Source organism: Capricornis sumatraensis, chromosome 1 (genome assembly GCF_032405125.1).
Source record: "Capricornis sumatraensis isolate serow.1 chromosome 1, serow.2, whole genome shotgun sequence".
NCBI lineage: Eukaryota > Metazoa > Chordata > Mammalia > Artiodactyla > Bovidae > Capricornis > Capricornis sumatraensis.
Genome location: NC_091069.1, coordinates 102,940,858 through 103,229,215, shown reverse-complemented (window position 1 = coordinate 103,229,215; position 288,358 = coordinate 102,940,858). Strand labels below are relative to the sequence as shown.

The 288,358-nt window shown below is 43.8% G+C and overlaps 2 protein-coding genes across 4 annotated transcripts; one reads left to right on the top strand and one right to left on the bottom strand.

Moving 5' to 3' along the window:
- Positions 1 to 48,642: 48,642 nt before the first annotated feature.
- ZAP70 (zeta chain of T cell receptor associated protein kinase 70) lies at positions 48,643 to 79,632 on the top strand. Of its 3 annotated transcripts, none has more exons than XM_068969663.1 (13): positions 48,643 to 48,729; positions 59,585 to 60,035; positions 60,787 to 60,947; positions 67,695 to 67,833; positions 67,934 to 68,015; positions 68,095 to 68,141; positions 68,357 to 68,408; positions 69,389 to 69,581; positions 70,085 to 70,291; positions 72,025 to 72,217; positions 72,309 to 72,449; positions 72,549 to 72,661; positions 77,508 to 79,632. In XM_068969663.1, exons 2-13 carry the CDS (start codon positions 59,634 to 59,636, stop codon positions 77,629 to 77,631), a joined length of 1,854 nt encoding a protein of 617 aa, XP_068825764.1. In that variant the 5' UTR covers positions 48,643 to 48,729; positions 59,585 to 59,633; the 3' UTR covers positions 77,632 to 79,632. The 3 variants fall into 3 exon arrangements, with proteins under 3 accessions (XP_068825764.1, XP_068825910.1, XP_068825840.1); XM_068969809.1 differs by lacking the exon at positions 48,643 to 48,729 and adding an exon at positions 48,789 to 48,855; XM_068969739.1 differs by lacking the exon at positions 48,643 to 48,729 and adding an exon at positions 48,933 to 49,055.
- A 25,679-nt stretch (positions 79,633 to 105,311) lies between these two features.
- TMEM131 (transmembrane protein 131) lies at positions 105,312 to 282,297 on the bottom strand. Its single transcript, XM_068987504.1, has 41 exons — positions 282,114 to 282,297; positions 233,055 to 233,116; positions 220,807 to 220,847; positions 205,764 to 205,832; positions 188,459 to 188,582; positions 176,656 to 176,772; positions 174,079 to 174,201; positions 166,071 to 166,151; positions 160,507 to 160,657; positions 160,359 to 160,415; positions 159,435 to 159,496; positions 150,781 to 150,889; positions 147,659 to 147,767; positions 146,679 to 146,832; positions 146,418 to 146,588; positions 145,305 to 145,415; positions 145,081 to 145,215; positions 141,899 to 142,003; positions 140,511 to 140,597; positions 138,786 to 138,938; positions 138,610 to 138,685; positions 138,336 to 138,453; positions 135,874 to 136,012; positions 135,650 to 135,759; positions 134,676 to 134,742; positions 129,889 to 130,040; positions 129,337 to 129,479; positions 128,710 to 128,896; positions 127,190 to 127,375; positions 126,232 to 126,390; positions 125,032 to 125,612; positions 120,325 to 120,500; positions 117,146 to 117,273; positions 112,805 to 112,929; positions 112,465 to 112,614; positions 110,052 to 110,217; positions 109,275 to 109,396; positions 109,077 to 109,173; positions 108,215 to 108,312; positions 107,462 to 107,622; positions 105,312 to 106,282 (listed from the first exon to the last, which is right to left on the bottom strand). The coding sequence occupies exons 1-41, from the start codon at positions 282,295 to 282,297 to the stop codon at positions 105,998 to 106,000; spliced, it is 5,631 nt and encodes a 1,876-aa protein (XP_068843605.1). The 3' UTR covers positions 105,312 to 105,997.
- Positions 282,298 to 288,358: the final 6,061 nt, after the last annotated feature.

Sequence of the window (288,358 nt, the reverse complement as noted above, 5' to 3'; positions counted from 1 at the left end):
ACCAGAGAAGTCCTATTTGTACAATTTAGGTTTCAAATGTTTATTTTGACCTTGTTAGTGGGCTGCCGTCTCTGGGGTCACACAGAGTTGGACACGACTGAAATGACTTAGCAGGAGCAGCAGTTTTGAAGTTAGACCACATTTTACCCCCAAACAGTGCTACTAATAGTAAGCCATTTCCCACGTGGGTTCCTAAAAAGACAATCACCTTATGCACTTCCAGCTTTATGAGCTAGAACTGATACATGATATCATGTAAGTTTAAGGTGTAAATGTGATGATTTGATACACCTATGCACTGCAAATTCAGTAACACCATAGTGTTCCCTGGTGGCTCAGAGGGTAAAGTGTCTGTCTGCAATGCTGGAGACCCGGGTTCAATCTCTGGGTCGGGAAGATCCCCTGGAGAACGAAATGGCAACCCACTCCAGTATTCTTGCCTGGAAAATCCCATGGACTGAGGAGCCTGGTAGGCTACAGACCATTGGGTCACAAAGAGTCGGACACGACTGAGTGACTTCACTATAGTGTTAGCTAATTCCTCCATCGTGTCACATAATAACTATTTCTTTTTTTGTGGTGAGAACATTTAAGATCTACTGTCTCAGCAACTTTCAAGTATCTGAAATAGTATTATTAACTGTAATGACCACACTGTATATTAGATCCCCCAAACATATTCATCTTATCACTGGAAGTTTGGACTCTGACCTATATCTCGCCATTTCCCCCACCCCTGACTCCTGGCAACCACCATTCTACTTTCTGTTTCTGTGAATTCGACTTTTAGATTCCACCTATAAATGAGATCACAGAGCATTTGTTTTTCTATCTAACTTATTTCACTTAGCATAATGCCCTCAAAAATCCATTCAGGCTGTTGCAAAAGGCAGGATTTCCTTCTTTCTCATAGCCGAACAATATTCTATTGTGTTGTATGTATAAAACATATTACCTCTTCTTTATCCATTCATCCACTAATAGACACTTAGATTGCTTCCATATCTTGGCTATTGTGAATAACGCTGTAATGAACATGGGAGTGCAGCTATCTCCTTGAGATACTGTTCTCATTTTCTTTGGATGTATACCCAGAAGTGGGATTAGTGGATTAAGGTAGTTCTATTTTTACTTTTTGAGAAACATCCATATTGTTTCCCACAGCAGCTGTACCAATTTACATTCCCACCAACAGTGCACAAGAGTTCCCCTTTCTATACATCCTTGTCAGCACTTGTTATGTCTTGTCTTTTCGATGAGAGCCATTCTAACAGGCGTGAGGTGACATCTCATTGTGGTTTTGATTTGCATTTCCCTGATGGTTAGTGGTGTCAAGCACTGTTTCACGTATCTGTTCATCATTTGTATGTCTTCTTCAGAAAAATGTCTATCCCGATCCTCAGCCCATTTAAAAGCCAGATTGATATATATATATATATATTTTGCTATTGAGTTGTATAAATCCTTTATATATTTTGGATATTAGCCTCTTAACAGCTCTGTGATTTTCACATATTTTCTCCCATTCTGTAGGTTGCCTTTTCATTTTGTTGATTGTTTCTTTTGCCGTGCAGAAGCTTTTTAGTTTGATGATGTCTCATTTACTAATTTTTGCTTTTTTGTTGCCTATGGTTCTGATATATCCAAAAAATTGTTGCCAAGACCAATGTCAAGAAGCTTTTATTCTATGATTCTTCTAGATTTTTTAAAATTAGTTAATCTATTAATTTTTGCCTGCATCAGATCTTAGTTGTGGCATGCAGTATCATTTGTTGTAGAACTTCATTGCGGTGCTCCGGCTTCTCTTTATGCGCTTAGCTGCCCCGTGGTTCTTCTAGCAGCTATATAGTTTTAGTTCTTATGTTTAAGTCTTTAATCCATTTTGAGTCAAACTTTGTGAGTGGTGTTAGATAGTGATCAAGTTTCATTCTTCTGCATGTGATTATCCAGTTTTCTCAACACCATTTATTAAATGACTGTCTTTTCCTTGGCTCCCTTGTCAAATATGAGATGACTGTATATGCTAGGGTTTATTTTGGCTCTTGATTCTGTTCCATTGGTCTCTGTGTCAATATATATAATAGTACCATACTATTTTGATTGCTAGAGCTTTACAATATAGTTTGAAATCAGAAAATGTGATGCCTCTAGCTTTGTTCTTACTTCTCAGGATTGTTTTCACTATTTGAGAGCTTCTATGGTTCCAAATGAATTTAAGGATTGTGAAAAAATGCCATTGGAATTTTGATAGGGCTTGCATTGAGTCTATAAATGGTTTAGGATTGTGTGGACAATTTAACAATGTTAATCCTTCTCATCCATCAGTACAGGATGTATGTCAATTTGTTTGTGTCTTTAAATTTATTTCATCAAAATCTTGTACTAGTCACTGTATAGACAGATCTTTTACCTTCTTGGTTAATTTATTCCTAAATGTCTTATTGTCTGTGATGCTGTTGTGAATGAGATTTTTTTCTATATTTCTTTTTCAGATATTTCATTGTCAGTATATTGAAATGCAGCATAATGTTGATTTTGTATCCTGCAGCTGTATTGAATTTGTTGGTTAGTTCTAACAGTTTTGTGTGTACATGGAGTCTTTAGAATTTTCTCTATATATGATCATGCCTGCTAAATTGCTTCAGTTATGGCCAGTTCTTTGTGACCCTGTGGACTGTAGCCTGCCTGTCTCCTCGGTCCATGGGATTCTCCAGGGAAAAACACTGGAGTGGACTTCCATGCCTCCTTCAGGGCATCTCTCCAACCCAGGGATCCAATCTGTGTCTCTCATGTCTCCTGCATTGACAGGCAGGTTATCACTAGTGCCACCTATCAACTGTGAAAAAAGAGATGCTTTTACTTTTTCTTTTGTGATTTGGATGCCTTTTATTTCTATTTCTTGCCTGGTTGCTCTCGTTAGACTTCCAGTACTATGTTGAGTGGGCACTATAAGAGTGGCCACCCTTGTCTTGTTCTTAGTCTTAGAGGAAATGTTTTCAACGTTTCATGGTTGAGTATGGTATTAGCTATGTGTTTGCCTTATATAGCTTTTATAATGTTGAGGTATGTTCCTTCCATACATGATTTGCTGAGTGTTTTTATTGTGGAATGATGATGTGTTTTTTCAAGTGGTTTTTCTGCATCTGTTGAGATGATCATGCAATTTTTGTCTCTCATTCTATTAGCGTAATATATCATGTTTATTGATTTGCGTATGTTGAACCATCCTTGCATCTCAGGGGTAAATCCGTCTAGTCAAGGCTATCGTTTTTCCAGTGGTCATGTATGGATGTGAGAGTTGGACTGTGAAGAAAGCTGAGCGCCGAAAAATTGATGCTTTTGAACTGGTGTTGGAGAAAACTCCTGAGAGTCCCTTGGACTGCAAGGAGATCCAACCAGTCCATTCTAAAGGAGATCAGCCCTGGGTGTTCTTTGGAAGGAATGATGCTAAAGCTGAAACTCCAGTACTTTGGCCACCTCATGCAAAGAGGTGACTCATTGGAAAAGACCCTGATGCTGAGAGGGATTAGGGGCAGGAGGAGAAGGGGACGACAGAGGATGAGATGGCTGGATGGCATCACGGACTCGATGGATGTGAGTCTGAGTGAACTCCGGGAGTTGGTGATGGACAGGGAGGCCTGGCGTGCTGCGATTCATGGGGTCACAGAGAGTCGGACACGACTGAGCGACTAAACTGAACTGAATCCCTTTCCTTGATCCTTTTCATTTGTTGTTGAATTCAGTTTACCATTTTGCTGAGAATTTGGCATTTGTATTCATTCATCAGTGATATTGGTCTATAGTTTTGTTTTTGTTTTGTAGTATTCTTATCTGGCTTTGGTATCAGAATAATGCTAGCCTCATAAAATAAGTTTGGGAGGGTTCCTGCCTCTTAAATTTTTTGGAATATTTTGAGGAGGATTGGCATTATTTCTTCCTTGTTTGGTGAAGTTCAACAGTGAAGCCATCTGGTCCTGGGCTTTCCTTTGTTGGAAAGTTTTTGATTACTGATTCAGTGTCCTTGTTCATTATTTGATCTATTCAGATTTTCTATTTTTTCATGATTCAGTCTTAGTAAGTTTATTGCTAGGAATTTATCCATTTCTTCTATGTTCTAGTTTGTTGATACATGTTGTTCATAGCGATTTCTTATTATTCTTTGCATTTCTGTGCTATTAGTAGTAATGTCTCCTCTTTTATGATCTTGAGTCTTCCCTGTGGTTTTCTTGGTTGGGTTAGCCAGAGGTTTGTCAGTTTTATCTTTTCAACAAACTGACTCCTATTCCTGGTAAAATTTTCTGTTATTTTTCTGGTGTCTATTTCATTTACTTCTGCTCTAATCTTTGTTATTTCCTTTCTTCTTCTAACTTTGGGCTTACCTTGTTTTTCTTTTTGTAGTCACTTAAAACATTTTTAAAAATTATTATTTAAAAATATTTTGGCTGTGCCCTGTGGCTTGTGGATCTTAGTTCCCTGACCAGGGATTGAACCTGGGCCCCTGGCCATGAAGGGCTAATTCCTAACCAATGGACTGCCAGGGAATTCCCCTTTTCTAGTAAGTAAAGTTAGCTTGTATTTCATTTCATTTTATGTCATTTCCACTTTTATGGAGATATAATTGACATATAGCACTGTATAAGTTTAAGGTATAGAGCATAATTTTGATTTACATACATCATGAAGTGATCATCCTAAGTTCAGTGAACATCCATCATCTCATAGATACAAAATTAAAGAGAGAGGAAAAAAATTTTTTTTCTCTTCATGAGAACTCTTGGACTTCCCAGGTGGTTCTGTGGTAAAGAATCTGCCTGCCAGTGCAAGAGATTCAGGAGACACAGGTTCCATCCCTGTGTCAAGAAGGTCGCTGGAGAAGGGAACGGCAACCCACTCCAATATTCTTGCCTGGGAAATTCCGTGGACAGAGGAACCTGGCAGGCTACAGTCCATGGGGTCTCGAAGAGTTGGCCACGACTGAGTGACTGAGCACAATCTGTCTATATGTATGCACACACACTACACCTTCTTTATCCATTTATCTATTAATGGGCACTCAGGTTGTCTCCATGTCTTGACAATGAACATAGGGGTGCATTTATCTTTCCTAATTAGTGCTTTTGTTTTCTTTGGATCAATACCCAAGTGTGGAGTTACTGGATTGTATGGTAGTTCTGTTTTTAATTTTTTTCCCATACTTTTTTCTGTAGTGACTACACGAATTTACTTTCCCATCAACAGTGTATGAGGGTCCTTTTCTCCACATCCTCACCAACACTTGCTATTTGCTGTCTTATTTATTTATTTGGCGGTGTTGGATCTTTGTTGCTGCATGCAGACGTTTCTCTAGTTATGGCAAGCAGGGGCTACTCTCTAGTTGTAAGCAGGGATTTCTCACTGTGGCACAGCACAGGCTCTAGAGCCTTCAGGCTTCAGTAGTTGCCTACGTGGGCTCAGTAGTTGCAGCTCCCAGGCTCTAGAGCACACGCTCAGTAGTTGTGGCACACGGGCTTAGTTGCTTCATGGTATGTGAAATCTTCCCGGACCAGGGATCAAACTCGTGTCTCCTGCATTGGCAGGCAGACTCTTTACCACTGAACCACCAGGGAAGCCCTCGTTCTCTTTTTGACGGTAGCTGTCCTGACAGGTTGAAGTGATGTCTCACTGTGGTTTTGATTTGCATTTCACTGATGCTCAGTGATGTTGAGCATCTTTTCACGTCTGTTGGTCGTCTACGTGTCTTCCTTGGGAAAAAAGTCTATCCGTGTCTGCTCTCAGGACAGGAGGTAAAGGTGTGGAAGTGCAGCCCCAGTGTTACCTTTGCGTCCATCTGAAGGTCTGAGGGTTTCCAGGGTCCCAGGGGTCTTTGGAAGAGATGCGCATGTCCCACTGCCTCCCTCCTGCCAGGGAGGGTGGAAAGGAAGTGTTTTTCCTGAGGTCCCGTCCCTTTGGCTCTGATCATAATTCGGCATGAAAGGAGGTGAAAGTGGCTGGTGATGGAATGCTGTGGAATCTGTGGCAGATACCTCTTTCTTCTGTCACGTATTAACGTCTTTGTTTTCTTTGTGTTTTATGTCTTTCTTCTTCCTGCATATCATTCCACTTGCACAGGGTTCCGATGAGCAGAAAACAAGCAATTAATACGAGCTGATCTGGGGGGGGGTCTTTGTTGTTTTCAAGGTTTGTTGACTGATTGATTTCTGACTGTGCTGGGTCTTCCTTGCTGTGTGGGCTTCTCTCTAGTTGTGGAGGGCGGGGATTACTCTCTGGCTGTGCCGTGCAGGCGTCTCTTCGCAGTGGCTTCTCTAGTTGCGGAGCACAGACTCTAGGGTGCGCGGGCTTCACTGCTTGTGGCACCTAGGCTCAGTAGTTGTGGCTCCTGGGCTCTAGAGCACCGGCTCGGCAGTGTGGCATGGGCTTAGTTGCTCTGCGGCATGTGGGATCTCCCCAGATCAGGGATCGAACCTGTGTCTCCTGCATTAGCAGGTGGATGGCAACCCACTCCAGTATTCTTGCCTGGAAAATCCCATGGATAGACTAGCCTGGTGGGCTACAGTCCATGGGGTCGCAGAGAGTCGGACACTACTGAGCGACTTCACTCTTTCCCACTTGGCCACCAGGGAAGCCCTGGGGGTTCTTATAAGTAAGTGATGATTAGTAGTTTCCAAATACTCGGCCTTTATTGCATGGTCCTCACCCTGGCGCTGTGTGTTAAGTGCTTTTACAAACATCGTTTTATTTACTTTTCACAAACATTCTATGTATTAAATGATCATGTGCCCATCCTTCCAGTGAGGGAACTGAAGCTCAAAGAGGTGGAGTTATTTGCCCAAGATCACATCTTGCTAAACAATAAAATCAGGATTTGCTTCTAGGTCTGTGCCAAAAAGGATCTCACTGTGAGAAGCTTTCTGGGAGAGGCATTAGGTTTCAGTGGCAGAAAATGACGTGTATCTTGTGAAACAGGGAAGAGGTTTGTTCTTATAAAGGGACAGCTTAGGGACAGTCTTGGAGGAGGGGAGAATGGCAGCAGCAGGAGCGAGAAGAAAAATTATGACGTTAAATATAATGAGATCCGAGGCAAAATTTGTAGTTGCATATTTACAGAGAATAATGTTTCCTGAATCAACCATCTAGTGTACTCACAATGATTCAGAAATGCTTTAAATAGACCAAGTTCCCCTTTTTAAGACAAGGCATTGTATTGCATTTGCATTATTTATTCACCATATTTGTAGACGACTTGAGGTACTTACAGAACAAAATATGCTAATCCCAGATAACTGGTATTAACGTGCCTTTCTTTGCTTCACTTGAGATGAAATTCTACTGCAAGTATTTTCCAAAGTTCCATTAGAAGAAACAAGAAGAACAGCTGACAGACCAATCACAAAGAGAGACATGCAAGAAAGCAAGTATATGTCTTTAAAACTCTAAGTACACATGTTTCTGAAGGCTGATGTGCAGGCCAGACCGCATATTATTGCTCTGTGCTTTAGTGCTTTTGGCAGATACTGTGTGTTTACAGACTGAAGGCTTGGGGCAACTCTTCACCGATCATGTCTCTTGGTGCCGTTTTCCCCAACAGCATGAGCCCATTTAGTGTCTCTGCCTCACATTTTGGTAATTGGCACAATCTCTCAAACTTTTTCACTATGATTGTATCCGTTATGGTGATCTCTAATCAGAGGTCTTTGATATTATTACTACAACTCATTGAAGGCTCAGATGATGGTTAGTATTTTTTAGCAATGAAGTTTTTAAAGATTAAGTACCTGATTGTTTTAGACAATGCTACTGCACGCTTACGGATTACAGTGAAGACATAACTTTTATACACACTGGAAAACAAAAAATCCTGGTGACTCGCTTTATTATTACATTAGCTTTATTGAAGTGGTCTGGAATAATTCAACCTGCAATGTCTCAAGATGTTCCTGTATTGTATTATTTTTACTACTCTATCATTTTGGCATTCCTTAAACCAGGTAGGTATGGGGCAAAAACAAATTGAGATATGGAAGAAAGAATCGCTGCCTATGGAATTTATGGGCTAAAGTATGAATCGCCCTGCATTTAGGGGTGATCCCTGAAGATTAAAAGTCAGACAGGTTCTCTCACTCTGGAGGCTGTTCAGGGGACAGGAACTAGACTTCCTAGTGGTGTCCTTTATTTCTGGTAAAATTTGTAATGACTCTTTATTCAGCAGCCCTTCATAGCTTAGGGCACATGTGCTCCACTCACTGGCTTCTGAGAAGGAAGCCCTCCCACTTCCCTTCCCATCACTGGCCCCATTGTAGCCACTGGAAAACATTTGCACTGAGAAGCCAAGCTGATTTCTCTGTTCACACTGATGCTCAAATGCGAAAGCTGAGGGGAAGAAGCTGGTCACAGATGCCCAAAACATGGACATTAGCCCACATCACACAAGGGACTTTGAATCCTTTAAGGCGACACTATGTGTATTAGGATAATATTAAAATTAGGTAATATTTATTGGAATAAGCCAGGCATGCATGCCATGTTGAAACTGCAAAGCTGTTGGCAAACCTGTTTTATAACTAACACCCCTTCCGGTGCATTTTATAAACCACATGATTAAAACAGTGAATTTTGTACTGTGTAATAGTGATGGTGTGTCCCGCACAATATCTTATCACACCATTGACTGACACTGTGTGTTGAACACATTTGAGAAAGTGCTTGCTTCCTAAAGTGCTTAAGTGTGTCTATTCCTAGTAATTCAGCAGTGTCTCATTAACAGAGATACGGGCGTTTGTCATTTTCTGGATCATAGTAGTCACACTTTAATCAGATGGCACGCGTGAGGTAGGCCTTCCTATCAATTGTCTCTATGTAGAGTTGAAGGTTGCCATGTGCACTGATTACTCAATGGCTATGCAGATTATGAGGAAACAGTGAGAAAACTGGTGTTATCGCTGGTTTTGAGTTAAAAGTTCATATTCTTGCAGACACTTCATGAATCCTCTGTGGCATTCAGAATAGATGGCTTCTCTGGCCTGAAACACCTTCATTAGGGCACAAATATAATCTCCCTGATAGGTTTGCCCTCTCCCCAGGGGCCAGAAAAAAGGATTGACCTTGATCTTGAATCAAGAAAATGGGTTCAGAGCCTGAGACATCACAACCTTCATTAAAAAAGCTTGATAATATAGCTCAAACTCTCCACAGGTTGCTACAGTCTTTTGGCACAATTAGCTCATGTCCTTGATGTAGCCGCATGTGGGTCAGTAGAAGTCTTAACACCCATCCGTGCTGTCTTAGGGGAGATGGCTGACCCAGTCCATCTCTGTTTGCAACTTCATTGTTTTCGATCCCGAATGACAACTTCAGGAATTCCTTGTGTTTATCAAACAAGTCAAGTCTGGATGACCGCAGGCCCCCAGGCCCCTCCTAAGTGTAAACCTACAGTGAAGATTAGTACAGAGTGTGCAGCAGGATTGTTCTCGTTCCTCCAAAGCAAGAAAGCATCACATTTCCAGAATGGTCGGACACTGACTGTTGGCCTCATTGCCTGTGGAGGGGAGAGTTTTGGTTGAAGAGCCACTGAGACGTGTGTCCGTCTGTCTCCGTTCCTCCCATGACTGAGTACTGAGCATACCCTTGCTTGGAACCAGCTCTGTTTACTGTTGTCCATCGCAGATAATAGCACTGAGTTTGAGTCTGACGGTCACGTCGGTGTATTTCCTCCTCCTTCCCATAGCCCTCCTGTGGTCCGCGTCTTTCCCTCCAGCCTCAGATGAGAAAGTCAAATGCCACAGAACTTCACTGTGCAAGGTCACACAGTGTTCAAATGTCATACCAGAACCCAAGTCCAGTGCTCTTCCCCTAGAGCAGGCCAAGTGCAGGATGCTCCTCTCAGAATACCACCCAAGAGAGTGTCGATTTCAAAAGAATCACGCACCGATGCAGCAAAAGATTGACTCACAGCTAAGCTTTATTTTCCCATAGGTTATCTTCCACAAAAGAGCTCAAGAGAAACCGACTTTGCATTGAGTTCAAATAAGCGAGATGAACATTTGGCTAAATTGTTTGGTAGGTATCCCTCCCATGTGAAATGGTCAGGGTGTGTTTGTAGAATCTCGTGCTTATCCGTGGTGGTCTCCCAGATAACCTGTCCCTGCTGCTTTGATGAGAAGGAAAGTACTTTGCCTTGAGGCTAAAACAGGTTCCCTCGATGCCAGAATCTCAAGAAATTAAGCAAAACATAGAAAATAAACAGCCGAAAGGATTCTGCTCCCCGAAGAAGGTCCCATGTAGCAGTGCAGGGCCACCATCTTGGAGCTGTTGGAAGTGCAGTGTCAGACTCCAGCTTGGACCAGCTGCATCACACCAGTCTGGATGAGGTCCCCGGGTGATTTCTGCACATGTTAGAGATGGCAAGCCCTTGAGGCTGAGACAGACTTTCTCCCAGGTCGTTAGTCCTAACTGAGCATGAGAATCTCCTGGGAGATTATTAAAAAAGAGACAAGTAATCAGGTTGCTTGGGGTGGGATGAGATGTTTGCATCAGTAGTTATTATAGCTCTCCTGGTGATTCTAGTCTGGTTCTTATTGATCTGTTCCAAGCTCCCTTGTAACATTTGAGAAAAACCAAGGCCTAGATAGAAGATTGGAGAAGGCAATGGCACCCCACTCCAGTACTCTTGCCTGGAAAATCCCATGGACGGAGGAGCCTGGTGGGCTGCAGTCCATGGGGTCATGAAGAGTCGGACACGACTGAGCGACTTCACTTTCACTTTTCACTTTCCTGCATTGGAGAAGGCAATGGCAACCCACTCCAGTGTTCTTGCCTGGAGAATCCCAGGGACGGGGGGGCCTGGTGGGCTGCCGTCTCTGGGGTCGCACAGAGTCAGACACGACTGAAGCAACTTAGCAGCAGCAGCAGCAGATGGAAGATGGTGGGGGTAGGAAGTTCTAGGAATACACCTCTTAACCAAAGCTACACCTGAGCTGGGAAGAACTATCTTAAGCAACTAATCTGGAGCATAAGATATCAGTTGAACACTTGCATTATCCTGAAGAGCCTCATACATTTTCGTGAATTTCAGTGTTCCGTTGAGAGTCTACCATTCTCCACCTTCCAGCCCCATGGCCCGTAGCCAGGTGGTTGGCAGCCCACATTCTCAGTGTGCTTGCTGGTGCCAGAACGGGGAACCTTGTCCTTCAGGAACCTGAGTGTATGTTGATCACTGCCTTTGATCACTGAGGGCTGGCACCGAGGCTCATCGTCATTTCACTTTCACCACCTGAAGATGCTTCCAAGAAACTCTGTCAAGGATGAAAGAGATGGTGTTTTTTGTTTTTTCTCCTGTTGAAACACAGACACTTGAGGCAAGCTTTGTCAGGTCACTGAGTGACAGCAGACAGAGGGGCTGGAAACTCAGAACTCAGACTCAATAAGGAATACACTTTGCCAGAACAGTTCAGAGAGGCCAAACTAAGCTTAGCTCAACTAAGGTTGTAGCCCTTGAAAGCAGAAACTGGCCATCCCTGAGGACTGGGAGAAGTAGATTTCCAAATTTACCAAAATATAATACTCAGCATGTTTAGCTCTCAACAAAAAAAATTTACAGAACATACAAAGAAACGGGACAGAATGGCCCATTCACAGGGTAAAAAAAAAAAAATGGATAGAACTCTTCCCTGAGGAAGCCTAAAAATTGGAATTATTCATCAAAGATATTAAATCAACTGTCTTCCATATGTTTAATGAGTAAAGGAAATGATAGACAAATAACTTGCAGAAATCAGGAAAACAATATTTGAACAAAGTAGGAATATCAATAAGCAAATAAAATTATAAAAAAGAGCCAAATAGAAATCTGAAGTTGAAAAGTACAGTAACTGAAATGAAAAACTCACTGGAGAGACTTGACAGCAGATTTGAGCAGGCAGAATTAAGGATCCTTAACTTTGACCTGGGACACTTGCAATAATCCAGTCTGAGAAGGAGAGAGGAAAAGATGAAATGAATAAACAGAGCACAAGGGACCGTGAGACACCATCGAGAGTGCCAGCATTTATTATCACACCTTAGAAGTCCCAGAAGGAGAAGCGAGCAAGAGACAAAAAGTGTCAGGAAGCAATGCTCTAACAAAACTCCCCAAATCTGATGATTACTCACATCCAAGATGCGAATTCACAAACTCCGGGCTGGGTAGGTGGAAGAGAGCCACACTAAAGCACATAGTGAAATTGTTGCAACCAAAAGACAAAGAGAATCTTGTGAGCATCAGAGAGAGAAGTGACTCATTATGTACAAAGGATCCTCAAGAAGGTTGATGGCTGACTTCAACACAAAAATCTTGGAAACCAGAAGCAATAATATGACATAATTGAAATCCTAGAAGAAAAGTACTGTCACCCAAGAACTGGGTATCTAACAAAACTATTCTTTGCTCATGGAGGAGATAGCAAGACATTTCTGGGTAAACATAAGCTGAGAGATCTGCCCTGATAGAAATACTAAAGAGAGTGCTTCATAGTGAAATGAAGGAATACTAGACAGTAACTCAAAGCCATAAGAAAAAAATAAAGAACATTGGTAAAGGTGACTGTATAGGTAAATATAAAAGCCAATATTATGGTCATTTTGGTTTGGTTTGTGACTTTTCTCTTTTTCTAGTATGAGTTAGAAGACAAGGGCATAAAACAATTATGTAATAGGTTTATAACTAATGTTTGTGACATAGATTTATAACAATCTATGCTAATAGGCATGCAATGTCTATAGATGTAATCTAGGATAATAACAGCATAAAAGGGGAGGGATGGAGATGTATTAATATATGAGCAGTGTGTTTGTATGCTATTGAAACTAAGTTGGTGCTTTAAACTAGGTTGTTATAAGTTTAACATCTTAATTGTGATCCTCAAGGTAAATATGAAGAAAATTTAAAAATACAGGAAAAGGTATGAAGGATGCAATCAAAATGTAACACTGCAGGAAACTGAAAAACTCCCAAAGGAAAGCAGTAGTGGAGGAACTGAGGAATAAAAAATATGTAAGTGGAAACAAATAGCTAAATGGCATTAGTGAATTCCCTGATCAGTAATCACATTAAATGTAAATGAATTAGATGCTTATTAAAAGGCAGAAAGTAGCAAATTGGATAGAAAAAAAAAAGGATCTCTTTGGTGTCTACAAGAGACTCAGGGTAAAAGGATACAAAGAGGTTGAAAGTAAAGCAATGGAAGAAGGCATTCCATGCAAATATTAACCAAAATAATATAGCTGAAGTGGCTAAAAAGATAGATTTCAAGTAAAAAAGTTTACAAGAGACAAGGAAGCACATATATTGATAAGAATTTCAGTACAGAAAGAGGACATAACAGTTATAAACACATATGTACACAGCAACAGAGCCCGCAGATATATGAACCAATAATGGACAGAATTGAATAAAGAAACAGTTCTACAATAATACTTGGAAACTTTTAATATCCTGGTTTAAATAATAGATAAGCTAGATAATCAATAAAAAATAAAATACTTTCCTACTATAAGCTAATTAGACCTAACAAACTTATACAGAACATGCCACCCAACAACAGCAGAAAATACATTCTTATCAATTTCACATATAATATTCTCCAGGATAGACCGTATTTTGGCCACAAAACAACTCCTGAATATATTGAAAAAGATTAAAATCATATGAAGTATCTTTCCTGATCACATTGGAATGAAACTAGAAATTTATAACAGAAAACTAGAAAATGCACAAATATATGAAAATGAAACAATGAAAAATTGAAGAGGAGGGAACACTTCCTAACTCATTTTAAAAGGCCAGTATTACCCTGGTACCAAAGCCAGATAGAGACACTGTAAGAAAACTACAGAGCACCATCACTTGTGCATATAAATGCAAAATTCCTCAACAAAATGCTAGGAAACCGAATCCATCATCCCATTAAAAGGATTATACATTAGACCAAGTGGGATTTATTCCTGGAAGTTAAAACAGTTCGGGCTTCCCTGGTGGCTCCCTGGCGCAGAGGTAGAGAATCCGCCTGCAATGCAGGAGACGTGGGTTCGATTCCTGGGTTGGGAAGGTCCCCTGGAGAAGGAAATAGCAACCTACTCCAGTATTCTTGCCTGGGAAATCCTAGGGACAGAGGAGCCTGGCCGGCTACAGTCCACAGGGTCGCAAGTGTCCCACGCAACTTAGTGACTAAACCACCACCAAGACAGTTCAACATAGGAAAATCAATCAATCAATCAATCAGTCAATCAATGTAACATACTATTATACATTAACAGAATGAAATAAAAAAACCACATGATCATCTCAACTGATGCAGATAAAGCATTTCAGGAATTCCGGGTTTGCCCTTATTCCACGTGTGAGATAAGGATCAATAAGTCTGGCTAATTGATCATTGGTAAGTGACCATGGTTGAACGATTCAGTAGATGCAGATCGCTCTTGCAGTCACTCTGTCCAGGCTTTCAGAAATTCCTATCTAGGAATGAGAGCACGCTTCTCTTCTTAGCAGCTCCCCTGTGTCTCTGAATCCAGCCCTGCATGTGTGAAAAGGGGGTGGGTGCATCTGAAGATGGTGTCTGGTGCGGAGTTTCGAGAGCTCCCATCACCCCCTTGGGTCGACTGACATGCCCACTGCCAGGCCAGTGTTGACCTTGGCATTGGTGGGCCACCAATAAACTTGCCAGAGTCTCTCTGAGCAATCGTTCAGGAACTGGTAGGTCATTGCATTCATCAAGGAAGGGGCTGTGAGAACTCATCATCTTGAATGAGCGAATGTGATGGCTAAACTTGGTGTCCTTATTGTAAGCATTCAGTCCATCCGTGAGTAGACCCCTCACCAGTGTACCAACGTACCAACAGCTCTTGAAAAGGGATTCAGAATATACAGAAAATAAACTGAATTTGTGATAACTATTTTCCGTGGCTTTGCAAAGTCAGCTTAGAAGGACAAACAAAACTGCTGTCCCCAGGGAAAAGTAGAAGACTGGAAACTTTTAAAAGGGAAGGAGAGGAGCTTCCCTGGTGGTCTAGTGGTTAAGAATCTGCCTTGCTGTGCATGGGACACGGGTTGGGGAACTAACGTCCCACATGCTGAGGAGCAGCTAAGCCCATGCTCCACAACTAGGGAATCCACCTGCCGCAACTAAGACCCAATGCAGCCAGATAAATAAATAAATATTGTTAAAAAATAAGGGGACTCCCCTGGTGGCGCAGTGGATAAGAATCCGCCTGCCAGTGCAGGGGGCATGGGTTTGATCCCTGCTCCGGGAGGATTCTATATGCCTTGGAGCAACTAAGCCCATTCACCACGACTACTAAACCTGTGTTGCAACTGCTGAAGCCTGCATGCCCTGGAGCCCATGCTCCACAATAAGAGAAGTCCCTGTAATGAGAAGCCTGTGCACCACGCCAAAGACCAGCCCCTGCTCGCTGCAACTGGAGAAAGCTCTTGAGCAGCAATGAAGACCCAGCACAGTCAAAAATAAATAAATAAAATAAAAAATTTGGAAAGCGAAATGTGTTACTCACTCAGTCGTGTCAAACTCTTTGTGACCCCCATGGACTGTAGCTCGCCAGGCTCCTCCGTCCATGGTATTCTCCAGGCAAGAATACTGGAGTAGATTGCCATTCCCTTCTCCAAGGAATCATCCCAACCCAGGGACTGACCCCAGGTCTCCTGCATTGCAGGCAGATTGTGCACCATCTGAGCCCCCAGGGAGGCCCTAAAAATGGAAGAAGAAATGCATCTATTAAAAAACCTGTAACATGAAAAATTAGGAACAGTTTATAAACAGATTTCTTTTATACGCAGAGAGGTTTTTCTGGCTTAAAGATGTATTCTGCTTTATTTTTACCCTCCAGACTTCACCCATTTTTATCGGCTGTCCTAGGGAAAGTGTCAGAGGTGGGTCAAAATGACAAGAATAAGAAGGAAAATTATGACACTCCATATTATGAGATTTGGGAGAAAGTTTCTAGCCACATATCTTTAGTGGACAATTTTTACTGCCCAGGACATCTAGTGGGATCACAATTTTTCAGAAATGATTTATGTCATTAGAAGTTCCCTTCCCAACAGAAAGACTTTGAGAGTGTAATTTCACTTATTTGTTGAGTTTGTTTTATTTATTCACTGTATTTAGAGAGAAAAATTATAAAATTTTTTACAAAAAATTGTAACACCACTGCTGATATTAATACGCCTTTATTTACTTCTCTTGAGATGAAATTCTACTGCAAGTATTTTCCAAAGTTCCATTAGAAGAAACAAGAGCAGCAGCTGGCAGATCAATTACAAAGAGAGACACAAAAGAAAGCAAGTATACGTGCTTAAAACTCTAAGTGTGTGTTTTTCTGTTGGCTTTTATTCTGTGTTGGAAGCGCTGTGCTATCATCTTACCATTCTTTAGAACAGCTATTTGTGCGGAAAAGACAAATTGAGATGTGAAGGAAAGAACTGTCTGAAATTCTCTCTATAAACCTCCAAGATGAAAGTGTGACTATCCCCCTATTTGGGGCAAATCCCTCAAGTTCATGGGTCAGACAAGTCCTTACTTTCTGGAGGCTGTTCAGAGGATAGAGACTGGAATTGCAAATGGGGTTTACTGTTTCTCACACCCAGAGCCCTGAGTGGTGTAGTAACTTTTTGCTGAACACGCTTTATACTTCCACGTGCGTGACATGGCTTGAGGGTAATTCCAGGCCTGGGTGAGAGCTGGTGCAGTCATTAGAGCCTCATTCCATGGATAAGATCAAGGACGAAAATCACTTGCCCTAGGGACATCTGTAGAAGTAACGAAAGTGTAGAGCAGCTTCATAACATTGTTATTTTTGAAGGACACTGAGGATTAAGGCAGATCACAGGTCACAAGGACGGAATTGTGTGTCAGAAATTGCCAGCAGGGCCCGACAGCAGAGGAGTGATTGCTGTGCTGAAATTTTTGCATAAAGATGTGAACTTCGATTTCTGAGGTTCCATTCCCATGGCCTCTACAATCAGCAACTAGCTGGTGCTTCTCTCCACAATAACATACAAACTTCCAAACACATTTCCAAGTACAATTTGCTTTCTACAGTAGCATTTCGGCCCTGGATTGGGAGCTGCTTGGATTAGTAGATGCAAACTAGGATATATATGATGAATAAAAACAAGGTCCTACGGTGTGGCACGGGGAACTGTATTCAATATCTGGTGATAAACCGTAATGGAAAATAATATGAGAAATAATTTTTCAAGAAACACTGAAAATAGGGGCCTAAGGTGCTTTTGAGGGTGTACTGATAAAAATTTTTCTATTTTTTTTCATGTGTTTCATCATCACAGGAGCAACTGTTGATGGGAATTCTCATGAACCAGAATTTTTCTTTGACAGCACAGGCAGAATGTCCAATAACGGTAAATGCAGATGGATAAAATTGGAGTTGGTGGTCACTAAGTAATACCTCTTCTTCCTTTTGCCCAAGTTCAGAACGAAGTGTGACACTAAGCTAAAGCTCCAGCAGATGGAGCTCAGACCGTCTTCTGTAGGAATACCTGGCTGGCTAATGGGGTGCTTCCTGAAACTAGGAATAGTGCTGTGATCACTGGCACGGTTTAGGATACCCTTGCCTTCTTCAGTTCCCCTCCATGAGGGATGTGGCTTTTGTAAAATTCATAGCATAGAGAAGCAGATCAAAATGTTTGCTCTCTGCAGAGAGACAGAGGTAGAGCGCTAGAGAGAGGGGGAAGGAGGAAGGAGCCAGTCACAAGCACCTGAATCCTCCCAAACTTACTAGTGTAGTCCCTCCCCTACCCCGGTCGGGGGCAGGGCTAGTGAGGGGCTGAGCACTTCCTGGAAGGGGTACCCGGAGGGCTGTCTCCATCCCTTCAGAGGATGCGCAGACTCATCTCAGATCCAATTAGGATGAAAGCAAAGGGGATGAAGACAGGATAAGCAACTAGAATCCCATGCAGCATTTCTTCCCTTGACAGATTTGAAGATTTAAAAGGAAAAATCAGGACTTCCCCTGGCAGTCCAGTGGTTAGGCTCAATAGTTACATTGCAGGGGGCACAGATTTAATTCCTGGCCAGGGAACTAAGATCCCAAAAGCCGAGTGGTGCAGCCAAGAAAGAAAAAAAAAAAAGGGCCAAATATGCCACAGTCTGAGCTGGCAACTCTGTAGTCTTTCTTGGGCACAGAAAGAGAAACTAGTTCAGTGGTTCCCAATCCCAACTATGCATCAGCCACAGGGAAGAGGCTGTGGAACGGAAAGAGCTTATTAAATATCCTTCTTCTGGGACTTTCCTGGTGGTCCAGTGGTTAAGACTCCACACTTCCAAGGCAGGGGACGAAGGTTTGATCCCTGGTCAGGGAACTGAGATCCCACATGCCACCTCCCGCCCCTCCCCCCACCAAAAAAAAAAAAAAAATCCTTACTTCCAGAAAGTAGAAAGTGTTAGTGGCTCAATTATGTCTGACTCTTTGTGATCCCCTGACCTGTAGCCTGCCAAGCTCCTCTGTCCATGGGATTTCCCCAGGCAAGAATAATGGAATGGGTTGCCATTTCCTTCTCCAGGGGATCTTATTTCCAGAAGTGACCAGGAGTCCTAGAATTTGAGTCCTGGTTCTGCACATCTTTCATATTCTCTGAGTGACTTGGCTATAGTCTGTCAGACGCCAGCCCCTGGCATTTGGAACCATTGGCTTAGATGGTTTTCGAAGATCAATTTACCACAGAATTCTCTTAAAAAAAATAGTTCTAATATCCCTGAATTTTCCCTACACATTTCCTTCTGAAAATTAGTCAGATTGTCATAAATTAGATATGGTTGGGCATCTCTTTGGTACCTGGGTCTTCACTGAAAGAAGCAAGAGGATGTCTTTGTGCTGAGGACCACACTTGGGCAAGAATGGCTTTATCAACACAGTCCACGTCATCCCGTTTTTCTGTGAAATGACTACCCAGGGTCCCTTTTAAGGACACCCGGAAGAACTTTTAGGCAAAAGAGTTTCACAGACACGACACTGAGCATAATTTGCCGTTGCTCGTGACGAGTCCTTGCATTTTCTCACTAGACCGGCTGCCCTGTATTCCCAGGGCAGGACCTCCTTCTGTCTTCTGCTGAGTGGGCTCCCCCTGCTGGAAACATTAGGAGTGGAGAGCAGTGAGGGCAGGGTTTTCCTTTCAAGTGATCGCCGTATGAAAGAATTGTCAAACACAGGCCTCACAGTGAGCACTTGCTGCCCCCTGTGACACAGGATTCGGCCTGGAGTCCCTGGTGCCCAGTTAAGCTTGGTCCCCTGGGAAAAAAGTGCCACCCGCCTCAGACCTTTGAGGCATGTCCCTACTGGTCTTGTTGGTAGATTTCAACTTCTGCCTATTACCAAAAATGACATCACCTCTAAAACTGCCGATCGATCATCAGCTTTATTGCTTTTTCTCCTTGAGAGGAGCTTGACTGGATGTTTGACCACTTTCTAAGTACAAAATGGACTTATTTTCCTCTCTCTTCCCAGATCCCCAAGGTATGCAGATCGATCTAAACTTGGTGTGAAGCCAATTCTCTATTTTCTTTGTAAACGAAGGATCACATTACAGATTGATCATCACACTTATCTTGGTAATCCTTAATGTTGGGTTTCTAGGAGTCTCAAAATCAGAAGAAATATGTAGACTAGAAAACCTCACTCTAATGTTAGGTTGAGTCATTTGAACTTACTGTTTTTCAGGTCAAAAATTGTCAAAGATCTCCAGTTTCATGCGGTTCAATCTAATATCTTGGGAATCCTTCAGGGGTCTCTGCTTAATGGTCCAGGTTGTATACCTAGATCCTGTCTTCCCGCAGAGTGTAGTCACCTCTGTAAGGTGATTACTTCTCTCCATCCACAATTCTTACACCAAACCAGAGGCAGCTGATTAAAATCCTCATTCATATAGACACAAGTGAATGTTCCTTTTTCGTTCAACGGTTTTCCTTGGAATTTCATTCTTCTTGTGATTTAGGTAGAGCAGTGATAAGAGAACCTGCCTGCCAGTGCAGGAGACACAAGAGATGCAGGTTCAATCCCTGGGCTGGGAAGATCCCCTGAAGGGGATGGCTGCCCACTCCAGTGGTCTTGCCTGAGAAATCCCATGGACAGAGAAGCCTGACGGGCTACAGTTCATGGGGTCACAAAGGGTCACAAAAACTGCAGTTTCAAAATATGTCCATAAATTTTTTGATACCCCTCCCTTCAAAAGATGGAGCTTCATCTCCATTCCCTTGCTTGTGGGCTAAACATAGTGACCTCCCTCTGATGACTGAATATGGCAGAAGTGATGTGCCGCTCCTGAGATTAGGCCATAGAAGACATTGGGGTTTCCGCCTGGCTGTGTCTGGGATTGACTGCTTGCCTGGGGGTAAGTTGGCTGTCATGCTGTAAGGACACTCCAGCAATTCCAAGGGGTCCCCTGTGACGGGGAGCTGAGTCCTCTTGCCTACAGCCGGTATAGAGGTGAGACCTTCTGCCAACAGCTGTGTGAGCCATCTTGGAAGCAGAGCCTCCAGTGCTCTTCAGCCTTCAAACAACTACAGTCTTGGCCGGCAAGACAGGTATAACTGGTGGTTCTGGCTCAGTGTCTTTCATGAGGTTGCTTGCAGTCGCAATCTCAGTTAAGACCTGCCCAGTGCTCTCCTCAGTGGTCAGCATTGTGCCAGGAACTGGAGAACTGGAGGGGGCATTCTTGTCTTCCGAAAGCTCACAGCTAGTAAGAGAATCGGTGTCATTAATAATTGCTGGACAGAAACCTGCTATAATTGAAGGTGTTTAAAAAATGTTTTAGGGACTTCCGTGGTGGTCCAATGGTGAAGAATCCACCTTCCAATGTAGGGGACTCAGGTTCGATCCCTGGTTGGGGCAGGGATCCCTCATGCCCATGGGGCAACTAAGCCTGCTTGCCGCAAGTAGAGAGAGGCCCATACGCCACAGCAGGGACCTAGCACCACACACTCCCTGCCACCAAAACAAGTGTTTTCGGTTGTACTTGCATGGAACTTTGGAAGATCAAATGAGAAGCAGGTCTGCCTCATAAGGTGTTTTGAGTAGGTGGGTGTGAAGAAAGAAGGGGTCTGAGGAGCCCTGCAGGCAATGGAGAAGGTGACACCCCACAGGAAAAGAAGGCTGACTGGACCCCTCTTCAGAGGCCAGGAGCCACTCTGGGCTACTCTGTGGGGACCAGGAAATCCCAGACCACACTGTCTGCATCTCTTCCTTAGCAGACCTTTCAAAAAACCTGAATTACAGGTAAAAAGACGGCTGGCTAGGAAGAGGGGTGAAGAAAATTATCCTTCTGAGAAGTGAAGTGTCTTGGAAAGAGTGAGCCCAGGTTTGTGGAGAGTTCAAGCCCTTAATGATTAGCGGTAGCTCCACTGAAGTGAGCTTAGTCTTCAATAACAGTGTAGCAATAAAATGCTAACACAAGCAAAGCCTCATTTCTATGCAAGAGCCTCCTGAGCGTGACAAACAAAACCCAGAGAAATTCTAAGAATGTAAAACTTCAGCTTTTCCATAAGAACAAAGCCAGAATGTCTTGGTTCTGGGCTCCTTCAAGATGGACAAGCTGGATCGACTCCACCGTGGAAAAGCGGCCGGCGGGAAGAGGGGGAAGGGGGGTTGCTCCTTGTACTTGCTCTTGTCATGGATTGCTGCTTTTCTCACAGTTAATGGCTTTCTAAAGTTGAAATAGAGCTTGAAAATTGACCGTATTTGGCGAACCTTGGTAATTGTGCTTATTTTTTTTCCTCACAGAAAATAATCCAACAGCTGATCAAAATCACAACCCACCACACATGGAAAACATCTCCCAAACTCTCCGAAGATCGTCAGGTAAATGAGAATTTATGACCATATTGGTGATAAGTGTAGATTGTGGCTCCTGATTCTGCTTTTTGTTTTTGTGTTACAGAGACAAGGAATGTCAAAATTTGTGTTTAAGTGGCAAGTCCATCTTTTTTTTTTTTTAAACAACGCTATGAAAGAACAAGGCAAACACAACCGCTTAGTAGATTAAATCTATGTTATCCAGAGTTTTCTGTCTGTGGTGGTTAATTTCTCAACTCTGATTGGACAGGCTGGCATTTCCAAAGTCAAGTAATTATCAGTCATATTAATCTGCGCATCTTCTCTCTTTTTCTAAGCCAAACCGAATAAAAAACAAGTTTCTTTCTTTCTCCAGAAATAATTTAACCACGTGAGGCTGTTATCACATACTTCCTAGACAGATTCATCTGCAGAGTTAGCTGCAGGTTTTCAGCCCTGTCTGTTTCTATTAAACCATTTGGTGGTCCCTCTACCAATAAATGAATATTTGAGTGTATTTAATCTTCTGCATTGACCTTGCAATTCAAGAAGCATTCTTTTTAAAATTGAAGTATAATCGACTTAAAATATCATATTAGTTTCAGATATAAAATATAGTGGTTCAATATTTTTAGACATTACAAAATGATCACCATAAATTTAGTTACTGGGCTTCCCAGGTGACTCAAGTGGTAAAGAATCTGCCTGCAACGCAGGAGACCCAGGTTCGATCCCTAGGTTGAGAAGATAGCCCGGAGAAAGGAATGGCTACTGACTCAGGTATTCTTGCCTGGGGAATTCCATGGACAGAGGAGCCTAGCGGGTTATAGTCCATGACATCAAAGAGTCAGACACGACTGAGCAACTCACACTTCTCAAGTTTAGTTGCTGTCTGGCACCATACAAAGTTACTACAATATTATTGACTATATTCCCTGTGCAGTACATTACATCCTCGTGACATGTTTATTTTATAACTGGAAGTTTGTTCCTCTTAATCTCCCTCATCTGTTTCATTCCTCTGTTTTGTTTTTTTTTTTGGTGTGTGTGTGTGTGTGTGTGTGTGTGTGTATTTGTATTATTTTTTAGATTCCACATATACGTGAGATCGTATAATATTTATCTTTGTCTGTCTGACTTACTTCACTTAGTATTATAATCTCTAGGTCCATCCATTTGCCACAGCTGGCAATATTTCATTCTTTTTTTTTCCCATACACATTTTAGAATTATTTGTCCTAGTTCCTTGAAAAATGCCATTGGTATTTTGATAGGAATTACATTGAATCTGTAGATTCCAGTTGTTTCTTTGAATTTCTCATTTCTTTTTCTTGTCTGGTTTCTCTGGCTAGGACTAATACCGTGCTGAATGAAAGTAGACAGAGTAGGCATACTTGTCTTTTTCTGATCTTAGAGCAAATTCTTTCAGCTTTTCTTCGTTGAGTATGATCTCTTAAGTTCGAATGCATTCCGACGGTCCTGCGTTTCCACTCCTGCACCCTCACCATATTTGATGTTTTTGATGTCAGATTTTACAATTTTTTGTTTTCTGTATCCTTACTTATTGTGGCTGTAGATGATTTTACTACTTTTGTCTTTTAACCTTCCTACTAGCTTTATAAGTGGTTATTCCACTACCTTACTATATGTTTGCTTTTACCAATGAGATTTTTCCTTTCGTAATTTTCATATTTCCAGTTGTGGTCTTTTTTTTTCTTTCCCCGCTTAGAGATGTCCCTCTAAGTTTTCTTGTAAAACTGCTTCAGTGTAGCTTTCACATGTCTGTAAAACTCTTTATCTCTGTCTCAAATCTGAGTGATAGCTTTGAGGGGTAGACTGTTCATGGTTGTAGGTTTTTTCCTTTCACCATTTTGAACATCATGCCACCCCCTTCTGGTCTGCAAAGTTTCTGCTGAAATGTCAGCCGATAGCCCTTATGGGAGTTTCCTTATACATGACAAATTGCTTTTTCCTTGCTGATTTGTGGGTTTCCTCTTTATTTTTTTCTTTTAAAATTATTTTTATTGGAGTATATTCTTTATCTTTAATTTTTACTGCTTTAGATCTTGGTGCAGACCTTTTTGGATTCATCCTGTTTGAGACTGTGCTTTCTGGACCTGGATGTCTGTTTCCTTTCCCAGATTAGGGAAGTTTCAGCTATTATTTCTTCAAGTAAGTTCCCTGCCCCTTTCTTCACTCTTCTCCTTCTTGTTCTCTGCAGTGTGAATGTTAGTTTTCTTGATGTTGTCCCAGAGGTTTCTTAAACTATCCTCATTTTTTTGAAACATTTTTAAATTTAATATACATATTAATATATTCCAGGCTTCCCTGGTGGCTCAGTGCATGTAATGCAGGAGACCTGGGTTTGATCCCTGGGTTGGGAAGATCCCCTGGAGAAGGAAATGGCAACCCACTCCAGTATTCTTGCCTGGGAAATCCCATGGACATGGAGTCTGGCGGGCTACAGTCCATAGATTTGCAAAGAGTCGGACATGACTTATCGTACACACACACATTAGTATATATTAAGGGCTTTCCTTGTGGCTTAGTTGGTAAAGAATCTGCCTGCAATGCAGGAGACATGAGTTTGATCCCTGGGTTGGGAAGATCCCCTGGAGAAGGGTACACACATTAATATATTCAGTTCAGTTCAGTTCAGTTCAGTCACTCAGTTGTGTCCGACTCTTTGCGACCCCATGAATCGCAGCACGCCAGGCCTCCCTGTCCATCACCAACTCCTGGAGTTCACTCAGACTCACATCCATCGAGTCAGTGATGCCATCCAGCCATCTCATCGTTGGTCGTCCCCTTCTCCTCCTGCCCCCAATCCCTCCCAGCATCAGAGTCTTTTAGCATATTATATTTAACACAATATATTAACATGTTATATTTTAAAATTTACTATCCTCATTTTTTGAAATGTTTTTTAACGTATGTATTAACATATTAATATATTAACATATCCTCATTTCTTGAAATATTTTTTATTTAACATACATATTAATATATTAACATACCCTCATTTTTGGAAATATTTTTATTTTATTTTACTTTATTTTAAAAAATTAATTAACTTATTTAAATTGGAGGCTAATTACTTTACAATATTGTGGTGGTTTTTGCCATGCATTGACATGAATCAGCCACGGGTGTACATGTGTCCCCCCGTTTTGGACCCCCCTCCCACCTCCTTCCCCCTCCCATCCCTCTGGGTTGTTCCAGTGCACTGGCTTTGAGAGCCCTGCTTCATTCATTGAACCTGGACTGGTGATCTATTTCACATATGGTAATATACGTTTCAGTGCCATTCTCCCAAATCATCCCACCCTCGCCCTCTCCCATAGAGTCCAAAAGTCTGTTCTTTACATCTGTGTCTCTTTTGCTGTCTCACATATAGGGTCATTGTTACCATTTTTCTAAATTCCATATATATGCATTAATATACTGAATTGGTGTTTTTCTTTCTGACTTACTTCACTCTGGGTAATAGGCTCCAGTTTCATCCAGCTCATTAGAACTGACTCAAATGTGTTCTTTTTAATAGCTGAGTAATATTCCATTGTGTATATGTACCACAGCTTTCTTATCCATTCGTCTGCTGATGGACATCTAGGTTGTTTCCATGTCCCAGCTATTATAAACAGTGCTGTGATGAACATTGGGGTACACGTGTCTCTTTCAATTCTGGTTTCCTCAGTGTGTATGCCCAGTAGTGGGATTGCTAGGTTGTATGGCAGTTCTATTTCCAGTGTTTAAGGAATCTCCACACTGTTCTCCATAGTGGCTGTACTAGTTTGTATTCCCACCAACAGTGTAAGAGGGTTCCCTTTTCTCCACACCCTCTCCAGCATTTATTGCTTGTAGACTTTTGGATCGCAGCCATTCTGACTGGCGTGAGATGGTACCTCATTGTGGTTTTGATTTGCATTTCTCTGATAATGAGTGATGTTGAGCATCTTTTCATGTGTTTGTTAGCCATCTGTATGTCTTCTTTGGAGAAATGTCTGTTTAGTTCTTAGGCCCATTTTTTGATTGGGTCATTTATTTTTCTGGTATTGAGTTGTATGAGCTGCTTGTATATTTTTGAGATGAATTCTTTGTCAGTTGCTTCATTTGCTATTATTTTCTCCCATTCTGAAGGCTGTCTTTTCACCTTGCTTATAGTTTCCTTCGTTGTGCAAAAGCTTTTTAAGTTTAATTAGGTCCCATTTGTTTATATTTGGTTTTATTTCCATTACTCTGGGAGGTGGGTCATAGAGGATCTTGCTGTGATTTATGTCAGAGAGTGTTCTGCCTATATTTTCCTCTAGGAGTTTTATATTTTCTGATCTTACATTTATAGCTTTAATCCATTTTGAGTTTATTTTTGTGTATGGTATTAGAAAGTGTTCCCAGCACCACTTGTTAAAGAGATTGTCTTTTCTCCATTAACATTAATATATTGACATATTATATTCAGTTTAACATAACATATGAACATTATTTAACATAACATATGAATATATTATATTTTTAAATTTACTATCCTCATTTGTTGAAATTCTTTTTCTTTTTTATGCTCAGCTTGGGTGATTTCCACTCCTCAGTCTTCCAGTTTGTGGACCCGTTCCTCTGTATTACCTAATGTACTGTTGGTTCCCTCTAGTGTCTTTTTTATTTCAGTTATTATTCTTCAAGTCTGTTTGTTTCTTCTTTATATTTGCTGACTCTTTGTTAAACTTCTCACTGTGTTCATCATTCTCCTAAGTTCACTGAACATCTTTATGATCCTCCCTTGACCTTTTTTATCTGCTAGGTTGCTTCTCTATACTTTGCTTAGTTCTTTGGGGGTTTTGTTTTATTCCTTCATTTGAAATATCTTCATATCTCCACATTTTATGTAATTGTGTTTATTTCTAAGTGTTAAGTAAGTCAGTCATGTTTCCTTTTCTTAGAGAAGTGGCCTTATGTATGAGATTTCCTAGGGGGCCCACAGCCCACTTCCCTATGGTCACCCAAGCTGTGTGCTCTAGCAGTGCCCACTCTGTGGGCTTGATGGGCTCTTTGGTTGTGACAGGGCTGGCTACTGTGGGTGCTGGTAGGTGAGGTTGGCCCTTGACTTAGTTGGCTGCCAGGCCCTGGCTCGGGCCCTCTGGTGTTGTGGCACTGGGTCCTGGTATGGCTGGCTGCAGAGCCCAGGAGTCCTGGGACTGGTGCCAGTCCAATGGTGAGCAGGCAAGCCCCCAGCACTGATAGACTAGAGGGGGGACTCAAAAACTCCATGATGGCGCTTGCCAGTCCCAGAGTCCTTGTGGAAGAGCAAGTCCCCCAAAATGGCTATGCCAGCGTCTGTGTTCTCAGGGGGGTCTCTGTTGCCTCCTCCCTCTCTGGGAGCCTCTCTGAGATCAACAAGGGGCTCTGACCAGAGTCCTTTCAAATTATTGCCTCTGTGCTGGGACTGAGATTTTGGGTGTATTCTATAAGAGCAGGGTCTCTGTTGGTTTTTGTTCATTTGTTTTGTTTGTTTTTTAGTATTTATTTATTTGGCTGCACCAGGTCTTAGTTGTGGCAGGCGAACTCTTAACTGTGGCATGTGGAATCCAGCCCCTGACCAGGGATCAACCTTGCCTTCCCTGCACTGGAAGCGTGGAGTCTTAGCCACTGGGCCGCCAGGGAAGTCCCTGGTTTTCTACAACCGTTTCTCTCTTCTGTTTGCAAACCCTGCTGGCCTTCAAAGCCAGGAAGCTTATCTTCCTGGGGCAGGAGCCCTGGGCTAGGGAGCCCGAAGTGGGGTTTGAACCCCTGCTCCTTGGGGAGAATATCCACAGTTGTGATTATCCTCCTGTTTGCAGGTCACCTTGCCTGCGGAGTTGGTCCTGATTATACCCTGTCTCACCATGGTTCTTTCTTTACATCTCCAGTAGTGGGAAATCTTTTCCACTGGTCTTCAGGTCATTCTCATAGATGGTCATTCTGCAAATAGTTGTGACTCTGTCCTACTCATGAGAGGAGATGAGCTCAGGGTCTTCCTATTCTGCCATCTTGGTCACACACCTCAAGAAACATTTTTTATTGGTATTTTGTGGTTATGAATTGTTTTCACGAACATCATACTATCAGGGAGATAGGTCTTATTATCTTGTTCATACCAGTCGACCCTGGGGTCAGAGAGGCTCGGCAACTAGTTGAAAGGCTCTTGCTAGGTCCTGTAGGTGTGGCCCCTGACCAGTAGTGCTAGCATCACTTGGGGTGCCACACCCCAAACTTACTGAATCAGAAACTCTAGCGTGGGGCCCAGCAGTCTGTGTTCTCACAGGGCCTCCTGGTGATTCTGATGCACACCCCAGGGTGAGAACCATGGCCTGGGTCTACCCAGGAATGTGTTAGGTTAAAAAAATAAACAACACACGCTCTGGAGCCTGTGTGCCTCAGTTAGAGAAAGCCCACACGCAGCAACTAAAACCAAGTGCAACCAAAAATAAATAAATAAATAAAAAACCCAAACACTGATGTACATTTGGACCTTTCTCCTGACGCCTCACTTTGACTCTGGAAGCATTTACTTTCATCAGGAAAACAGAACGAGTCACAGGCCGCTGGCTGTTTTTAGATGAACACGCTCTGTGTTTGTGTTTTGTAGATCACTTTGCAGAGGAGCAGAGGGATCAAACACCCTCTCTAGTCAACAGGGATGTGAGTGATGCGCCGTCAGCGACCATCAGTAAAGGGACGCTTCAAGAAGCAGCCAGGCCAGGTATTAATAACAATCTGCACAGCATGAGCGAAAAAAGATGCCTCAGTATGGATGTCTTCAGAAGGCGTCTGTTTGCCTTTCATGGTATTTTAATGGAACAGACTAGATGTCAGCACACGTTTAATTTACTCACAAAAGCATACAGACAGCGGTTAAAATCATGAATTGAATTAAGTCCAGGAAATTAAAACAAAAATTCTGTCTTAGCCATGCCGCGAGGTGTTCGAGACCTTAGTTCCCTGATGAAGGATTGAATCAGCCCCCCTGCAGTGGAAGCACAGAGTTTTAATCACTAGACTGCGAGGGAAGTCCCTAACTCCAAGACCGTCCAAAAAGATGGTCTTCCATGGTGGCTGAGATGGCGAAGAATCCTGCAATGCAGGAGACCTGGCTTCCATCCCTGGGTCGGGAAGATCCCCTGGAGAAGGGAATGGCAACCCACTCCAGTATTCTTGCCTTGAGAATCCCATGGACAGAGGAGCTGGTGGCCTGTAGTCCATGGGGTCGAAAGAGTCGGTCATGACTGAGTGAGCAACATTTTCACTTTGACTTTCACAAAGATGCTACTTTGATGTTGTTTCTACACAGCCAGGGTCACTCAAAACATCGGCATCATGTTCGCAGTCCTTGACATTACTGAGCACTGATGCTTTCTAACAAGCAGGAAGGATTACATGCCAAAGGTTAACCTAGTCCTTGATCTTCACCTTGGATAGCCTGAGCTGGGCCCATTCAGAATGGATAGAAACTTACCCATCATGGCAATGTGCTGGTACCAAGCCCAGGACGCTCCCTCCACATAGCCACCCACTATCAAAATCATAGCTGGTTGTCACTTCCTAACTCTCAGGGATTAAATGCTGATTCATCCCAGCAGAGCCCTTAGAGCTGCTCGCTGCTGCTGCCTCTTGACATATAGCTGATGAAGGTGGGGAGTTGGAGGTGCCCCATTGTCTCCCTATATCCCAAGAAGGCCCTTGGCCAGCATCCTCTTGCCTGCATCACTAAGGAGGCATCACTCCCCTCAGCAGCTCTCCACATCTGATTTCTATCATCGTACCTCCGTGCCCCATTTCCCTGGTTCCTGTGTCGGTTTTGGGTCATGTTACAAATGAGGTAACCGAAGCTCTGAGTCCCCAGTGTCAGCTGTGGACACCTTCCTTTGAGCTCTAGCTAAGATTGCCTTGTAGTCCCCAGCCCACATGCAGGGACATTCCAAATCTACCCTCAAGCTTTCTGCAAGTCCTCAAGAGTCAAAAGAGCTTGGCATCATGTTTGCCTTATGTCATGAAATCCCCACAAACCCACACACACACAAGGCAGATAGTGTGCACGGCAGAGTTTCCTGAAGCTGGGAATGGCGGGCAGCAGAGAAGAGCCTGTATCTTTGCCCTGTAAAAGCCTTGGACTGAAGACCTGACTCTGTTTTTCTTTTTTTGTTTATTGAAGTGTAGTTGATTTACAATGTTGTATCAGTTTCTGGTGGACAGCAAAGTGAGTCAGGATGTAAACACACACATATATATATACACACGCGCACACACACGCACACATATTCTTTTTCAGATTCTTTTTCATTACAGTTTACTATAGGACACTGAATATAGTTCCCTGTGCTATACAGTAGGGCCTCGTTGTTTATATAGTTCATATATAATAGTGTATATCTGCTAATCCCAAACTCCTGGTTTACCCCTGCCACCCCCCTTTTGGTAACCATAAGCGTTTGTCTTCTATGTCAGTCTGTTTCTGTTTTGTAAATCAGTCCACTTGTATCATCTTTTTTAGATTCCACATGTAAGTGGTAGTGCATGGTATTTGTCTTTCTCCCTCTGGCTTATTTCACTCAGTATGGTCACCTCTAGGTCCAATCGTGCTGCTGGGAGCAGCACTCTCTCACTCCTTTTTAATGGTTTTACTCTCTTAAAGCCATCGCAGCAGGACTTTCACCTCCTGTGGTGGTCCTACCTCCTCCCTCCATCTTCACTCTCACCTTTTTCTCTCCTCGCCTCCTCCAAACCGGTTGCTTGGCTTCTCGCCAACTCATACCCTCAGCATCTCACCTTCACCACCAAAGAGGTCATGAAGGTCTTTCCCTAAACGTAGCCCATTTCTTCCCCAAGAGGACTCCTGGAGCCAGCAGCTGGGCTCCAAGCAGAACCAACAGGCTGTGCCACGGGTGTGTATGGGATGGCCGCTCTCTGTTGACTCGGCCGTGTGTCTTCTCACTTAGACGTTCCAAGCAGGGGCATGCCGTGCTCACAGCTTCTGCAGTTCCTCCAGAAGAACATCATCGTCGCCGCCGTCTCAGTGGTGGGAATTGTCGCGGCCACGGCGCTGCTGCTGCTGGCACTGGTCACGTACGTCAGGAAGAGACAGTCACTGTGAGTGGCTCTTAGCGCCCACCTTCCTCCCAGGAGCCCGCAGGTGTTTGTGCCAGCGTCGGCCCAGAGCGTCCTCTGACCCCGGATCCCAGGGGAGGGCGGGGCCTCCGAGCCTGGTTGTGTGTCAGCACTGGTTGGCGTGCTTCCTGGACACCCTGCCTTTGGTTCCGATGCACAGCTGGGTTTGGGGTTTCCTGATCTGAAGGCCGCCACAGATCAGGCCACACTGCTTCTTATGCTGAGGACCACTGAAAGAGGAGAAGGGACAGCCTCTGGCGGAAAGGTCAGAAAACAGGATCGTGGGGGTAGAAAGGGATGGAAAGGCCCAGCTCCGGGAGTGTGGGGAGGGAGGCTCCGGAGGAGAGAAGAGGCTCGCTCACGCTCCTGCAGCAGCGCTGGTTGGTAGAATATTGAAAGATGCCTCTACTGGTTGGTAAACAGCCCCTTCCCCAGGACCTCCCCAGACTTCCCAGTCTTCCCCATGACCCAGCAAAGGAAGGATTAATGTCTGGCGCAGCAGGGAACCCTCCAGGACTCTTCCAACTGTGGCTGTCTTGACCAGTGTCCTCCTGTGCTAGCTGATAAATCCCTCAGTTATCCCCCTGATGGGAGAGCTCAAGCACAGTGGCTCTGACCAGGAGCAGGCACAACAAACAGTTTACAACCTTATGCATTTGCAGTAACGGTACCTCGAAGTTATCTGCCTCCGTCTGCATCCCTTGGGACACACACGGGAAAGAGCAGCTTCCTAGGGCCGCTCAGGTCCTGCCCACCACTGTGTTGGATACTCAGCCTGTCCACAGGGAAAGGGGGCCATGGTGCAGTGTTTACATTTCCCTACAACAATGGCATGGCTTTCCCTAAAAGTGTCCTGTAAAATGCCAAGGCTCCCAGGACCAATAACCCTTTCAGGCCAACCACCCCCACCTCACACCCAGCTTTCTCCTCTGAGGCAGCAGTGGGTCCCTTGAAGTGAAAGAGGAGCCCCGAATATGGCAAATGTTAGAGAGAGAAGATTTTAAAAGCTCCTGGGAATAAACTTGACCCGTTTCATGGTTCTGACGGGGGCCTATCCATCAGACTCACCATTTCCTTCCTGGGTCTTTCAGAAGTGTCAAAAGAAGTAGTGAAGGCTGCGGCTCCGCTCCAAAGACAAGAATCAAAGCTGTGAGGAGCCTGGGTTGGTTATGAGAAAGTTGAGGATGGGGGAGGACATTTCCAGAGGCGCCATAATTCCCAGAGGCAAAATGAATTTCACACACGGCACGCCTTTCTGATGGGTAGTACTCAGACTCTGCCCCGCTCAGAAATGTCAGCCTCTATTGCCTCCCAAGGAATAGACGTTACGAACTGCTACACATTTAGCTGTGGAGTACAGCTTCTGTGTGTTTTGTTTTAGACATTCTCCGGCAGACATCACATACAATATTTTTATAATGAATGGAAAGACTTGGTGGCAAAAGTCTCAAGACGAGAAGACCAAAAAACATGCAGGAAAACAGAAACAGTTGAAGTTAAATTCCGGTATCTAAGCCAGGTGGTGAGCCCAGGCACCAGCACCTAAAGCTGCGACGTGAGGCGATTCTCCATCCAGACACGTGGAAAGGCATTTGGATTTCTGGCTGTGAGGTGCACCCTAAAACATGTACCTTTTCCTCTCAGTTTTGAATGGACCAAGAAAACAGTTTTGACCACAGATTGCTCATAATGGTAACAGCATTGATGGCTAATACAGGAGGCTTAGCACGTTTCCCCAGAGACTAACCTGACAAAATAATGGATTTATTTATTTATTAAAACATTGGTTAGTTTTTTTCAGCCATTCATTGAACAGATATGAATTGAACAACTAATATCCAGGTGATACTAAAATACACGAGGCAATCAGAGATATTTGAATCAGGCATGGCTATCACAGATTTCTGAAAACATGCAAACAGCCAGCTGAAGCTCTCTGGTAGTCAATTTATGCCTCAGTGTCTCCATTACTAAAGGGGCCAAGGGTCTGAGGCTTGGGGTCCGGAGGAGACAGGAGGGAAGAGGAAACTTAGGTTGGTGTTGCAAGAGCAAGAGAGTGGCCATTATAGCTCAGGCAGTTCTTGCCCCTATACTGGAAGGCAGGGTCCAGAGAGAAGGATGATACCTTCCTGTCTCCTGGAAGGGGGTTCCTGAGGCTGGAGGAGGTTGCCCTACAGCTGCATGTGTGGCCACAGGGGTCCCTCAGGGCACATGCTCCAGGTGCCGTCCATGCCTTCCCATGTCACCTGAAGGGGACGCACACCTTCTCATGTCTGGGAATGTGAAAGGGGCGATGGGGGAGCCCAGCCCACAGGCACACTCTTGGGGTTGGGTCTTAGTCATTCTGGGAAGGACAAGGACAGGAGCGAAATCTGAGGTCAGAGTTTCAAGAAAGGGCTGTGGCCTAAGCAAAGTTCCCAATCAAGGGATGGGGGGACCTGGCCCAAGACATCTATGAGGAGCATGTTATTTGTAGACATTTTAATGACAGCCATTCTGACCAGTATGAAGTGGTACCTCGTTATAGTTTTGATTTGCAGTTCTCAAATTAGCCATGTTGAGCATCTTTTTGTGTGCCTGTTGAAAGTGAAAGTGTTAGTCACTCAGTCATGTCCCACTCTTTTCAACCCCAGGGACTATAGCCTGCCAGGCTCCTCTGTCTATGGGATTTTCCAGGCAAGAATACTGGAATGGGTTGCCACTGCCTGTTGGCCACATGTATTTCTTTTTTTGCAGAAATGTCTACTTAGACCTTCTGCCCAATTTTCAATTCGGTTGTTTGGTTTTTTGTTGCTGAGTTATAAGAGCTGCTTATATATTTTGGAAATTAAGCCTTTATCAGTCACACTGCTTTCACATATTTTCTCCCATTCTGTAGGTTGTCTTTTCATTTCATTTATGGTTTCCTTTGCTGTGCAGAAGCTTTTAAGTTTAATTAGGTTCCATTTGTTTGTTTTTATATCTATTGTCTTGGGAGACCCAAGAAAACATCGGTACGATTTATGTAAGAGAATGTTCTGCCTATGATCTCTTCTAGGAGTTTTATAATGTCAAATCTTATATTTTGGGATTCCCAGGAGATGCTAGTGGTAAAGAATCCTCCTGCCAATGCAGGAGATGTAAGAGACAAGGGTTCAATCCTTAGCAGGATCCGCTGGAGGAGGGCATAGCAACTCACTCCAGTATTCTTGCCTGGAGAATCCCATGGACAGAGGAGCCTGGTGGATTGCAAAGAGTTGGATACAACTGAAGCAACTCAGTATGCACCTTATATTTAAGTCTTTAAGCCATTTTGAGTTTCTTGTTGTGTATGGTATGTGGGAGTGTTATAACTTCTTTGATTTACATGTGGCTGTCCAACTTTCCCAACACTATTTGCTGAAAAGACTTTTCCCCCATTGTATATTCTCACTGCCTTTTGAAGATTAATTGACCATAGGTGAATGGGTTTATTTCTGGGTTCTCTAGATTGTTGCATTGATTCATGTCTGTTGTGCCAATACCATGCTGTTTTGATTATTGTAACTTTGTGGTGTTGACTGACGGAGAAGGCGATGGCACCCCACTCCAGAACTCTTGTCTGGAAAATCCCATGGATGGAGGAGCCTGGTGGGCTGCAGTCCATGGGGTCGTGAAGAGTCGGACATGACTGAGTGACTTCACTTTCACTTTTCACTTTCATGCATTGGAGAAGGAAATGGCAACCCACTCCAGTGTTCTTGCCTGGAGAATCCCAGGGACGGGGGAGCCTGGTGGGCTGCGGTCTCTGGGGTCGCACAGAGTCAGACACGACTGAAGTGACTTAGCAGCAGCAGCAGCAGCAGCACCAGCAGCAGTGTTGTCTGAAGTCTGAGAGAGTTATGCCTCCTGCTTTGTTGTTTTTCTTCAGGATTGCTTTGGCAATTCTGGCTCTTATATGACTCCATATGAATTTTAAGATAATTTGTTCTAGCTCTCTGAAAAATGTCTTGCATAATTTGATAGGTTTTATTGCATTAAATCTGTAGGCTACTTTGGGTAGTATGACCATTTTAGCAATCATTATTAATTCTCCCAATCCAAGAACATGAGATTTCTTTCCATTTCTCTGTTCAGTTCAGTTCAGTTGGTCAGTCATATCTGACTCTTTGTGACTCCATGGACTGCAGAACATCAGACCTCCCTGTCCATCACCAACTCTCAGAGTTCACTCAAACTCTTGTCCATTGAGTCGGTGATACCATCCAACCATCTCATCCTCTGTCGTCCCCTTCTCCTCCCACCCTCAATCCCTCCCAGCATCAGGGTCTTTTCAAATGAGTCATCTCTTCGCATCAGGTAGCCAAAGTATTGGAGTTTCAGCTTCAGCATCAGTCCTTCCAATGAATACCCAGGACTGATCTCCTTTAGAATGGACTGGTTGGATCTCCTTGCAGTCCAAGGGACTCTCAAGAGTCTTCTCCAACACCACAGTTCAGAAGTATCAATTCTTCAGTGCTCAGCTTTCTTTATAGTCCAACTTTCATATCTATACATGACTACTAGAGAAACCATAGCTTTGACTAGATGGACCTTTGTTGGCAAAGTAATGTCTCTGTTTTTAAATATGTTGTCTAGGTTGGCCATAACTTTTCTTCCAAGGAGCACATGTCTTTTAATATCATGGCTGCAGTCACCATCTGCAGTGATTCTGGAGCCCAAAATAATAAAGTCTGTCACTGTTTCCCAGTCTATTTGCCATGAAGTGATGATGGGACCAGATGCCATGATGTTAGTTTTCTGAATGTTGAGCTTTAAGCCAACTTTTTCACTCTCCTCTTTCACTTTCATCATGAGACTCTTTAGTTCTTCATTTTCTGCCATAAGTGTGGTGTCGTCTGCATATCTGAGATTATTGATATTTCTCTCAGCAATTTTTTTCAGCTTGTGCTTCATCCAACCCAGCATTTCTCATGATGTACTCTGCATAGAAGTTAAATAAGCAGGGTGACATTATACAGTCTTGATGTACTCCTTTTCCTATTTGGAACCAATCTGTTGTTCCATGTCCAGTTCTAACTGTTGCTTCTTGACCTGCATATAGGTTTCTTAGGAGGCAGGTCAGGTGGTCTGGTATTCCCATCTCTTGAAGAATTTTCCACAGTTTATAGTGATCCACACAGTCAAAGGCTTTGGCATAGTCAATAAAGCAGAAATAGATGTTTTTCTGGAACTCTCTTGCTTTTTTGATGATCCAGCGGATGTTGGCAATTTGATCTCTGGTTGCTCTGCCTTTTCTAAATCCAGCTTGAACATCTGGAAGTTGACGGTTCACATACTGTTGAAGCCTGGCTTGGAGAATTTTGAGCATTACTTTACTAGCGTGTGAGATGGGTGCAATTGTGCAGTAGTTTGAACACTCTTTGGCATTGCCCTTCTTTGGGATTGGAATGAAAACTGACCTTTTCCAGTCCTGTGGCCACTGCTGAGTGTTCCAAATTTGCTGAGTCATCTTTAGTTTCCTCTATTAATGTTTTATGGTTCTCAATGTGTAAGTCTTTCACCTCCTTGGTCAGGTTTATTCCTAAATATTTTATTTGTTGGGGTATGATTTTAAAATGTATTTTTAAAAATATTCCCTTTCTGATATTTCATTATTGGTGTAAAGAAATGTGACTGATTTCCGTATGTTAATCTTAAATCCTGCTACCTTGCCCAATTCATTGTTCAGTTTTACTAGTTTTTGTGTGGCTTGTTTAGGATTTTCTGTATATAGTATCACGTCATCTGCATATAATGACAATTTTACCTTTTCCTTTCCAATTTGAATATTTTTTATTTCTTTTTCTTGTCTGATTGCTGTGGCTAGGAAGGACTTCCAATACTGTGTTGAATGGAAGAGGTGAGGGCATCCTTGTCTTATTCTAGGTTTTATTGGGAGGGCTTTCAGCTGTGAGCCATTCAGTATTTTACTGGTAATGATTTTGTCATAAATAGCTTTTATTATATTGATATATGTTCCCTCTGTACTCACTTTGGTAAGAGTTTTTATGAATGGATGTTGAATTTGGTCAAATGCTTTTTCTGCATCTATTGAAATGGTCATGTGGTTTTTGGCTTTTGTTTATGTAGTATGTCACATTTATTCACATATATTGAACCATCCTTTTGAACTTGGGATAGATCACACTTGGTCATGGTGTATGATCTTTTTTATGTGCTGTTGGACTCAGTATTTGCTAATATTTTGTTGAAATTTTTTGCATCTATATCCATCAAATTTAGTGGCCTATAATTTTTTTTTGGTGGTGTCTTTATCTGATTTTGGTATCAATGTGCTGGTGGCTTCATACGATGTTTTTGGGGAATGTTTCCCCCTCTTCATTTTCCTGGGAAGAGTTTGAGAAGGATCAGTGTAAGTTCATCTTTGTATGTTTGGTAGAATTTGCCTATGAAACCATCTGGTCCTGGACTTTTGTCTGTAGGAAGTTTTAAAATTACAGATTTTTTTTTTTTTTAGTCCACAGTGTATGGCTTGCAGGATATAAGTTTCCTGGTCAGAGATTGAACCCAGTCCACAGCAGTGAACGTGCCAAGTCCTAACCACTGCACCACCAGGGATTTCCCTACTTACAGATTCTTTTTCACTTCTAGTGATCAGTCTGTTCACATTACCAGTTTCTTCTTGATTCAGTTTTGGTGGGCTCTGTGTTTCTAGAAACTTGTCCCTGTCCATCTCTTCTAGGTTGTTGAGTTTTTGACATGTAATTGTTCTCAGGACTCCCTTATGGTTGTTTGTGTTTCTGAAACGTCAGTTGTTCAGTTCAGTTCAGTTCAGTCGCTCAGTCGTGTCTGACTCTTTGCGACCCTGTGAATCGCAGCACGCCAGGCCTCCCTGTCCATCACCAACTCCCGGAGTTCACTCAGACTCACGTCCATCAAGCCCGTGATGCCATCCAGCCATCTCATCCTCTGTCGTCCCCTTCTCCTCCTGCCCCCAGTCCCTCCCAGCATCAGAGTCTTTTCCGATGAGTCAGCTCTTCACACGAGGTGGCCAAAGTACTGGAGTTTCAGCTTCAGGTCTCCGTTTTTGTCTCTTATTTTGTTTATTTGAGTTTTCTCTTTTCTTCTTGGTGAGCTGGCCAGAGGTTTGTCAGTCTTGTTTATCTTTTAAGCATGGTCGTCCTCCTCTTATTTAGAGAAAAGGAAAACCCAGACAGATAAATTCACTAGCTAGAGGTCATATAGCTAAGGGGGTATCCTGGCCTCTAATCTGGATCCAGAGTTTGTGCTGTAACCATTGAGTAGCCTAGCCCCTGTCGTCTCCTGAGTCTCCAGAAGGACCCTTGGGACCTGCTGAGAAGGAATGAATAGGAAAGATTCTGATCTCCTTTTTTTGGGGAAGGCAGAGTGGGTGAAGCAGCCCCAAGGGAACAGAGGTGGTTCTGAAAAAGCAGGCCTGGTAGATGGTTTTCCCAGCTCTGGTTTTCCTCGTTTTCCCTCCAAAACTGAGGAGCCCCCAAAACTTTTAGCTATGGGGAATGGGGGATGGTCAAGGCCAGGTTGGGTATGAGTGGGATATTCTTGGCACCTGTGTCTCTCCAGTGAAATATCAGCCCACTTTCTTCTGTCTGAATCCTACTGAGTCTGCCCAGGCCTTGGCTTGGAGGATGGACCAGCTCAAGAAGTCATTATGACCCTTTAGGTCCAAGTTAATATCTCTGGATAAACTCCACTGACTTCAGCTATGGGAGAACCCTTCAGACTCTCTAACCTACATCTCAGTCCAATTCCACAGGACTTCCCTTTGGTAACTGGGATCTTCTGTCCTCTTTAAAAAAAGGTTAAAAGGAAGCACCACACATGTAACCCTCCCTTTGAATCTGATCCACCCACACTTTGAGAACTTGGAGTTAGTGACTGTAAGAAGGGACCCTTCCAAAGACAGTCCCTGAGTGAAACTGGCTCATGGTAGGTTTGCTGGGTTTTCTTCAGATCTGCTCTTTCACCCCTGTTCCAAAAAGTCCCTGGTTTCTGCCCCTCACGCAAGGCATTTCTTGGCTAAAAGCTCAGTCTGGTTTTCTGACTTCACTTGGCTGGTGTCCCCCTGAGCATTTCTAAATATATTAACCTGGCCTCAGATCGCACTTTTGGCACCTCATTCAACGACCTGACTTATCCCAGCTCTGCCTTAGGCCCCCTCTCCACAGAGAGGCACTGTGATGTAACTAGATAAATCTTGGCCACTCTAGGAGACCTCAACTCATCTCCCCTCTGTGGGCCTTTCCTCTTCTACACAATGGACAGCCTAAGGTTTGCCTTGTTTGCACTGGAAAGCTGGGACAGGCAAGTGTCAGAGTCAGCATGAAAGTCCACATTGCCTAAAATGAGTAATAATGACCACATCTCTGTCAATCGGATACTAGGCCTGGCACTTTACATCTGTTAACCAGTTTATAGATAGTAAGTCATTTCCCCCTTTGCTCTTAGGGACAGAAGATGTTTCTTCAGAAGATAAAAGAAAGACTGAATTCAGTAAGGTGCAATACCCACTGTGTGTGCCAAGCTGTCTGTGCTGGGCTTCTTGCCCCCTTGAAAGCCCCTCTCTTTTTTCTGGGTATCTTAGCATTATCATCAGTGTTAGGGTAACCAACGCACAGTAAATGCTCGGGGGTAGCTTCATTATTCTTTAGAAATTCATTAGAAGGCTCAGTGGTTACCAGCCAAGTTAGGGTCAGCAGCAAGCATGGAATGACAATTAAGTATAAATTGTTCCAGAGTTTGTCTCTCACCCAGCCCCAACCCCACTGGCAGCCACTCAACATTTGTGAACAAAGGAAATGAGATTTCAACAGCTGCTCTGTCTCCCTTTCAAGCTAACATAATTCTAGCTTGGATATAGCCTGAATATGTTTGAATGGTCATCCCTAAAAAGATATGTCCACATCCAAATGCCTAGACCCCTGTGAGTATTCCTTTCTTTGAGAAATGGATATTTATGGATATAATTAAGTTAAGGGCCTTACTAATTTATTTTTTATTGAACTATAATTGACTTACAATGTTGTATTAATTTTTGCTGTACAGCAAAGTGACTCAGTTATACATGTACATACGTTCTTTTCTATATTTGTAATTAAGGACCTTGAAATGAGATAATCTGGTTTGCCTGGGTGGGTCCTAAATCCAAGGACAAGTGTCATAAGAGACAAGAGGAAAGGCAGACAGGTGGAGGAGACACAGGCAGAAGCTGGAGTGAGGTGGTCACAGCTGGGGAAGCCGAGGACTGCTGACAGGCACCAGAAGCTGGAAGAGGTAAGGCAGTATGTCTGCCCTAGAACAGGAGTCCCCAGCCTCCAAACGTGGACCAGTACCTCCTGTCAGATCAGTGGCAGCTTTAGATTAAAGTGCACCATTAATATAATGTGCTTGAATCATCCCCAAACCATCCCTGTAAACCGGTCCATGAAAAAATTGTCTTCCACGACATCGGTCCCTGGTACCAAAATGGTCGGGGGACCACTGTGCTGAGGCCTCCAGCCTCGCTGTGGCCCTTCTTTCTTAGGAAAGCTGGCTGCCTGGCTGTGCTGGGTCTTCGCTGCTGCGCAGGCCTTTTTCTAGTGGTGCGTGGGGGCTGCTCTCTCACTGCGGCTGCAGGCTTCTTGCTGCCTGGCTTCTCCTGTTGCAGCGCCCGTGCTCTGAGAGTGGACTTGAGTAGTTGTGCCACAGGAGCTTACTTGCCCCGAGACATGTGGGTTCTTCCCAGACCAGGGATCCAGCCCGTGTCTCCTGCATTGGCAGGCGAATCCTTTACCACTGAGCTGCCAGGGAAGCCCCTGATGACCCCTTGGGTTTAGACTTGTGACCTCCAGAATGTGATGAGAAATTTATGAGGTTTGGTGGTGACTGAGTGTGGCAGTCCTAAAAAGCAGATACATGGCCATACACACTGTCTCTGATGTTTAAGTCTTGAGGGCCCGTAGGACTGGCCTTGGGGGCCCCACGGGATTGAGGCGGTGAGGAGCGTGCAGCGCTGTGTTTAGGGCTTCCAGGAAAGTGCATGGTGTTGGCACAGACCCTGAGGTGGTGGCTAGCAGGTTTGATGTTTCCTGGGTTTAGCTGGAGGGGAGCCCTGGGCCCATCCTCTGCTGGCCTGGGCAGCATCACCCAAGCCCCCCAAAAGTGTCACCACTAGGGAGGGAGGAGGCACTTCCTGAGGGCCTTCCATGAAAACTCCCTGCCAGCAGGCCTGGTGCCCCTGAGGGTTGGGAGGGGTGGGCATGGGCAGAAAAATTGGGTGCAAACAGGACGGGAGAATAAGGTTGGGGAGGGGTACAAGGTAGAATAGGGTGGAGCGCAGGGGCACTGCTGGGGAAAAGGAGGGTGAGGGAAGAATGATGTGGGGGGAGGGGAGGAAAACGGGGGATGGGTGGGGAGGAGGAAGGAAGATTGGGGTGCAGGGGAGAGTAAAGAAATGGGGTGATGGAGGAGTTTTTTGTTTAATTTGTATCTTGTCGGGGGTAGTTTGAATGGAGGAGTGTGGGAGTAAGGAGGGGAAGGAATAAGGAAAGGGAGACAGGAAGAATCGGGGGGTCTGGGTGAACGCAGCAGAGGGGTGGGGAAGGAGCTGTCCCTAGCTGGCATCGGCAGCATCATCAACAACAATATACTTGTCCCCATCAAGCAAGCGTGCAGCGGGCACCTCCCTGTGCCAGACACAGTTCCCTGGCGGCAAATACCCCGACTCCCCCATCCTCCCAGAGCTCATGCTGGAGATGGCGTGGCCCTGGTCTTTGTGTCAGTGAGCTAGCCCTTTCATCACGGGTGGGTGTGATTGTTCCCATTTCACAGACAAGGAAACTGAGGCCAGGGAGGGGAAGAGCTAAAGTTCAGTGAGAGCGGGGCCCTGGTTACCCCACAGGTCTCTGGGTGCCTGGCCAGCCACTTCCACCTGACATCCATCTGCCCCCAGACCTCACCACTCCAGCATTTCCCAAACATGCTCCCCTGGGAAGCGGGGCCCAGCTGGACCCCCATACTGTCCCTGCTTTGACCTTCTCTGAGCCTCGGTTTCCTCATCTTGGCAATGGGGTAGGAATTTATCTCCTTTACGGGGCTGTTGGGTAGTTCATTCAGCAGCACATATTTATTACCTCCTCCATGTGCCGGTTGCTGTGTGAGGCTGGGTGCTGGGGATGTGGGGAGAGCAGGTGGACTGGCTTCCTGATAGCAGGCTGCCAGGGCCCTCCTGAGCCTGGAAGGAGACGTGGCTGTCAGGCGTGGGTATACAGCAGGCACCCCATAAATATCAGATTCTTCCTGAGCTCCCGGCAGATTGCGCCCCTGCTCTCATCCCACCCTCATCCTGACCTCTCGGGACCCCAGCCCAGAGAGGCAGCCCACCCTCCCGCTGGCCTCCTCCCCCTGTCTGCACTTCCGTTTGAGAAATGAGTTGGGGTCACGTGCCTCTAGCCCTCACCAGTGGCCTCCCCATGCCTGCGGGCCCGCTGGAGCCTGCCTTGTGCCATCTCTCTCCCTCTTACTGTGCCAGAGAGCCTGCTCCCTTTGTGTTCTCAGTCTGCTCAGGGCTTCCACCTCCAGCTCAGTGGTTGGTCCAGCCAGCCTGGCCCTGGCTTGATGAGGGGGTGTCAGCAGACAGCACCGGGGTTTCAGAACAGAGCCTTGGAGAGGCCCTGAGAAGACCTCAGGCTCTGCCACTTTACTAGCTGTGAGATCTCAAGCTTCAGTTTCTGCTTGGCCTCAGTTTTTCTATCTGTAAAATGGGGCTAACCTGCTTTGTGGGGATGTCGTGAGCATTAAATGCACTGTAGTTGGGTCAACACACAGCTGTGCTCAATCCAAAGAAAAAAGAAATCTTAGCTGTTACGATTTGTAAAATTTGTGTTTGTTTTTGACTGCATTGGGTCTTCATTGTGCAAGAGTGCTTGTCTCTAGTTGCAGCCAGTGGGGGCTGATCTTTGTGGTGGTGGTGGGCTGCTCTCCGCAGTAGCTTCTCTTGTGGAGTGCGGGCTGAGGGTCATAGGCTTCATTAGTTGTGGCTCACGGGCTTTAGAGCATGAGCTGTTATGATTATTCTGCGAAACCTTGTCTCTTCACCTGTCTAGCATCCTTCCAGTCGTAGCCTCCAAATTCCCTTTGTGTTCTTCCCCCCACTTCAGTGAGGTGTGGATGGGTTTTGTGACCAGTTCTCATTCAATCCACTGGTTTCAGGGGTTGACTAGGGGAGGAACATGTGATCCACTCAGCCACTGAGCTTTTGCTCAAAAGGGGCTTTTGCTGGGAATACTGAGAAACAGATGTTTGCTCATGAGTGGGATTTGAGGCTGAGTTGCTATCCTGGACCACAGAGAGAAAGTTGTCTGAGCCAACAGGTAGAGGAAGTGATAACCCTGAGAACATCATATGAGCCTTGAGCAAGTTGTTCCTGAGGTCCATACCTAGACTTTTCATCCACCAGAAGGCAATGGCACCCCACTCCAGTCCTCTTGCCTGGAAAATCCCATGGGCAGAGGAGCCTGGTGGGCTGCAGTCCATGGGGTCGCGAAGAGTCGGACACGACTGAGCGACTTCACTTTCATTTTTCACTTTCATGCATTGGAGAAGGAAACGGCAACCCACTCCAGTGTTCTTGCCTGGAGAATCCCAGGGATGGGGGAGCCTGGTGGGCTGCCGTCTATAGCGTCGCACAGAGTCGGACACGACTGAAGCGACTTAGCAGCAGCAGCATGCTGTATTTGTTCAACTCTGTTATATGCCAGCTGCCATTCCAGTTGCTGGGGAGGTAACCAGGAACAAGACACTCTTCGCCTCACAGAGGTCCAGTCCCCAGTGCCCCAGCCTTTGTGCTTGCTGTTCCCTCTGCCTGGAATGCTCTTCCCCCAATATCTCCGTGGCTCCCTCCTGCACCTCCTCCTTCAAGTCTCAGCTCAGAGACTATCCCCTTGGTGAGGCCTGCCCTAGCTTCTCTGTTCAAAACCACACACTCGTGCGCCTTTCCTACCCTTTTCTGATTTTATTCTTTTTCTGATTTATTTTATTCTGTAGAATACTTGATTATTTTGTTACTTCTCTATCTCCTCCACTAGGAGGAGGGAAGGGGTTTTCTTTTTTTTAATTTTTAAATTTATTTTATTTTTAAAAGCTTTATTTTGTATTGTTTATAACCAGTTAATTGTTGGGAGCCGCGTTAGGCATTACTGACAAAATGGAGGCACGGTCCCCAGCCCCCTCTCCTCATTCCGCAGGCACGGATCCCAGGATGAAGGAGTTAGGCCTTGTAATTCTGACTTGTCTTTTCCTCTCCTCAGCTGAGTTGACTGAAAAGGAATATTAAGGTGCTTATTGGTCTTGAGAGGAGCATGAGAAGGCACAAAGCCTTCTGCAGCATTGCTCAGAAAATAATTCATAAAGTTAATCATTGACATTTGTTCAAGGACTTTTACAAAAGAGTGTTCCAGGATGAGCACACAGGCCGTAGCTTGAGGCCATGGGAGGGATTGCTATCTGAAGCCTATTTGTGAGGAAAATGTTTATGGCTAAGGAGTTTACGGAATTTAGGGCTTAGAAATAATTAAAACAGTCAGAAGTTAAAGATTTAAGGAATGTTGTAAAGTTAGCATATTTTACTATAGCTTATAGAAGTTGGGAATTTCTAAGACACTATAGCTAGAAGCCTCTTTAAGAGGGAGTGAGCTCAGGATGCTAGGGGCAAACAGGATTTAGGAAGGTAAGTAGTAAACTGAGGAATGTAGCATGAGTTACAGTGTAATCACAAGTCAACTACAGGACACATTAGAAGAGGTAGATAATAGATGATAAGGCTGATTCCCAAAGAATCACTGAAGCAGGAACTCTGTTTGAAGAGCAACAATGATTTATGGAGATAATAAATCTGGGAGAGGGGGAACTGAAAATGTCAAACCTCTGGCTTAATGTTTTTGTAAAAGTATAAAAGAGAATCTTAAACTTGGAATAAACAGGCAGTCCATAGGAAATTGAGAGGCTGCCTCAGTCGCCGACACCGTTCATCTCTTCAGGTTGAATCCCTGGCTGCTGGAGTTGGACTCCGGCAGTTAATGTGATAATTTCAGGTGAACAGAGCAGGGAGTCAATCATACACATACATGTATTCTCCTCCAAATCCCCTCCCATCCAGGCTGCCGCGTAACACTGAGCAGAGTTCCCTGTGCTATACAGCAGGTCCTTGTTGGTTACCCATTTTAAATATAGCAGTGTGTCCATGTCCATCCCAGACTCCCTAACTGTCCTTCCAAGGGAAGGGATTTCTACCTGTGCTGTTCACAGCAGCTCCATGGTGCCTCGAACAGAGTGTGCCAGAGGGTAGGTGCTCAGTGTTGAATAAATAGGGAGGCCCCAAAGACAGATCTACAGAGCTGACACTGTCATCGTGCTTTGGATGTTTAACAAGAAGGAGGCGTCTATTTGCTGACCCTCAGAGGAGGGCAAAGCAGATGGCTGCTGTTCCAAATTGATTCTCTTCTGTTCCTGGGTAGTTCAAACGGTAAAGAATCCGCCTGCAATGCTGGAGACCTGGGTTCGATCCCTGGACCAGGAAGATCCCCTGGAGAAGGTCATGGCAAGGACAGAGGAGCCAGGACAGAGGAACCTGGTGGGCTACCGTCCATGGGCTCTCAAAGAGCTGGACACAACTGAACGACTAACGCTTTCTGACTTAAACCAGACTGGATTGATTTTATGGGGGGGGGGGGTGTCACTTTCACTCTTGGAATCCTAAATTTCTCTTGGAAGGATGCTATACTCAAGAGTCCCTGCAGGGTGCAAGGAAACCCCGTCCTTGCCCTTGGACATGCAGTCACTAGCACACTATAGAGAGATGCAGGTGGCGATGGTGATGAGGATGATGGTGATAATGTGGCATTTGCTCTAGTGCTCAGGGGGTGGGTACCATTATCATCCCTATTCCTGAACGAGGAAACGAAGGCACCAAGAGGTCAAAGAACTTGCTCAAGGTCCCTCAGCTGTAAGTGGAAGAACCAGACATGAGCAAGTAGATAAAAGTCATGTTGTCTGACCACCCAGAGGAAAGGCAGGTGCTGCACGGCTGAAGATACCCAGGAGGGAGGGCGTTCAGGACGGGCCCCGGGAGGACCACTGGGCTGAGCTATGAGGCTTCTCTGGCAGCCTGAAGCCTCCGACCCCCCTGCCGGATGTCCCCTCCACCCCCGCAGTGGCCTGGCATCCTTTTAGCTGTGGAACTAAATTTGGCTGGCTCAGGGGCAAGTGAAACCAGCACAGTCTCATATCACTCAGTCTGAGGAGGAGGGAAGGCTTCCTGGAGGAAGCTGCACTTAATCAGAGACCTGGAGGAGGAGTCAGGCACGGGAGAAGAGGTCAGGAAAAAGAGTTCAGGCGGGGACTCGGCTGGCCAACGGCCCCGGGGAGTGTGAAAGTGAGTGATCAGCTTCTTCCGAGCTCCTCACATGTCTCAAGTGCATGTTTACCCAAACCCACGCAGGGCAAACGCACCACAACTTTCCCAGCCCACATTTCCATCCGTTCACTCTTTCCTCTGTGCATTCAGAAGACACATCCACCGCCCTCCACTTTGGCAAAACACATGGTCTTATCTGCAGGCCCATCTCAGAACTGTCTGAGCACCCAGCTGGCCTGGGCCCCTCAGGACGTGGTCTCTGGGACGGAAGGGGATGAGTGGGTGGCTAAGCCAGTGCCTTTCTGAGGCTGGGAGCCCCTTTCTCAGACCTTAAGACCCTGGAATCTGGAAGTCCCAAATGCTGCCTCCCCTCAGGTGCCCCATGGGGAGGCTGCACACCTTCCAGCTCTTAGGTGGGCCGGCCCCACAGGAGCTGCTTTACAGCCAAGCTTCCCTCCTCCTGTGTCCATCATCGCCTAGGCTGTGGGGCCAGACTGCCCTGCTCTATCACGTCTGGCCATTTGGAGTTGGTGGTTTAACCTCTCTGGATTTCACTTACCTTATCTGGAAAATGGATTCATTCAGTGGTGCGGCACATAGTAAGTGCTCAGTAAGAGTTACTATGTTTATTGTAGATCATGTGGTTCTGATGCTGTGATTTCGCTCCTCTCCAGTTCTCTGGGGTGTTCTTTCCTCACTACCCCGGGAAAAGAGCATGCAGGATGGAAACAAGGATGTCTTTCTGCATCCTGACATCTGCATCTGTCCCCGGGGAAAGGGGAGGCTTCTAACAAAAACAGTTTTAGGGGAAATCTATGGGTGGGGGTGCTTCCCAGGTAGCTCAGGGGGTAAAGAATCAGCCTGGAATGCAGAAGATGCAAGAGACATGGGTTTGATCCCTGGGTTGGGGAGAGCGCTTGGAGGAGGAAATGGCAACCTAGAGCTGTGTTCTTGCCTGGAGAATCCCGTGGACAGAGGATCCTGGCAGGTACAGTCCATGGGGTTACAGAGAGTCTGACACGACTGAGTACTGAGTGCATACACATATGTAGGGGAAGCTGGAGCTTAGAGAAAAGATTTCCTGAGTGGGGAGAGCGGGGCTTTAGGGAACTGGGAGGTAGTAGAGATTGCAGAGAGGGCCCCAGGAAAGGAGACCTGGGGTAAAGCGTGGAGGAAGTGCCAGGCCTGTTGGGGAGCTGAGCCCAGCCCTCCTCTGGCAGGGCTTGGGCACAAGAGAAGAAGGGTTCCTGGGGTCAACAGCGGGCCTAGGACAGCCCCACACAGGTCCCTGAGGCCCCGGGGTGAGGGGCCACTGAAGAGGTCCCCATCGTCCAAGAAGGCAGGGAGCTGTGGGTGAGCAAGCCCCTGAGGTCTCCGGGCACCGAAGGCAGATGGGGCAGAGTGGATACCAGGACGGACTCGGCCTTGCCGCCCGACAGCTGTGTGGGCCGAGGGAGCAGATGTGAGGGTGGTCACGTGGTCAGAGGGCGGGCTAACATGGGAAGAAAGGATGTGAAGAGGCTGTGAGCAGCGCAGGAGGTGGTCAGCGGCCAGGCGCGGGGTGCGGGGCTGGGCTGGGATCCGGGGGGCCCTGGGGGGACACACCATCTCCCAGCCTTGACAACACAGCCAATCCCTCTTAGAGTCCGTCCCCAGCACTGGGCTGCCTCGGGCTCCCCTGCGCACACACACTGTCTAGTTTCTGCCCTCCCAGCTCTGGCCTCCCTGGTGACTCAGCTGCCCCCTCCTTGAGCCTGTGAGCCATCTGAGGGCAGGGACAGGGCCGTCGCTGTTGGCCTGATGGACAGCACAAAGGAAGTGCTCTGAACCTTTGCAGTCTGGACCTACTTCTTAGGTTTCTCCTCTCTCCAGCTTTCACCTGCTTGTGGAATAAATAACTCATGTGAGCAGTTCAGCCATGGTCAGGCCCCAGGTCCACACCCCCTCGGGAGGGGAAAGTAAGGGCTTTCTAGTTTCTAGCGAGTCTGGGGGATCCCCTTCCCATTGCCCCTGCCCCTCGGCTTCTCCAGCACACAGCCTCCCCCTCTCCCCCTCCCCAGGTTTGGGGGATGCTGTTGGATGCATCCTGCTAGTGTAGGCCTGCCTGTGGCTCGCCCCATTCCTCCCACTGCTGGGTGGGCCCTGCTTGGCCCAGGAAGCGCCCTCTGCCCTCCCCGGAGCATGTGGCCTCGCGATTTTCCTTGAACACAGCACTTTGTGACTTTGACGTAAACTTCAAACACGGCCCCATTTCCTATTTGCGCATCAAGGAAATAGGCCGAGTTTCACAGAAAGGGGCTTCCAAGAGCACACCAGGCCTTCCGGGCCCGTCCCTGCCCCGCTTGGGCGTGCTGATATTCTGGGGCATCTAGGTGAGTGGCTGTCCTCTGGCCTTCTGCGTCCAGCACGGCCTCCGACTGCAGGGCCTCCCGGGGCAGCTGGGAGAGGGGGACTCAGGTTCCGCAACCCCCCCGACCTGAGTGAGAAACCCTAGTGGGGTATGACCTCTTTACACCTGGCCGGGGTGTATGAGGGGGTGGTTAGCTGGTGGGGGCCCAGGCTGGGGGCTCGGGCTGCAGAGAAGCCCAAAGCGGTTTCTCGGACCCCAGTTCTTCATCTAGAACCAGTTGTCTGGTGCCTTTGGGACCCGACACCTTGCAGGTGGCCCGGGCCTTGGCGTCCATCAGCACATCCCCAGGTAAGTCGTTCTGGATGAAGAAGCAGCTAGCCGCCATCTCTAGGGGTGGCCTGGGTCTGGTGGAGGAAGGAGGAGAGAGTCAGGAGGAACTGGAGTACCAGAAGGGCTGTGGGGCTCTCGTGGGTGGTGTCCCATGGGAGAAGGAAGCAGACGTGGCCTGTGACCATCCTGAGGGAAAGAGGTCTCTCTCCAGAGCGCCAGCTGAGTGGCCGTGGACGTGTGTATCCAGGGGCCCCACAGATGCCGGCTCAGTCCCTAGCCTCCTGCAGGGCCCCATCAGTGAGACAACCTTAGTTCCAGGAAGCAGAGAAATGTCCAGAGAAAGCAAACATGTGCTCTGTCCCCCAGGCTCAGGAATATGAGGGCGCATCAACGGGGCTGTAAACTGGAACATCCAAATGCCGGATGGTTTCTGTGAGGGGGCCCAGGGCAGCCTCCACCCACTGGCAGGCAGCTCAGGTTACAGGGGAGGCAGAGGTGAAGGAGTAAGCAGCTTGAATCCTGCTCAGCTGATGTGTGTCCTTGGCAGATTGCTTGGCCTCTCTGAACCTCAGTTTGCCCATCTTTTAAATGCAGAAGCAAATTTTGGTGCCTAGTATGTGCTTGGCTCTTTGGCTCCTGACTGTTGGGTGAGAGGTTGGGAAAGCTGTCCCAGGCAGGGAAGGGTCTTGGCAGGAAGGAACAGGGGTTCGTGTGGTGAACAGCACAAGATGAGCTTTGTTACTTTCTTTTCTTTAATATTTGTTTATTTACTTGGCTGCCTCCGGTGTTAGTTGCAGCAGGCGCTCGAGACTGCGTTGCTTCAGGTGGGATCGCTCATTGCGGAGCACAGACTAGTTGTGGCTCTCGGGCTCTAGAGCAAGCGGGCTCAGCAGTGGCAGCGTGGGGGCTTGTGTGGGAGTCTTAGTTCCCAGACCAGGGATTGAACCTGTCTGCTGCATTGCAAGGCGAATTCCTAACCACTGGACCACCAGGAAAGTCCCCAAACTTTGTTACCGTTGTCTCAGCCAGGGCAGCCAGGACACCGTAGGTGCTTAATAAAGCTTTGCTGAGAGACTAGGGCCTGCGTCCTCTGACAGTAAGTCCTTGGGTGTCACCCGCGGGGCCTCTTCTCCTGCCAGTTCTTTTTCCTGTTGCCGCCTGGCCTCCAGCCTTGTCAGGGATGGGCAGCCATGCTGGGCAGGCAGGTGGCCCAGACAGAGGGCATTTTGTGTGCACTCTGGAGCCAGGAAGCCGATTCAGGGCCCGACTCTGCCACCCGTGCACGGATAGCATGAGATCTCGCAGCCAGGCTCTGTCGTCCCGACTCCTCCCACCTTTTCCATGCCCTAAGCTTTTTCCCGTCTCCCTTTTACAGTCACAGAGCCTGACACCCAGAGAGGGCTAGCTCCTTGCTCTGGTCACAACAGCCCTGAGAACCCTGGCGGCAGAGGTTGGAGCTGGTGGGATGTGGCGGTGGTGGTGGGGAGCTGACCTTGGGGCATTGTTAGTCAGTCAACAGACAGAGTCTGTTTGAGGTCTGAGGACCTGCGTCCGACCCTGCGGCAGCCCAGCACTCTGCACCCTGACGGTCATAGGCAGCTCAGAGTGCAGGCAGCAACACCTGGGCCAGGCACGCGTGGGAGCCCTGGAGACCCAGCTCAGAGCGGCGGATGCCGCTTTCCTTATGGCCATGCACTGGAGTGGCTAGAGCTGGCTGCTGGGTTCAAATCCTGACTGCCACTCTTAGGCCACATGACTCTGAACATGACATTACCCTCCCCAAGCCTCAGATTTTTTTAGCTGAGGAATGGGGATAAGTGAGGGTTAGATTAAACAGATCATGCTTAGAAGAGGCGTCATAAAGTCTTCAGCACACAGGATACTGTTATCGTTGCTGATTTGACAATGTTCGTTGGGAGGCAGTGGGAACTACAGTGAAAGCCAGACGGGTGTAGGCTCTGCCTTGGGGAGCTCGGGCTGGTCAGAGATTGTGGGGCAGACGGAGACACTGATCATACATGGCCATCAGGGCTATGATGCGGGAGGATGGGGCCCTGGGAGGACAGAGTAGGTGACTCAGCGGGGGAAGGAGGGGGGGATCATGGAACATCTCTGCGTGGAAGGGACAGCTGAGGGGACCTGAGGCCCGTGGCTAGGAGAAACATGTGGGTGGCTTCCCAGGTGATTCAGTGGTAAAGAATTCACTTGCCAGTGCAGGAGACCCAAGAGACGTGGCTTTGATCCCTGGGTTGGAAGATCCCCTGAGGGAGGAAATGGCAGCCCACTCCAGTGCTCTTGCCTGGAGAATCCCATGGACAGAGGAGCCTGGCTGGCTACAATGCATGGAGTCACAAAGACTCAGACACGACTTAGTGGCTGAGTGTGCAAGCTGTTCCAGGCAGAGGGGACAGCCTGTGCAAAGTCTCCTCCAATGGGTCCTCTCCTCTTCCACCCTCTGTTAGTGAAGGAAGCCTCTAGGTCCGCCGTTCCCTCTTCTCTCCTAGGGAAGCCCCCATCGCCTCTCCTCCCTCATCAGACTGCCGAGTTCCAAGAACCTGCAGAGGTGTCCCCGCCCACCACGGCAGGCCACATACCCTCTGAGGTACCTGGTGTCAGAGGGTAGCCTCTGCCCACCACCAAAGTTTATTGGGCACCTACTCTGTGCCTGGTTGGCCCAGGCAGGAGGATAAGACAGTCTCCACTTTCCTCAGGCTTACATGCTGGCAGGGGACACAGGCCTTGTGTCAACAAGCTGATAGAACATCCCAATTTCAGTGGCAAAGAGCAGTGACACTGGGTCAGTGACAGAGAAGGGGAGGTGGTTTTAGAGAGAGGTCAGGGAGGGCCTCTTGGAGGTTGAGACCCAAATGACGTGACAGAGGCTGAGGGAATGGTGTTCAGACAGAGGGAACAGCCGGTGCTAAGGCTCTGAGGTTGGACCAGGCCCAGTTTCTCCAGTTTTCTCAACAAGTAACATAAGGAAGCTGGTGTGGCTGGTGGGGAGTGAGTGAGGATAGGAAGCTGGCGGGGCAGATTGTGCACGGCCTCCAGGGCTGCTGTAGGGACCTGGGCTTTCAGCCTGAGTGAGGCGGGTATCCTGGAGGGCTGCAAGCAGAAAAGGAGGCTATAGGACGAGTGGGCTGGGCCCGTGCTCAGCGCTGGGCAAGCCTTGCCTCATGGGGTCTTCACAGCCCCCCAGCACTGGGCACCGTCGCTGGCCCTGTCTTCCAGGTGGGTCTCGGCGAGTGTACCTCCCCACACAGATCCACAGTGCTGCTACCCAGAGACCTGTGATCCCATGATCAGATCGCATGCCATGGTGTCAGAAAAAGCGAGAAGGAGCCTGTCGCCATCCCCGGCACGGTGCTCACCACTGTCCTGGGGACGCGGGATGTGACAAAGTTGGCGTTTCGCTGGTTGACAGATGTCTGTGCTGCCTCTGTTGTTGGCCTGTGGACTGGGAGGCAGGAAACGTGGCTTCAGGGGGACTTGGCGTCACAGGCAGAGGACTGGGGTCCGTGAGAGGAGGCCTGGGCAGCTGGGGCTGTGCCTCCATTCCAGCAGCACCGTGGGTGGGAACGCTGTTGATGCCGGGCTGCGGGTGGCACTCAGGGCCTCCCGACCTGACTGCTGCCACTGCCCGCTGCCTCCCTGCCAAGTCCAGCTGGATCATCTCATTCTGTCAGCAGCCTGATGCCCTCAGTCTTCCTCCTCGTGTCTCAAGGTAGACATTTAACTGGGGCTTTGGATGCTCAGAGCCTGTTCTGTGCGACAGTAGTGCTTCCAGGCTCTGCTACTTGGGTGTGGGGATGGTTGTCATTGATCAGTCTCTAAGTCATGTCTGACTCTTTGCAACCCCATGGACTACAGCACACCAGGCTTCCCTGTCCTCTACCATCTCCTGGAGTTTGCTCAGATTCATGTCCCTTGAGTCATTGATGCTGTGCAACCATCTCATCCTCTGCCGCCCTCTTCTCCTTTTGCTTTCAATATTTCCTTCCTAGCATCAAGGTCTTTTCCAATGAGTGGGCTTTTCTCATCAGGTGTGGGGATTAAACAAGGCTAAAAAGGGTCCTTCCTGGCAGGTCTTCTCAGGGCCTTTAATATGCAAATATGCTCCCCACAACTTTTCAAAATGCAGTTGGTCCCTTGACCTTTTTTCCTTTGAAATATATTTGGGAATCCTGTGCCCGGAACAGATAGAGTTTAACCCTACCTTTCCCCAGAAAGGAGGCTTGAAGGGTGGAATTTCAGACAGAGCTGTTTAGCCAAGGATCACGGTTTCCTCCCTTCCCCGCAGTGCCTGGGCTGTGAAAATGAGCCTAGTGGTCTCCTGATGGAGCTGCAAACTCTGGGAAGGCCAGACGAGCATTTTTGAGCTCACGAGGAGCTCGCAAGCTCAAGGGGAGGCTGGAGGGTGTTAGCCTGGGCAGGAGCGTAGTGGGAGAGTATGGTGGGCGCGTCTCCTGGGAGAGTCATGCAGTCTGTGGGGACTTGGCTCAGGACAGAAACATCTGGTCCTCCAGGAGGCTGCAGACCAGCCATGCCCTTCTGGAAGCTGCTGCGGTTACTGCTGTCTCTGTTATTGACAAAGAGACAGGGAAGTGGGGATAAAATTGAGGATGCACGGGAAGGCTCCAGCCTCTGGGACAAGGTGGGCCATCACAACTTCTTGCCCTGGACAGGGTCCCCAGGGCCAGCCTCTCCCCACTCCCGCCTCCGCACCAACCTGCCTCTGGCTACCCAGGTTGCACCTGCGGCCACCGCGGGGCGGAGCTTCTCAAACCGTGTTGTCGACAGTTTCCTGCCGCAGCTTCCGGCCCCAGAGGCCAGCTTCACTACCCCCACCCCTTCCCGCTGTCCCTGGAGAAACCTCCACTTTGCTGCCTTGACTCAGGTTCTGATCCCATTGAGGAGCAGGGCTGTGAATCTGCCCGGCTGGGCTGGCTGGACTGGGGGAGCAGAGAGGAGTGGGGAGGAGGTACCCAGTGGAGGGCAGTGCATGGATTCAAGCATGGAAGTGAATTTGAAGAAAGACTGATAGCACAGCCTGGCTGGAGCAAAGGAAAGGCCGAGGAATTCAGTTATTAATAGATTCAATGATGTAGGCAGGAGGGAGCCACAGTAGGTCCTTTTTATTTTTTAAAAGATTTTTTTTTAATGTGGGTTGTTTTTAAAGTCTTTATTGAATTTGTTACAACATTGCTTCTGTTTTATGTTTTGGGTTTTTGGTCCCCGAGGGATGTGGGATCTTAACTCCCCCTACTAGGGACTGAACCCACACCCCCTGCATCAGAAGGTGAAGTCCTAACCACTGGGCCACCAGGGAAGTCCCACACAGTAGCTTCTTGAGCCAGGGAGGCCCCAGGGGAGAACTACCTAAAAGCAACTTGCAGACCCCAGAGCTTCAGCTCATGTGGGAAACAGACTGTGGGGTTCAGCCAACCACAGGCACTATGTGAGTTAGATCTGGATCTCAGGTTTTATTAATAGAAAACAGCTGGTGGAGATCAAAAGAGGTGATAGCAGCAGAAAGAGACCACAGGGGAAGAGATCTGGACTAGACAGGTGGGAGCAGCTGCGTAGGTAGGCAGAGACAGAATGGCCTGAGTTGGGAACAGAGGACGGGGAAGGAGAGAGAACAGGAACCATCAGAGAGGAAGGGGGCAAGCTGGGGGGTCGGTGAAGGACTCAAGAGAGCTGCGATGCTCAGGCAGGAGGCAGGGGGACGGTCACAGTGTCCATCACTCAGGGGACCCAGCCTCAAAGAGGGTGCCTGGTGCCCATCAGGTGGTGATATCTTGGCAGCTGGAGGGCAGCCAGGTGGAGGTGGGGGGAGCAGATAATGACAGGAGTGTAGACAGCCTGCTTTTTTCCCTTTTTAATTAATATTTTTAGCGCCTGGTATGTCTATATGTGGGCTTTCCAGGTGGTGCAGTGGTAAGGAACCTGCCTGCCAATGCAGGAGACGTGTAGATGCAGGTTCAATGCCTGGGTCTGGAGGATCTCCTGGAGGTGGAAAGGGCAACCCACTCCAGTATTCTTGCCTGGAGAACCCCTTGGACAGAGGAGCCTGGTGGGCTACCGTCCATGGGGTCGCAGAGTCGGACGCAACTGAGCACACACGCAATCGTGTCTATAGTTTCCTGCGGCCTGTCCTCTTTACATAAACAATCATTTACATACAGTAAAGTTTATCCCTTTTAGTGAAAAGCTCTCTAAGATTGGACAAAGGCATACAGCTGAGAAACTATCTTAAGATACAGGCTATTCTTCTGAATTCCCTTATACCCCTTTGTAATCAGTCCTTATCCCGACACCCCCACTTCCCAGCAGGTCTGCAGCCTCGGCAGCCTGCACCTGCTCTGCAGTTCTGAATGGAACCAGATGGTTTGTAGCCTTTTGAGCCTGGCCCTTTGCTCTCAGCATGATGCCTTTCAGGTTCATTCATGTGTGTGTATCACCACGTCCTTCCATTTCATGATAGAGTAGGATCTCACGTGGGATGTACTCCCTCTTTCTTCAACTGCTGGAAAACGTTGATCTTCCCAACCCAGGGATCAAACCTGGGTCTCCCTTACTGCAGGCAGAATCTTGACCATCTGAGCCACCAGGGAAGCCTTTGAGTTCTTTCTACGTGTTGGCAATCGTGAACAGAGCTGCTGTAAACACTGCTGTGCAGGTCTTTGTGTGAGCCTATTCCATTTTTCCAGGATGAATACCCAGAAGCCCTCCTGACTCTGTTTTTTTTTTTTTTTCCAAATGTTAAACTTTTTATTCTGTATTGTGGTGTAGCTGATTAACAATGTTGTGGTAGTTTCAGGTGAACAGTGAAGGGACTTAGCCACACATATACATGTATCATTCTCCCCCAAACGCCCCTCCCATCCAGGCTGCCACATGATACTGGGTAGAGTTCCCTGTGCCGTAAAGTTCCATGTCCTTGTTGGTTATTCATTTTGAACCGACGCTTTTAATTTTATTTTAAAATTTTTATTATTTATTTATTTGGCTGTGCCGGGTCTCAGTTGCCGCAGGATCTTTAGTTGAGGCATGTGGGATATAATACCTCGACCAGGGATGGATCTCGCCTCCCTCTCCCCCCAGCCTTGCTTTGGGAGCTCAGAATCTTAGCCACTGGACCACCAGTGAAAAAATCTTCTGATTCTTTAAACACTCTTAAGGGATGATGGGGGCTTTCCTGGTGGCTCAATGGTAAAGAATCTTCCTGCCATTGCAGGAGACACAGGTTTGATCCCTGGGTCGGGAAGATCCCCTGGAGAATGAAATCGTTATCCACTCCAGTATTCTTGCCTGGAGAATTCCAGGGACAGAGGAGCCTGGCAGGCTACAGGCCATGGGGTCAAAAAGAGTCGGACACGACTTAGCAACTCAACAAAAACAATTAATGGGATGGTGACTGTATCTCCTGGTCCCCAGTTAATCACCTGCCTATAACTATTGGGACATCCAGGGCTTGGACCCCCAACTCTGGCCCTCGCAACCCCAGGGTCAGAAGGCTTCTGGTTAGAAAGCTGGTTCTGGCCCCTCCTCCAGCTGCCCTGATTTCAGGCCTCGAATGATTCTCACTCAGTCCCAGTGCCTGTCTTTGCATGTTCCTGAACACCAGGGAAAGGCAGCCTTTCTCAATCCACAAAAGCTTTCTTTCCACCCCCTGCTTATAACTGCTGAACTAAGAAGGGTGTCCAAGGACCCTTCCTTGAATGCAAACTATGCCTGGGTGGCCTTAACGGGACCCATCTTAGTAGAGAAAACCAGAAACTGTTATGGGCATAATTTTTTCAACATTATATAAAAACTTAAAAACATACAGAAAATGAGAACAATTTGTTGTACAAAAATTATCTACCTCTTAGATTCTACAGTGGGATTTTGCTATATTTGCTTCATCGCATACACTTGATCCTCATTATTATTGCATTCTTTATCTGCCAACTCGCCTGCTTGCTAAAATTTATTTGTAACCTCTAAGCTCATGCTCGCTGCACTTTCACGGTTGTTGGAGGGCATGTGCAGAGCAGTGTGAAATTTGCTTCAACCCACATGCTGGTTCCTGCCGAGGCTGAGCAAGGCAGTGCTTTGCCTTCTCGTTTCAGCTCATGTTGTAAACAAGCCTCTTTCTCACAGTCTGTTTGGTACCACATTTTTGTGCTGTTTGTCCGTAATTTCACTGTGTCAGTGGTCCCCCAGGGCAGCACTGAGGCGCTGTTTAGTGTTCCAAAGTGCAGGAAGGCCGAGCTATGCCTCCCAGAAAAAGTACGTGTTGAATAAGCTTATAGTTACAGGGCTGTTGGCCAAGAGTTCAGTGCTAATGAGTCAATATAATTATGTAAGGTGTCTTTAAACAGAAGTAAATAAAAGAAGGTTATATACTGATCTGTTGATGAAAATTTTGTGACCAGAGACTTAAAGGAACTTAACCCTGAATTTCTTCTAGAAGCAACGGCTTAGTACTTCCTCATTCGATACCTTATAGAAATATTGCAGACGGCAAGACTCAACTATGTCAATCTATTTATCCATACATCAACTTTTGTTTTTGGATGCCTTCCTTTCAAAATAAATTACAGTCATCACTACACTATGCATCACACCTAAATATTTCTGCACACAGGTCATTGACTGGGGTTCAATATTTTATGGTGCCTTTAAAAATATATATTTTAAAATGTATTTTAAACTTGGCTGCATCGGCCCTAGTTGTGACAGGCACCCAGCATCTCCGTCGTGTAATGAGGGCTCTTTCACTGCGGTGCATGCTCTCCAGTTGTGGTCCTTGGGTTCCAGAGTGTGTGGGCCCAGTAGCTGTGGCGCAGGGGCTAGGCTGCTGCACAGTGTGTGAAAGTTTAGTTACCCAACCAGGGATTGAACCTATGTCATCTGCACTGCAAGACAGATTCTTAACAGCTCATCCACCAGGGATGTCCCTTATGGTGCTTTGTAAAATTGAGAGGCCCAAATACAATGAAATGAACAAGTTGATACATTGTCTGAATTTTGAGTGACTCAGACACCTGTGTAACCCAGTGCTTCTCAAGATATCAGACATCACCATCACTGTGGAAAGTTGAAGGTGGGCAATTTTAGGTTATCTGCCTCTCCAGATATCTATTTATTTAAATGTCCTTAATTCCTCCTCACCACAAAAGGTCATACTTCCCAGTCACACACTTTATTTTGTTTAATGGCCATATCAAAGTTCACATAGGTATTAAATCCTAATATATTTTTATTTGAACTAGTTTATGTGTTGTTCAATGGCTCAGTTCGACTCTTTGCCACCCCATGGACTGCAGCACACCAGGCTTCCCTGTCCTTCACTGTCTCCTGGAGTTTGCTCAAACTCATGTCCATTGAGTCAGTGATGCCATCCAACCATCTCACCCTCTGTTGCCAGCTTCTCCTCCTGCCCTCAGTCTTTCCCAGTATCAGAGTCTTTTCCAGTGAGTTGGCTCTTTGCATCAGGTGAACAAAGTACCGCAGCTTCAGCTTCAGCATCAGTCCTTCCAGTGAATCTCCAGGGTTGATTTCCTTTAGCATTGACTGGTTTGATCTCCTTGCAGTCCAAGGGGCTCTCAAGAATCTTCTCCAACACCACAGTTCAAAAGCATCAATTCTTTGGCTCTCAGCCTTCTTTATAGTACACCTCTCACATCCGTACATGACTACTGGAAAAGCCATAGCTTCAAACTAGTTTCTGCTTTCTACAAACTCAGTTCATGAAGGCAGAGGGGGCAGGGCAAAGGGACATTTCTCAGGTTGTGGAAGGCTAATGGAGTCAGGCTCCTTTGGTAAGCAAAGGGTGTTCCAGCTGCAGGGCCTTTGTACTTGCTGTTCCCTCTGCCTGATGCTTTTTGAGAAGCGGGATCCTCTTTATCCTTCAGATCTCAGCTCACATGCTACCTCCTCAGAGATTGTGACCATCCCGGCTACAGCAGCTTCTTTCTTGGTCTCACTGTATTTCCTTTAAAACACTGACCTCAATCTGTAATTATTATTTTTGTCTCTTTGTTTATTGCATCCTCCCTCCCTCAGACTGTCATCTCCAGGAGGGCAGAGACCATGTCTGTCTTATTCACCCATATCTCCAGCCTGAAACACAGTAAGAATCCAACATGTGTTTGGGAGATAGATGTGCCCGGTGCGTGTGTGTGCAGGCCAGTGAGGGGTGCCTGGGTGCTCCGTACTAGGTCTGAAAAGTCAAAGGCTGGTTTGGGACTCCCCAGTCTGAGTCCAGCAGGGTAAGTCTCCTTTCCAATTTGACTCGGCACACATGAGGCTCTGCACAACTGGCACACACAGCTGTGCTGCACAGTTCACGGATGCCCTTTAATAAGGGGTCTCTGCCTGGAGAATCCCAGGGACGGAGGAGCCTGGTGGGCTGCGGTCTATGTGGTCACACAGAGTCGGACACGACTGACGTGACTTAGCAGCAGCAGCAGCCTCCTATCTCTGGGTCCAATGGATGGGTTCAGGAAGGGAAACCAAGGCCCTGATGTGCCCTCAATCCCATTTTGAACCCACAGGGTCTGGAGAGGCGCAAGGCCACGCACCCTGCACAGGGCGGCGGCGGCGATGCCGGACCCCGCGGCGCACCTGCCCTTCTTCTACGGCAGCATCTCGCGCGCCGAGGCCGAGGAGCACCTGAAGCTGGCGGGCATGGCCGACGGGCTCTTCCTGCTGCGGCAGTGCCTGCGCTCGCTGGGCGGCTATGTGCTGTCGCTCGTGCACGAAGTGCGCTTCCACCACTTCCCCATCGAGCGCCAGCTCAACGGCACCTACGCCATCGCGGGCGGAAAGGCCCACTGCGGCCCGGCTGAGCTCTGCGAGTTCTACTCACGCGACCCCGACGGGCTGCCCTGCAACTTGCGCAAGCCGTGCAACCGGCCGTCGGGGCTCGAGCCGCAGCCCGGCGTCTTCGACAACCTTCGCGATGCCATGGTGCGCGACTACGTGCGCCAGACTTGGAAGCTGGAGGTGAGAGCGCGAGGTCCGAGAGGCGGGCCCTGGGCGAGCGTGGCCCGAGAGCAGCTGCTTCAGGAGGGGGCGGGTCTTTGGTGGGCGGGGAGGGGGAGGGGCTTGAGGCGGAGCCGGGGGCGGGCCTTGAGAGGGTGGGGCCGAGGAGGGCGGGCCCTGGGTCCGCGGGAGTCAGGGGACTTGGTGGGAGCGGCAGTCTTCGCCGGCCTGGGCTTTGCTGGGCTTCGCTGCGCCCGTTTTAGATGCTAGAGGGGTGGGGAGACCTCGGAGGCAGGGGCCTGAGCGACGCTATGGTGCTTATCCGAGGCAAAGCGTAAGTCGGGGAAAGTTGAGGTCGCTCTGAGTCCGGAACGGACGAGGTTGGGAGCGGGACCTAAGGAGCGGGGGCCTGGGCTGGGAGCGGGGTCCAAGAAAGAATGGTGGGAGCAGTGCCCTGGGGTGAGCTGGCCGGCAGGGGCAGTGGCTTGTGGTCTTCGACAGCCTGCACTGCCCGATTACCAGCGTCAGGCCTTCAAGTGGGAGATGACAGTGGGGCCTACTAGAAGGCGGGGCCTGGGCCGTGGCCTGTGCGCGGGGCCTGGATGGATGGGAGCGGGACCGTGGAGATGAGAGGAGGGGTGGCTGTCCTCATCAGCCTAAAAGACTTAGGTCCGAGGCGTGCCTGAGTTGGGAGTGTCCAGGAGATGGAAGAGGGGTCCTGTGGCGCGCACTTAACGACACTTACACGTCTTCTTCACCCTCCCTTCCCCAGGGCGAGGCCTTGGAGCAAGCCATCATCAGCCAGGCACCCCAGGTGGAGAAGCTCATTGCCACGACAGCTCACGAACGGATGCCCTGGTACCACAGCAGCCTGACGCGCGAGGAGGCCGAGCGCAAACTCTACTCGGGCTCCCAGACCGACGGCAAGTTCCTGTATGTGGGGCTTGGGGATGGGGTTTTGGGGGGTGAGGCTGGGGTGGATCTCAGTGTGCAGGTGGGTAATGAGGGGTTGTGCCTGTGGTCACAAGTGTGAGTGACTCCAGAGTTGGGCGGCCTGGGTTGAAAGCCAGCATCTGCTACTTAGCAGCTGGGCTCGCTGGGCAAGTATCAGAACTGCTTGCTTGCATTATCTCTTTTGCATTCATCAAATATTTACTGAACGCCTACTATGTGCCAGGCACTGTTCCAGGCATTGAGGGCGTGGCAGCACACAGTTCAGTTCAGTCGCTCAGTCGTGGCCGACTCTTTGCGACCCCATGAACCACAACACGCCAGGCCTCCCTGTCCATCACCAACTCCCGGAGTTCACTCAAACTCACGTCCATTGAGTCGGTGATGCCATCCAGCCATCTCATCCTCTGTTGATCCCTTCTCCTCCTGCCCCCAATCCCTCCCAGCATCAGAGTCTTTTCCAATGAGTCAACTCATCGCATGAGGTGGCCAAAGTACTGGAGTTTCAGCTTTAGCATCATTCCTTCCAAAGAATACCCAGGACCGATCTCCTTCAGAATGGACTGGTTGGATCTCCTTGCAGCCCAAGGGACTCTCAAGAGTCTTCTCCAACACCACAGTTCAAAAGCATCAATTCTTCGGTGCTCAGCTTTCTTCACAGTCCAACTCTTACATCCATACATGACCACTGGAAAAACCTAGCCTTGGCTAGACGGACCTTTGTTAGCAAAGTAATGTCTCTGCTTTTGAATATGCTGTCTAGGTTGCTCATAACTTTCCTTCCAAGGAGTAAGCGTCTTTTAATTTCATGGCTGCAATCACCACATGACAGACACAAATCCAGTGTCCTTACGGAGCGGGCAGACAAGAAACGAGGAATCACTAAAACATAGAGTATATCAGGTGGTGGCAAGTGCCGTGTGTGGAGCTGGGCAGGGCGAGATGGACAGGGGGTTGCAAGCTGAGCTTAGGTGGCCAGAGAAGGTGACTTTTGTGTAAAGAACCGAAGGAGGTGATAAGTGGGCTGTCAGCTCTCTGGGAGGTGTTTCTGGCAAGTATTCAGATCAGGAGGAGGTTCTTGGCATGTTCCAGAAGCAGTGAGGCCAGTGTGCTTGGAGCTGAGTAAGTGACATCTGGAGTGGGAGGGCTTCCCCGGTGGGACTAGTGGTGAAGAATCTGCCTGCCAGTGCAGGAGATATAAGACACGTGGGTTCAATCCCTCGGTTGGGAAGATCCCCTGGAGAAGGAAACGGCAATCCACTCTGGTATTCTTGCCTGGAGAATCCCATGGACAGAGGAGCCTGGCAGGCTACAGTCCGTGGGGTCACACAGAGTTGGACACAGCTGAAGCGACTTAGCACCCATGCATGCATGGAGTGGGAGAGGGTGAGGCCAGGGAGGTGACTTTGGCTTTGACCCTGAGTGAGGTCGGAGCCCTGAGGGAGCATTGAAACTGCTCTGTGGATGACGATAGTACTAACCCAAGGATCTGTTAGGGGAATACACCAATTAATATGTGTTAAACAGTCTTAAACAGAAGACGGCGACAGAAGACGAGATGGCAGGATGGCATAACTGATGCAATGGACATGAACTTGGGCAAACTCTGGGAGATGGTGAAACAGGGAAGCCTGGTGTGCTGTAGTCCTTGGGGCTGTGAAGAGTCGGACGTAACTTGGTGACTGAACAACAACAAGCAAAAGTCAAGTATCTGGCATATACTAAAAGCTCTGGATGTTAGTATATGAGCCATGGCTGAACCATGTGGCTGTCTGTGAGTTAGCTATTATGAAAGGGTCGGTCTAAAGCTGCTTACAGCCCTGTGCTGGGGCTGCTGCTTTCCGGTCAGGACCTGGGCTCCTCTCTCAAGCAGGTGTTATCCAGATGTCAGCTGAGGTCACTCTGGTCCCGAGACATAGAGAAAGTTGGTGCCTGTCCCTTTCTTGTGGCCTCAGGAAGTGCAGCATCCTCCCCTAAGATGTGAATTCTTGAGGGCCTCCCTTCTCATGGTCCCTTCTTGGCCTGAGATCCTGCCTGGCTGAATCCTTGCTCTCACCCACCTCCGCCAGGGCTGTTCCTCTCCCAGGGCCACCCCACTTGGAGGAACTGACCTTTCCCCCTTGATTTCCCCTCCCCTGTGAGGCCTGAGCATGTGCACCAGATTATCTGCAGGGATCCCTCTACAAGATTCTTATAATAATAATAAAAAAATATAATTGTCAAATAATACAATATTTTTTTTTCACCCTGCATAACAGTGCTAGGCTGTAAATTGAAGTGGAGTTTGCAAAACTTCTGAGGGAATTCTTGAATGCATGTTATAGATAACACTCAGCTGCAAAATGGCTTCTGAACAGCTTAAGGCTATTTTCTAAGAGTGAGGCTGAGGGAGCTAGGATCTGGATACAGCATAGACTGAGGCTGATGCTGGGGTTCAGAAACAGCTGGGGCAGTGACGTTATGAGGGACGTGACCCAGGGAGGGCAATGTTGAGACCAAGAGCCGCTACAGTGAGCCAGACTCCTGGACAGTTAGGCAAGGCATGCTCTGGACAGAAGCTGTCGTAGGCTCTTCTTGTGGTTCCTGTCATCAGTAACTGCTTTCTCAATATGTGGATAGTTAGGGACTGAAGGTCAAAGCTGTAGGCACAAAATCTCATGAAGGAACACCCCGGTTCATCATGATGCCGGGGATAAGCCCAGGACTGGTCTAGTTCTGCAAGAGGGTGCAGGTGTGATGGAAAGTCACAGGCCCCTGTGGCCAGGAATCAAGACCAGGGCCATACTTATCACTGACCACTGTTCAGAGCTGCTGGCAAATGGATGGAATTATACCGAATGCTCTTTGCTGCCAAAGCTCACTTCCTTTCTGCCTACTTGCAGCATTTGTGGTCCTGATTGATTCAACTGAAAAAGACACCTGAACCCTGGAAAGAGCCTTGAAGACTATATCATTAAGTGTTTCTTAATGGACCACAGGCCCATTTGGGAATTGTACTGAAGCTGAACGCTACTCATAATCCCCAACACATGTTTACCCCCAGAGATTTTGCAGACAGTTATGAGATCATGGGCTTCCTTGGTGGCTCAAACAGTGAAGACTCTGCCTGCAATGAGGAGATGCAGGTTCGATCCCTGGGTTGGGAAGAATCCCTGGCGAAGGGCATGGCAACTCACTCCAGTATTCTTGCCTGAAGAATCCTGTGGACAGAGGGCTACAGTCCATGGGGTCACAAAGAGTCAGACACAACTGAGTGGTTCACACTTATATGAGATCATGGTTAATCCTGAACCTCATTTTTGGAGCCCTTTTCAGGATAAGAACATCTGAGTCAGCTCTGTTCTTTCATTTTACATGTGAGGAAACTGAGATACACAGAGGAGAAGCAACTTGCTGGAGGTGCACAGAGAATCTGTTACAAGGCGAGGGTGTCAGTCCCATGCAGCAATCAATTGTAGGGTCAGAAATGGGTTTACATCCTGGCTCCATCCCAAACCAACTGTGGATTTGAGGCAAGAGCTGTAATCTCCTTGAACCTCAGCTTCCTCGTGTGCAAAATGTGGGTAATTACAGCACAAGGTGGGTATCTTGTGGAGAACGTGGTAAAGATGAAAGGACAAATATTGAAGAACTGAGCAAGTATACTCATAAATGGCAGCTTATTTTTATCACCATTATCAGGCTCCATGTATTATTTTGTAAATATTTATCTGTTTTTGGCCATGCTGGGTCCTCGTGGCTGCACGGGCTTTTCTCTAGCTGCAAAGAGCGGGGGTGCTCTCCTCTGTGGCGCGTGGCCTTCTCGTGGCGGTGGCTCCTCTTGTTGCAGAGTGCAGGCCCTAGGGAGCCTGGGCTTCAGCAGCTGGGGCATGTGGGCTCGGCAGTTGCAGCTCCCAGGCTCTAGAGCACAGGCTCAATAGTTGTGGCTTATTGCTCTGTGCCCTGTGGGGTCTTCCCAACTCAGGGAGCAAACCCGAGTCTCCTGTACTGGCAGGCGGATTCTTTACCACTGCGTCACCAGGGCAGCCCTCTATATTTCATTTTAAAGGTGGAGCTAGAAGTTGATGTGTTAGCCTGTACCTCTAGTTTTTAAGTTCAGGTTTGAACTTCAAGGACAGAGGACTGCCACCAACTGGTGGATTTTTGGTAAACAAAGTAGAATTTGTGGTATTGAAATGTATTTGGTGAACACGCCAGTGTCTTTGCCTATATGGGACTGGCTGCTCTTTTGTGAACGCTCATGTCTTGTCCCAAAGACAGTGTATCAGTCAGCCTTTGCTGTGTAACAAACAAACCTAAAGTGCTGTAGCTTAAAACACTAGTTGTTTATTCATCTTTGATTCAGTGGGTTGGCTCTTTGGGCTTAGTCCGGCTGGGTGGTTCTTCAGCTGGTTTCTTTTGCACTTGTTTGTGTGGTCACACCTGGAGGGTTGACTGGCGCTGGAAGGTGTGGAACGGCCTCACTCACAAGTCTGGCAGTTGGCAGGCTGGGGTGCCTTGGTTCTCCTTTGTGTGGCTCCCCCAGCAGGCTAGCATGGACTCATTCCTGTGGTGGTTGCAGGGTTAACAGGAAAAGCAAGAAAGGGCAGGCAAGCCCCAGTGCTCAACCACTTTTCAAGCCTCTTCCTGTGTCCTGTTTACTAATATTTTATTGGCCACAGCAAGTCATGCGGTCAAGCCCTGATTCGAAACATACAGAACTAGAGTCCATCTGTTGATGGGAAGAAATGCCCAATATTGTGGCTGTATTTTTTTTTCCCAATATTCCACACACGTTTGCAGGTCAGTGGCTGGGCATTGAGTTTGTTGTCAGTTCAAAAATCTTAAGAATTTGGACTTATGACGTATTTTCACTTCTCAAACGGAAAGCAGCAGAAATTAGAGGCCATTACCTCCAAGCCAGCCTGCCAGTCTAATTATGGGAGCTCCTTTTTTTCTGTGGGACACTTGCATTTTTCAGTTTGTTGTAGGGTTCTCTTCCTTGACTTTGGTCCCCCCCGCTGCCCCCCAACATACCTGTTTCCTGTCTCTCCAGGTGTCCCCGAATGTTGTGAGCTGGCCTGGGAACCATGTCAGCCTTCATTGAATTATTCTTTTGGGAACTTACTATCTGGGAATGGATGGGATATTCAGTCACCCCTCCATTCTTCACTCAGGTTTTGCCATGGGGATTTAAGGGATATTTCTCTGTCCCTTTGGCTTAAGAAAGGGTTGCAAGGTGAACTTGCATCTGTCTTGTTCACCACTGGACTCCTGCCCTTAGAACGGTGTCTGGCATGTGCTCAACACTTAGTAAATATTTGTCCCCTGAATGGCTGTCCACAGGCAGGACCCAAGCCCTGGGAGTGTGCAGTCTGAGGGTACCCACATGGGTTATCCCGTGACTGTTTCCTGTTGCGTGCTGCTGGCCGACTCTTGTGTAACTCAGCTCAATCCTCTAGATTATTCGTCAGTTGTCTGCAACTTCCACAGTGCCAGAGACCCCAGGAACGGCTGCCCTCCCTCCTCTGCTGGAAACCTACACTTAACCTTGTGCCAGGATGCTGACTAGTTTTACCACTGGATGGGAGGGTGCAGGGTGCCCTAAACTGGCCTGTGTGTCTGTGTGCGTCCATGCACATCCATGTGTGTGTGGTCGGACAGGTTCTTACTGCATGAAGACCCCATCTTTGACGGGCTCCATTCCCATTCATAGACATGGAAGATTTTAACATTTATTTTGGCAAACTTCCAGAAGAGTACAATCAAGGGTCTCCTTCTGTTAAAGGCCATCTGTTATGATAATTGATGAGTCTGTTGTGATGATGAGGTGACTTGTTCTGATTTGTATGAAGGTGCTCTATGATCTGGAGAAGGCAATGGCACCCCACTCCAGTGCTCTTGCCTGGAAAATCCCATGGACGGAGGAGCCTGGTAGGCTGCAGTCCATGGAGTCACTAAGAGTTCAGGCATGACTGAACGACTTCACTTTCACTTTTCACTTTCATGCACTGGAGAAGGAAATGGCAACCCACTCCAGTGTTCTTGCCTGGAGAATCCCAGGGACATGGGGTTCCGTCTATGGGGTCGCACAGAGTCGGACACGACTGAAGCGACTTAGCAACAGCAGCAGCAGCAGCCCTATGACCTAATCATGGACCTGTGCTTGCTTTTATCGCTCAATGTATAGAAATAGCTTTGCCTCCCCAGGAGAATGGTCTTAAGGCTGTGTGTCCCCCATGAGTGACTCTGTGTCCGCTACAGATGGAAAAATGTCCCACCACGAGTGGCCAGCTGTCTTCCCCCACCCACTTGTGGCCATGGGTGGTGAGATGTTGGGCCACTGAGAACCAGGCGTCCCCAGTGTATACCCAAGTGTTGCCCCCTGAATGGCCAAGTATCCAGCTGGGGTGGCTGGGTATTAGGCTATGTAGGGCTGAAAATCCACCACGGGCGTCCAGTGTTCCCCTGCGGGTGGCCCCCTGCCTGTGCTTGGACGACTGTGAGCACGGTTCTCCTCTTCTCTGGTCACCCCGGTGCCCCTCCCCCAGCCCCACCCAGAGTCTCTTACCAGTAGGTCTGGAGGTCAGGTGGGGCCTGACCTTGGTTCCCACAACCCCTGCCACTTCTCCATGAGGCTCTGGGGTGCAGAGCCCATTGGGTGTATGTGTGGGAACTGAGTTCCATTAGGAGGGAACCACCAGAGGCCTGGCTGGTTGTCGGGGTGACACCCCCTCCTCCTCCTGCCAGGCTGAGACCCCGGAAAGAGCCAGGCACATACGCGCTGTCTCTGATCTATGGGAAAACTGTGTATCACTACCTCATCAGCCAGGACAAGGCGGGCAAATACTGCATTCCCGAGGGGACCAAATTTGACACACTCTGGCAGGTAAGCCACTCACCCGCCCTCTTGTAGGGGAGAGGCTGTTTGGGGGTGCTCAGGCTCCTGGGGAAGAGGGGAGTCCTAGCCCTGACCCCACCCCCCATAGCTGGTGGAGTACCTGAAGCTGAAGGCTGATGGACTCATCTACTGCCTGAAGGAGGCCTGTCCCAACAGCAGCGCCAGCTCAGGTGAGTGGGGCGGCTGTGGTGGGGGGTGGGGGCCGGGAGACCACAGTCCACCTCCTCACTGTCCCTTCGGCTCCCCCAGGGGCCGCTGCTCCTACACTCCCCGCCCACCCGTCCACATTCACCCAGGTGAGTCAGGGGCCTCCCAGGGTTGGGGCCTTGGGGATGGAGCACAGTGGGCGATGGGTCCTGTTCCCAGGGTAGGGCGTGGCGGGGAAGAGTGGGGCTGCCATGGAACAGAAGAGGGCCCCCCAGCACTGTCCCTGGGAGTCCTCAGAGGATATGGGCCCATGAGAGGGGCTGGGTGCCCTCAGCTCAGGCCCTGCTGACCCCATGACCTTTAGCCTCAGAGACGGATCGACACTCTCAACTCAGATGGATACACCCCTGAACCAGGTGAGCCGGCAGAGGTGAGGGTGTGTGGGGGTTCGTGTCAGGCTGAGATCGGGATCCTGGCTAGGCCATGGGGTGTGTCAGGGGAGGGGCCTAGGCCAGGCCTGACCTCGGGCAGTGGGCTGGGTTGCCCTGGGCACAGAGTGTGCCTGCAGGTGTCCACGTGGGCATACACATCACGCCCACCTGTGTGCATGTGCCCGGGGGCATGCTGACTCACAGAGGGGTACACCTGGCCGTGCCCAGGCAGTCTCAGGTATAGAAACACATCCATTCAGCACCTACTCTGTGCCATCCATGCTCTAGCACACTGAGTGCATGAGCTTTGCGGAATCCTCTAACAAACCACGAGAGGTGGTCATAGTCATTATTCTCATTTTACAGAAGAGAGAGGAGGGCAGGGACTGTCAGGTCCCACAGCGGGCCAGGGTGGAGCTGGGCTTTGAACCGAGGAAGACAGACGCCACAGCCCACATACCTAACATGCCTGCCACAGACGCTCGTGTGTTTCACGTATGGGTGCAAGCCTGTGCACAGAGATTCACCTGGAGTCCTTGTATGCATGGCTGTGTGGTTCATACGTAGACAAGGGTGGGCACGACACATGTGCACACATGTCAGTGCACACAGACACAGATGTGCACACTGCAGCTGGCACACTAATGGTCGCTTGTGTAGACACACTTTAGGACCCCTATCACACACCGAGGCATGGGTGAGAGAGTTTGTGGGTGCACATGTGTGAACACACAGGGCCACATATCTGTGTACACGCTAGCCAGTGCACACGTTACATGTGCACATTAGATGTGGCTTCACAGTTGGTGCGACCAGGAGCACACACAAGTGCACGTGCGCACGCACACACACGCCCTGCACGGTGCGACGTGTGCCTGGGGGCCGCCAAGGCTGCCCTGTCCTCCTCCCACCCCGTCCCTTCCCCTGCTCCTGACTTGGGAGTGCACACCTGTGTGTGTGCCCAGCGCGGTTAGTGTCCTCAGAGAAGCCGCGAACGATGCCCATGGACACCAGTGTCTATGAGAGCCCCTACAGCGACCCCGAGGAGCTCAAAAACAAGAAGCTCTTCCTGAAGCGTGAGAACCTCCTCATGGCTGACATCGAACTTGGCTGCGGCAACTTTGGTTCAGTTCGCCAGGGCGTCTACCGTATGCGCAAGTAAGCTCCCACCTAGGCTGGGGAACCACTGTGGGTGGGGCAGAGGGGCGTGGCCTCTCCAGGCCTTGTGGGGTGGAGCCAGGATGAGGCTTCAGATTGACTGTGAGGGGGCCTTACCTGGGAGAGTTCAGGACAGTCCCGAGAGGGAGTGAGAGGAGCTGGCTAGGGGCAGAGAGAGTTTGGGCTAGCTGCAGTTGCAATGGAGTCCTTGGCTGATGGCAGGGGAGCTGCAGAGGGGCCAACCCTCGTGTCCTCCATTGATTAGCCATTGGATACATGCAGGTCATTGGATATAGGCTGCCCCTGGGGAGGGTGAAGCTGAACCGGTTCTTTTCGGTGAGGGGCTAGGCTGTGAGCTCTGAGTGACGGGGAGGTCTAGGCGGCAGAGCACAGCAGCCGCTACACGAGTCTGGGCAGAAGAGAGGCAGGTCCGGTGGGGATTAGGGAGTGAGTGGTCCAGGCCCGTGCGGGCTCAGGCGGTGCCCCTCCCTGTGCCGCGGCAGGAAGCAGATCGACGTGGCCATCAAAGTGCTGAAACAGAGCACGGAGAAGGGGGACAAGGACGAGATGATGCGGGAGGCGCAGATCATGCACCAGCTGGACAACCCCTACATCGTGCGGCTCATCGGGGTCTGCCAGGCCGAGGCCCTCATGCTGGTCATGGAGATGGCCGGCGGCGGGCCCCTGCACAAGTTCCTGGTCGGGAAGAAGTGAGCCCCTGGGCTGGCGGGCGTTTGGGACTGGGGGCTGAGCCTGTCCACCCAGAGGTGTGCTCCACACTCATTTCCCCACGTTCGTAGACACGTTTACGCCTGCCGCCCACACTTACGCCCCTGACAGGTCTCAGGTTTGAGTCTCAGCGCGCCACTCACTCTTGTGACTCCAGGCAGGCCTCTGAATTCTTCTCTCAGTTTCTTCGTTTGAAAACCTGCGATGCCCCCTCCAGGGGCCCTTAAAATCAGATGAGTTTATATTTATAAAGTGCTCAGAACAGGGCCTAGCTCTCCTTGTAGGAGCTTTGTAAGTATTAGCTCTGTTGCTTCAGCCACCCCAGCTCTCTCTGCCAATTCAAGATCCACTGTGATGGCTGATTGTCTTTGACCGAAAAGCAGGGTCAGAAAACTGCAGCCAGGTTTGTTTTGTATAGCCTGGTTTTGCATTTTCAAAGGTCTCCAGAAAAAAGAAAATAAAAAGGACTATGTGACAGAGACTGTATGTGTCCTGCAAAGGCTGAAATACTTGCTCTCTGGTCTTTTAGAGAAAAAAATTTGGCCGACCTCTAATACAAAGGAATTGCAGTTTCATTTGGTTTCCTCATGCCTCAAACTCTTACCCTTATGACAGAATCTTTTACATTCATGGAGGCATGTGACCTTTAAACCGCACTCTCGCTGGAGCACATGCCTTCACGGGTCCCAGCTTCAGGTACTCAGTTATTCCACAGGTGTTTCTGGGCAATTTCTCTGTGTCGGGGACTATTACCAACACTTGGGATTATCACTGAAGAGAGAGACAAAGTTCTTTGCCCTTATTCTGGTTGAGGAAGAGAGGCTTTAATAATAATTATAATAAAGTATATAGTGTCAGGCTGGGAGGTGAGAAGTGAGAATGTGAGGTTTCTGCAAACTGAGGGAGGCAGCCAAGTGCAGCTGTAGGGGAAGAGTGGGCGGCTGGTGCAAAGGCCCTGAGGTGCCTGGGGTGGTGGAGGAACCATGAGTTTGGGCCCTGAGGGTGAAGCCGAGGAGTGCAGGAGAGCGGGGAGGTGATATGGGCGGGGGTGTGACAAGGTGGATGATGCATGACCTTGTTGGCTCTGGGGAGGACTCGGACATTTACCCTGAGTGAGGCGGGAGCTGTGGGGGCTGTGAGCAGAGGAGGAGAGGCAGGGCCTGAGTCCAGTGTGTGAGGGACAGGCCGTGGTAGGTGAGGACAGAGGGGGCTGTTCAGGTCTAGGCTGGTGATGATGGGGCTGGTCCAGGTGGCAGAAGCAGACGTGGAGAGAAGTTGGGGAATACTGGAGGAATTCTGAAGGCAGAGCTGCCAGGGTTTGCTGATAGATTGACTACTGTGTGTGAAGAGGAGCTGAGGGCAAGGCTTGAGTACATGAAAAGATGAAAGGGGTGTGTGTGTGTGTGTGTGCACCTGTGAAAAATTAGGAGCTTGACTTTATTATTTTAGAGATGCCCGGGAGACTCCCTGAGGGCACACAGGGTATGCAGGCAAATGTATTAAGTTTGGGGATCATGGTGGGTAGAATTTAAAGCCTGAATGAGGGCAAAAGTTTGTGCCTGTTTTGTTCACACACTGGGTGTGTCCCCGCCCCATGTTTAGCACAGAGTGGGTGCACAAGAAGCTCCTGTTGAACAGAGGCTCAGACTTGGGCTTTGCCCCCTTGGGGACTGGGCGTCCTCTCCCAGCTGCTCCCTTCTTCCCCTCACCCTAGGGAGGAGATCCCGGTCAGCAATGTGGCAGAGCTGCTGCACCAGGTGTCTATGGGGATGAAGTACCTGGAAGAGAAAAACTTTGTGCATCGTGACCTGGCGGCCCGCAATGTCCTGCTGGTCAACCGGCACTACGCCAAGATCAGTGACTTCGGGCTCTCCAAGGCCCTGGGTGCCGACGACAGCTACTACACCGTGAGCCCCCGGCCCTGGGATGCCCAGGTGGAGGGGGCTTGGGGGTGGAGGGCCCCCGAGCCCTCCCTCAGCATTATCTCCTGGCTCCCAGGCCCGCTCAGCCGGGAAGTGGCCACTCAAGTGGTATGCGCCCGAGTGCATCAACTTCCGCAAGTTCTCCAGCCGCAGCGACGTCTGGAGCTATGGAGTCACCATGTGGGAGGCCTTCTCCTACGGGCAGAAGCCCTACAAGGCAGGCGTGGGCAGAGGCGGGTGGTTGGCTGGGTGGGAAGGGGGCCTGGGGGAGGGAGCCCTGATTACTCACACGTGCACTTGACTTTGGCTTGAGCAGAAGATGAAGGGCCCGGAGGTCATGGCCTTCATCGAACAGGGCAAGCGGATGGAGTGCCCACCAGAGTGTCCCCCTGAGATGTACAAGCTCATGAGCGATTGCTGGACCTACAAGTGAGTGCCAGCGGGTGGGAGGGTACCTGGCTGAATTGACACCTGGGCCTGGGGCAGGAGGTTGTGGTGTCCAACAGTCAAGCATCACTCTTCCCACCAAAGACCCACACAGTTCTTGGCCTTCCCAACCCACGGTACCTTTACTCCCCTGCGTTTGTGTTCAGCTCTTCAACACATCGACCCTACAATGCTCTAGCACCCCAACACCCTACCTGTGGACACCCAGGGCTCCAGCATCTAAAACCTCAGTCCCCCTCAGCCAGCACTCAAGCAAGCCTGCAAGATTCAAACAAGTCAGTACTATTACCCAAAATATGACACCAATACTCAGGGCATGGGGTAATGTTCCATTGTATAATATAATTCCTCTTCCCCATCAGCCAACAAATAGTTGCCCATTCAGGTCAACACTGAAGCCCTCAAATATTCAGTATCCCCCACCTCCATCTGGTTGGAGTCCAGTGCTTGAACACCCTAACCCCTAACATCATCAGTATCTCCACTTCCAAGCACAAGTAACATGCACCCAAACAAGCTGTCACCCTTCACTAATCATGCAGTGCTTAGGCATTCCAATATTTGATCCCTTTACTGTCCCAGCATCAGTTATTCCACAGGACAACACCTGTCACACTGAAACACCCAGACATCCAAGCAATCCAATAAATCAGTTCAGTCGCTCAGTCGTGTCCGACTCTTTGCGACCCCATGAATCGCAGCACGCCAGGCCTCCCTGTCCAACACCAACTCCTGGAGCCTACCCAAACTCATGTCCACTGAGTCAGTGATGCCATCCAGCCATCTCATCCTCTGTTGTCCCCTTCTCCTTCTGCCCCCAATCCTTCCCAGCATCAAGGTCTTTTCTAATGAGTCATCTCTTCACATGAAGTTGCCAAAGTATTGGAGTTTCATCTTCCACATCAGTCCTTCCAATGAAATGAACATCCAGGACTGATCTCCTTTAGGATGGACTGGTTGGATCTCCTTGCAGTCCAAGGGACTCTCAAGAGTCTTCTCCAACACCACAGTTCTTCTGCACTGAGCTTTCTTCACAGTCTGACTCTCACATCCATACATGACCACAGGAAAAACCATAGCCTTAACTTAGATGGACCTTAGTCGGCAAAGTAATGTCTCTGCTTTTGAATATGCTATCTAGGTTGGTCATAACTTTTTTTCCAAGGAGTAGGCGTCTTTTAATTTTCTGGCTGCAATCACCATCTTCAGTGATTTTGGAGCCCCCCAAAGTAAAGTCTGACACTGTTTCCACTGTTTCCCCATCTATTTCCCATGAAGTGATGGGACCAGATGCCATGATCATCGTTTTCTGAATGTTGAGGTTTAAGCCAACTTTTTCACTCTCCTCTTTCATGTTCATCAAGAGGCTTTTTAGTTCCTCTTCACTTTCTGCCATAAGGGTGGTGTCATCTGCATATCTGAGGTTATTCATATTTCTCCCAGCAATCTTGATTCCAGCTTGTGCTTCCTCCAGCCAAGTATTTCTCATGATGTACTCTGCATATAAGTTAAATAAGCAGGGCGACAATATACAGCCTTGACGTACTCCTTTTCCTATTTGGAACCAGTCTGTTGTTCCATGTCCAGTTCTAACTGTTGCTTCTTGACCTGCATACAGGTTTCTCAAGAGGCAGGTCAGGTGGTCTGGTATTCCCATCTCTTTCAGAATTTTCCACAGTTTATAGTGATCCACACAGTCAAAGGCTTTGGCATAGTCCATAAAATAGATGTTTTTCTGGAACTCTCTTGCTTTTTGATGATCCAGCAGATGTTGGCAATTTGATCTCTGGTTCCTCTGCCTTTTCTAAAACCAGCTTGAACATCAGGAAGTTCATGGTTCATGTATTGCTGAATTCTGGCTTGGATAATTTTGAGCATTACTTTACTAGCATGTGAGATGAGTGCAATTGTGCAGTAGTTTGAGCATTCTTTGGCATTGCTTTTCTTTGGGATTGGAATGAAAACTGACCTTTTCCAGTCCTGTGGCCACTGCTGAGGTTTCCAAATTTACTGGCATATTGAGTGCAGCACTTTCACAGCATCGTCTTTCAGGATTTGAAATAGCTCAACTGGAATTCCATCAACTCCACTAGCTTTGTTCATAGTGATGCTTTCTAAGGCCCACCTGACTTCACATTCCAGGATGTCTGGCTCTAGCTGAGTGATCATACCATCGTGATTATGTGGGTCATGAAGATCTTTTTTGTACGGTTCTTCTGTGTATTCTTGCCACCTCTTCTTAATATCTTCTGCTTCTGTTAGGTCCAGACCATTTCTGTCCTTTATTGATCCCATCTTTGCATGAAATGTTCCCTTGGTATCTCTAATTTTCTTGAAGAAATCTCTAGTCTTTCCCATTCTGTTGTTTTCTTCTATTTCTTTACTCTATCAGATCTAGGTCCTTAAATCTATTTCTCACTTCCACTGTATAATTACAAGGGATTTGATTTAGGTCATACCTGAATGGTCTAGTGGTTTTCCCTACTTTCTTCAATCAAGTCTGCATTTGGCAATAAGGAGTTCATGATCTGAGCCACAGTCAGCTCCCAGTCTTGTTTTTGCTGACTGTATAGAGCTTCTCCATCTTTTGCTGCAAAGAATATAATCAATCTGATTTCGGTGTTGACCATCTGGTGATGTCCATGTGCTTCTCTTTTGTTATTGGAAGAGGGTGTTTGCTATGACCAGTGCGTTCTCTTGGCAAAACTCTTAGCCTTTGCCCTGCTTCTTTACTTCAAGGCCAAATTTGCCTGTTACTTCAGGTGTTTCCTGACTTCCTACTTTTGCATTCCAGTCCCCTATAATGAAAAGAACATCTTTTTTGACTGTTAGTTCTAAAAGGTCTTGTAGGTCTTCCTAGAACCATTCAACTTCAGCTTCTTCAGCGTTACTGGTTGGGGCATAGGCTTGATTACTGTGATACTGAATGGTTTGCCTTGGAAACGAACAGAGATCATTCTGTCATTTTTGAGATTGTATTCAAGGACTGCATTTCGAACCCTTTTGTTGACCATGATGGCTACTCCATTTCTCCTAAGGGATTCCTGCCCACAGTAGTAGATATAATGGTCATCTGAGTTAAATTCACCCATTCCAGTCCATTTTAGTTCGCTGATTACTAGAATGTTGACGTTCACTCTTGCCATCCCCTGTTTGACCACTTACGATTTGCCTTGATTCATGGACCTAACATTCCAGGTTCCTATGCAGTATTGCTCTTTACAGCATCAGACCTTGCTTCCATCACCAGTCACATCCACAGCTGGGTACTGTTTTTGCTTTGGCTCCATCCCTTCATTCTTTCTGGAGTTATTTCTCCACTGATCTCCAGTAGCATACTGGGCACCTACTGACCTGGGGAATTCCTCTTTCAGCATCCTATCATTTTGCCTTTTCATACTGTTCATGGGGTTCTCTGGAGAAGGCGATGGCACCCCACTCCAGTACTCTTGCCTGGAAAACCCCACGGACGGAGGAGGCTGGTAGACTGCAGTCCATGGGGTTGTGAAGAGTCGGACACAACTGAGTGACTTCACTTTCACTTTTCATTTTCATGCATTGGAGAAGGAAATGGCAACCCACTCCAGTGTTCTTGCCTGGAGAATCCCAGGGACGGGGGAGCCTGTTGGGCTGCCGTCTATGGGGTCGCACAGAGTTGGACATGACTAAAGTGACTTAGCAGCAGCAGCAGCAGCAGCAGCATGGGGTTCTCAAGGCAAGAATACTGAAGTGGTTTGCCATTCCCTTCTCCAGTGGACCACATTCTGTCAGACCTCTCCACCATGACCCATCTGGTGGCCCCACACAGCATGGCTTAGTTCCATTGAGTTAGACAAGGCTGTGGTCCGTGTGATCAGATTGGCTAGTTTTCTGTGATTATGGTTTCAGTGTGTCTGCCCTCTGATGCCCTCTCCCAACACCTACCGTCTTACTTGGGTTTCTCTTACCTTGGACGTGGGATATCTCTTCACGGCTGCTCCAGCAAAGCGCAGCCGCTGCTCCTTACCTTGGACGAGGGGTATCTCCTCATGGCCGCCCCTCCTGCCCTTAAACATGGAATAACTCCCCTCAGCCCTCCTGCGCCCGCGCAGCCGCCACTCCTTCGACATGGGGTAGCTCCTCTCGGCCAATCCAATAAATAGATCCCTACTTATGTTGGATGATGGTAAAGGACAGGGAAACCTGGCGTGCTGCAGTCCATGGGGTTGCAAAGAGTCGGACAGGACTGTGCGACTGAACAACAGATTTATGATAAATTAATAAGAAATGATTAGATCATTCCTACTCTAATATATATTAAGCCAGCCTCTATCAGGAAACACTCAATACACCAACACCTCAATATCCAAAGAGACTAGTGTCTAACACTCCAACACAGTTCATGGATATTTCACACATTAATACCTGGAATCTCTGCTAGATGAACCCACCCCCCTCCACACTCCAATATTCCTTTCCATCCCTGGCAGCATACTTGCATCCATGTGAGCCCACACCTAGCACCCAAGTACCCTGCCCAAAGACACATGCACTCAGTGTCCCAGCTTCCTGGAGTCAAGTTGTCACCCCAACACTCAGTGAGCTCTCATTTCTAAGTCTTCAGCAGTCAGGACTCGTATACGCTTCCTGTCCATCCTGTATGTCAAATGTCAGTCCTGTTATGCCAGAGGGCAACCCCTGAATCGTCTTCACGCAGATTTCCCCCCGCCCCCCATCACCCAATAACCCCTGCCCCAGTGCTTTCTGAGCCTCCTGCATGCCCACCCACAAGCTGAAGTTGGGTTCTGGGGGTGTGGTCAGCCGCCTGGATCTCCGCTACCGCTCACAGGTGGGAGGACCGCCCGGACTTCGCCACCGTTGAGCAGCGCATGCGCAACTACTACTACAGCTTGGCGAGCAAGGCAGAGGAGCCCGCCGCTTGTGGAAATGGGGTTCAGGCTGCGTGTCCCTGAGCGCCACCCGGCCCAGGGCCTGAGGCCTCCATGCCCCCAGCTTTTCCTCTTGTGCCCTCAGCTCTCTCCCAGGACCTCCAGGCTGGGCCCGGCTCAGTTTCTCTCTGGCCCACGCTGGTCTAGTATTCCCAGCCCGGTCACCTGGCCCCTCTGGCTGGGGGAGGAAGCAAGACCTGGGGAAGATGGTCCTGGACTGGAATCTACCGGGGATCCCTGAGCTGAGGGGTTGTTGCTTACAGCCGGGACCCTCCTTCCTCTGGGTCCAGAAAGGCAGACTCTGGGAGTCCTCAGGCTGCAAGACCTGGAATCATTGGAATAAACTCCAGCTTCTCCCTTGTTTGGGATCCCTCCTCTTTCTGGGGTGGGGCTGGGAGGCCCAGGAAAGGGTCAATGCAAGGGGTCCTTGAGAAGTGCCTGAAGCAGCTGTTTTTGTGTGGGTCTGGGGGGCTGGTTTTCCCACCCCTCTGCCCTGGGAACATGTTCCTGTGAGTCAGGGGTCTGTGGGAGGTGAGCCTAGGGGCTGAGGGGCCAGGGGCGCTGCTGACCTTCCTGGACGGCGTGAGATAGGCGCTGCCGGTGTTCACTACATGTGAGTCATCACCTGCAGAGACTTAAACACCCTGCTGGCACCTCCCCCAGCCACGCTCCAACCCGCGCTTTTAAAGTCTCTTCAGATGATTCCTGGAGAAGGAAATGGCAACCCACTCCAGTATTTTTGCCCAGAGAATCCCATGGATGGAGGAGCCTGGTGGGCTACAGTCCACGGGGTCGCAAAGAGTTGGACACAACTGAGCGACTTCACTTCAGGTGATTCCAGCATTCTGTCCCGCCTACTCAGCTTGCCTCCCCTCTTCCCTGGGCCCAGGCAGTCGCAGCTGGGAATCTTTATCAACCTGATGCCCCATTTGCGGACTCAGTCCCAGCTCAATCCTGCTCCAGAGAAGACCCGTCTCCAGGCCCTCGCTGCCTCAGCTTCCCCACGCGGAAATTTGGGGTGCTGGAGCTCAGAATCCACCCGGTGGGTGAAACCGAGCCAGGTCCCTGCCTGTCTTTTCTGGACTCACCCCCCTCATCCTCAGCTGCAGTTGGCCCCGGGCTCAGTTCCCTGGCCTCAAAGAGCCGAGGGCTCCAGGGCGGCCATGAATCCCCCTCAGTACCAGGGAGAGGCCAGGAGATTTTCTGCGGCTTCGGGGAAGATAGATTTTCTTTCTTTCTGTTTGTGGAGCTCTAGAAAGTCAGAGGATTTTTTGTAGAACTATAGGGTGCGGGTGGGGGGACTGGGGCTTCGGGATTGTGTGGAGGCTGAGCCCGAGACCTGGGTGGGCGGGGGCGGGCAGGGGGCACCCAGGAGGCGGCCCCGGAACCTTGGTGATGTGGGTGCATTGTCGAAACCAGGAAATTGAAGTTGGGATTATTAACGTAGGTATAGACCTCACTGATTTTTACCGCTTATGGAGTTGTAATGATTACGTGTAAGCTTCATGTTAGCATATCCTTTCATGAACTTTGCATTTTACCTGCAAGGTAGTTGAGAGAACTCCCAGTTTTACAGTCAACCCCAGACACACAAACTCTCAGCTCTGTGTTTGTTTGGAGAGTAAATCTGTCATCGTTTGGAATTGTTTGAGGGTTTCCAAGCCCTGCCAGACTGTATCTTCCTGCAAAGATTGACAACAGGCAAGGAGAGCACAGCAATTGTAAAGATAAAGACACAAACTTGAATTACCTCCGTTTTGTCATCTTGTGCACCCACTTGGAGATTTTTGTCTCTAAAATTTAAAGCCGTGAAGGCTTGCAAACCATGCGATATATTCTTTTATTTGGTAAATGTATATATTAGTTCATAAACTGTATTACTGACTTTAACACCATTAAAATGCAAAAATTGTTTTTTAACTTTTCAAATGAATGAACAAATCAAGAAAAGTTACATCAATAGTACTGTTCTGTGGCTTCCCAAGTTATACTGTTTGCAGGTATTTTAGTTTCATCACTTGTTTACTTGTTATTCCTGGATGATTATTTACATTGTTACATAAAGTATTATATCACAAGGGAAAACATTTTCTCTGTCTGCATTTCTTTTATGGTCGTTATTATTGTTTCATGTTGTAATTATTGCTGAAAATACTTTATGGGGAGAAACAAGTGATCACCCTGGGTGTCAAATACACTGGAGAATGCCGTTGTTCAGTTGCTGAGTCGTGTCTGACTCTTTGTGACCGCATGGACTGCGGCAGGCCAGGCTCCCTTGTCCTTCACTATTTTCCAGAGATTGCTCAAACTCGTGTGCACTGAGTGGGTGAGGCTGGAGAACGCTGTTGTGCTCGCAATAAATGACAGTTGGAGCCAGTGACAGAAGGTGCAGTTTCACAAAGATACCACGAGATGGCGGTGTTCCCCAAGCCACGGTGGCTCAGCTTCTGAAACTTGGCTCTCACCTGCTGCCCTATTTGAGTTATCTTTCGCCTGGAGTAGAACTCACAACTCCCTGCCTGGTCTCACAGCCCCTAGTCCTGTGCCCTGCAATCCATTCCCTCCCCAACCGCTTGAAGAGTCTTTCCTGTGAGCAGCTCTGACCTCTTCCAGGGTTCCCCAAACATTGATGTCAATGCTTGCCTCTGGGCCTTTGTAATTCCTGTTCCTTCTGCCTGAATGGTTTTCAGTATTTTACTAATGTCCACAAAACTCTTACTGTATTTAAAATATGAGTAAGTTACTAGGGGAGGTTACTTAATCTCTCTGGTTTGGCCAGAAAGGGAAGGTAAATCCAGGTTGAAGAATTAGAAACCCCGAAAGGCAGTGGAGAGACACGGAGGGTGCTTGAGCAGGGGAGAGTCCTGGGAAATAAAAAGAGAGAAAGGCCTCCCCTTCCTCCAGCCCTTCAGATGTAGGGGGCTGTGGCCAACCCAGGCCTCTTCTGTGGGTCCACCCAAGTGTCTGGCCCAGAGGAACTTCCTCGCTCTTTGCCTTCCCCCGTGGGGCTGTTTGCCCTCTGGTGACCTCCTCTGGGCCTGAGCTGGCCCCTGGTCCCTGGGAAGACACCAGGTGTGTATGTGGGGTCGGTCCCGCTGGGGAAGCTGCCAGCTGCAGGTGGGACCTGGGTGTCACCTTTCTGAAAGTGTTGGTGACACCCTCCAATACAGAGGCGCTCGGAGGCCACAAAAGGCTTGCAGGATTCAGTGGGACACAGCCGGGAGCGAAGTCCCGTGTGTAGGCACGGGCCTGGCTGAGCCCGCCGGCATCCTGGGGGCTGCGGGATGCTCTTGGGGTGGCATCTGGCACTGTCTGCCTATGTCTGTCTCTTTGTCCTCCTCACTCCGTCCCCTCGGCTCCGTCTCAGCTTCTGTCTTAAGTCCCTTACAGCCGTCCCCCTTCTCTTTCTGCCCCATCTCTCTGTCCACTGTGGTCTCTGTTGATTCCCATCTTTGGGCTTCTCAACCCTGAAGGTCCCCCCTCTCTCCTCTTGGGTTCTCCTTCCTCTGACCTCAGTGCCCTGGGAGGAGAGGGAAGGGGCTGCCCAGGGAAGGGGCAGGGTCGAGCACAGCTGCTGTGTGGAGTCTGAGCTCCTCTTTGGAAGGGCCTCAGCTGTGACCCCCTGATCAGCGCGGGCTACCTCTTCCCTCTTCTCGCCCTTTCTCATCACCAGGCTCTGACCTCTTTCTGTCCTCTTTCTTTGCTCCTTCTGTGGGTGTCACTCCCACCCCCCTGACCCCCACCCGCGGCTCAGCTGTCTGCGTGCCGCAGCCTCTGGGCTTTCCTGTCATTCAGGACCGTGGCCCTGACACTGACCAAAGGCCAGTCCTAGGCTACGAGCAGCTCTGCTAACGCTCTGTTATCTTGGGTCCTTACACGACCACTGGCTGGGGGCGGGCTGTGCAGTGTGGCTGGGCTGGGGCTGTGCTCAAGGGCTCAGAAGAGAGCGCGTAGGAGGCCAGGGAGGGTCTGGCTGTTGAATGGCTCTGGGGTAGTTGTTCCTGGGCTTGGCTGTAGAGGATGTGGGGCTTCTTAATGGGGAGCTTGGCATTGCTGTGGAGGGCTGACTGTCCTGGGGAAGCAGTTGTAAAGATCCAGGGTAACTGTGCTGGTACAAAGCTCTGGTTGCTGTGTGGGGTGGTTCCCTGGCTGTTGAGTCAGTGTTGTCATCAGTTTGGGGAGGTCAGTTTGTAAGAGGTTTAGAATGGCTGGAACATTGTGTTTGAGGAGGGATGCTGAGGCCAGCAAAGGGATCATGCTGGAACTGTGACCCCTTGGGAGACAAGTGACCTTTCCTTTTGTATTTCCTAGTTTCTCTGCCAGAAAGCAACTTATTCTCCGTCTTCCCCCACCCTCCCGTGGTGCATGAATTATATAATTTTTCTTCTTTTTTGGAATTGAAGTATAGTCAATGTGTAATAATATATGTTACAGTTGTACAATAGTGATTCACAATTTTTCAAGGCTACCCTCCATTTTTGAAGTGTTGGCTATATTCCCTGTATTGTGCAGTGTGTCCTTTTAGCCCATTTTGTGCTTGAGAGCCTCTTTCCCCTCCCCTGTCTTGCCGCTCCCTGCTTCGCTCTCCCCACTGGTCACTGCCGATTTGCTCTCTATGTCCTCGAGGCTGCTGCTTTTTGTTACGTTCACCAGTTTGTTGTAGGTTTTAGATCTCACGTGTGTTATATTGCACAGTATCTGTCTTTCTCTGCGTTAATTGTTTCACTGATAATGCCCACCCAGTCCATCCATGATGTTGGAAATGGCAAGGTTTCTCTTTTTCCCCGTGGCTTAGTGCTCTTCCACTGTGTGTGTATATGTGTGTGTGTGCGTGCTAGGTGTGTCCAACTGTTTGTGACCCCATGGACTTGTCGACTTAAAAAACACAACTTGAGAGTTTTATGTGGGGCAAAACGAACTGCAGCCCGGGATAGAGCACCTCAACAGCTCGGAGAGACTGCTCTCAGGAGGCGGTAGGGGAGGTCAGGAGACAAGGCTTTGGTGGGGGGAAGCTCAGCGCAGTCCAGCGCTTGCTTTATGACAGGATTCCTGCTGGTCACTAGGAGCTGATGTCGCCACGAAGGAAGGGATGTGAAGAGGTGCAAGGACTGGGGTCATGAGATCAGTTCCTGGAAATATCGAACTATCTGAAGACCTGTCCCACCAGATTCCCTGGAGCCCAGAGCGCCTCACTCTCCACCCTGAGCCCCCTCAGGAATGTTGAAGGTCAGTAGCTGCCGCAGCACAGAGTTCAGTCTCCGCAGAGGCAGCTGGCAAATGCCCTTGGCAAGCGCCAGTTTGTAGTTGACAGACTGTAGGCTGCCAGGCTCCTCTGTCCGTGGAATTTTCCAGGCAAGAGTACTGCAGTGGGTTGCCATTTCTTCCTCCAGAAGATCTTCCTGACCCAGGGATTGAACCCATGTCTCCTGCATTGCAGGCGGATTCTTTACCACAGCCACCTGGGAAGCCCATTGTGGGCTGAAGCTCGTCTTCTTTATCCATTCATCCATTGATGGATACTTAGGTTGCTTTTGGTGAATGCTCAGGTGGCAGTTATAAATAATGATAGATACTTAGGTGGCGATTGTAAACAGTGTTGCTGTGAACACTGGGATGCACGCATCTTTTTAAATCTGGTTTTCAGTTCCACCTAGGAGTGGAAAGGCTGGGTCATATGGTGGTTCTGTTTTCAGTTTTCTGAGAAACCTGCATATTGTTCTCCATACTGTTTGTACCAATTTACATTCCATCCACAGCACACAGGGTTTCCTTTCTCCACATTCTCACCAACACTTGTGATTTGTGTTCTTTTTGATGACAGCCATTCTGACAGGTGTGAGGTGATATCTCATTGTGGTTTTAACTTGCATTTCCCTGGTTACTGATGTTGAGCACCTTTTCACTGTTGGCCATCTGCCTTTCCCCTTTGGAAAATTATTCAGTTCTTCTGCCCATTTTAAAATCAGGTTGTTTTTTTGGTGGTGAGTTGTACGAGCTGTTTATATATGTTGAATATCAATCCCTTACTGGTCATACAATTTGCAAATATTTTCTTCCATTCCTTGGAGCAGGTGCCCTCATGCGACACAAGGGACTTTTGTATTTTCTAGTTGCTGTGCCCGGAGGCGCCTTACTCCACCCTCCCTCAACCCCTCCTACCCGATTCTCTGCTCCTTGCCATTTCCATGTGACTGCGTCCTTCCTAGCATGGGTTTTGTAATTTTAGAAATCTTCTCGAACTTCAGATGGGAAAGATTATGTTGTATTGTGTAAATGAAGACATCAACATTTCTTGTGTCTGTGGCATGGTCAGACAATGATTTCAGAGATGCCTGTATTATGAGGCCTCAAACCGAGCAGAAAATGTGCGTCATCTCAGGAGCAAAAGCGAAGCTCCATGCTCTGGTCCCGTGGGTGGGGAAGTGGTGCGGCAGTCTCCCTGCCCTCTTTCGATTCCTATTTTTCCTTCTCCTTTTATGTCCCTTTGCAGCTTTAAATACCTCTCTTCTATGTTGGAGGCTGGGGTCTCTCGGTGCCTGTAGCTTTGTTCTTAGGGTCTGGGGGTGGGTCTTTGAGCTCAAAGGACAGAGCTGTGAAGCCCCAGGAGATGTTCTGTGTGAGAAAGCTTGATGTGGGGAATGTCTGATACATCCCCATTTAATTTTCATGATAGTGGTGACCCTCATACCCATTTTATGATGAGGACACCGAGGCTCGGGGAGGTTAAGATACAAACCCAGCATCCAATGGCCAATACAGAAGAGACTTATTGTTTTTTTTTTAAATTTTTTTTTGATTTATGATGTGTTAATTTCTGCTGTATAGCGAAGTGACTCAGTTTTATATTTATATACATTCTTTTTTTATATTTTCCATTATGGTTTATCCTAGGACATTGAAATAGTTCCCTGCGCTGTACAGTAGGACCCTGTCCTTTCATCCTACGCGCGTCGTTTGCACCTGCTAGTCCCAGTCCGTCCCTCCTCCGCCAGTTGGCAACCACGAGTCTGCTTTCTACGTCTGTGAGCCTGTTTCTGCTTCATAGCTGGGTTCCTTTGTGCTGTATTTCAGACTTCACATGTAAGTGATACTGTACAGTATTTGCCTTTCAAAGAGGCAATTCTGTTAGTGGCTTTTCTAGGCTTTTAACCAACTTCTCTTCAGAAATTAAGAGTTCTGTTTGATTTAACTCAAGTTCCAGGGGAGGGGGCTGCTAACTCTCCACCCCGAAGAGAAACCTATTGTCTCCCCGGCCCAGTCTGGGAACAGAAGCCCTGTCTCTCAACTAGAAAGGGGCTATGGAGTTCAGCCCTTACACCAGCCTTACAATTCAAGGAGAGAAAAGAGAAATGAGAAAGAAGAGAGAGGAAAACAACACCCGCCTTCCTCAGAGACCCTCCCTCCCAGAATCCAGTCTCGGCTCTAGTTCCGTATCTGCCGCCGAACCCTGATGAGACCTGGCTGAGCTCCTCCCCAGCTCTGTGTCCATTCCCCGTCTACTGAGTGTTTATTCTATCAATTATACTTTTTATGTCTAACTGTGAGTCTTCTATATCTGCCTGTTTATATTTCATAGTCTCCTATTCTCTCATGACCCTTATTCCATCCTTTATCTCTTCGAGTGATTTAAATATATTTGATGTTAAGCCCTTTTCAGTGATTGAGTTTATTGGAGTACGGTTGCTTTAAAGGGGTTCCCAGGTGACTCAGTGGTAAAGGGTCTGTCTGCCAGTGCGGGAACCACAGGAGACACAGGAGCCCGGGGTTGGATCCCTGGGTCGGGAAGACCCCCTGGAGGAGGGCATGGCAGCCCGCTCCAGTCTTCTTGCCTGGAGAATCCCATGGACAGAGCAGCCTGGTGGGCAATAGTGCATGGGGCCACAAAGAGTCAGACGCAACTGAGTGACTAACACTTTCTTTATCTACTCTATGTGAGTATCAAATGTGTACACGTGTCAATCCCAACCTCCCAATTTCACCCCACCATCCATCCCCTCCTTGAGGTCCATACGTCTGTTCTCTACGTCTGTGTCTCTATTTCTGCAAATAAGGTCATCTCTACCATTTTTCTAGATCCCACACGTATGTGTTAATATGTGATATTTGCGTTTCTCTTTCTGACTTACTTCACTGTGTGGCAGTCTCTGGGTCCATCCGTGTCTCTACAAATGGCCCCATTTTGTCCCTTTTCTGGCTGAGTGCTATTCCGCTGTATGCATGTGGACATCTTTTGCCCATTCTTCTGTAGACGGGCATCTGGGCTGCTCCCTTGTCCTGGATATTGCCAGCGGTGCTGCAGTGAGCATTGGGGGCGCACGTGTCTTTGGGGCTGTGGTTCTCTGGTGTGTGCCCAGCAGTGCTGAGCCCCTTGTGGACTGTTCTTTTTCTCTGCTTCCTCAGATGTCAAATTCTTCCAGTTGAGGAGTTGGGGAAACTCCATGAGCTGGCTGTGAATGCATCGCTTCTGGGCAGCCTCTCATGTGCACCGGGGCACGGTGGTTTGGGAGCAAGTGTCCTTGGCCCCATGTATCAGGCGCTCCTGCACTGGTCCCAGCCTCCCATGGGTGGGTGGGGGCCTCAGCCCTTGCCATTGGGCACCTCTGCTATGGTCTTTGTTCATCTCAGTGTTTCCTGTCATTCCTGAGTGTTTGGAGTGGAACAGGTAGTCTTCAGTGTGTACTTGGTTGGCTACTTTGAATGAAAGTTCAATTGCATCATCTGTAGATGATTCACAGGTGAGGAAATGGAAGCCCAGGGAGCTAGCATGACCTGCTCAAGCACACAGGGCTGGAAAGGAGGATTATAATCATGTTTAATCCTCTCCACTCCTCTGCATCTGGTGGCCTCCGTGCTCACCTCAGCTCTGATTCATTGCTGGCAGTGTGTTCTGTAGACACTTTTTTGTTTTTTGCTCTGTGAGCTGGAGACTGACCTCTCGCCTTCAGCATGCAGAACAAACTCAAAACTGTGTCCTTGGCAGAAGTGAAATGAAAACTGACAAGGTTTAACCTGGTACATCGGGAAAGGTGTGAGGTCTGGAGTCTGACCTCAAGTAGGTCACTTAACTACTTGGAGCCTCAGTTTTCTCATCTGTAACATGGGGATAATAATCACACTTATCTCTCTGGGTGGTGATGAGTGTGAAGTGGTGAAAATGCATGAGTTTGGAACACAGTAGCTGCCTAATAAATACGTCTTCCTCCCATGGAGGAAAGCTCTGGACTGGGGCAGCTGATCTATTAAATCCCTCAGGGTTTTGAGAGTACAAGGGAGGAGAGGTTCTCCAAAGACAGAATAGAGACGGTCAGGGGAGGGTCCAGGGAAGCCAGACTTCAGCTCCATTTTGGGAAAATGATGAGAGTTTATCTGATCTGAAAGGAGTTGATTTTAGAGGAAATGAGCTCTCCATCACTCAAAAAGAGTTCAGAAATAAGTCCATTCATCTATGACCAATTGATTTTTTTTAATGTGAAATGTGGTTGATTCATAATATTGCATTAGTTTCAGACATATAGCAAAGCGATTCAGTTATAGGGGGGTGTGTGTGTGTGCGCATTTGTTGTTGTTCAATCATGTCCATCTCTTTGCGACCCCATGGACTGCAGCCTGCCAGGATTCCTGTCCTTCACTATCTCCCAGAGTTTGCTCATACTCATGTCCCACCCCATATGGTTGATGCTATCCAACCATATCGTTCTCCGTCATCACCTTCTCCTCCTGCCTTCAATCTTTCCCAGGAGGGTATTTTGCAGTGAGTCAGCTCTTCACATCAGGGGGCCAAAGTATTGGAGCTTCCGCATCAGTCTTTCCGGTGAATATTCAGGGTTGATTTCCTTTAGGACTGTCTGGTTTTGTCTTCTGGCTGTCTAAGGGACTCTCAAGAGTCTTCTCCAACACCACAATTTGAAAGCATCAGTTCTTCAGCGCTCAGCCTTCTTTATGGTCTACCTCTCACGTCTGTATATGACTACTGGAAAAACCGTAGCTTTGACTGTACAGACTTTTGTTGGCAAAGTGACGTCTTTGCTGTCTAGGTTTGTTATAGCTTGCTTTCCAGAATCTTTTAATTTCATGGGTGCAGTCACTATCCATAGTGGTTTTGGAACACAAGAAAATAAAGTCTGTCACGGTTTCCATTGTTTCCCCATCTATTTGCCATGAAGTTATGGAACCGGGTGCCCTCATCTTAGTTTTTTGAATGTTGAGTTTGAAGCCAACTTTTCCACTCTCCTTTTCCACTTTCATCAAGAGGCTCTTCAGTTCCTCTTTGCTTTCTTCCATAAGGTTGGTGTCATCTGCATATCTAAGGTTATTGATATTTCTCCCAGCAATCTTGATTCCAGCTTGTGCTTCATCCAGATCAGCATTTCGCATGATGTACTCTGCATATAAGTTAAATAAGCAGAGTGACAATATACAGCTTTGACATACTCCTTTCCCAATTTGGAACCAGTCTATTGTTCCCTGTCCAGTTCTAACTGCTGCTTCTTGACTTCTGCACAGATTTCTCAGGAGGCAGGTAAGGTGGTACGTTATTCCCATCTCTTTAAGAATTTTTCACAATTTGTTGTGATCCATACAGTCAAAGGCTTTAGTGAAGTCAATGAAGCAGTTGTTTTTCTGGAATTCCCTTGCTTTTTCTATGATCCAGTGGATGTTGGTGATTTGATCTCTGGTTCCTCTGCCTTTTCTAAATCCAGCTTGGACATCTGGAAGTTTTCGGTTCATATACCATTGAAGCCTAGCTTGAAGGATTTTGAGCATTACTTTGCTAGCATATGAGATGAGTGCAGTTGTGCAGCAGTTTGAATGTTCTTTGGGATTGTGCTTCTCTGGGATTGGAATGAAAACTGACCTTTTCCAATCCTGTGACCAGTGCTGAGTTTTCCAGATTTGGTGGCATATTAAGTGCAGCAATTTAACAGCATCGTCTTTTAGGATTTGAAATAGCTCAGCTGGAGTTCTGTCACCTCTGCTAGCTTTGTTCATAGTGATGCTTCCTAAGGCCCTCTTGACTGCACAGTCCAGGATGTCTGGTCTAAGTTTGCAACCACACCTTCATTATTATTTGGGTCATTAAGACCTTTTTTGTACAGTTCTTCTGTGTATTCTTGCCACCTCTTCTTAATCTTTTCTGTTTCTGTTAGTCCTTACTGTTTCTGCCGTTTATTATGCCTACCTTTGCATGAAATGTTCCCTTGGTGTGTATCTAGTCTCTTTTTATTTTATTTATTTTTTAATATAAATTTATTTATTTTAATTGGAGGCTAATTACTTTACAATATTGTATTGGTTTTGCCATACATCAACATGAATCCACCACGGGTGTACATGAGTTCCTCATCCTGAACCCCCTTCCCACCTCCCTCCCCGTACCATCCCTCTGGGTCATCCCAGTGCACCAGCCCCAAGCATCCTGTGTCCTGCATCAAACCTGGACTGGCGATTTGTTTCACATATGATATTATACATGTTTCAATGCCATTCTCCAAAATCATCCCACCCTCGCCCTCTCCCACAGAGTCCAAAAGTCTGTTCTATACATCTATGTCTCTTTTGCTGTCTCGCATACAGGGTTATCCTTACCATCTTTCTAAATTCCATATATATGTGTGAGTATACTGTATTGGTGTTTTTCTTTCTGGCTTACTTCACTCTGGATAATGGGCTCCAGTTTTATCCACCTCATTAGAACTGATTCAAATATATTTTTTAATGGCTGAGTAATACTCCATTGTGCATATGTACCACAGCTTTCTTATCCATTCATCTGCTGATGGACATCTAGGTTGCTTCCATGTCCTGGCTATTATAAACAGTGCTGCGATGAACATTGGGGTACACGTGTCTCTTTCAATTCTGGTTTCCTCAGTGTGTATGCCCAGCAGTGGGATTGCTGGGTCGTATGGCAGTTCTATTTCCCGTTTTTTAAGGAATCTCCACACTGTTCTCCATAGTGGCTGTACTAGTTTGCATTCCCACCAACAGTGTAAGAGGGTTCTCTTTTCTCCACACCCTCTCCAGCATTTATTGCTTGTGAACTTTTGGATAGGAGCCATTCTGACTGACGTGAAATGGTACCTCATTGTGGTTTTGATTTGCATTTCTCTGATAATGAGTGATGTTGAGCATCTTTTCATGTGTTTCTTAGCCATTTGTATGTCTTCTTTGGAGAAATGTCTGTTTAGTTCTTTGGCCCATTTTTTGATTGGGTTGTTTATTTTTCTACCAAGTGGGCTTTATCCCAGGGATGCAAGGATTCTTCAATATCCACAAATCAATCAATGTAATACACCACATTAACAAATTGAAAAGTAAAAGCCATATGATTATCTCAATAGATGCAGAGAAAGCCTTTGACAAAACTCAACATCCATTTATGATAAAAACTTTCCAGAAAGCAGGAATAGAAGGAACATACCTCAATATAATAAAAGCTGTATATGACAAACCCACAGCAAACATTATCCTCAACTGTGAAAAATTGAAAGCATTTCCCCTAAAGTCAGGAACAAGACAAGGGTGCCCACTTTCACCACTACTATTCAACATAGTTTGGGAAGTTTTGGCCACAGCAATCAGAGCAGAAAAAGAAATAAAAGGAATCTAAATTGGAAAAGAGGAAGTAAAACTCTCACTGTTTGCAGATGACATGATCCTCTACATAGAAAACCCTAAAGACTCCACCAGAAAATTACTAGAGCTAATCAATGAATATAGTAAAGTGGCAGGATATAAAATCAACACACAGAAACCCCTTGCATTCCTATACACTAATAATGAGAAAACAGAGAAATTAAGGAAAGAATTCCATTCACCATTGCAACAAAAATAATAAAATACTTATTTTATCTACCTAAAGAAACAAAAGACCTATATACAGAAAACTATAAAACACTGGTGAAAGAAATCAAAGATGACACTAATAGATGGAGAAATATACCATGTTCATGGATTGGAAGAATCAATATAGTGAAAATGAGTATACTACCCAAAGCAACCTATAGATTCAATGCAATCCCTATCAAGCTACCAGCAGTATTTTTCACAGAGCTAGAACAAATAATTTCACAATTTGTATGGAAATACAAAAAACCTTGAATAGCCAAAGCAATCTTGAGAAAGAAGGATGGAACTGGAGGAATCAACCTGACTGGCTTCAGGCTCTATTACAAAGCCACAGTTATCAAGACAGTATGGTACTGGCACGAAGACAGAAATATAGATCAATGGAACAAAATAGAAAGCCCAGAGATAAATCCATGTACCTATGGACACCTTATCTTTGTCAAAGGAGGCAAGAATATACAATGGAGAAAAGACAATCTCTTTAACAAGTGGTGCTGGGAAAACTGGTCAACCACTTATAAAAGAATGAAACTAGAACACTTTATAACACCATACACAAAAATAAACTCAAAATGGATTAAAGATCTAAATGTAAGACCAGAAACTATAAAACTCTTAGAGGAGAACATAGGCAAAACACTCTCCAACATAAATCACAGTAGGATCCTCTATGACCCACCTCCCAGAATATTGGAAATAAAAGCAAAAATAAACAAATGGGACCTAATTAAAAGCTTCTGCACAACAAAGGAAACTATAAGCAAGGTGAAAAGACAGCCTTCATAATGGGAGAAAATAATAGCAAATGAAGCAACTGACAAAGAATTAATCTCAAAAATGTACAAGAAATTCGTGCAGCTCAATTCCAGAAAAATATAGTCTCTTTTTAAAAATTGTTTTCCACTATAGGTTATTATAAGATATTGGTTGTAGTTTCCTGTGCTATATAGTAAATCCTTGTTGCTTGTCTATTTTATATATGATAGCGTATTCCATGCCTTGGCTATTGTAAATGGTGCTGCAGTGAACACTGGGGTGCATATATATTTTATAATTCAAGTTTTTGTCTTTTCTGGATATATGCACAATAATGGGATAGCTAGATCGAACAGTAGCTCTGCTTTTAGTTTTTAGGGAACTTTCGCACCGTTCCCCACAGCGGCCATATCAATCTACACTCCCACCAACAGCGTATTGCGTGTCTTCTTTTTCAACACCCTCTCCAGCATTTGTTATTTGTGGGCTGTCTACTCTATTGTATATTCTTGCCTCCTTTGTCAAAGATTAATTGACTAAAAATGAAAAGGAAAACTAGAGAAAAAGAGTAATTGACTGTGGGTGTGTGGGTTTGTTCCTTGGCACACTATTCTGCCCGTTGATCTGTAGGACTGTGTTTGTGTTCAGTACCACACTGCTTTGTTATTGTAGCACTGTGGTGTTGTCTGGGTAGACAATTTTTTTCCCTTTGAAATTATGAAAATATGTTAATACACTTACAGGAGACTTGGAAAATACAGAACAAAATTCCACTATATATTACAATTATTTTTAAGAAGACAAATTGATTTTTAGTTGGCTGTCGAACTCTCAATAATTAATAGAATAAATATACAGGGAAGTAGAAGGATATAGGACACAATGAACGATGGATTTCCTGGAATCTAGAGCCAGGTGTAGGAATGTCAGATCCTTGGCCTAGTCTCTCTTGATAGTTTATTTTGCTGATTTTTTTTGAAGCTATCCTTTATATTGAGTGTCAAGAGTGTCTATTACCTCCAACAGTATAGTGCAGTTATTGTCTGTATTCCCGTGAGGATGACAGCTCAACTAATGGGATTTATTTCTCGTTGTCCTTCTGATGGACATGCCTGCATTCATTAGGAATGAGGAGCATCTTGGTTTGTAGTTGAGGGTTAGATTTAGGTTTTTTTTTTTTTTCTTCTTCTTCAAAGGTAAGAGGATAATTTACCATGGCACTTGGCTTCCTGAAATTCCATTCTGGTTAAAATTTATTCCTGCAATAATCACCCCAGCACATAGCCTAAGCGCAGCTGTTATCATTGACAGCCCCCTATGCCTTGTGTTGGAGAAGGCAATGGCACCCCGCTCCAGTACTCTTGCCTGGAAAGTCCCATGGACGGAGGAGCCTGGTGGGCTGCAGTCTATGGGGTCGCAAAGAGTCGGACACGACTGAGCAACCTCACTTTCACGTTTCATTTTCATGCATTGGAGAAGGCAATGGCACCCCACTCCAGTGTTCTTGCCTGAAGAATCCCAGGGGCGGCGGAGCCTGGTGGGCTGCCGTCTATGGGGTCGCACAGAGTCGGACATGACTGAAGCGACTTAGCAATGCCTTGTGTACTCCAGGGGGCCATAATCCCTGGTGATCTAGTCGTAGTTACAGGATATGTCCAGAAGGCGGCAGCACTTTCCCATACCCTCCTTTGGTTTCTCCTGCAACCAGAGCCTTAGGGAATGTCAAGTTCCTCGGTTGTGCACTGGAGTGGAATGTGTGTGAGCAAACACCAAAGGTCTTGTGTCCCACTATTTACTCCCCCTAAAGTTTTACATCCCCGAATTTTAATAAATCCCAACAGGGCCAAGCACCCAGCTCTAGATGCTGAGGTGCCTAGGAGGCTGTACTCTCAGGAAGGAGGCTTGTGCTGGGAACCTCAGCACCGGGAGAGGCAGAGATTAGGTGATGTTGCCTCCAAGACCCTCCAGGCCTGATCCCACTCCCGACTCTGGTCCCAGCCAGAGCCAAGCATACACTAGAGGTTTCAAAAGTGTCTCAGTGAAGGGCAACCTGCCAGGCTGTCTCAACCGTACTCCATCCAAAGGTAGGAACAAGCCTGTGCAGATTTCCAGGTATAGGGCAAATGCTAAATAAGGCAGGTTCAAGGGAATAAAATAGGCATTGCTCTTCTTTCTTTTCCTTTAACATCAGGCTCTTGTTATGTCACAGGAGAGTCAATCGGCCATTCTGTGCTTCTTGTCAGTGTACAGATGTCTGATTCAGGTATGACGTAACCATGGGGTGTATCTGTATTTCTGTTTGTTCGTTTTTTCTTTTTTTGTCATAGGGCTTATTGCAGAGGGTCAGGCAACCTGCTGGACACAAGGTCCTTGGTGATTATCTATCTCAGACCCGGTTTTCAGTGTATATGAGCAAGGAAAGAGAATCTCTGTGGATTGTCTTTAGAGATCAACATTTCCGTGGATGGGTCAGAGACAGAGGTTTCTGTGTATACATAGAAAAGGAAATGAGAGAAGAAAACAAGAAAGCTGATCATCCTGGTGGGTCATCTATGCCAGACACAGATGTCTCTAGCCTCGACCCCCTAATTCTTACCCATCCTTTCACTTGTGTAATTTTTTTTTTCTGAACCCTTGGTATGAGTTAGAATTCTCAGGGTCTCTCTTTGGGTGTAAGTTCGATCCTGTATTTCTGGTGTTTCTCTTGCCCAGAAGGGACCTCGAGTGGTCCTGTGGTCTCTGCTGTCTGGCTGAGTCCCTGTGGTATAGGATCCTTCTGTTTCCATCCCTGCGGCCACCAGGGGCGTGGTATCCATCTTTCAGGGGCGGTTTTCTGCGGCTGAGTAATGGTCCCTCCTGCATATGTAGCACGTCTTGTTGAAGCTTTGATGCACGGGTGAGGGTTGTGCTGTTCTGTGTCCTGGCTCCTGTGAACATTACTGGAGTGCACGCCTCTTTTTGAATGATGGATTTCTGGGGATGTGGGCCCAGGTGTGGGAATGTCAGGTCCTAGCAGCTTAGCCTTTCTTGATAGCGTTTTTGCAGGCGTTTGGAGACTGTCCATTTAATAACTGGGAGTTCCCAGTGTACCTTCACAGCCATACTGCAGGGGGTTCCCTTTTATCCCAGTCCTTCTCTGGCATTTATTGCTTGTAGCCTCATGAGGATGGCTAACCTGACTGGTGGGATTTGATTTCTCCGTGTCCATTTGATTGGCATTCCTTCAGTCATTAGGGAGACTAAACATTTTGTCCCGAGCTTCCTATTATGTGTTTTTTCTGTTTTCCCTTAAAATTTGTCTTGGAAAATTTACCTGTCCAGTTGGTCACCTGAAAGTCCATTGTGCTCGGAATTGATCTTTGCAATACCCACCGCAGGACGGGTCCTGAGGGCAGCTGTTATCATTTATAGCCCCCTATGCCTTGTGAATTGGAGCTGCCCGTATACAAGTACCCTGGTGGTTGAGATGGTAAAGAATCCACATGCAATGCGGGAGACCTAGGTTCCATCCTGGGATTGGGAAGATCCCCTGGAGGAAAGCATGGCAACCCACTCCAGTATTCTCGTCTGGTGGGCTATATAGTCCATGGTGCCACAAAGAGTCGGAAGGACTGAACGACTAAGCGCGTGCGTGCACACACACGCACACACACACGCGCACGCACACACGCGCACACACGCGCACACGTGTGGTGTCATTTAGTTACAGGCAGCGTCCACAAGGTGGCAGCACTATTTCTGTCCACCTCTGGTCCCTGAGTCAACCAGTTACTTACAAATTCATCTTCCTGTGTTGTGAATTTGAGTGGAGTATGCCTGAGTAAAATATTTACAGGCTTGTGTCTCAGTATTAATCCCCCAATGCTTCATATGCTGGACTGCAGGAGCAAGCTCAGCCCCGCCGCAGCACCCAACGAGGGTATACTTTGCCCAGGAGGGTGCACTGTCAGGAGGGAGGCTTGCTCTGGGGACTCCAGCACCAGCACACTTGCAGACTCGCTGACTGTTGCCGCCAAGGTCCCAAGGCCTCTGTCCCTCTAGGGAGCCTTGTCCCAGCCACAGGCAAGCAGGCAGCATAGATTTTAAAACGGGATTAATGGGCTGCCTGCACCCCATCCAAGTCCAGCCCTGGAACCCAAGCCTGCTCAGGTTCCTGGCATGTGGTTGCAATCAATCCAGGGACATCCAAGGGAATACACAAGGCGTTGCTTTCCTTTCCTTTCCTTTAAGAACAAGCCGAAGCTATGTTAGAGTCCATGAACCACGCTGTGCTTGTTGGCCATGTACAGACCCCTGATTCAGGACTGACCTAACCGTGGAGTATAGCTCCTCTCTTCTGGATTCTTTTGCCAGAGAATTTATGGCAGAAGGTAAAAAACAATGTGCTGAGCGTCACGTCCTTGTGAATGTTTATCTCACATGCAATTTTTGGTGTATATGTGAAAGAGCGAAAGAGATCATTCCTGTGCACGATCCGTTAGGCATCCACATTTCCGTGTATAGGTGAAGGCAGAAAGCTCTGTGGGTATAGAAGGAAGGTGGGAGGAAGGAAGGAAGAAAGGTGATAATGTTTGAGGTTTATGTGTTACAAACACATAGGGTTAGGGGTTAGGGTTGGGGTTAGGGGTTAGGGTTAGGGGTCAGGGTTAGTCCCGACTTATAATTAATCTTTGGTCCTTCATTAACTTCTTTCTTTCTGGGAGGCCCTAACTTTCAGTTTGAACTCTCAGGGTCTCTCTTTGGGCTGTGAATCTGTTCCTTTGTTCCTCTGTATTTCTTTTGTCTAGAAAGGACATCATATGCTATAGTCTTCCTGTGTCTGGCTGAGTTCCCTTAGCGTATGATCCTTCTCGGTCCATCCCTGCGGCACCAGTGGCATCATTTCCTAATTTCAGTGCCAGTTTCTTACGACTACATAGCAATCCATCGTATAGGTTCACCACATCCAGCTTAAGCTTTCATCTGTTGTCGAGGATTCCGCTTTATCCCTGCCTTGCCTTTCGTAATTAGAGCTGCAGTGCATGTTGGGATGTTGGTGTTTTATTGATTGATGGATTTCTCGGAATCTAGAACCAGGTGTAGGAATGTCAGACCCTCGGCACAGCCTCTAATGATGGTTTTTTTGGCAGGTGTTCAGAGGCTGTCCTTATAGTGTTGACAGTGTATATTCCCACGGACAGTGTAGGGGATTTCCTTTCCTCCAGGCTCTCTCCCACAGTTATTGTTTGCAGTCCTGTGAGGATGCCCACTGGACTATGGGATCTGATTTCCTGTTGTACTTCTGATGGACAGGCCTGCAGTCATTAGGAATGCAGATCATCTTGGTTTGTTGTTGAAGTTTAGGTTTTGTTTTCCTTTTTTCTTAAGTGGTGTGAGCATAATTTCTGTGGCACTTGGCTTCCTGAAATTACATTTTGGTCAACGTGTATTTCTGCAATAGCCGCTCCCAGGACATATCCTAGAGGCAGCCGTTATCTTAAACAGCCCCCCCAGGCCTTATGTGCGCCCGGTGCCCATAAGCACGGGTGGTCCAGGTGTAGTTATAGGACATGTCCACAAGGCGGCAGCACTTTCCCATATCCACTTACGTTTCCTTCTGCAGCCAGAGCCTTAGGGATTCACAGGCTCCTGGGCTGCGCATTCGAGTGAAAGCTTTGCAGCCCTGAATTTTAACTAATTCCAGTGGGGCCAGTGCACCCAGCTCTAGATACTAAGGTGATTAGCAGGCTGCACGCTGGGAAGGAGGCTGGGAAACTTGGCACCAGGAGAGGTGGAGGTTGGTTGAGTATTGCCTCCAAGATCCTTCAGGCCTTGATCCCACTCCAGATTCTGGTCCCAGCCAGAGCCAGTCAGACACAAGAGGTTTAAAAAGGGTCTCAGTGAAGGGCACCCTGCCAGGGTGTCTCGACTCCACCCTGTCCAGACGTAGGACACAAGCCAGTCCACACTCCTGTTGTAGGATAAATGCCCAATAAGATAGGTTCCAGGGAATAAAATAGGCGTTGCTTTCCCTTCTTTTCCTTTAACATCATGCCCCTGCTGTGTTGCAGTTTACTCGATTGGTCATTCTGTGCTTGTCAGTGTACAGATGCCTGACTCAGCTATGAGGTAACCATAGGGTGCATCTAATATTTTTTATTTGTATATTTATGTGTTAGAGCTTATTTCAGAAGGTTGAGCAACCTGCTGAGCTCAAGGTCCTTGGGGATTACCTATCTCAGACCCAGTTTTCAGTGTCTATGAGGAAGGAAAGAGATTATCTCTGTGGATTATCTTTAGAGATTGACATTTCTGTGGATGAGTCAGAGACAGAGGTCTCTGTGTGTGTGCTGAAAAATGAATGAAAGATTAAAGTAGGAAAGCTGATAGTCCTGGTGGGTTATCTGTGACAGATACAGAGTTCTCAGTTTATGCTAGCCTCAACCCCTTAATATGTCCCCATCCCTTCACTTTTGTTTTTTCTGGAACCCTCGTATGAGTTAGAATTCTCAGGGTCTCTGGGTGTAAATTCGATCCTATGTTTCTGGTTTTTCTTCTGCCCAGAAGGGACATCGTGTGGTCCTGTGGTCTCCGCTGTCTGGCCGAGTCCCTTTAGGGCACGATCCTTCCATTCCACCCCTGTGGCCACCAGGGGGCGTTGTATCTTTCAGGAGCGGTTTTCTGTGGCTGAGTAATGGTCCATCCTGTATGTGTAGCACATCTTGTTGAACTTTAATGTGTCGGTGAGGGTTATGCTGTTTCTCTCTCTCGGCTCCTGCGAATGCTGCTGCGGTGCGTGTTGACGTGTTTAAATGATGGATTTCTGGGGATCCAGGCCCAGGGGTGGGAATGCTAGGTCCTAGGCTTTGCCCCTCGTGATAGCTTTTTTGCAGGCATTTGGAGACTGTCCATTTTACTGGGAGTTGCCAGGGTACGGTCACACTGACAGTGTAGGAGGTTCCCTTTTTTCCAGCCTCTCTCCTGCATTTATTGCTTGTAGCCTCATGAGGACGCCTAATCTGACTGGGAGGATGTGATGTCTCATTGTCCGTGTGGCTGGCGCTCCTTCTGTCATTAGGGACACTGAGCATTTTGTCCTGAGTGTGGTATTGTGCTTGTGGTCATTCCTTAAAGTGTGTGTGTGTGTACCTGTGCCACTAGCCACCTGAATGTCCATTGTGTTTGGAATTTATCTTTGCAATATATGCTGCAGAACAGGTCCTGAGGGCAGCTGTTGTCATTCACAGCCCGCTCGGCCTTGTGAATTAGAGGCGCGTGGAAGCTACTGGAGTCGGGTGCTATTGCCTTCTCCGGTAGCAGTAGCAGCAGTAAGCTAGTGTGGTGCCGGTGTAGTTACAGGCAGTGTCCACAAGGTGGCAGCACTAGTCCCACCCACCTCTGGTTCCTGGGTCAAACAGAGCCTTAGCCAAAGCCAGCTTCCTGGGTTTTGAATTCGAGTGAAATATGCCTGAGCAAACATTTATGGACTTGTGTCTCACCATTCCTTCCATTAATGCTTCACATCCCGAACCGTTAGACTAATGTAAGCGCCGGCCACAGCTCGCAGGTGAGGGTGCTCTGGTGCCTAGGAAGTTAGACTGTCAGGAGGAGGCTTGCGTTGGGAACTCCAGCACCAGCACCCTTGCAGGCTAGCTGACTGTTGCCTCCAAGGTCCCCAGGGCCTCTGTCCCTCTTGGGAGTCTGATCCCAGCCAGAGACAAGCAGATCGTATAGATTTAAAAGGGGCTTAATTGAGGGCACGCTGCCAGGCTGTCTCTAGCCCTCCCCAGTCCAGCCTTTGAACCCAACCCTGCTCAGGTTCCCGGCATGTTATTGAAATCAATTCAGGGACATCCGAGGGATACACAAAGCACCACTTTCCTTTCCTTTTCTTTAACAATATTCTGATAGCATGTTGGAGTATCGTCCGTGGGCCATGCTGCGCTCCTTGTCCATGCACAGCCCCCTGATTCAGCAGGGAAGCAACCATGGAGAGGATCTCCTCTTTCCTGGATTCTCTGGCGGGAGAGTTTACTGTACAAGGTCAAACACGGTGCTGAATATTAGGCCCTTGCGAATTTTCTGTCTCACAGGCAGTTTTCAGTGTATATGCGGAAGGACGGAACAGATATCCTCGTGCATGATCCGTTGGAGACCCACATTTCTGTATATGGGTGAAGGACAGGAGGAAGGATGCTGGTAATTTGTGAGCATCATCTAGTTCAGATACAGACCTCTGTGTCCGTGGTAGTCCCCACTTGTAACTGACACCTGGCCCTGTTTTCTTTTGGGGGACCCTTGTTTGAGCTGAGTTTGAATTCTCAGGTTTTCTCTTTGGGCTGTAAATCTGTTCCTTTGTTTCTCTGTCTCTCTTTTGCCCAGAAAGGACGTCATATGCTGTTATCTTCCTGTGTCTGGCAGAGCTCCCTTAGTGCTGACCCTTCAAGGTCCAATCCTGTGGCACCAGCGGCATCATTTCCTAACCTCGGTGCTAGTCTCTAATGACTGGGTAACAATCCGCCATATAGATGTAGGGCATCTTGTTTAAGCTTTGATCTGTTTGTGAAGAATTGCTGTTTCTGTCTTGACTTTTGTAATAAGAGCTGCAGAGCGTATTGTGGCCTGACTCTTTGCAACCCCAAAGACTAGCATGCCAGGCCTCCCTGTCTTTCACTGTATCCTGGAGTTTGCTCAAACTCATGTCCACTGAGTCAGTGATGCTATCCAACCATCTCTTCCTCTGTCGTCTCCTTCTCCTCCTGTCCTCAGTCTTGCAGCATGCGGGATCTTAGTTCCTGACCAGAGATTGAACCCGTGGCCCTGCAATGGAAGCATGGAGTCTTAACTATTGGGCTGCCAGTGAAGTCCCTGAGGTGGCATGTTATTAATTCATAGGGAGCTAGCTTGGGCCCTGGAGGTGATCGATTTTTATAAACTATGCTACTGGTAATCTTTAAACTTTTTTCTTAATTAAAAAAATGGATTTTATTTATTTTTGGCTGCGCTGGGTCCTTGTTGCTTTCTGCAGGCTTTCTCTAGTTGTGGAGAGCGAGGGCTACTCTTTCTTCGCCGTGCTTGGGCTTCTCACTGAGGTGCCTTCTCTTGTCGCGGAACACAGGCTTAGCTGCTCTGTGGCATGAGGGATCTTCCCGGACCAGGGATCGAAGCTGTGTCCTGTGCATCGGCGGGCAGATTCTTATCCACTGCACCACCAGCAAAGTCTTAGTGTAATCTTTTTACATTAAAATGTTTTTAAGGTTTCTGAGCGGTTTGGTATTTATTAGTTTAAAATATCATTAGTTCTGTTTTTTTTAAGAGGACTGTAGACATGAAGACAGTGAAATTTCTGGATTAAAGGCAAAACAGTGTTTCTAGTATAACAGTACTAGAAAAAAGATACTCTGTTATCAGAGAGGTAACCAGGAATTTTCCAGTTTGGGAAACAATTAAGCACTGTCTCTGGTTTCTTTGGCCTTAGTTAGGTCTATGGTGCCCTCACAAGGAAAATTTCAATCTACAGTTGAAAATAAACACCAGTCAGAATGCATTTGTAGTTGCTAGCAGGAGGCACGTGTTTGACATCCCCTTGGAGGTGTGTAAAGTACCTTCAAGCTTCTGGTTTTACCCCTGGTCTCCTTTACATTTTGTCAGGATTGTTCGTTTTGGGGGAGGATATAGTTTGGAGACATCCTTGGTAACACCTCTAACATTATCCTGTGAGTGATGGATGAATATTGTTAATCTATCTCTGCTCTTATGGATTATATCATGAAAAATTTTATTCAACTCCATTGTAAATATTTTTGGTGCGTAAGTCAGCTATCCTAAGATATAATGTGCATCGTGACTTCTCCCATCTTTTTTCCTAATCTCTTCTGCTCTGACAGTTAGCACACAGCATCTCTGAATTTCTCCAGCTTTCCTCGCCAGCGAGATGACTGGCGTGTTACCCTTTAGCGTGGTGGCCAGCCCAAGCCTTATCAGCTCTTTGTGACTTTCACTGTTGTTTGTCACAGTCGTGTCTGACTCTCGGGGCCCCGTGGACTAGCCTACCGGCTTCCTCTGTCCGTGGGATTCCCCAGGCAAGAGCACTGGAGTGGGTTGCCGTTTCCTCCTCCAGGGGATCTTCCCGGGCCAGGGATGGAACCTGCATCTCTGCATTGCAGGTGGGTTCTTTATACCACTGAGCCACCTAGAAAGCCCTCTTTTACTGTCGCTATAGGCATTTTCTTAAAAAGCAGAAAAGCATCTAAAATGTCTTTGTCATTCAACTGTTGACTTAAAAGAAAATGCACGATGTGAGAGTTGTGAGCTCAGTTTCATCTGGGGCAAAATGAGGACTTTAGCCTAGGAGACAGCACCTCAGACGGCTCTGAGACCCTGCTCCAAAGCGGCAGGGTTGGAAGGTCAGTATTTGTGAGTCGGGTGAAGGGGGGGTACATGTAGTCAAGCACGTATTTTGCTGATGTTTCTACTGGCCTCGTGAGGCTTTGCTAGTCACGAGGAATAATTGTCACCATGAGGGATTTTAGTGCTTTTCTATATATGGGGAGATACCAGAACTGGGCTCATAAAATCAGCTCCCGAAAAAAATCTATCTGAAGACCTATCCTGCCAGTTTGTCCCCTTAGCACGGCGGCCTCATTTCTGCTCTGCACCCTGAATTCCTGCAGGGGATGTTGAAGGTCAGCAGCTGCAGCAGCATACCATTTAATCTTTGTAGAGGCAGATAGGTAGATGGCAAGCACCCAGGCAAGTACCAATTTGTAGCTGACACAAGTTTAATAGGCTTCGCCGAACTTAGAGGCTTCTCTGTGGGTTACCTGATGCAGCAGTGGTCGGGACTAAGCACTTTCACTGCAGGGGTCCTGGTTTGGTTCCTTGTTCAGGGAATTAAGATTCTGCAAGCCATGTGGTACAGGCAAAAAGAAAAACAAAGCCTCCTTGTTTCTAAACCATTCAAATTTGGTGCATTGACACCCTCTCATCCCCACCTCCATTTATTTAAACGACTAGTATAAATATTTGCTTTTAGGTTTTTTTTTTGCCAACTTATCCAGGTACAGGCAAATATTTCAGTCATCACAGTACGACTTAATTTCTTGGATAGGTCTATATTTCAAGAGTGAATTTAAGTCTGTGATAGCCTTTTCTTTTAGGAACAAATAAAATTAAGTCAGGGCTGTTCAAAGGACTCTAACAAAATTATATATTGTTTGGTTGCCAAGACGTGGCCAACTCTCTTGACACCTCATGGACAGTAGCTTGCCAGTTTCCTCTGTCCGTGAGGTTCTCCAGGCAAGAATACTGGAGTGGGTTGCCATTTCCTCCAGGAGATTTTCCCGACCCAGGGATAGAACCTGCATCTCCTGCACTGGTAGGTGGAGTCTTTACCACTGAGCCACCTGGGAAGCCCAACAAAATTATTAAGTGTACGTAAAGAAAGTACTCAGAGTTAACAATTTTGTCTCTTCATTTGGTATACTTACCCACTCATCTCACAGTAAAAAAAATACCCAAATACTAATTTTACTCCTTTGGTACATTATTTACATAAAACAAATGTAAAAAGGATTAATATGCATTTATTTGTATGCATTTAAGTGTATATAGATATATAGATACCATTGGTAAGGAATCTGCCTGCCTGAGGGTGGGATGATTTGAGAAAATAGTATTGAAACAGATACCTTCCCGCTTCCCTGGTAGCTCAGCTGGTAAAGAATCCGCCTGCAATGCAGGAGTCCTGGGTCTGATCCTTGGGTCGGGAAGATCCCCTGGAGGAGAGAACAGCTACCCACTCCAGTATTCTGGCCTGGAGAATTCCACGGACAGAGAAGCCTGGCGGGCTACAGTCCATACGGTCGAAGAGAGTGGGACGTGACTGAGTGACTCTTTCATATACACGACCATTTGTGAAGGAGATGACCAGTGTGTGTTCGATGCATGAAGCAGGGTGCCCAAAGCCAGTGCTCTGGGACAACCTGGGACGGGGTGGGGAGGGACGCGGAAGGGAGGTTCAGGAAGTGGGGAACACGTTTGCATATGACCGACTCCTGCTAGTGCATGGCAGGAGCCGTCACAATGTTGTGAAGTGATTATCCTCCAAATAAATAATTGAGAAAAAAAAAGACTGCCTGCTAATGCAGGAGCTGTGAGGGACTCGGGTTCAATTCCTGGGTGGGGAATATCCCCTGGAGAGGAAATGGCAACCCACGCCTGTATGCTTGCCTGGGAAAGCCCACAGACAGAGGAGCCTGGTGGGCTACACTCCACGGGGTCACAGAGAGTCGGACACGACTGGGCATCTAAGCACACACAAGCATAAAGGAGATGGTTTAGAGCTTTTCTGTAGCTTTAAAATATTAACCTTTCAGTATTAGCACTGTTTCACATTGAATTCTTAAGATGAATTTTAACTTTAAAAAAATCAAGACAATCACATCTATTACCCTGTGCATGTAATGTGAAGTTTCTGCATTACTGCACCTAGTATCACTATCTACATTAATTATGACTCATAATAGTAATCAACCTGTACTTTTTCCTTCAGACATAAGACTTCCTTCTAGACAGAAGTACAAAAACTGGGAGTTAATATTTTATGAGTACTTATTTCAATTACTCTCAAATTTTGAGATGTCAAAACATACTATCGTCCAAAACTGTCTGCATATTTAGTTCCCCACTGACATAAAATAAGGGCAAATTAAAACTCTGTATCAGTTTTTCAGAAACTAGCAACATTTAAAGATTAATTTCAGTCTGTTTTTAAGGTTAATCTGGATATTTTGTTAACATATTGTTTTCAGGAATTGCAGTAATATATAAAAATTTATAACCGATGTGTTATTGTTACATTTGAAGTGAAAGTGTTACTCAGTCGTGTCCAACTTTTTGTGACCGCATGGACTGTAGCCTGCCAGGCTCCTCTGTCCATGGAATTCTCCAGGCAAGAGTACTGGGGTGGGCTGACACTTCCTCCTCTGGGGGAGGGGGGGGCGAAATCTTCCCAACCCAGGGATTGAACTCACGTCTCCTGCATGTACAGGTGGACTCTTTACCATCCGAGCCACCACGGAAACCCACATTACAAACTTTTAAACTCAGCCTTGGCCTGGCACAAGGTAAGCTACTATGCTGCCCAGTTTTGCAGCTAAATGTTAGGCTGCATCTGGTCAAAAGCTTTGGTTTGGTTGATGAGTAGGTTGCCTCTCAAATACCTGCCTCTCTGAAAAACCCAGGTAACAGCGAACTCCTGTGCTTTTCCCCTTTCCACGTGTTTCTCAAGCCTGAGGATGAGGATGCTGTGGGGTCAAAGAAGGCATTTGGGAGTTTCAGGTGATTCTTCCAAAGATGCAAGTTTAGGATTCCTGAAATTTTGCACTTGCACACAGAAGTGCCTGCTAGGCAGACGCAGGTCCAAGTCCCAGGTCTCCCGTGAGCCTGGCACACCTGAGCTCTGAACGGACAGGAAGCTGGTGTCTGGAGTCTCAGGCAGAGCACAGACAAGGCCAGGCTCAGAATCTCTCCGGACAGCGTCTCAGCTCACCACGCTGCCCTCCAGGGGAAGGCTGGATTTCTCTGTGGCGTGACTGACCCCACACAGAACGTTCACGTCTAGCATCTCCAGTTACCCCAGCAGAGGCTAGCTTCACAGGCCAGATAAAGGATGACAGGAGAAGCCTGCTGAAGCAGGCAGCACTTTCTGAGATTAAACCAAACTCATGTGTTACGGCCTGTGGAACTTGCCCGGTAACTGTGTGGTCTTTACAGGCACCACCTGGAGGAGCTGTGGGAATATGAAAACTGGAAAAGGGTCGAGCACTTCTTTTTAGATGTGTGAGCTTTTTTTCCTCTCAAGGGCCTTGAGGGAATACTATGGAAATACTCAGAATTTAATTAGGCCACAGAGCTTCCAGCCACAGTAAGTCCAACTCCACGGAATGAGGCGCTGATAGCATGACTTACTTTAGTGTGAGACAGCTCCAACATATGCATATTCTGTGTTTAAAAAAAAAAGACACACAACAAATTCAAGGCTTTTGAAAAAAGCATCATTTATTTCAAAGTACAACATAAAGTTGTATTTTTAAGAAATACACCTTCAATCTTGTATCTCAAGACTTGGCGATGTGCACTTCAGTTCATCTTGAAAATAAATTCAGGTATACAAAGGTTACATACCTCAAGTACAAACAGCACAGAAAATGCAGATGGTCTCAGCCGAATGTTTTAACATTCATTCACTGTTCTTAAAGTTGACTTAACATTTCTGTAATCTGCTTTTAAACCGAGACAGCCTTATTTTAAAAAAATACTCTGTATTTTTCAGCACAAAGTCCTCATACATTTTTAAAATTAGATCTTGGCATATAATATTGTGAAATTATTAAAAAACCAACCTTGGTAATTTAATAAAATTGTCACATGCCAGGACTTCTGAAATCAACTTGAGTTGTCCCCTTAGCTGTAATATCAAATTGGTGTTCACACAGATAGATAAGGTGGGAGGAAGACAGGTGGTGGACAGCTGATAACAGGTAAGGTTTTCAGATGTACAGGTCTTACTGGAGTTTGTGGCTGAGTCCAGGCTTTTCTCTAAAAGCACAACAGCAAATCTCGTATTATCATAATTGCAAGAAAGATCTGAAAGAAGCGAGTGGTATAAGCCTGCCCTGCAGAGATGAGGAGGGTGGGGAGTGGGCAGCAACAGCGGGGAGAGCCTTCGAGATGTCTTGGAAATGGGCACATCATGGTCTAGACCGGGGCCACCACTGTTTTCTTTTTCTTTTTCTGCCTAATTTCAATTCTCGTGAGGGAAGTGCGAATTCGACCAGGGGTCTGAGCTCCTCCGTCCGATGGTGGGGCTCCATATCCGCCAGGGGTTGTAGGTCTGGCCCAGGTCGTCGGTGGGGCTGGCGGCAGAGGACGTGTGAGCTGCCGGGGTGTTCTCGGGGCCCATGAGGCTGATGCCCGGCAACGCGCTGGTGGGGCTGGTGAAGGGCAGGGTGCTGTGCAGGCTGCTGGACCAGATGGAGCTGCTGAACGGAGTGGACGACCACAGGCTGCTGGTGCTGCCAAGGATGGGCTGACGGGACAAAACAGACGACGCTGAGCATCAGACGTGAAGGGGGCAGATGGCAAAGTGGTGAAGGTAACACTAAAGACGGGCTAGAACACAGGCCCCCCTCACTGTTCACTCTAAATGAATGCTCTATGCACACAGCCACCTCAGCGCCCAAGCAGATGGTTCTGAAATTCTAAAGGGGCGCCCACCACAGCCGGTGGGCTGAGTGCAGCCTGCCCGTTTCGGAAGGTGAAGTTTACCGGGCTGTGAGCCGCCCTGCCACCTTTGCACCACATGGAGGAGCTGGACAGGCTGCACCAGCAATGAAAAGAAAGCGACAGTGTTAGCTGCTTAGATTCTTTCATGATCCCATGGACTGGAGCTGGCTAGGCTCCTCTGCCTGTGGATTCTCCAGGCAAGAATACTGAAGGGGGTTGCCATTTCCTCCTCCAGGGGATCTTCCCGACCCAGGGACAGAACCCAAGTCTCCTGCACTGCAGGTGGATTCTTTTGGCCTCTGAGCCACCAGGGAAGACCCATCAATAATGGCCTGCAAGGTCTCAGAGAGTTCTACCCATTTTAAAAGAACGGTTAAGATGCTTGTAAAACCGAAGCCAGAATGATTACGAGTGAAGACAAACTTTGGAACTGGGGGAGTTAAGATACCTACTGGTTAAACCTTGTACATCTAATTGAGTTTTCCTGAGGATGAAGAAGTAATCACAATGGGATCCTATTTTTCTGTCATGATTTTGTCAAAGCTGAAACCAGGAATCATTTATTTTTTGTGGCGCATGACCTTTGCAGAACCATTTAGCTGAGAAATAAACAGATGCACCTAGAAATAGCTCGAGCCATGGGCCTCTCAGGACCCAGTATGTGCCATGCTCAGGCACCGTCTGACCTGGAGATGGGCCCCCAGTCACCCTGCAGTCTAACTTACAGGTTGGGAGAGGCTGAAATGAGAGAATTCAGAGATCAAGCCTCAGCGTTTCAGCCTTCCTCCTGTAACTTCTGGACCATCTCGGCTCTGAAGAGAACTGACGGTCACTTTGGCAGAAATGAGGACGCAGCAGTGGACAGGGTGAGCGTGCCTGCGCCTTCACGCTGCTGTTACCATTTATCTGTCAGCATCACCCCAGGGACAGCGGCAGCTGTGATGCTGCCTGAGCAGGCAGGCCGAGCAAGCCCAGGACTCACGGTGGCCGTGTGGGTCGGGGAGCCGGAACTGGCTGGCCAGGAAGGGCTGGGCTCTGTGGCTGGCGAGTCCCAGAGGTAGGAGGGGCCGCTGCTCAGCTCATTCCAGCTCCTCTGCGAGGCCTGATTGCACGATCGCGATAACCCGAGCTTGCTGAACACTTCTGGAAGTGAGGAAGCAGAGGCAAGTGTGTGCTGGATCCGGCCATGCTCCCAGGGCAGGTCGGGTGTCCTCTCAGGGGTCTACATCGCACCCACTCCAACAGCCCCCACCACTCACGGTGGGGTGGGGGGGGCGCCCCAGACCCCTGCCCATGACCTCAGAACCTCACCCACGTCTTTTACTGGACCGTCATGTGCAAACACCATCACAGCTAATGGGAAACCCATCACTGCCTCTAATTCTCAACAGCAAGAAAAATAAGGAGCTCCAGCGTAGCCAGGAGCCACCTCTCAGACACAGAACTTTCTTGAAGCTCTTAAGTCAGTTCTGCAGAACATAAGCCAGTGGGGACCTCCACTGCATGGAACAGACCCACTGCACCTTCAGGCTGGGGTGTGGGGCGGGGCCCGTCCAGGACAGGGCAGCAGAGACACACCCGCCTCCCGGAGTCAGCCCCACGGCCACGCCCACGGCTGCCTGACAGCGCGCGAGAGAAACGCATCTTTCAAACACGTCCACCAGACGGCCACCACAGTCTCCTCCCTCCATCTGTCCATGGCTCATTAGTCATGGTCCAGGGTTTAAACACTCACCACCAGTTAGGTTAAAAGAATTCCCAAAGGCTGAGAACGAGTTGAGGGGTGTGAAGTCAGGGCTGCTGGGGTTGCTCACGGGGCTCCACAGACCTGAGCTGAATGTTGGGAGAGAAAAACACAACACACAAGAATGTGATGGTCCATGGAGACAGATCCATCGCTCACAGCTGCACACACGGCAGGCCCTGCTTCAGCGGGCGCTCGCATGTTACAGACAACAGGGAGAACTGCAGGCCGCTCCATGCCACGGAGGGTCCAGAGCTCAGGCCACTCTGTCACAGGCTGGGAGCCTGGCTCAGAGCAAGTATTCTGTGGAGAAAAGAGGTATTTCTTCCTTGTTTACCTTTTAGCGATGGAAGATTTATTAAACTGTTTCAAATCTAGGATTCGTTTTCTTGTTAGTATCAAGCAGGTAAAACTGGGCGTCTACTTGAAGTTGTTATTATTTCACTGCGGGAGTTCTATCCAGAAAAGTGAACCGGGGCGGCGCCTGCATGCCACCAGGCCCCCGTGGCTGCTCTGCTCCAAGAGCGGCAGTGCGCAATGACTGCCGGAGGTCTGCTCCCGTGCCCTCCCTCTCACAGACAGCCTGGTTCCTGTTTCTCACGGTGAGGTCACAGCCTTTCCACAATGACTGTGATAACGGAGAGGGACGAGAAGAGACTCAGAAGGCGGTCACACACCTGCCCCCCTCCGCGGGGGTGGGCTGTGTTGCGGGCGCCTCCTCCCCTGTCAGGGGGCCCAGGAGGGAGCAGAGACCCCCACCAAACATCTGCTTGTCATCTAGGGGCCTCAGAGCACACGCACCTGGCCTGAGAAGCCTGCCTGCCTCCACCCTGACTGCGACGGGCCGCCATACCTGTCTGAGCCATCGCTGTCAACAGGAGTGTGTGAAATGCCAAGGCTGCTAGAGAAATCTGTTTTGCTTGAAGAGACTTTGGCAAAGCCGTTCCCACCTGTAATAATGGGCTCCGAGTCAGCGGGAGGCATCCGGGCCACAGATATGTGCCCAGGCCCAAGGCCAGTGGTGCCTGGTCTCTGGTGCCAAGCCACTCACCTGGGCTCTTGTCATACCCAGCCGTGACCGCGGCGAAAGTGGGGTTGCCATTCTTGCCCGGGAGAGAAGCGGCTTTTGTCAGTTTGTGTTTGCTCCCGCTTGGCTGCTTTGCTTTAGAGTCGCTGGAGGGAAGAAGCAAGGCGAGAGCCCCTCAGTCCTGCTGGCACTACCCCCTTGGCCCCGGAGACTCGTGGCCCAGGGGCTGGGGCTTCAGCAGGGCTGGGGGTGCCCAGGCCCGAGACTCTGCGGTCAGGTGGAAAGTCAGGGCTGTGGGGAGAAGGGAAGGAAAAGAGGCGGGGCAGCCCCTTCTGGAGGGAACAAGGAGCGGGCCACCAGGCAGGAGGGGCCGACCACTGCTGCCGCGTCCCGGGCGCGCGTGAGGAGCCCGGCTGGGAGGACGCAGGGCGGGGAGCAGCGCAGGCCCTCAGTCTGTGAGCCGCGCCCCCGTCCAGGTCACGGCCTCACTAACAGTCGGGCTGTGCCTCCCGTGTGCTCGGCTCTTGCAGGCCCTGCCCTGTCACTGCGACCTTCACCCGCCACAGGCTCAGAGCAAACGGCCCATAAACCTGCTTCCTCGACTCTCAGCACAGCTTGTGGGACTTCATTCAGGAAGGATGTGCTTTCTGGCTCCTGCACCAGACCGTGACTCTACGGGGCCACCCTGAGGTGAGGGTTGGGGAGCGGGGCTGAGCCTGCACAGGGCAGGATGGCCGTCTGCAGCCTCTGAGGGTCCCCCCGACCGGCCCCAGCTCGGCGCGGGCGGGGCCGCGAGCCCACCTGCCCGGGCTGCCATGGACGATGCTGCTGTAGCTGCCCCGGGACGTGAACGGGCAGGGTGCGGCGGGCGGTGAGGGGGAGGCGGGCGGCGGCGAGGTCTGGCGTTGTTTCAGGAAGATGTCTGCGTTGAGGGTTTGCAGAGAGAGTTTATAAAGGCTATCTGTAGCTGCAAATTAAAATTAAAAAGTCTCAATTGTGACATTTGGATTTTTAGTCTTAAAAAATAGTTGCTTTTGATATTCTAACATTAAAGACAGTAACGGAAGTGCTTCTCCCAAGAAAAAACCTACAGCCTTCACATGTGTTGTTTCTCTGCCTTTTGCGGAATCCCCAACGTGACCCAGCTCTGCAGGCCTTTCCTGGGGGGTGAGGTCCCCTCCCCTCCTCAGACTGGCAGGAAGCTTCTTCCCCCTGTCCTCAGGGACGGGCAGGTGGAGTCTCTGCCTGGACCTGAAGACCCTGGACTACCACACAGGTCCCAACCTCACAGGTGTGGGGCCGGGAGCACCCCAGCTCCCCCAGGGGGACCCTTGTGCTCTGTGGGCCTGCCTGGTCCCTGTTTTACAAGGATACTCTATTCCTGCTGCCCTTTAAAGCACAGCTGTTTCAAAAATTTAAAACAGAAAATAAGACAGATTCTGCACTCACTCAATGGAAACACATAACTTACCAGGAACAAGTGCCACCCTGCACATCCGTCATGTGTGCCCTGGTGCTGTGGCACGAGGTGCGAGGAGAGGGCTTGGCCTCCACAGGCTCCGTCTCTGGGGGACCCTACTCACCCAGCTGCCCTGGCACGACCCCCGGCCTAGCATGCCACTAGTCTCCTCCCCCAGCCCGGGAGGCTTTGCCCAGCTCAGTGTGTTGCTCCTCCGGTCCCTCTGGCCGGCCTTTCGAGCCTGCAGAGCAAGGACGGGCTGCTCTGCTCTCTGCCCACCCGGTAGGGCCTGTACCCCTCACTTTCAGAATCAAGCTGGCTCTGTGGGTGGTTCCCCTTCCTTCCAGCATTGCGTGCCTCTCCCAACAGGCAAGGGGCTGGGGCCCAGGTGAGCTCATGTGATCCTGGCTGTGTCCAGGCCCCCCCTCTTCAAAGCCCGAGTTAGTTTTCCCATCTTCAGCTGTGCACCTGCCCCAAAAGCTCTCCCCACGCTTCCGCCATGGGGCCGGCCCCTATTCACCCACCGTTTCCACCTGTCCCCTCACCCTCGCTCGCTGGAAGAATCTCCGCTCCTCGCCTGCCTGAACGTCTGCTGACCTGACACGCACATCGCCTTCCTGCAGAACACCCCCAGGCTTCGCTGGGCTTCACACTGCCCAGTGAAACAGCACCCTGGGAACACGGAGTTTACTCCCTACACTGAAATGCAACTTCCTCTGTGGGGAAACGGCCCCCATCACAGGGTACAATCCGAGCACCAGTGTCCTGTTGAAACCTCGGAGGGGATCTAAGGGCCTGAAAACAGCAGCCTGGACCCCGGGATGACCCAGAGACTCGTTCAACTCATTTCTTGAATGACCAGGGATTTCGGACTCTCTCCCTCAACTCAGGCAAGAAGAAGAAAGTACTAAAAAGGCTCCAGAAAGTTTCATAGCAAATATGGGGCTGCAGGTTTTAACCCAGGGAGTGTCTCTCTCCAGGGCGTATTTACACAGGCTTGTGCTCAACGCCTACCTCATCCAAGTTCTTTGCCCTCATTCAACTCACTGGCCTCCAATCACCCCTCTTCTCTAAACCCCTGTGACCTCAAACCTGGTACCCACCCCTGATTTTCCCTTTGCACATGGGCCCAATGGAGGCACTCTGATACGGTGGCTGAGTGCAGACAGATCAGCTTTACAGGACTGATCACCAGTGCCCTGCCCCCAGGCCCTGGCTGTGCTGGTCTCTCCTCTTCCAGGTCCTATATATCTAGAGCTTGAGGGCTTCCACCCTATTCTAGGAGACAGTGCTCCTGCCACGACTTTCTGCAGGCCAGACCCGGGGAACAAGGTCAGGAAGCTGGTGAGAAAACTAACGCCTTCACACAGGCTGTCTTCGGAGAAGATGTGGTAAACTGGGAACAAAGTGAATTCTTACACAAGGGGTTACACTGTAAACATACGAGAAAGTAACCAGGTGCCGGGATGCCCAGCCCTTCTCGGGACGGTTCACTGCTCTACTGGAACTTTCCGTGTCGTGCAGAGGGAAGCACGGGGGTGGTGAAGCAGCTCCCTGAACTGCCTGACTGCTCTGCTACGAACACTTACTCTACGGCCGATCACACTTAACTACTCGCAGGCCCTTTAGCGATGTGTCTGCTGGCTGCTACGAACCGGCTGCAGCACACAGACCCTGGGTCTCCTTTGTTGGTCTCCCTGCAGTGTTCCCGCCCAGACCCGGACGCGCTGTGGGCGTGGGGAGCACTGTACTTACAGCTGCCGGGCTTGTGAACAGGCACGGAATCCCACTCTGGCGGTGGAGAGTCTTTTTCACCTTCTGAGCTGCTGGTGTTGCCTAGTTCTTGACTGTTTGGGAGAAACTTTGCGAGGGCAGGTGGCCTGCTCTCCACTAACTTACTTGTACCTGTCCAGAATTCAGAAAAGAAAGCCATGACGGAGGACCATCCCTTTCTTTCGGGCCAATTTCAAAAAATGTTCTGATGAGAACAAGAATCCATCTATGCCTGATGACTTCTGAATACTGTGAACTCACAACCAACTACTACTAATACAACGAACCGTTAGACCACCTGTACGATGAGAAAGGAAAATACCTTTTGTTTTCTGGGAGTTTCGTGGTTTGGATCCACTGGTCAATGTAGTTGGAAGAGGAATCTTGGTTGGGAGATTTCGGCGCTGTTTACTTTCCAAGGGGGCAGTATACGGTAGCTCTAAAGAACTGAAAGACAACCACGGATGGGACATTCAAACACAACGCTTTGTTTCAGAGCTGAGAGGAGAAGTCACTGATCCGGCTACAATTTCAACAACTTCTTTGACTCATTTGGCCTCCTGATGCATTATCCACCCACTGTCCTGAGGGCTGGCCGCCTTCCAAGCACTTCAAATACAGCTCAGAAGACATGGACAGATTTATCCTCTGCTATTCTGACAACAGACAGGGAACTGAGGCCCATTATTTAATAATATGTAACGGGTCGGAGCACCTACCTCAGATAAGGTGTAGGAAGCTGTTTGTACAAACTAGCCTTGTAGGAGCTGCTAACTGCAGTCATTCTGCTCGTGAGCGAGTCTCACCCCACCTCCTCCTCACCGTGTATGGACTGCCTGCAGGACTCTTGAATATGGAGACTCTGAAAGGTCTCAGACTTAGAGCTGTCAAAGGCTCTGTGACTCCAAACTCTGAGCCCAGTTTCCCATGGACCCCATGCAGTGAGCCAGGGCTAAGTGCACCAGGCCTAGTTCCTGGGTGACCTACAAATTCCCCAAAGCCCACGGCAGGGCGGCAGGACTCTCTTATTTGCCTAAGGTCTAGGCCGAGTGGGTAGGATAAATATTCTCTATTCTTGAACTCAGGGTTCATCTTAGGCCAAAACTTAAATATTATTTTCACTGATCTATTTAGAGTATATTACTTCTAAAATATTAAGAGGTAAGCTTAACATAATAAACATGTATAAACAGGACAATTAATTGGCTCTGAACTTCCTGTCAGCAAGGTAGAACGGGAGACAACTTTAAGTTTTAAGGGCTATTTTTAAGTTTCCACAGCCCGATGAAGAAAACATTGAAGTCTGCTGAGAGAGAAGTGATCTTTAGGAGAAGTGACCTGGGGAGATGGCCCACATAAGGCAGTATGGTGAACAATGGAAACCATGAACCATAAAACCCTTCTCCACAAAGTTGCCTCCGTGCTGCCCACCAAGATCACGGAGGCCTCTCTGTTGACAGGAGCTAGACTGATGTGGCCCAACAGAAGGACGCCTTTCAGCTGAGGGAACCCAGTGGCCCCTTACAAGAATTACTCTAAAAATCATCACTGGGCTCTGGTGACGGCCACAAAGCTGTCGGTTCAAGGCTGAGCTGACAGCTGGCTTTCCACTAAAAAACTTCACAGAGTTCACTGATCAATGCAAAGGTTCTTCAACTGGGCAGTGTCTGGCATTTCCCACCTAGTGCACTTGCTGCCCTAGCCTCCAGGGGTGTCACTCCGACCCAGCACTCTGCCCCCGACTCCCTCACAGTCCCGCCCTTCAGGTTCTTAAAGTGCCACATCCTCCTTCCACTACCCCTCTGAGTTCACCCTCCTAGCGGGTAGCAGATCTCTGCTGGGCTCTGGGCCCGGCACCGTCCACCAAGCTAGTTCACACCAGACGGCAAACATGAGGACAGCTCAGACTTTCCAATGGCACCCCAGCGTCCATCACTAGCACGTGCCCCCCTCCTTTCAAAAAGGTAAGCAGATGACAGAAGAGTGGTATATAAAGCATGATTTCATGAACAAATTTTAACAGAGGTGTTTTATAAACGTTATGTAAGGTAGTTGGTCACAATCATTTTCTTTTCATTCTTTCTTTATATTTCACAAATTTTCTATCATAAATTGTTACATTTGGAATTAGCAAAAAGGCAAAAATCCAAAGGGCTCGGTCCACCCAAATGAGTAGAATTTTAGGTGGGCTAACGAACTGACGTGAAAAAATGCACTGTTTATGGGTGAGACTATTAAGGCTACAGTTTTATAAATCTGGCTTTCTACTTATGATTGACAAAGAGAATTTAAAAAGACCCGTTAGAGCCTGTTGGTTAAACTGTCTTCTGGTAATGGTCCCTGGTAACTCCATACATCAAGAGGACATGAGCTGAGATTCCCCTGGTGATCCAGTGGCTAAGACCCTGTGCTCCAGTGCGGGGGCCCGGGTTTGCTCCCTGGTCAGGGAACCAGATCCCACATGCTGCAACTGGTGCCGCCAAATAAATACATGAAATCTTTAAAAAAATGTGAGTTCTCACTCTGCCTCCTGACTGGGGGCTGGGGAGTAGGCAGCTCTGGGTCTGGGAATACCAGCAAACTCCCTCAACACCCCCTGCAGAGTTGTGGCATCAAGCAGAGTCTCACAAATCCTCAAAGTCAAATCTGCTAACAGTCAACTGACTTCCTAAGAAGATCAGATACAACAGAAGTCACTGGAAGAAGGATGAGAGGATTCATGCATTTGTACAATCTGTTTTAAATGTACTGAGCTTGCGCGTCAAGGAGAATGAATGGTGTCCCTATGGGGACAGTCACTTATGGACTGGTTTCACTAAGATAATCCTCAGAAGCTGGGCTTTTAAACTTATGATCCTAACAATGACAGCACAACATTCCATTCTCACAAGATCTCAGGATATGTAAAAATTAGGGTGTTTCATAATTTGCATTTTTCTACTTTCAACACATAGTGAGGACAGGGAAGCCTGGCGTGTTGCAGCTCATGGGGTGGCAGAGCCGGACGTGATTCAGCAACTGAGCAACAACGCTTTGAAACATATCATCAGTCAACTAAGCCTGAAAAAGGCCCAGAAGAATAATCTCTAGCCACTTGGCTAGGGCTGTTATTCCTGTCTTGGGGCGCCAGAGTATTAGCATCAAAGTGTCTCAGGCTGATTTCCCCTCAGGGCAGAGTCAAGTGCATGAGCCATTATTCCACTTGACACTGCTTCTAACCAGGTCAGATTGTTCTCAACAAACTGTGTAGCTAGGCCACTTCAACTAACATTTTGCACAAAAGGGTAACTTTAAGTATAAATACTCCATTACTAATATTGCCATGTACTGTGTTGCTTCTTAAATTCAGGGACAAGGTTAAATTTTTATGCAGTAATCACTAATTTCTGATTAGCTTCTGGTTCTACAGGACAAGCTGGCCCTGTCGAGTTAAGCTGTATCATCTAGGGACAGAGTCCAGTTTACTGGTGTTTTTGCAGAGTTCAAGCTTTATTCCTAGAATCTGAGTAAGAACAGACTTTCTGCAAAGCTACGGTCAGTTCTGATGACAACAAACCATGTCTTCCTTTATTAATTTATACATAATTCCCTCCCACTTCATAAGTTGATGTCCACTTATCAGAGAAGAAGGTCAATACTGGCTTCCATGCAAATGGCCATCTTTGTTAACAGCTCTAAAACCAGGATTAGTTTATTAGACCCAAAGTTTAATGAAAGTATGAAGTAACCTTAGGAAATAATAACCCAATAGTTCAAATCATTCATTTCCTTGGGGAAACATTTTGTGGGCGCCCTCCCTGTGGGGCCCAAGGACCCTGGCCCAGGGGACTGGACGGGAGCTACTTCATGGCAGCTGTCTGGTGGTAATATCTGCCCTGAGCACTTTGTTTTTGTAAAGGTAAGGATGTATGTGCCATGGGTTAAGCTGCTTCAGTTGCATCTGGCTCTTTGCGACCCTTTAGGTTGTCCGTGGAGTTCTTCCGGCAAGAATACTGGAGTGGGTTGCCATGCCCTTCTCCAGGGGATCTTCCTGATGTCTCTTGCGTCTCCTGCATTGGCAGGCAGGTTCTTTACCACTAGTGCCACCTGGGAATCACAGGTTAAGAATGAATTTTTCTAAGTTTTACAGCCCTGGAGCCCAGATCCCCATGACAGCCCTGGGTGAGTGAGCAGACCCAGAGCTCCTATGAGAGAAATTACGCTCATACCTGCGGCTGGAACATCAAGTCCATTTCTGGGCAGAAGTGAAATGGCTCTCTGCCTGGGAGCAAATCACCAACTGTATTTTTCTCCTCCATTCCTCCCCACCCCGCCCCTATTTTGGCTGAGCCACGTGGCATGTGAGATCTTAAGTTCCCTGACCAGGGGTTGAACCCATGCCCCTCGCAGTAGAAGCATATGTTTTAACCACTGGTCCTCCTCTTTTTTTTTTTTTTTTTTACAAGTTCTAACTCTGGCTTTTGTACGTCTGACCTCAGAAGCACGTGCCTGTCCCTCCCCAGTGACAGTGAACTCTGGGCAGCAGAAAAAACCCAGAGGAACACAGCTTTTGCTGCAAAAAACCCCAGAAAAGCCAATCAAGCAGACAAACCCGGTACCGAGTTCTCCCCAGTAACTTCTCTTACTTATACCTCACTTCTCTGGAATCATACACTTTTCTCACCTGGGTTTCACATCTGCTGGGATTTCTTTCTTAACATTTAAGAGTTTTTTGCTCTTCTGTTTCACTTGAGACATTTCGTTTTCCTGTTTTTCAGGCATGGCTTGTTTTCCCTTTTGCTTTTCTGTGTCCTGTAAAAAAAAGGATACTTAATTGCTGAGTAAGATTAAGAATGCCTGATATAGTCTTATTTGAAGGCAGAGACACAACACCAAAGATGGAGACGATACATATATCACAAGTATACAAAGGATAAGCTCCTTTCTTCAAATCGCTCTCAACTGTGGTTCTGTCAATTTTCCAGCCTTTGATTTAGAATAATTATGTGTTACTGGGTCTGAATTATAAGGCATGTCACTTCGAATTACACTCACATCCTGACTACAGTAGGAGGTGGCAGCGGGAGCAACAGATTGACAGCTTGTTTTTAAGCACTGGGGAGCAAAACTTGGCCCTTTTCACAAGAAAAGTTGAGGCAGGACTGCAGGAGAAAGTGACACACTCCTGCTGACGTTCCTCATCCTGTGCAGGAGGAAGCCCCAGGGGGAGCAGACAGCACAGGCGTCAGCGTGCCCAAGTGTTCATGGTAACACACGACTGTCAACAGTGTCAACAGTAGCTGGGATGCCAACAGATGCTCACCATCCAGGGGGGCCCAGCTATTCATTCACTTGTTCAACCATCCTTCCGTGGTCACCCCGCTGGTTTCAGGCAACAGGGTTACCAGGAGGGCCCAGTTCCTTCCCTCAAGGATGGTGAAGTCTAACAGGAGGGAGACACCGGACACAGATCAACTTGCATCTTCATGCAGAAATGTTCACTGGCTGGGACTGGAGCCTAGAGGAGCTGTCCCGTCGGCTGAGAAGGCCACAGCCCAGGTGCTGCTCAGCGCTGTGCTGCTCCACGAGCCCGGCAACGCTGCCCCTGGGTCCTAGTTCAGGCGCGCAGGGGAACTGCACCTGGCGCTCCCGACTAAGGAGAAGCTGCCGCTACGCCCACACATGAGCCCGGGGGCTTGTCTCTGAGCAGGGCAGGCACCATTCAGGCACTGGTGACTCCGCCTGGAGCCACCTGGAAAGCGGGCGTGCACTGCTCATGTGCAGAGACCACACACAGCACGGGCAGGAAGTGAAAAAAAACAGAAACCTGGTGCTGTGTCAGGGCGCACAGGGCCAATTGCGGGGAGACACCCTCGGCTGAAGGGCAGAGCTGCTGGGAGCAGTGGAGAGCTCCCACCAACGGGCAGGTAAGTGTCCACACGACAGGGTCAGGCTGCAATTCAGGCAGCCTGGATTTTCACAGGTCACACGGACCCATCCACCTAATGGCAGAGAGGGGTACAACGCCTTCCTGCCCCAACACCTTCTGAGACTGTGCTGAGTCATGCAGGAAGTGTTCCTGGACCACTCGACTCATCGGGAACTTTGCAGACCGTGAGCCCCCTGAGGACAGGAACCTGGCCTTTTTGTCCATGGCTGTTTCTTATTTTCATGGCTGTTTCTTAAGTGCCCACCATGTAGGTTCCCAACACGTGTTTGCTGAGTGCATGGGGAGAAGAGGGCTGGAAAAGACACATGTGCAAGAGCAAATGACCTGCCAGGTTTGTAATCTACCTGGGAAGAAAGCACACACAACAGGCGAATGCCTCAGTCACAAAGAAACGAGAGCGCAGGAACTGGAGGCCAGAGTGCTGAAGGGGCACGTTCCCAGCGGTCTAGCAGTTAAGACTGAGCTTCGACTGCAGGGGGCACCGGTTCAATCCCTGGACAGGGAATTAAATCCCGCATGTGACTGAAAGCAGCAGCAGCAGCAGCAGCGAGCGCTGAGGGGGAGGAATAAAAACTGCTCAGCAGCGAGAATGGCAACAGGCACGGAGGTGGCCAGTCTTGAGCAGCGTCTATGAGAAAGTGCGTGACGGGGCAAGAGAGACCAGCAGAGATGAGCTCAGAGAAGAGAGAGTGTCGGCGGGGGTGGGGGCAGAGTGCTGGAGAGGCGCTCTGGAGGAGTGCTCAGGCAGATGCTGGAGAGGCAGAGAGAAGGGGCAGCAAAGCTGGGGAGCAAGTCTGTGCTGAGAACGCTGTCCGGATGCTTAAAGTGCCTCTGCTCTTCCTTCTTGGTTACTGATGCATTCGCCTGTTTTGTGTGTGAAACACACACTCTAGTTTCTTCCCAACTAGATTACGAACCTGGCAGGTCATTTGCTCGCGTGTCTTTTCCAGCCCTCTTCTCCCCATGCACTCAGCAAACACATGTTGAGAATCTGCGTGCTGGCTGCTTGAGAAACCGCCGAGGACAGAAAGGCCAGGTTCCTGTCTCAAGGGGCTGAGACGGCTGAGACCCCACTTGAGGACCACGAGCTGGCCGTCTGCTCCTCTGCAGCAGCTGGCAGAGAGTGCCAGCTCCAGCCGTAGACAGCGCTGAGCGGGCCCAGAGCAGCTGCCAGGCCTCAGGGTTGCACAGGTAAGGGCAGAGACAGGAAGTGTTACGTGCAGACTTGACTTTAAAAGTTAACAGGTGAGGATGACACTGCTGGATGTCTGTAAGAAATGATTCCTTAAGCCACCAGATTAAGACTGAAACAGAAATGCAGCCCCACAATATTAAAGGCTCTATTTGGCTCATTCTAAATTTGAAATATGGTTGTTTAGAAATAAAAAGGCCCAAAGGGAATTACACCCTCACTTTTCCTCATACCTTGTAACACATGCTCTCCGACACAGTCACAGCAGTAACATCACCCTCCATCTACCTCACGGCCACGGCGTCCAGGCATTTGGCAGTATGACCCCTGATGCCCACAACGCCCTTGGAGCTGAGCGTGGGGAGTGAGGACGCCGTCCTGGTGTGCTGGGAGAGTGCTTGGAGCGTGGGGACCCCTGGGGCCTGGGTCACAGCCACTGCTCTACCTGCTCCCAGGGCTTACTTATTAGCAGTGGTGGTACAACAGGACACAGCCAATATAATCAAAACAAAGCAGTGTGATTCCTTCCCGTCCTTTTTTGATACTTAAAATCTGGGACAGTTTTCATGAGCCAGAGTGGTCACTAGTCCAGACAGGCCCTAACTTTCCAATTTCTAACTCTTCAACCTTATCAGCAGGCTTCCTGACTCGTCCCCGGGGGAAAGGAACACATTCTCGCCCGGGCACTCTGCGCCCACCCTGCCCCACGAGGCTGGCCTACCTCCTTGAGGAGAGGCTCTGTGTCTGGGTTGGAGGTCTCTGTGGTGGTGGAGGAGCTGTCATCGTCGGCCAAGGAGTCCTTCAGCTCGTCTTCCAGGGCCCTCCCCTTTCCCTTCTTCTCCTTCTCCTCCTGCTTCTTGGGGGGCTTCACCTTGCGCTGAGGAGGCTTTCCTTTCCCTGGGGGTGAGAGTCAAAGTAAAAGAACCCTTGATATTAAAACAGCTTGGAAAACACAGCTGTTCAAACGGTTTTTTTGAAGCAGCTGAACTCTGATTAGTAACGGTTTCTCTGTTTCTTCTCTAAAGCTTCTCAAATTAACATGTGACTTTCTGATTACAATATTTTACAAGATCAATTTTTGAGGCATAAGTGATATACAATAAGATACGCCCATTTTAAGTGTACAGTTCAATGAGTTTTGTCAACTCGCTAATTTTCACAAATCTGTGTGTCTCTAGAAGACAGCTGATTCGTGAACAACAGGGGGTTAATCCGCACACAGGTTACAGCCGGCCCTCGACATCGGTGGCTCCTCTGCAACCAGACTCACCCAATCGGGGACCCTGTGGTACTGTAGTTTCTACTGCTGGAAAAAAATCCATGTAAAAGTGGACCTATGCAGTTCAAGCCCTTGCTGCTCAAGGGTCATCTGTACTCTTACATCCTAGAGATGATACGCTTTCGAGAAGTCAGGGAAGTGGGAACCAGAGATCCCGTCAAGTCTCTCTGGAGACGGGAGCTTGGCGCTGACACGGCACGAGCTGCCACGTGTGTCACTTGTGGGGTGCCGAGAACCCTGGCGGCCGAGTACAAATTCCGGCCCTCCCGTTGGTAGCTCCTTGACCTTGCCCTCTCATCTGCAGACTCGGGGAGAGGACCTCACAGTGCTGTGAGAAGGAATTACAGGAAGCCACTGGACAGTGTCCAGCCACTGCTATGTATGGGCAGAGGGTAAAACAGAGGGGCAAAAGGCCTATTATTTTAACTAATGTGGACACTCCTAAGACAGACAAGAAAACAGCCCACAACATCTGAGTGCCTGCTGCACTACAGCGCTGTGTGTCCTGGCAATGCGGCAGTGAAAACCAGCAGCATAATCCCTGCCCTCAAGGAGCTTCCACCCTAACCGGAACAGAGCAGCAGAGAAACCCACGGGAGGATGCCAACCCCCTGGACTACGCCCATGAAGCCACCTGGGCAGGCGGGCTGGGCACAGCTGCAGAAGCCACATCTGCCACTGTTGAACCCATTCTATGTTGTTTAAAAATACGTCTCCTTAATACACGTTATTTAAAACCCTGATGCCTTACGGTGACTGTTGATGGACGCCAGAGACTCAAACTTTTGAATTAATTTTCTCCAAAATCACAGAGTTAGTAAGTGGCAGAGCCTGGACTCGCCACCCCATGGCACTTGGCGCCCCCCACCTGAGATAAAGCCGCCCCTCAGACTGCCAATGGCAGACAGACACCAGGGTGGCAACAGATCCCGCGGTTTCTGCAGTGAATGCAGACACTCCAAGTGGCCGCACCTGGCTCAGTGCATTCTCGGGTTTTAACCCTCAATCCAGCAATGTGCCCAGCCAGTCCCCAGGGCTCACATGTTACGGGAGGAAAAACCAGAGAAATACAGAATCTAGGCTGTCCGGCTGCAGAGGCCCTGCTCAGGCCAGCCATGAAAGGAGGGTATTTCTGGGGGCCCTCTTCCATGAGGGGCAGTGACTGCAGGGGTGATAGAGAAGAGATAGGGTGTCTAATTCATAACTTGTAACTTGGATGTCTAACTCCAAGCTGTCTAACCCAGAGAAGGCGAGGGCTGGGGAGACCCTGTTCCTATGACAAGGGGTCATTCTCAACAGTCTAAAAAAGCCAGACTTCCCTGAAGCTCGTTACAAGAAGATTTCTTTGAGATTTTGGGGAGGGCAGGGGAGACAACAGGGCACTTCTGGAAAGAGAAGTGCCAAAGAATGGAAAGAAACATTACATATTTAATGTAAACACACAGGCTATTTGGCAGGGGTGTTGGGGTAAGCTTTAGAGAGATGATAAAGATTCCACCAGCTGATGGTTTTATGATATATTAATACCACTGTTCCACAAGAGCATCCAGGTGGCACTACTGGTAAAGAATCCGCCTGCCAACGTAGGAGACGCAAGAGATACAGGTTCAGTCCCTGGGTCGGGAAGATCCCCTGGAGGAGGAAACGACAACCCACTCCAGTATTCCTGCCTGGAGAATCCCATGGACAGAGGCGCCTGGTGGGCTACAGCCCATGGGGTTGCAAAGAGTTGGACACGACTGAGCAAATGAGCACTATGGCACTATTCTGCAACCCCAAGATCAATGCCCATCTTTTAAAGTTCATTTAAAAGACTGATTTTCTACATGTGTGTTGTGCTTCAATAAAAACACTTATTGAAAAAAAAAAACACGAAGACCTGGCTCATTCCTTCTTTCCCAACAGCAGTGCTGGGAAGAATATCAAAAGGGGTGGCTGCTCAAGTGAAGCCAGCAGTCACTGTCTCTTTGTGGCCTCAAGAATCACCTCCATCATTAAATAGCTTTTAGTAGGTCGACTCTAGGACCACTGTGAAAAGTAAAGAACATTTTTTTAATTTTAAAGTTTATGTTCTAGATGAATGACCCTGAAAAGAAAAGACAGGCCCACTGTATTGGTGTCAGAGGGCTGTCTTAGACCAAGGAACAAGGGGTTTGCTTTGCCAGAGCCTCTCTTCGTGCTAAGAAAAGATAATATATATTTATTTTACTTATGCTCTGGATAAGGGAAAAACACATTATGTAACCAGATCTAATTTTCAAAAGAGGAACCTTAAGCATCCATTTAATATTACTGTAAAAATTACCCTAAAATATGTAAGCTCTATTTACTCATTATCGACCAGGGAATTTTTGCAGAAATGAATGCCAGTGGCTGGCAATTTCTTATGTAAGTGAATATGGAAACATCTCTGGTCAATAATGTGTTAGGAAAATGAGACAACAAAGATTTCTGTGGAAGAAGTTAAATATTATTCAAGACTTTTGACTATTTTATAAACCCAAATGCAAGTAATTCTATGAAGACTGTACAGAACTGGAATTAAGAGATTTTCTAAAACTCCTGGACTCTGTAGAGTCAGGTTTCTTTTGGCCTCTCAGGGCTGCCAAGTACCCTGTTCAGACCAATTCTTGGTACATCAGTGAGGGGTACTGAAACAGGCTCAGAATAACATTAGCATGGCTGCCACAGAAGAGAGTAAACCACAAAAAAGTTCAGGCTGTAAAGGGAATACACTGAGATACAGCCAGAGGGCGTTTACCGTTTTTCACATATGGACTCCGGAAGTTACAAAGAAGCCCGCCTGTGCGTGTGTGGTGTGCAAGCTTCTATGAAGGCAGCCCAACACCACGCTCGCGTGGAACTCTCTCAGCGTGGCTGAGCTCACTCCTCATGAGGACGCCGCAGAAGTGATGGGAGGTCACTTCCAAGAGTAGGTCACAGAAGATGGAGACTCCTGTCTGCCAGCCGGTTCTCTCTCTCGAATGTTTGCCTGCTTGCTCTGGTAAAGTCACCTGCACTGAGCTGCCCTACAGAGAGGACCCAACAGGCTGCTGGCCACGGTCAGCAAAGAACTGAGACCAGCAGTCCAACAGGCCACAAGGAACTGAATCCTGCCCTCAGCCGCCCAAGTGAGCCTGGAGGCAGGTCCACCAGCAGCTGAACCCTCCGAAGACCTTAGCCCCAGGCGACACCCTGACTGGTGAGAACCTGGCGAAGCTGTGCCCAGAGGCCTGACCCCCAGAAACTGTGTTAGTAAATGACGGGGGTTAAGCCACTGGTTTGGGGGCAATCTGTTGCTTAGAGACAGATGATTAATACAACACGCACATATGCATGCTCAGTCATGTGCGGCGCTCTGTGACCCATGGACTATAGCTCGCCAGGCTCCTCTGTCCATGGGATTCTCCAGGAAAGAATACTGGAGTGGGCTGCCATTTCCTCCCCCAAGGGATCTTCCCGACCCAAGGATGGAACTCACGTCTCCTGCACTGGCAGGCGGGTTCTTTACCACTGAGTTGCCTGGGGTGAAAACAGCACGAGGAACTCTAAAGCAGGAGTGAGCACGCTTTTTCTGGGAAGAGCCGGACGGTAAGCACTTTCAGGTTTCTGCCCTTACAGCCTCTGCTGCTGTGGCACGAAAGAGCACAGACAATGTGTGAAGAACAGGCACACTGGTCCCGAGGACAGGTGATGACTCTGTCCACGGGCTGTGGTTTGCCAATCCCTGCTCTAAAGCACAGGCTGTACAGAAATCCTATTTTTGGGTCAAAAGGTAGATGACCGCCATTTTACCACTGTGTTAAAAACTATTTTAATGATGGAAAAAAAAACCCCTCAACCTACCACTGTAACATAGTCATCACAGGCAGTGAAAATGAAAACAGTAGATGTCCAACAAATTCCTGAATTTGGTAAGTGTTTGGTACTTTGGTAAAAGAGATATGGGTGTCTTTTATGACACTCGGATACTTCTATTTGCATCTTGATACGAAAGAGCTGAAGTCCAAGGGCAGAGATGAATGTGAGCCAGAAGAACACCTGCTAAATTAGCTGCTCACCACAATTACGACTGAGATAGCCCCCTACACACGCAGCGGCTGTCCCCTTGAGTGTCACGCTGTCCCGGAAGTGAGGAGGTGTGGTTACCTTTGCTTTTCGACAAGGGTGAAGGCGGCTGCTCTGTAAACACGTCTAGGGGCGGGGCGTCGTGGTGCTCGAAGTCTCTGTCCATGGCTTCGATGAGACTGGTGATGTCTGAGTCCTCGGAGCTGTGCCGGGTGCTGCCCGGGAGCTCTGGGCGGGGCGGGGGCGCGAGGGGCGCAGGGGACAGCCTCTCAGGCTGTGGCTCCTGCTGCTGAGGCACTGGCGGCGGCGGCGGGGGCGCATGCTGCTCCAGGGGGCTGTGGCCATGGTGCTGGCCGCTGTGCTGGCCCTGTCTGGCCCCCTTGGACTTCCGGCCTGCGGTGTGACCCTGGGCCACGCCGTGGGACTCCAAGACCAGCGGGCTGGCTTTGCTCGCCGCCTGGGCATTAGTCCTGCCGGAGGCACTCGCACTGTTTTTGGCTCTGACGTTTTCCACGTCAGCCGAGTTTCTATTGCTGTGACTGCTGTGCGGGTGGACCGACGGGCTACACTGCTTATGACTCCCTGCGCCGGGCCGGGAGGCCGAGCCACCTGCTCCACAGAAGCCCCGACTGTGACCGGAGTCACAGCTGAGTGTGTTCAAGCTGAAAAAAAGGATCAGGAATAGCAACCTATGAGATCTAAGATTGAAAGACAATTATAGAACGTTCATGGTGGTCGAGTGGCTAAGTCTCCACACTCCCAACGCACAGAAGGGGCCCAGGCTTGTTCCCTGGTCGGGGAACTAGATCCCACAGGCTACAGCTCAGAGTTTGCATGCCACAAGCACAGATCCTGCATGCCTTCAGGGACGAATGAAGCTTCCATGTGCCACAACTAAGACCTGGTATATCGAAGTACAGAAGTAAATTAAAAAAAAAAAATCACACGTACTTCATCAGTGGAGCCACTGCATATACGAATGACCCTTGGGGAGTTCTACTCACGACAAGAAACAGGATACTGTTCACAACTCTACTGGGTCTGCTCTATCTGAAAACTCGGGCAGCAAGTCACTGACCTCAGGTAGAATATTTTAACCCTCATCAATATAATAAAAACCTGGTATCTTCTAAGAGTTCTTAGTAACTCAGAGTGACACACAGGGTATTACAATTTTTTCCCCCTGAGCAAAGACGAAAAGAAGAAACTTTTTTTTTTCTTTTAATTACATCAGCCAAATCTATGCATATTAGAGAATTTATCCCCAGCAGGTACACATACTTTCCTTCAGATGAAATACCAACGATTCTCCTGAGATCAAATGGTCTCCCCACATCAAAGGGCGGGTTCGAGGCCTCAAAGGACAGCCGCCTTCGGAAGGGCTCCCAAATTCCTTGAGCTTCTAAATAGGCTGTTCCAATCACCAGAAGAAACAGCGCGCTGCAGGGGGAGAAGAGGGGTGAATCCGGGTTCCTGTGTTAGCTCAAGAGCAACAGGACTTGATACTAAGGGCACAGTTTCTTGGTAAAGTACAAGACAATATAAAAAACAAAATGCCTATGACAAGACAGAGGCATTTAGGATGAAAGTCTGCCCACGGACTTCTCTAGTGTGCCAATGTGCAAGGAGGCTTGTGTGGAGGAAGTAACCACTTGAATCAGAATGGACACTGGAGGGCACCTTTCCTTCTGCCAAGAAGCAGCTCTTTAGTTCTAACTCTCTAGGCCAACTCTCTTCCCTTGAAGGATGTGTTGGGTAAACATGTAAGTTAATTGAGAGGCGAGTATATCTCATTCTTAAAACATAAAGACAGACTGGAAAAAAGATGAGGATGCTGAGGGTTTAAAAAATATTTCTCATCAGTTTTACATTGTTTAGGTATGATATGACTCAATTAGAATAAACTATTATGTTTGAGTACATTTTATATGCCCAAATCAAGTAATTTCCTGGTAAATTATGAGGCTTTTTTTTTCCTTTAAGAAATTAAGCTGTACTGTATGTGTGTAACAAATTTTATAGGTAGAAAAGGCTCTGGTTTATTGTATATGTCACCCGAGAAGGGTTTATTTGGGTCTGACTGCTCCCACTGGTGTCTGTAAGCCTGACTCGAGGGCTGCCTCTTTTGTCCGTTGGGTGGATCCCTGGCAATCAGACCAGTGCCTGGCACACAGGCGGAGCCATGATCAACAGTGTCAGGTGATACATACACACCAACCTCGAAAGAAGACACGAGTACCTCATTATTCCTGAGATGATGATGTACAGAGCCAGCTCCCAGTTGGGCCTGGGCAGGGCTTCTGCACAGGTTGCTAACATATGGTAAGGAAGGGATGCATTCAATACAAACACAAACTCAGAGCCACTGGCTGTTATAAACTTCAGTTCACGGATGACTCTAGAAGCTGTGAAATCAGGAGTAAACCTGAAACACAAAGGTGGCAGTGAGGCTAGGTTCTTAAAAGTATGCTGCAACCAGCTTAAATAACATACCTCTGAAACAGCACTGAATTTTAGAGACTAGCACTTTTATTCAACTTGCTCATTTTCAGATGGACAAAGTATTGTCCTATGAGGTTAAATAACCAAAACAACTTTATTTTGTGGATAATTAGAGAAACTATATAGAAAGAGAACACTGGTTGACTTTCCATAATTATTAATTCAGAGAGAAGTCTCTGAGCTTCTTTCCTTTCCTTTCTTTTTTCTGTATTTAATTCACTCTCCTCTCCCATGATACACTCGCAATAATGCCTTTTTTCCCCCCAAGAAACCCATCCTAGCCCTACTGATGTTCATCTCCTCCAGCGCTGCTTTCTGTCCTAATGATTTTCTTTGTGTGTTAACTGCATGCTCTCCAACCGCATGATCTGCCCCTTGAGGAAAGGTGTCACACCCCACTGTTCCTCCAGGTGCAAAGTGTGATGCCTTACATGGAGTGACAGAGGCTCTAACAAAGTAAAGGTCCACTGAAGACCAGGAAATTATCATTCAACTAAGGGACAGTGGTTACATTTTACTTTGTAAAACTTTATAACAGGTTCTCAACTGTTAAAACATGCTGCAACTATTACGCATGTAGGCATTAACATTGTTTTCTGACCAAACTATCACACATGTGGAAAAACTGCACGTGTGTGACACAGGTGTCTGCTCTACACTGAGAATGATCTTACAGTTGGTTCTCTACAAAACCTTGAACATTTTTAAAAATTAAGTATTTTTTCAATTATGAAAGCATGGTAACACATTTACAGGAGACTTCAAACAAAGTTACATACAGTTCCACTATACACACACACACACACACACACACACACACACACACACACACACACGTATATACTTACAGTTCCACTATATAATTATTTAAGTAGGTAAGATTTTTAGTTGGAGTTTCAATATCAAGTGCTCAAAAATTAATAGGAAGAACAGGCAAAAAAGAAGGATATAGTAGACCTGAAAAGCGCTATGAACTAATTCAACATATTTAAAATTTATACAATTTTTCCACACCAGCAGGATACAAATTCTATTCAATTTTCCATAGACAATGAACCAGGAGACACTGGAACATATCCAGGGACATAAAACAAGGTGCAAAGATCGAAAATAATGTTGGAACTGGTTTCTAAGATTATCTGATCTACTTTGGAGTTTCCACAATTTTGAAAACAAAGAAATGAAGAAATAACCAAAGACTAAGTGGGGAAAAAAAAGAAGATTTAGTGATTCATCATCTTATGAGAAAATACTTACAGAATGACTATGTCTTTAGAGGCATTGGCGCTTAGTGCAAACTCTTGACAATTGACGACTTTAAAGCCATATCCCTCACAGGAGTACCCACTGACTTCAATGGTTTCTATGTGAATTGGAAGTTGTCCTGTGTTCTCTACTTTAAATGTTCTTTTCAATGTGAAATTGGGTTCCCTTAGTCTCATACCTAAAGGAAAAAAATGAAGGGTATAAATCTTGCTGTCCTGTGCACCAGGTCCAAGGGACGATAACACATCCTTCACGAATATATCCCAGAGATTATGATGGAGCTCCTCAGGCCAAAGGGATGAGCCACTACCCAGGTTCCATCAGGAAGTTCTCTTCTTTGTTAAGTCATTTTAGATGGTGGAAGTTTAATTAGGCTTTATATTTCACATTCAGAGTAAATCAGCTAAGGTATGCAATGAAGACTGATACTTCAAAGCTTGTAAGATCCAAATGCAACAACTCTGAAAGCGAGTCCGGGTGCTCTCCCTTGAAGTCTCAAGTACTCATCAGTCATACGTGCACATGCCCATGTAGAAACAGTGTTCCTGTTTCTGGAATTACTTACTGTTGAAAAGGAACGCTGGAATCTGTGCACGTACCTACGACAAGAACACTCACCCTCCGTACAGTCTTTCAACAGTGCTTCTGTGATTTTGAAGCGTAAGGAGCTCCCTGGGCCCGGAAGCTTGCCTGCCACCCTCAAGTTCTCGGTCGTCCCCTGTCCTTGGACCATCACAGCATCCATCACAGTCAGGTTATTTCTACATAAGAAGAAGAAGCCCAGATTGTCCTCCCCTTAAATTTGCACAATCTCTTGATCTTGACTTTCACTGCTACTTTATAAACAATGTGAAGATTAACACATTAAATTTAACGGTCAAACACTGGCACTTTAAAAATTTAAAAATGTTTACATGATGAAGAGCAAGCGTCTTACATTTTCAAGAGTCACACATGGTACAGTAAGATACTATTCGTGTCTTTTAGCTAAAAATACAATCACAACGTTATGTTTCATGAGGCGTGGTGTGCGTGTGTGTGCATATTTTTGACAAAATGAATACCCTGTTTCATAAATAAATTAATGCAAATATTAATATTGAAACAAATCAAGAAAGGACTCTTATGTAAGTACCAGAAGTCAACCCACACTTAAATCACAGAACATACCTGATTATGATTAGGGAAGAAACAGTTCTATTGTGAACTGGAGTAAACTTTACTTTGACAGATTTCTTTTCTCCAGGTTTTAAAATTAAGTTTAAAACTAAATGTCGGGAGGGGCCCTCTGTGAATCCTGTTGAACTCTGCAGTGGGTGAGCCTTGAATCATTGGGCAAACAAACAAGAGTCATTAGCATATTTTCTGGAAAATATTTTTTCCCTTTACCCCATCCACAGCCAAGTATTAGTTTCTCAAAATGACTAACTATAAAAACAAATTTATCCCTTCTGATTTAGATCCTGGATAGCTGGCAAGCAGAGCAACTGATGATGACAACTTCATATTCTGCATTAAGTCCCAAAAGGGGTTTTATTCCCCAGGTCACCAGAGTCTTCATGTTTGTACTAATCATTTGTTTTTGTGTACAGATCTTTTAACTTTAAAGGTTCTGAAACATGACAAAAAAACAGAAAAGGACACACACCTGAGAGATGAGCAGCTCAACGCTTTAACACAAAGCGAGCAGCTGTGTGGCCAGCGCCCAGCGCCCTGAAGGCCTACTGGTGCTGCCCCTCACCTGTCAGCCATGGTTTTCCTGCCTCTCTCCTCAGAAGGGTATTGGCTGCACAGTCTTAAGGCCGCATCATTTTCTTTATGATGGTATTTCCAATTCATATCTATCTTTCAATTTTATTTTGAAAGCTAAGCCCCTTATTATTGTTTCATAAACACTTGATGATTTTAAGTTCAATAAGTTCAGTTTAATAATCAAAATATGACTTCTTAATAGTTATAGATAAGATTAAAAAGATTTGCTTTTTATTAAAAAAAATCATAGTTAACACTGCTCTGATTTCAAGTAACATTAAACTTAAACTTTTTTGGGGGTGGAAGGGCTGGTAGTACTTGGGTATAAATGTCCATGGCACTCTATCTACCTGCTAACCTGTGGGAGGAGAGTGAATTTTCTATGATTTTCTATTATATACAGATCTATTTCAACAGCATGATTCTATGGACATAATTTCATAGCTAATAAACTCTGTGAAACACACTACTTTTCAACTCTCTCTTCTGAGGTGGCTATTTTTTTTTCCTGCATCGAAAATTCTTCTCTGTCAATGTCTACCAGGACAACAACGTTCTGACTGCTCCCAAATGGTTGGTGAATAGGTTCCCTTTAAATAACTGTTCTGAGTAACTGACAAACACATTATACAATGTATCTATATTCCTAACAAACAAATTCTGATGACATGGAAAATACTTTAGGATTTTGTGATACCTCTGGGCTAACACTCAGTAATTTTCATAGTGGTGGTTCGTTAAGAGGGATGCACAGACCCTTGGGGATCTGAGAGGTCTTTTTAGGCGTGTCAAAACTACTTTCACAACACAGACCAAACTTCTTTGCCTTTTTCACTGTGTTAACATTGGCACTGATGGCCAGCAAACGCAAAAGCAATGGTGGGTAAGTAAAATTGCTGACCCTTTAGCTAGAAGCAAGGTAGCCTTATCAAACCTCCCTCGTAGCCACGGTTTCACTGCCAGGCACTTACAGCTAACAAAAACAAAAGCCAAAACCTGTGACTGATTAGTAATAAATATTAATCTTAAATCTCAACCCTTGAGCATGAGGCTTTTTAATACTGTGTGATAGAACAAAATATGCCTGCAGCGCCCCCTGCAGCATGCTGAACCATGCTGTCTGGAAGAGCTATTTGAGATGCCAAGAGAACTAGCTCTTTCCTCAAGGGGCTCCATTTCTATTTGAAAAATGACTGAGAGTCAATATTATGACTATTCAGACTGGAGGAATTAGTAGACATTTTCATAAAAACGAAGTCCATCTGTTCCTTTAAGGAAAGCAACTGAAGCATTTGTAGTCAATGGTAAAATTCGACTGTTTGAGGGTAATTTAGAATTTCACCTTGTGAACTTGAGAGCTTCCCAACAGTTAAAGAATTCCCTGATAAGATTCATGGTTACAGGGATGAACATGATTTTTTGCATACTTCAGAGTGAATTGTATCAACATTTGGAAGCTCTGCATATGTCAGTGAACCAATATTTCCCAAATGATTGGTGTATATAGTGTTATGATAGCTTAAAAGGCAATTAAGACATCCTTTCTGCAACTACATGAATGTGTCAGGTCAGGTCAGATCAGATCTTTATCATATACTTTAACCAAAACAACATATCATAAGAGGCTGAATGCAGAAGCAGACATGAGAATCTATCTGTATATTAAGTCTGAGAGCCACTGAAGAGCTCTGTAAAAATGTAAAACAATCTGTTCTTATTGCAAAACCGTTTTTTCGTTTTTATATTATCTATCAAACAGAATGGGCTTATCATTATTTTAAATGAATTAAATCACTATTTTAAGGATCTCAGTTTTCATTTCTAATACGGTCAATACTGACAGGTATTACCCGCACAAACAAAAAACCTCTCTGGAGTCCTTAATAATTTTTAACAACTGAGATAAAGCAGAAGTCCTAAATTATTTTTCAGACTGTAAAGGAATCTTGAGATCAAGTAATTTCAGATCCACAGTTTTACAGCACCGTAGAGAACTGTGAGAGAATTTATTTGAAGCTGACCCGAAGGCCTCCTCCAGAATTCCTTATTTAGAATAAATTTCTGGATCTAGGGCACTCTCATTCATCTTCCGACCTCTCATAGTACCTACATCTTACAGGTACCACCGAAGATTTGGTAAGATAAGAAAGGCAAATTCTAGGTCATTTACTTCTTACGTGTATTTTCTCTCCTTATAAAAGCAGAGTGAACGGAATTTGTGGTTACTGAACTTTCTAGATATTATCATTTAGATATCTGGATAATATCTAGATATTTGGATAACCCTGAACGTATTATTTTTATGGCATTATTTTATGGTATCTTTATGGATGGAAACAAAGAAAATAAAAATGATTCTAAGAGAATGGCATGGATTAGAATATGAAACTTAAATTTCAGTCTAGTGTTCTACCTATTACTCAGCAGGAAAAAAAAATTGAAAATTACTTAGAAAAATAACTTTCTTATATAAGACTGACTTAAAAATAGATCTATAAAAAGTATCCAATAAAGGTCTGGCTAATATATGTTTTATAGATTAAAACATAAAATTATGGGAAAGAACATAAATACTTAAAATATCATAACACCTGTGGCTGGAGAGCAGTTAGTGATTCCTAACCAGTAATGCCCATGTGCCACATAAGCCTGGGCAAGGGCTCCCTGACTCTGCGGGCGCTACATGTGAACCTGGCCCTGCCAGCCGTCGCAGGTATGAACTCGGCCAAGTGACTTCCTCTCCCTGAGCTCCGTTCTTCCGCCACCAGCAGACCATGTGAAGTACTGATCTCTTAGGGTGGTTAGTGACAGCTCAGCCAGTATGCTGTAATGGTTATGTGAAATTACAAGCGTGATTGCGCCCCACATGATGCTGACACGCACTAGGTACTCGGGGAATGCTGAAAACCTTCCATTCTCGCCTGTGAGCCCAGGCTGACTCATGCAGTCCACATTCCCCGAGGGCTTCCTATTCGCCAAGCGACTCATCTAAGGGCTTCCATGTTGGTTTATCTGTTAAAAACCCCTGTAACATCCAGATTATTAAGTTCACATTGCAACAGAGGCTCAAGTTTGGAAAGGTTGACACACTTGGTCGAGGTGACCAAGCTAGTAGGTACACAGGCATGACGGCCCCAGAGGCCGACCTCCCTTGCTCCAAATGGGAAGCAGCCAAGTCACAGCTCCTTGACAGACTGGGACCTGTGCACGGCAAGGGCCCACAGCGAGGAGAGAAGGGAGGGGCAGACGACTGTTTCCATCAAAGTCATTCAGATGATGGAAGATTAACTAGACTCTCACTCTTACTCATTCAACACCTTTCGTTTTATAAATGTGAGAAAAACTAAGATAAGTAGAAGACAAGTCCTCCAGGAGCCTATACCCGGATTTGGGAAACAAGGCACCACACATGGAAAACAAAACAGAAACCAAAGTTAACATGGGTGTAAATGAGGAGTCAGGGAAATCAGGGGGCTGGACCCGGGGGGAGCTCACAGCCAGCGGGGCTGCGTGCACAGGCTGTCCAGGCTGGACGAGACGAGCTGGGCAGGAGGAAGGGTGCGCAGGCCAAGGGACTTGGGCTGATTCGCAGGCGGCGTTAGTTTCGAGTGCCGATTCCTGACTGACACGAGGAAGTTCTAAGTTCCTACATAATCATGGGTGGGTTAGTGGCTGCTCAGCCTGGCCTGCGTGACAGAGACTATCTGGTCCTAGAACAAACCAGCCTGTGTATGCACTCAGCAGTTCAAAAGCATCTGTTGAGGGAAAACTGTAAGTGCTACTGTGCTAAGTATGAATACAGCCAGCCATGGGTCTGGCCTTCATGGAGTTTACAATTTTATTACAAAGTTTCCAAAATAAAAATTTAAATGACCAAGCTCAATATTTTGAGGCTTAATAAGAAGAAATCATGTATTAGTCTATACACCTCATTGGCATCCTCTCAGAGGTTCTGGCAGCCATTATTATGGGCTTAATGTTTAATGCCCACAAATAGGACCTTCTACACAGCATGCCTCCTGGTGATCTAAATCCCACCCACTCCTCCTGGACTTTATGCCTCTAAAAGAATTACTGGACTCTTCAGAACTTCTTCAGTAACCTGCCTTTCAGGCAGTTTAAGGATGGTCAATGTTTTTCTTCCACATTGCATCGGTCATATCATAAAATTACTTCTTGTAATCGTATGAAGTTTGAATACTTACACTGTTTCTGAAGACTTGGAATTCTTGTGTTCTTAAATCGATCTTTGCCACCTTACTTAAGTTAAACCTGAAATTAAAAAACACACATAATTCTTTGTGAATGGCATCATAGTTAAAGCGGCTGCAGAATAATTACCAAGATTGTGTTTACCTTTCAGCAGATTTTGAGATCAATATTATCAGATTAATAGCCTTCAAAAAGCAGCTACAATTTACAGTTGATTCTTCACTTTTAAAACGAAAATATTTGAAAGGCTCCACCTGCTTCCTCTTTATATTGTTTTAGGAAGGAGTTCTACATGATTTCTTCTTGTCTTAAACTGGAAGCTCTTCCAGATGCTTAATGTAATATCTCGTTCTCTCCCTAGAACGTTCTCTCAACTTCAATTATAGATGCAAGATTTCTCTAAGCAAATCTACTGTTTATGAGCTGCAATAAAGCTCCAACACTTTGGCCACCCAATGCAAAGAGCCAACTCAGTAGAAAAGACCCTGATGTCTGGAAAGATTGAGGGCAGGAGAAGCGGGAGACAGAGGATGAGATGGCTGGATGGCATCACCAGCTCAATGGACGTGAGTTTGAGCAAACTCTGGTAATAGTGAAGGACAGGGAAGCCTGGTGCGCTGCTGTTCATGGGGTTGCAAAAAGTCAGACACGAGTTAGTGACTGAACAACACTGACAACTTTCTATCAGACAAAAGATTTGGAGGTAAATGCTCGTGAGACCCCAGAACACCTTCTGTGGGATACAGACAATCCAGAGTGCTGTGGCCACAAAGGAGTCAATCCTGTGTAATCATTAATTTAAGAACATCCTGACGTTTCTACTTTATAGACAATAATATACCTGTAGTCCATGCGGTCACAAAGAGTCCGAAAGACTTAGCAACTGAACAACAACCAAGTTTTAAAAGTGTAAATGATCATTCACTGTTCACATGGAAACATTTTGATGATATGAAGCAATGCTTACCTTGATATTAACTTATCTATAAAGATGGAAGGGCTGGAATATAAAGCCAGGGGGATAAACTGAATATAGACAGGAACATCTGCAGGGTTTTCTAACATAATCTCTTCTTCCTTAAACAAAATAAAGAGGTGGTAAATGAAAGATCTGCCCCATTAGAAAGAAGAGCAGATACTTCATCACACTATGACACATTTCCAAAGGTCCATGGCACTCTGGATACTTACTGAAGAGCAGTTTGTATTAGTGAGGGGAAACCTCACGAGCCGGGGGGAGCTGAGGAGGGATGGCCAGGAGAGCTCGGCGGAAACTTTTGACAGGATGTTTTTCTGAAGGTCTGTATTTACTTCAAACATAGCGCTCAATCTAGAAGACACAATTTGTAAGTCACTGTATCAAATGGAAATGCTTGAGTTTTCTCAATACAGGCGATTCTATTAGGCTTGTGTACTTGAGAAATTTTATTCTGGCCTTGAATAAACACAGGTTTACCTGCTCCTAACGTTCTACTCTGTTTTCACAGACACATATGAAGAGGTCTCTCTTTCGGCACGGAGAGCAAACTATCTATCACCGATCACCTGCCCTGTTTCCATACTGAATGTGTAAGTGACCAGCCAGGCATATCCAGATGACAGGATGCAATGGGGATGCTAAAGATCCTGCATGTTTAGTGGAAAGATCTAGATACCAACAGCAGCTAAATATTTCAGTTGAACTAATGAGTAGGCAGCACACTGCTTGGCATATGGCTCCTTTCCCTCTTGAGAAAAAAAACCCACAAAGTCTTACTCTGCAATGAAGATGTCAGTTGAAACGATAATATATATGAGGGTTTTGTGTAGACATATATATGAAGCAATATTCAGGACCTCATCTGACTATTTCTCTACTTAGAAGTGTTTATAAACCAGCTGTTTAGAACTCAGAACACATTCCCTATGGAAACAGTACTACAGAGGGGGCTAAACACTGAAGCCTATTTTATACTGTAAGAGCACTGAATTATGGTACCATAATGTTGGTGAGAGTACCAGTTTTATAAGAATACTGGTACTGAATTTTCTGTGATATGCCTGTTGACAAGGTAACACAGAGGCAGGAGTGGGGAGAATGCCACGTTCACTATGCAGCTGTGACCTGGTAGCTCAGGGCCGGCTGGGAGCCTGGGTCTTCAGTGGGGAACACTAGGCTCACAGAGACAAAGGCAGGGGTTTCAGTGGTTGGGAGGTGAAGAGGTTCCTTGGCAGGTGAGCCAAGGGCAGCACTACCAGTCATTTGTTCATAATTGGGTGTTAAAATACAGAGGCAACCTGTACATTACAACATCTATCATGGAAACTGGGGAACCAAGGAGTGTCTGAATTAGTGTTCTCTTAATGGAGAAGGCAATGGCACCCCACTCCAGTACTCTTGCCTGGAAAATCCCATGGATGGAGGAGCCTGGTGGGCTGCAGTCCATGGGGTCACTAAGAGTCGGACAGGACTGCGCGACTTCACTTTCACTTTTCACTTTCATGCACTGGAGAAGGAAATGGCAACCCACTCCAGTGTTCTTGCCTGGAGAATCCCAGGGACGGGAGAGCCTGGTGGGCTGCCGTCTATGGGGTTGCACAGAGTCGGACACGACTGAAGTGACTTAGCAGCAGCAGCAGCAGCAGCAGCAGCAGCAGCAGCAGCAGTGAGTTCATTAGAAGAAGTCTCTCTGTACTAATTTTAACCATTTTAAAGGTAAAATTTACCTCTCTTTTTGCCTTAAGAAAACCCTTCACAGCAGGTAGTTCAGATACACAGAAACCTGCAGATCTGACTGTTCATGGCTTGAAAATACTATGTTAGAATAAACTGGAAGATTTTGATGATGCTGACAAATATATTTCAAATTAGCCAATGGAGAAGAACAGTGTTTATCAGTTTTCAAGTCAAACTGTCTTTGGAAGTACACAGAAAGGTCAAATTTCTAAACTGCCACATATAAATGTGTCTTTGCTTCTGAATCCAGGTATGGTACTGATCTGTCAATGTGAACACTTTCCACCTGAACCCTAGCAGATTCAGCACTGGAAAGGGAGGAGGCAGTTCTTTGCACAAGGAGCAGAGACACTCCTCCTATGGTGAGGTTCAACTTTTAAAGTGTTTCCTTGCCTTGAACAGAGGTCAGAGGCAGGTAGACTCTTTCTTATGCAAACAGCTGTCTGATATGGAAGCTGGGCTTCCCTGGTGGCTCAGATGGTAAAGAATCCACCTGCATGAGGAGACCCAGGGTCAGTCCCTGGGTATGGAAGATTCCCTGGAGAAGAGAATTGCTACCTACTCCAGAATTCTTGTTTAGAGAATCCCATGAACAGAAGAGCCTGGCAGGCTACAGTCCATGGGGTTGCAGAGTTGAACATGACTGATCCTCTAAGCACAACACAGAACTCATCCTACACAAGGACAACTTCGTCGAGTTTCTGTGACTTTCCATCTAGAGCAATGGAAATAAAGACAAAAATGGTAGCGTGTGTCCTTCTGAGAAATACACAATCACAATGGCCATTCAAGATGCTTCATTATGGTTTTCTGAAGATTAGGCACATTTTTGGCACTACAGAGAAATAAAATAACCAGATACAGGAATAACTTTAGATAATCATGTTTCAAACTGGTAAAGGTAGCTCAAACACTTATATACAGCAAAACCACTTACCTGTGACCTGAGTTTTCCTTTATTCCCATCCATCCCTTGAACAGGCTTTGATGCAAATCCCAGTCAGTGTCCCAGGCATCTTCCTGCATGGCTATGCCAGGCTGGACTTTGGGTTCAGCTAAAACACAGGGACAAATGGTATAACATACTCTACCCCTCAAATGATTTCTACAGCATCGAGATGTAGGGGTGGGCTTTAGAAGCAGCAGCCTATCATTAACGGGAGTACCTTGGGGAGGGAGTGAAGGCGTGAGAGAACAGTAAGATGACTTACATTTGGACAGAAAAGGCAAGCCGACATAGCAATGATCCCCGCACTGCAATCCAGGATCAAAGTAAATGTTTGCAATCTATAAAGGGGCACAGGAGAACCATGAATCCCCAATCCATGGAAGGTCACAATAACAAAGGACAAAAAGATGGGAATCTGCAAATACAACGCGTTCAAACCTTTGATTTTTTCCCTGGCTCCAAGTCTTCCTTATTACCCCGCAATCGTTTGTAGTAAAAACGCACATCTTCTGACAAAGATCGTATCTGTTGGATCTTTACCTTCTGTGAGAAGGAATTCATAATATTTAAACTCTGATGAACTATTTTCCCCTGAAGGAAGAAAACAAACAAATTCATTTGTAAATGGCTGGATTTTCTTCAGAACACACACTTTAGAACAGACAGACATATTTACAGAAGACCAAAGCTCAAAGGACCCTTAGAACATTCAAAAGTTGATAAGCTTTAAATCTGTAATCAGAGGCCCTCCTCTGAATATATGTATTTCATTGTTGTTTTTAAGGCCTGTTACAGAGAAATTGGCAGGTCAAATCTCTGCAATCAGGTAAAAATGAATTAAAGTAAAAGTGCTCACATAACAAAGGTGCAGAACTAGCTTTGAATGAAGGAAACAGTCACTATCAGTTTGTTAAGAAAGGTTTGTTTATACCAAGGCCAGGCTACCTTAAAAGTTACCAAATTCAGGATGAAATAATTATAAAATCACTGAATTCTAAAAATCCAAAGCTAAACGAGAAACAAAAAAAAAATCAGATTTTTCTCAGAAAAAGTATTTTCTTTATATAAAAAAAATACTATCTGTGCCAAAGAGAAATTAGACATCTTTTAAAAACATAGGTTAGCTGGCATCATATTAAAATGAAGCATACAGATTAAATCATTACATTACCAATGACCGTGCTTATCAGCTGTCTCTTCCGGTGATAGGGTACCAATTTTATTTTTTTTAATAAAGAGATTTATTTATTTTTTTTGTCATGGAGCACACCATGTTCCCTGACCAGGGATCAAACGCATGCCCCTGCATTGGGAGTGTTGAGTCTTAACCACTGGACTGTCAGGGAAGTCCCAGGGTGCCAGATTAAAAAATATATATGTGATTGAAATAATCATCAATAAGAATCATATTATAACCTTTTCCTTTTTTTTGTTGAATACAGAACCAGAATCTTATAGCCTGATTCCTAGATTTTTAGAGAAGTCTGAAACGATCAGGGCTTCCCAGGTCGCACCAGTGGTAACTAATCTGCTTGCCAAAACCGGAGATGCAACAGACTGGCCCCTGGCGGGGGAAAGATTCACTGGAGGAGGAAATGGCAACCCACTCCAGTATTCTTGCCTGGAGAATCCCTTGGACAGAGGAGCTGGAGCGCCTAAAATGATCAGACCCACTGGTCTAAAATTTGGTATTAAAAGACAAAGAAATTAAGAGAATGCATAGTAAAGAGAGTTCAATGATGGTGAAAAGTGAAAGTGAAAGTCGCTGGGCCGTATCTGACTCTTTGTGATCCCATGGACTATATAGCCGATGGAATTCTCCAGGTCAGAATACTGGAGTGGGTAGCCTTTCCCTTCTCCAGGGGATCTTCCCAATCCAGGGATTGAACCCAGGTCTCCCGCACTGCAGGTGGATTCTTTACCAGAGGAGCCACAAGGGAAGCCCAGAATACTGGAGTGCATAGCCTGTTCCTTCTGCAGTGAATCTTCCTGACCGAGGATCGAACCGGGGTCTTCTGCATTTGCAGGCGGATTCTTTACCAACTGAGCTATCAGGGAATGTGGTGAGATTAAGTCTAACTCTTATTATATACAGTCTAACCAGAGTAAAACGCAGTAGAAAGAAAGATAATTAACAACAAGTCTACAAATTAACTGTCTTACTGGAAAGGAAGGTGGAAGAACCATGTGCTTTGGGAAGCAAGTCAGAGAACCCACTGCGATCACAGCCTTCACAGGAATTGTTAGGATCTGTGGAGGGAAGAAACAAACCACAGAGAAATAAGTGTGTAAGTCCTAGACTGACCTGGCAGTTGTTGCACTATTTTAGGAGATTTAAGACAACCAACCTTGGGACTTACATGAGCAATAACCAACTGGTAAGCAAAATTAAAATCACCCATGGATACTGTTTAATCTATCCACATACTGCACAAAATGCACTGAAATACCTTTCCATGTGCTTCTCAGTGGTTCACTGAAAACAAGGTAAACAAGACCAAACAATGGGGAAGGAATGAGGAACAGATTTTTCATAATATAGGTGATTTTGCAGATTATTAATTTAAAAAGGAAAGTCCAACTATACTCTTAAAACAATGCATGAAAAATCCAGCATTTTTAAAAGATACATAGCTCTCTACTTTTTTGTACGTAGCAATAAATTAATGTCAACCTGATTTTTTTAAAAAATTAGCTGAATATTCCAGGTTTTAAATCTCAACTCACACCCTATTTGGAATTCACAAGGATACTTTGCTAAGGAAATGTACTTATTTCTATCAAAAGTGATAAATGTGGATTCCACACTTTCAGAGATAATTAATTTTACATACTCCCAACATATCATTTATTACTAAAAGACCAATTCTATTTATTCTGAATGAGTCTGCTTTCATGGGGGCAGGGGTTGTACGTGCTGAAAACAGGCAGGAGAACAAAGGTAGCTTGCTGAATTCAGCAGTGCTCAACTTCCCAAGAGCTTTAACAGAACACATAAAAATATTTAGACTTGGCAGAAACACATCCCTTCAAAAATCTCATTGAATGCAACATGTCAATCCCACAAAAAGTCTTTAAAAAGTTCACTGATTTTCATTTGGTTCCTGACTTAGAATGACTCATGTAAACATAATTATGAGAACTCAAATTAAGATGTGATTTCCTGATTGTATCTTCCTTTTTGGCAATGTTACACAGCAGGATATTTATGACTGCAGAAAGAGAGAGAGCTAACCTCCAGAATTTCAGCCAGGGTCCATGTAATGCTACAGCCATTTGTAAGCCATTCTAACAGCAAATCTAAAAGTGCCAAACACATTTTTCTGAAGTTGCTTTTAGTCAAGAGATTCAGGTTTTATCAGAAAACTATGAGCTAGTGAAAACCATTATTTTGTAGACTATTCCCAGAAGCTTAAGCTTTTAAAAGTATCAAAGTGGTAAACTGTAACTTTTTGAATAAACTTGGTTCTCTGTTTCTATAGAAACAAAAAACGGACTGACTTTTCCAGAAAGACCCCACTGACCTGAATCCCTGTAAATACAGTCCTTACCTCATAGTCTGTCGTGATCTGTATAGCCCCATCATGAACTCCTTCCAGTTTTTTTGCAGTAAGTTTGACTCTGAACACTGCAAAGTATCCTGAAGCTAGTATTACCTGTATGGAGTAGAAAGTACATCCCTCATTAGCCTTGCTAATTGAAGTTTTCTATTAAAATGGAAAAGAAAGCTACAAAAACCCTTCAGTTTTAAATCAGTGTTAACTCATATAGGTTAGGAATTCAAAATCCTAACAAGCTAACACAGAATTAACACACCATCATGTACAAATATCTCAAAATAAATAACGCCCATCTCTGGATGTTTACCTATTTTACTTACTCCATGGGCTACTGAGAAAGCTGGTTCCCCGAGGAGCAGCTGAATTCTCAGCTGCTAAGCTGCGGGGGTGGGGTGTGTGGGCCTCACCCCCAGTCATGTAATCTGCATGGTCAAAGGGGGCGCAGGCTACAGCAGCAGGATGCAGCCTCCCCCCCTTTCAGAAGCCACACCAGGGCACAAGTACATGCAAAGCTGGTCCTGCTCCCAGTCCTGAATTCAGTTTTGGCGTGTTATTACCCATGTCTTCAGATCAACTGAGACTGGGTCACACAAAAACATCAAAAGATCAAGGAAAGAAGGAAAAGTTAAGCAACGCGATTTTGAAAAAAAGCAGAACGTAGAACGTGGATCTCACTTATTTTCTCAAGCTATCTGCTGATATTTCCGGTGCTTAATCTTTTCAATCGAGAAACTTCCGAAAAACCGTGAAATTCATTTTGTGAAGTTGTACTTTAGTCAGTAGTAGTTATACTTTACCTGGAATTTACATTTACCACCAAATAACAAATGCGGGTGCACCAAACGCACCCACTTTTCCCCTTCGGAAGCATTTCTAGGTTGGTTTTATGCAATTCTAATAACAAATGCGGGTGTACCGAATGCACCCACTTTCCCCCTTTGGAAGCATTTCTAGGTTGGTTTTATGCAGTTCTAATGTTTTCATCATGACTGTGACCACCCCAATCAGAGCATGTGTCTGAAGAGCATGGAGAGTTGTTGACAGTGTGTGTTTCATAAGGAACAGGACACTAATTTATTTCATATGTTTGGCTTTTTGGAAAATAGCTGGACAACAGTTGAAAGCTTACAACTTAAACTTTACAAATTACAAACTTAAAAAAAAATCTACATTTTGCGGAGTTGTTATTTTGAAGCTGGCAACTCACTACAACTTCCTATTTTAAGTAAGGAAGGGTTCATAAAAATGATCTCATCTTTCTATCCCTTGGTTCTTATATTTATGTAGTTTCTTTTTAAGTTTTTATCTTGTACTGGGGTACAGCCCATTAACAATGCTGAAAGAGTTTCAGGTGCACAGAGAAGGGACTCAGCTGTGCACATACATGTATCTATTCTCATCAAACTCCCCTCCCAGCCAGGCTGCTACAAAACAGTGAGCAGAGTTCCCTTGCTCTACAGCAGGCCCTTGGTGGTTATCCACTTTAAATATAGCACTGTGTACATGCCCATCTCTTATATTTATATAGTTTTATATAAAAGTGAATTCTAAAACCCCAAAGTTGCCAGCAGGTTACTGAGTGGACCCCTCAAATTTAAATAAGTGTTAACATGTGCTATTGTAGGAGGAAATGATCCGGAGTCCTGAGAGTATTAATTTATCCTGTATTATGAAAAACAGTATAATTCAGCCATCTCGGATTAGATCTACATACATGAGATCTACTTTAACCTCACTGTTGAAATGAACACATTAATAGCTGGTCTCATTATTATCCTTTTTCAGCATTCTATTTGTATTAAAAATAAAACCTCAGCTGGAGTGACAAATATTACTTGTCATGGGCATATTCTTTTTTGTTTTAAAAGGAGACTTTATTTATGAGTCAAATTTAAAACATTATAAATTATTAAAATGCAAATACCCAACACCCATGTATCCATCACAGTGTTTGATTATGGAGCTTGAATGCCACACAGCTGCAATCAGAATAGACCTTATCCAGCATACACATTATCCAGTACTGTTTCCCACTTTTTCATAAATCCTTTTTCAAATTTTTTACATACAATCCTACTTACAGCTTATCTGTTTTAATATGCAATCATAAAATCGCGACTTTATACATTTGGTTGTTTCTGGTTATCTGGAATTATTAATACTGCTCTCACAAACATCTGCATTCTCACCGCTTCTGGCTCTTTAAATGACTTCCACAGGAAGAAGTCCCAGGAGTGGCACACATTGTCAAATTATTCTCTAAAAAACCTGTTTTGGGGAATCTTTCTCATACAAAATGTTTATATCCATTTTTATGGCCTATGGCATTGCACGGAAAGGTCTTTGTCAACAATCCCTGTGCATAAGGACATCTGCTTTTCCTTCTGTAAAACTGCCATGAGAAGTTCTACCCTAACCTTCAGAGGAGGTTATATTCTGCTCCTTCCAAGTTGCACAGGTGATTCTACTAACTCTGCTCTGAGTAAGTTTAAACTCTGAGATTCCTTTTCAGCAGTGGTGAGGGCCTAGACTGATACATTCACTTGCTCTTGTCTCGCGTACTTTTATGACCAACCGTACGTAACAGAGTAAAAGTGTACGAGGAGAGCCAAACAGAGATCAAACAAATGATGTCTGTCTCACTGATACTCTCTTCCAGTCAATACAGAGAACTAAATAGAAATATCACTGCAGAACTGAAAACAACTTCTACTCATGTGCAGGGTTTTTTCTTTTGCCTAGAGAACTGAATGAACAGAGTTAGTTGAGCACCCATGGAAATTCCTCCTGTCTAATGGTAACTGTGCTGTTTCTTAACTCCTTCGAGTCTCAAGTGCTATTATGAAAGGAGTGAGTCTGAGTAGATTGCCTATAGGGTCCTTTCCACATCAAACAGCCAATGCTGTTATGGACCTCATAAGATTTTGAGGAGGGACCTCCCTGGTCATCCAGTGGCTAAGACTCTGTGCTCCCAATGCAGGGGGCCTGGGTTTGATCCCTGGTCAGGGAACTAGATCCCACTTGCCACAGCTAAGAGTTCACATGCTGCCACTAAGACTCAGCACAGTCAAATAAATGAATTAATATTAAAAATAATATCATGAGGAATAGTCTTCTACTTGAGATTCGGACATACATCTAAGTTTAAGGAAACAATAGAAAAGCTTACTTACTGATGACTGGTCTGATAGAGAGGATTTTTCAAACTCTGGAAGGCTTGAGATGATTGTAGTTCTATTGCCTCTTTCAGTAGCTACGAGTTCTATTGATAAACCATCTCCTATAATATGCCAGCTTTTTATAGCCAACTTAAAAAGAGAAAGATATGGAAGCAATTATTGCAGCACTAGCATAAAATCTCTAAATGTGATTTAGAATAACAACAGATTTTTCTTACCTCAATTGGGTTGCTGTTTATAATGGCAAATAAAATATTACTTGCTTCTGTCGCACTCAGTATACCAAAATCTATGAAACGCTCTTCCATTTTGGGGGGTAATACAAAGTACTGGAAAAACAGAAAAGAACTAGATGTAAAGTTACACCTATGTAACAGTAACACTTCAAGAAAAAGTAACTATATTAAGGCACACTACGGTTCCTACATTCTATGTGAATATACATGTACATAATACATAATTAAGAGCTTTGTATAATGGAAGTATTTTGAGTACTAGGTAAGATTAAGTGGAGCCCAGGAGATTTAGGCAAAAAGTCCCCAGTCTCAGCAAACTTCACGCGTTCATGAAAGCAGCTTCAAGCCAGTAATCATTTAAGCAGAAGAAATATAGAAGGAGTGTCAGTGGTATGATACCGAAGGTCCCTCTGGTTCTAAGGTTCTTACTGATGCTAGGTCTTTGGAGGACCACACTTCTATCTTTTTGCTTTCTTTTCATCTTTTACATCTTTCTATCAGTTTTCTTTCTTTCCCAAACTTCTTTCATGGATTACCCTACGGACAGCTTTGCTTGGATTCCGCCCCCCCACCCCCCCTCCCCCGGCTTGGCTTATTTTCTATATTAGAAAGACTTCTGTTTCCTTTCCTGCCGTTACTTAGATGACTATTCCATCTGTGTCTTTCTACCAGATTCCCTCTTTCTTATCTGATTCTTCTCTTCAGGCTTGTGTTTTCAGTTTTGGTCACCTCTTCCCTACATAATTCCCTTTCACTTGCCCTGTAGTATTTTTTAATTTTTTTTGCTTATTATGTTCCTTCTGCTTAGTTTGTTTTTAGCTTGCCCATGACTGTAACAATTTAAAAGCAAAATCAAGAGGAGTGGACCTGATCTAAACAGAGGTGTAGCTAGGGAAGTCAACTGTGTCATGAGGAGATATGGCTGCTGGGAGGGTGAACATCTTGGAAGCACAGACTAGGGAGGAATTAGAACAACTTGTTAAGTACAAAAAAACAGCAAAATTTAAGTGTCTGCAATAAAACTACTTAATAGTAGCTGAAAAAAACAAAGATGTGGAGGGAGTTTAAATTTTAAAAGGTAGATAACATACTTACATCTAAAAAACCTGTATATACCCGCACAGGTAAGTGAAACTTAGAGGCATTGGTAATAAGTAAAATGTTGTTATCTATGTGCATGGAAGATGTGGACGGCATAAAAAATAGAGTAAAAATGTAGCCTGATCCGCTTGGAAGAATTAAGACTGGTTTGCTGAAGTTGTGAACCTAGGGGATGATGGGAGAGAAAAAAAGCATGTCAGTACCATTTGCTTGGTAGACTGGTAAAATCAAAAGTATGAGGGGTCAGAAACATACTTTAAACATTGTTTTGGCTTCTTCTGGTAGCAACACATCATGAATGAGGATGGCAAAGCTGAAAGTGTTAGTAAGGTAAATTGGCCTTTCCACAGGATCAGCAGGACTGTCTCGAATGTGAAATAATGTTGCAGCGTGATCAAATCCCAAATAACTATTTGAAAAAAACAAAAACAAATCACTTTTATTTTCACATGTTAATTTATAATGCAAGTTCTTTAGTGGTGAGTAATAATTTACATTTAGCAGTAAGGACTATTGTTAGAGAATTCAGACTATAAATATTTTAGTGATTGACCATATGATTTAAAAGAAAATTCATTATAGTGTAATAAAAAGAACTATTTGCTACTACATTATATGTGACCAAACAATGAACATCAAGAATGTACTAACAAAAAAAAGTTTTAAGCTATTTAAAAGAAAAACCATGTTTATCATTCAGTTGCAACCAGCTTTGTTAAAACAAGTCCCTACTAAGCTGGCCATGAAACTATTACTGGTTAAAGTAGAAAATGAACTACATATATTATTACCTGTTTGTAAAAAGCTATAATTTTAGAACAGTGTTTAATAGGTTTATAAAGGAATAAAAATGATTTTGTTTCAAGTGACAATATACTTCAATAAACAAGCTATAGTCATTTGCATGTTACAAAAATAATTACAGAAACAAAATGCTTCAAGTGATTTAAAAATCAGATTCACTTTTCTATTGTATTATGGAATCATTAGGATTTCATTTAAGCCCAAATCATATCATCCCATTTACTTATTTCTTCTAAAAGTAAAAAAGTAAAATAAAAAATGAACAAAATACAGAAGATTTTTCTCCTTTATGGCTGAAGTTTTTTAAATACTTAATTCCATGGAGTTTATGTGAATTTGCCTACTGCTTCTGCTAAAGTCAGAGAGCAGGAAAACAGAATTTACTGATTAGTAAAAAAAAGTTACAAAGTTTATTTAGAACAGAAACTCACCCATCTAAAACCTCTGCTTGATAAGGTATTTCAAGTTTAGAATAACTCTTTTCCTTTGCTTTCACAGTTATTTTCCCAGAAAACTGAGATGGTTTTTTTGCCTTTGATGCTGAAAGGAAGCACAGAAGATAATCTGCCACCTTCCGCTACCAACGCGTTTACACAGAGGAGGAGGGTGACTCTGCGTGGACGGATCGAAATCTTAAAAAGACGGTGAGCTTTCAAACTGGCACACAGAATACAGTGACAACATTTTAAGTCAAATATCACATTTTCCATTCAAAAATGGAAAGATATTTCAATTTTCCTGTAATGGGATAAATAGGTAAGGAACTAGCAAGTGAACACCATTCAGGAGGGAAAACGCTATAATCTGAGCTATTTCTCTATCACCATAAGTTCTGGCTTTACACTCAACAGGGATTCTCAACCTTGGTGCTATGAACATTTCTCTGCTGGCGGGGTGGGGGGTGCAGTGGTGGTGGGGTGGCTGTCCTGTGTACTGCGGGATGTTGGGCAGTGTCGTCAAGACAGCCTCTATCTGCGAGACATCAGCTGCATTACCCAAAAGTGTCTGCAGATGTTGCCACATGTCCCCAAATTGAGAACTGCTGGTTCATAGCTGATTAACAAATAACATTTCTTGTGTGGTCAGAATCTTGCTATAAATACCGATAAAGTAGCCTGGTGCAAGAAATGCCAAGAGTTATGAGATATATACTCTCCCTGCCATCATACTGTTCTCACAGATGAAGTTAAAACCTTTAAATTTTGGATCACTTCTGATTTTCCTTCTGGAATTACAGAAATAGTCAGCTGGATCCAATCTGGGTACCCAATAGATGTTCCTTTCAAAGCAAATAAAGAAGCTGTTTATGTTTATCTCCTTTAAAGTACTTCAGGAACACTTCCACCTATGAGAAGAATTTTATATGTAGGTTCTGCAAATGTGTGTTATCCAAATTTAGCATAAAAAAGGAACAAAATAATGGTATGACATCTAGTATGTGGCTACGTACAGACAGTGTGAATTCAGGTTTTTAAACCTCCCATTAAGCCCCATTTCTTTCTTACTGTACAGCCATTTCTGGATGCTTTTTTTTTTTTTTTGCTATTTATTCTGACATAAGGCTGATAACTAGGGTCATAATTTAGGCCTTTCATAGTACCTTATCAAGTTATATTTTAGCAAATGAAGTGGTCAAAGTGTCCAGAAGATTCAGTTAAAAATCATAAGGAATCATGACTTCATGAGTCAAATGATTACATGGTAAGTCAACACTGCAGAGTGAATATTCATGGCACGTTCTGAAATGTTTATGTTTTTTATTTTTATAATTAGTTAATCAATTTGGCTGTGCTGTGGGGCTTGGGGAATCTTAGCTTCCCAACCAGGACTGAACCAGGGCTACGGCAGTGAAAGTGCTGAATCCTAACCACTGGACCACCAGGGAATTCCCCCTGAACATTTTCAAAGTTAGGTAAAAAGTGCATTTCTTGATGGATGACTTTCACAGGAATCTCAGTGGTAAAACCATCTGTATTGTAATCTAGGGGTGGTGGGGGGGGAGGAGGGAGCAAGTGGGAAGTGGAGGGATTTTTCCATGATAATGAAAACTACTTTCAAAGATGAGGGGGAGGAGAAGCAGAGGAAACCTCTCCTCTCCCACCTTCACCTTGAGCTTCTTGAAAAATGGGCCCTTGCAGAATAAATCTGCCAGTTTTTATAATAAATAAAAAGCACTTTTAAGAAATGTAGCACTTACTTTAAAAGATGCCTTCTCTTGTCTTTGTGCTAAATTTTACATAGTTTCTTTAAGAAACACTTATTTTAGACTCTGTGATCTCAGAAGAAGCGCCACTCCTGACATTCATTTATCTGTGGGAGCAGCCACCAGCTGTCAGCACAGGAGCACAGCTGCACTGCTCTAGCGTGCGCCCTGCCTTCTTGGACTTACCAGATCTGTCTGTTCTGAGGGCCAGAAACTCTTTCTCAGTAAGGGAAGACAATGTACCTGCTGATACTGACACTGGTAACTGGTGGTCATGGCTGGTGTCTTAGCAACACAGAAGACCACTCATCACACATGTGGAAATATCTGTGCCATCAAGCCTTCTGCAATACTGATTATTTTTTGACAGCTGGTTTTTGAAAGTGCGCCATGTGTATAATCTCAATTTCTTCAGGAGTTTTCTCTGAGCTCGTAGGATGAATGCTGTGTTGGCAGCCAAGTGTGCAGCTGCTCCAGGCCTTCCATGTGAGAGGAGTGAGCGCAGACGCCTCAGAGACATTGGGCCCCACTCAGAGGGGTCCGCAGTGGCCAAACATTCTCTCCTGATGAGAAGCTTAGCTATAAAATGTGGATTATGAGCAAAGATGGCTTTATCATGAGGCCAAAGCTCAAGCTTCAGGGCTCCTCACTTGGCTAGGCCATTATGAGAAAAGCCCCATTTGGAGTTTCAGCTTTTATTAAATTTAATCACACATTTAGACAGCCATTAAGTTACTACTCAAAACATTTTATGACAGTAAATGCAGTACATCTCCTAATTAAGTAGGCAAAACTGAATAAAAACATGCTATTAAAACAAGCTAAAGTCTGAGTTAACATTTCAGAAGTCAAAATACACAACATACATGCTTGAAATAACTGTTATCTAACTTGACAATTCTATGATAAAGGTTGTCATTTTAATTTAGAAGGGACTGCCTGCCTTGTTTATAAAAGCCAAAATATGGAAATGTTATGGAAAACACTTCTGCTCTAAAATTCAAATGTGCTTCTGAAATTCAAATATGTATCACTCAACTACAAACATTAATAACTTCATAATTAAGACAAAGCTTAATAGATACGTACGTATATGAAAGAGCCTAGATTAACAAAAATTTAATTGCAATCCTAATGTATTTGCTAATACTAATTCAGGTTTATGAAATTATAATATTTACTTTCAAGAAACAATCAAATAAGAGTTCATGATTACAAGAAAAACCAATCTGACTAGTATTATAAAATCTAACTGTAAAATGGCCTGGGTTTTTATATTAAGATGTCAACACAGATGTCGTCTAAGTTATCAAAATACGACCACTCTATTAGAAAAAGTTAAATACTTACCATCAAAACTAATACTTGCTACCTTGGTATATTTACTTTCTGAAGCTTTTAATGTAATTGGTTTAAAGTGTACAGTGATAGCATCATTTTGTGGTGTAGGTCGAACACTCTGCAAAGAGAAAAATTTACACTGCATTATTTTAGTTTAGTGGTTCAGTTTATACTGAAAAGTATACTGGAAAAGTGAAGCAGAATCAAAATCTGAAAAGTTTAAGTGGTCGCTTTAAATGGAGTAGGCTAATGATACAATCTCAATTTCACTGGACAGTCTTTATGAAATAAAATGATGACCAGAAGGAAAAATGTGTGATAGATAAGTGAGTATTAAAAAATCTAAAGTCAAACTAGGGCAATGAGTATAAATACATAATAAAGAAAAAAGGTATTTCTTTTCTAAATGAATGTCTAATTCACATCTAATAAGAGAGGACCTTCAGGGTTTACAAGGGCTGAGGGGCTGAATGGTGAAGCGGATGGCAGGAATGTGCAACCTAAAACAGGTCAGAATGCTTTCAACTTACAAGAGCTGAATTTAAAAGAGTTTGAATTTTCTATTAAAAAAGCTAGGCTTCCCAGGTGGCTCAGTGGTAAAGAATCTGCTTGCCAGTGCACAAGATTCAAGAAACACATGTTCAATCCCTGCGTCAGAAAGATTCCCTGTGGTCTGCAGAAGAGTTGGAGATGACTTAGTGACTAAACAACAAATGTGCCTAAAGAGAAAGAAGGACAGTCCTTCGAAGGCACAAGAAGCATCTTAGGAGAGTGAGAGGAAACGCTCTCTTGCACCATGTTTCAATCACAGGAAACAAAGTTGGTTACCTACAGAGAGATGGCAGATACTGCTTCTTAGTTCCAGCTAGCCCCTCCCATTGCTGGTTAGTGACTCAGCTGTCAGGGTGTCTTTCCTGGGCCTCGGATGATGGTCCTCAGGAGGCCCCTGTGGTTTTCTGTGCTGGAAATCTTAATTGCCTTAGCTCTTGGCTGCAGGCTCTCCCAGCATTTTATCTCTCTATCTTTTTTCTTCTTTGAGAACTCTTACTTTGCTTCTGAATCTCTAATGGGGGGATGGGGGGGGGGGCTGATGGGTTCATATCAATATATTTGCTATCAATAATCCTGCTGTTATTAGCAGTCATTTAAAGTACGAATCTTTTCCTTCCTTGAAGGGTATGCATGTGTATATGTATTGATATGTATTTTTAACAGTTAAACAAAGCAGCCTGACTATAAGGTAACTGGAGAAAGTTCATTTGGTTTCATCATACTATGCTACTGTATTTTTTCTGAAGGAAAGGAAAGCAGTACAGAAACCCAGAGTGATGAGTTTACAACAAAAGGATTTTAACTATTTAACCTGCAGTGTAAATTTCTGTAAGCTGCAATTTACTCTGGGCCATGTTTCTTCCACCTGTAAAATCGTAGGGGACTGGATTAGGTATTTTCTAAGCTTCCATCAGGGGCTTCCCTGGTGGTTCAGTGGTAAAGAATCCACTTGCCAATGCAGCTGTAGGTTCAATTCCTGGGTCAGGAATATACCCTGGAGAAGAAAATGACAACCCACTCCAGTATTCTTGCCTGAGAAATCCACGCGGGGCTAGAGTCCATGGGGTAGCAAAAGAGTTGGACGTGACTTAGCAACTAAACAACAACAAAGTTTTCATATATCTAAAAAATGTGATTCTATTAATTTTGCTGTTTTTCTTCAAATTAGTCATATTTATCCCAAGGTCAGCATTTATTTTGAGAGATGATCACGTAAAGCTTTGCAGTTTACAGAGGACACATTCGGTCCCTAATTCTTTCACTTGCTCTGTTGACTGTGATACAGCAGCAATGGAACCTGGACCATTTTCAAACACGCTTGAAGACTGTAAGCTGCGGTTCATCAGTAATAAGCACGAGCCCATGCCAGAAACAGCTAAGCAATGGTATTTCTTACCATATAGTCACTGTTAAGTAGTAAGAACTTAGCTGATGATAAAAAATGTTTTTCTTATATGAAACACACTTTCAGACTTTCCTTACCAGAGGACAAGTTTATATCCATATTATTAATATTACCTCAATAGTAGTATTACTAATAGTAATATTATTTACACTAATAGTAAAATAATATTCAATTGACTCATGTTTTATACAAATGGTCTGAAGTGTTCACTTACTACCATTAAAAGAAAAAAATACCCCAATCAGTTAAAACCCGAAACAAAAACAAAGCAAAATAAACGAAAGACTTAAACAGTTGGCTCATTCTGGTGGCTTTAAATGAAAAGTAATAAATAATCAGAAACTTGTAATAAGCATATTTATACTAACAATATATTTCAGCATCAGTCACTAACTGTTGTTTACTTAAAGATAATTGAGAAGTGGAAAAAATGTGGCAAGATTCCCAGGAAAGGCAGCTTGCACAGGCTCTAAATATAGTTCCAGTCTTTCTCAGGACATTCATACCCAAGTATGCTCAGTAACTCTCAAGTGAGACACCAGGCCCAGGACATTCTGAAACGACTCAACTGCTTTAAGCAAGCCAAAAAAAAAAAAAAAAAAACCTTCTGGTGTACAGTGATTGTATTTTCAACAGTAGGTGCACAGATTTTCTAAGACTTACGTCAAGCTGACAGAGGTAAATTTAAGGGCACCTGTGATTTCTTATTAATTGGCAAGGAAATTTCATACAAAGGTGTTTTAAGACACCTCAAGCAAACCTGCTCCATTATTTATATAGCATTAATATTTTATAAATGTTGAGGAAACCTTTATTTTCAAAGTTGCACTACAGACAAGCTGTGTCAGGAAGGCTCGAACCTGGGTATCTTGCTTACTGATGGTGAGGAGCTTATATTAGGAACTGCTTACTGTAGTGTGTGTGTGTGGTCAGTCATGTCAGACTCTTTGTGACCCTGTGGACTGTAGCCCATCAGAATCCTCTGTCCATGGGATTCTCCAGGCAAGAGTACTGGAGTGGGCTGCCATTTCCTTCTCCAGGGGGTCTTCCCAACCCACATCTCCTGCACTGGCAGGTGGAATCTTTACCACTGCGCCACCTGGGAAGTAGTCTTATATCTTGAAAAATGAAGAGACACTGAATTCCCTGAAGGGAGGGAGGCAGGGACCTTTCTAATATGCACCAGTCTGTAGGTCTGGCATACTACAGAAAAACCTTGGGAAGCTCTCTTAATACTCAGTTTCCATGGCAGACGGGTTCATCCCCTGGCTGATAAGGCAAGAAGTCCAAGCTATCATCATCTCTCAAGTGGACCACTGCAATAGATTTTTAACCTTCTTCAGTTCATTCTCTAAAAAGCAGCTACAGTGACTTTAATAACACATAGATCAAATGATATCACACCCTTGCTTAAAATTCCGTAATTTTCCATTGCCCTTATAGTAAAACCAAAACCCCTCCCAAGAGTCCGGGAAACCCTGCTCGACCCTCCAGCCCATCTTTTATATCTGAGCCCAGTGAGTTTCAACATTTGCAGCTGCCCCTCAGGTCTTTGCACTTGCTCATCCCTGTGATGGAACACTTGTCCACCAGCTTTGCTTTCCTTACAGGTGCCTGCTTTCTCATTCTTCAGTTATTACTTCAAATGTCAGTCAGCTCCTCAGAGACAGCTCTACCTAAACCAACTCCTTCCTTAACTTACACGCCATTCAGTTTATTTCTCAGTTTACAATAATGTTGCATACCTGTTTGTCTGTCTCCCAACTAAAAAAAAATGAGCTCAGTAAGGGCAAGACCTTGGTTCTCTGAGTCCCTGCTATATCCTCAGCACTCAGCACAGAAGCTGGCATACAGCTGATACTTACTGAATATTTACTGAATGAGTGGATGAGGGAATGAATGAATGAATGAATGAGGAAACAAATCTACCAAAACACAAGCAAGAGTATAGGCTTCAGGTGTTGGAAGAAAACATGTACAGGCAGGCACAGATGTAGATCTAGGACATAAACCAATAGGTTTTTAATAGGAATACTGAATACAGAATCAAAATGACACAGTCATAAAAACTTGATTGATAAGCATACCTAGTATACTTTCATGTAACTTTTGCATTCAGTATGCCAGCACATTTGGAAAACTCAGCAGTGGCCACAGGACTGGAAAAGGTCAGTTTTCATTCCAATCCCAAAGAAAGGCAATGCCAAAGAATGCTCAAACCACCACACAATTGCGCTCATCTCACATGCTGGCAAAGTAATCCTCAAAATTCTCCAAGCCAGGCTTCAACAGTATATGAACCGTGAACTTCCAGATGTTCAAGCTGGTTTTAGAAAAGGCAGATGATTGCCAACATCTGTTGGATCATCGAAAAGAGAGTTCCAAAAAAAAGCATCTGCTTTATTGACTACGCCAAAGCCTTTGTGTGGATCACAACAAACTCTGGAAAATTCTTAAACAGATGGGAATACCAGACCACCTGACCTGCCTCCTGAGAAATCTGAATGCAGGTCAAGAAGCAACAGTTAGAACTGGACATGGAACAACAGACTGGTTCCAAACTGGGAAAGGAGTACGTCTATTGTCACCCTGCTTATTTAACTTATATGCACAGTACATCATGAGAAACGCTGAGCTGGAAGAAGCACAAGCTGGAATCAAGATTGCTGGGAGAAATATCAATAACCTCAGATATGCAGATGATACCGCCCTTATGGCAGAAAGCAAAGGAGAACTAAAGAGCCTCTAGAGGAGTTAAAAAGTAGGCTTAAAACTCAACATTCAGAAAACTAAGATCATGGTATCTAGTCTCATCACTTTATGGCAAATAGATGGGAAAACAATGGAAACAATGACAGACTTTATTTTTTAGATCACTGCAGATGGTGACTGCAGCCAAGACATTAAAAGACGCTTGCTCCTTGGAAGAAAAGTTATGACCAACCTAGACAGCATAATAAAAAGCAGAGACATTACTTTGCCAACAAAGGTCCATCTAGTCAAAGCTACGGTTTTTCCAGCGGTCATGGACGGATGTGAGAGTTGGACTATAAAGAAAGCTGAAAGCCAAAGAATTGATGCTTTTGAATTGTGTTGTTGGAGAAGACTCTTGAGAGTCCCTTGGACTGCAAGGAGATCCAACTAGTCAATCAGTCAACCAGTCAATGTTTAAAGGAAATCAGTCCTGAATATTCACTGGAAGGACTGATGCTGAAGCTAAAACTCCCAATACTTTGGCCACCTGATGCAAAAATTGATTCACTGGAAAAGACCCAGATGCTAGGAAAGATTGAAGGCATGAGGAGAAGGGCACGACAGAGAACGAGATGGTTGGATGGCGTCACTGATTCAAAGGACATGAGTTTGAGCAAGCTTTGGGAGTTTGTGATGGACAGGGAAGCCTGGGGTGCTGCAGTCCACGGGGTCGTAAAGAGTTGGACACGACTGAATGAACTGAACTTTTGCATTTTGTATAGCTGAATTCAGTTACTTTAAAAGGTCTGACTCATTTTCCCTATTTGGAAAAGAGGGACCTGTGTATCTTACAGGAGAGTTGCATCAAATAAAATAATCCATGTAAAGAACTTAGCACAAAGCCTAACTCATGGTGAGAGAAAAAATGTTCACTTACAATGTATTCGAAAACTCCTTAATAAAAAGAGAAAAGTAGGAATGTGGGCCTATTTATACTTATATTTAATTACTATAAATGAATTAAATAGTAAGTTTTTTCATTCACATTCTTAGAATTGCTGATTTCATTTTTCTAGAAAATGTTTATTTATATTTCAAGACATTTGGGTCCATTCATTGTATGTACAAAGTTAGACCAGAATGTGTGGGCTAAGAAAAGGCACTTTCCCAATAAACGTCTGAAGTGAAATGAAATTCACTGAGTTGTGTCCTACTCTTTGTGACCCCATGGACTGTACCCAGCCAGGCTCCTCTGTCCATGGAATTCTCCAGGCAGGAATACTGACTCTGGATCTTCTGCATTGCAGGCAGATTCTTTTACCATTTGAGCCACCAGGGAAGCCCCCAAGCCTGTACATATGGAGACAGGACTTCAGGCCTGAAATCTGTCCAACAGGCATGAGAGCTCCTGCTCTGTGCGAGACAATCCACAGGATCAAAGAAACCAGTAAGAGACAGACAGCAGGCAGAACACACACAAAATAATAATTATCTGATGTCTCAAACTGAGGCAACAGCAGGCCATCCACCCACAGCCAAGAGTCTGACCTATACGCATGTGCACAACTGACTTTAAAGGGGACTCCTAGCATGAAGCCAGATGGTGAGTTTCAGGAGGTTCTGCAGAGGCCAGGCCTCTAGCATGTGGGCAGGAAAGGGAGGTGTGCGCACAGCATCACCATGTGGTAACTGCGGTCCTTGCTGCCAGTCGGGCTCCAGAAGAAATTCTGGACCCAGAAGTTCGGAGAACAAAAGCAGGTTGTAGCCAAAGCAACCTGGATAGACTGAGCGGAAAGAGTCACACCCCATGACGGAGGAAACTCTGATACACTAAACTGGAAAAGTCTGAACAAAAAGAATCACAACTCCAAGTATAAAGTGAGATTCTGAAATGTTATAATAGAGTGGTGATTCTTAGGCCTTTTCATTTCACTGGTAAAACCCAAAATGTGTGACTGTGTGTGTAAGGAAGTCTAACTTTTTATTTTTGCAAATGTGAGGATGTTGGGGATGAGGGGAAAAAGGGGAAATTCCTACTCTCTTCTACCTTTATTCATAAAACAAAGGGTAGTTTAATGTTCAACCAAAAAATAATAGAGGAATTTAACAAAACCAAAGGTTGGTCCTCTGAAAGGGTCAACAAAACTGACAAACCTTTAGCGAAGACTGACTGAAAATTTTTTTAAATAGAGAGGCGACTACAATTGCTAAAATCAAGAATGGAAGATGGACCATTACTATCTACCTCACAGAAAATAAAAGTATTACAAGTAAACACTGAACAATGGTATGCCAACAAATTAGGTAACTTAGATGAAATGAAAAAATTCCTAGAAAGACAGAAGCTACTGACACTGGCTCCAGAAGAAACAGAAAATCTGAATAGGCCTATAGCAAGTAAAGAGATTAAATTAGTAATTTTAAAACATCCCATGAACACAAGTTTAGGTCCAGATGACTTCACTGGTGAATTCTACCAAATATTTAAAGAAGAATTAGCACCAATCCTTCGCAAACTCTCTCCAAAAGCAGAAGAGGAAAGAATACTTTCCCACTCATTCTATTAAAAAGACAAAATCCAAACAATTCTCTCCAACTATGTATTACCTTTATTTATAAAACAACAAATATTTTAATGTCAAAGAAGTAAGTATATTATCTTAGAATGGTCCTTATCCAGAAAGGGTGTTTATAACTTCATGTCAATTATGTTAACATATACACACACTCATATTTTTATAAACATTCACATTGCTCATTTTTCTATAGACTCGTGAAAACTTCGAGACAGATTAAAGAGCCAGAACTAATCCCTAACCTCTCAATATAGCAATAATAGTCAGCACTGTTTGTTTTTTAAAGAAAAATAGATTATCAGGGTGGCAGGGTCAAAGGAGCTGTTCCTTGTCATCTATGGAAGACCTCCCTGAGGAGCAGGGGCATGACCCCAGTATACGTAGCAGGCCTAACACTGGAGTGGCAGGAGCCTCAGGCTGAGGTAGTTTCAGCTCCACTGTATCCTAGGGGAAGCTCCTTACAGACTCCATTCCCCTAACTCACTCCCAAGTCTCCTACCAAGCAAGAAATACTAGGTCATATGTCTGACAAAACTCTCCCAGTAAGCAAGGTCACTGTGCATTAAAATGTGGCTGCCTGGGGTGACCATCTCTCCCATTACTTGGGGATTGTATACCCTCTTCTCCTTGGTCTCTAACCACCAGTTGGTGGAAAATTCTGGGTTTGGGTGGAAATGGACAATGGTCTCTACGTCTCAAAGCCCATCTGATCTATCTCACTTTTATCAGAGTTCTCTGAATATAGGTTTTCTGACACCAGCACAGGTTATAATAAAAAGATGCTTTCCTCTTCCATTATTCTCTGTGTACCTCGGGGACCTCAGCTCAGGTGAGGTCATGGGCTAAAGCAAAATCTGGATACTCTAGCTCCCTCAAACCACTGCATGGCACGCCAATTCTACTACAAGGCATCAAAGTCATTTGTTCCATGCGTATGCGTGAGACAGTGAGAGGACCCTGGTTCCAGGGTGCTACTGAGGATAACTATGGCAGATGCTAGTCAGAAGGGGCCCCTGTGTCACGGGTTAACAGCACTCGACCACTACCTATCACATTTCTCTGCTTCCTGATTTCTCCTTCCAACTCATCTGAATCATATATCTCTTTTTTTACTTAACCATACCTTAAGTCTAACAACCTAATTTTCTTTATACACAGCACACAGATCCTAGGATTCATCAGAATCCACAGGCCTAAATAGGAACCTCATGAACTCTAGTTCAGAGTCCTTGGAGAAGACTGTTCACATGCCGTTCTCATCCTTCAAATCTGATCAGACAGGCAGAACAGGTTTCCTATACTCTATTTTGAACCAAAGTGCCACCAGGTCACCACAAAACAGATATTCTTTAGAGCAGAAGTTTATTTTATAAGTTTGTTATAAGTTTAAAAACAAAGAATATGCAAATTAGGAAAAAATATAAGCAAAAACTTACTGTTATTGGTACATCTTTTGTTCCTGAATTTAATAAATGAAGATTTAAAACTTTTGGTAGATCTGTTAAAATTGAGGAAAAGAAACATTCTTAAAGTGGTATGTTTTCTATAACAAGTTAGAAACTTTCTCTTATATCAGTTTAAATATATTTTAGAATATGAAGTACAATGACAATCACATTCCTAGACAGGAACTGCCTTACTTTTAAGGACAGTGAGTACTATAAGAAGTAAACAATCAGATCAAAAAACAAACTGACATCACCATCAATCTTTTAGTTTTCCAGCAAAGCACAATGAAGCAATTTAATAAAGTACAATATGAAATTACTATATTAAAACCAAATCGAACTTTCGAGAATGGGTCTTCAATCCTAAACAACCAAATTTCAATTACATATGGCCACAGGAGGAAGCCTGTAATTACATGCCTTCTTTTTTTAATAAATCCTTTTTGGTCATTTTCAATTTTAGAATTTGAATTCGTTCTTTGACCTCAGGGATTGATTTCGAACATTACATTATTATAATGCAACTGAATTAATCCATATCTAAACAAAAATTCAGAAGTAAATCTTTTTATTTCCTTTATTTTACAAGTAAAAGATTTAGCATAACTACATAAGTGAGAAACTGGATTAAGAAACTACTTTCTGCCTCAATCTTCCATTTAGAAGACTTGACTTAAGTTATCCATGACACTGTTTTCCCATCTGGTAAGCAATGGCATCCCTCAGAAGAATGGGGTGTAAACCCCTAAGGGCTCTGACTTCCCAGAAGAAGACTTCTACAAGATCATGTAATACACTGAGGAATAACTTTCAAAGCTGAACTAACTACAGAGGAGTTAAAGGAGAGCCATTCAGCGATGAATACAGGGATTTTTTAAAAAGACTTAGAATGACACTATCTCTTTTTTTTACCTTGTGTTCGCAGTGTGCCAAAATCTAACATTTCAGTTGAGGAATAAATTCCAGGAGCTTGGAAAAAAGAAGAGTAAACAATTATATTTCATTTCGCCAGAGTAAGATGTGCTGAAGACAAACTATGCTCCTTTAGTCATCCACTCACCTGTTGTAACTTCCACTTCAACCGGAAGGATGATAAACTCTGTGCTGTCTGAAGCATTTGTCTTTATTCTTATGAACGCTGTGTGATTATCTGCTTCTCTAGATGAAAAACTGGCTCTCATCACTCCCTTGGTTTCATAAGGAGGAATTTCCTGACAAGGTAACAGACCAGAATGTAGCAAAACCACTACAGTTACTGAATAAGATGACATCACCCAGAGGATGCATTATTATTTTATATAGAAGAAAATACTGCCAATTAAACAAACACATTCATTTCACTGGTTATACTGCACAGTCCAATTTTGGAGGATAAATGATAAAAACATGTGTATCATAAAATTGATGAAGTTTGGTATATAAAATTGAGCAAAACAAAAAAGAGATTAAAATTATATGAAACCAAACTGTCAGCTGCAAAGTCACTGTTAAAAGGTAGAGTCCAACTTTTTTGCTGTATTGGTGTGCTTGTTTAGAGGATTTCAGTCCAAATCCTCTAAACAATAAACACATCACTATCAAAGAGAAACCACTTTTCTAGAAGTTCACAGGATTCTCTTTAAATGATAACTAAGGGAACACAGATTTGGCTCTCCTTTAGTTTAAAACATAACAGAACAAGCTTCCCAAGCAAATCCACAGTTCAACAAATGTGTTCAGTAATGCTCTTAGCACGTAAGTAGCATAACTTTTTCAGCTCAGTCGCTCAGTCGTGTCCGACTCTTTGCGATCCCATGAATCGCAGCACGCCAGGCCTCCCTGTCCAGCACCATCTCCCGGAGTTCATTCAGACTCACGTCCATAGAGTCAGTGATGCCATCCAGCCATCTCATCCTCTGTCATCCCCTTCTCCTCCTGGCCCCAATCCCTCCCAGCATCAGAGTCTTTTCCAATGAGTCAACTCTTCACATGAGGTGGCCAAAGTACTGGAGTTTCAGCTTTAGCATCATTCCTTCCAAAGAAATCCCAGGGTTATTTCCTTCAGAATGGACTGGTTGGATCTCCTTGCAGTCCAAGGGACTCTCAAGAGTCTTCTCCAACACCACAGTTCAAATGCATCAATTCCTCGGCGCTCAGCCTTCTTCACAGTCCAACTCTCACATCCATACATGACCACAGGAAAAACCATAGCCTTGATTAGACGGACCTTAGTTGGCAAAGTAATGTCTCTGCTTTTGAATATACTATCTAGGTTGGTCATAACTTTCCTTCCAAGGAGTAAGCGTCTTTTAATTTCATGGCTGCAATCACCACCTGCAGTGATTTTGGGGCCCAAAAAAATAGTCTGACACTGTTTCCACTGTTTCCCCATCTATTTCCCATGAAGTGACGGGACCGGATGCCATGATCTTCGTTTTCTGAATGTTGAGCTTTAAGCCAACTTTTTCACTCTCCTCTTTCACTTTCATCAAGAGGCTTTTGAGTTCCTCTTCACTTTCTGCCATAAGGGTGGTGTCATCTGCATATCTGAGGTGACTGATATTTCTCCCAGCAATCCTGATTCCAGCTTGTGTTTCTTCCAGTCCAGCGTTTCTCATGATGTACTCTGCATCGAAGTTAAATAAGCAGGGTGACAATATACAGCCTTGATGTACTCCTTTTCCTATTTGGAACCAGTCTGTTGTTCCATGTCCAGTTCTAACTGTTGCTTCCTGACCGGCATACAGATTTCTCAAGAGGCAGGTCAGGCGGTCTGGTATTCCCATCTCTTTCAGAATTTTCCAGTTTATTGTGATCCACACAGTCAAAGGCTTTGGCATAGTCAATAAAGCAGAAAGAGATGTTTTTCTGGAACTCTCTTGCTTTTTCCATGATCCAGTGGATGTTGGCAATTTGATCTCTGGTTCCTCTGCCTTTTCTAAAACCAGCTTGAACATCAGCGAGTTCACGGTTCATGTATTGCTGAAGCCTGGCTTGGAGAATTTTGAGCATTACTTTACTAGCATGTGAGATGAGTGCAATTGTGCGGTCGTTTGAGCATTCTTTGGCCTTGCCTTTCTTTGGGATTGGAATGAAAACTGACCTTTTCCAGTCCTGTGGCCACTGCTGGGTTTTCCAAATTTGTTGGCATATTGAGTGCAGCACTTTCACAGCATCATCTTTCAGGATTTGAAACAGCTCAACTGGAACTCCATCACTTCCAATAGCTTTGTTCATAGTGATGCTTTCTAAGGCCCACTTGACTTCACATTCCAGGATGTCTGGCTCTAGATTTGTGATCACATCATCATGATTATCTGGGTCGTGAAGATCTTTTTTTGTACAGTTCTTCTGTGTATGCTTGACACCTCTTCTTAATATCTTCTGCTTCTGTTAGGTCCAGACCATTTCTGTCCTTTATCAAGCCCATCTTTGCATGAAGTGTTCCCTTGGTATCTCTAATTTTCTTGAAGAGACCTCTAGGCTTTCCCGTTCTGTTGTTTTCCTCTATTTCTTTGCACTGATCACTGAAGAAGGCTTTCTTATCACTTCTTGCTATTTTTTTGAACTCTGCATTGAGATGCTTATATCTTTCCTTTTCTCCTTTGCTTTTCGCCTCTTTTCTTTTCACAGCTATTTGTAAGGCCTCCCCAGACAGCCATTTTGCTTTTTTGCATTTCTTTTCCACGGGGATGGTCTTGATCCCTGTCTCCTGTACAATGTCATGAACCTCATTCCATAGTTCATCAGGCATTCTATCTATCAGATCTAGGCCCTTAAATCTATCTCTCACTTCCACTGTATAATCATAAGGCATTTGATTTAGGTCATACCTGAATGGTCTAGCGGTTTTCCCTACTTTTTTCAATTTAAGTCTGAATTTGGTACTAAGGAGTTCATGATCTGAGCCACAGTCAGCTCCTGGTCTTGTTTTTGTTGACTGGATAGAGCTTCTCCATCTTTGGCTGCAAAGAATATAATCAATCTGATTTCGGTGTTGACCATCTGATGATGTCCATGTGTAGAGTCTTCTCTTGTGTTGTTGGAAGAGGGTGTTTGCTATGACCAGTGCATTTTCTTGGCAAAACTCGATTAGTCTTTGCCCTGCTTCATTCCGCATTCCAAGGCCAAATCTGCCTGTTACTCCAGGTGTTTCTTGACTTCCTACTTTTGCATTCCAGTCCCCTACAATGAAAAGGACATCTTTTTGGGGTGTTAGTTCTAAAAGGTCTCATAGGTCTTCATAAAACCGTTCAACTTCAGCTTCTTCAGCGTTACTGGTTGGGGCATAGACTTGGATAATTGTGATACTGAATGGTTTGCCTTTGAGACGAACAGAGATCATTCTGTCGTTTTTGAGATTGCATCCAAGTACTGCATTTCGGACTCTTTTGTTGACCATGATGGCTACTCCATTTCTTCTGAGGGATTCCTGCCCGCAGTAGTAGGTTCGTAAAAACATACATGTATACTAGAAGGAAGAGAACGCAGCATATACACTAGAAGGAAGAATCACTGGAAAAAATTTTTTTGAGGTACAAATCTTTTCCTGGTTTTATAATAAACTGGCTTCACTGGGCAGAGTTCCAGAGTTTCTCTGCACACATTTTTTGGCATATCGTAGGAAATCCCTGTGGTTCAGAATGTATTGGTCTTCATTTGCCCCCATTCTCTTAACTTTCTAGACTCAAAGTAGAAAAGAGGTGACTGGAACCCTCTCGGGGCCACGAGAAACGGATCACCCACACCCTCATCTCCAGGAGCTGACTGGTCTCTGGGCTTTGCTCACTGAAACAGGCTGGGAGTGAGGTCAAGGCCAGTTGCCTTCTCTAGGCTAATCTTACTCTAGATTTGTAGGAATAAGAATCACTATTTTTTCTTGTAGCTGCTAAGAATATTAAAACAATTTTCCATGTCTGCTACATTACAGTTCTTAACTAGAAATCTGAATTCTCTAATGTTTATTGGAATCCACTTCAGTGTGTGTGCCAAGTTGCTTCAGTTGTGTCCAACTCTTTGTGACTCTATGAACCGTATCTGCCAGGCTCCTCTGTCCATGGGATTCTCCAGGCAAAAATACTGGAGTGAGTTGCCATGTCCTCCTCCAGGGGATTTTCCCAACCCAGGGACTGAACCTGCGTTTCTTATGTCCCCTGCATTAGCAGGTGGGTTCTTTACCACTAGCGCCACCTGGGAAGCTCATCACAGTAAATTCTTAGTTCTTCTATTTAGAATTATAACATGAATTTAATACCTTATAATTAATTATATAAAGCATTGCTTTATACACAATTTCTCCCAAAGTCTTTTCAAACAAAATCATAATTTCAAGGTGAAACACTTTTGTGAAAGGATATCAAAAGGCTGTCCATTACATACCTTTCTATCAGCTAGAGTGTTTCTATGTCTTAGGAGTTAACTTAGTCACTGACAATTTGGTTTCTAAATGTGCAAGTTAACACCCTAAAAAATGTCCCCTGCACATCCCTTCCTTCCCTGGTTGAGACTGGTCAGGTGACAGAAACAAGAGGCGGTGTGTTTTCAAATTAACAGAGCAATTAACAGAGAAACTCTAATCTTCAGGACTTATTCATGTGGTCAAGTCTACGTGTCTTCAATTATGGATAAGCAGTGATTTTAGCGACAAGCATTGCATATTCTATGCCTTTCCCTTCTCTGATTAAAGCTGAGTAGACAACATTAACAGAGAAGGCAACGGCACTCCACTCCAGTAATCTTGCCTAGAGAATCCTGTGGCCAGAGGAGACTGGTGGGCTGCTATCCATAGGGTCACGCAGAGTTGGACACGACTGAAGCTACTTAGCACACATGCATGCATTAGAGAAGGAAATGGCACCCCACTCCAGTGTTCTTGCCTGGAGAATCCCAGGGACGGGAGAGCCTGGTGGGCTGCCATCTATGGGGTCACACAGAGTCGGACATGACTGAAGCAACTTAGCAGCAGCAGCAGCAGACAACATTAAAGAATAAAAACAATCCTCCTATGGCAGCAACCTTTGCAAATGAGGTAATCGCTACATATTCATTAATCTGGTTAATATTTGCTAATATTCTCCAAGAGAAAGTGGTTCTCTCACCACTTACACAAACTACTGATACATCTTCAACAGCATTAAATGTCGATGTATTGAGAGATCACCTAAGAATTTAGTTTCTAAGTCATCACAAGGGCCTATGTTCCCTCTGCAAACGCCATCTCCACCATCAACAATAAGTTTGAATGTTCAATTATGTACCTTCAAAAATACCATGAATCCCTTCCACAGTTTTTGTGTGGTTTTTTTTTTCAGTTTTAGTGTAAAGCATATTATAAACGATTAGATTCAGAGACAGCTTTACCAATATTATTCTGCAGAAGAATAGTTAAAATCTCTTCCTTTCCACACAGGGGGTTAAAGGTTCCACCAATTTTGTTCACTGCTCTTTCCAAAAATGACTAATACCACTCTACTCTCTCAGTCTCTCCAGTTTTCAAATACATTTGATACACATTTAATGCTAAGACAGTAACTATGGAAACATCACCCATATGTCTTTGGGTGAAGAGCAGTTACGTGTTTTCTGGTGCATGTAAGGAAATAACTGGTTTCAAGCGATCTCACGCGAGAACATGCCTGCACTCACCCACAGTTTCCTGGTGCCTCCCTGCTGCCCTGTGGGAAGTTCAAGGTGAAGGTCTCCTCCACTAGAGTACATTTCTACAACCTGAGACAGAAGAGTACACAATGGTTAAGTTAAAATCATATTCTTGATGCAAGTGATTTGCTGTTAGGCAGAAATGTTTGATGGCTTAATTGCGTCTATCAGAAAAAATTTAAAAGATGCTTATAGATACAAAGGATAAGTATTGGTAGGATAAGTATGGTGTCACAGCATCAGAGGTAGTGCCCATATGTATAAGCAATGGTGCAATATTTAATTAAAACAGGTAGCTTTGAAATATCGAACTCAGAAATAGTGTAGCTGTTTCAGAGACTGGATTTTAGAAAATCCATCTGGAGGACACATATTTTTGTATTTTCCCAAGGAAACTGCTTCTAGAAAGGATCAAATTTTAGAAATACACATTTTGTATTTCTTATAGTGATGCAAGTTCTTCTTTATTCACACATCTACAACAAGACCCAGTAGCAGATCTAATAACTGCTGTAACTGCAACACGTGCTCAGTCGCTCAGTCGCGTCTGACTCTTTGTGACCACATGGACTGCAGCCTACCTGCCAGGCTCCTCTGTCCATGGGATTTTCCAGGCAAGAATACTGGAGTGGGTTGTCATTTCCTACTCCAGGGTGTACTCCCGACCCAGGGATTGAACCTGTGTCTCCTGCATGGGCAGGCAGATTGTCTACCACCGAGCCACCTGGGAAATCCTAATTGTGACACAGTGAAGAGTGTACCGTATCGACAGGCAACAGCATCAATACAGGATGAAACTATCTGATGTCTTCTGGGAGCAAAATCACAGGGACTATTAATATCTCTGTAGAGATATTAATGCGTGTAGGCTTGTACCTACACCCATGTTTCTTTTTTAGCTAATTAATTTCTTAATTTTTTTTTCTTTTTATAGTGTTGCATTGGTTTCTGCCATACAACAATGCAAATCAGCCATAACAATACATATTTTTTAAAAAGAGCTGTACTGAGGTATGATTCATGTCCAATAAAACTCTACATTTTGAAAGTGTACAACGAGATAGATTCTGACATGTACATGAAGATGGAATGAAGCTACCATCATAAGTATGATATTAAATAAACCCTTTACCTCTCAAAGTTTCCTCACACCCTCTGCAATCCACCTGCCACTCTCGGCCCTTTCCCATCCCCAGGCACCGCTGAGCTGCTCTTGGCCACTCAAAATTAGTCTGTTTCCTAGCATTTTATATAAATGGGAGCATACAGTGTATACTCTTATGTCTGGCTGCTTTTACTCAGTGTAATTATCTTGAGATCTATTACACTGTTTTGTTACTAACAGTTCATTTCTTTATTTTATGGATATGCCACAATTCTAGATCCATTCACTTGCTGATGAACATCTGGGTTGTTTCCAGTTTTTGGTCGTTACAGATGAAGCTGTTATGAACACCACGTTTTTGTGTGGACATCTGTTTTTCTTTCTCTTGGGTAAACAGCAAGGGAACAGAAGGGTCATATGCCTCTTTGCTCATATAAAAAAAAGGAGCCTTTTGTTTAAAGGAAGGTTATCCTGGCTCTTAAAAATAAAGAATATATTTAAATAAATGCAAATCTAGGGTGCAGAATGAGAATGGGTGGAAAACCTTTACTTGTCTTTATCACAAACCAGGAGTACATAAAAAAGGACAAAGCAGGACAAACAGCAATACTTTAGTATATGCTTAAAGGCTTCTGTTTTTGGTGTGTGGTGTTGTTACAGTAATGATTTACCCAAGACTAAGGAGCTATGATCTTGTCTGCATATTATTACTTGCCTTCCAATGTATTACTGTTCCCCTTCAGTACTGACTGTGCTAACAGGAACAGCACCTTAACTGATGGGGTGACTTATAGGACTTTTTCTGTAAAACCAGAAAACACCACGTGTTATTTCATTTAGAAATCTTCCAAGGTATTAAGGAAACAAGCCTAACAATGTTTGAAACAACATTAAAAGGTTGAGTCCTGACAAGAGGGAAGGGAATATGGAAACAGGGACAGATAAGGCTAAATTACAAAATCAAAGGGAAGATAACGTTAAAACTAGAACAACAGACTCCTGACTTTCAGTCCACTGCTAGCTATTTCTAATAAAGTTTAGGGGAAAAAGGATGCCAATGATATATACAAATGATAATTTATATAAAAAAAAACAACCCACAAGGAACATTAATTTCAGTGTGCCCCTGTATCTGTACACAAGCACACAGAGAAAGGCCTGAGGAGACACACCGAGGTTACAAGAAGCTTATCAGGGCAGGAGCTGTGATAACAACAGTTATCAGTTACATGTGGTTCAGTTCAGTCGCTCAGTTGTGTCCTACTCTTTGCGACCCCATGAATCACAGCACGCCAGGCCTCCCTGTCCATCACCAACTCCCAGAGTTCACTCAGACTCACGTCCATTGAGTCAGTGATGCCATCCAGCCATCTCATCCTCGGTCGTCCCCTACTCCTTCTGCCCGCAATCCCTCCCAGCATCAGGGTCTTTCCCAATGAGTCAACTCTTCACATGAGGTGGCCAAAGTACTGGAGTTTCAGCTTTAGCATCATTCCTTCCAAAGAAATCCCAGGGTTGATCTCCTTCAGAATGGACTGGTTGGATCTCCTTGCAGTCCAAGGGACTCTCAAGAGTCTTCTCCAACACCACAGTTCAAATGCATCAATTCCTCGGCGCTCAGCCTTCTTCACAGTCCAACTCTCACATCCATACATGACCACAGGAAAAACCATAGCCTTGATTAGACGGACCTTAGTTGGCAAAGTAATGTCTCTGCTTTTGAATATACTATCTAGGTTGGTCATAACTTTCCTTCCAAGGAGTAAGCGTCTTTTAATTTCATGGCTGCAATCACCACCTGCAGTGATTTTGGAGCCCCAAAAAATAAAGTCTGGCACTGTTTCCACTGTTTCCCCATCTATTTCCCATGAAGTGATGGGACCGGATGCCACTATCTTCGTTTTCTAAATGTTGAGCTTTAGGCCAACTTTTTCACTCTCCTTTTTCACCAAAAGGCTTTTCAGTTCCTCTTCACTTTCTGCCATAAGGGTGGTGTCATCTGCATATCTGAGGTGATTGATATTTCTCCCAGCAATCTTGATTCCAGCTTGTGTTTCTTCCAGTCCAGCGTTTCTCATGATGTACTCTGCACAGAAGTTAAATAAGCAGGATGACAATATACAGCCTTGACAAACTCCTTTTCCTATTTGGAACCAGTCTGTTGTTCCATGTCCAGTTCTAACTGTTGCTTCCTGACCTGCATACAGATTTCTCAAGAGGCAGGTTAGGTGGTCTGATATTCCCATCTCTTTCAGAATTTTCCACAGTTTATTGTGATCCACACAGTCAAAGGCTTTGGTATAGTCAATAAAGCAGAAATAGATGTTCTTCTGGAACTCTCTTGCTTTTTCCATAATCCAGTGGATGTTGGCAATTTGATCTCTGGTTCCTCTGCCTTTTCTAAAACCAGCTTGAACATCAGCGAGTTCACAGTTCATGTATTGCTGAAGCCTGGCTTGGAGAAATTTTGAGCATTACTTTACTAGCATGTGAGATGAGTGCAACTGTGCGGTAGTTCGAGCATTCTTTGGCCTTGCCTTTCTTTGGGATTGGAATGAAAACTGACCTTTTCCAGTCCTGTGGCCACTGCTGGGTTTTCCAAATTTGTTGGCATATTGAGTGCAGCACTTTCACAGCATCATCTTTCAGGATTTGAAAGAGCTCAACTAGAATTCCATCACCTCCACTAGCTTAGTTCGTAGTGATGCTTTCCAAGGCCTACTTGACTGCACACTCCAGGATGTCTGGCTCTAGGTGATTGATCACACCATCGTGATTATCTGGGTCATGAAGATCTTTTTTGTACAGTTCTTCTGTGTATGCTTGACACCTCTTAATATCTTCTGCTTCTGTTAGGTCCAGACCATTTCTGTCCTTTATTGAGCTCATCTTTGCATTAAGTGTTCCCTTGGTATCTCTAATTTTCTTGAAGAGACCTCTAGTCTTTCCCATTCTGTTCTTTTCCTCTATTTCTTTGCACTGATCGCTGAAGAAGGCCTTCTTATCTCTTCTTGCTATTCTTTGGAACTCTGCATTCAGATGCTTGTATCTTTCCTTTTCTCCTTTGCTTTTCACCTCTCTTCTTTTCACAGCTATTTGTAAGGCCTCCCCAGACAGCCATTCTGCATTTTTGCATTTCTTTCTCTTGGGGATGTTCTTGATCCCTGTCTCCTGTACAATGTCATGAACCTCATTCCATAGTTCATCAGGCACTCTATCTATCAGATCTAGGCCCTTAAATCTATCTCTCACTTCCACTGTATAATCATAAGGGATTTGATTTAGGTCATACCTGAATGGTCTAGCGGTTTTCCCTACTTTCTTCAATTTAAGTCTGAATTTGGTAATAAGGAGTTCATGATCTGAGCCACAGTCAGCTCCTGGTCTTGTTTTTGTTGACTGGATAGAGCTTCTCCATCTTTGGCTGCAAAGAATATAATCAATCTGATTTTGGTGTTGACCATCTGGTGATGTCCATGTGTAGTCTTCTCTTGTGTTGTTGGAAGAGGGTGTTTGCTATGACCAGTGCATTTTCTTGGCAAAACTCGATTAGTCTTTGCCCTGCTTCATTCCGCATTCCAAGGCCAAATCTGCCTGTTACTCCAGGTGTTTCTTGACTTCCTACTTTTGCATTCCAGTCCCCTACAATGAAAAGGACAACCTTTCTGGATGTTAGTTCTAAAAGGTCTCATAGGTCTTCATAAAACCGTGCAACTTCAGCTTCTTCAGCGTTACTGGTTGGGGCATAGACTTGGATAACTGTGATCTTGAATGGTTTGCCTTTGAGACGAACAGAGATCATTCTGTCGTTTTTGAGACTGCATCCAAGTACTGCATTTCGGACTCTTTTGTTGACCATGATGGCTACTCCATTTCTTCTGAGGGATTCCTGCCCGCAGTAGTAGATATAATGGTCATCTGAGTTAAATTCACCCATTCCAGTCCATTTTAGTTAGCTGATTCCTGGAATGTCGACGTTCACCCTTGCCATCTCGTTTGACCACTTCCAATTTGCCTTGATTCATGTACCTGACATTCCAGGTTCCTCTGCAATATTGCTTTTTACAGCATCGGATCTTGCTTCTATCACCAGTCACATCCACAGCTGGGTATTGTTTCTGCTTTGGCTCCATCCCTTCATTCTTTCTGGAGTTATTTCTCCACTGATCTCCAGTAGCATATTGGGCACCTACAGACCTGCGGAGTTCCTCTTTCAGTATCCTATCATTTTGCCTTTTCATACTGTTCATGGGGTTTTCAAGGCAAGAATACTGAAGTGGTTTGCCATTCCCTTCTCCAGTGGACCACATTGTCAGACCTCTCCACCATGACCCGCCCGTCTTTGGTTGCCCCGTGGGCATGGCTTGGTTTCATTGAGTTAGACAGGCTGTGGTCTTAGTTAGTTAGATTTAATTCACTGGATATAAAACTGAAGGTTCAGGCCCTCAGCCACCCTAGCCACAAGTTCACGTGCTCAGCAGGCCCAGTGGCTGGTGGTTCCAGTACTGGACAGAGCAGATACAGAACGCTCCCACTACACCAGAAAGTTCTGCTGGACAGTACTGGAGTGGAAGGCAGCAAATTCAAGGGGACTTCTGCCTCACACATGGGAACTGTTAATAGTTTTCAGTGAGAACATACTTGTGTGCTAGTGTTGTATAAAGAACAAATGAGGTGTAATTTCTTGCTTTACAATACTTTCTTAAATTTGAGGACACATTCATGACACACAGGACTATCGGGTTAAGAGTGTCTTCCACACAACCTTCCAGTTTTAAAAGCAATTAAGTCAGCGGAATGTGATAGGACAGTGACTATAGTTAATAATAACACTGTAACTGTACATTTGAAAGTTACTAAAAGAACAGATCTTGAGATTTCTCATCCTAAGAAAAAAATTTTTTGTAATCACGTGTGGTGATGTTGCTAACAAGACTTACTGTGGTGATCATTCTGTGATATATACAGATACTGAATCACTATGCTGTTCACCTGAAATTAACACAGTGTTATATGGTAATTACACCTCAAGTAAACAGTGTCCATCAGGAAGGGACTTGGAGTTTTTCTCTCAAAAACAAAAATAAAACTGCTTTCCAGATACAATCTACTGGTTCTTCTTTTTTTTTTTTTTTTGACAGGACCCTGTGGCATGTGGGATCTTAGTTCCCAGACCAGGGATTGAACCAGTGCCCCTGCACTGGAAGCTATGTCTCAACCACTGAACTGCCAGGAGATCCCCATCTGCTGGTTCTGAGAGAGCAACCCTGGCTTTCCATTTGCTCTCCTGTGTGCTGATGAGAACTGCACTGAGATAGACACTGAACTGAAATGTTACATGACTGGAAAAGGACTAGACAAGCCAAGGAAAAATATTCAGTACTGAACTCAGGGAGAGTTGTTCTCGAAGGTAGTCTGATGCCTCAAAAGGCTGAGGAGCCAAGACACAGACTGTAAGGCTACTTAAGTATTATAACTAGGGTGACCTCCATCTTTCCCAGCAGAAAGCAAGACCCTTAGCCCACGGTGGGGCAGCCACGGCGGCGGTATACCCCTGGGGCTCTGTGGCACTGGTGCTGCAGCTGTGTGTATCAGCTCACACAGCAGAGCCTGAGAGAACAAGAGGACAATTCTTATTTCTTGGACTCAAAAACAGTCAAGAAAAGAGAGCAGCAAGAATTTACAAGGTTTCTGTATAGTTTTGTGATAAAAGTTAGCTGAAACAGGGAAAGAACACCATTCCCCAAAGCAGTAAAAGGATATAAACGAAGACTGATGATGGAGAGGACCTCTTTCTCACTTGTAAAAGCAGGAGACAAGGCACTTTCCTCTTCCGCGATGAAGATGCTCAGCACATATAACCAGAAATGGGGGGGAGTGTTTTCATCAATGGCTACCCTCACCCAATGGCAGCTGAGTTTGCAGGGAACCCTTTTTTGCTACCTCAGCATACAATTTCCAGACATTTCACAAACCCAGATCTGAATATCTCATTGTATTCTTCCTTGTTTTCCTCTTCACCATTTATGAGCCTTTCTACCAGGGAGTGCCAGAATGACAAAACCCACTTTCGTCGTCAAAGCTCAGTGGCTCACACAACACACAGTGCTTATTCTCCACCTGCTATTTTCAAGCTATATGCTCAGTTCTTCAGTGTTGGTCCCGAAGAACCCCATGGGCCCTAGGACTAAACATTATTCTGCAAATTATCCACATATCCTTCCACACAGAGAGCACAGCTAGAAGGTACAATGGCAACAAACGTCCATGGCTAGAAGTCACTGGGGAGCTGGGGTGGGGATCTGAGGAAATACCTGAAGGAGCGACACCAGGCACTGCCACCGTGTTAGAGACAAGGGCTGAGTGAGGAGGGATTTCAAAGGTGGAAATATGATTACTGAAAGACTAGGCAAGAAAAGGAGTTGGATTTTTCAAAGTAAAAAAATAAGTTGGCTTTTAATCAATGGTTCTATATTATCCTTTCCTTGGATTTTAATTTCCAGGCTGCCATCACCCAAAATTTAGTATTACTAGAAATAAATACAAATAGTGGATTTAAAATTTTAAACTGGGCCAGAAGGAGCTCAAGCAAGAAAAGTAGGGGCCTCATATAGATGAAAACTCTCCTTAAATTAAATGTAGAGCCACTTAAAACTAACATCAGAGAAACCAGTCATTTAAAAAATGGTTCCAAAAATTCAATAACCAGACTGATATAATCTCAGATTACAAGCAGCATTAAAAGAATATCTTGCTTCATTACTACATACTGGCATACATTTTAAAAACCTGTTTTAGGTAATCTAAAAACTGTAAAAGACTGAGATTTCACGCTAAGCATTAATTTCCACTGAAGTGAAACATGTTAAAAAGTCACTGTCATAAACTCACCTGTAAAGGCTCACTGTGAGGATTGTGTATGTTTATTATAGGTGAGAAACTGCTATTCACAGGGACTCTGGCCCCAAGGAATGGCCTCAATCGGTATGGATTTGGAACTCCAACACCAAATACCTGTTTCCAAGTGGGGAAAAAAAAAAGCAATCTGAGTAGCTTTTATAGTTTTAGATAACATTTTTATAGTTACAACTGATTGATTTAGGGAAAACTGGTGAATTTACTTATGGCAAAAATCTTAATTCTTTTAAAAAGGACATGTAGTTTCTGTACTTGACTTATCAGCTGATATGAGATATACATATATCTCAAGAATATATATATTCATATTTATATACTTATCTCTAACATATATATACATTTGGAATGATTTCTATAATATATTATAAATTAAACTGCTAGCAGTCCTTCATGAAGTGATGGAGAGACAAAAGAAGAAAAACAGAGAATCCTAAGATTTCCCTGTTTCAATCACCTGAAGATGGCTCTAGGGCCCAGACAATCTCTTAAGGACCAAGCCCAGTCCCAGGTCATTCCTACATAGGAATGTGGGCTGACCAACAGGGTGAGCCAGTCACTCAAATGACAAACACTTATTAAGTGCCTATGATGTGCTGGGCACAAGCATGTACAGTTGTGAATAATTCAACAGTGAACAAGATGCATAATGTGCTTGTCCTTATGGAACTTAAATTCTAGTATGAGGGGCAGATAACAATAAAAAGGTTTTTAAAAAAGGATAATGTGATACAGAGCAGCTAGTTGGAGTGAGGATAGGAAAATTCTTTCAGAGAGGGTGGCCGGGGAGGTGACGTGAGCTGATGTCAGCTGAAAGACGAAAAGAAGCAACAGTGAACCTTCAACAAGGGGAAGTATGTAGGCAAAGGGCTGGAGGCAGGAAAAGGCTTGGCTTGCTGGGAGACAAAGAAAAAGATGAGAACCACGGTCAAATGGGATGAGATGGGAGAGCTAATATGGGAGTCAGACCCTTAGAGCCTTGCTGGCTTTGCTCAGAAGCGTGCATTTTGCTCTAACAGTGTCAAAGCATGAAGATGTACGTGAGGGGCTGACTGGATGTGGTTTATGTTCAGAGAAGACCATCAATAGCTACAGCATGAACAATGGACTGTGGCAGGGGCTGTGGAGGAGAGGAAAGACAGTCAGGAGGCTCTGTGTCACCCAGGGAAAGGAGGGCGGGCCAGCCTGGGAGACAGCAGCGGCGCTGGAGAGGAGAGAGACATTTAAGAGCAAGACGTGGCAAAAGACTCAGTGTGGGGAGGTGAAGATATGCGCAGTGAGGCGCACCCTGAGAACAACCCGACCACGACCTCAGGTCGCCCAAGGTCAGCTGGGGGTGCCTCTGGAGGGCACAGGTCTCTCCAGTCTCATGGAGCTCTTTTCATTTATTCAGCAAGTATATGCCAAGTGCTCTGTAGAGCACGTCAAAGTCACTCATCCATACAGGCTTCCAAAGTTTACTGAATGCCTACCAAATGACTATTAAAGACTTACTCACCATAAATAAGCAGAAGACATGATGTCTGACTAATATGAATGTTTACTCTGACAGTGATTTCCAAAATACACAAATTATTTACAAAATACATGAAGCATTCTGGGTAGCTGAGAAGAAATGTTCAAAAACAAGCATAAAAACTGCAAGGTAAGATATTAGCTAAGGAAGGATTTGAGTTCCATGGGCAGTACAGCTCAGTGGTTAATAGGATAGTCTCTGTAGCTATAAAGACATGGATTTGAATTCCTGCTCAACAACTTACCGGTAGCATAAGCGTAACTGCTTACCCTTTCTAAATTTCACCTTCCTCATCTGAAAAATGAGGACGACAGTATCTGTAATGCAGACAGCAGTGCACGTAAAGTGTGTAGAACAGTGCCAAATAAATTATTTCTTTGTAATCTTGCTATATAAAAAAAATTGATTAAGAAAACACTAACTTTCTTTAATAATCCAAACAATGATTATACACATACAGTGTTAGTTGCTCAGTCGCCTCTGACTCTTTGAGACTCCATGGACTGTAGCCCGACAGGCTCCTCTGCCCATGGGATTTCCTAGGCAAGAATACTAGAGTGGGTTACCCCTCCTTTCTCCAGGGGATCTTCCTGACCCAGGGATTGAGCCTGGTCTCCTGCATTGCAGGCAGTTTCTTTACCAATTGAGCCATGAGGGAAGATGAAAAATTTAAACAATTACCAAAGAAAAACAGGGACACATCTTTTAATCCTGAAACTGTTATCACTTCATAAGTGTGCAAAAAGTAAAAATTTTTAAAAATCTAGAGGCACTGTGAAAATATTTTTACCTGTTCTTCTGCCAACCAATCTTATATGAACACTTTAGCTGTAGCTTTTAAAGATCATTTGTTCAGTCTGGTTTGAATAGGGATATTCACAAATGCAGTTGTAAAGTATAAAAATGCTCTAACTCTAAACTCTTACATTTTCCCTGATCATGAGTTTTTGAAAAGAGTTCCTAAGATGTTGTCGTATGATAGGATGAAGATGAAAACTGTATTTTATAAATAATAAAGATTTCATTCTGATTCTTACCTGGTAAGTGAATACCCCATGATTAGATGTATTAATAAATAAAGTATTTTCTACATTTCCCACTACTCTTGCAAGAAAAACTACATCAAATGATGTATTTCCTCCTGGAAGAATTTTCTGAAAAAGAAAAGTAGTAAGTTAAATTAGTATTAAAAAAAAAAAAGTATCAGATCATAGTGTCTACATGTAGACAGCTAAAGTTCTCTAAAACATCTTAGAATCGTTTCCATAAACTAGCTTTTTCCTCCCCAAAGTTTACGTTTTAAATTAGCCAAACTATTCTGCAATGGAAAAAAAAGATGTCTTCATATCGGCTTTCACATATTTCTGTCAATCACAATTCTAAAACCCTGTACAACAGATGGTTCCTTTGGATTCTGTTCATTCAGTAATCATCAGGCTGGAATGAAGTGCCTAATTACAGGCTCTTTCAACATCAGACGATCAAGGAGGAGATGAGCTGAAGCCGAGCTTTTTATATAGATGTTCTACTCTACTACTAAGCAGCCACTTGTGCTATTCTAATAAGTAAACAAGCCCAGCCTCAACCCTTTGACCTCTGTCACCCATTCACACAAGGCACAAAAAGTGCCAGCAATGTACATTATAAAAGAAAGGAGAGGAGAGGAGACCCCTCCTCTGACCTTCAGCAAACTGAGAATGTCACTGGGGTTTGCAAATATAGCAAAAGAGACACAGATGTATAGAACAGACTTTTGGACTCTGTGGGAGAGGGAGATGGTGGCATGATTTGGGAGAATGGCATTGAAACATGTATAACATCATATAAGAAATGAATCGCCAGTCTAGGTTCGATACAGGATGCAGGATGCTTGGGGCTGGTGCACTGGGATGACCCAGAGGGATGATATGGGGAGAGAGGTGGGAGGGGAGTTCAGGATTGGGAACTCATGTACACCCGTGGCGGATTCATGTTAATGTATGGCAAAACCAATACAGTATTGTAAAGTAAAAGAAAAAAAAAAATTTTATTATAGCAGACGATAGGGCTGCTTCACAAAGTCTCCAAGACTGTGAATGCAGTTCTGCCTGCAATGAAGCCTACATTTTAATATGCAAAGTCCTTAACTTCTCTCTTTCTGCCTCTGTGGCTAGAACTCTAAAAGCTCCCAAATTATAGCTTAAAATCTATGGCACTGAGACTTCTGTCTTCTGCTTTGGATGTAGAAAGCTGGGAAGAGCATGTTTCCTGTATTATAAAATCAAAAATCATCAGAAAAATGGTAACCTTTCTTGTGTATCAACCAGCCCCCAATTTAAGGAAAGACAAACACCTTCAAGAAGAGATGGGAACATCAGTAAGGCAGATAATGGGAAGAAGATGAGGTTAGCATTCAAGACAGTAAAATGAATTCAGCTAAAATTTTGATGCATTGCTAAACACTGAGTGTGGGCTACACAACATGGTACATAGAAGCTTTGCAGTTTGTAGATGCAGATGGAGGCCACACTTGCCGAAAATCAGTAACAGGAAGATATATGGCAAACCCCTAAGCAGTTCGAAATGAAACAATACACTTCAAATAACCCACTGGTTAAAGTAGTAGTCACAAAGGAAATTTTAAAACATTCAAAGTCAACTGGAAATGAAAACACAGCATATCAAAATTTGTGAGCTGAGCTAAAGGAAATACTCGGAAGGAAAATTATAGCATTACACGCTTATCTTGAAAAGAAATGTCTCAAATCAATAGTCTATGTTTCCACCCTGAAATAGTAGAAAAAGAATAAATTAAACCCAAAATAAGCAAAAGAAGACTAAAACAGACAAGAGCTGAAAATAATGGAATAGAAAATGGAAAAATCAGGAAAATTGAAAGCTGATGCTTCAAAAAGGTCTGCAAAACTGATAAAACCCCAGACAGAATGACCAAGAGTAAAAAGGAAGATTAAGCTTTTACTTCACAATGTCATTTATATCCTAGGGGGAAAAGAAGCCTGGATACAAGAGTACAGGTGCTCTGACAGTTCCCAAAACTGGACACAACGGAGGAAGGAAAGGGGGGATGAATTGAGACGTATACACTACCGTATGTGAAACAGCCAGCCAGAGGGGATCTCCTGTATGACGCAGGGCGCTCCCACCTGCTGCTCTGAGACAACCCAGAGGGGTGGGATGGGGTAGAAGGTGGAGGGAGGCTCGAGAGAGAGGACACGTGCATATCTACGGCTGATTTGGATGATATATGGCAGAAACCAACACAATATTGTAAACCAATTATCCTTCAACTAAAGAAAAAAAAGATGCCTCAAGAAACACACAGAGCAATTATTTCCTTTTTTTTTTTTCATTTTCTAAATAACAGGGAAAATCTACTTCCAAAAGACACTTAAGGATGTAACAAAACGGTGATGAAACAACAATAAACTCAGGCTCAGGAATGTAATCTTCCTGTAGAAATTCATCAGATTTGCGGCAATTTATCTTTTTGTTCCCTTTGCTGCAAACTTTAAACTACATTTAGTATGACTAAAGAAAAAAGGAAACAGTAGGAGAAGGTAATGAAGGCAGCACAACGTGTGCTAACTTCGGTTTTAAATTATTTGCAGTGAAGTTTTCCATCTTTGTACCACATCAGTCCCTGACCCCCTGCTCCCTTGGTGATCTCACCTAGGTCCGGGCTTCCCATCTTTACCGGTGACTCCTACTTTTTTCTTCAGATTTCTTATTTTATTTTAATTGGAAAAACTCAAACCAGAATGTGAAAACAAACCAACAAATGAAAGCCTCTGAATAGTCCTCCCTCCAGTGAATGCTTCTTCTTTTCCTTTGAGAGTGGTGGCTGCGGCAGGGAGAGGGGGTCACTGGTAAGCTACTTTTTTTAAAAATTAATTTTTAAATTGAAGTACAGTTGATTTACAATGTTGCCTACACTTCAGTTTTAAGCCTAGTCCTTTCCCTCACACACGAAACTTAAACACCAATTGCTTACTTGGCACCTCCACCTGGACATCTAGGAGACACGCCAAATCTAATCCGTCCAAAACGGAACTACTGGCTACACTCTGGAAACCTGCCCTACTCTCAGCCTTTCCCATCCCAGTTGATGGCAACTCCGTCCTTCCGGCCGCTCAAGACAAAAATCTCTGTAGTCACTCTTGACGCTTCTCTTTCTCTCAATTCCACCTCAGAAAATTCTGCTGCTGTCTTCAAAATACATCCCAAATCGGACAGCTTTCTTCATTTCTTCTCTCTGCTTAGAGCAATCTTGATGTTAGTTTATAATAATAATAATCTAAGACTAATAATAACCCTGATATTCTGCAACAGCCAAGATAACTAGTGTCCTTTATTCTCCCCTTGCCCTTCTTGAGTCTATTTCTGATAAACAGTGATCCTTTATAAAACATAAAGCTATCGTTCATTCCTCTGCTCGAAACCTGTGATAGCTTCCTATGTCATTCAGGATCAGAGCCCAAATCCTTATTACACCTTGTAAGGCCCTTCACAGTCTGCCCCCTACCACAGCCCCTTTACTTCTCCTCTCACCCTTGCTCACTCTGGTCTAGCCGCACTGTCCTCTTTGCACACTAGTCATGCTTTCGTATCAGAGACTTCACTGACTGAGCCCTGTGTATGAAATGTCTTCCATATATTCCACTTCCCTGTATACATCTCATTCAGTCTCCAACTGCCACCTTCTGAATGAAGCCCTCCCTGACTCTCCTGTTTAAATCTGGCGGTGTAAGACATTCCTCCCTTTTGTTCCCTTTAAAATGGCCTATTAGATACCCATCCACAGCAGAAGTGCCTCTGTGGGACTTGTGGGATCTGGGGCCATACACCTGAAGACCTGGGAGCCATCCTGCCCACCTGTGTATCTGGACACAGACAAACGGACTTCTGCACAGGCTGTGGAACCAATGAGCCCACCGCATCCTGTCTAGTTGCAGCTGGGAAAGAACCTGACTTGGGAAGGTAACACTGGACAAGAGACGGCTTGCAGAGTCTACCTTTCCCAAGGACGTATTCCAGCATGCCACTGGAAGCAAAAAAAAAAAAGAATCTGGTTGCAGTGGAGACAGTAAGAAGAATTTCCCCAGGGTCAACTCCCCAACCCAAGCTAAGGCACACACATGAGACAGTGACCTCTCCTGGGTTTGGGGTAAGAGAGGAGAGCAGCCTGGTGGATTAATTCCTAGAAACATACAACCTACCAAGACTGAATCAGAAGAAATAGAAAATCTCAACAGAACAATAATAAGGAAATCAAATAAGTAATCAAAAACCTCCCTAAACAGAAAACTCCAGGACCAGATGGCTTCTCTGATGAATTCTATCAAATACTTAAAGAAGAATTGATGCCAATCTTTGTCTCAAACTCTTCAAAAATTAAGAGAAGGGAACATTTCCAAACTCATTTTATGAGGCCAGCATTACCTTGATACAAAAGCCAAACAAAGACACTACAAGAAAACTATAAACAATATCCCTGATGAATACAGATGTAGAAATTCTCAAATATTATTAGCCAAGTAAATCCAGCCACACAACAAAAAAGCACTTGACAAAAATATATCTCTTCATGATAAAAACCTTCAACTGAGTACAGAAGAAGCATACTCTGATATAATAAAGACCATATACAAACACCCAAAGCTAACATCACACTCAGTGATGAAAATTTGAGTTTTTCTTTAAGATCAGAAACAAAACAAGGGTGCCCACTCTTAGTCTTATTCAACACAGTACTGGAAGGCCTAAGTTAAAGCAAGTAAGTCAAGACAACAAAACGCATCAGAAGTGGAACAAAATAGAAAAAGTTGTTATTTGCACATGATACAATATTACATAGAGAACATCCTGAAGACTCAACAAAAAACTACTACAACTAACCAACAAATTCTGTAAAGATGCAGGAGATAAAAATCAATACATAGAAACCACTGTACTGGTATACTGGTGTACAGGCTACACACCAATAATGAAACATCTGATGAAGAAAAAAAAACTTTTCTATTCACAGTAGTATCAAAAATAATACTTAGCAATAAATTTATCCAAGGAGGTGAAAGATCTGTATGATGAAAACTTTAAGACCTTGATAAAAGAAACTGTAAGAGACAAACAAATGGGAAGATAACCTTTGTGGCTCAGAAAAGTTAATATTTTAAAACTTTCCATACTAAGCAAACCCATCTACAGATTCAATGAAATCTTTATCAAAACCAATGACAGTTTAAACAGAAATAGATAAACAATCCTAAAATTTGCACAGAAATAGAAAACAATAGTAAGAATATCAAAGTTGAAGGCATCATACTTCCTGCTTTCAAAGCACACCTTAAAGCTAAAGAAATTAAAACAGTATGCTTCCGAAATAAAGGTAGACATGTAGACCAATGGAACAAATAGAGAGTCCAGAAATAAGCCCTTGCATATACTGCTTATCTAATATTTGACATGGGAGCCAAGAATACTCGATAGGGAAACATTGTATCTTCAATAAATGATGTTAGGAAAACTGGATAACCATACATAGAAAAATGAAATTGGACCCCTATTTTACAGCACTCTCCAAAATAACTCAAAATGGATTAAAGATTTAAAATATATAACCTCATACCACTAAACTCCTAGAAGAAAACATAGGGATAAAACTCCTAGAAGAATATAGGGAAAAAACTCCTTATGATTACAATATGATATCAAAAGCAGAGGAACAAAAGCAAAAAATCAGTAAGAGAATGCATTAAAAAGCTTCTACATAGCAAAAGAAATCATCAATGAAATGAAAAGGCAACCTATGGAATGGGAAAAAATATTTGTAAACTGGACTTCCCTAATGGTCCAGTGGTTAAGAATCCACTTGCCAATGCAGGGGACACAGGTTCAATCCCTGGTCCAGAAAGATTCCACATGCCGTGGGGCAAATTAACCCTTGTATCACAACTACTGAGCCCATGCTCTAGTCGCAACTACTGAGTCCATGCACCAAAATTACCAAAACCTGAACACTCTAGCTTTATTGACTATGCCAAAGCCTTTGACTGTGTGAATCACAATGAACTGTGGAAAATTCTGAAAGAGGTGGGAATACCAGACTACCTGACCTGCCTCTTGAGAAACCTATATGCAGGTCAGGAAGCAACAGTCAGAACTGGACATGGAACAACAGACTGGTTCCAAATAGGAAAGGAGTACAACAAGGCTGTATATTGTCACCCTGCTTATTTAACTTATATGCAGAGGACATTATGAGAAATGCTGGGCTGGAAGAAGCACAAGCTGGAATCAAGATTGCCGGGAGAAATATCAATAATCTCAGATATGCAGATGATACCACCCTTATGGCAGAAAGTGAAGAAGAGCCTCTTGATGAAAGTGAAAGAGGAGAGTGAAAAAGTTGGCTTAAAGCTCAACATTCAGAAAATTAAGATCATGGCATCCAGTCCCATCACTTTATAATAGATGTGAAACAGTGGAAACAGTGGCTGGTTTTATTTTTTTGGGCTCCAAAATCACTGCAGATGCTGACTGCAGCCAGGAAATTAAAAGACGCTTACTCCTTGGAAGGAAAGTTATGACCAACCTAGACAGCATATTCAAAAGCAGAAACATTACTTTGCCAACAAAGGTCTGTCTAGTCAAGGCTATGGTTTTTCCAGTGGTCATGTATGGATGTGAGAGTTGGACTGTGAAGAAAGCTGAGCGCTGTAGAATTGATGCTTTTGAACTGTGGTGTTGGAGAAGACTCTTGAGAGTCCCTTGGACTGCAAGGAGATCCAACCAGCCCATCCTAAAGGAGATCAGTCCTGGGTGTTCATTGGAAGGACTGATGTGGAAACTGAAACTCCAATACTTCGGCCACCGAAGCAAAGAACTGACTCATCTGAAAAGACCCTGATGCTGGGAAAGATTGAAGGCAGGAGGAGAAAGGGATGACAGAGGATGAGATGGTTGGATGGCATCACCGACTCAATGGACATGAGTTTGGGTAAACTCCGGGAGTGGGTGATGGACAGGGAGGCCTGGCGTGCTGCAGTCCATGGGGTCGCCAAGAGTTGGACACGACTGAGTGACTGAACTGAACACTCAAGAGCCTGTGCTCTGCAACAAGAGAAGCCATCTCAGTGAGGAGAGGCCTTAGCACCACAACTAGAGAGTAGCCCCTACTTGCTGCAACTAGAGAAAGCCCATGTGCAGGAACAAAGACCCAGCACAACCAAAAATAAATAAACAAAAATATGTCCAAACCATATAATGTATAAGAGGTTAATACCCACAATATATAAAGAAATTACACAACTCAATAACAAAAAACCAATCTGATTTTAAAATGCACAGAGGAACTAAACTGCCATTTTTCCAAAGAAGACATCTAAATGGCCAACAGATACATGTAATGATGTTCAGTATCACTGACTACCAGGGAAATGCAAATCAAAACCACAATGAGATATCAGCTCACAACTGTCATTAACAGAAAAGTCCTGGTGAGGATGTGGATATAAGGCAGTCCTTTCACACTGTTGGTAAGACTGTAATTGTTATTTCAGCCACCATGGAAAACAGTATAGAGATCCTCAAAAAATGAAAACTGGAATCACTATATAATCTAATAATCCCACTTGCGTATAAAGCCAAAGGAAATGAAAATGGGATACTGAAGAGAGAGCTACACTTTCATGTTTACCGCAGCGTTATTCACAATAGTTAAGATACGGGAACAACTTAAGTGTCTGGCAACACACGAATGGATAAAGTAGTTGTGCTGTGTATGTATATCCAATGGAATATTATTTGGCCATAACAAAATATCCTGCCATTTGTGATACGGAGGGCTGTGAGGACATTATGCTAAGTGAGATAGTGAAAAACAATCACTTCTATGTGGAATCTAAAAACACAGAACTTATGAAAGAAGAGCAGAATTGTGGTTACCAGGCTCTGGGTGGTGGGGAAATTGGAGAGATGTTGTTTAAGGGGATGAATGCTGTTTGAGGGAAGATTTTGTACATTTTATAAAAAATGGCATCATATTCTATTCTACAATGTGCTTTTTTTACATATTAACATATTATTCCATATAAACAGATATAAATCTGATTCTTTTTATTATCTGTATAATAATATTTGCATATTACTGGCTCTACCATGTTTTGTTCAATTTCTAATAACATGCATGGATATCAGAATTTAACCTGAAATAGAATTAAAAATATCCAGGTCTTTATATATAATTAAAAATTATCATTAATAGCCAGTAATGACCTTCAACCCATGAGAAGAGATTATTATGCATACTAAAATAAATGAGTAAAAACTTCATTTTAGCCATGGGTTGAAGCAAAGTGAGCCTAGTTAATCTTCAATTAACTCAAAAAGGTAATCAAACAAAAGGTTCTATACGACCAAGGAAAAACACTTTTTGTTTGCTTACTAATAAGGGACCCAAATCTTATCTTAATCAAAATTTCACTATTACAACAGAGTATTAGAAGTCTCTGTATTCTTTATAACAAGCCATACATTATGTATTTTATGGCCAATATGCAGTCTAGCCATGGAGATGAATAGGTCTAAACTGCAGTTTTAATATTATGTAATTTTAATTGTAGACAATTATAGTTAATCAACATAATTATAACCACAAATAATTATTAGGAGTTATATATAGAAAAATAAATTGTCATGCAACCACATTCCTTTTATTACCCTTGTTCTCGACTTCCAGGTAATACGTATTATTTATAATGTGGTTAAAAAAATGGTTATGTAACACTTGGCCTTTTAAATAATGACTACTCTTTTTTGTGTTTCCTACTGGATAGTTAATGCATGATACTGGTTAATAATCAAAAACCTAAGTGACTTACAAAAATGTTTTATTCTCAAAGAAATATGATCTGACCAGGAATTCTAAGATGACAAGACAACTAGACTTAGGATGAATGTATAGAAAGGGCCTGCTCTCTTGGACACGAGAAACTCTTACTTTTCCCCAAAGGCTCTGATGATAGGCATAAAATTAAGTGGAAGAGAAATAAGGTTCCCTCTTCTCAAGAGTTAATTCCACCTTTCTACTTCTTGAGCTTCTGAAGTCAATATCTTACTGTAGGGAATAAAGATGAAAATCAAGGAGAATAAGAAAATAACAACTTAAGACAGCACAGATTTCGGCTATCTCCTTCAAGCTAAATCTAGAGTACCTATGCGTAAATTCTGATAGGTGTGAATTATTCTACTGTTTAATCCCACCTCCTGACAGTGGAACACACAGACTGGCTTTTACCTTGTTCTTTGACTGCGTACACAGTGGGTTTATCTTTTAAAGAACTTTCAGAGAGACTATTCTGTTTGCGTAAGATTCATGTGTTGAAGTAAGGCCCCAAGAGAGCCAGTCCAGAAATGTCAAATTGGTGACCTTTAACTTGTTTTCTTTGGTCTATACTGTCTTTCAAAATTGACTTCATTTATCATTCGTAAATATCGGAAGATTATCATATACAAGCCCCTGTTTCTGACTCTTCTTGGAAAATCATGACTGCATGAGCTTACATTCCCATGTGGCCGCCACTGGCTAGAGGGGAATAGGGGCTGGTCCTCTGGAGGGGCCGTGTGCTCCGCAGGCCACTTCGCAGTCCACTCGGTCTGCACTGTCTACACGGCCCCTGTAAGAAGCTATCTGTAACTCTGCTATCTATTTGGTCTGCTGTGTATTGTGACAGGAACATTAACAATGTAAAAACCCTGGCCTTTAACAAGGATGAAGCTTGATGCTAGAAACAACAAAACATTGCTTGAATTAGCAAATTAAGTTAACAAGATAAAATCTGTCGTGTAGTTGTAAACTACTTTTAAACTGTTTTCATGTCACTTTACTGTTTTGCCTTTTAACCCAACATGTCTCTCCACTCTGGCAATGCCTGAAAGCTGGATGATTCCATTTTTCCTAAGTGTGTCTCCATACACAGACTAACGTATATGAGCCACTGACACCATAGCTTCATATGACACAAAGCCCTGGGGACGCCAACAGCATGCCTAGACCTTCACCTTGGTTCCTGTCACTAACTGCACGACGACAGGCAAGGCCATCAGGGTTCAGCTCTTCATCGGTAGAACGAGGGTACCAGGCTAGGTGAATATACACACACGTCTCTCCTAGCACTGGGATCCAACTGCTGAGACCATCAGTACATTTACAAAAATAAACAAAGAACAACTCAGCACAATAAGCAAGTTAAAACTTTATCATCAAAATATGCTGACTTATCCATTCCTTGCTTACAAGATAGTTTTCAGTTTTAAAAATGTCAAGATTATATGCCTTGTTTTTACACTAGAAGGTGCTACTTAACAATATGTGATGAAAACAGGATTTTAGAAAGAAGAAATGCAAAAATTGAAATAACTGATGAAAATTTATACACTAAAAATTAATTTAGTTATATCTCTTCAAAGGCATCAGGGAAAATCCTGGGAAGATGAACTTAGACTGTGTTAATTTACTTTCCTCTGACATTTGTTATTTAGGTAATTATTTTGGAAGTCTACATATTAAAGCTTAATGCAGTCTCTCAAATTCAAAATTTGTTCAGATCGATTTTTTGTCAAAGTTTTTTTTATAGAAACAAGTTTGCACAGTATCTATAAAAATGATTATAAGTAAAATTTTAGAGGATACGTGTGTAGACAGAATCCTAAACAGGCCCCCAAATTTCCTGCCCTCACTTTGTGTCTGTGAATATGAGGAGATATCACACCTGTGGTTTGTGTTATTTGATAAAAAGGATTCTGCAGATACAATGAGATTATTAGTCAGCTCACTCTAAGTTAATAAAGTAAGGAGACTGCCAGGTGATATTGACCCAATGACACGGTGAAAGCAGAGCTTTCTCCACTGGTGGTAGAAGAGGAAGCCAGAGACTTCCGAAGCATGAGCAAGATGTGACGCACAAGTGCTGGTCTGAAGCCGGAGACAAGGAGAGTGGGTGCCTCAGGGAGCCAGGAGAGGCCTCTGGTCAGCAGCCAGCAACGAGACCTCAGTCCTACAAGCACAAGGAGCCAGTTTCTGCCGACAATGTGAATGAATCCGGAAGTGGATTTCCCCTGAGTCTCAAGTCAAGGACTCAGCCCAGCTGACATCTTAATGAAAACCTTACGAAACCTGGAGCGAAGAACCAACTGAAAGGTGACTTACAGAACCACAAGCTAATGAGTGGGTGTTTCTGATGCTTTATCACTCAGAAAAAGAGAACCAATAAGTGCTGAGGATTTACCTATTATTAGGAAGGAAATGGAGAAGGCGATGGCACCCCACTCCAGTACTCTTGCCTGGAAAACCCCATGGACGGAGGAGCCTAGTGGGCTGCCGTCCATGGGGTCGCCAAGAGTCGGACACGACTGAGCGACTTCACTTTCATGCATTGGAGAAGGAAATGGCAACCCACTCCAGCATTCTTGCCTGTAGAATCCCAGGGACAGGAGAGCCTGGTGGGCTGCCGTCTATGGGGTCGCACAGAGTTGGATACGACTGAAGCGACTTAGCAGGAGCAGCAGCAGTAAGGGAAAGAAAACCAGCTGAAGACGTGAACGCTACATTTTCCAGTGTGCTTACGTTTCAAAGCTGATTTGTCAGGCTGTTTCATGTTAAGAAAACAATGTGTGCTGAAGAGCAGAAGTGGTAATTTTCAGGAAATGGGACAAACTGAAGTCCAGAATAAATATGAAACATTCAAATCAGATTTTAGTTACAATAAGATAAAAATATATAAAAAAGATTTAGACATTTCACTTTCAAACTCAAGAAACATCAAATGTAGTGGAGAAACTTACCCTATTTTGAAAAAATGATGCATGAAAATGTGATGTTGTAGCAGATATTGATACTAAAGTAATAGTTTCTTCAGAACTAGGATTATGTAAGTAAACTTTTTCCATTTTTGGCATTCCAACTGGTCTGTAAAAACAAAAAGAAAATGGTTACAAATATTCAAAGACAAGCTACAGTGCTAGAGTTAATTTCTGATTATTAAAAAATTAATCAAAATTATTTAGACAAATACATACCCAAATATACAGACTTACTTATTACACTGATTTATATCTAAAGTTACACATAAAATGCATTTATTAGCTATTCAGCAAATAAAATTTCTGAGTGCCAAGTGTATGTCCCACACTGAGCCAGGTACTGGGAGGTAAGGGGGCAAGTCTCCACTCGGATAAAGCTTACAGTCTAGAGGGAAGCAGGCAAGGAACCAAATGGTCAGATCTCTTTCTTCCTGCAACACTACCTGCCTCTGTAATTCTGAATCTTCTCCTTCTCTCCCCAAATTCCACTGATAAATGCTCTTCAATTTAGAAGGCAAACTTTAGTGGCAAAGGTATGTGAGTAGATCTGCCTCATGAGTTAGGAGCTATTATCTTCATTTTACAGGCGAGGACACCAAGGCACAGAAAGCATAACAACATGCCTAAAGCCACACTTGGAACCTCATTTGAATCCACGTCATTTGGCTCTGGTCCCTGCTCTAACAATAAAAAGCATGCACTCAAGATCTGATATCCACAGATTTTTTTCAATGTTCTCCTTAGGATCCAAGGTATAGTTTGTCTTAAATGTGAAACCTCCTCAGTATGTAGTCCTTTAGCTACTTCCATTGCTAATCATGTTTGTACAGGCTGTCTCACTCGACAGCTTAAGAGAATTCTAATGTAATATAAATTACATTTTTTTTCAGAGTGCTCCCTACTTGACACCTGTCTTATTTCCTCAACAAGATTATCAGTACTCTAACAACAAAGGTTATGTTATACACGCACTGTGTATCCTCATATAGCCTAGCACAGAACCAGGCACGTGGTTAAAGTGTGTGTGGGAGAGCCTGCCCACTCTGCCCCAATCTTGACCTCAGGATTATAAAGGTCCCTGTCACCTGGCATCAGCCTAAACAATGGCTCCCCACGTCTCCGCCGCTTGGGCCAGGCTGGCTCCGTGTTTGACCCCCACACCTTTACCAATGTCTCTGCTCTGCTTTCCTGCCTATCCTCTGTGCGAAACAAAACCCTCATGTTCTAATTCAATTACACTTTTACAAGATCCTCTTATACAATTGTTTTGGCCTATGTTTTCTGAAATTTTATCTGTATAAATCTCAAATTTTAAGTAGGCGGCAGAGCTAGAATTGCTTTATATGTGGAATAGTGCATTCCTCAAGCTGGAAAAGTTAAACCAAGAATTAAAAATAAGCATAATGGAGTATACGTAGAGAGATGTGGCAAGATACTAGCAAAATGAGATAATCATATAGAAAACAAGAGAAAATATTAGCAATAAACATAGGTAACAGATTGGCTAGGGAGACAAAAATCTCTTCATGGCTGAGAAGATGACACTGACAATTTAGCTCAGAACTCAGCAAGAAAGAATATATATTTAGAACATTTTAAAAGACAGAGCTATAAAAATCAAAAGAAAAACAGATATGTAGGCCATAACTAGAAGTGGCAATATTTGGAAAATAGTGTAGGAATATCTGAAGAATATGGACAAAAAATGGGCAAAACCCAAATTTTAAAAAAAGAACTAATTCTTGATAATGAAACGTCAACAAGGAGAGATTAGGAAACCCTGCACTTATGCACACAATAAAATATAAGAAGCTGTAAGAATTCTTCATATATGATGGATGTAAGTTTCTTAGGAGAGATTTGCAAATATTTTCTTCCATTCTGTGGGCTATCTTTTCATTTTCTTGATGGTATCATCTGCAGCACAAAAGTTTTCTTTATGTAATGCAATCTGTATATTTTACTTTTTTGTCACTTTTACTTCTGGAGCCGTACCTAAGAAACCCCTGCACAATGGAGATATGTTCCAGTGTTTTCCTCTAAGGCTTTATAGTTCAGCTCTGTCACATCTACACTTAGCTCTAGGACACACTCTGTATCAGTTTTTGTGTAGGGTAGGAGGTAGAGATCCAACTCAGTTCTTCTGCACGTGGATATCTAGCTGTCTTAGCATCACCATCTGTTGCAAAGATTATTCTTTCTTCATTTCACAGTCTTGGCACCCTTGTCAAAACCAATTTACAATACATGTAAAGTTCTATTTCTGGAGTTACAGGGTCTTGATTACTAAAGCTTTGTAGAAAGTTTTTGATGTTAGGAACTGTCAGTCTTCCAATGCTGGTCTCCTTTTAAAACATTGAGACTGTTTGGTTATTTTGGATCCTTTTTATTTCCATGTGAATTTTAAGACCAGCTTGCTAATTTCTGCAAAAAAGTAGACTGTGACTTTGATGGAGACCATGCTGAACCCACAGATCAGGCTAGGGAACACCACCATTCTCCTCTGTGTTTTCTGATTTATGAGTATGGGACAGATTACACATATTTAGTTCTTTAATTTCTTTTGATAATGATTTGTCATTTTTAGTTTACAGTATTACTTTTGTTAAGTTTATATATAAGTATTAAATATTTTATTATTTTTGATGCTATTATAAATGAAATTGCCTTAATTTTAAGACTGTTCATTGTTAGTACATAGAAATAAAATATTTTTGTATCTGATGCTTAGTTACTAAGTTGTGTCTGACTCTTGAGACCCCATGGACTGTAGCTTGCCAGGCTCCTCTGTCCATAGGACTTCACAGACAAGAACACTGGATTTCCAGGGGATCTTGCTAACCCAGAGTAAACCCACGTCTCCTGCATTGGCAAGAGGATTCTTTACTACTGAGCCACAATGTTCAAACTATCATACAATTGCACTCATCACACATGCTAGCAAGGGTATGCTCAAAATCCTTCAAGCTAGGCTTCAACAGTATGTGAATTGAGAACGTTCAGATGTTTCAGCTTTCAGATGTTTCAGCTGGCTTTTGAAGAGGCAGGGAAACCAGAGATTAAATTACCAATATTCACTGAATCATGGAGAAAGCAAGGGCATTCCAGAAAAAAACACATAATTCTGCTTCACTGATTACACTAAAGCCTTTGACTGTGTGGGTCACAACAAACTGCGGAAAATTCTTAAGAGATGGGAGTACCGAAACACCTTTCCTGTCTCCTGATGAAACCTGTATGCAGTTCAAGAAGCAATAGTTAGAACCAGACACGGAACAATGGTCTGGTTCATAGTCTGGTTCAAAACTGGTAAAGGAGTACGACCAGGCTGTACGCTGTCACCCTGCTTTTTTAACTTCTGTGCAGAGTACATCATACGAAATGCTGGGCTGGATGAATCAGAAGCTGGAATCAGGATTTCTGGGAGAAATATCAACAACCTCAGACATGCAGATGATACCACTCTAATGGCAGAAAGTGAAGAGGAACTAAAGAGCTTCTTGATGAATGTGGAAGGGGAGAGTGGAAAAGCTGGTGTGAAACTTAACATTGAAAAAAAACCAAAGATCATGGTATCCAGTCTTATCACTGGAAGGGGGGAAAACGCAAGCAGTAACAGATTCTCTTTGCTTGAGCTCCAGAATCCCTGCAGATGGTGACTGCAGCCATGAAATTAAAGGACGCCTGCTCCTTGGAAGGAACACTCTGACAAATCTAGACCATGTGTTAAAAAGCAGAGACATCACTTTGCCAGCAAACGTTTGTATAGTCAAAGCTATGGTTTTTCCAGTAGTCATGTAGGCATGTGAGATTTGGACCATAAAGAAGGCAGAGTCAAAACATGGATACTTTAGAACTGTGGTGCTGGAGAAGACTCCTGAGAGTCCCTTGGACTGCAAGGAAATCAAACCAGTCAATTCTAAAGGAAATCAACACTGAATATTCACTTGGAAGGACTGTTGCTGAAGCTCCAACACTTTGGCCACCTAATGTGAAGAGCTGACTTACTAGAGAAGACTCTGATGCTGGGAAAGATGGAAGGCAAAAGGAGAAGGCAGTGGCAGAGAATGAGATGGTTCAGTAGCATCACTGATTCAAAGGACATGGATTTGAGTAATCTCTGAGAGATAGCTGAGGACAGAGGAGCCTGGCATTCTATAGTCCATGGGGTTGCAAAGAGTCGGACATGACTCAGCAACAGAACAATAACAACATTTTGATCTGATATCCTACAACCTCCCTGAATTCATTTATTCTATATTTTTAAAAAGAGGACTGCTTAGGATTTTGTATATATAAGGAGATAATACCTAAAAATATAGTTTACTTCTTTCCAAATGCCATTATCAAAAGTGGGGTATCTAAGTCCCCAACTATTACTACTGAATTGTCTGGCTTCCCCTTTAGTTCTGTCCATTTTGTTTCCTGTATTTTGGATTTCCGTTGTATGTTTAGTTTTGTCTTGCTTTTTAAATCTGACAATCTTGGTCTTTTAACTGGTGTGTTTAGACTATGTATATTAAATGCAATTTTTTATGATTAAAGTCTATCACCTTGCTAGTTATTTTCTATTTGTCGTATCTCTTCTTTGTTCATAATTTTATTATAAAATATTGAGTATATTTTCTGTGATGTACATTACATAGAATAAAGCCTGTGACTTTTTTAGTTTATAAATGTTAGTTTGTACCTTTTAATCCCATTCACATATTTTTCCCCTACTCATATCCCTTCCCCTCTGGCAACTGTTAATTTGTTCTTTGTGTCCTTGAGTCTGTTTCTGTTTTGTTTTATTTCTTTGTTTTACTTTTATTTTTTTTAAATACTTTTTATGCATCCCTGGCTGTGCCGGGTCTTCACGCTGTGCAGGCTTCTCACTGCGACGGTCTGCTGCAGAGCACGGGCTCTAGGGCACGTGGGCTCACTAGCTGCGGCCCTCCGGCTCTAGAGCACAGGGTCAATAGTTGCTCTGTAGCATTGTGGGATCTTCCCAGACCAGGCGTCAAACCCAAGTTTCCTGCATTGGCAGGCAAATTCTTTTTACCACTGAGCTAAGGAAGCCCCCATAATTCTTTACATGCACAATTTTCTAGTCCTGGCCCAATTAAACTAGAAATCAGATAAACAGATTCTCTACAAATAAACAGAGCAACATGTGTAAGCAACGCATGCATCAAAGATGAAGTCTGAATAAAAATTAAAAACCACTTGCAAATGAATCAAAATGAAGACATTAACTATTAAAATTTTGTGGTATACAGTTCAAGTTGTGCTTAAAGGAAAATTCACATGTGTAAATATACATATTTAAAAAGAAGAAAGCCTAAAAATTAAGCATCCATGTCATTAGAAAAAGAATAGCAAATTAAACAATAGAAAGTTGAAGAAAAGAAATAACAGAAATAAGAGTGGAAATCAATGAAGTAAAACACATAAAACAGAGATGATATATGAAGTAAAAAATTACCATTTTGGGGGCAGACTAATAAATTATTAGCTACCTAGCAAAACTAAGAAAGAAAAAAGAGAAGGCATAATATCAATATCAGCAGTGATACATCTAAAGTTGTACGTTAAGTCACATTTCAGCTATTCTCATATTCTGTATCACTTAAACTGACATCAAATGTGACATACCACCACTTTACTCATCTCTTCTGCAGCTTCACCTACAGCTGACTCGGGCTGCTCTACACAGTGTGCCTTTCCCAGGGCGGGAGAACACCACCTTCTTTCCATGTCAGGGCTTTGCTGGTGGCTCAATGGCAAAGAGTCTTCCCATGCCACCCTAAAAAGTCAGGTTCATATGCGTATGGTCCACAAATTACATAAATAAGAACTCTTCACTGTCTTTTGTCAACATTTAACACGGTTTCTAAGGGTCTGATGATGATTTGTGCTGCTTTTCATTTTACACACCACTGAGAATTTCTTTATAATGCTGGCATGAAGTTTTGTTGCTGTTGATGTTAAATGCCTTCTGGTGTCTCTGAAGCTTAAACCTAGATAGACTCCCCACTCTCAGAGCTCAGCACTGCAGATGCTGCCAGCTCTTGCCCACAGTGAGAAGGCTGTAGAGAAGATGCACTCCATTAGCGGTCCCCAGGAGGCTGTGCCACAGATGGCCCTTGAGAGGTGGGTTCCCACAGAAGAGCTTCCTGCTTTGCAGGGAAGCAGAAACCTGGTCCAGAACTGCTCCATGGATAACAGCCCAGCCCTCATGAGGCCCTGAATCTTTCTGTAGTTTAAACCTCAGCCACAAGGGAAAGATCCGAAGATGAACCAAGGTTTATTCCTGAGGCAGGGATAGAGGGCATCCAGAGGCAGGTCTGGAACAATGCATTATGGTGAGGAAGCAGGAGGCCAAGTGTCCTGAGGATCCCCAGTTCATGGGCCTCCTCCTGCCTCAGGAACCAGACCTCTTAACCAACAGGCTCACTGATCTCGGGCAGGGGTCACAGAACCACAAAATAAAAGCAGGTACAGATACAGCTGGGGCTTCAAACTTTGGCCTTGTTGCGACAAGGAGAAGCTTTACAAAGACAACATGGAAGGGAAAACTCTCCTTCCTCAAGCCTTATGCACACATGTAAGTGAAATGAAAATACAGAGAAATAAACATGTCTTCCTTACACCCTGTAAGTTCACCAATTATGCTTTTTTCAGCAAATGTGTTTGTGTGTGTGTTAGTCGCTCAATCATGTCCAACTCTGTGATTCCATGGACTGTAGCCCTCCAGGCTCCTCTATTCATGGGATTTTCCAGGCAAGAATACTGGAGTGAGCAGCCATTCCCTTTCCAGGGGACCTTTCCAAACCAGGGACTGAACCTGGGTCTCCTGCATTGAAAGCAGATTCTTTACTGTCGGAGCCATCAAGGAAGCCCTTTCAACAGATGTGCTCTTAAAAGTCAAGTGTTTTGTACACTACCTGGTAACCAGTGTTTCTCCTATGAATTTGTTCTTAATGTTTTTCCTCCTGTGATGCCAGTGCAATCAATCTCAGTTTAGATGAGACAGACATGGTGTAAGACAGACAGGTAACGTGGAGGATCCTTGAAGAAGACTGGACTGAAGATGGCCAGCTACAGGAGAGGACGTGGGTAAGGAAACAAGGCTAGAGGTGCCAGGAGCCTGGAAGTGGGGGTGGGTCAGAAAGCATGCTTTGCAGTGCTGCTGCAGTTGGCCATGCTCTTTTTCTAGCGATCAAAGAGGGGAGGCCCTGGACCACACCCTCCAGAAATGAACCCTTGCTCAGGGGAGAAGAGTCATCTCCTTATGCTGCTCAGAGACATCCGGAGTACGTCAGCAGGCTATTCCAGTCACACATCGCATGGGAGCAGGATTTCTGCAGCTATAGGTCCACATCATGGAAGCAGAGGCTGTACTCCTTGGACGGACCTGCCTACAGAGCTCATGCAAACAGCTCTCCCTGCCTCTCCATCACCTCAGGTTCCTCGATAAAGTAGGAGACTAAGGAGAAAGGCCACACTAAAACCGTGGAAAACTATTGTCAAGTACTAATACAAATTTACTTGTAAATAAATAGGCAGTGCGTCAGTTTTTTATGTTGCCTAACGAAGTACCACAAACTGAGAGGGTGAAAGTGACACCCACTTATCATCTGACAACTCTGTCAGGCACAGGTCGAGGGAGAGCATGACAGGTGGATCTACTTGGGGTCTCGGGCATCAGAGCTCAAAGTTCATGCAGGCTGCTGGCAGAGTCTGGGCTGCTCTCAGTATCTGGCCATATGGCCGCTTCATTTTCAAAACCAACAGAAGGAAACTCCCTTGCATCAAATACCTCTGACATTTCTGTCTCTGATTGCTACAAGATTTAGAGGGCTCGTGTGATGAGGTCAAGTACCCAGATTACCTCCCCAATCTTAAAGGTCAACTGATCTGGGACTTCAATTACACTTTCAAAATTCTTTACAGCAACGTCTAGGTTAGTGTTTGCTTGAATATGATTGGGAAGAGGTGTATGTGCTCCTTAGGAACCAGGAACCTGGAGGCCACCTTAAGACTCCTCCTGTCACAGACATCCCGTGCTACTGCTTGGCGAGACAGGTAAGACGTGAAAACAAGACGAAGATTCTCAAAGCTCTGCTGGTGCTGGTCCTGCTTGTTTCCATTATCAGGTGCTTCAAAGTAGGGCCAAGAGGGTTACTGTGAATTACTGAGAGATAAATCAAGCAGATTTTACAGCTGTTCTCTGGGCTGACAGGGCAGAGCTTCTGACTAGCTGCCCGTATTTTACAAGAGTCTGAGACCCGAAAGAACTAGGAAGAGGCATTCATGAATTAGAGGCGAGCTTGGAGAGTAAGCTGCAATTTTGTGGTCAATGGCAATTTTTCTAGCCACAGAAAGATGGAAATGCAATGCCACAGAATAGCTGAAGAGATGGCTGAGCAGCTGCCCTCAGACACACTTTATGAGTGGCAGTGGCAGAGAGGTCCATCAGCAGCACTTCTGGCAGGAAGCTGCGCCGAATCAGCATGCAGTGCTCTGCACCACTCAGCCACCGCAGAACCCGACCAGCGCCTCGAGCGTATCTGGGAAAGAGCCTGCCGGGCAGGGGAGACGCAAGAGATGCAGATTTGATCCCTGGGTCAGGAAGATCCCCTGGAGGAGTAAATGGCAATCCACTCCAGTGTTCTTGCTGAGAGAATCCCAGGGACAGAGGAGCCCGGTGGGCTACAGTCTATGAGATCACAAAGACTTGGACACGACTGAGCGTCTGAGCATAGCACCCTCAGGCTGAACTGGGGTGTTGGTAGAACAGTGGGAAATAGGAAAGCTAAAAAGCACCAAACAGCCCTTTAGAAGAGACGGCCTACTTGATTTTCTCGCAATACCAGAAAGTGATTGGGGAGAAATGGCTCTCATAAACTGACTTTAACTTGACAGCAAAGACCTCCATTTATAGCAAGTTTATTCAATTTACACGTTTTTAGAAAGCCATTAAGTCTCTACTTTAAACTTTAGACTTGAAACCAAGATTTTCTGCACTTAATTACATAACCAAAGAACTCAATGAAACAAGTCCTCACCCAAAGAATCTTTTAAAACTACAGTCAATGTTTGAAAAAAGGAGTTGTTATGGAAACAGAAAAATATTTAACAGCACTGGCATATGTAACTAGCGGGGTGAGTAAAGGGGAGGGTGGTCATGTCCAAGATTTCTCCAGGCTAACTGTTACAGACAGAGAAGAAAAAGGGGAAAGAAAGAAGGGGAGAGAAAGGTAAGGGAAAGGGGGGAAAAGGCAGAATTAAAGAATACATTTAAACAAAATGGATGAAAACAAAGACAGCCTACTTTTGAAGAACGTTAATTTGATCAAGCATCAAAGACCTAGAGGACAGCAGGGATGGGCAGGGTAATGAGAGGACTCAGGCCCTGGAGGGCTAGTCAGCAGCCACAGAACTAGAGTTGTGTCTTTGCTGGAGGACGGGAAACCATCTTGGAGACCCTGGTTGACAACCTGGAGTGGTAAATTTCATCCAATTCACAAGTTCTTCCAGATACCATAAAGGGTGTTTTGAAATGAAGAGTGACTTCTGGTTTAGCAAAAATGACCACAAGCAGTAGAAATAGTTCACAGAAAACATAAGGCAAAAACTTTAGTGCATAAGTAAAACTACAGTATAGTGAGCAATGATTTCTGATTACTTAACAATTTCTGGGGGAAAAAAAAATGTTCGGTTAAGGGTACTTCTGAAGTCTTAAAATTACTCAGACATATGAAGCTAATGAAACATTTACAGCACGGGCATTAATTAAATCTGCACATAGTTGGATCAAGAAGAAAAAGTACAGCAAATGTTTACTGAAGTCCAGCAAAAGCACTTAAAAACAAAACAAATTTAACTGTAGCAGAAGAAATCAGCAGACAATCTCGTTGGACTTGAAGATAATGTATGGCATGTATTAAGTATGATATATAGGCTAATTAAATAAAGATAAATAGTGTGTATCACGAATCTGAGCCAACTCTGGGAGACAGTGGAGGACAGAGGAGCCTGGCAGGTTACAGTCCCATGGGGTCACAAACAGTCAGATACAACTTAGCAACTGACCAACAACAAATTCATCTTGATAGTCTGGTCTAGGAGGAGAACAGACATCAAAAGAAACAATTAGAACAATAACCAATGCTTTGACAGAAGTTAGGAGAGGATGTCAAGTATAATGAAGAATTCCACTCTAGTTTTAATGCCTGATTACAAATAGTTTCCAAGCCCCACAATGTCCCTTCCCCTTATGCCCCACATCTGGGTAAGCCTAGAGGAAAGCCTGTATAGTTTCTCTCTCGGATCTACTGAGAAATTCAGACCATGCAAATCTACCCAGCTTCACCCCCTAACCACAGGATTCAAGCCAGTCTCCTTTCCCTGCTTTCTCAAGCCATGTTTCAGACCTTGGGCGCCTACCTTGCTCTCCCCAGAAAGTTTTACTGCATGCTCAGTCGCTAAGTTGGATCCAGCTCTTCACAACCCCTAGGATGGTAGTCTGTGAGGCTCGTCTGTCCATGGAATTCTCTAGGCAGGATTACTAGAGTGGGTTGCCACTTCCTCCTCCAGGGGATCTTTCCAAACCAGGGATGGAACCCATGTCTTTTGCACTGGCAGGCGGATTCTTTACCACTGAGCCACCTGGTGAATTAGCCTGGACACTAAACCAGCTTTGGGGTGGGGTCCAACCCAGCTCAGTGGAGTGAACACAACAGCGCAGAAGCAGTGAGGGGGGCAGTGCCTACCTCTGCTAGGCAGGCTGGGGAAGGCATGCTTTAGAGAGGATGCCTTCAGAAGGTCATCAGCGGCTTGCCAGGCCAGGGAAGTTGTGATGGACTTCAGCTGGAGCTGCTGCCCACAGTGGACTACTCTTTCTCTGAGTGAAACCCTGATAATTACAGAGACACCCCCTGGAAGATACATCCACTACCAAACACTGTCCTTGTCTGAGAGGTAGCATGGGTGGCTACTTCACCTGTGCCAGGGTGATGACTGTTCTACTCTGAGATTTTTCAAACTAAAGTAAAACAAGCTTTATTATTCCCTGATGGAGGGAGGCTACAAGAAGAGCAGTCAGTCGATTTGTTCCCGTCATGGTAGGAAAAGGATACGGGCGGTGAGACAGAAGCAGCCAACAGCAAGCGAGGGGAGATGAGAGACAGGGAGAAGGGCCTGGGTACTGGATAACGTGCACCCTGTTGTTCCCAGATGCCACTGCGACTCTGAACTTTCTACAGATAAATTGCGGTCCTTGGAATTCCTTCTGGTATATCCTCATCTTTGCCTCAACTTGTTGCAGTTAGATTTCTATCACTTCAAACCAAACAACTACAGCACCGTAGCTGACCAAAACAGAGGAATTACGGCACTCGGTAATTACTGTTCATTTTCTTAGAATACTGATAATGAGCTTTCCTGGTGGCTCAGGTGGTAAAGAATATGCCTGCAGTGTGGAAGACCTGGGTTGGGAAGATCCCCTGGAGTAGGGCATGGCAACCCACTCCAGTGTCTTGCCTGGAGAACCCTCATGGACAGAGGAGCCTGGCAAGCTTGGTGCTATGGTTATGAAGAATGCCCTTATATGTGGAGATGTTTGCCAAAACCTACAGGAATGAAATATTATGTCTGCTACCAGTGATTTTTAAAAATCAATAAAAATATGAACATAGGAAAGGTGTTAATTACAGAATTTAGTTTAAGAATATATTTGCTATCTGTTCTACTTTTCTGAATGGTTGCATGAAACCATCCGTGAAAAATTCCTTTCCGAGAAAGGAGCCTCTTAAAGTATGTATAACACACCTGGAGCTTTCAAAGAGAGTTTGGCCCTTGCATTCGCTAAGAGACTCCCAACAACAGCTGGATCTGTGACTGCCCTGCTTCCCTGGAATCCAGTCCAAGGCAACTGTCTCTTCCTGGGTACCTGCCCTTTGAACACTGTGGGCCTGCTTAACCAGCTCCTGCAATTATATTAATATAAGTCAATTCCTCAAAAACTCTACATACATAAACACATACAGTCATATACTCTCTCTCTCTCACACACACACACACACACATAAAAATCTCTGACTGCATCTACTCCTCTGACTGAATCCTAATACACCTGTTCACATTTGCTCCCAACACCTACTTCTACTGATTCACTTCTGTGAGATCCACTTTACAAGACAAAAACAAACTCTGCTCAGGGCTCTCAGGTTGGACACAGAAAAGTCTAAATTAAGGATGGAATTTGTTTTTCATTTTGACTTCTGGCAGCAGCACATAAAGGTGCTGCTTTGGGAAGCAGCCCGGTGTGGCTGTGCTGTCCCTAAGAGCGCACGTGCGGCTTCTCGCACTCTTCCTCACTGTATGACCCAACGCTCGTCTGTCCTGGGGTTCATCTGTCTGTCCGCACATGCTCACCAAAGCATCAACAGCTGCTCTCAGCTCAGGACATTTCCAGTTCTCTGGGGTCAGCACCAGTCTCTAAAACAAATCTCACTTATTTCCTCTCTGGTTGTACACCAATTCACTGATTCCTATCAGTTCTCTTTGTGCAGGACACTCAATTATTCTCTAGACTAAATCTTAACTAAAAAGGTTTCACATTTTGCATATCTTTTCATCTCATAATTTTGGACTCTCTTCTGAAAGTCATGGCTGTGCTTAAAGCATTAGTTTCAGTACTGATTACAAAACAAAAAGTTTAAAACAATGAACGAATTTTTTAAATGCATACATAAAATTTGCTGTTTATGCAATTTTTAAAATGCATACATACTATAAAATAAAATTTGATGGAATCAAAAAAGGCATGGTATATTATGTTTAGAAAGCAGCTTATAAAATAGTTTATGTTCAGAAAATATTATTATATTTCTGTAACTCAATAAATACAGATACACAGAAAAAGGACTTAAAGGATAAAAGTTCAGTGTTAATGTTTCCGAGTGGCTGGATTACTGGTAATTTTTCCTTCCTTCTCTTAATAAGCATTTTCTAAGTTTACTACAGTGAACATGTATGGCTAGCGCATCAGGCAAAACCCCAACAAATTCTGCAGTAGTGATTTAATAATCTGTGGTCTAGAACAGGAATTCACTAGCTCTTAAGGATCCAGATATGGACTTCGAGAGGGATGGCTATAAAACCCTTGAACGTGTATATAAAATATTATTTTGTGTGTATGTAAGCATTGGGGAAAGGAAGGAAGAGGTTGCCACAGCTTTCATCCGTTCTGAAAAAAAAAAAAACAAAAAACAAAAAAAAACCATGATCCAAAAAGGGTTAAAACTAGTCTAGAATTTTGCTTGACTTTATCTCAATTTCTTCTATTTGGAGGATGATGCATTTTTTAAAGTGTTGAGTGACAGATAATTTGAAGCAGGCATTACCAATTCCGATTCAGATATTTAGTATACCTGAACACTTCTTTATCTTAAAGGATTCGTGAAATTTTTAAAACTCCCTTTTAAAAAACGAAGTGAAAAACACTGGGTCTAACTTCTGAAATAATCTCTCTAGAATGGTTATTGCTAAGCTTTTCAAAGTAAGAAAACTCACTACATTAGATTTTAAGTTTTGCTACTGTCCATTGATCTCCTCTGACCCCAGGCTCATGGTATCATCATAAACATCAGCCCCTCTTCTGATTCACTCAGGATGAGAACAAACTTAAAGACAGTTTTACTCATCATTGTTTTTAAAATAATGAACTTTCTTGCTGAAGATCAGGGTGCATGGCATGTTTCAGTAAATATCTTGCATTTGACAGAAGGAGACTGGATCACATCAGGAACCCTATGTTTTCTTGCCTCAACACTGTACCTCAACCTTTTTACAGGACAAGAACAAGAGTGATGTATTTCCTATCTCAACATTATGGTCTTTAAATCCAATACCCACAAGTCAGTTTTACTCTTCATATAACGACTATTTGCAAACACTGATTCCATCTAACAGTACAGAAGGAAGCATACAAACTTCTCTTTATCCCCTCCAAAATCCATGATCTTTTTAAGAATATAAACACCTGAGAAGATGGAGTTGCTAGCAGATAGCTCTTCTGCCAACTGCTCTATCATGGTTCTATACAAGTATGACTGATATATTCAAGTATTCTAGGTTTGAGATTGCAAAGAAATTATTTAAATTTAATGTCTTTACTAGTAGAAAATGGTTAACGACAACTCTGACAGCATGAAAAAGAAATGACAGTTTTCATTTATTGACTCAATAGTTCTGCGTACAGTTCCTATTACCTTTCCCTTGAAATTATTTTCTTCTCATAATTGCTGGAGAGGGTATAGAGGAAAGGGAGGCCACTTACACTGCTGGTGGAAATGTAAATTAGTATAGCTACTAGTAGGCTCCTTAAAAAACTAAAAATAGATCTACCATATGATCCAGCAAATCCATTCCTGGGCATATATCCAGAGAAAACCATAATTCATAAAGATATTTGCACCCCAATGTTCACTGAAGCACTATTTACAATATCCAAGACATGGAAGCAACCTAAATGTCCATCAGCAGAGGAGTGGATAGAGAACATGTGGTACATATATACATGGCATATCACTCGGTCATAAAAAAGCGAAACAATGCCATTTGCAGCAACACGGATGGACCTAGACATTATTACAGATTGCCATACTGAGTGAAGTCTGAGAAAGACAAATTATCCTATGGTATCCCTTATATGTGGAATCTGAAAAAAATGGTACAAATGAACTCATTCACAAAACAGAAACAGTGCAACAGATGTAGAAGAAAATTTTACAATCACCAGGGGGAAAAGATGGGTTAGGATAAATTGGGAGATTGGGACTGAGGTATACACACTACTATATATAAACAGATGGTAAGGAATTAATAAGGACCTTTTTCACTCTCCTTTCACTCTTTTTCACTCAATATCAATAACCTCAGATATGCAGAAGACACCACCCTTATGGCAGAAAGTGAAGAGGAGCTAAAAAGCCTCTCGATAAAAGTGAAAGATGATGCTGTGAAAGTGCTGCACTCAATATGCCAGCTAACTTGGAAAACTCAGCGGTGGCCACAGGACTGGAAAAGGTCAGTTTTCATTCCAATCCCAAAGAAAGGCAATGCCAAAGAATGCTCAAACTATCACACAATTGCACTCATCTCACATGCTAGTAAAGTAATGCTCAAAATTCTCCAAGCCAGGCTTCAACAGTACACGAACCGTGAACTTCCGTATGTTCAAGCTGGTTTTAGAAAACGTAGAGGAACCAGAGATCAAATTGCCAACATATGTTGGATCATGGAAAAAGCAAGAGGGTTCCAGAAAAACATCTATTTCTGCTTTATTGATTATGCCAAAGCCTTTGACTGTGTGGATCACAATAAACTGTGGAAAGAGATGGGAATACCAGACCACCTGACCTGCCTCTTGAGAAACCTGTTTGCAGGTCAGGAAGCAACAGTTAGAACTGGACATGGAACAACAGACTGGTTCCAAATAGGAAAAGGAGTATGTCAAGGCTGTATATTGTCACCCTGCTTATTTAACTTCTATGCAGAGTACATCATGAGAAACACTGGACTGGAAGAAGCACAAGCTGGAATCAATTTTGCTGGGAGAAATATCAATAACCTCAGATATGCAGATGACACCACCCTTATGGCAGAAAGTGAAGAGGAACTAAAAAGCCTCTTGATGAAAGTGAAAGAGGAGAGTGAAAAAGTTGGCTTAATGCTCAACATTCAGAAAACGAAGATCATGGCATCCAGTCCCATCACTTCATGGCAAATAGATGTGGTAACAGTGAAAACAATGTCAGACTTTATTTTTCGGGGCTCCAAAATCACTGTAGATGGGGATTGCACCCATGAAATTAAAAGATGCTTACTCCGTGGAAGAAAAGTTATGACCAACCTAGATAGCATATTCAAAAGCAGAGACATTACTTTGCCGACTAAGGTCCATGTCCAGTCAAGGCTATGGTTTTTCCTGTGGTCATGTATGGATTTGAGAGTTGGCCTATAAAGAAAGCTGAGCACCGAAGAATTGATGCTTTTGAGCTATGGTGTTGGAGAAGAGTCTAGAGAGTCCCTTGGACTGCAAGGAGATCCAACCAGTCCATCCTAAAGGAGACCAGTCCAGGGTGTTCATTGGAAGGGCTGATGTGGAAGCTGAAACTCCAGTACTTTGGCCACCTCATGTGAAGAGCTGACTCACTTGAAAAGACCCTGATGCTGGGAGGGATTGGGGGCAGGAGGAGAAGGGGACGACAGAGGATGAGACGGTTGGATGACATCACCGACTCGATGGACATGGGTTTGGGTGGACTCTGGGAGTTGGTGATGGACAGGGAGGCCTGGCGTGCTGCGGTTCACGGGGTCGCAAAGAGTTGGACACAACTGAGCGACTGAACTGAACTGAACTGTAGAGCACAGGGAACTCTACTCGATACTCTGTAATGGCCTAAAAGAGCAAAGAATCTAAAAAAGAAAGGATATATGTACATGTGTAACTGATTCACTTGTCTGTACACTTGAAACTAACACAACATTGTAAATCAATCTTACTCTAATAAAAATTATTAAAAAAAAGAAAGGCAAACAAAAAAATTTAAGTTAAAAATAATCGTCGTCTTCTTTTACTTCTCAGAGTAGCATTACTCTAGTAGTTATATCATTTAACATGTTCTCTTTTCCTAACTGCTAAACTGAGTTGGAACCAAATATGGGTTGAAGACCTGTCTTCCCCTCAGGGTACCTGAGATGTGCAAAACCTGAGACCCAGAGGTAGAAGGTAAGCAGAACCATGTTTTGAACAGCTTTGGTTGAACCACAGCTTCCTTTAGGACCTGCTTTTGTTTGGCTTCCTGGGTTGGTGATAATATTATTTATTTGAAGATGTATAAAAGTTTGTACCTCAAAAGTATATGTATCAAACAAATTAATATATTCTTCTATACCCACAAGGAAAAAATGTTAAATAATAAAGATGGAAATTAAGTGCTAATCAGAAAGGTAACCCTAAGTTTAATGTTGCTTCTAAAGATAGGATCCTCTGAACCAGAGACTCCGAAGTGTAAATTTTTTTTGAACTTCAAAAGTTAAAGAGTATATGCTAGACTCATAATAGATCCTTCCTATGTTCAAACTGTATTCAAGGTTATTTACTTTCCTGATGACTTGAACATGTGATTTTATCATTCAAGATATCACAGGCAAAAGGCAAGACACATGCATGCATGTAATACATATAATGGTTTAATGGAAAACTGTGGTTAAAAAAAAACTTTGAACTTACTGTTCATGGAAATCCAGCATTGGTGGCTCAAATCGTATAGGTCTGCAGTTACCCCGGTACAGAGATATACTGTAAGTAAAAAGAAAACAGCGTTAAGAAGCAATTTTGCAAACTATGTATTTCCCCAAACCAAAGTCAGACACTTGAGTTTTCATGACAGAATATCTAGAAAAATGGAGTCTAATGTATTAGAAATATGTGCTTTTTATATTAGAATAAATAAATAAATGGTTTTTTTAAAGTATCTTTCCTATTCGAAGGTATATGGAAACAGAAAATACTCCAGTAGACTGCTAAAATTTATTTGGCTGATGTAACTGATAACTATATACCTTATATGTTCATTCGGATTTTCTGATAAAGGTACAATGAACAATAGTTAACACAACTAACTACCTGGAGGCAATATATATAGAAAAAACCCTGCAATCCCATTTTAACTAAAGTGGCAAAGAACTAAACAAAAATCAATTTGGGGACAGAAGTTTCTAGGAACTGAAATAAATCTTTAATCTGAGAGTTCAGGACATACTGATCTATGACATCTTGGCCTAAATATTTGAGTATCATTTCTAACTATTCCACTTGATATTAGAACTTCTCACTAAAACAGATCCCTGACTAGCAAACCTATTAGACATTACCAAAACCAAATATTGATGCAAAGTATAAATGACTTTGGTGGGGGTGATCCAGGTACCTAAAGTTATCTGCTTACAAACTAAGGAAGTAAGAAAGTTGGCCACTAAAGTTTCTAAATAGTAGATTATCTTTCTGTTGCATTTTAAGAAATGATGGAAGGGCAAAACTTATTTTTGTGAGACTACGTTATTTCATTACCTCCATAATTCAGAAGAGCACAAGCTTCAAATGATAGAGCAATTTCATTTGGAAATACATTAGAAATTAACAAGGACATACAGAAAATGTAGAAAATCTAGCTTTAATTCAATTCAATAAAGATTAAATATTCTAAGTAGTGGAATAACTGAGCTTAAAGAAATAAGGTTAAAGATGTTTTCGGTCTCACCAAATAAGACCATTTCTCTGTGCCGCTTGATAATCTTCTACATGAGTTGAGCATTGAAGACGACAAACACACGAAGGAAAAGATCAAATGTAAGATTATACTTTACTAGAGCACAAAAGCAAAGGAGAAAAGGAAAGATATAAGCATCTGAATGCAGAGTTCCAAAGAACAGCAAGGAGAGATAAGAAAGCCTTCTTCAGTGATCAATGCAAAGAAATAGAGGAAAACAACAGAATGGGAAAGACTAGAGATCTCTTCAAGAACATTAGAGATACCAAGGGAACATTTCATGCAAAGATGGGCTCACTAAAGGACAGAAATGGTCTGGACCTAACAGAAGCAGAAGATGTTAAGAAGAGGTGGCAAGAATACATGGAAGAACTGTACAAAAAAGATCTTCACGACCCAGATAATCATGATGATATGATCACTAATCTAGAGCCAGACATCTTGGAATGTGAAGTCAAGTGGGCCTTAGAAAGCACCACAACAAACAAAGCTAGTGGAAGTGATGGAATTCCAGTTGAGCTGTTTCAAATCCTGAAAGATGATGCTGTGAAAGTGCTGCACTCAATATGCCAGCAAGTTTGGAAAACTCAGCAGTGGCCACAGGACTGGAAAAGGTCAGTTTTCATTCCAATTCCAAAGGAAGGCAATGCCAAAGAATGCTCAAACTACTGCACAACTGCATGCATCTCACATGCTAGTAAAGTAATGCTCAAAATTCTCCAAGCCAGACTCAAGCAATACGTGAACCGTGAACTCCCTGATGTTCAAGCTGGTTTTAGAAAAGGCAGAGGAACCAGAGATCAAATTGCCAACATCCGCTGGATTATGGAAAAAGCAAGAGAGTTCCAGAAAAACATCGATTTCTGCTTTATTGACTATGCCAAAGCCTTTGACTGTGTGGATCACAATAAACTGTGGAAAATTCTGAAAGAGATGGGAATATCAGACCACCTAACCTGCCTCTTGAGAAATCTGTATGCAGGTCAGGAAGCAACAGTTAGAACTGGACATGGAACAACAGACTGGTTCCAAATAGGAAAAGGAGTACATCAAGGCTGTATATTGTCACCCTGCTTATTTAACTTATATGCAGAGTACATCATGAGAAATGCTGGACTGGAAGAAGCACAAGCTGGAATCAAGATTGCTGGGAGAAATATCAATAACCTCAGATATGCAGATGACACCACCCTTATGGCAGAAAGTGAAGAGGAACTCAAAAGCCTCTTGATGAAAGTGAAAGAGGAGAGTGAAAAAGTTGGCTTAAAGCTCAACATTCAGAAAATGAAGATCATGGCATCCAGTCCCATCACTTCATGGGAAATAGATGGGGAAACAGTGGAAACAGTGTCAGACTTTATTTTTCTGGGCTCCAAAATCACTGCAGATGCTGAGTGCGGCCATGAAATTAAAAGACGCTTACTCCTTGGAAGAAAAGTTATGACCAACCTAGATAGCATATTCAAAAGCAGAGACATTACTTTGCCGACTAAGGTCCGTCTAGTCAAGGCTATGGTTTTTCCTGTGGTCGTATATGGATGTGAGAGTTGGACTGTGAAGAAGGATGAGTGCCAAAGAATTGATGCGTTTGAACTGCGGTGTTGGAGAAGACTCTTGAGAGTCCCTTGGACTGCAAGGAGATCCAACCAGTCCATTCTGAAGGAGATCAGCCCTGGGATTTCTTTGGAAGGAATGATGCTAAAGCTGAAGCTCCAGTACTTTGGCCACCTCATGCGAAGAGTTGACTCATTGGAAAAGACTCTGATGCTGGGAGGGATTGGGGGCAGGAGGAGAAGGGGACAACAGAGGATGAGATGGCTGGATGGCATCACAGACTCAATGGACGTGAGTCTGAGTGAACTCCGGGAGATGGTGCTGGACAGGGAGGCCTGGTGTGCTGCTATTCATGGGGTCACAAAGAGTCGGACATGACTGAGCGACTGAACTGAACTGAGCTGAACTGAGAGCACAAAACTAAAGACACTGGGACAATGAGAGCACAATTCCTCACAAGATAGTTGCCACCTTATAGCCAGAGGTACAAAATCTATTCCCTGTTGATTTCTGCCCTTCTTAGAAAACATATTGTAACAAGAATACTCTTCTGCTCCCTTAAAATAATGATACTGATCAGTTCACCAGTTTTAACAGTATGAACCTCAAACTTACGTAAATCTCCATCCAATCAAGAAAAAATTGCAATGTAAAAAGTAACTATGTGTAAGTCATTAATTCATATATATTAACACTGTTAGAAGCTAGAGATACAAAGGAGATTAAGACATTTTTTTTTTTCCTCTCACAGAACCGAGAACTGCAAGTGGAAATGTCTAAAGTGGTCAGGGAAGGGGGGCAGAAAAGTGCACAACCCATTCACTTGACACAAATAGCCTGAATGTCAGGGGCCGTCTAGTGGCTGGGGCTATGGGAACACGGCACAGAGCCTGTTCTCATGGCACTAACATCCCGGTAGGAAAAACAAAAGTGGAACCTATCACGTGATGATGCCCAACATATAAAGACAAATCGAACGCAGCAGGAAACAGAGACAGTCTCTCTGACGAGGGACATGTGTTGAGACCGGAGAGGTGAAGACCGGAGGAAGAAAGCAGGGGTGTCCTTGGAGTACTGAGGAACAGGGAGGCTGACGCGGCTGCAGGGCTGGAAGCAGGCGGAAGAGACCAGAATTGAGATCAGAGAGCTACAGAGGCCAGGTCTCATTGTAGGAATTTGGATTCTATTCTCAGTTTAACAATAAGCCTCTACATGTTTGAAGCAAGGAAGTAACATGACCTTTAAATTAACACATTTAAAAGGTTAATTCCGGCTGCTGTGTGAAGAAGACTGCAGGAGCCCAAGAGGGAAGCCCTGCAGTTGTTCAGAGAAGGGGGGGACGGTCACTGTGGCCGAGGGTGACGGCAAGAGGTGGTGGTGGAAGCTGCAGATGTCATGCTGAGGGACTGACTGTGGAGAGTAAGGGAAAGGAGACAGGCATCAGGATGACTAAGATTCTGGCTGGAGACACTGGATCCTCAGCCATGACACGAGAGAGTGGGCTGGAAGCCGGGAAGGGCAGTGGGTAGGCTTTCAGGAGTACTGTTTCAGACATTTACACTTATCTAGATGGATATGTCAAGTACGCAGACAGTAATAGACATACATGGTTACTGCTTCATACTAAAAAGTCACTGACTGAGGGAACTGATCTTAAATCTAGTCATTCTGGTGAGTCAATTCTAACAATCTACAGACTCTCTTAGACCTTCCCCTGCCACTGTATGTGGTGTTGCTAAAATGACCACTATCTTGGATTATCTCTATATACAAATCACCTGCAAGTAACAATTCTATTTCTTCCTTTTAAATCCTCGGACCTTGTTTTCCTTTGTTATGCCTCACGTGGACTAAGACCTACCATAAAATGTTCCAAAGAGGTGGGGTCCAGCAATTATTACTGTGACATTTATAGGATGCTCCCAGAATATGAGGTAGAGGGAACAATATATAAAAGACGATTACCTCATAAATAAATGTGTATTTTCAAGACAACAGCAGATCTGTATCTAAGGAACAATTTAACAGTTGAGTGGGTACAACACAAATTGTCACAGGCATATAAACTTATTTTAACAAAACCAAAAATCCAACAACATAGCTGTTGTGTACCCACAGCTAATTGAAATGGTTGCTACTGTTTATTTAGAATGCCCATGACACTGTTGAGTGCTTTAAAAAGCAAGTGTCTACGAATCTGTAAGGTTGAAAAATAAACTGGAGAAGCAGTATGGAAAATGGTGCCCTTTGTCACTTCCAAAGAAACAGAATCTGAGACATTAAAAAAGTAAAACATGATCTTATGCTTTCTGCAGTGATTACACTTGTTTTGGAAGCCTCAATAAAATTTTTTATTTTCATGAAACTATTAACTGCTTATTTCGAGATAAGGAGATGAATAAGGGCTATTTCCTGACTTCAAGTGAGAGAACAACTGGAGAGATACAAGAAATCTATGTTTCTTGGTGAACTGTCAAGGTCAAAGTTAACCATACAGCTCAGTTCAGTCGCTCAGTCATGTCCGACTCTTTGCGACCTCATGGGCTGCAGCACGCCAGGCCTTCCTGTCCATCACCAACTCCTGGAGATTACCCAAACTCGTGTCCATTGAGTCGGTGATCCCATCCAAACATCTCATCCTCTGTCGTCCACTTATGCTCCTGCCTTCAATCTTTCCCAGCATCAGGGTCTTTTCAAGTGAGTCAGCTCTTCGCATCAGGTGGTCAAAGTATTGGAGTTTCAGCTTCCACATCATTCCTTCCAATGAACATCCAGTACTGATCTCCTTTAGGATGGACTGGTTGGATCTCCTTGCAGTCCAAGGGACTCTCTAGACTCGTCTCCAACACCACAGTTCAAAAGCATCAATTCTTCAGTGCTCAGCTTTCTTCACAGTCCAACTCTCACATCCATACATGACCACAGGAAAAACCATAGCCTTGACTAGATGGACCTTTGTTGGCAAAGTAATGTCTCTGCTTTTGAATATGCTATCTAGGTTGGTCATAACTTTTCTTCCAAGGAATAAATGTCTTGTGATTTTACGGCTACAATCACCATCTGCAGTGATTCTGGAGCCCTAAAAAATAAAGTCAGCTACTGTTCCCACTGTTTCCCCATCTATTTGCCATGAAGTGATGGGACCAGATGTCATGATCTTAGTTTTCTGAATGTTGAGCTTTAAGCCAACTTTTTCACTCTCCTCTCTCACTTTCATCAAGAGGCTCTTTAGTTCTTCACTTTTTGACATAAGGGTGGTGTTATTTGCATATCTGAGGTGATTGATATTTCTCCCAGCAATCTTGATTCCAGCTTGTTTCTTCCAGTCCAGCATTTCTCATGATGTACTCTGCATATAAGTTAAATAAGCAGGGTGACAATATACAGCCTTGATGTACTCCTTTTCCTATTTGGAACCAGTCTGTTGTTCCATGTCCAGTTCTAACTGCTGCTTCCTGACCTGCAAACAGGTTTCTCAAGAGGCAGGTCAGGTGGTCTGGTATTCCCATCTCTTTCCACAGTTTATTGTGATCCACACAGTCAAAGGCTTTGGCATAGTCAATAAAGCAGAAATCGATGTTTTTCTGGAACTCTCTTGCTTTTTCCATGATCCAACATATGTTGACAATTTGATCTCTGGGTCCTCTGCCTTTTCTAAAACCAGCTTGAACATACGGAAGTTCACGGTTCGTGTATTGTTGAAGCCTGGCTTGGAGAATTTTGAGCATTACTTTACTAGCATGTGAGATGAGTGTAATTGTGTGGTAGTTTGAGCATTCTTTGGCATTGCTTTTCTTTGGGATTGGAATGAAAACTGACCTTTTCCAGTCCTGTGGCCACCGCTGAGTTTTCCAAGTTAGCTGGCATATTGAGTGCAGCACTTTCACAGCATCATCTTTAGGATCTGAAATAGCTGAAATGGAATTCTATCACCTCCACTAGCTTTGTTCATAGTGATGCTTTCTAAGGCCCATTTGACTTCAAATTCCAGGATGTCTGGCTCTAGGTGAGTGATCACACCATTGTGATTATTTGCATACAAGACCTTCCTAAATAAAGCATACAGTACCTTCTGAGAGCTTTGGGAATGTGCATGAACTATGAAATTTAAAATGTTTTCCTAGGGGTAATTACTACCTAAACCAAGGGTACTCTTTCGCCCAGTATTTCTTAATGAATGATTTGTGGTCTACCTAAATCTTAATCATCTAGGATGCTTGTAGAAATGCAGATTCCAGGGCTCTACACCTCTGGACTATGATTGGTTACTTCTAGTGTGGAGCCCAGAGAACATCTCTGGACCACAGAGGAAAAAAGAAAGAAAAACTCAAAAGCAAACAAAACCCCCAGTGTATTAGAACAGTAAGAGAAAAGGCTGCAATCTGCTCATATTGCCTCCTTATTGCCGGGCTGCGGCAGCGCTGCACTGAGAGGGCCCCGTACCGCAGTTTCTCTAGGGCAGGGGAGAGCCCAAGGGAGACACTGACCTCCCCTAGTGCTGTGGGGAGATGAAAGGACATCCAGGGTTCTGAGGCCCAAAGAACCCCACACAGGTTGAACTTGAAAAGGCACATTATGATTAACTTGTCAAAAGTCAAAGAATCTTGGAAGCAGCAAAAGCAACACATCACATACAAGGGGCACACCCCACCACATACGGCTCCAGCAGCCCCTCAGCTGTGGCTTCATCTTCTGCAGTTTCAGTTACATGCATCCAACTGTGGTCTGAAAATACTAAATGAAAAAGTCCAGAAGTAAAGAATGCTTAAGTTTTAAACTGCACACCTCTCTGAGGAACATGATGCAACTTCGTGCTGCCTGGCTCTGCCCTGAGACATGACTTCCCTTTGTCCCTTGTACCCTTTTGTACATGTGACCCAGTGTCAGTATAGGAAAAAATGGAGTATATTCAGTGTTCGGTACCACCTGCAGGAACAGAGCAGTGTTTGAAATGTATGTCCCACAGATAAGGAGGGGCTACCGCTCAAGTGGCTTTCCCAAGAGAAATTTTGTAAGCAGAGAGACAATGGAATGACATATTCAAAATGTTGAAAGAAAATAACTATCAAACAACAATACAATACCCAGCAAGGCCATCATTCAGAAATGAAGGATAGACTTCACTGAACAAACAAAATTTGGGCAGGGGGAGTAGTTCACTCTAGCCTCTTCTATTAAATATTTCTTTACTTTTTAAAATAAAGGTCATAAACAGACCAATTGAAAAAATTAAAATAAGGTCTGTAGATTAAATACTAGTATATTTAAATGTTAATTTCCTGATTTTACTGTTATTTACAAAATAATGCACATATTTATAAGAAATATATATTGAAGTTTTTAGGGGTAAAAGAGCATCATGTCTACAACTGAGTCTGAAAAGATTCAGAAAAATAATTACACATATACATATATAGAGAGAGACAGACAGGGAAAGAGATGAGGAAAGACGTGGGGGAGAGGGAGATAATGAATGATCAAGCAAATGTGGTAAAATGTTACTAGGGGAATCAATCTAGGTCAGTAGCACAATTCTTTGTACTATTTTTGCATTTACTTTCTAAAGTTATTTCAAAACAAATCGTTAAAATATTAAACTGAAAACTACACTACATGTCTTGTAGACAATATATGCTTAGATCTTTCCTTAATATAGTCTGACAATTAGTGTTGAAACCACTCAGAGTTATTGTAATATTTGATATGGTTGGGATTAGGTCTACCATCAAATTACTACAGTCTTCAAGATGTATGCAAAGTGGTACTATTTTTTGCATGTATGTCATTTCATGTACAGCTAAAAGCTCCAGAGCTATAAAATAAATGTTAAGTACACACCCAAATGAAATCTTGAGAAACAATTTAAGAACATTAACTTTTTCACAGAATTTAAAACAGATATTAGCAAGTTCTGGATCTGACTACAATCTTCTAGATACTGATGGTTAACCGCAGGCAACCAAAATGGCTGTAATTAGTATTAGTGAAAAGCAAACGATACAATTAAAGAACCTCAACTATCCTATGGAAGGAATGATGCTAAAGCTGAAACTCCAGTACTTTGGCCACCTCATGTGAAGAGTTGACTCATTGGAAAAGACTGATGCTGGGAGGGATTGGGGGCAGGAGGAGAAGGGGACGACAGAGGATGAGATGGCTGGATGGCATCACGGACTCGATGGATGTGAGTCTGAGTGAACTCCGGGAGTTGGTGATGGACAGGGAGGCCTAGCGTGCTGCGATTCATGGGGTCGCAAAGAGTCGGACACGACTGAGCGTCTGAACTGAACTGAACCGTCCTAATTTGAAAAGTACTCCCTAGTCCAGTGTCTTTGGCTTTTATCCTAGAGACACCAGGAAACTTAAAGATCAGAAGACTCTGGCTCTTCTTGTGGACACTGCATATATACATACACACACACAGATACACACATGTATTTCTTCCTACCTAACTGCACACAGTAACAATTCCAGCTGTTGTAACAACACAATATAATAACATCAACACTGCGCCCAACACCAGACACCTGCCCTAGCTCTTCATCTGTTGAAACGCTCTGCCCTAAGACTTCACCAGGAAAAGCTGAAACATCACTTCAGAGAGACCCTCCTTATGGTCAAATCTGAAGAAGTAATAGAGTCTTGTCTATCCCAGACTTTTCTTGAGCTGACGTTTTGTTCATTTACTTGGTGGCTTACGGTTTTCCCCATTAGCACACAGGTTGTACCAGGGCAGGTGTCTTGACTATCTGGTCTATCCAGCTCTGTGGTAGTTTTAAAATATGATCACAGATTCTCTGATAGGCCTCTCTTCAAGTAGTAGGGGCTTAGTTCTGCTTTCCCTGGGGGTAACTTCCCATGAATGAAACATGGTGGAGGTGACTGTGTGTGATTTCCAGGACTCAGTTAGAAAAGACACCGTGGCTTTCTCCTTGTGTTCTCTCTTTGATCTGCTCTAGCGTCATCAGCTGCTGTGACACATGGCACAGAGGTCCCCACAGTAAAGAATGAAGGTCTCTTGTCAACAGCCAGCAAGGAACTGGGGCCTTTTGCTAATGTTTCGTGAGTGAGCCATCTTGGAAAGGACCCACTGGGCCTACATCTTCATATGCCTGCAACTCCAAATGATGTCTCGGCTGAAATCACAGGAGAGACCCTCGTTAAGATCCCCAACTACTCAGCCAGAATTGTTCTCAAGTTTCTTATTCACAGAAATAGAAAGGTAATAAATGTCTGCCGCTTTAAGCTTCTAGGTTTGGAGGTAATTTATTACAAAGCAACAGACAACACACATAATGATTCAATCATCAATTCTTACTATAATGCCTGGTGTATGTAAAGATCCCAGTAAATGTTTGCTGAATGACTGAACAAATTTGCTGAATGAGCAACAAAACTGTGGGTGTTAACAAACACACACAGTTCAGTTCAGTCGCTCAGTCATGTCCGACTCTTTGCGACCCCATGGAATGCAGCACGCCAGGTCTCTCCTTCCATCACCAACTCCTGGAGTTTACCAAACTCATGTCCATTGAGTTGGTGATGCCATCCAACCATCTCATCCTTTGTTGTCCCCTTCTGCTCCTGCCTTCAATCTTTTCCAGCATCAGGGTCTTTTCAAATGAGTCAGTTCTTCACATCAGGTGGCAAAAGTATTGGAATTTTAGCTTCCACATCAGTCCTTCCAATGAATATTCAGGACTGATTTCCTTTATGATGGACTGGTTGGATCTCCTTGCAGTCCAAGGCACTCTCAAGAGTCTTCTCCAACACCACAGTTCAAAAGCATCAATTCTTTGGTGCTCAGCTTTCTTTATGGTCCAACTCTCACATCCATACATGACTACTGGAAAAATCATAGCTTTGACTAGATGGACCATTGATGGCAAAGCAATGTCTCTGCTTTTGAATATGCTGCCTAAGTTGGTCATAACTTTTCTTCCAAGGAGCAAGCGTCTTTTAATTTCATGGCAGCAATCACCATCTGCAGTGATTCTGGAGACCAAAAACAAAATCTGTCACTGTTTCCATTGTTTCACCATCTGTTTGCCATGAAGTGATGGGACCGGATGCCATGATCTTCGTTTTCTGAATGTTGAGCTTTAAGCCAACTTTTTCACTCTCCTCTTTCACTTTCATCAAGAGGCTCTTTAGTTCTTTGCTTTCTGCCATAAGTGTGGCGTCATCTGCATATCTGAGGTTACTGATATTCTCCTGGCAATCTTGATTCCAGCTTGTGCTTCCTCCAGTCCAGCATTTCTCATGATGCACTGTGCATAGAAGTTAAATAAGCAGGATGACAATATACAGCCTTCACGTACTCCTTTCTTGATTTGGAACCATTCTGTTATTCCATGTCTAGTTCTAACTGTTGCTTCCTGACCTGCATACAGATTTCTCAAGAGGCAGGTCAGGTGGTCTGGTTTTCTCACCTCTAAGAATTTTCCACAGTTTTTTGTGATCCACACAGTCAAAGGCTTTGGCACAGTCAATGAAGCAGAAAGGGATGTTTTTCTGGAACTCTCTTGCTTTTTGGATGATCCAGTGGATGTTGACAGTATGATCTCTGGTTCCTCTGCCTTTTCTAAATCCAGCTTGAACATCAGGAAGTTCACGGTTCACATATTATTGAAGCTGGGCTTGGAGAATTTTGAGCATTAGTGTATGGGATGAGTACAACTGTGCAGTAGTTTGAGCATTTTTTGGCATTGCTTTTCTTTTGGATTGGAATGAAAACTGACCTTTTCCAGTCCTGTGGCCACTGCTGAGTTTTCCAAATTTGCTGGCATATTGAGTGCAGCCCTTTTATAGCATCATCTTTCAGGATTTGAAATAGCTCAACTGGAATTCCATCACCTCCACTAGCTTTGTTTGCAGTAATGCTTCCTAAGTCCCACTTGACTTTGCATTCCAGGATGTCTGGCTTTAGGTGAGTGATCACACCATCGTGAGTATCTGGGTAGTGAAGATCTTTTTTGTATAGTTCTGTGTATTCTTGCCACCTCTTCTCAATATCTTCTGCTTCTGTTAGGTCCAGACCATTTCTGTCCTTTAGTGAGCCCATCTTTGCATGAAATGTTCCCTTGGTATCTCTAATTTTCTTGAAGAGATCTCTAGTCTTTCCCATTCTATTGTTTTCCTCTCTCTCTCTGCACTGATCACTGAGGAAGGCTTTCTTATCTCTCCTTACTATTCTTTGGAACTCTGCATTCAAATGGGTTTATCTTTCCTTTTCTCCTTTGCCTTTCACTTCTTTTTTCTCAGCTATTTGTAAGGCCTCCTCAGACAACCAATTTGATTTTTTGCATTTCTCTTTCCTGGGGATGGTCTTGATCCCTGTCTCCTGTACAATGTCACAAACCTCATTCCATAGTTCATCAGGCACTCTGTCTATCAGATCTAATCCCCTGAATCTATTTCTCACTTTCACTGTATAATCTTAAGGGATTTGATGTAAGTCATACCTGAATGGTCTAGTGGTTTTCCCCTCTTTCTTCAATTTAAGTCTGAATTTGGCAATAAGGAGTTCATGATCTGAGCCACAGTCAGCTCCTGGTCTTGTTTTTGCTGACTGTATAGAGTGTCTCTATCTTTGGCGGCAAAGGATACAATCAATCTGATTTTGGTGTTGACCAGCTGGTGATGTCCATGTGTAGAGTCTTCTCTTGTGTTGCTGGAAGAGGGTGTTTGCTATGACCAGTGCGTTCTCTCTGCCAAACTCTATTAGCCTTTGCCCTGCTTCATTCTGTACTCCAAGGCCAAACTTGCCTGTTACCCCAGGTATTTCTTGACTTCCTACTTTTGCATTCCAGTCCCCTCTAATGAAAAGGACATCTTTTTTGGATGTTAGTTCTATAAGGTCTTGTAGGTCCACATAGAACCGTTCAGCTTCTTCAGCATTACTGGTCGGGCATAGAGTTGGATTACTGTGATATTAAACGGTTTGCCTTGGAAACAAACGGAGATCACTTTGTCATTTTTGACACTGCATTCAAGTACTGCATTTGAGACTCTTTTGTTGACTACTCCGTTTCTTCTAAGGGCTTCTTGCCCACAGTAGTATATAGAATGGTCATCTGAGTTAAATTCACCCATATCAATTCTTATTATAATGCCTGGTGTATGTAAAGATCCCAGTAAATATTTGCTGAATGACTGAACAAATACGTTAGCAAACACCCACAACCTACATTCATATAACGTTTTCATGTTTGCAACTGCTGATGCCGAATAAGTCTTCTCATTTGATCCTTACAGCAACCTCACATAAAGCATAACCTTACATCACATATAAGATAATCAGGCCAAGAAATGATCTTCCCTAGTTTGCAAATGAAAGTTGTGCTCAGAACTTAAGTAGTTTCTCTCAAGGCTACACAGCTGGTGAATACAGAACTCAAGTCTCTTGATGTCAAATCTCCCAACACATGGCTCCACAATCCTAGAAGGCATTATAAAAGGTGGCCTCATGTTAATAATATTAAACCATTACTGATACTCATCACAACATTCTGGTGTTCAGCAGAAACAAACACTGACAGAACACTATAGGCACATTATCCACCATTATATTATGCAGTCAGCACGTTTTTAAACAAAACATTATCAAGTAATTGATAACTGTATTAAAACAAAAGGGTGAGTCAGGAAGGAGAAAAATATAAATAAAAGTATGTTGGAAAATTCTGTCTTTCATAATTCTACTTCCCATGATGCTGAGATCAAGTAAGCAGAGCTCATGTCTTTGCAGAAGATCCTGCAAGTCCTTGGGGCTGAAGCAGATGAAAGCGGGAAGGGGGACTAAGCTTTTCATGGGATAAACTTCCCTGGAGCAGGGGTTCCGTTTCACCTCCAGACTGAGGGTTTTCACTCAGGACATCATGCACAGGCGACACAAGGAAGGATGGGGCTGAAGCTCTCGGCTTACTAGAAAAGTCACCGAGCAGCGCATGGGCTAAACGGCTGGGACACAAAAAGAGAAATCAGCGTAGAAATGGCTGCTGCTGTTTAATCGCTAAATCGCGTCCGACTCTTTGCGACCCCAGGCTCCTCTGTCCATGGGACTTTCCAGACAAGAATAATGGGGTGGGATCCTCCTCCAGGGGATCTCACTGCTCAGGGATCTTACCGCCCAGGGATCAAACCCACGTCTCTTGCATTGGCAGGTGGATTCTTTACTACTGAACCATCAGGAAAGCCGCAGAAATGACTACAGGAGGTCAAAAGACACAGTGTTCATCTCAGCAATCTCTCTGCCAAGTGGAAACTGGTGGGTTCCCCCAAGGAGAACCTGGGGGAAGCAGCACCCCAGGCTGGAGACCAGAAGCTGCAGTCAGAAGCTAACTTCACCTCAGCTGTGACCTGGGCCTTGTGGACTGAGTTGATGATGAGAGTAAGATGCCACGTGAGGCACACAAATGTGTCTTAGGCCCCCCGATTCCCTACAACTAAGCCCTGAGGCTTCTATCATCTGATTATAATATACTCTTCAAGTAAGCTGCCTTCTTTCACAAAGAGGATGCATTTTGTCATTTCATCCATACCTGTGCTTTATAAGCTCATCAGAAGCGGTGTCTCCACTGTCCTTCAAGACGTCTCGAGGAAGGGAGTGTATCCTCAGCCCCAGCACAGGGCAGACTAACAGCCGGCCATGTAGATGCTCCCCCCGCCTCCCTACGGTATAAGCTCCCTTGTGACAACTTGCCTTCCCTGGCTCCTCTGCTCCTCTTTCAAAGCACTTCCCCCTCTAATTCTGAACTAACACTCTATATTTCTCTTCCCGCTAAAAGAGAAAACAGTGAATGCTGAAGGATTCCGTTATAAGAATATCAAAGAGAATGCAATATAGGGCTAGTAATCAGAAGATAAGGAATTCTGTCTGAAACTCTGTCAGTCTAACCTTGGTTAGCACATCTCTTGGTTCTAAGACTTAGAGTCCTCATGTATCAAACAAGGGGGCTCAACGAGACAACCAGTTAGGGTCTCCTGAGATGAGAACTCTCTCTCACTACGGGACAACCTCCTCCTCTAGGGGCCTGCAGGCAGACCCTTGATGATAACTGAAGACAGAAGCGCAGTCCATAAAAAGTGGCTGGACCACAGGAGACGTCATTAGAGAGCTGTAAAGCCGAGCCTCTTCCAAAGCAAGGGGTGTTTCAGTTACAAGTAAACCACTCTGTATGTGATGACATGCAAGCTCAGATTTAAACCTGGTTTTCCATATGCAATACTTGAAACACATGATATGATGTGATTTCTAATCTGCTTTTCCTTCTTCACCAAACAAGTATGAGAGAAAAGGACAGCAGGAATCCCCCCAGAAAGAACTAAAAGTATGTCAGTATCTTAGTGAATATATGAAACTTTATATATTTAAAAAGCAGTTATCATCCAATTAAAAATAAATCTTATAAAAGAGGAAAAAGAAATACATGTACATTACTTCCTTACCTTTTCTGTTGGTATGAACTGAGTCCAAGTGTTGTCTCAGTCTGTGAAGGAAGAAAATGATGGTGAAAACACAGAAACCAAATGTTTATACTACAGACATACAGAATATTCACATATTTTATTACAGCTTCAACTTTGATTTTATACTCACTTTCAGGTTACATCTGATCCCTAAATCATGTGAAATGAACTGTCACACCATTATTATTCAAATGAGAGAACAATTTGGATTAAATTTTAAACAGACGTGGAAATAATACAAAGTACCGATATTTGATTTTTAGAAGTTTGCCAAACCAATACATTCTATGAGAAGAGACCCCTGTGAGGCTGCATGCGACTCTCACTGCTCACTGCTTCCCAGCTGTACTTAGGGACTGGTGTACTACGGTTCCTGCCACCATGGAGCGCGAGGTATCGGGGGAGGCAGTCATTTTAAAACTAAACAAATACATGTTTGTACACTGAATCAAGGACTTCAGAAAGTTGCTGTGCAACTGGAAAGACACTATGAAGGAAAATAAATAGGTAACATGCTTAAATATGTCACAAGGGAAGGCCTGTCTCCAAGAGATACCATTTATACTGAAGAGCGGGATTGTGTGGCAGTGGAGAAAGCCGCACCTGCAAGGGTCCTGGTGCAGGAAGAGCATGGGTGCTCAAGACAGATGGCAGATTCATCTGGCTGGAGCTCAGAGAGAAGCGGGAGAGAAGCAGCAGTGAGGCTGCAGGCGAGGCGGCACCCGGTGATGTTGAGCCCTGGTAAGAAGTCTCGGTCGTGTTGTCCTCTAAATGCAGTACAAGGGGTCTGAAGTTGTAGGAGACAGACAGACATGGTCCAGACGACCTGAGTGCTAAAGACATTACTCTGGCTGTAGTGTAGGAAATGGATTAGAAGAGCCAGCAATCACAATTCTAGGTGTATATCCAAAATAACTGAAAAACAGAGGGACTGAGCAGGCATTTAGACGCCCATGGTCAGCAGCATTATTCACAACTACAGCACATGGAAGCAGCCCATGTGTCTATCGACGGATGCATGAGAAAAAACACAATGTGGCTTACACATACAGAAGAATACTGTTCAGCCTTGAAAAGGCAGGAAACTCTGATACACACTACTACCTGGATGAACCCTGAAGACTAAGTTGACACTCAGGCTACATGAAATAAGCCAGGACAAAAACGACATGATTCCACTTCCACGAGATCCTCAGAGCAATCAAAGTCAGAGACAGACAGTGGAATGCTGGCTGCCAGGGGCTGCAGTAAAGGGAATGGGGAATCAGTTAATGGGCACAGTTTCAGTGCAGGATGAATAAGAAAGTTCTGGAGCTAGATGGTGCTGATGCAGAAACAAACACATACATACTTAACAACGCTGAAATATACACCTAAACACGGTTAAAACTGTAATTTTATGTTATGTATATTTTACTGCCAAAATAAAAAAAGATACAGTAATCAAACCAGTGTGGCACCAGCAGAAAGACAAACAGTTCAATGGAACTGGAGAAGGGTCAGAAGTGAACTCACACATTTATGGTCAACTTGGTTTTCAACAAAGGAATCAATGTAATTCAACAGAGAAATATATATCTTTTCAACAAATGGTGCTGGAACAGATGGACAAAGCTGTGTGGAAGAAAATGAGCTTTTAAGCCTTGTTTTGGGCTTCCCTGTGGCTCAGATGGTAAAGAATATGCCTGCAATGAAGGAGACCTGGGTTTGATCCCTGGGTTGGGAAGATTCCCTAGAGAAGGAAATGGCCACCCAATCCAGTCGTCTTGCTGAGAGAATTCCCTGGACAGAGGAGCCTGCCAGATTACAATCCATGGGGTCACAAAGAGTCGGACATGACTGTCACTTTTCACTATCCTTGTATCAGACCATGCATTCAGATTAATTTTAGATAAATCACAGTTCTAAGCATAAAATTATAAAGCTTTAACAGAAAAACAGGAGATTATCTTTGCAACATTCTAACAGACAAAGATTTTCTGAACACTAGTCATATAAAAAAACACTAGTCATCAAAGGAAAAAAAAAATTACACATTGGACTTCAGTGAAAATATGCTCACCAAGAGACATTGTTACAAAAATGAAAAAGCAATTCACATACTGAAGAGAAAATATTTACAAACCACCTATTTGATGAAGGACTTGTATCCTGAACATATGGCGAACTTATGAAGCTGAATAATAAGAAAACTACTCAATATTTTTATTTTATTTTTCATTTAAAAAAAAATTTTACTTTATTTTACAATACTGGATTGGTTTTGCCATACATCAACATGAATCTGCCACGGGTGTACATCAGTTCCCAATCCTGAACCCCGCTCCCACCTCCCTCCCTATACCATCTCTCTGGGTCATCCCAGTTCACCAGCCCCAAGCATCCTGTATCCTGCATCAAACCCAGACTGGTGATTTGTTTCTTACATGATATTATACATGTTTCAATGCCATTCTCCCAAATCATCCCACCCTCGCCCTCTCCCACAGAGTCCAAAAGTCTGTTCTATACATCTGTGTCTCTTTTGCTGTCTCCCATACAGGGTTATCATTACCATCTTTCTAAATTCCATATATATGTGTGAGTATACTGCATTGGTGTTTTTCTTTCTGGCTTACTTCACTCTGGATAATAGGCTCCAGTTTCATCCACCTCATTAGAACTGATTCAAATGTATTCTTTTTAATGGCGAGTAATACTCCATTGTGTATATGTACCACAGCTTTCTTATCCACTCATCTGCTGATGGACATCTAGGTTGCTTCCATGTCCTGGCTATTATCAACAGTGCTGCGATGAACATTGGGGTACATGTGTCTCTTTCAATTCTGGTTTCCTCAGTGTGTATGCCCAGCAGTGGGATTGCTGGGTTATAAGGCAGTTCTATTTCCAGTTTTTTAAGGAATCTCCACACTGTTCTCCATAGTGGCTGTACTAGTTTGCATTCCCACCAACAGTGTAAGAGGGTTCCCTTTTCTCCACACCCTCTCCAGCATTTATTGCTTGCAGACTTTTGGATCACAGCCATTCTGATAGGTGTGAAATGGTACCTCATTGTGGTTTTGATTTGCATTTCTCTGATAATGAGTGATGTTGAGCATCTTTTCATGTGTTTGTTAGCCATCCGTATGTCTTCTTTGGAGAAATGTCTGTTTAGTTCTTTGGCCCACTTTTTGACTGGGTCGTTTATTTTTCTGGAATTGAGCTGCAGGAGTTGCTTCTATATTTTTGAGATTAGTTGTCTGTCAGTTGCTTCATTTGCTATTATTTTCTCCCATTCTGAAGGCTGTTTTTTCACCTTGCTTATAGTTTCCTTTGTTGTGCAGAAGCTTTTAAGTTTAATTTGATCCCATTTGTTTATTTTTGCTTTAATTTCCAGTATTCTGGGAGGTGGGTCATAGAGGATCCTGCTGTGATGTATGTCAGAGAGTGTTTTGCCTATGTTCTCCTCTAGGAGTTTTATAATTTCTGGTCTTACGTTTAGATCTTTAATCCATTTTGAGTTTATTTTTGTGTATGGTGTTAGAAAGTGTTCTAGTTTCGTTCTTTTACAAGTGGTTGACCAGTTTTCCCAGCACCACTCGTTAAAGAGATTGTCTTTAATCCACTGTATATTCTTGTCTCCTTTGTCAAAGATAAGGTGTCCACAGGTGTGTGGATTTATCTCTGGGCTTTCTATTTTCCACTGATCTATGTTTCTGTCTTTGTGCCAGTACCATACTGTCTTGATGACTGTGTCAGTTCATCTGTTGATGGAAATCTGGATTGTTCCAGTATTGGACCTACTCTGAATAAAGATGCTATAAACATTCTTGTATTTGGACATATGCTTTTGTTTCCCTTGGGCAGTTATCTAGGAGTGAAGTGGGTTGGTCACATTTGTAGGTGTTTTAAGTTTAATTTTAGAAATTGCCAAGCCTCTTCTATAACGATGATTCTGTTTTACATTCCCACCAGCAGTGTATGAAAGTTTATTATTGCACGTTCTTGCCAACCCTTAGTATGGACAGTTTTTCCATGTTGAACATTATTGTAGGTCACCATGCCTTGATGACGGATGCTGAGTGAAGGTGAAGTGATTACCAAGGGTCACAAGTAAACTTTGGGGGCCATCGATACATATATTTATTATTGTGATTGTAATCATGCTTTCACAGGGGTATAGTCAAACTTTCCAAACTGTACACTTTAAACAGTTTTCTGTATGTCACTTTACTTCAATAAAAAAGTACAATCTAAGAATTCCAGGTCTGTGGCCCCCATCTGGAGTTGACAGAAAGGAGACTTAAGAAGTGTATCATCCATGCATACTTTCTGAAGGGGAAAAAAATATCTTCATGAAGAAAATCTGGCCAAGAAGATTACTGATGAAGAATTGCAAATAAGGACGCTGTCTTGTGAAAGATAAGCAGATACAGTAAAGGAACTGTGGGAATATGGTTTGCAAAGCCGAAAGTAAATATTGTTTTTGAAGCATAAGCCACAAAATAGAAAAGTCGTTTAACTATAACAAACAAGAATAAAGATCTCAGCACATGCCAATAATAAAACTCTAAATATTGACAGAAAAGGGAAAATCGTAATAGACACTACTGTGTGTATGAAGTAACTTAAGAAATAAAGGTTTAAAAATATCTTAAATACATATCAAAATTAAGCCTCTAAATCAAGAGATAAAAAAGGCAAGTATAAAAATTAGATGGACTAGATTAAACACATATACAGTATGATTAAATGAGATAAACTTCTCTATTAAGAAAAACAAAAGGATCGTGTCAAAAAAGCAAAGTCTCAACTATGAACTGCAAATATAATACAAAATGATGCAGAAAACCTTGAAAGCTGAAGAATGAGCAAAAATAAACTGGGTAAATACATCCACCCTCTCTCCCAAAAAAGAAGAGAAAAATCAAGCAAACAAGCGTTATATTAGCAACAATGAAAAGATTTTGCGAGTAGATTTATAACAGCAAAAAGAAAGAAAAATAAAGAAACTGGGGGAAAGAATACTCTAATTGAAACGTAAGCAAAGGGCAAGAGGCAATTCACTTAAAGAAAAACAAATGGCCAGTAATCATATGAAAAAGATGGCTAGCTCTCTAAACTGTGAAGTAATTCCTACAAGAAACTCAGATTTCCTATTTCGCCATGTGACTAGCAGAAACCTCTGAGCTTCATGCTCAGAGATAAGGGTCTGTCAGGAGTACTCAGGGCCCAAGAAAATGCCTGTGCCGTGTATTTCTGTATCTTCTATCAAACAGAAGACATACTTAGAATACTGCAAAGTAAACTTCACTGAATCACAAATACATGAAGTTGGTGACGCCTGACATACTGCTGATGATCTTTTCACTGTGTCTATCCACAAAGGTAAGCACAGACTCCTTCCTGCCCACCATTCAGACTCCACTCTTCCACAGCATTTAAGGGCTCCGATCTCAGCCTACCTCACTGTTAGGCCCCAATTCCAGAGGAGTCTGAGCACTGTTTCTCTCTCAGAGAGCATCCCACAGGGATATAGAGAGGAAACTCTTCCAAACAAATGGAAAAGACTCTGCAAACATATATGTGTGTTGTGTTAGTCACTCAGTCGTGCCTGACTCTTTGTGACCCCATGGACTGCAACCCACCAGGTTCCTCTGTCCATGAGATTTTCCAGGAAAGGATACTGGAGTGGGTTGCCATTTCCTTCTCCAGGGGATCTTCCCAACCCAGGGATCGAACCCGGGTCTCCTGCACTGCAGGCAGATTCTTTACCGACTGAGCTACAAGGGAAGCCTTGTATATGTGCTTATCTTGTATATGTGTATATCGCAAACATATATATGTGCTATGTTTTCAAATATTACTAAATTCGCTGATCACAAAAATAATATATGTTTATCCCTGTAACCTAGTGGTACTCAACTGGGGACAATTTTTGTCTTCCAGGGGCATTTGGCAACATTCAGAGACTTCATTTTTCTGGCTGTGCCAGGTGGCATGTGGGGTCTTGGTTCCTTGACCAGGCATCCTTGCAGTGGAAGTGCAGAGTCTTAACCACCGGACTGCCAGGGAATTTCCAACATCTCCTTGATAAGACTCTGTATGCCTAAAACTGACTTCTTTTAGCTTAATTGTTCAGCTTGTGCTGAAGCTGGCCACTCATCTCCTCTTACACATATTTTACGTTATTTTCTTAGCATTACCCTAAGTGGAGACTGTAATTTGTACGTTAAATTTACAACAGACTTGTTTGAACTAATACCAGCTTAGCCTCAATGGTTGCTTCAATTCTGTCATTCTGCTATTTGTTTTCTTCACGCCCTATAGTGTTTTCATCCCTCATTTCCTTCAATCCCATCATCTTTTGTCTCAGGTGACTTTTTCGAAGTGAAATGTTTAAATTCTTTTTGTGTATTTCCTATATTATTTTCTTTGTGGTTACCATGTGGATTAATCAAATATCCTAAAGTTGTAACACTTTAATTTGAATTTTTATCAGCTTTAACTCAATCACACTCAATGTGTCCTTCTTTTCAGCTCCATCCCTACTTCTTTCAGTTGTTGATGTCACAAAATTTATTCTTTATATACTTTGTATCCAAAACCAATTAATTATTTTAAGTATATTATTCTTTATGTAGAAACCAAAACGTGAAGTTACAAACCAAAGTGGCACTAATCATTGCTTTTAGACTATTAGGTTGTTTTTTTCTTAAAAACTGTAGAAAACCAGATGTGGAGTTTGAAACCACCGTTCCAATAATACCAGCTTGTAAGCTGCCCATGTTTTTACTTCTACTGTGTTCTTTATTTCTTCACATGGCTTTACGTCGTTTAGTGTTCTTTCATTTTTACCTGCAGGACTCTCTTCAGCATTTCTGGCAAGGGTTAGGTCTAATGGTAATGAGCTTCCTCAGCTTTCATTTATCTGGAAATGTCTTAAATTTCTCCCTCACTTCTGAAGAGCGGGTTTGCCAGAAATAGGATTCTTGGTTGATAGTCTTTTCCTTATAGCACTTTGAATATGGGGCCCACTGCTTTCGGGTCTCCAAAGTTTGTGATAAGCAATCTCTTAATAACTTATTGAGGATCTTTTTCATGTGATGAGTCCCTTTTCTCTTGTTGCTTTCAAGATTTTGTCTTTTAAAGGTCTGATTTAACATGTCCCAGTGTGCCCCTCTGAGTTCATCTTACTTGTAGTTCACTGAGCTTCTTGGATGCTTACATTCACATCAATTTGTGGCATTTTCAGCCATTATTTCTTCAAGTGTTCCCTCTGTCTTTTTATTTTTTAGGACACTGCATATGTTGGTCCACTTGATGGTCATAGGATCCAGTGACTTTTTCTTAGAATCTTCATCTTTCTGTTCCTCTTGAAGAATCAAGTTACTGTACTTCCAGCTCAATTTTCTTTTTGATTTCTATTTTCCCAAGCTTCACTGAGGTATAATTGGAAAATAAAAATCATTTACATACAATGTGATCATCACATACATACAATGTGATGTTTTAATATACATATACATTGTGAAATGATCACTTCATAAAATCTTTTGTGAGAACGATTAAGAACTACTAGCCGAGCAAATTTCAAGCATATAACACAGGATTATTAATTACAGCCATACTGCACACTAAATCTCCTGAACTTACTCATCTCGCAAAACTTAAATATTGTACAAGAACTGAAATGAAAACTTCATTGGAGAGATTGAAAGGCAGATTTGAGCAAGCAGAAGAAAGAATCATCAAACTGGAAGATAAAACTATGGAAATTCTTGATTCTGAGGAACAAAAAGATGAATGATTAAACGAAAGTCAGTATTATTCTTACCAGAAAAATCCGACTGCTCTTGGCTTGTGCCCTTCTAGGGGTACTTGTGCTTCTTACGTGGATTCTAATTTCTCTTCAAGGGTTTTGGTATCAACAGTTACTGTCATGTCAGTGTTTCTGAACAAGAATGAGAGCTAGGGCTGCCAATGTTGCCATCGTGCTAACGTCACCCTCTTTTACTTTTTAGGCTTTCTATATCTCTATTGGCATTTTCATTTTGTTCATATGTTGTTTTCTTGATTTTCTCCACATCTTCCTTTAGCTCTTTGAGCATCCTTAAAATGACTGTTTTTAAAGTATATCTAGTTTAAATTTGTAAGTAGACCTGCTATCAGGTCTTTTTCAGAGATGGTTTCTGTTGATTAATTTTTTGTTTGAATGAGTCATTTTTCATGTTTTGGTTTTTTTTTTTTTTTAACACACTGTGATTTTTGTTTAAACCTGGATATCTGAATCCAATAATGTAATGACTCTGGATGTCAGATTCTCCTCCTTTTCCAGAGTTTGCCACCTGCTTGTTTCTGTTTATTGTTTTTGGTTTTATAATTTTTGCAGGCTGTATCTATGCAAAGATAAGCCTGAGGCCTAATCTTAAGGTCTTCTCAGGTCTTTTATGAACCCAGGCCCTTCCCTGAACATTCAAAATGATTTTTCTCACTTCTGCCAATTATGCAATAGCTTTTGAAGGTCACTTAAGGATGAGGAACTTTTTAACAGTGGGGGAGTTGCAACAACAATGGCCACCTGCTTCTTTGTCTAACCTCTGAGATCAAAAGCAGCAGTCAGGACAGGGATCCCCAACACTTGGAGGACAGAGTCCTTTTCTGGCCACCCAGGCTCCTGCAAGGTGTGGGCAAGCTGTTTGACAAACACTGCAGAGCTGCCTGCCATGGGGCCAGCGGGTGAGGGTGGGTAACTGCTTTTATGCTAAGAGCTGAAACGGACTATATTCTACGTTAATTTACCTCAAGCCTTCCCCTTGAAGTTATAAGCTTTCAAAAGACTCCAGAGCTCCAAAATAGTTACAGTATTTTTGTTATCGGTGGGAGGTCAGGGAGGTCATATAGATGACCTCCCACACAGATGTTTCTCCCATATAGACGTTCACTTGTTCCAGCACCTTTTACTGAGTGTTCCCCAACATTCTTCAGTGATTCATAACTCAAGTATCCATATATGTATGAGTTGGGGTGGACTCTGTTGCTTTTTCTGATCTATAAAAGGGGTTTAATTCATATGGTTCAACATAAAATGTAAAGATGCGCTTGTATTTTACATATCAACTGTTAACCAGAAAACTTGCTAAAGTGCTTACTGAATCTAATAACTTATCTCCAGACTTTGGATTACCTCCATAAACTTATCCTAATCTGAGGTGATAACATTTTATTTCCTCCTTTCTAATCCTTTTAAGTTTTTGATTATTTTTCTTGCCTTACTGGCTACAACTAGGATGATGTTGAGTATCAGTGGTGTTTAGTGGGCATCTCTAACCCAGTCTTCATCTCAGAGATAAAACTTGTAGCATTTCACTGTCAAGTATGCTCTCTACTATAATTTTCTCCACACTGCTCCTCAACAGATTTTTTTCTATGATTATGTGTCAACTGGGGTTCTCAGCAAGATCCTGAGGAAGAATCCTCAAGTGTTTGTGCTCATCTTGTTCTCATCTAAGAAATGAATTCAGCTTCCTTGTTCTATGTACCAAAGCTTAGTAGCCCTGTCAACCGGGAATGACAACAGCCAAAGCACCACCTACAGAACACACCGGCTAAGAGCACTGCCACGATTTCTCATCATACCCTGGCATCACCAGTGGTAACACAAGGGATGCACTGGAAAGAACTGCCCACGTGTCCTACTGTGGAAAGAGCTCTGATACCAGGAAGCTGCGTAATTACTAGATGCCAGGTTCTTGCTCTAACAACTGAACACTGAGCAAATTATTTAACTTTTATGAGCCTCGTCTTCCTTATCTTTGGAAAACAAGAAAATCAAGTCCAATTTTTCTAGCAAATTTTTTATGAGTTGGAACAATTTTTATTGACTTACCATCAATTAATTTTTAGGACTTAAAAAATCACTATGAGGCAAAACACAAAAATATAACATAAATTCCACAATCTGAGAGGGAACGCTCTCAGGCAAAATTCTAATTTTAAATCATGTCAAACAAAGCTGCTGCTTTGACTCTCTCCTTGCTTTAGCTTTAATTTGGAGAAACCTGATATGTATTCTGCCACAGAAATACTACATGTACATACTGTTGTTCTAATCACAAGAAACCAGGAGCTGTTTAAGAAACAGCTGAACTTAATGGCAAGTTACTGCCAGAAAGAATGACATTATGTCAAAATCAAAACTGCTGTTCCTAGGAAACATCCTTCAACATTAAAATGAATGATTCTTACACATTTCTATTCAAAGGGTCTAATATTCTGTTAGTTGAAGATATATGATCCATTATGTATAGCACCCCAACACCAGGCACTCTGCTGGAGTCTCAATGTGGTTTCACTGTGGCTGAGTTTAGCACTTTAGTACTACCTGCCCTTAACATTGCAGTCTAAAATTATCTTATCTTTGGTATAGAACTCAGGTCACCCCCAAGCTCTGGTCCAAGCATAGCAGCAGATCCAAAGAGTATGAGCAAATGACATCCCAGGTGACAAGCTCTTCCATACCCAAGTCCTTTGAGATATGGATTGACAGCCCCCCCACTCCCACCACCAGCAAAACACGTCAAGCTTTCAGAATTTTCCACTTGCTCCTTTGAGATATGGATTGACAGCCCCCACTCCCACCACCAGCAAAACACGTCAAGCTTTCAGAATTTTCCACTTGCAACCCATATGTCTAGTTCCTAAAAGACATAAATCCACCTTTAATCAGTAATAAATAACTACATTTGGAAAATTGTTTTCAGAAATTCAGTACTGAGTCGCTTGCTCTCTAGATCCTACAAATCACCAGAAAGGAGACATTTTAAATGGTCACTCCTACAGGCTCTCCAAGTTCTTACCCTGCAAGAGATTAAAGCACTAAAAAAAGAGACTAAGACCACTTTCTCACGAGGTGGCTTTACAAACCCAGAGATCATTATATACCTTGTTTTATTCACTTTTAAAATATAAAAAGCCAAAGACATTCTGTAGGCACAGTGCAGCCAGCGCCTGATGTGCGTGTCTCTTAACGTCTCTTAGGTAAAAGCAGAGTGAGTTTGTCTAGAAGTTTAGAAGCAGGGAAACAGTCGTCGTCCAAAGCATCTATTTGCTTCACTGTCAGAGAAAAAGAACCTTACGACCCATCACCTTTTTTCTTGCTTCTCTGTCTGGCTTGGTGCCTAAAACCTAAATTTACACCACAACACAAATAGAAATATTACTCCAGGCCCCTAGCAGAATTATTTGTTGCCTTGATCAAACTTAATTTTTACTTTCCTGCCCTCATTACGAGCTTCAGGAAATGTTTTTTTCAGAACCATATGTAAGTCATGTATTTAGTTTATAATTAAGTAAACAAATACATGATTGGCACTATTGTGTAACAGAGATATGAACAATCACAAATGTATTTCTACCACACCCCAAGTGAGAACAGAATTCTAATACCAGTCCCATTACTGCAAAGTCATGACATTTTGAGCAATCTTCTAAATCTTTTAAACCTTGGTTTCCCTTGAATATAAAAAGTAAAAAATTATCAGTCACGTTACCAAATAACATGACACTTGAAAACACATGTTATTATTATGAAGGTGGTGATACTATAGGATAAGCACAGAATATGGCCAAAGTTTTGAAGAAAAGGGAAAAGCAGCCATGAAAATCAGGAGTGGTTAAAATGTCACTTATTGTCTCATTCAGCTCTGAAATCCTAGAACTGATTTTTGAGCTGGTAAGACTAAAATAGGCTTCATGGTGATATGTGAGCTAGATCTGAAAGGAAGGATAGGATTTTTATCAGATTACACCTTCTAATTTTATGCACAATGTATTTAAAGACATGGCTTAGGATGGCTAGGGGAAGGATGACATAAATGTAAATCCACAGTACATATAGCCCCTGGAGTCCTCCAGATAAGCATCTAAGGCCCAACATCCAAACTCATGTGTTTTCCTCAGTGGCTCCATACTCAATCAAGTTTACCAGCAATTCCACTGCTCTTGATCTGACACTCGCCACCTATCCTCCCAACATCCCCTACAAATATTTAATTTAAAGATGATTCACACAGCTAAGAAGGTTTGTATTATTACCCATGACTCTACTGACCTGTCTGCATATAAAGCTCATACAATATATTGCATTTGAACCAGTTACATTTTAAAAGAAAAATAATAATCAGATTTTATTCAAGGCTTGACAATGAGCCTTGAATAATTCTTCAAACTTAAAATAAAATTACCTGTAGAAGCCCTCCATCATCAAAACGCAGCACTTCTATTATGCTCTCCGACTGAATAAATGCTGTGATGGAAACAAAACAGATTGTCACTTAACAGGAAAAGAAATTTCATGTAAATAAAATCTTTTAATTTAAAATTAATTGCTACAAGTTAATACTTTTAAAACATACTACTGCTTGATGGTAATGATTAAAGACGAAAATATAACTAACACTTCAGGATTTTAATAACTATGAAATGCTTGAACTAAAACAATCCAGTTAGAAAGTAGTTTTAACAACCTACAAACCATGTAGGCCACTCACAAAATATTTATTCCTGCTATACTGCCAGAAAGCATGAAATAAAGTTCAACTAGCTGCAGTAACTGTGCTCCAAGTCTTTACCTAATGATTTGAAAACTTATGTCCACACAAAAATCTGCAAGCAACTCCTTATAAGCAGGTTTGTTCATAACCTTCAAAAACTGGACACAATCAAGATGTCCTTTAATAGGTGAGTAAAGAAAAAGCTGACCTGAAATTTAACATTAAAAGAACTAAGATCATGGCATCTGGTCCCATCACTTAAGGGCAAATAGAAGGGGAAAAAGCGGAAGCAATGACAGATTTTGTTTTCAGGGGCTCCAAAAATCACTGCAGATGGTAACTGCAGTGATGAAATTAAAAGACGTTTTGCTCCTTGGAAGGAAAGCTATGACAAATCTAGACAGCATATTAAAAAGCAGAGACATCATCACTTTGCCGACAAAGATCCATATAATCAAAGCTATGGTTTTCCAGTAGTCATGTACAGATGTGAGAGCTGGACGACCTAAGAAGGCTAGGTGCTGAGGAATTGATGCTTTCTAATTGTGGTGCTGAGAAGACTCCTGAGAGTTCCTTGGACTGGAAGGCTATCAAACCAGTCAATCCTAAAGGAAATTAGTCTTGAATATTCGTTGGAAGGACTGATAATGAAGCTGAAGCTCCAATACTTTGGTAACCTGATGCAAAGAGCTAACTCACTGGAAAAGATCCTGATGCTGGGAAAGACTGAAGGCAAAAGGAGAAGGGGCTAGCAGAGGATGAGCTAGCATAGGTTAGATAGCATCACCTACTCAATGGACATGAATATACGCAAATTCTGGGAGACGGTGGAGGATAGAAGAGCTTGGCATGCTGCTGTCCTTGGGGTCACAAACAGTCAGACACAATTTAGCAACTAAATAACAACAACAGAGACAAATGTAGATTATCCATACAATGGAGTATTCAGTTCAGCTCAGTCGCTCACTCGTATCCAACTCTTTGCGACCCCATGAATCGCAGCACGCCAGGCCTCCCTGTCCATCATCAACTCCTGGAGTTCACTCAGACTCATGTGCATTGAGTCAGTGATGCCATCCAGCCATCTCATCCTCTGTCATCCCCTTCTCCGCCTGCCCCCAATTCCTCCCAGCATCAAGGTCTTTTCCAATGAGTTAACTCTTCACATGAGGTGGCCAAAGTACTGGAGTTTCAGCCTCAGCATCAGTCCTTCCAATGAACACCCAGGACTGGTCTCCTTTAGAATGGACTGGTTGGATCTCCTTGCAGTCCAAGGGACTCTCAAGAGTCTTCTCCAACACCACAGTTCAAAAGCATCAATTCTTCTGCACTCAGCTTTCTTCATAGTCCAACTCTCACATCCATACATGACCACTGGAAAAACCACAGCCTTGACTAGACGGACCCTTGTTGGCAAAGTAATATCTCTGCTTTTCAATATGCTATCTAGGTTGGTCACAACTTTCCTTCCAAGAAGTGTCTTTTAATTTCATGGCTGCAGTCACCATGTACAGTGATTTTGGAGCCCAAAAAATAAAGTCTGACACTGTTTCCCCATCTATTTGCCATGAAGTGATCGACCAGATGCCATGATCTTCGTTTTCTGAATGTTGAGCTTTAAGCCAACTTTTTCACTCTCCTCTTTCACTTTCATCAAGAGGCTTTTGAGTTCCTCTTCACTTTCTGCCATAAGGGTGGTGTCATCTGCATATCTGAGGTTATTGGTATTTCTCCTGGCAATCTTGATTCCAGCTTGTGCTTCTTCCAGCCCAGCGTTTCTCATGATGTACTCTGCACATAAGTTAAATAAGCAGGGTGACAATATACAGCCTTGCCGTACTCCTTTCCCTATTTGGAACCAGTCTGTTGTTAGAGTATTTACTCAGTGATAAAAAGTTAAAGAAAGGGCTGCATGCTCTATGATTTTAAGTATATGACATTCTGGAAGATGGTAATAAGATCAGTGGTTATGAGGGGTTTGGAGAGAAAGAAGAGTGAAATAAGGAAACTATATGGAATTTTTCAAAGCAGCCTTCTATATGATACTGTAAAGTGAGATGCATATGACCCTGTGCATTTATTAAAAACAGAACTTTACAACATAGTAAACCTAGTGTAAGCAATAAAAAAAATCATTTTAGGAGATCCAGGATCCCAGGGCAGACTGCAGAATATGACAAAACCACTTATTTCTATTCTAAAAGTATGAAACCATCTCACGGAAATGGGTGAGGTGAAAGGTGCTGACCTAAGTAATTTGGAAATGAGTAGAATCAGTAAGACGGTCATGTATGGATGTGAGAGTAGGACTGCAAAGAAAGCTGAGTGCCGAAGAACTGATGCTTTTGAACTGTGGTGTTGGAGAAGACTCTTGAGAGTCCCTTGGACTGCAAGGAGATCCAACTAGTCCGTTCTGAAGGAGATCAGCCCTGGGATTTCCCCTATGGTTTGGGTTAACCATCCTGACGCTGCTCTACATGTATTCTTGAATTCAACCATTAAATATATGAATGGTGGATGGTGACTGTCAAGAATTCTCACTGTTTGAATAAGAGTTCACAAAAAAGCAAGGGAAGGAGGCTAGAGTGATCCACCTGGTAATGGATTAGAGTTAACAACATCGCACAAACTAATGTTGAGCATAACAAAGATACAGATGGTTACCTATTTACTGATGTGCTTATACACTGATAGGTATACATACATATATTACAACCTAACAGCAAAAAGCATATATATAGCACACAGATCTTGGGTCCTAATACCATTCTCCAATAAAAGGAATGGGGGCTTCTTACAGAAATGGCTGAATCTAGGACTGGGGTTGGGGGGAGAGATACAAAAGGTGAAACTTGTGCCAGAAAGAAAGTATTTAAAAAAAAAAAAAACAAAACAAGACAAAACAAAAAGCCCTCCACTGATGTGGCTATGTCAGGGAGATGTAAGAGGAAGAGTTCCCAAATGGCCAAAGCTGCAACAACTTGAGCAATAAAGTCAAGCAGTACTGGATTAAAACCCAAAGTATAAAATAAGTATTTATGAGTCTATACTGGTATAAATAAATGAATGAAGAAATAAGTAAATAATGGGGGAGAAGAATTCTAAATAATTTATGTAGAAGCTCTTTTCCTTAGAAGGTGGAACATAACTGCCCATTCCTTAAGCATGAACGCCCATGGTGACCCCTTCCAAAGAAAACAGTATGGAAAAGAGGAAAAAAAGAGTAACTTTACAATGGAGAAAGCTGACAAATGCTACCTCAGTCAGATGATCGACATCAACATCGAGAGTAAAAGCCACGGGGACAGCACCTTGATATGCTGAAACGAAAATGGCACTCTGTCTCTATGGTCTTCCTCCCCAAATCACGTAACTCCACACTCATCGTGAGAAAAACATCAGACAAATCTCAGCTGAGGGACATTCTAGAAAAACACCCGATCAGTACACTCCTGAAAACTGCTGAGGTCATCAAATACAAGAAAGGTCTGAGAAACTGTCACAGATCAAAGGAGCCTAAGGAGACATGATTACTAAATGTAATGCTGTATTTTGGATGGCATTCTTAAAAAGAAAAGGGAAAAACTTTTCATTTAGGTAAGAACTGAGGAAACTTGAATAAAATATGAATTTAACAATAATGTACTAAAACTGGTTCAACTGCAAAAAAAAAAAAAAAGTCCATATAAGTATGAGATGTTAATAACAGGCCAAACTGGGCAAGGGGTAACCCATGCACCTGGCTTTTCCAGTGTGACCAAAGCTGAACGTCACGGGGCAGCCAAGATGCCAGTGAAACAATTACACCACTTTACCTACTTGGATGATGTCTTTGCTGCCTGCTGAGCATCCATTTCTTCCTACTCTAATAATAGCACCCTGATTTTATTTTGTGGAAAGCCCTGTCCCTCCATTTCTCGTGTTTCTCTTCAACCTCAGTGCCAACTTGCTCTACCCTGAGGAGCAAGGGTTCCTCACCAGTTCTTCATATACCGAGAACATTCAACAATTCTGTGTGTGAATGAAATTTCATCTTTCTGCTCAGGCACAAGTACTGATTATTTGCATCCACTGATACAAATGAATTACTTCTGATTCTCTCTAGTCCTAGCTTAAGGTTGAATTTCCAAACTAAGATCAGAGCTAATGGCTACAAGGGAATTACTGACATAGAGCACATCTGGAGTGCACAAAAATATATCCAAATAAAGCAACAGACTATTAAGAAAAAAGGACTGTGAAATAAAAGGCTATACCCAGCATACCCATCCATTTCTCATCACTTCCCCCTCCTTTTAACATAAAGTGACACTTTAGATGATCCAGAAAAGCTTTTTCTTATGCTCTTGTTGAAAACAGGTATACTGATGCAAGGACACAATGACCTAACAAGAATTAACTGAAACAGCCAGACACCCACAATGTGGCAGACAAAAAGTTACTGTTAGTTCTGAGATGTCTATGTGAGTAGACGGACTAACTCCCAGTTAGAAGCTTTCCATTAGCTAGCAGAGAAAACAAACAAACAAGAAAAGTAACAGAAATGTGCTGCATTTGGTGGCTGCTATTAAGAGTTATGGTTTTTCCAGTAGTCATGTACAGATGTGAGAGTTGGACCATAAAGAATGCTGAGAGCCGAAGAACTGATGCCTTTGAACTGTGGTGCTGGAGAAAACTCTTGAGAGTCCCATGTGCAGCAAGAGATCAAACCAGTCAATCCTAAAGAAAATCAACCCTGAATATTCATTGGAAGGACTGATGCTGAAGCTCCAATACTCTGGCCACCTGCTGCCAAAAGCCAACTCACTGGAAAAGACTCTGATGCTGGGAAAGATTGAGGGCAGGAGAAGAAGGGAGCAACAGAGTATGAGATGGCTGGATGGCATCACTGACTCAATGGACATGAGTTTGTGCAAACTCCAGGAGATAGTGAAGGACTGGGAAGCCTGGCGTGCTGTAGTCCACGGGGTCACAAACAGTCAGACACAACTTAGTGACCAAACAACATTAGTTATGATACAACAACCATCACGTAAGATTCCATCAACAACCAAGGTCAGACCTTTATCTAACTGATGAGAGCTTTCCTAAATATAGAAAAGTAGTAATATAACTTGGGTATATAATACCTAATTTAATAATATAATTAGGAGCTTTAAGAAAAAATACATGAGATGTCTTAGGTGGGAAAAAAAAAAAAAAAAAAAGACCAGCAGCTATTATAAAGTCCTGAAAGGAGAATATTGTATTATACATCAACAGCTTTCCTTGAAGCATGCAGAAATGAACAGGATTCAACTCTGGCATAAAATAAAATAGAGTATTTTACTTTAAGTGATCGATCTTAATAACTTTATATGTCTAGAAAAGCGGAAGTGACACTAGATATGTACTTAGTCATTTAATGTGTTAACAGTTATTAAGGTATAAATTACAAAAAGGAACCCAAGCAAGCCAAATCCCCATATTGCCACATTTCTAGATTGGAAACCACAAAGGACAGCTACTTCCTCTCGTGAGAATTTCTGTCCCTTATTTTATACACTAATGGAATTCTAAGCTGTCCCAGTGTTTTCCAGTTAGAGCAGCAACCAGATGTAGAAGAAAGAATGATGTCTAGGGGACTTTCCTGGCAGTTCAGTGGTTAAGAATCTGCCTTCCAAAGCAGGGATGTGGGTTTGCTCCCTGGCTGGGGAACTAAGACCCCACATGGCGCATGGCAACTAAGCCACACTGCAGCTAGAGCGACCGTGTGCGCTGCAACTAGAGAAAGCCCGAGTGCCACAGCGAAGACCTCGTGCAGACGCAAAATAGCTGATGACTATCGATCACTGTCACTAAACGCCAAACCAGTTTCATGATACAGATATTATGGACTCCATTTGAAGATAAAGGCTCAGTGAGGTTAGGCTCAGGGTCACTCAGCAAGAAAGTGGCTTGAGAGGGGCCATAAATTTCAACCATGGGACCTCAGAACCTAAGCTTCTACACCAAGAACTGTTTACTTTCAACATAAAGTGATGCTAATGCTCGCACCAGCAGCACCTTCAAGCAACCTCAGTTTTAAAATCAGGCATATATTCCTATACAAAGGGAGGAAAGCAGGACGCATAAACACAGGGGGCTTAACTTCTGGCTTTTAGGATTCTACTAGCATTTACTCTATGAAATTGAGCTCAGTAGGATGTACTTTAAGCTTCTCATATTCACTTACATCACTATGATGTCTGAGAGTAACAAAGACATTTATTTTCTGTGGAAAAAAATATCAGTGCGTCAGTTATTTAATCATTATACTCAAAACAAGATCAGAAACTGAGTTTACTTCCCCATTGCACTTTAGTAAAGAATAAGACAAAAATATCTTCACTTTAAAGGTAATCTTTCTCCACTATAATTAGGGATAATTTATAATATAATTTTTTTCCTTTTAGGTAGAGATTCTTTTTTCTGAATATGGCGAATGATGACTAGATACAGAGCTTGTTTCCAGACATCTTCTTTAAGTCATGAAAACAATGAATGTTGTAAATAACTGGTAGAAATATGTCATGAGACGGCTGGATGGCATAAGCAACTCAATGCATACGAGTTTGAGCAAACTCTGAAAGACAGTGAAGGACAGCGAAGCCTGGCATGCTGCAGTCCATGGGGTTGCAAAGGGTCAGACACAATTGAGCGACTGAACAGCTATCGACTTTACAGAAATAAAAGGCACCTACCAATCTTATAGAATCAGATTATAAATAAGAGAATCACTAAGAACAATTGTACACCAACAAATTAGATGCGTGGACAAACACCTGGAAAAACACAAACTACTGAAATTAAGTCAAGAATAAACCTTAATGGACCTGTAACAAGAGACTGAATTTCTAATTAAAAGTCTTCCTACAAAGTAAAGCCTAGGGACAAATGGTTTCATTTCACCAAATGTTTAAAGAAGAAGTTATACCAAGGATTCACAAACTTCCAAAATAAAGCAGATGGGGAAAACACTTCCCAACATATTCTGAGGCCTTAATACTGATACCAGAATCAGATAAAGCTATCACAAAAAAAGGAAACTATAGCTCAATATCCCTTATACATATGGATATCAAGTCCTCAAGAAAATACAAAATACGCTTCTAACAACATATATAGAGGCTTATACATCATGATGAAGTGTAAGACTAATATAGTTTACACTGCAAAGCTTCAATGAGAGAAATTAAAAACCTAAATAAATAGAAAAGACATAGGTTGGAATACTTAACAATGTAAAGACTGTAATACTCCCTATCTTAGATTCAATGCAATCATTATCAAAATCCCACTTTTCCCCCAAATTGATCCTAAAGCTCTTAAGAAACTGAGAGAAATCCTTAATAGCCAAAACAACCTTGACAAAGAAGAACACAGTGGAGAACTCTTACTTCATGATTTCAAAAGTTACCACAAAGCTACAGTAATCAAGACAGTGTGCTACTAGGAATAAAGATAAACAAGGATATCAACAGAAGTGAGAATTCAGAAAGAAACCCTCATATTTACCATCAATTCATTTATGGCACAAAGAAGAATGGACAGTTAAGTAGCGTTAGAGCAACCAGGATCTACAGGTGAAGAAGGAAGCTGGACCCTACCCCATACTGTATGCAAAAATTAACTCGAAATGAGCAAAGACCTTGGTGTATGAGCTAAAGTTCTAAAACTCTTAGAAGATAATATGGGTAAATCTTCATAACCTTGAATTAGGCAATGTTTCTGAAGCTAGGATAGCTAGGTGAAGAAAAACACATAACTTGGACCTCATCAAAATTAAAATTCCTGTGCTTCAAAGGGCACTATCAAGAAAGTGAAAAGACAACCCAGAGGACAGAGGATTTTTGCAAATTATTTACCCATTAAGGGTTATGTACACAGAATATATGGAACTCAACCCCTCCTCGCAAAGACAAATATTTCAACTTAAAAAAAAAAAAAAGACAAGAGACCTGAATAAACATTTCTCTAAAAGAAGACAAATTGCCAATAAGCACATAAAATGTTCAAAATCAGTCCTCAGGGAAATACAAATCAAAACCAAAACAAGGTACCACTTCACACACACTAGGACAGCAATAATTAAAGACAGACAGTAATAAGTATTGTTGAGGGTGTGGATAAATTGCAAAGCTCTAAGTTGCTGGTTGGAGTAAAAAGTGGAATAGCCACTTTGGAGAACAGTTTGGCAGTTATTCAAAAAGGTAAGTACAGCATTACCATAGACAAAGCCATTCTACTCATACATAAACTAGAGAACTAGAAACATATGTACAAAAACTCGCCCACCAGTGTCCCACCAGTACTCTTCATGATAGCCAGCGAGGAGAAGCACCCCAAGTGTCCACTGCCAGGGGAACGGCAGACAAAACGTGCTGAGTCCACGTAACAGTATTTCTCAGCCACACAGCCGCGCACATGCACACGCACACGCACAATGAGCTACCGGCACACGCCACAACATGGGTGACCCCTGAAAACGTAACGCTAAATGAGCGAAGCCACATACAAAAGACCACATGTATTACAGGAAATGTCCAGAATAGGAAAGTCCATAGAAATAAAGGTAGATGTAACAGTTGCTAGGGGCTAGGAGGAAATGGGGTGTGAATCTAATGTGTACGAGGTTTCTCTTCGGGGGTGTTGAAAGTATTTTGAATTAGATCGTGGGGATGGTTGTACAAAATGTGACTATACTAAAATGCTCAATGGTATACTCTAAAAGCATGAATTTATGATATGGGATTCTGTCTCAAAGAACTATATCTCAATATTTTAAAACTCAACGCAGCAAAAGGGCAGTGCATGGCTCTGGTGCTATTCCCTAATGTCTTGCTTAACAGATTGCCTGCATGGCATTTCAAATATTGTGGAGCCACGGGACACAATCCTACTCCAGGAGAGCTTTAAGCTGTGTAGTCCTTTCATGTATAGAAATCCATTTTTTGATGTACACATGTGTGTGTGGGAGGGGAGAATACATAGCAAATGATAAAGCAAATGGGGCAAACTGTCAACAACAGGTGAAGCGCCATAAAGGTATATATTTTTAAAATTCTATTTTGATCCTTAGGAATTTCCTGAATGTTTGAATATATTCCAAATAAAAAGTCTACAAAAAAGGAAGTAATTTATACAAGACTTATAAAAATTTGAATGTTTAAACATATTCACTTTTAAATAAAACCACAATAAAAGTAAGTAAATCTCGTTACTTATACCCATTGGAAATATTGGTTGTAGAGGCGTTTGGTATACCAACTGCTGCCACAGATTGGGACAAAAATAATAAACTGCTTAAGTGTCTGTGACCAAAGTGATATCACAGCCATCTTAAAACTGTCAATCAACATGCAAACTCAACCAAGTATTGTGCAGGGATTTTTACCTTGTGAGAATGTCCAACATGCAATCACATACTAAGAGATTTATGGTGTATACATGTGATACCTGCACTGCAGATATGTATACAGTACACATTACAGTCCAAGTATTAGGTAAGAATCATTCATGTCTTATCAATATAATTCTTATTCCACATGCCCAAAGAAGTGACCAATATAAGAAATTAGAAAATGAAGAGCAAATTAAACCTAAAATAAATGTAAATCAACAAAATAGCAGAAAATAAAGAAAAATCAAAGAAATCAAAGTTTTGTTTGAGAAGATGAATTAAATTGATATACCTCTAGTCAGACTTGACAGTAAAGAGGAGTCACATATTAGAAATGCAAGAAATGAAAGACTAGACTCAACTACACTTCCTATAAAGCCAGTAAGGAATATCATTAAAAATTCTGTCAATACAGTCAACAATTCAGATTATAATACAGATCATTTCTTTAAAGACTCAAAATGCCAAAGATCAGTTTTTTAAAAAATTAACAGTTAACATGAATAGCCCTATATATAGTAAAGAAGTTCAGTTCAGTTGCTCAGTCGTGTGCGACTCTTTGCGACCCCATGAATAGCAGCATGCCAGGCCTCCCTGTCCATCGCCATCTCCTGGAGTTCACTCAGACTCACGTCCATCGAGTCAGTGATGCCATCCAGCCATCTCATCCTCTGTCGCCCCCTTCTCCTCCTGCCCACAATCCCTCCCAGCATCAGAGTCTTTTCCAATGAGTCAATTCTTCGCATGAGGTGGCTAAATTTAGTACTGGAGTTTCAGCTTTAGCATCATTCCCTCCAAAGAAATCCCAGGGCTGATCTGCTTCAGAATGGACTGGTTGGATCTCCTTGCAGTCCAAGGGACTCTCAAGAGTCTTCTCCAACACCACAGTTCAAAGCATCAATTCTTCAGTGCTCAGCTTTCTTCACGTCCAACTCTCACATCCATACATGACTACTGGAAAAACCATAGCCTTGACTAGACATGGACCTTAGTCGGCAAAGTACTGTCTCTGCTTTTGAAAATGCTATCTAGGTTGGTCATAACTTTTCTTCTAAGGAGTAAGCGTCTTTTAATTTCATGGCTGCACTCAGCATCTGCAGTGATTTTGGAGCTCAAAAAAATAAAGTCTGACACTGTTTACACTGTTTCCCCATCTATTTCCCATGAAGTGATGGGACCAGATGTCATGATCTTAGTTTTCTGAATGTTGAGCTTTAAGCCAACTTTTTCATTCTCCTCTTTCACTTTCATCAAGAGGCTTTTGAGTTCCTCTTCACTTTCTGCCATAAGGGTGGTGTCATCTGCATATCTGAGGTTATTGATATTTCTCCCGGCAATCTTGATTCCAGCTTGTGCTTCTTCCAGTCCAGCATTTCTCATGATGTACTCTGCATAGAAGTTAAATAAGCAGGGTGACAATACACAGCCTTGACGTACTCCTTTTCCTGTTTGGAACCAGTCTGCTGTTCCATGTCCAGTTCTAACTGTTGCTTCCTGACCTGCATACAGATTTCTCAAGAGGCAGGTCAGGTGGTCTGGTATTCCCATCTCTTTCAGAATTTTCCACAGTTTATTGTGATCCACACAGTCAAAGGCTTTGGCATAGTCATAAAGCAGAAAGAGATGTTTTTCTGGAACTCTCTTGCTTTTTCCATGATCCAGCGGATGTTGGCAATTTGATCTCTGGTTCCTCTGCCTTTTCTAAAACCAGCTTGAACATCAGGGAGTTCACGGTTCACGTATTGCTGAAGCTTGGCTTGGAGAATTTTGAGCATTACTTTACTAGCATGTGAGATGCATGCAATTTGTGCAGTAGTTTGAGCATTCTTTGGCATTGCCTTTCTTTGGGATTGGAATGAAAATGGACCTTTTCCAGTCCTGTGGCCACTGCTGTTTTCCAAATTGCTGGCATATTGAGTGCAGCACTTTCACAGCATCATCTTTCAGGATTTGAAACACCTCAACTGGAACTCCATCACCTCCACTAGCTTTGTTTGTAGTGATGCTTTCTAAGGCCCACTTGACTTCACATTCCAGGATGTCTGGCTCCAGGTGAGTGATCACACCATCGTGATTATCTGGGTCGTGAAGATCTTTTTTGTACAGTTCTTCCGTGTATTCTTGCCACCTCTTCTTAATATCTTCTGCTTCTGTTAGGTCCAGACCATTTCTGTCCTTTATCAAGCCCATCTTTGCATGAAATGTTCCCTTGGTATCTCTAATTTTCTTGAAGAGATCTCTAGTCTTTCCCATTCTGTTCTTTTCCTCTATTTCTTTGCATTGATCACTGAAGAAGGCTTTCTTATCTCTTCTTGCTATTCTTTGGAATTCTGCATTCAGATGCTTATATCTTTCCTTTTCTCCTTTGCTTTTTCGCCTCTCTTCTTTTCACAGCTATTTGTAAGACCTCCCCAGACAGCCATTTTGCTTTTTTGCATTTCTTTTCCACGGGGATGGTCTTGATCCCTGTCTCCTGTACAATGTCACGAACCTCATTCCATAGTTCATCAGGCACTCTATCTATCAGATCTAGGCCCTTAAATCTATTTCTCACTTCCACTGTATAATCATAAGGGATTTGATTTAGGTCATACCTGAATGGTCTGGTGGTTTTCCCTGCTTTCTTCAATTTCAGTCTGAATTTGGTAATAAGGAGTTCATGATCTGAGCCACAGTCAGCTCCTGGTCTTGTTTTTGTTGACTGGATAGAGCTTCTCCATCTTTGGCTGCAAAGAATATAATCAATCTGATTTTGGTGTTGACCATCTGGTGATGTCCATGTGTAGAGTCTTCTCTTGTGTTGTTGGAAGAGGGTGTTTGCTATGACCAGTGCGTTCTCTTGGCAAAACTCTATTAGCCTTTGCCCTGTTTCATTCCATATTCCAAGAACAAATTTGCCTGTTACTCCAGGTGTTTCTTGACTTCCTACTTTTGCATTCCAGTTTCCTATAATGAAAAGGACATCTTTTTGGGGTGTTAGTTCTAAAAGGTCTTGTAGGTCATCATAGAACCGTTTACTCTGTAGCTAAAAATCACACAAAGAGAACTCTAGGCCCATTCACAGAAATTGATGAATTCTCCCAAATACTTAAGGAAGAAAAAAGTACCAATTCAACACAAACTCTCTCCAAACACAGAAGAGGAAAAACTTCCAAACTCATTTTAGGAAGCCAACATTATTCTGATACCAAAAACAAAAACATTAAAAGAAGGGAAAAACTACAGATCAACTTTCTTCAGTAGTACAGATGCAAAATTCTCATTAACATTTCCGCAAATTTAACCCATTAATGTATGCTGCTGCTGCTGCTGCTGCTAAGTCGCTTCAGTTGTGTCTGACTCTGTGCGACCCCATGTGTATAAAAAGGATAAATACACCATTACCATATAGGGTTTATCCAAGGAATCCAATAGTTCTTTAACATTCAAAAGGGGGGGGTGGAAATCCAACCCATAAAACTAAAAAAACAAAGACAAACAAAAAAACCCACCAAACATTAAAATAATAATCTCTTAAATCATACTTGATGGTTGAGATAAAATTACAATGACATCAGTTGAGCAGAATGTATAGAGAAGAAATACTTTAGGAAATTATATTTTTTTAAGTGGTAAAGGTGTTATTTTAGGTAAAAAAGTGCTAAGGGCCATGGAATCTCAATGAAATCAAGGTTTTAATACTGCAGTCAAAGTTGTAAAACATTGATATCAGGGGGCTGTGTTAAGTTAAAATACACAATTTAATGTTAGCAACCACTTAAAAGTACACAAAGTGACATATTAAATATATATAACAAGATGGATTCTAAAAAATGTTGAAGTAACTCAGAGAAAGACAAAAAGAAATAGAAAAGAAACAAAAGAATTAAGCACTGACATCAAAAATCACTTTAAACGGTTTAAATGCATCAATTAAAAGGTAGGAAGTGACAGAATGATTAAAATGATTATCCAACCATATACTTCAACACAACAGAAACAGATTTTGTATTATGTAAAGGTTAAAAAGAGATTTATCATGCTAACTTTTTTTTAAAGGTACTGCTATGTAAATATCAGATGTAGGAGACTTCAGAGCAGGGACAAAGAGTAACATTAGATAAAGGAATCAATTCACCATGAATAAATACTGTGCCCAAATATGTATGCACCGAAGAACAGAGTGGCAAAATAAAACAAATACTGGAAAAGCCAAAAGGAAAAATAGACAAATTCAGTTATATTCAAGGACTTCAACATCTCACTGCCATCAAACATCTCACTGGTAAAACTAAGAGATACATAAGATATAAAAGAATATACATACATATAAGTAAAAGATACTAAAAAACCCGAACACCATCAACCAACAGGATCTGACATTCATAGGCCACCTAGCCTTTGTCAACACAATACACATTCCTTTTAAGATACCTTGGAGAAGTCCTCAAGACAGGACAATTCCTTGGACAACTCCTGGGTCAGAAAACAAACATCAACAACTTCAAAAGCACTGAAATCAGATTATGTTCTCCAATCACAATGGAATCAGACAACAAATCAGTAACAAAAGTGCAACATAAAAACACCCTAACACTTCTACATTCAACAATATACTTTTAAATAAATCATGGGCCAAAAAGGAACAGAACTTTAAAAACACAGAGAAATAAATAAAAACAAAAACATAATACATCAAAAACAGGAGAAAAAAAAGAGAGAACATGTTTACGGCATTAAAATGCTCACATTAGAAAAGAGAACAAGGTCTCAAATTAATAATCTGTATTCCCACCTCAAGAAACCAGAAAAAGCAGAACAAATAAGCGCAAAGGAAATAAAAGGAAGGAAATAATAAAAAGAAGAGCAGAAATCAATGAAATTGAAGATAGGAAAGTAACAAAAACTGAATGAAACAAAAATCAACAAAACTGACAAGCCTGTAGCAAGACTGAAACAAAGAGAAAACACAAGTCATCCACAACCGGAACAGAGCAGGGCATGGCACTGTAACTGCTGCAGCCACTAAAAGATTCACGAGAATGCTATGAACTCTGTGCTTATAAAATCAACAGCAGCAAAAAAGGACCAATTTCTCAAAACCCACAAGCTACCCAAACTCAGCTAAGATGAAATAGAAGGCCCACATACGCTTGTAGCCACTAAACACACTGAATTCGGCAATAGAAAGATTCCCTCAAAAAAGAAATTCTCAAGCGCAGATGGCTTTACTGGATAATTTTATCAAACATTTAAAGAAGAGTTAGCATCAGTTTTACATAATCTATTCCCAAAAAAAAAAAAAAAGAAGTGGGAATACTTCCCAACTCATGCTATAAAGGCTAATATTACCCTGATACCAAAGCCATACAAATATACAGATTAAAAAATTTTAAATCACAGCCCAATATCCCTAATTAACTTCGAACAACTCTCAACAAATACTAGCAATCTGAGTCTAGCAATATGTAAAAATAACTATATACCATGAACAAATGAGATTTCACATATGCGAAACATTTGAAAATCAGTCAAGAAAATTCACCATACCAAAAGTTGAATAAGAAAATCACCCGTGGCAGATTCATGTTGATGTATGGCAAAACCAATGCAATATTGTAAAGTAAAAAATAATACTAATAAAGTTAAAAAGAAAAGAAAATCATATGATCAAAATAACTGATGCAGGAAAAGCATGTGACAAAATCCAACACCTATTCATGATACAAATTCTCAGTAAACTAGCAACAGAGTGGAACTTTCTCCACTTGATAAAGAGCATCTGCAAGAATCTATGGCTAACATCAATACTTAATGGTGAAAGAATCAATGGTTTCCCTTGAAGAATGGGAAAAAAGTGAGGCTATTGCTTTCACAAATCTTATTAGAGCACAGTACTAGAAATTACAGCCACTGCAATAAAAAAAAAAAATCAGTAAAATGCATACAGATCAGGAAGGAAGAATAAAATGGTTCCTATTGCAGATGACATGATAGTTTATGTACAATACCCAAAGGAATCTACAGGGGGAAAAAAAAGGAAAAAGAAAAATCATCAAACTCCTAGAATAAGTGAGTTCAGCATGGTAGCAGGATATAAGATGAACACACGAAAAATGAGTAACATTTGAAGCAGCTTTTCCCTTCTCTAGGGCAATTTAGAGCCTGGCAATACCTAGAGATACCAAACTGGGAAAGCTACCACAAGCCAGGTCAGGGCAGGAGCAGAACCTGGCTCCACAGGTGAAAGGCTTTTGAAACACAAAGAGGCACTTCCCTTTCTCATTCACTGACCTTGTTTAGTGCATTCTGACATTAAAAATCCTAGCAGTCTGTGTAAACTTCATCAATATCTACAAATGAGAACGCCCCTAACTGGGCTCTTTATTTTACTAAGATGATTATCCTGGCATCTTAGGTAAGAAAATAGATATCTCAATTCCCCAAACCCATTCACTATATCTAAAGTTTCATTAATACTAGTCTGCAAAGGTAACTACAGCAAGAATTCCATTAACAGTAACACATTTATTTCTTCAAGTTTTATTTTAATTTTTATAGTGTTTAAGATTGATCCTTACTCTGAATACAGAGGAAAAGGCGATAATCTTAATACATTTAAACTAGGCCTTTTAATGACAAACATTTGTGCGTTCTCCAAAATTGTAACTTTATGTAAGTATATACCTTCCATTTTCTAAAATATTCCTCAAATCTTATTTTAGAGTAGTGTCATAGTTGGAGAAAGGAGATAGTAGACATTAATTTATAATCAATTTTAATAAAAATTTAAAAAATAAAATCAATTTTAAGTATCAAATGGAGAAGAAAAAAAGGAAGGAGGGGAAGAGGAGAAAAAGAAGAATCAATCAGATATCTCTGCATGAGAGGACTATTTTAACATACATATAATAGAGATCTTTATTCCAAAAATACTCCTAGCACACTCTCGAGACTGCAGTGATTTTAAACTGCATGTTTTTAATAGTTGTATCCAATAACTGCATGTAGAAACAAGTAAACTCGTTTTAGAAGCAATTAGTAAGCAGAAGGGGAATACAGATTCGCTACCTCTGTTGCAGACTCTGATCCTATAAATATTTTAGCCAATTTCGCTTCCTGTCTATCTGACATCCTATCCAATAATCACTGTTTCCCAATGGCCAGAATCCTTGACAATGTGGTGTTAGATGTCTGTATCCCAAAGCTCCCTGAGAGAAACAGCTGGCTAACAGAAGAACAGGGTTTCTTACCTGTATGTTGTGATTAACTTTATAGTTAACAGCTTTTCTGTTTGTAAACATCAAGATGACTCCACACTTTGGGCAGGTACACTCTAGTTTTTGCAGGACTCAGATCTTTATTCTCTCTCCTATCCTTATGTTCTCTCCAGACTCTGGGAGTGGGGACGAAGACCCTGGTCCTCCTGGGCTGACATGTATCACACCCTTCTGCTGCAGACAGTGGGTGTCATCTATTGCCCTTTTCAGCAGACTCATCTCCATTAAGAGTGATCAGGGGGATTCCCTGGTGGTTCAGTGGTAAGGAATCCTCCTGCCGATGCAGGAGATTCGGGTTCAATCTGTGGCCCGGGAAGATACCATATGCTCCAGAACAACTAAGCCTGTGAACCGCAACTATTAAGCCTGCGCTCCACAGCAAGAGAAGCCACTGCAATGACGAGCCTGCACACCACAATGAAGAGTTCCACTCTTGCTGGAACTAGAAAAAATTCGCAGCAACGAAGACCCAGCACAGTCAAAAATAAATAAATAAAACGTATTTATTTTACAAAATGCTCAAGTCAGTTGTTCTTTTCCTCTATCTCATTTCTCAGGTATATTTTAATCTAGAATCTTTGTCTTATGCTACTGAGATTTAACTCATCCTCTGGTTGTACGGTATTTCTTAAGAAATACCTGCTATATTCAGAACTGTTTTCTTCTATTTTGCTTCATGGTTTGCTTCCTCATTCTTTAGAAAGAAACCCCAAGTCAGTTAAATTTTTCTTCACATTTTTGCTCTGAGATCTCATTGTCATCATTTTCTCACTTTGTTTCTATGGATTCGTCTATTTACTACTTGAATGTTCTGCCTTCTATTTTAGGCTCCAGGATCAGAGCTACTGCTGCTGCTAAGTCGCTCAGTCGTGTCCGACTCTGTGCGACCCCATAGTCGGCAGCCCACCAGGCTCCCCCGTCCCTGGGATTCTCCAGGCAAAAACACCGGAGTGGCTCAGGATCAGAGCACCAACTAAATTAGATTGGGGCACTGAGGAGAAAAGTGTATCTTCTGGCAAGAGTGGGAATTAAGAGACTTTAGAAACTAGAAATCTGTTAGGTTTAAACTCAGCTAAGGTTTTCTGTAGACTACAGAAACAATTCATGAATGAGATAGCACGAAAATTCTCCATGCCAGTGGAAAGCTGATCCTAGTTGATCAATGGAACTGACGAGTTTCATTTACTCAAGACTCTCATACAGCATTAAATTTTTCATCTTCAATAAGCATACTAGACTAGTAAAAATCTATTCTTAAGTATCATTATCCAGAGTTGTGAACAAAAGTGAAAAATAACCCACTTTTCTATTTTTTAAGATTTTTGGGTGTGGACCATTTTTAAAGTCTTTATTGGATTTGTTATAATATTGCTTCTGTTATGTTTTGGGTTTTTTGGCCCAGGGGCATGTGGGATCTTGGTTCCCCGACCAGGGATGGAACCTGCATCCCCTGCACTGGAAGGCAAAGTCTGAACCGCTGGACAGCTGGGGAAGTCCCAATCCACTTTCCTAAGTGCTGTCTATTGTCTGTATAGATTCACATATTATTTTTTCTTTATATCCAAACATCTTCTGTCAATTGCCTTTCAAGATACAGCCTTTTGTTTCTTTCTTTACAAGACAGAGAACTGATTAAATGTCTGTTTTCCGGGACAATAATTTGCATAAAATTCCAGTTTCCCCACTGTGTATGTGATCTTAAAAATGTACAAAACCCCCTGCAAACCTCGGTTTCCTCCTCTATAATATGCACACAAGGACACAGTGTATATCCTTAGGTTTTTGTAAGTATTAAGTAGAGCAGTGCACACAAAATGCTAAGTTTCAAGCACAGAGTAAGGATTTATGATATTAACCTTACAATTATTTTATCATTATCATTGCTGCTGGCTGCTGTTTTTCTTTCAGATTTCTAGAAGACTGGATTTCCTCCCATCTTCCAGGTCATTTAAGCCAAGAAGGGGGTGTACACTTCACCAATGAGCACTGGAGTTAGAAGAGTTCATCCACATAAAAGAACTTGTTTATATATAAAATGTCAATAGTTATCTATCTTGCATGTTAGTCTTAGAGTGTAATCTTCTAGGAGATGAACAATTTCATTTTTGGAGAAGGTATATCTAAGTAATGTTTTTTTCATTAAAATTTAATTTATACTACTCTTTAAAATTAAGAAAAATCTAATTTCAGTGATGAAAAACTCATGAACACTGATATTTTTGTTATCCAGCAAACAACCAGAGCCATCTTCTTGTTTTAAAGACACTTTTTTCTAGGTTTCCCCCCCACTCCTCTCTCTCAAGATCATCTGGCCTGCAGTCCTGCTCATGCTTCCATTAGCTCAGCTGCTAAGAGGGAACATCGAGGCTTTATCTATCAGAACCAGATAAGGAAAAATTAACCAAATGGGTTTTTAAACTGGACACCCACAGTTTTAAAAAGAATCTACTAGAGTTGAGAGGAGGAAAAAAGGAAATGAATATGGAATCAAGTCTCTGGGGCAAGAATAAGAGCCCCATAATTTAACTACAATACTTACAATTTCCTAAGAAAAGAAAATAAAGAGCTAGTGGTGTTCCAAGTGGATTTACACAAAAGGCTTTTCTTAAATGTATAGCTAAGAAAATACTGGAAATGAAAAGGAGGACTGAGACTCAAAAAGCAATACTATGTCAGGCTGTTGAGGTTAGCGAGGAAAATATTACTTAAGTGAACCTATTTCAAGGGCAAAGTAAAAAGTAGTTTGAGCTAATGTTAGCCAAAGGCCTTAGAAAACAGATGATATATTTTCCTGAAATAGTCTATCATACAAAGGAACATACCATGGTAAAGTAAGTTTACTAATAAAGCAAGAGAAACATTAAATTTTATATTAATTCCATTTACGATCAGAGGGAGTGTTTCTATTTACCTGAATGTGTAGAGAATTATAATGCAACTGCTTCAATTTATGTGAAAAAAAGTATTCCCAAAGAGACTAATTCACTCACCAAAAGCCACAGAAATCGTTCAGGTGGGAGAGGGGAAATAATCTGTTTTCAACAAGCTAAAAAGGTTTAATAACATTTCATGGGAGAGAAGTATGGCAGACATTTAAGAGTTCTACTTCAAAATCTGATTCTGGGATGTTCCTTAATGTTCTGATAGAGGGCAGGAAAGTCACAGATAGGTCTGATTCATTCTATGGCATTCCTGGAAAGTTTCTGCAGAATGGATTATATGGATCTGCTTAAAAATACGTATGTATCCTAGTCCACTTGTCCCTAACTGACCTAACATTAAATTAAGCATCAGGGGGCTTCCCTGGTGGCTCAGTAGTAAACAACCTGCCTGTCAATGCAGGATACATGGGTTTGATTCTGGAAGATCCCACATGCTGGGGAGTAACTAAGCCTGTGTGCCAAAATCACTGAGCCCAGGAGCCGCAACTACTGAGGCCCGCACGCCCTGGAGCCTGGGCTCCACAACAAGAGAGGCCACCACAATTGAGAAGACTGCTCACCGAAACTCGGGAAAGGCCGGTGAAGCAACAAAGACCGAGAGCAACCAAATCTAAGTAACTAAAATTATTTTAAAATTTTTTAAACAAATTCAGCACTAGAAACTGGTAGGTTCTTGAAGGCAAGAAGTTCACTGATCAGATGCTGAGCCAAAATGAAAGCTAAGGAGGACATGAGGTCCTCTATCTCTAGCCCCAGCATGAATGGCGTCAGGGATCCAGGTATGCTTAGGGACCCAGGCATGCTTAAGACTTTCACCAGAGATGACAGCGGCTTGAGTGACTCTCTGAGAGCACGCTTCTACTCCAGGTAGTTGCAGCCTATTGTGGATGCAACGATGATGACCTCTCCTGGACCACAGTTATCCTTTCTGTGTGCCCGCCGTGTGTTCTATCCTAAGCAAGGAAAGAGGAACAGATTTGGACATCAGGAAGTCAAGGGACATACACAGTAAACACTTGAGAAAACTGGGACACAGACATGTTAAGTAACTTCTCTGAAACAGCTTCTCTTTTCATACCTCAGGCCCTTAAGACCTGACAATCTTAACAGAAATTTAAGATATATTCAAAATAACTGTGACTATTTCAAGGGCTGCAACCCACTCCTACTCTATTAGGCTCCAGAAATTAACTTGATTTAAGTCAGAATAGTTTAAATAACATTCATTAATGTGATTGTCTCACCATCAGCAAGGGGAATGCATGATATGAGAACAGGGCTATTTCGCCAGTCACTACCCTTGATGAGGTTACTGAGTTTTAGCTGTAGGTTTTTACAACTCTTAGAAATTTTCATTATGAAACAACATGAATGGTTTAAAGATTATTAACAAAGCCATCAGTATACCCACCATCCAGCTTCAGAAATGAAGTATTAAAAACGACTTTGCCATCACCCAGGTGGTCTCTCCCACTGATACTCCTTCCTACCTGCACCACCAAGGTAATAGCTATCCTGTATTTTATGTTTCCCATTACCCTGCTATTCTTTATAGTTTTAACATATATATATATATATATAGCTCTAAAAATATATCATTTTTAGTTTTTCCCATTTCTATATAGTTTTCATAAATAGTATCTTGCAGCAATATTTATTTTTCCAACTCACTCTCTTAACAGCATGTTTTGCAATTTATCTATGCAGCTGAAGCTTACGCATTATAACATATATTGTACTCAAATATATGAATATGTCATTGTTTTTACCCACACTTCTGCCCATAGACACACACAGCCTTTGATTATGTGTGCTGTTACATACAGTACTGCCAGGATCATTCTCAGACGTGTCTTCTGTTCTGCAAGTGCACGACTTTCTCCTGGGTATATACCAAAGGTAAGAAATGGATTCAGGTTTTGCAGATCAGAAGGTTTCACAACTTAGGATCTTTTGTAAATGTAAGGTTCAATAATTTTATTAGTCTTTGATAGGGCTTCCCAGGCGATACAGCAGGAGATTCAAGAGACTTGGGTTCGATCCCTGGGTCGAGAATATCCTCTGGAACAGGAACTGCCAACCCACTCTAGTATTCCTGCCTGAGAAATCCCATGGAAAGAGGAACCTGGCTGGAGTCACAAAGAGATACAACTGAGCACGCACGTACACAGTCTTTAATAGCTTACTGCCTACCTCCAATTTAAATTCTAAGTTTAAAAAATTGACCAACAAAATTAACTTTAAAATAAAATTAGATGTTTGAATAAATGTGAAGCTTTTTACAAGAGTAAAAATTAAGACACCAATTTGGCAGGTTCCAAATTTTTAAAAAAAAATCTTATTGTACCCAAGTATTCTATGTATTACTTAAATATAAACTTTAATATTACGATGAATTTTTATATATTTTTATATTTATTCATGTATGTTTTACTTTTGATTACATGAATATAGAAATGTCATTATGCCTACTTTCTCCTCTCAAGTCACCAAGCACAAATCTTAATTTGCCTCTACTCTGCCCAGCTTGCTTCTAAGCTAGGGATACCATTTTTGGCATTTTAACTACTGGCCATAAACAGAAAATACCAACTAACTCCTAGGATGGGGAGGGGCAAGGTTAATTTATGATCTCGTTGTGGGGTGAGTCAATTACAGACTCAAACAAGAAACAAGTTAACTCTTCAAAACTAGGGGGGAAAATGTGCTGAAGTTGCTAAAACTTGTATTCCAAAAGGACATATATTTTCTGTTTCAAAAATGTACTGGAAAGTTTTCTGCCTGTTCACAAGGCTGCCAAGTATGTTGACAATCAAATGAGGAAGAAAATTTCAGAACAGGGCCTCCAAAATACAATTAGTTAATGCGATACTATGACTATTTTTTAAAAAAATGAAACAAGGAAACTTTTAACAGGAAACTACTACACTCAGGCACTGTGCAAGGGGGAGGGCTACACACTGCATATGTTCAAGGAGCTTTAGACTCAGAGGGAACACAAGCAAACCAAGAACTAGGGGCACTGAATTCGTCCACAAGGCTTTGCAAGTGTCTCCAAGTAGCAGTTTCGTGTGAAGAACCAGTGAGAGAGAAGGTTAAGGCAGGGCCCCCTACCAGAGAGCACCACAGAGCACAGGCATCAGACATGTAAGAAATTATGGTACTCTCAGAAAGCGTCATCTTCACAGGTCTGGATTTAGGCAGCACTGGAAGCAATCAGAGAAGAGGCTGGATAGGGAAGCGAGGCTGAGCCACACCCCCATGCTGAGCCCTGAAAGTTACATGCTATTTTTCCATTTGTCTAGTAATCGCTAAGGTCATACAGCAGGTAAACGACAAGGTCAAGCTGAGAGCTCAGGTCTTCCCGTCTGCAGAGTTTAAGTTCAGGCTGCTTCTCAACAATCATCCACACTTCCAGGGTATCCCTCAGTAAGACTGGCTTCTTGAAGAACCTACTGTACAGCACAGGGAACTCTGCTCAATGTTACGTGGCAGCCTGGACGGGAGGTGAGTCGAAACTATCACAACATTGTTTGTTTATCGGCTAAGTTGTGTGCAAAGTCTTCAGCTGTGTGAGACTCTCTCAGACCCCATGGCCTGTAGCCCACCAGGATCCTCTGCCCATGGGATTCTCCCGGCGAGAATACTGGAGTGGGCTGCCATTTCCTTCTCCAGGGGATCTTCCCGGTCCAGGCATTGAAACCACACCTCTCCTGTCTCCAGCACTGGCAGGTGGGTTCTTTACCTCTAACACCACCTGGGAAACCTTTAACCCTAGCAGCACCTGGGCTTGTGCTGTGCTTAGTCACTCAGTCGTGTCTGACTCTTGAGACCCCATGGACTGTAGCCCGCCGGGCTCCTCTGTCCATGGGATTTCCCAGGCAAGAATACTGGAGTGGATTGCCATTTCCTTCTCCAGGGGATCTTCCCAACCCAGGGACCGAACCTAGGTCTCCCACATTGCAGGTGGATTCTTTGCCATCTGAGCCACCAGGGAAGCCCTATACCCCAATGCAAAATAAAAAGTTAAAAAAAAAAAAAAAAACCAAGGTAGAGGAATCCCATGGTGAACAAAATTGCTGAAACAGCAGTTCTCAAAGTGGCATCCTTGAATCCCTGTATCAAAATGGCTCAATATTCAATAAGATGGAGATCCTGGGCCTACTTCTGAAGAATCACATTCCTGGGGTTTTGCATTTTATAGCATTACACAGAAGCTTTGCAGGATGGTAACTGAAATGTCTGTTCAACTGAAGCCAAGTGATGACGAGCTTCGAGGGGAGTCTGATGAAAGGAAAAGGCTTAATCCAACTTTGGACATAACAGGACTTGAGATAACGATGGAACATACGTGTGAAAATGCAGTCCGAAAAAAGTGTTATGACTGTGTACGTTTGTGAAACTCATCACTTAAAACTGGTGTCTTTTATTATATGCAAATTATACTTCAATCTAGCTGCTTAAACATAAAGAAAGGAAAGCTGGCACAAGTTCAGTAAAGTTTACAGGGCTGTTTTAGGCACCTGTCACTACAGCCACAAGGCTCTCAATCAATACCCCTGGGGCACACAGCTTCACCTAGTCTGCCCTAATCTCTTCTGTGTTAAGTGGAGAGAAAAGGCGCTGTGCTGCTTCTCAATGGCTTTTTCTTTTTTAAGGTCCCAGTAAGCGGTCTGCTCTAAAAAGTTTTAAGATTACCAGAACAATACGACTTTCACTAAAAACTAAATGCTTGTACTACATCAAGTATAACAAGATTTTCATTTTATGCAAGTGCACTGTGGTAAATTTCTATTAAGAGTACAAGCTGTTAAGGTACGTAATTAATGTTTGAAAGAATAAGTTGTCCTTTCCAAATAAACATTTTCCTCAATTCAGTTTTCTGACCCACAGGCTTACACAAAAGTGACACAGGCGTAATAATGCTCTGCAATACTCCAACTACTTCCAAGAACACCAGTAAACGAAGTGCTCACAGTCCTGACGGGTCTGCCAATGGGACGGCAGCAATCCTTACACACCCTCACCACATACAGCTGCGTCAAAGGTTTCCTTTTCTTTCTCAATCAGGACTCCTAGGTCCCCAGAAAAAACGAAAATAAAGGAAACCACTGCTGACAAGTTCAAAAACACTACTGTTAAATTTAGGAAATTGGGAGAATTTTTATGACACTATTTTTACACTGAGTTTTTTCACAACTGATCTCTGACCTCAATTTCCTTGCAACTTTGCTCATGTCACTTCCTATTACTGACATTGGTATGCAAGTCACATACCTCCCCTTAAGAGTAAATTTAGTCCCACACAGGGGACTACAGTTAAGGAAGAAGTCAATGTTTTCCATAATTTCCTTAAAATAATCATATACATGTTGCCGAGGAAAGCAAAGATCACAGGTAACTCAGAATGGAGGTTGTTAAATACATGCTTAAGAAATAATGTCCCTGACTAAATCAATCCTTCTGCAATCAGATTGTGCTGCCTTACACACCTTCACTTCCAGACAGAAAACCACTGGAAGATAAAAATAACCAGAGTAAAACGTCTAACATCTTCTACTGAATGTCTTGTACATACTGAGAACCGAGCTAGACAAATCTGCATGCTCTGTCCTTATTTAATCCCAACAAATCCTGGGAAGGAAGATATTAGTCTCTAAAATAGGAAGGCATGATTAACTACTATCAGGAAAGTTTGGGAAAACACTGACTCATGGTCTTTAAAACCCAGTTTCCTCATCTATAAAATATGCATTTATATTTTTTGTTTAAACAGGCACTGCTGTGTACAGTGTCCAGCACATAATAGCCTCCACTTACTAAGCACCAACTATCAGGGCCATTTATGGGGCCATTCAGCTAAGCATACAGTGGAAACCAGGAAGAATGAACGTGGAGGGTGTGACAAGCCCTATGACTGGGTAACAACTCATCTGATCTCACAAATAGCACAGGTTGTTTAGATATTCCCTAGTGTAATGAAAATCACTGCTTCTGGAAATCTGAAGAAATTCTCCAAAGAATTTAGACTGTAACCTAGTTAGCTCTGAAAGCTAGTTTCTACCTTTCTTGAATCTGCCCACGGAGAAATGTTTTAACTGAAAAGATAAGATACAGACGGCATTAACTAAGTTTTCTGGTGTGGCTTTTTCAACTGGATCTAAAAATCTAAACGGGCAGAGAAAGAAAAGTAATGTAAGGAAAATTCTGTAAAGCATGAGAGAGAATCTAAAAAAAGAAAAGTGAACTTAGAAACTAAAGAGAAGCTTTAAGCAAGACTATTAGATTTGATTTTTAATTGGACCTGTTATCATTAAGTTGACAGGGGTGTATTTTTCTTCCCTTGTCACAAAAGAAAATTCTGCCACGGATATCTAGTAGGACACACCACCTGATTACCCGAGCTGACAGAATGCACACACTGAACACAGAAACCTCAGAGGAAGCTGGCTGATCTTCTGCCCAATGCAACATTCATTCGGCAGATCTTAAGACTGCATAGTGTCTGGCATCCACCTCAGATGAAGTCCTTCTGGGGTGGAATAAGGTCTGGAAGGAACAATTTTACTGACATTACTTGGAATTGTCCTTTGAAAGAGAGAACACTTTTCTACTTTTCTTATTTCTTCCACTTTTCGAATCTAATTCTTTGAGTGTCCTGATCTCAAAAGTACTCTGGCAGAGTCCACCACTAATGAAAAGTGTAAAGAACCGGAGGCTAGAAATCACCTCTTATTCATCTCCACAGCCTCAATGACCAAGCCAGTGTTTGACACACTCCTTGGCTCTCAATACATGTTTGCTGTGCTGAATACATGGAATACCTTCAGACCAAGGAGTCAGTCTGATTCAGCTGAACGTAACTGCAGTCTGGCTCTCTTGGGATTACACAAGTCGTCCAGGCTGGTGCGTAGTAAGAATGTGTGACACCAACAAGGGCCAGCAGTCACCCAGCACTTACTCCATGCCAAGATGACCCAATGCAGTCCTCGCACCAAACCTAGAAGGGAGGTGTACCAACCCTCCTCATTAAAGCAGAACAGGAAGTTGAGGCACGAGGGCAAGAAAATCCTCTCAAGGTCATGGTCAAGGCGGTATTTCCAAGTCTAGTCTCTACACAGGCAGCCAGGCTCCTCAGGCAAGATGACAAGACTGATCACTTACCAGAAAGATGTGAGCCTGCTGTGACGGACTTTTCCAGGCGTGTTTACAGGTCTGAATTCAGCCACACCGGCCCATGGCGTGAAACAACAAAGGTGACAGGGTGGGCTGAATGGAACTACAGAGCCGTGTTCTGAGTCACTGTAAGCCTGGGTCCTCCAGACCAGACAGCCCCTCTGGAACTGTCTTCTCCGCTGCACATGGTGAATAGCACAGGCTTATATACACGGTTCACCCAAGTCCCTCCTGTCAAACACACCATCCTGATACGCAGCTTTAACCTTATACTGTGCTTATTTCTTTATGCCAGTCTCTCTAACAAGAAATTCTACGAAGCCAATGACTATGTCTTACTCCCAAACACACTCCCAGAGCCCAGCTGCAGGCTCACTGAACGCTGGCTGCATAACAGATGTATACTGATGCAACAGGAAGCGCTGCTGAAAACCGGACGGTGTGGGAATGTTCATGTGTGATGACACGATGGGAGGCTCGAGAGGGCTCCACTTACTTATATTTTTTGGGTACAGGCCAACTGGCGGAAAGGGAAAGGGAATAAAAAAAGTATTAAAGACCACATGGAAGTAAGGAATTTTAATAGGTAATTAACAAATTACCTATAATTAAAGACTGTACACTCGCTAATCCAAAGCTTGCAATGGGGATTTCTCAGGACGGTTGATACTAGAGGAGGAAAGGTGACGGTAGACAGGTCTATTAAGCAACCTCACCCCTGAAGTTTAATCTCTTCAACCTCTCCTAAGAGGAAACAGGGTTAGAAATCTGACCGAAGTCACAGGAAGAGTAAGAGCTAGAGCCGTACTGCTTTTCATCAAACCGTGCTGTGTTCCCATATGAAACATCCCGTTGGGATGTCTTACATCATTTTTCAGGGTTGTTGTTTTTTTTAAGTTGGAAGGAAGGGAGGAGGAAAGAGCAATCTAAAACTTCCTTTGGGAGACACATTATAACAAAGCTACAGCGTCAAGCCGAAGACCCCGAAATAAATTACTTATTCTAAGCAAGGTCAGTTCAAAATGTGTTGATTTAGAGACCCCAAAAGCTCTACTCAAAACTTAACACTTTGCTTATGAGGAGGTCCTGGTGAGAGCCACGTAGACTGGACCACGTGAGCATGTTTTCTCACGGTTCCCAACTGAGGCTCTCTGTCATGTACACTCGGACAGACCTACCCAAATCAACTGGCCCGGCCTGAGAACCTGTGACCTGGAATGTGTGTGTCTGTCTGCAGGCCTGCTCACTCCTGACACGGAGGCTCCTGCAGGGCCAGAACTGTGTCTTTATCTTTCTAGACACCGAGCACATGGTGCCCACTGCATAAAAATTAATAGAAGAATGTGCCAGTGTTCAGCCTAATCTGGTGATCAAAAAAGAACTGAGATGTGACTACCAGGTAAAAGCGGTGTTTAAAAACAAGCAAACAAACCAATGTGGTGTTTTAATATTTTAAGTATGAAACTTTTAACAGATTCCTAAAGGAAATCAACCCTAAATATTCATTGGCGGGACTGATGCTGAAGCTGAAGCTCCAATACTTGGGCCACCTCATGCGAAGAGGTGACTCATTGGAAAACACCCTGACGCTGGGAAAGACTGAAGGAAAAAGGAGAAGGGGATGACAGAGGGTCAGATGGTTGGATGGCTTCACTGATTCAACGGACATGAGTTTGAGCAAGCTCTGGGAGACGGTGAATGACAGGGGAGCCTAGTGTGCTGCAGTCCGTGGGATCGCACCGAGTTGGACATGACTTAGCGACTGAACAACAACCACAACTTTAAAGAGATCAACATGAAGTTCTGAGATGAACAGAGAGGGTTGTGAACTGGCCTGTCAGCTTGTGATTCAATTTCCCACTGAGTCACATGTACTAAGCACATGCTACGTTCATGCACAAGGCAGATAACAGTGGGCACTCCTATCTCCCTGCAACCAGACCGTGGAGAATGAGTTCCAGCCCAGAAGGGAGATGTTCAGACCAAAACATAAATCAGAAAGTCTGCCGCGCAGTGCTGGCACGTGCCTGTGAGAAAGCGGGCATAAAGCAAGTGTGACTCCCAACAGCTTCCACTGGCCTGTGAGCGGTGAAGACAGAGAGCAGCCACCAGGGGGGATGGGACCCCTCCCCCAACTCACCACCAGGCCAGTTTCCAAGGTGTAGCCTTCCCATGAGAACAAACAGGAAATGACAACACTTACGCTGCTGAATTAGTGGACTTAATTTGATAAAGTGTACTTTGTTGATGTTATGACCAGAGAGTATGCATAAATTAAGACTTTTATTTTCAATCGTTCGAAAGCTATGAAGAGAAATCACCTCGAACACCTTAAGATCAGAACTCGCCTGTGGCGGGGGGGAGAGAGGTTAGACAGATAGTTGCTGCTCTGTGATCAGTTTCTTCCGGGCCCCAGGCCAAGCTCACCTTGTTGCGGTCTTTCTGCTACCCACTCAACTCCTTCCACAGACCTCCCTCTGCTAGCCTGTTATTTCTTTCTTCCCCTCTGTCTGTAGACACCCAAATGCCTATTTTATGTTTCTAAAAACATTTCCTTTTCAGAATCTGATGAAAGACGCTTTCAGGCCTTCTCTGATACTTCTGGATGTATCTTTCTGCATAGATATTGAAAGGGCTTGGAGCACTCATGTGATGATTCAGAAATCTATCAACATACTCATGTGGTGAATATCACCCATATATCACTATATACAACCTGCTCAAATTTTAAAAAAAGAAATACAGAAACTGATGTAGGAAGAATCTATACGAAAAGAACCACGAAACTGAAAGTCAAACTCCTTTTCCCACAAGTAGCTGGTGGCCACCACATGCCTTCACTTGCAGAACAGTCTGTCGCACAACACTGGACTGCCTGATGTGACCGTAAGGGATGCAGAATCGCCCACTTCTCTAAACGTTACTCAGAGTCCCTCACAACTTGCCTGGTGGTGAGTTGTGCAGGAAGCAGAAGGGTCCAAATGAGACTCCACTGCAAACCCAGGTCCTGGCAACGTTCCATTCCTTTCTCTGTGTTGACTGAGAATTGCTTTATAATAGCACTGCTGTGGCCAGTAAAGAAGTGCTCCCAGGAATGTACGTACAGCTGTGAACCAGAAGTAGGAAGCAAGAAACATCTTCCAGGAACACTCACTTAGGAAAAGCTGTTTTCAGCATAAAATGGAATGCAAAATTTGCATACATCATTAAAATTTAACTCAGCACCTTAAAGAAATCGCCACCTCTGCGGGGTGTGTCCTTGGGCTTCCCTTGTCACCAAGGAACTGCTCAATAAGCAGTAAGAGGGAATTAAGATCTGACCCAAGAGACAAAAGCTCTAGGCACAATTTCTTTCTTCGTACACGGGGGAAAGGGGTGGGAAGATGAAAACAGAGACAAAGGCCAAAGGAAACAGCATAGAAAAAGAAGAAAAAATGTACGGAAGTAGGAAAGATATCAAAAACTAACATTTGACTTCCTCCGTAAAGTGCCTCAGCAACTCTGTTAAGCATATGTGTGCCAATTTTATAGCTGAGAAAAGTCCACAATTAAATAATTTGTCCCCAGGACACAAACAGCTAGTAAATGATAAACTAATATGTGAAGAAAAGTCATCCGTCTGCAAAGCCTTCATCCTGTCTATTTACCAGGCACCAGACCCCAGGAAGAACCCAGCCAGGTGGAAGAACAGATTGCTCAGCCAATTGAGACTGCTCTGCGTGATAAAAAGCAACATCATGAGAATTTAACTGTTAAGTGTGTATCGGGCAGTGGGGGTTGGACAGATATATTATTATACGATTTTAAGAGAAAAAACATTGCTGTATAAGGTATGTTGACACCTGCCTAAAATTACATTTCTGGCAAGAAATTAACTTCACAAACTTGAGAAGCTTCTATAGATTGCCACATACAATGAGCTGAAAAGTTCTCAATTCACAACTTGAGCACGGGATCCATACAAATTAATATATGAATTGTACCTGAAATTAAATTAAGTTACCTTTAAATATTATGTACAGTAGACAAGCTATATCCGACACAATTTTAAAAGTGTAGGTTTATGGAGTTGCACTGTTTCTTCCCAGGTGGACCTAGAGGTAAAGAATCCACCTGCCAATGCAGGAGACGCAGGTTTGATTTCTGGGTCAGGAAGATTCCCTGGAAGAGGAAGTGACAACCCACTCCAGTATTCTTGCCTGGGACATCCCATGGACAGAGGAGCCTGGCAGGCAGCAGTCTGTGGGGTTGCAAAGAGTTGACATGACTGGGCACTATTTCTAATAATTTTTTTTTAATGTATGTAGGTTAAGAAGAAATCCCTAGTAGATTTTTCTTCACCATAAAAAGAAAGAAAAATGTGTGAGGCAGAGAAGGATGCTGAAAGCCATCTATCTGTGGGAGGGAGAATAACGCACTCCCTGCCCGGTCCCAGACGCGCCTGCCCTTACTCAGGAAACTGTGACTATGTTAGATCACAAAGCAACAGGGAATAGGGTGGCAGACAGAACTAAGATGAAGTCAGCTGATTTCAAGATAATAAGGTTATTCTGGATTATCTGGGAGGCCCAGCATCCTTAAAATTGTAAGAGGGAAGCAGAAAAGGGAGGAACAGAGAGACGGCAGCCTAAGAAGGACCTGGCTGAAGCCAAGGGCTGTGGTGGCTTCAAGAAGCTTGAAAAGCCAAGCTAACAGTTTCTCCCCTTGAAGCTCTGGAAGAGACACAGAACTGCCGACACCCTGATTTTCACCTGTGGTGTCCATTTTAGACTTCTGATCTCCAGAACAGCAGGGTAATTAGTGTTCTTTTAAGATGCTAAGCGTGTGGTTATTTGTTACGGCAGCAAGAGGAAACTAATACACCATTGTTGTTCAGCTGTGTCCAACTCCTTGTGACCCCATGGAATGCAGCATGCCAGACTTCCCTGTCCATCAACAACTCCTGGAGTCTGTTCAAACTCAATGTCCATTGAGTCGGTGATGCCATCCAACCATCTCATCCTTTGCCATCCCTTTCTCTTCCTGCCCTCAATCCATCCCAGCATCAGGGTCTTTTCCAATGATTCAGCTCTTCGCATGAGCTGGCCAACGTACTGGAGCTTCAGCTTCAACATCACCCTTCCAACGAATATTCAGAGTTGATTTCCTTTAGGATTGACTAGTTTGATCTCCTTGCTGCCCAAGGGACTCTCTAGAGTCTTTTCCAGCACCACAGTTCGAAAGCATCAATTCTTTGGCACTCAGCCTTCTTTATGGTCCAACTCTCACATCTGTACATGACAACTGGAAAAACCACAGCTTTGACTTTATAATCTGATCTGATATTAACTGTTGTTGTTCAGTTGATAGGTTGTGTATTACTCCTTGTGATCCCAATGGACTATGCCCCACCAGACTCCTCTGTCCATGAGGAGAAGACAAGAATACTGGAGTAGGTTGCCATTTCCTTCTCCAGGAGATCTTCCCGACCCAGGGATCAAACCCGCATCTCCTGCACTGGCAGGCATGTTTGTCACCACTAAGCAACCTGACATTAATTATCAAAATTTCTTCTGTAGTAACAGGCTTGGGAATAACACCTGAAAGTAATAATACTGGCTACACTGGAGAATAACTAATGCAGATGTCTAGACTTCTATCTCTGGGCATGAAGGAGTCACAGGAACCATACCCTCTCACCTGAAACAACCAAACACTCAGATAAAACACATGAGAAGACCCTAAATATCAGTCAATGGAGAACGACGACCTCTAAGAGATGGGAAACAAACAAGGTGAGCCCTATGACGGGCCCAGCTCACTGCCTTGAGTTACTAGGCCACAGCAAGAGGAATCTGTGAGAGCCTGGTGGACTCTCTGAGTTGATAAGACAGAGATGAAAGTCCAAGGAAACCAAGGCAGTGAGAGTTCATAGGGCTCTATGAGTTCATACCAGGAAGGAGAGAGCCTCGTAGAGAACTACAGAGGGCCTCCCTCCATACTGAGTAAAGTATGGATCAACCTCTAAGGTGGGAAAGAGCCACCCAAAAGTATCTGAAACAGTGCTGGGCAACTCACAGAGCCACTTACAGTGCCTGCTCCCACCAGTCAAACTGGAAAACCATACATCATGGGGTTCTGCATTGAGGATGCAGGAAGGTCTCGCCTCAGCTGTGGAAGATGACCAGTTGGAGCCTGAACACTGCTCGTGACCCACCTAGCAAATCTTAAAAGCAAGATCACAGAAAGATCACAAAGTGTTCTCAAATAAGTTAACTGCATCAGAAAACAAAGCTCTTTCAAGAATACTCCTCGGAATCCAAACCACCACACCCAACAAAGTAAAATCTGAACTGTCTGGCACCCAGTTAAAGATTATCAAGCACACAAAGAGCGAAGAACACAAGAACTGCTGGGATAGCGACCAGCTGAAACCAGCCTAGAACTGGCACAGATGTTCGTCAGCTGACAAGAACATTAGAAAGTATTACAAATGTGTTCCATATGTTCAGAAAGTTGACAAGCAGAGAAGTAAAAGATATAAAAAAGACAAACACTTTTAGGGATGAAAACTACGATGTATGAGACGAAAAATACACTGGATGGAATAAAAGGCAGAAAAGACGAGACTGATGAACTTGAAGGCATACCAATAGTACCTATCCAAAATGAAACACAATGAAAAACAGAAAAACTGTAGTACAGTGAGCTGTGGGAACAACTTCAAGCTGCCTAATGCGTGAATACCTGGAGTCCTCAAAAAGGATAGGAAAAATGTTCAAAGAAATAATACCTGAAATTTCCCCAAAACTTAATGAAAAATAAATCCAGAGATCAAGAAATTCAACAAACATGGAAAAAACAAAACAAAACTATACCAAGGGACATCAAGTCAAACTGCTTAAAACAAGTTGCAAAAAGGAAATCTTAAATTCATCAAAAGAAAAGAAATATTACATACATAGGAACAAAGATAAAGAGGAACATCAATAGGCACATAGTATTAAAATTATTTTGCAGGAAAAAAAGACGAACATCAAGGTTCTCATGGGAAACAACAAGGGAGAAGAAACTGAAGGTCACTCTACAGAACTAAAAGGAAGAAACATTTCAACCTATAATTTTATACACAGCAAAAATAGCTTTTAAAAATAAAAGCAAAGTAAGGACATTTGTAGACATACAAAGATCAAAGAAATCATTATTAGCAGATACACTACAAGAACTGTTATAGGAAATCTTTCAAGCAGAAGAAAATGATACCTGGTGAAAATATACAAAAGAATGAAAATCACTAGAAAAGGTAACTATAGGTTAATTATATAAATTAAATTATATAAACTAAATGTAAATAAACATATACAAATAAATGTGTGTATGTATATGCATGTACATACATATGCAAATCTTTTTTAAAAATCATCGACAGTTTGAACGAAAATCGAAAACAGTAACAATGCATTGCTATGACAAAAAGATCCCTGGTAAATCCCCAAAGGTATCAAAAAAAGATCTCAGTTTCCACCTTAAAACACCAGAAATAATGAAGCTGAAAAAAGGAAACAAAATCTTAGCAGAAATAGACTATGAAAGAATAAGGGAGAGAGGAAAAAGGTGAAGTCTATTTTTAACAAGAATACTGAAATTGATCAACTTTAGCCAGACAGATCAAGAAAAATTTGAAAAGACACAAGTTAAAAATATCAAGAACGACAGAAGTGTCACAAGCACAGACTCTACAAATATTCAAAAGGTAACAGGAGAACACGACACACAACTTTTTCAATAAATCTAACGACTTAAATGAAGTTGGCAAAACCTCTGAAAGATTTTAGTTACCAAAGCTCACTAGAAAAAGACAGATAACCTAATCCCTATGTCTTAAAAATTGAGATTATGGTTAAAAAAAAAAAAAAACTGAAAAGAAATTCCAGGCCCAGACAATTTCAATGGTATTATTTGATTGGTAACCACATACTATGAGGAAAATATCACCAATCCTATGCTGACTCTTTTAAAAAATTAAAAAGGAAAAGACACCTCTCAACTATTTGTATGAGGCCAGTATTACTCTGATACCAAAAGCAAAGATATCACACACACACACACAAAAAAAACAGAATACTATTCCTCATGACTACAGACATAAAAAATGCTAAACAAAATTTTAGCCAAAAAAACCAATAATATATTATAAAGATAATACATCATGGTCTAGGTTGAGAAACTCAAGGTTAGTGATTCACTGTATTATTAAAAACAAAACAAAATCCGAACAGCTACATAAAAAGCTGATAAATGCAATGTACATTCCTGATAAAACCCTCATCTAACCAGACATCAGGGATTTCCACTCCTTCTATTAAACACTGCATGGGAGGTTACAGCCAGTACAATCAGGCAAGAAAGATAAAAAGTATACAGACTGGGAAAGAGGAACTGCCTTTATTTTCAGACATAATCATCTAGGTAGAGTTACAATGAAATCTACAAAAGACCTACTGAAATTAATAAGTCTTTTACAAGGATTAGAGAATAAAGAAAATGTATATATTATATGTATTAATAAATGAGGAAAACACAATTGAAAGAGACACGAGTACCCCAATGTTCATCACAGCACTGTTTATAATAGCCAGGACATGGAAACACCCTAGATGCCCATCAGCAGATGAATGGATAAGAAAGCTGTGGTACATATACACAATGGAGTATTACTCAGCCATTAAGAAGAATACAGTTCTAATGAGGTGGATGAAACTGGAGCCGATTATACAGAGTGAAGTAAGCCAGAAAGAAAAACACCAATACAGTATACTAACACATATATATGGAATTTAGAAAGATAGTAAGGATAACCCTGTATGGGAGACAGCAAAAGAGACAGATGTGTAGAACGGACTTTTGGACTCTGTGGGAGAGGGAGAGGGTGGGATGATTTGGGAGAATGGCATTGAAACATGTATACTATCATGTAAGAAACGAATCACCAGTCTATGTTCTATACAGGATACAGGATGCTTGGGGCTGGTGCCCGGGGATGATCCAGAGAGATGATATGGGGTGGGAGGCGGGAGGGGGGGTTCAGGATTGGGAACTCATGTACACCCGTGGCTGATTCATGTCAATGTATGGCAAAATCAATCCAGTATTGTAAAGCAAAATAAAGTAGAAATAAAATTTTTTTTTAAATAAAATGAAAAGTGCAAAAAAAATTAACATATGAAAATCAGTTTGTGTCTATATTCTAGCAATAAACAATCAGAAACAGAATTTAAAATACCATTTAGAATGGTAAAAAAAATACGAAATGCTTGGAGACACATCTGACCAAAGAAAGGTAGTTAAGACCTTTACACTGAAAACTGCAAAATATTGCTGACATATTCACACACATATACACACACACACACATTCTTCATTCATTCATCTAACGATGGACATTAGGTGGTTTCCGTATCTTGGCCATTGTAAATAGTGAAGCTATGAATACTGGGGTACTTGTATCTTTTCCATTTAGTGTTTTCTGCAGATACATGGTCAAGAGTGCAACTGCTGGATAATATGGCAGCTCTATTTTTAGGTTTTTGGGGAACTTCTATACGGTTTCTCACAGTGGCTGTACCAATTTAATTCAGTTCAGTCACTCAGTCTTGTCTGACTCTTTGCAACCCCACGGAATGCAGCACACATTCCCTGTCCATCAACAACTCCCAGAGCCTGCTCAAACTCATGTCCATTCAGTTGGTGATGCCATCCAACCATCTTATCCTCTGTCGTCCCCTTCTCCTGCCTTCAATCTTTCCCAGCATCAGGGTCTTTTTCCAATGAGTCAGCTCTTTGCATGAGGTGGCCAAAGTATTGGAGCTTCAGCTTCAGCATCAGTCCTTCCAACAAATATCCAGGGCTAATTTCCTTTAGGACTGACTGGTTTGATCTCCTTGCTGTCCAAGGGACTCTCAAGAGTCTTCTCCAACACCACAGTTCAAAAGCATCAATTCTTCGGTGCTCAGTTTTCTTTATGGCCCAACTCTCACATCCATACATGACTACTGGAAAAACCATAGCTTTGACTAGACGGACCTTTGTCGATAAAGTAATGTCTCTGCTTTTAAATATGTTGTCTAGGTTGGCCATAGCTTTTCTTCCAAGGAGCAAGCGTCTTTTAATTTCATGGCTGCAGTCACCATCTGCAGTGATTCTGGAGCCCAAGAAAATAAAGTCTCTCACTGTTTCCATTGTTTCACCATCTATTTGCCATTAAATGATGGGACCGGATGCCATGATCTTAGTTTTCTCAATGTTGAGCTTTAAGCCAGCTTTCTCACTCTCCTCTTTCACTTTCATCAAGAGGCTCTTCAGTTCTTCTTCACTTTCTGCCACAAGGCTGGGGTCATCTGCATATCTGTGGTTATTGATATTTCTCCTGGCAATCTTGATTCCAGCTTGTGCTTCATCCAGCCAACATTTCCCATGATGTACTCTGCATATAAGTTAAATAAGCAGGGTGACAATATACAGTCTTGACATACTCCTTTCCCAATTTGGAACCAATCTGTTGTTCCATGTCCAGTTCTAACTGTTGTTTCTTGACATGCAATACAGATTTCTCAGGAGGCAGCTAAGCTGGTCTGGTATTTCCATCTCTTTAAGAATTTTCCAGTTTGTTGTGATCTACACACACACTTTGGTATAATCAATGAAACAGAAGTAGATATTTTTCTGGAATTCTCTTGCTTTTTCGATGATCCAATGGATGTTGGCATTTGATTTCTGGTTCCTCTGTCTTTTCTAAATCCAGCTTGAACATCTGGAAGTTCTCGGTTCACATACTGTTGAACCCTGACTTGGAAAAGTTTGAACATTCCTTTGCTAGCGTGTGAGATGAGTGCAATTGTGTGGTAGTTTGAGCATTCTTTGGCATTGCTCTTCTCTGGGATTGGAATGAAAACTGACCTTTTCCAGTCCTGTGGCCACTGTTTTCCAAATTTGCTGGCATATTGAGTGCAGCACTTTCACAGCATCATCTTTTAGGATTTGAAATAGCTCAACTGGAATTCCATCACCTCCACTAGCTTTGTTCATAGTGATGCTTCCTAAGGCCCACCTGACTACACATTAAAGGATGTCTGGCTCTGGGTGAGTGATCACATCATCATGGTTATCTAGGTGATGAAGATCTTTTTTGTATAGTTCTTCTGTATATTCTTGCCACCTCTTCTTGATATCTTCTGCTTCTGTTAGGTCCATACCATTGCTGTCCTTTATCGAGCCCATCTTTGCATGAAATGTTCCCTTGGTATCTCTAATTTTCTTGAAGCAATCTCTAGTCTTTCCCATTCTATTGTTTCCCTCTATCTCTTTGCACTGATCACTGAGGAAGGCTTTCTTATCTCTCCTTGCTATTCTTTGGAACTCTGCATTCAAATGGGTATATCTTTCCTTTTCTCCTTTGCCTTCTGCTTCTCTTCTTTTCTCAGCTATTTGTAAGGGCTCCTCAGACAGCCAATTTGACTTTTTGCATTTTTTTCCCATGGGGACGGTCTTGATCACTGCCTCCTGTAGAGTGTCACAAACCTCCGTCCATAGTTCTTCAGGCACTGTGTCTATCAGAGCTAATCCCCTGAATCACTACTACTGTATAATTGTAAGGGATCTGATGTAAGTCATACTTGAATGGTCTAGTGGTTTTCCCTACTTTCTTCAATTTAAGTCTGAATTTGGCAATAAGGAATTCATGATCTGAGCCACAGTCAGCTCCCGGTCTTGTTTTTGCTGACTGTATAGAGCTTCTCCATCTCAGGCTGCGAAAGAATACAATCAATCTCATTTTGATATTGACCATCTGGTGATGTTCATGTGTAGAGTCTTCTCTTGTGTTGCTGGAAGAGGGTGTTTGCTATGACCAGTGCGCTCTCTTGACGAAACTCTGTTAGCCTTTACCTTGTTTCATTTTGTACTCCAAGGCCAAATTTGCCTGTTACTCCAAGTATCTCTAGACTTCCTACTTTTGTATTTCAGTCCCCTACGATGAAAAGGACATATTTTGGGATGTTACTTCTAGAAGGTCTTGTACATCTTCATAGAACCATTCAACTTCAGCTTCTTCAGTGTTACTGGTTGGAGAACAGACTTGAATTACTGTGATACTGAATGATTTGCCTTGGAAACGAACAGAGATCATTCTGTCATTTTTAAGATTGCATCCAAGTACTGCCTTTCAGACTCTTGTTGACTGTGATCGCCACTCCATTTCTCCTAAGGGATTCTTGCCCACAGTTGTAGATATAATGGTCACCTCAATTAAACTCGCCCATTCCGGTCCATTTTATTTAGTTCACCGATTTCTAAAATGTCAATGTTCACTCTTGCCATCTCCTGTTTGACCACTTCCAACTTACCTTGATTCATGGACCTAACATTCCAGGTTCCTATGCAATATTGCTCTTTACAGCATCAGACCCTGCATCACCAGTCACGCCCACAACTGGGCATTGTTTTCACTTTCGCTCTGTCTTTTCATTCTTTCTGGAGTTAGTTCTCCACTGAGCTCCAGTAGCATACTGGGCAGCTACTGACCTGGGGAGTTATTCAGTGTCCTATCTTTTTGCCTTTTCATACTGTTCATGGGGTTCTCCAGGCAAGGATACTGGAGTGGTTTGCCCCTGCCTTCTCTAGTGGACCACGTTTTGTCAGAACCCTCCACCATGACCCATCCATCCTGGGTGGCCCCACACGGCAGGGCTCTTAGGTTCACTGAGTGAGACAAGGCTGTGGTCCATGTGATCAACTTGATTAGTTTTCTGTGATTATCCCATTAGGGTCAGGATACAGCTCTTTATTTAAACTAGCCAGTGTGGAGGTGCATCACAGAAGATGTAGTACTTAAATTTAAAACAGAAATATACAAATGTATCTGTGAAGGAAAAAAAAACCCCAGAAAATAAACAAACAGATCCATGAATGCAATACAATTTACATGAAAAGGAAATACTGTGTATAATTCAATGAGTGGTGTTAAGACAACTAAGTATTTGAGAAAAATAGATTCCCTAATAGCAACAAACTGTGAAGAAACAGAGATTTGCATTTAAAAGTAGAAGCATTTAGATACAATACTGGTGAATCTATCACCTTATACACAGAGCTTTTTAGACATAACAACAAAAGCAGAAACCAAGAAGGAAAAGTGACATATTTGGTCAATAAACTTTTAAGTAATAATAATAGATAGAAAATTAAAACAAATAATCCAAATGTTAATGGAACTGGAAAAAATATGAACTCCTTAAATGTTCATTTCAGTCAAAAAGCAAAATTCAAACACCAATGGAAAGATTGACAAAGATGTGATCAAACAACAGAAAAGAAATACAAATGGCCAGCAAATGTGTAAAAATGTTCAGTCTTACCAATTTTTTTTTTCCTAGTGTGCTGGGCACTGTGCTAAGGGCTTGACAGCCAGTACTGTGGTAAATCTCTGCATGAGCATGCATGCTAAGTTGCTTCAGCCATGTTCGACCCTTTGCAAGCCCATGGACTATAGCCTGCCAGGCTCTTGTCCATTGGATTCTCCAGGCGAGAATACTAGAGTGGGTTGCTGTGCCCTCCTCCAGAGGGTCTTCCCGACCCAGGGATGGAACTCGCGTCTCTTAGACTCTAACATTGGCAGGCGGATTCTTTACCACTAGCAACACCTGGGAAGTCCAACTCCACGTACTATCATCTCTTACTACCCCGATCCTAAAGACAGTGAACCTGAGACAGGTAGAGGTTAACTCTACTTACCTGCCCTCACACAGCCAGAGAGCAGGAGATGACCAGAGCCGCATTCTGAACACTGTTTCTACCTCTTCTGGACTTCCTCATTAATGTAGATAACTCACAGAGTAAATCTGGTATATTCTTCCTACCCCATCTTCTTGCCATGCACAGTGGAATGGTGATTCCCAGAATTCCTTTCTCGTGATATACTTCAACTTGGGTTCATAAGCAGAATCCTGCCATGGGTCACCCAGAATTTCAAGACTATGTGATCTTAGTATCTCACCTGGAGCTCTATCCATCCTCTCTCTGAACCTGAGATACATCTTTTACCTACTCCATCATTCAGGGAAGAAGCACAAGCTGGAATCAAGATTGCAGGGAGAAATATCAATAACCTCAGATATGCAGATAACACCACTCTTACGGCAGAAAGTGAAGAGGAACTCAAAAGACTCTTGATGAAAGTAAAAGAGAAGAGTGAAAAAGTTGGCTTAAAGCTCAACATTCAGAAAACTAAGATCATGGCATCCGGTCCCATCACTTCATGGCAAATAGATGGGGAAACAGTGTCAGACTTTATTTTTTTGGGCTCCAAAATCACTGCAGATGATGATTGCAGCCATGAAATTAAAAGACGCTTACTCCTTGGAAGAAAAGTTATGAGAAACCTAGATAGCATATTCAAAAGCAGAGACATTACTTTGCCAACAAAGGTCCATCTAGTCAAGGCTATGGTTTTTCCAGTGGTCATGTATGGATGTGAGAGTTGGACTGTGAAGAAAGCTGAGCGCCAAAGAATTGATGCTGTTGAACTGTGGTGTTGAAGAAGACTCTTGAGAGTCCCTTGGACTGCAAGGAGATCCAACCAGTCCATTCTAAAGGAGCTCAGTCCTGGGTGTTCACTGGAAGGACTGATGCTGAAGCTGAAACTCCAGTACTTTGGCTACCTCATGCAAAGAGTTGACGCACTGGAAAAAACCCTGATGCCGGGAGGGATTGGGAGCAGGAGGAGAAGGGGACGACAGAGGATGAGATGGCTGGATGGCATCACCAACTCGATGGACGTGAGTCTGAGTGAACTCCGGGAGTTGGTGATGGACAAGGAGGCCTGGCGTGCTGCGATTCATGGGGTCGTAAAGAGTTGGACACAACTGAGCGACTGAACTGAACTGAGCGATATTTAAAAATCAACTAAACAAAGGGGCATCTTTTACTGCCAAGTGAGCAAGGACTTTAAAGAAGGGCTTCCCCAGTGGCTCAGTGGTAAAGAATCCGCCTGCCAATGCAGGAGACACAGGTTCAATCCCTGGGTCAGGAAGTTTCCTTGGAGAAGAAAACTAACCCACTGCAGGATTCTCACCTGGAAAATTCCATGGACAGAGGTGCCTGGGGCTGCAAAAAGTCAGACATGACTGAACACACACAGGAGCTAATGCGGGAGAGCTGGCACCCCTCCCACGGTGTTGCTGAGATGCATCAAGTGATACTTCCAAGACAACATGGCAGTATCTGTTGTTTAACTGAGGAGCAGGGAGGTGGGGGGAGAAGGAAGAGAGATCGTGACTGATACTGGTTCTTTCTACTTGACAGATGACAGAAATTTTCTCAACTTGGTGGTGGTGGTGCAGTCGCTAAATTGTGTCCAACTCTCTGTGATGCCATGGACTGCAGCCCACCAGACTCCTTTCTCCACAGGATTTCCCAGGCAAGAATACTGGAGTGGGTAGCCATTTCCTTCTCCAGGGGATCTTCCCGACCCAGGGATCGAACCCAGGTCTCCTGCATTGCAGGAAGATTCTTTACCAATTGAGCTACGAGGGAAGCCCTTTCTCAATTTACTCATCCATATTTTACAATGTTTCATTTTTACAACCAACATGAAATTTTTTGTGAAATTAAAAAATTTTCCAAACTGACCTCTAAGTTGCATGCACAACAAGAACCATTACATATTATACTGTCTCATTTTACTGGAGATTAAAATTCTGTTTTATACTATCACAAACAAGCACACACACCACCACCACCCCTTCCCTACTCTAAGCAGTAATGACAGCAACAGAGGAATTGTCGTCAAGAACAGACAGATTTACGGAAAGTAGGAAGAACAACTGTGGTGGTCCCCATGTGGCCTAAATGTGAGCATTAAGAGAGATGAGGCTTGTAAAGCAATCAGCACAGTGCTTGGCACAAAGATGTTCAACATTAATGTTGACAGAAAGTGTTACGAATGTTTACAGTTTTTTTTTTTAAAAACTGCATCTCACTTGAATACTTCACATGCTGGTTTTGCACAAACTGGCAGGACAGTTCTTTTTTTTTTTTTTTTTTTTACTAATTTTTATTTATTTTTTTGGCTGCTCTGGGTCTTTGTTGCTGTGTGAGGACTTCAGATGAAGTGAGCCGGGGCTACTTTTCATTGCAGAGCACTCACTTCTCATTGCAGTGGCTTTTCTTGTGGAGCACAAGCTCTTGGGTGCACAGGCTTCAGGTAGGTGCCGCTCCCAGCCTCTAGAGCACAGGCTCAGTAGTTGTCGCACATGGGCTTAGCTGTTCCTCAGCATGTGGGATCTTCCTGGACCAGGAATTGAACCCCGTCCCCTGCAATGGCAGGTGGATGCTTACCCACTAGACCACTGGGAAGTCCAGGACTGTTCACTAACCAGTTGGTATACGACAAAACCTACTACCTTATATACCCATTTAGGATTGAAAAGCTTGGCTCAAGGCAGAGATGGCCTGCAAAGGAACCCGAGCTTAAATGCCTACCAGCTCTGTTACCTTGGAAACATTCCTTAATTTCTCTGTGCCTGTTTCATGATCTGTAAATTGGGGTTTTATGAAAAGTGATGGTTTAGATAAGTGTATGTTACTCATTTTAGTTACAAGGGAAAGCAACATGTAGGGAAGATAAATGTGGCGTCGCTCTATGTCTTACCAGAGCAGAACTGCTAATGGTACTTGAACCCAAGTTCAAGTATAGGTTTCCTGTACTCTGGACTCTCAATCCAGAACTCAGATATGAGAACAGGAGAATGAGGTTATTCGAGGCAAACTTCCGTTTAAAACTAAACGCCTGCCCTGTCCACACTGCAGATGTTGACAGAGATTCTGCCCCACAGAAATTCTGGTCTGGGTGAAGAAGGACCCCCATAAAGGAATTTAGGTAGCTCAATGAGGCAGTACCTGATTAAGCACCAAAATAAATGACAGCTGAGTAACAGAGACAATCCAAATTTGGAGAAGGGATGGCAGAATGAAGGGAAGTGGAGACAGCTGGGAGGTGAGGATCCCCAGCAGTGCCCCAGCCTGGAGGCTGTGGGCAAGCTGCCCAAGGAAGTTAACACTCCAACATGCCCCTTGAGACCAACGTGGCAGACAGAATAATCATGGCGTTAATAAAAACTGGGAAACTGGAGGTGGCATCAGACAATTCTGCTCTGGACACAAGCAGTGTGTATTGGTCGCCAGACATGCAAGAGAGGGAAGATAGCCAACAAGCAGCCAGAGAGCAGCGACTGAGAGCGGGGCAGGATGATGACCAAGAAGTACAAAGTCACAGAAATGAAGGGAGAGAAGTTCCAAGAAGAAGCTATCGACAGTGCCCAATGCTGCTTACCACAGATAAGGAAAAACTCAGCCAGAGAAAAAAGGCATCTCCCACTGACGGGGCCAATCAGAGAGCTCAAGCCACAGGCAGAGGAAGGAGAACTTAAAAAATATCAAGCACCTGGCAATGATTTCATTTTTCTCCAAGAGTAGCTTAGCTTATGACTCTACTCTGGATGATAACAAATTAATGATTTTACACCTACTCCCCAAAAGTTGATTGGGGAGGGGGGCATGGATCTCTGAGGATGGTGGCAAGGATTACAAAGAGGAGGAAAACAGTCCTCAGCAAGAGAAAGAGGGAGCACACTGTTTTCAACGACAGTATTTCACTGCTGCCCAGCACAGATCTGGGCAGTACTGAACAGCTTTTAGTAAAAAGCAAGTGACTGAAGTTCCTTAATGGAGCACTATGAATGAATACGGGCTTTCCAGGTGGCCCAGTCATAAAGAATCCTCCAGACAATGTAGGAGACCTGGGTTTGACCCCTGGGTGGGGAAGATCCCCTGGTGAAGGAAATGGGAACCCATTCCACTATTCTTGCCTGGGAAATCCCATGGACAGGGGAACCTGGTGGGCTACAGTCCACAGGGTTGCAAAAGAGTCAGACAAGACTCAGCGACTAAACAACATGAATGAATATTCTACTTATCAGGCTCTAAATTAAAAAGTAATCACTCTACCCTCATGCAAAGGATGGAAACATCTCACTCTTTAGAAAATCATTCTTAAAAAACATGTTTATATTACAAAGTAAAAATTCAATAAAAAGAAAGTAAATACCACTCCTGATCAATCTACCATCTAAGACAAAAAAAAACCTGACCAAATTAGGTTTATCTCTTTTCTTCCTGCTTTTATTCCTAAGCACTTTCTGTTCATATGCTTTGGAGACTGAACACTTCTGTACCCTCCTTCCACACTTCTGTCACAAACACAGCTTAAAACAAAAATTTGTGCATGAAACAAAAGTATCTGGTAGACAAACTTAAAAGTGCTGAGAAAGACTATCCCAACTCCACCCTGCCATAAATCGCCGGTTAGTGATAATAACATGTGAAACTGTACCAGACTAAAACAATCACATTCCTGAGAATTTACCCAACTTCACATTTACTAGATACATACAATGTAGCTCGACATTTATAAAAAGTTAAAAGACAACCACGCCCCCAAACATTTCAAAATGAAACTATATCACAGATGATATATGATGCTTTTTTTGAGGAAGGCATGGCAACCCACTCCAGTCTTCTTGCCTGGGAAATCCCAAGGACACAGGAGCCTGGAGGGCTACAGTCCATAGCGCCACAAAGAGTCATACAACTGAGGTGACTTCGCATGCATGATGCTTTTTTAAAAAGCTTTTATTTGTTGGTAATAATGAATGGGCAGACTTACAAATAAAACTACTACTAAATGTTAGACGTTTAACATATACATACATATTTTCACTATATTTTTAATATATTTTCACTACACCATCCCCCTATTTGCACTCTTCTGAATATCGAGATCTTAGATTCAGGGAAAACTGCCAGCAATCCAGAACAAGCAATTAAGTTGTAATAATTACAGTAACTTCTACCTTGGACAACTCTTTCAAAGTCCTTACAAACTACAGAGCACAGTCAAAACATCCTCAAAGGTCCCCTTTTCTCTAGACTCGTGAAACACACCCTCACAGATTAGTGAAGACAGATGTTAAGATATAGGAGTGTTAAGACATGTAGGAAAGCTGAGAGCCGAAGAATTGATGCTTTTGAACAGAGGTGTTGGAGAAGACTCTTGAGTCTCTTGGACTGCAAAGAGATCCAACCAGTCAATCCTAAAGAAAATCAGTCCTGAATATTCATTGGAAGGACTGCTGCTGAAGCTCCAATACTTTGGACACCTGATGCGAAGAACTGACTCTCTGGAATAGACCCTGATGCTGATGCTGGGAAAGACTGAAAGCGGGAGGAGAAGGGAACGACAGAGCATGAGATGGTTGGATGGCATCACCGACTCAAGGGACATGAGTCTGAGCAAGCTCCGGGAGTTGGTGATGGACAGGGAAGCCTGGCATGCTGCAGTCCATGGGGTCGCGAAGAGTCGGACACGACTGTGTGACTGAGCTGAACTGAAGACATACAGGATGTTAAGACAAAGGTTGCCTCATGCTTCTGACTTAAAATTAACACCTGAACCAAACATGAACTCTGCATTAGGTAATCTAGGAATTTCTGCTGCTTTTCTTTAGAAGATGATGAGTTCTACTTAGTTTTGAAGATTTTCCAGTGAAATTCGGCTGCAACAGAAATATACTAACATACAAGATACCCAGAGAACCATCATTAAAATTGCAGGTAAGTCTTAGCTTCAAAAAGTTAAGGTAGTTTATACTACCAAAATAAAACCACACCAAAAATCCTCAGGTTGTAAATGGACAGAGTGAATTCAGCTGCCTTCAGAAATCTGCTCAGATTTGCTGAGAAAAAAACTCAAAACAGCACCCTTTGGGGGGCAAACGGGGCCAAACTTGTGGTATCACATTCATGTAAGAAAACCAATCTCACTTCTCCTACTTACTCAAACAAAAACTATTAGAATTTGATCACCAAGGAGACTGAAAGCACTGGCCAATTTTGGAGCTTTCTTCCTGGAATATTTCATCAGAATCAGATCCATTGGTGACGGGCAGAGTCCTCTGTTCTAACTGTCAATATCTTCAATAGATAATTTCTCTGTTCAAATTGTTCATACAGACACAACACAGGCCACAAAAGGTGTCTGATTCTGCCAGGACCACTGGCTGATTCAACCCCATCTTTTCATTCTTGTACACCGGGGCCCAAATTCTCCTCCCCTGACCCTTACATTTATGGGTATTAGAGAGATGTACTAAAACTTATAAACCATACAAAAGGGAAATTAGCAAATAGGAATTAGTCTGACATTTCTCAAACAAAGGATTTTTCTTAAGTATACAACAAGAATTAGCATAAAAAATGGCTGCTGGAAAAATAAGCAGAAGGACAATACAAACTAAATGTTTTACTGGACTCAATCATTTTAGTTCCCTGTGTTAACGACCCATGAATATAATTACTCCCTCAAACAAATGTTAAATGCCTACTGTGTGCCTGGCACTGTGCAAGGTAATCCAAGGAAGACAAAAACCAGGACACCTGCCAAGCACTACTTTACACTCAAGGAGACCTTAACTTATTGTACCATTTCAGATTTACTGGACACACCAACTACATGCCAGGCTGTGCTGGGTGCCACGGCCACACGAGAACCAATCAACTGCGGATGTGTAACCAAAGATGAACTGTGACAACCCCAGGCCTGCCTAGTCCTAAAGCAGCAATATTTCATTCAAGAAATAATCTTGCCTCTGTAGATGAATCCTTTCTACAGACAGCAATTCTTTGAATAACTTCCTCCTATGTTAACCCAAACTGCTTAAGAGTTAATTATACCGTTTTGAACAACAACAACAAAAAAACCCAGTAAACTGAAGCACCTGGCACTTTAACATGAATTTGCTTTGCTTTGCTGTTGCCTTCTATAACAATAAAAAGTGACTTTAGTTGTAAAGTAGAACGTCAACCCTAAACTCACTGTGGCAAGAAATTACTTCCCTTGCAGTGGCAGTTTAGCGTGAAATGGAAGCTAAACTAACAAATCTTGCTTAGCTTTTTATAAACCATTCACTTTTAGTGATTTCTTCACGAAGGCTCTGTGGTCACTTATTTCCTCAGGTTCAAAAACAGGTAGTGCCAACAAAATTGCAGATCTGGGCTTCTAGGTTACAAAATCATTTTTAACCCCGGAAAAACACCGGGTTTACAGTCATACAATACTAACCAGAGTTTTCTAAAAATAAGACTTAGTTAGCCCTTAATTGTAAATTACAGGTAAAGGTTTGCAAGCTAGAAACTTGACATTGGTTTTTAAAGTTTTTCATATTAAAAACAATGACACCCAGTTACGTATGTAAAAAATATTAGAGAACTGTTAGCTAAACAATCATCAATACTGCAAACCAATACTTAAGAGGGAAGCTGAAGATAGAAGATTCCTCCTCCAAAAACGTTTAAACAAATCTAAAGTAAAATTTGGCAAGCTGTCCCCCAGTCTCGCTATTTTTACAATTTAAAGTGAGCTCTGTTCGCACGCCGTTATTAAAACCGCAACCAAAAAAAAAGTGTCCTGAAATTTGCTTATTAACAACAATCAAGTCTAAAAATATGCCCCTCCTACCTAGTGGGCCAAGTGGCAAGAATATACGAGAACTCAGGAAGTTTTGAAATGGAAGTGACAGGAGACAAGGGGGAAGACGAGGGTGAGACGAGGGGAAAGAATCACGGAGAACAAGAGCAACTCCGTGCGGTCAAAGCCGCAAGTTGGCATCCGAACTGCGAGTTCCCGGCTCGGGACGAGAGTCGACCGAGCAACTTCGCGCCGGACCGAGCCCTGCGCCCGGCCGCCCTCCGAGCCGCGAGCCGCGGCCCTTCCTCCCCGGTCGCAGCCCGGCAGCGGCCTCCGCGAGGGCGCGGTGACAGCCGCGGGGCCGGGCCCGGGAGATGCCGGCCGGCTGACACCCACCTTCCTTCTCGGCCCGCGCCGCGGCCACGACGAGGGTCATCACCAGGTGCAGCGCTCCCAGGAAGCCGGCGGCTGCGCTCCGCGGGCCCCCGCCGCGGCCGGCCGCGGGCTCCAGACCGGCCACGGCGGACGTGGAGGCAGCGGAGGCGGATCCCGCTGCTCCTTCTCCGGCCCGCTTCCCCATCCCTGCCGGCCGGGGTCCGCCGCGCTCGAGGTCCGGCGCGGTCCTTCTCGGCTAGGCGGCGGCGGCGCGGGAGCCGTGGTCCGGGCTCTGGCCGCGGCGCCGGGGGCAGACAGCGGTTCCGGGCCCAGGGCTCGGGCTCCGGACGTGGGTCTGGGTCCGTGCGTGCGTGTGAGCGAGCGTGTCAGTCACGGCCTCCGCCTCAGCATCGCCCACGGGGAGTCGAAGCGGAGAGGCCGCGGGTCAAGCACGGCTGGCGGCCATACTGGAAACGGGCACGGGCCGCGGGCTCTGGGCGCTGGCCTGCGAGGGGCGGGGCGCGGCTCTGGGCACCGCCCCCGCCGTGCCGTCACCTGGGCAGCCCGCCGGTCCGTCCGTCCGCCCCGGAGTTGTTCGGTCCGAACTCCTCGTCCTGCTCTCAGAGGCCCACGGCTCCAAAGGCCAGACGAGACGGGTCAACACAAACCCAACCTGTCACTTGATGCCCCCACCGGCAAAGGGGAGGAGGGAGGCCGGCCGGGGCCCAGCCGCCAGAACTTGTGATGGCGGCCCACGCTTCGTGGAGGCAGGGACGACGATCACGTGGGGACGGGGGGGGTGGGGCCTGGCCGCGCAGCCGCCCTGGGGCGGGGGCGGGAGCGGGGCGGGGTTTCGGGGCGCTGGGGGAGGCAGGGCGGCAGCTGAGAAGCAGGGAACAAACCCTTGCATCCCCTGTACTGCAATGCGAGAGCCTTCCACAGAACTGATTGCATATCCAGACCTCGAAGTCCAACGCGGAAAATCCATTCCAGTGACTTCTCCAGGCCGCACCCCCGCTTCTCAGCCGCTTCGAGAATACGCGGGACCTGCTTCAGTTTCCCGGTGGCGCTGCCTTGGGGGACGTGGACCTGCACTGTTCATCTTTGCACCCTTGAAGATAGAGTACTCTGGAACGCTTCGTGGAATCCTCCTGCCCTTGGATTGTGCCGAGTTTGCTGTGGGAAAGCCCTTTGCTGTGTGTGTGTGTAAAGTGGCAGTGGCTGACTTTCTCCAACTTGGAATAATTCTTAATATATTTTATTCACCTATTTCCTTCAAGGCCCAGCACAAATCAGGAAGCCACCTCATGCCTCTTAGAGGCCCTTTCCGTCTTAGGTCAAGGTTCTTCGTGGGCGTGGCTGTTCTCTACAAACTTTCTCTTTAATCAATTAGTAACTTCCCTTCACTCCTAATTTAGTAACTCTTTTAGTAACTTCCCCTAACTACAGAGCAGTTCACTTAACGCTGAGCTGGATTTGTTGAGTGAATGTTGTACTAAAGCCGAGTCCACCGCTAATACGTCCTGAAACAAACTACGTGGGAAAAATAAAATTTCAAAAAGCTATACAAAAGAAACTCAAAAGTACTACCCTCTGCAGTCGTCGTCTTTGTCAAGCAAGCACTTTATATTTTTTTGAGTCTTTACCCTGATTTTGAAAAGCAATTTTACTTTTCTGATTTTTTAGAGTAAGAATTTAGTTGAATTTTGTTCTTGATGTAATTAAATAGGAATAATTAGTATCATCTCTAAGTGGGCGTTTCCATGTTTGTAGATCGAAGGCTTTCAACTCACTGAAGAAATCGAGTTCAAAGATAAGTATGTGAGTGCAGGGTCAAAACTTATCTTCAATGTGCAAGGAGCCTGTAGCTCCTCCCCCATTACCAGTTTCAAGGCAGGCAAGCCTCTTCAACCATTAAATGCTTAGGTTCTCTTACACAGGAATCAACCAAGTCCTCTGATTAGCCTGAGGCTCAGGAGCCCCATGGGAACTAAGCATATGTCTGTAATTGGAGCTTAGACATATACAGACCTGTTTGATCAGAGGCTGATTCCCATGAAGCTAATGAAGCTTAAGCTTTGGGGCCTTTCTCTTGCGCAAGTTTCTTCCAAAGGTCTCTGCATCTATCTGTGTTTATAAGCTCCTCTTCTTGTTATTTAAGCCCCCAAACCCCAGTAGCTGTGTAGGCATTTAGGGCCTACCATATCCGAACCTCCCTGTGCCTGATGGACTTTGGGAGCCAGAGCAGTAATGGTGGAAGTTTGTTCCCAGGGAAGGGCATTGAGACTGCTGGGAGAATAATAAACGAAGAACTGACCGTACAACTTGGTAAACTGTAATGGAGAGTACCCTGGGTTGTCATCACCTCATCTTTCTCTTTCCCCCCAGACCCATGTTCTTTGGGAAGGAGAGAATGAAGGAACTGGGAATTCCCTGGCAGTCCAGTGGGTAGGACTCTTGAGTCTTCACCACCAGTGAGCCCCAGGTTCATCCCTGGTCAGGGAACTAAGATTCTGCAAGCTGTGCACACATAAACAGGAAAGAAAGAAAAGAAACTGAAGGAACTATCACCGAGGACCTTTCTGAAGTTCCAATTAGCAACAGATCTCCCTAATCCCCTTTGGGGAGTTAGAGAGACCTGGGCATTTGGCAAGTGGAGACAGGCTATTTAGCTGGCAGAATCAGGGAAAACCAGCTAAACCTGTGATTCTCCATGTATCATCCCCAGACCAGCATCACCTGGGAACTTGTTAGACATGTAGATTGCAGATCACATCCACGACATGTGGAATCAGCCCTATACTCAACCTCAGCTGGGTTGAGGTCCTGAAGTTTGTGTTTTTACAAGCCACTGGGTGACACACTCAAGTTTGAAGACTATGGCACCAAATTGATACATGCAAGGAACAACACACTGTTAGGACTTTTCACCTTCTGCTCAGTTTGTTGTCTACCTGGAATAATAAACTACTATTAGAAGCAGAGTTGAAGGGGACTCAGGTGAATTTAAGGCTTAAATCCTAGCCCTGCTTTTATTAGTTATATGAGGCTAGGCAAATTACTCAACTATTCTGGCCTCAAATTCCTTATTTGTAAAATGATATCTAATAAATCTGGAGAAATTAAAAAACCATATTAAGCTCAGTGAAAGTTCCAAGGATCATGGATTGGTTTATGGTGGCGGTGGTTTAGTCACTAAGCTGTGTCCAACCCTTTCGACTCCATGGACTTCAGCCTACCAGGCTCCTCTGTCCATGGGATTTTCCAGGCCAAGATTACTGGAGTGGGTTGCCATTACCTTCTGCAGGGAATATTCCTGACCCAGGGATTGAAACCAGGTGTCCTGTATTTCAGGCTGTCTCCTGCATTTCAGGTGGGTTCTTTACTGAACTGAACTACCAGGGAAGCCCTTTATTGGTTTATATTCCCACTTTGTTTATATTCCCACAAAATATCTGAGGAGGCTTACAAGAATACTTTCATTGTAATAAAAATAAGTAAGAATTAAAATTTGGGACTTGGAGGGGGAAGTCCTGCCGGAGTCCCCAGGGCTCCATCTCACTGGTCGTTGGTTGACTACACATGGGCCTCCTGACGTTCAACATCACCTATATACTTTTTCAAGTCTCAAGTCAGCCAGACCTCACTGTCTCTATTGCTGCAGCTAACGGACATCTTAAACTCACATGAACTCTTAATCTGCTCCCCAAACCTTCTCCGCCCACAGCTTTTCCTGTCTCTAGAGCCACTCCAAGCAACCAACGGCCGCTTCTCATCACCTCCATGATACACTGTAGGATGAGCCCTATCTATTCTGCCTGGATTTCTGAAAGAACTTCCTAACAGCTTTCTCTGTTCCCAACTGTAAAAGGAAAATTTTTCCACTTACAGCCCTTGCCAAGGAAAGTTGATGGTATACCTCACCTGGTTCAAACCAACTGAAGCTGATAAAGGACTGTGAACTCTGAATGACCCCTAGGCCAGACTCTTGTTAGGCCTAGCTGAAGGCATGTTCCTATCCAGTGAACAAAGGGCTCTGTTTGATCCCGCACTATTCATTCCTATCCAGCAAGCCGGTTTTCAGTCTTAGATTAGCTTCACCCCCATCAGCCCCCTTTCCTCTTTCTGGCACCTCTAAATAACCCTGACCTTTCTCAATTCATGAATTACTCAGTAAACTTTTTCACTGATATGTTTCTTTGCCTGATGAGTATGTAAACTCAGGCTTGATTTTATTTTTTTTAAGTTCTGGTGGTCTTTGCTTTCTTTTTTTGACATAAACTTATAATCTATTGTCAACACAGCAGCAGAACGACCATCTAAAACATGACATCGCTTGTGTCTCCTGCAATAGCTCCTATCTCAGTGTAAAAAGCAGAGCTCTTCTGCTGGGCCATAAGGCTCTAACACAATCTACCCCAGCCCCCATCTCACCTCCTATTATCTTTGACTTCAATTTCTACTGGACTCTTCTAGGCTCGGTTAATTTCAATGGATCATATGATAGCTCTGTTTTTAGCTTTTTAAGGAACCTTCAATTCTCTTTTTTTAGAGTTTACACTTTTGGTAATTTTTGCTAGTTACTTTTGGCTGTGCTGGGTCTTGTTGCTGCAAGCGTTTTCTCTAGTTCTGGGGAGCAGACTACTCTCTAGCTCAGTGCTCTGACTTCTCATTGTGGTGGCTTCTCTTGGGGCAGGGCACGGGCTTGTATTTGAAGCACATGGGCTCATTAGTTGCAGCTCCTGGACTCTAGAGCAAGGGCTCCCTAGTTGTGACGCACGGGCTTAGTTGCCCCTGGGCATGTGGAATCTTCCCGGACCAAGAATCGAACTGGTGTCCCCTACCTTGCAAGCTAGACTCTTAACAACTGGACCACCAGGAAAGCCTCCTCTGCATTCTTAAAAAAAAAAAAAAAAAAACATCAACTCATGAAGCCCCAGGTTTAAATCTATTCAATTACCAGATAAATGGCTATCGCCTAGGGGAGGGCACGGAGAAAGCAATGGCACCCCGCTCCAGTACTCTTGCCTGGAAAATCCCATGGGCAGAGGAGCCTGGTAGGCTGCAGTCCATGGGGTCGCTAAGGGTCGAACACGACTGAGTGACTTTCCTTTCACTTTTCACTTTCATGCATTGGAGAAGGAAATGGCAACCCACTCCAGTGTTCTTGCCTGGAGAATCCCAGGGACTGGGGAGCCTGGTGGGCTGCAGTCCATGGGGTCGCGAAGAGTCGGACACGGCTGAAGCGACTTAGCAGCAGCAGCAGCAGCAGGGGAGGGCAAATAAACCTATATAGCATACAGAAGCATACTCAATATTTTGTAATAACCTATAAAGAATAAGAATCTGAAAAATATATATATGTATGTATAACTGAATCACCTTTCTGTACACTTGAAACTAACACAACATTGTAAATCAACTATACTTCAATTAAAAAAAGAAAAGAATTTACAAAAAAAAAAAAAAAGAGCCTGTGAAGCTCTCAGGGGGAATATTTGTGTTTCAGAGTTAGTCTACATTATGGTTAGCATCTGTATTCTGTCATAAAGGTTTGATTCTTTGAATCCCGTTGATAGTATACAGGCCAGGGAATATTAATAGCAGACTCCTTGATCTTTATAAACTGTGTGTGTTGTCACACAATAGAAAATGTGATTATAAAGAAAAGAACAATTCTTTTTGTTGGAGAAAATGTTTTCTTTTTGACAATGTGACTCGTAATGAATAGCCAGCCTCATACCAAAAAACCCCACAGGGTTTAGAACAAGAGATAGACCTTCAGTCTTTCACTGAGGATGGCTTTGAAACCAACTATGGCACGAGCCTGTGCCCACCTCCAGCTACTGTTGGGCAGTTATGCAACCTCCCTAAATATATTTCCAGTTTTGTGTTTTTAAAAACAGAACAAAAAATTAACTACTGATAGTTGTAAAGATTGAATAAACTAAGTTCCATGAAACTGTTGGACATAGAAGATGTCCAATGGTGTCACTGTTTTAATCTTGATTATCATCATAGAACAGGAAACTGAGGCCCGGAAACGAAGGGAAGTGTCCAGCGTAATGGCAGGGCAGAGACATGATGCTCCAAGCTAGGGTTTTCATCTTCTGTTTCATTTTCAGGTTCATTTAATATTTTACGCATTTTCAGTGCTTTATTTATCAGAGTACTCTTTTAATTATTATATTCATCTTATAATAATAGCAAAACCGGAAGACTTAAAATTCCACTGCTCTAACTAAACAATAGCACAGATCAATTCA

What these genes read in the sequence shown, in the direction of transcription:
- TMEM131 (XM_068987504.1), bottom strand. Translation starts at nt 282,297, where the DNA reads ATGGGGAAGCGGGCCGGAGAAGGAGCAGCGGGATCCGCCTCCGCTGCC. An exon ending in ATGATGGAGGGCTTCTACAG is followed by an intron (nt 220,848 to 233,054) that starts GTAATTTTATTT and finishes CTTCCTTCACAG; the next exon opens with ACTGAGACAACACTTGGACT. An exon ending in AAGGAAAACTCAGGTCACAG is followed by an intron (nt 136,013 to 138,335) that starts GTAAGTGGTTTT and finishes TGTGTCTTCTAG; the next exon opens with ATTGAGCGCTATGTTTGAAG.
- ZAP70 (XM_068969663.1), top strand. Translation starts at nt 59,634, where the DNA reads ATGCCGGACCCCGCGGCGCACCTGCCCTTCTTCTACGGCAGCATCTCG. An exon ending in AATTTGACACACTCTGGCAG is followed by an intron (nt 67,834 to 67,933) that starts GTAAGCCACTCA and finishes CACCCCCCATAG; the next exon opens with CTGGTGGAGTACCTGAAGCT. An exon ending in AGCGATTGCTGGACCTACAA is followed by an intron (nt 72,662 to 77,507) that starts GTGAGTGCCAGC and finishes TACCGCTCACAG; the next exon opens with GTGGGAGGACCGCCCGGACT.